The sequence below is a fragment of the Aulonocara stuartgranti genome (assembly GCF_965226115.1).
Source record: "Aulonocara stuartgranti genome assembly, chromosome: 4".
Taxonomy (NCBI): domain Eukaryota; kingdom Metazoa; phylum Chordata; class Actinopteri; order Cichliformes; family Cichlidae; genus Aulonocara; species Aulonocara stuartgranti.
The window spans coordinates 25,805,679-26,094,036 of NC_138942.1; the positions used below are offsets into that span (position 1 = coordinate 25,805,679).

The following is a 288,358-nucleotide window of genomic DNA, read 5'->3' on the forward strand; positions in this document are numbered from 1 at the left end:
CCTGTAGGTGTAAATAGACTGCAGAGTCCTGACCCTAGTTTCAGGAGACATGACACCTGCCGGCATCCAAATCTGCTTACGTGCATCTTTTGCCCGTTTCTCCTCTACTTTTCTCTTCTTTTCTAAACTGAGAACCTGATGGCTTTGACCTTTTCTTGTCCATCTTCCATCAGTAATTTTGCACTCCAGTATCAACACTCAACCCCACAACATAAACTAACAGACTAATAGACCTACACCTTGTATATTAATTTTTTTTTCTAGGATTTTACACAACCGAGGAGAAACAATGAATATATAATGGGCTTGGATTAACAACATTATGAATGAAATGTGCACTATTTAGAAACAGCATGCCCCCTCTCCTTTCGACAGGTTGTGTTGTAAGACTTCAGCACAGCAGCAAGCAGGCACACCAAGGGCCCTCGCGCTCACTTTTCTCGTATATGTGTGTGAAAGAATTTAGAAAACACATCGGTCCAAAATTATTATAAGTCTATATCATAATGTCTTCAGTTTTTGTGTTTGTTGTAGGCTGTCAACGTTAACGCGTTATTACCGTCATCATGATTAACCCGACTAAATATTTCTTAACACAATCAACCCATTTGGAGCACAGAATGGACAAACAACAAATGCGTTGACAGACTTTTCAGGGATTTTAAGTACTTCTGCACTCCAGATGGATTAATTGCATTAAAATTTTTAATTGCGTTAATCGTGATGACAGCGTTAACGTTGACGGCCCTTTTGGTTTGTTTTTATTTTGTTTTTGTAAAGGCACGTTTACTCCTCGCAAATGGGCAATTGAAAACAGATCGGTGCCCATGCAATCCCCAAAATGCACTGGCATGATGTCGGGGCACCATGGGTGCGAGCAACTTCTTTATTTGGACTCAGCCATGATGCTGCCCCCACCACGATGCTGCCCTGGGCAACCGCCCATGTCGCCAATATCAAAAGCCACTCCTGGAGACAAGGGTGATAATAATAAAAGAACATAATTCCAGAGTCTGAAGCATATATGCTGGGTTTCAGACACAGTACTGTGACAAATCAGTGTGACTGATCAATGTTGCCAGTGCCAACCCTGAGGTCACTAGATTCAAATTTCACATTGCACACCTTAATATCATTTTAACATTTGATTTCATTATTAACACCATGTGTTTTTTTCATATTGTAAAACATGCTGCAAAACAAACTGAGGTAGACTAACTGTGTTATTTAAAGAAACACTCTGGCATTTTTAAACAGGCTAGTTGTCTGTACTGTGATGGATTTAACTTAAAGAACACTGTGTGACTGGTGCACAGTGGCAGTGGTTTCATGGTCAGAGTCAGGTTACATCGAGTGTAGCAGAGAGTCCATATGAATTTCAGGTGATGATGCTGAGATCAACTGACTAAATTCCACCTTCATACCAACTTTATACTAAATAGAAAAGAGCATAAACAGTGTACTGTCATTGTAGAGGATGGAAATCAGCCAGGAACACTCATGAAACATCTGCTGACATCTGATTAAATTTAGTTGTGTACATCCATAAAGAGCAGACTGTACACTAAGAAAATCTACTAGAGCTCTCAATAGAAATTATTATGAGTTATGATTCTTTTCCCCACACTGAACCATTACAACCAGTTTTAGGGATCCTCAAACTTGTGAATCCACTTTAATCCCTGATTGTACAAATTTTCCTGTTTAGAGGAAATCGTTTTAATTTTCTTTCTTTTTCTTCTGATTCAAGCTGAGTATAATTAGAATTTTAAAAAGTTAGACTGAAGTTTGTATTCTTATCTATTGATATTACTTTATCATTATGTTAATATAACACAAGGTTCAGTTAGCTTTGCACAAAAATAGAAATGTCCTCTAAAGAGCTACTTTTTACTTTCTCAGTTTGAACACATTTCAAAGACTGTACTTTTTTACTTTTACTTGAGTAAAGAAGTTGAATCAGTAATTCAACTTTTACTGGAGTATTTGTTAAAAGTAGTGTATTTCTACTTAAGTACAGAGTGTCTGTGCTTTTGTCAACTCTTACTAAGCTTAGGACCTGAGGATGGAATAGCTGAGGAACAACAATTTGATAAATATGTATTAATAGACCTCTCTGCATTGAATCATATCTGTTATTAACCTCTGTCTCTCTTATCCTGTCTTCCTTCTCTCACCCCAACCGGTCGCAGCAGATGGCCGCCCCTCCCTGAGCCTGGTTCTGCCGGAGGTTTCTTCCTGTTAAAAGGGAGTTTTTCCTTCCCACTGTTGCCAAAGTGCTTGCTCATAGGGGGTCATATGATTGTTGGGTTTTTCTCTGTATCTATGAAGCGCCTTGAGGCGACTTTTGTTGTGATTTGGCGCTATATAAATAAAATTGAATTGAATTGAATCGAATAAATAGACTCATGTGTGCAACCAGAGTTTGAAGTCCAACAGTATGTCAGAACCCCAGCCTCAAAACGTTGGCAAAATGTGTTTTTTTCCAGACCAAAGGAATGACGAGCTTTCATAATTTATCTGAGCTTCTATGACCTTCTCTTTGTCTACAGAGAGTGCTATGGCTTTTTTGTCCTCATAGAAGCTCTATTGAGACAAGTGCACTTTTACAGTCTGGTGTTTTTTTTTCACTTAATGATGTCATTAAGATTCACCAAGTCTTCCTGTTCACAAGCCTGCACATGTCACAACACACACAAGCAATAGAAGGATAAAAACGTGAATTCTGTTTTTGTATCATGTGTCTGACTTTAAGTGAAGTGTCCTGTCGATTGGGCCAAATTTTGAATGAGCTGTTACTTTAAATCCACTGAGAGGAAAATTTGGTCTGACAGCAAGGCAGACTGTCAGTCCAGAGGAGCCAATCTGGTGATCATAAACAACAAAGAGGAACAGGTGGGTGTGTTTGTTTGATGCAACTGCCAGAAGTTCTGTGTTTTGACCATCTGCCCATCTACTGTCTATTGATCTATCTATTCTATAAAGGACAAGAGAAGTGAACTGAAATGTTTCAGAGAAGTGAACTGAAATGTTTCATCTCATTTAGTTTTTCTTTCAGACAAATTCACAACATGATATTACAACAACAGAAGTACTGAATTATGACTGGCCGAAATATTTATGTCTGTTTTCAATTAGGAATTTATTGAACTGAATATGAGAGGAGACTCCTGGATTGGTCTGACAGCCGGTTACAAAAGTAAAACTGGGGAACATGAATGGGAATGGGTGGATGGATCCCCGCTGACAGAGGCGTGAGACATTTTCCTTTAAATTAAAACCAAAACCAAAAAGTTATTATTTAATACCACCATGTGTTGGAAGACAGCATGGCAATACATTACATCAGCAAACAAATATATGACCCACATTTAAAACCGATGTCTGTAAACAGCTGTGAAAATATTTTCAAAGAGCAGAGAGTCAGCTCTGCCTTCGTTTTATTCTAAGATTTAAGAGTATGAAGATTTAATATTCATAAAAAACTTGAAAACTGTTAATGTACATGATGATACTCAGAGAAAAGTCTAAAGCAGGTCAATTGCGACAGAAATCTGGAAAATGCTTATAGAGAGTCATAGTTATATAAATGTGACAATTGACATGATTTTAGTCTAGTTTAATATAATATTTTTTTTTTATCCAACAGGTTTTTGGCGCCAGGCCAGCAGGATCCTGTTCATGGTTTTTCTGCAGTATGCTGTGAAATTAAGGGAAAATGGACACGATCACAATCTTCTGTATCCAAGACCTGGATCTGTGAGAAATGATTTTTGACTGATGACACAAGGAAAATTAAAATTTCTGAATAATCCAAGTAGTTCTCCAACTTCAATTAGACATCATTAGTGTTAAATTTCATAAAGGTTTGTCATCTGTTACTCATGTTTTTGTTCTACTGTGAACAACTTCCTGTCTTCACCACAATGGATCATTTTAATGTTCATATTTTTGACTTGGTATTTTAATATTTTATTGTTTGCTTAGGTTATTGATCATTGGTTTTGGACAGAAGTTTTTTTCTAAGGATGCAGGAAAGATTATCGCTGATGTATTTTAAGAATTCAAAACATTAAAAACAGTTACAACTGTTTTGAATTCTTAAAATCTGTTTTTCATTACATTTTAATGAGAAACAGATTATATGCACATAATAAAATATTTACAGAATATGCAACAGAGAAAAATAAAATAGAAAATATAAATATAAACTGTAAAATCAATTGTTTATTTTCTTAATGGAACAATGACAAACACACACCACACACACATATATATGACTGATTTCCTCGTAATAATAATATTATCTCTGCTCGTCTAAGTAGCTTGGAAAGAAAAGTCTCTGGACTTCTTTGAGTTGCTCGAAGACGTTTCACCTCTCATCCGAGAAGCTTCTTCAGTTCTAAGGTCAAATGGTGGAGAGTCCCTTTGTCCCTCTTTGGGGGGATACTCCCACTGGGTTTAAATCTGGGACCATTTGACCTTGTGAAACGTCTTCGAGCAACTTAAAGAAGTCCAGACGCTTTTCTTTCCAAGCTCCTTAGACTACAATGACATGGATGACTGAGAACCTTCACAGACATTATCTCTGCTCAACTAGGGATCATTGGGTACAAGTACTATATGTGAGGCTAGAATACTCTTGTCTACAAATTAGATGTCTATGAGAAAATTGTCCTTCCCTCCCTTTAGACATGTTGTCCATAAAAACCTTTCAGAAATGTATGGTGAGATGACAGTTTTAACTCTTACTGAACATTATGATCTTTTTTCTTTAACTATGGTCCCATTAGAATGAAAAAGGTCCATAAAGAAAGATATGTGTCGAAGCACATTTGCCCTGTTTCCGTCTGTCTGATTAATTTCAAAAGCCTAATAATGATGGTTATTAATCGCTGTCTCTTCCACATTGTGTCTTTTGTCCTGTCTTACTCCTCTCACCCCGAACTGGTCATAACAGTTTGTCCTTTGCCAAAGTGCTTGCTCAAAGAGGATCATATGATTATTTTTTTGTTTTCTCTGTATTATTGTAGGGTCTTTGCCTTAAAATATAAAATGCCTTGAGATGGCTGTTGTTTTTTATTGGCACTAAATAAATAAATTTCAACTGATTTGAAAAAAACAAATGTACTGAATTTGATTCGACTGGCCTAATATGCACCGCTTTGACCACGAAGAGGATTTCAACACACAAAATTAATTGTATGTGACTGTAGCTCCTGACACTAAAGAGTCACTCTAGGAGCTCACAGTAGCTGAAATACAGAGGGGCAGAATTCAGGAATGTCTGGCTGCCTTTCAAGCATGAATGAATTCACTGAGTCCTTTTAATCTCACAGGCTGGAGGAGAACACCATCAAAACATTTTAAAGATTTCATTTAATTGAGAAAGTTTTCTGCAAAAAAAGTAAGTTATATAAATGTACCGCTGTACTTTGTTGTTTTTATGATAACATCTGTTGTCAACATATCTGTGACATACTTGAAGAGAATATTCAACTGAGAAATGACATTGACTTAAGGACTTTGAGCTGCTCTCCAGCAAGTTGTATTCTGAACCCAATGGAGTGGATGCAGAACTCAATAACAGATGAGCCACAGAATTCAGAATGGAAATTAACAGGTCATCAGAGTCAGCATCAATTGTTTTATGAACATTTTCAGTCTTAATTTTCTTGTATTCCTTTCTGATTTCTTCAAAAGTTAAAATATTCAGTTTGATGGAACATTACCAGCAAGCCCTTAAGTTATCTAAAGACCTTAATTAAATATTGCTATTACTTTTTCCAAATATGTACTTAAGAATAATTGAAAATGATTATTTGATAAGTGACTGTAAATATGTGGCAAATATGTGCATTAATGTTAATATTTGTACAGAGAAATTAAAAAAAACATCCAGCTGTTAAATATTCTTTTTATCATCAAAAAAGTCAACCTGATGAAAAAACAAAAACAGCAGGTTTGATCAGTGTGCATATATCAGCAGATCCTTCAGCTCAAATAGCATTAAAGACACGATTTTGAAAATAAAATAAAAACATTTCAGTCTTTTTTCATAAAGGTGAACACAATTCAAAAAATGTGTATTTATGCCTTCTTTAGCTTAATTTTCTTAATACGAGCTAAAGTTTAGAATATGAAATATACAAATATTTTCTTCAATTTTCCTTATTTATAATGTAATTCACCCAGCTCTTACTTGCAAAGTGCTTCACAGAGCAAAAAATTACAACAAATCAATGACACAAAACCATAACAAATGAAAAAAAAAGTCTTATAAAAGATATATGAAACACTAATGATGGAGACACTCTGACCTCAGTAAGACTGTTCCAGAGTTTGGCAGCTTTAGTCATCTCTGTTTACAAGCTGAAAATTCTAAATAATGAGAAGACCTCTAATCCCAAAAGGACCTGACTGTGACTGTGTTATGTGACTGTGACTTTTATTTTGACACAATCAAACAAAGTTTGTAACTCGTGGCACTTTCCAATGCACACTGCTCTGGCTCCGGTGCTCTTCTCCAGCAGCAGATTCCTCTCTCTGGCCTGGCTGCTACTGAAATAGGGAAGGCATGATTAGAAGATGCTCGCTGGCTGTGACAAACAAGTGTCCCTGACACCACACCCTGAACCTGCCACTCCACTCCTCCACTCTGGCCGAGCCACCAACCACACCCCGCAACAAGCTCTTTTCACAGAATGCTTTAAAAATACATCTTAAAATCAATGTGTAGTGCTGTGTTTGTTTCTGTGGTCTATGGATTCAGTCTCGAGAATTCAAATATGTTTCCAGAAAGGTCCAGAACACAATGTTAGTCCCACTGCCTCTGTTCGGTAGTGTCGAGCCAAACGGACTTTAACGTGTGTTTGAACGAGTTTAAGTACTTGAGAAACATCAAAAATATCATTTATGTATACATTGAAAAGTTTTGGTCCCAACACTGACCCTTGGGGAACACCACATGTAATACCAAGTTTCTCTGAATGGTAATGCCCTATGCTAACATATTGTTCCCGACCTGTTAGGTAACTTTTTAACCATTTACCAGCTTTCCCTCGAATACCATATCTTTCCAATTTATCCAATAAAATTGAGTGATTGATTGTGTCGAAGGCCTTTTTGAGATCAACAAAAATACCAACTGCATATTTATTTTTATCCAGTGTATCAGTAATTTCTTCTACTGCCTCAATTATCGCCATTGAAGTGGTTCTTTGCGTTCTGAAACCATACTGACCAACATTTATTATTTGATGTTTTTCAAGGAATTTTTCTAATCTTGAATTAAAAAGTTTTTCTAGAATTTTTGAGAATTGAGGCAGTAGAGAAATAGGCCTATAATTGGTAAAATTGTTTGTCATTACTTTTATATAGTGGTATTACTTTTGCAATTTTCATTTTTTTTGGAAAACAACCGGACTGAAATGATAAATTACAGATATATGTTAAGGGACTAGCAATATTCAGAATAACCTGTTTAACTACAGACATGTAGTTATGTCATGATAATCCATTGAAGACTTACTTTTACATTTTAATGTGATATTTATTACTTCTTGCTCATTTGTAGCTGAGAGGAACAGTGAAAAGGGATTTAATTTTATATTACTGATATTTTCATTTTTATGACACGGGATGTCCGCTGCTAGTTCAGGGCCAACATTTATGAAGAATTTATTGAACCCATCGACAATATTACTCATGTTGTGATTTTCACCATTTGCATCAGTAAAATATTCAGGATATGATGTTCCAGAAGATCCTTGTTTAATTAAGTTGTTTAAGACATCCCAAGTTCCTTTTATATTGTTTTTATTTTCATATAATCTTCTTCTATAATAAAGTTGTTTGCTCGTTCTTATAATATCAGTCAATTTATTTCTATATGCTTTATATCTTTGTTCCACTTCTTTTGTTTTTACTTTGATAAACTGTTTATACAGATTGTTTTTCTTTTTGCAAGCATTAATAATTCCTTTTGTGAGCCAAGGACTTTTTATCTTTTTTTTCTTTGTCATGTGTTCGTTTACAGGACAATGTTTATTGTACCACATAGTAAAAATATCTAGAAAATTATCATAAGCCTTGTCCACATCTGACTCTTCATACACCGAACTCCAATCTTGTTGTGCTAAATCGAAATTGAAGGCATGAATTGCTTCTTCATTTATTGTTCGCTTTGCTATCATGATCTTGGTATCTATTTTTTTTTTAAATCACAGTCACACAAGTAAAAACTGGTAAGTGGTCAGTTATAGTGGTCGATGAATGAATGAACCACAAAAATATTAAATTTTTATTTCTGTTCTTGGTAATGTTTCGTCCCTTCCTGACACTGTTGTAAGAAATCCTTAAGGCCATGTTGGATGATTGAAATGAGAGTAAAACTTTTGACCAGTCTCGAGAAATGAACCTTTTTAAGAGAATTTTATTATAACCTATGAGGCATCCAGCAAAGATAATTCAAATGATGAAGATCCTTTGCTGCCACACTACTTTAATTTTTCAATCATATTTTAATCCTCTGTAGATGTTGAAGTTAACCCTGTAGCACACTACTCAAATCTTTTCATTAAATTGATTTTTAATATTATTTATATACATGAATCCTTGTAATCAAGGTGTAGTTCTGTTTTCTGAGGTATGAAGGTATATGTATATGGTTTAATGAAAAAGTATTTTTACTTTGGATACTGAAAGTAAAATTGTCTCTCTGTAAGTCTCAGCACACCACTGGGTTACAGTAACTCCTGAATCTAACATGTAGACCAAAAGAATTCAATAGAAATTAAAGTTCCAACTAAATAAAATTTTAACCAGAGAAAACAAGTGTTTCTCTGGTGGATATTCCTTATTAATAGATCACTAAAGGTTGTTTCAGTTCATTCAGGAGTTCACTGTGTCTCTTATTGTTTCTCTTACTGTTAAGAGAGCAATAAATGAACCTGTTCACCATTTTAACTAATTATTGTTATGCATCCAGTCATGACAAATACAAGAAGACAACAAGAGAGTGTATGGATCTTAATAGTTTCTGACGTTTTGTTGTTGTTGTTTTTGTGTGTGTGTGTGTGTGTGTGTGTGTGTGTGTGTGTGTGTGTGTGTGTGTGTGTGTGTCTGGCAGAAAGTGAAGCAGGAAGTCTGAATATAGCTTGTGAGCTTGTGAGAGACGTTTCAAAAGGAAAACAGAGGAATTAGAGAATGAAAGTGCTAAGAAATAGTAATGAAAATGATATTAAATAAATGTCTTAGTGTGTTAATACAGGTGCCCATGGACTTGGCTCAACCTCAGATGAGTACAGCGGCAAAATGATAGATTAACATAATTGGAACGACAAACAGGCCAGGCTTTGGCTGAAACTTTACAGCTTCACCTCTCATCCTGTCCTTATCCTGAGAAGAAGCTTAAAGGACAGTCAATCTCCTGATGAAGACAGAAGACAGACAGAACAACACCGTAGATTTGAAGAATTAACAGCAGGCAGAAGACAGTACAACTGACCTAAAACACTGAAGGGTCCAGCAGCATGTATGTTAATGGAACATGTGCTCTGAATTACAAGCTGGAAAGTGTACCAGTGACATGACTGTGTGAAAGCACTGCATTGGACTGTCTGAGTTCATATTTGCCATGCTGGGAGTTAACCGCCAAGAAAAGACTGAAAAGTTGAAGAGAGAATGAACAGAGAAGAAGAAACGGCTGATTTGGGCCTGTGTTTGATTTGGGAGGCCACACAGGAAGCTGTGAGAAGAGGGGACGAGGACCGGTGAGAGGTGAAGGCTGGACGTGTTCAAGTGAAAGTATAGGAAAATTGGGTTGAAAATTGAGGCTGAACTTGTGGGGTTTAGAAATGTCCAGAGCATCGCAACAGAAAGGTGAATTAAAAAAAAGAGAGAGAGCGGGATGAAGAAATAAATAAACTAATAATACATAAATGAATAGAAAAATCTTTTGTATATGGCGAGGTGCTGTGGGCACCTAAGTCTTTGATAGTGTAGAATTTTCAAGTCAATACCATGGTTGCATCTACTGAAAATCTCTGTGAAGCTTAAATCTCAATGACCTTGACTTCAAGGTCAGAGGTCAACTTTTCTGAAAATCAGAGGAGTTTCACATTCATAACACAGGTATGTCTACTAGGAGGCTGAAGGGTAGCTCTATATATTTATAAACAATCAAAAAGAACAATTATAACACAATTTATTTCCAATTTGTATGGAATTTATTTCTGTAAAGGTGGTGTTTTAGGTCTGATTGAAGGACTGATGTGGTGGTAAGGTGTCCACTGCTGCGCTTTGAAGATTGGTAGGCTTTTTTTTTTAAATTTTCACAAGAATTGCTACTTCCCCTAGAGTTTTGGCCACTCCAACAATCAGAAGATTTCCCTATGAGCAAGCATTTAGCGACAGTGGGAAGGAAAAACTCCCTTTAAAAAGGAAGAAACCTTCAACAGAGCCAGGCTCAGGAAGGGACAGCCCTCTGCCACGACTGGTTGGGGTGGGGGGAGTGAAAAAAAAAAAAAAAAGAAGCCAAAGTGATCATTTTTGGAGCAGCTTAATTAATTTTTGCATTGTAATTTGCTGTTAATGTCATTTTCCAACCCCAGTTTGTATTTTTATCACTTTTGTCCAGGGTGGAAGATGCCATGCTGGAGACTGATTCAGTATGGTCTTTCAATGTTGATACATGGGAACCTTTTAGAGAGGCCAGGGCTGAAAAAGGGATGCCGGAGAACCTGAGAGGGTGTTATCCGCTGGTGTGCATCCAAGGCCAACATCTGTTTAATTAGGCTGACAAATAAGCGTTGGCCAGCTTCTGGTCCTCGTCTAAACATCATTAGCTGTTCGAGGTCATCCAGACGTGTAAGTATTATGTATCTTGTCTCCAGGGATTCATGTCCTGTCCCTGGAACAGAGCCTTTATATTGTTCTTCCGTCTTAAATGTCCAGCGCTGTTGCTTGTATTTGTCTCCAATGAAATAGTTTTCAGTGTACACGCCAGAGTCTAGCACATGATCTGGTGGCTGACCCTGAGTCTCTATGATGAATTTCAGATAATCATAGTCATTCTCCGAAGGGTAGAGTGGCACCCCTGTAGCAAGCTCCACAGCCACCAGCCCCAGAGACCACATGTCACTTGCTTCGTTATAAGGAAGGCCAAGCATAACCTCAGGTGCACAGTAACCAACCGTCCCCACAAAGTCACCAGGTATCACTGCAGACGCAGGACATGCGAGGCCAAAGTCTATAAGTTTGACTTTGATGGGAGACTCATGGCGGTTTACAACCATGATGTTTCCAGGTTTGAGGTCAGCGTGCACTATTCCCACAGAACTCAGGTGGGACAGAGCATTTGTGATTTGACCTAAAATTGGCCTGACTTCGCTTATGGGGAGACCCTGTTTATTCCGGTCCCCTATGTAGTCCCACAGGCATTGATCAAGGAGTTCAAATTTCAGGCAAACCCGCTGTCCGTCGTGGAAAAAGCCGTTCCATTGAACAATGTTGGCGGCATCTGGATCCAACCTTCGCAGCTGCTCCAGGATGAAAATTTCCACATGTGCCTGTTGCAGAATATCAGGGTCGCTCTTGTTGACTTTAATGGCAACAGCTTGGTTGGTTGTTGTGTCGCGACATTTGGCTACAATACCAAAGCCCCCTTCTCCGAGGAAAGCCTCTACCTTGTAGTGCTTTCCCAAAATGCTCCCTTTAACTAATTCAAGCTCATCTGAGCTGAATGATGGACTGGCTGATGTGTGGACGAATACTTGCTGAGAAAATTCAACCGAGTTTTGAAAACTGCAGTTGATTTTCTGTGATCTCTTGCTTTCCAAGTTTGAAGGGTGCTGAAAGACCACAGGGTTTTGTGATCTTTCAGCACTCATGTCTATGCACAGGGAACTCTTAGGGCTGAAAAAGGGATGCCGGAGAACCTCCGAGGGTGTTATCCGCTGGTGTGCATCCAAGGCCAACATCTGTTTAATTAAGCTGACAAATAAGCGTTGGCCAGCTTCTGGTCCTCGTCTAAACATTATTATTTGTTCAAGGTCATCCAGACGCGTCAGTTTTATGCATCTTGTCTCCAGGGACTCATATCCTGTCTCATACTGAAATTGTTGGTCAGTCTTAAATGTCCAGCGCTGTTGCTTGTATTTGTCTTCAATGAAATAGTCTTCAGTGTAGACGCCAGAGTCTAGAACATGATCTGGTGGCTGACCCTGAGTCTCTATGATGAATTTCAAAACATCATAGTCTTCATTTCCAGGGTAGAGTGGCAGCCCTGTAGCAAGCTCCACAGCTACCAGCCCCAGAGACCACATGTCAATTGCTTCATTGTAAGGAAGGCCAAGCATAACCTCAGGTGCACAATAACCAACCGTCCCCACACGGTCACCAGGCATCACTGCAGACGCAGGACATGCGAGGCCAAAGTCTATAAGTTTGACTTTGATGGGAGACTCGTGGCGGTTTACAACCATGATGTTTCCAGGTTTGAGGTCAGCGTGCACCATTCCCACAGAACCCAGGTGGGACAGAGCATTTGTCAGTTGACCTAAAATTGGCCTGACTTCGCTTATGGGGAGACAGTGGTTTTTCCGGTCCCATATGTAGTCCCTCAGGCATTGATCAAGGAGTTCAAATTTCAGGCAAACCCGCTCTCCGTCGTGAAAAAAGCCGTTCCATTGAACAATGTTGGCGGCATCTGAATCCAACCTTCGCAGCTGCTCCAGGATGAAAATTTCCAATTTCGCCTGTTGCAGAATATCAGGGCGGCTCTTGTTCACTTTAATAGCCACAGCTCGGTTAGTCATGGTATCACGACATTTGGCTACAATACCAAAGCCCCCTTCTCCGAGGAAAGCCTCTACCTTGTAGTGCTTTCCCAAAATGCTCCCTTTAACTAATCCAAGCTCATTTGAGCTGAAGGATGGGTGAGCTGACATGGTGAAATGTGTCGGCTTGGTCGGTGAATTGCTAAGTAAAATTCTCTCAAAACTCTCCAAAAAGGGTTTGCTTGCTGTCAGGTCAAGGTCCGTTGAGCATTAAAGTTTAACAGAGCAAAGCTCCTACTTAAGGGTTTTTTCTCTCAGCAAGATGATGACATAACAAAGGATCTATGTCATCATCTTGTGATGTCACAAGATGTCACCTTTTTTCACAAGATGCATTCCATTTGGATCAAAGGCATTCTATTTTTTCAGTTGAAACACTAAAAAAAAACAATGTTTCAACAGGCCAGGCTGCATTTTCTGCTGCAACATCTCAACAGGAGATAATAAGATAAAGACAAGGAAGACTGGTGATCTATCCATATCAGCAACATCGGCAGCTTTCTAGTGCAGGAAGTAATAAATTCAGCCCTCGTGTTTGCACTACAGGTTGCTTTCATGAGTATTTCTGTTTTTGTGGTGGGGGAATTTTTCCTCGTTCCAACGATGTAAACAAAAACATTAATTGTGCTTTCCGCAATGACTAGTAATCATTTTGTCCTACTGTTCATTTACAGAACAGGAAAGGTTTTGTTTGGTTATGATTGTTTTGCAAGAAATACTTCAATCACAGTGGGGTAGTCTTGATTAAAATGTTATATGAGAACTGTGGCACCATGTGTGACCAGATATTGGCATGTAGTCGTCGCCAGACTGTCATCAAAAGTGTGAAGTTTGGGACAGACTGGACAAAATACATTTTTAGAGATGAAAATCTTATGTCCAGTGATAAATGATCAAAATTCCACCACAAACATGGCTTTGACGAAGATGTCCCTTTCTGAAGTAACCCCAAAAAGTTCCTGAAGTAACCAAATGGAATTTAACCAGTGACCTCTCACTTTGCAGGCGAATGTGTAAACCAGCGATGCCTGGAAAACACTAAAACTGTGCCAAAATGTCATTTTACATTCAAAATGGCGGACTTCCAGACTTCCTCTTTGGATTGGGTTCACTGAATCTGTGTGTAATAAATGTCATACACGTATTTCAAGCTGTAAATAAGTTGTTAGAAGTTCTTTAAAATTTCTTAAGTGGTGCTGTAGATCCATTTCCGCAGTGCCAGTCACTTTTTTAAAAAAAGTACATTTTGACCTGATGTGAAGAATGCAAAAAATGTCATTAGTTTGGAAGCATGTTTGGTATATGATATACTTGCCTGACTAATAATAATTTATTATTACTATTACTACTGTTGTTGTTGTTGTACAATGGAGCCTTTCCCCTGTGAATGACCAGCTCCCAGCTAAAATGTGTATTTTGTGCCATTTATAAGGTCAGTGCTTTATCATACCTTAAACTGTGCAGGGTAAAAGCCTCAGTTGCTGGGAAAAGCACAGGTGTATTAGAGTTTTTCTGAATTGCTAAAACACTAAACCCCATTGTAAAAACTAAACTGTCAACTATGAAAACTCTTTCATCAAATCAGTCCCACTGTTGCCAAAATCTTAAACACTATTCAAAGCTCAGTCTCCCATTTAGCAAAACTCTAAACACAAAACACACTTAGCAGTGTGGTGCACCTGTTGTCGTGTGAAGGCTGTGTGCAGTAGTGATGTCTCCTGTGTGTCGAAGCTTTGAAGCGTGTGTCGGGTAATCTCATGGTAGTTTTGTAAAGCGCGTATCGAGGCTTGCTTTGATTACGTATGCAGTGATGTTCGAGGCCTCGCGGGCAGTCCGTACCACGTGACTGATTCAGGAACTGGCTCGCCGGTTTGCACCAGATTCTAAATAAATTGGGCAGCAAAACACAGCTGATTCCCCGTCACATTGTGTTGTGGAATTGGATTACGTCCCAGTTACATACTTACTTGAACATTTCTCCTTCGATGGAACCAGCAAGGAAGAGAATATTTGTCTGACAACATTTAATCTCATCTCTCCTAATAAACTATGCACACAGTAATAAATATCACAAATGATAAGTACCATAATATAAATCAACAACACCACAGATCTTATAATCTGATTTCTGTCTTTTAGTTTATTAAAAAGTGAAGCACCACACACTAGTTTGTGTCATTGTCCAGATGTACATAAGCATGATTACACAGTTACACAATCATACCAAACTCTGTCCTGATAGTTTCCACTTTCTCTTTTGTATCAGACATACTGAGACAATATTCGGGATAAATAACCATGAAAACAATTTATTTATTAAGTTTAGAGGTTTACACATCACATCATTATAATCATTGAGCCTATCTGACTTTAATCGTCCACTTGATGGCGCAGTAGAGCCAATGAATCGTCACAATGCTTCGAACCATGAGTCGACCAGTTGGATGGAAAGCTTCAGTTCATCACAAGGCTTCATCTCACCATCACTAATGAAAGCTCTTATAATTTGGCTGCTATTAGAGACCATTGATTTAGGCTCTCTTTGGTTACTACGTGGATCTTTTTTCAGACAAATTAATGAAAAAAATATAATAAATGGAAAAACAGAGTACAAATGTGGACAGTTAACTGGATATTACAGCGCGATTTCAGTGCATAAATACATAAATGCAGGTCTGAGACATAAGTGGTGCAATATTGATAGAGCTCACATGACTCCGTCCTGTTCGTATCCCAATGGATGTTCAGATGGCAGTATTTCACTGCTCAGACAGTTTTCTGAAGTAGAACATAATTACAAAGCTATCCCAGTGTCAGTACGCCTTACCTTTGCTTGTCCCTGACTCAGTCACTATGGATATTGAATGTCCTCTGTGGACATTCAGGCAGATAACAAAAACATGGAAGAAAACTAAAATCAAGGGTGATTCAAATGCCATCACCATGAAGACAATGCCCATCTGCAAAGCCGAGACACCCATGGTGTTTTTCTTCCGCCTGGGTTCACTTCCAGTGTCAAAATCTCAGCTCATGAACACTGTGATCAATGACCGTCACAGCACCTTCTTCCATAGAAATTGTCCAGGTAGCACCAAATCTCGCCTGCTGATGGATGGTGTGGCAGAGATTGCCTGGTACTGCCCTGCTGGAAAACCCAATGACTCCTTCACAGACTGCACTGCCTTTTGTAATCTTCATGGTGATGCTCTGTCATTTGAAAAACAGCGTGAGATACTGATTGAAAAAGCTTCAGTCACTGTTGTTCTTGTGAGAACTCTGGAAAAAGGCCAGAAAGGTACTACAGTCATCTCAGACCTTTACAGGTCACCAAAGCCTCTCATTATTCTCATTGCTGATACTGATGGTAGTGCAGTTCAAGTCAAAGATGGAAAATACAAAGTGGGTCTGAAAGACAGAAGCCAGTCAGATGTTTCTGAAGAACTGAAATGTCATGATCCTGGGCCATGTTGGCCCAGTATTCTTAGTTTCATGTATTTTTGTATTTTGTTCCTTATTTAGGCCATGCTTCCTGGGCTGCCCTGTTACGTTGTTCCCTAAGTGTTTTCCCCTTGTGACTCTTACCCCTTGTGTGCCCCTCTGTGTATCTGTGAGCCCTCGTCTCTCCTTGTGTTTTATTCCATGTTTTCCCCAGCCCGTTATGCCTGTGTTCTCTCCGTGCTCTCTCTCCTCCTGTCTGAACCTCTGTACTTCCTGTTTTACTTTGCCCGTCTCCCGTCAGTGTTGCGTTCACTCCTGCCGTGTCTTGTTATGATTATTAGTGTCACCTGTGTTCCCCGTGTGCTCCCACTTCCCTCGTTAACCCTCTGTGTATTTATGTCTGCGTCTCCCTCAGTTCTGTGTCGCGTTCTCCCTCATGCTGTGTGTTTCTACCTGTAGCTCCCTGTGTGTTTTGTTAGAGTCTTCCCAGTTTAGATTTTGTAGAGTTTTTGTATTCAGCAATAAAAGCTGCCATTTTGAGTTCAGTCCTGTCTCCAGTGAGTTTGCGTTTGGTTCCAATTCCTGCCGGCACACAGCCAGATCATGACAGAAGAACGCGACCTCGACATGGACCCAGCAACTCACAACCCCTCTGCTGAGCTCCGTGAGGATTTAATCTACACAGTGGAGTATCACTGTCAGGAGTGGGCAGCGCTGCCAGGGGAAGAATATCGGGAAACCGTAGCCATCCGTTTACAGAGGATGGTGTCCGGACTCCCATGGCTATTCTGCGCGCTACACCCCCACATCCAGGACTTCCTTTTCTCCACCGTACGCATCCACCCGGAGCAGCCGCTCCAGTATGAAGAGTCGGAGGATGTTCAGCCCGGTCCGCTGGAGGATTCGCGGCCTGGCTTGTCTCCTCCCCCTTCTCGGCGAAAACGGCGTGCACGCCGCCAGCGTTCCCGAGCAGCAGAGCAGCTTTCTTCCTTTGGTGAGAGTGATCGTGTTTCTCACATTCCGCTCAAGCATTCGGCTCCCAGGCTTCCGGACATTGCACCCTCTTTGAGTAAGACTGTGCTTCCCTCCGTGGACTTTGTTAAGCCTGAATCTGTAGATTGTGACTCAGCAGAATTAAAGTGTCAGGGTTTTGAGGCAGTTAACTCAGTAGCATCTGTTTCCGTGCCTGTTGTTCCTCTGAGTGAATCCAGTGTCAATGAGCGAGCAAGTGATTCTTCTGTTCTGCCTAAACCTGGTAATATAGAGACAATTAGCCATGTAGCTACTCAGAGTGACTGTCTTACCTGCTCACCTGCTCTGTCACCAGAAATCCATGACAGTAACCAAATGGGCTCTGTTAAGTGTTGTGTTCCACGGTCTGACCATTTGAACTCTGTGCACCAGGCATTTAGCTCAGTCTCTGCAAAGAATGTTCAGGAAGCGCCTCACGAAACGACTTTTTTTGTTGTTTCCTATGGGACTGCCACTCAAACCTGGGACGGTGCTGCACCTCAGCTGGTAAATGTAGATGGCAACGGAGCGCCACCTTCTCTCGTGCCTGCTAAGCAGGAGACTGTTTCTGTTTTTCCTCGTGGACTCCTTGAAACTGTGTATTCAATGCCTGCTAAGGTTAAGAGCCGCAAGGTTTCATCTGCTATACATAGACTGGCAAAGGATTTTAGTTTGAGCACAGCAGAGCTGGTTGCACAGGTTTACTTTTCTGTTCCCCGGTCATGTCAGTTTAACTCTGTGCGCCATGCTTTTTGGCCAAGTTTCATGGACTCTGTGTGTACTACGTCTCGGGCTACATCCTGTACGACTGTGTGTAGTGTTGTTTCACATCCAGGTTATACAGACGCTGCTTGTGTGAGTTCTCCAGTACCTGTGACTGCTCCTAAACTCACTCCTTCTAAGACTGCTATCCTACACCAGACTCACCCACATACTGCTACCAGAATTGCAGCCCTGCAGAACTGTTGAAATCAGCTTGTACACTCTGAGGTTTTCCAGTCTGAGCTCAGCCACACACCACCACCATCATCAGCCCTAGATATAACAGTGCATGCTGAGGGCACAAACCATCTGGGTGAGTGTTCTGTAACTGATGCTCCTTCTAGTGACTGTTTCATGTGCCAACCCGTTCTGTCTTTTGACATGTCCAGTGGGGCCCAGTCAGCTCCACAACCAGTGATTAATCATTCAGTTTCTCGAGTGAGCGGTAACAAGATGGTCGCTTCCTTTGTTAAGCTAGCCAAAGCTGTTCGCTACTCCTCTGAACCTGTTGCTGTGAAAACTGTTGTGGGTGTTACTTCGTCCCTGGACTGTGTGGCTCCCCATCCAGTTAGATCTGAGTCAGCCTGCCGAGTCGGTTCACCTATGGACTGTATGAAAATTGACTTTGTTTCCCAACCTGTGATTGTCCTTCCAGCCTCGATTCTGAAAAGACCTGTTTCTGGCGTTCTTCCTTCTCTGACCTGTGTTAGACAGCACACCGTTCCTCAAGAGACAGTTGCTGATGTCTGTTTTGAAACTGCTTCGGTGACTGTCCCTGAGCTAACCTCCTCCAGGACCGCTAGCGCTAACCTGGAGAGTTTAATAGCAGTGGATTTCCTAGGACCTGCTTGCTTTAAGCCTAGGTCTCCTAAAACTGAGTTTGGCACCAATAACTTAGTTCACCCAGTGACTGTTACTGTTCCTGTGCTTCGCTCTCCACCTCCAATTCCTCTACTCAGGGCAGCACGGGCCCAGCTTTCCCTTGCACCCGTATCAGCTCCTCGGGTGAGGGTGGCTGAGGTCAAGCTGGTCCCTGCTTCTGTCCCTAGCCTGGCAGAGACTCTGTTCATCCCGGCACCCGTACCTGCTCCTCGGTACGGGTGCCGGTACCGAGAAGCACCCGTACCTGCTCCTCAGTAATGGCTGGTTGATGGACACCCAGCCATTGCCTGCACCTGTTCCGGTTCCCCGGGTGAGGTCAGCCGTGACCCTGCCGACTCCTGCACCCGTCTCAGTTCCTCGGGTGGGAGTGGCAGAGGTCCCGCTAGCTCCTGCACCTACACCGGCCCCCAGGGTAAAGGCAGCCAGAGCCCAGCTCGTCCCTACACCCATATCTGTTCCTCGGGTGGGGATGGCTGGTGTTCGGCCAGGCCTAGCACCTGTTCCTGTTCCCAGGAGGAGAGCAGCCAAGAGTCAGTCACCTGCTCAATCACAAGTTCAACTACCTGCTGACCCGCCATCACTGCAACCACCACTACAACTTGCATTTCTGTCCATAGCACAGTCATTAGCTCAGTTATCAGCCCAGTTCCCTGTTTGGTCACCAGCTCATTCTCTAGTTCAGTTAGCTCAGTCACCAGCCGAGTTAATAGCTCAGCAACCCGTTCAGACACTGCCAACCTCAGCTGGAAGCCTTTGTGAGCTTTCTCCGCCAGCTGAGGACTGCGTGGTGCTGACAAACTTTGGACAGACTGTTTGCCCTGCACAGCCCCAGCTGTTGCATCCCAAGCCGACTGCGTGTCCTGTGCAGCTACAGTTAGCGTCCCCTCAGCCAGAAGTCTCTGCACCTGCTGGCTCTGCATCTGTTCTCGCTGGGGGTTCAGGGGAACCTCTCCAGCCTCTCCTCGTCTCCGCTGGGGGTTCAGGGGAACCTCTCCAGCCTCTCCTCGTCTCCGCTGGGGGTTCAGGGGAACCTCTCCAACCTCTCCTCGTCTCCGCTGGCGGCTCTGGTCAGCCCGGCCAGCCTCTCCTCGTCTCCGCTGGCGGCTCTGGTCAGCCCGGCCAGCACCTCCTCGTCTCCGCTGGAGGGTCAGAGGGGCCCGTTCAGCCGTTGCCTGGTCCGGCCTCTGCATCAGCTGCACCCACGCCCGGTCCGGCCTCTGCATTGCCTTCAACGTTGCCTGGTTCAGCGTCGGCCTCGGCCTCAGCTTCGGCTTCAGCTTCGCCTGGTCCGGCCACCGCTTCGGCTTCAGCTTCGCCTGGTCCGGCCACCGCTTCGGCTTCAGCTTCGCCTGGTCTGGCCCCCGCTTCGGCTTCGCCTGGTCCGGCCCCCGCATCCGTTCCAGCTCCGTCGCCTGTGGCTGCCACGCCGCCGTCTGGTCCTGCCTCGTCTAGTCCTGCCTCGTCTGGTCCTGTGCCCACCAAGCCTCAACCAGTACGCCTGACGCTCTGCTGCCGCCGCCGTCTTCCACACGGCCGGCCTCCGGACCCGCTCTGCTGCCACTGCCACTTTTCGCGTGGCCGGCCCCCGGAACAGCTGGACTGAACTTTTGTGCTGTCGCCCCCAGGTTAACCTTCCGACCTCTTTGAACATTGCTTCCATGTTTTGACCTGTTTTTGTGTATTTGTGGACTCAGTTTTGGTCTCATGCTCCTTGTCTTTTGTTTGGTTTCGTTCTCTCCGTCCTGGTCCCCCGCCTCCCGCCCTGGGTGGGTTGTTTTCTGTTTTTCTTGTGTTTTAGTTCTTGGGTTTGGGCTGTCGGGAGCCAGCCCTTGAGGGGGGGGGTTATGTCATGATCCTGGGCCATGTTGGCCCAGTATTCTTAGTTTCATGTATTTTTGTATTTTGTTCCTTATTTAGGCCATGCTTCCTGGGCTGCCCTGTTACGTTGTTCCCCAAGTGTTTTCCCCTTGTGACTCTTACCCCTTGTGTGCCCCTCTGTGTATCTGTGAGCCCTCGTCTCTCCTTGTGTTTTATTCCATGTTTTCCCCAGCCCGTTATGCCTGTGTTCTCTCCGTGCTCTCTCTCCTCCTGTCTGAACCTCTGTACTTCCTGTTTTACTTTGCCCGTCTCCCTCAGTTCTGTGTCGCGTTCTCCCTCATGCTGTGTGTTTCTACCTGTAGCTCCCTGTGTGTTTTGTTAGAGTCTTCCCAGTTTAGATTTTGTAGAGTTTTTGTGTTCAGCAATAAAAGCTGCCATTTTGAGTTCAGTCCTGTCTCCAGTGAGTTTGCGTTTGGTTCCAATTCCTGCCGGCACACAGCCAGATCATGACATGAAAGGAATTATCAGAAAGATTTTATATGAACCTCATAGATCCTTCCAGCTTGAATTCATGGCCAAAGTCCCTGGAGTCACAGTGGATGAAGATGATGAAGTCTGTCAAAAAGGGAAGTCTGCTGCACTGAAAACAGTTAAAATGCTTCAAGGGATGGGAATTTCAAAGAACAAAGATACATTTCTACCTTGTCAAGGCGATCTGTGGCATGAGTGGTGTAAAATAAATAAAGAGCTGTATCACCTTAAAGGAAACATTGAGAAGGAAAAAAGTCATAAGCAACAGCAACTGAATAAAATAAGACAAAATCAATGCAAAGCTTCATGTAGTGAACTGATGAAGTCATTCACAGAAAGCCTCTTGTCTTTGCCATCAAAACAGAAGGAGTACTTCCTGAAATGGACTCAGATCTTAATAGATGCCCTATCCACAGACATAGCTGGACTGGCCATCGCGCATACCGGGCAAATGCCCGGTATGGTTTTATGGGCCGATGGATTTTTTTTTTTTTTAGGAAGGGTATATATAATGAAAGGTGTTGGATTGGCCAATTGGTCATGATCGACTTTGGGCTGGACCAATTACAGGCCGGATGCACCCTCCCCCTTGTTTAGCAATCTCGTGATTTTCGCGCATTGCATGCCGGGAACTCGTGGCAAAACAATCCAAGTACCGCATCAAATGCAAGCATTTGCAGCACCGCAAAACGTTCATTCTCCGGTTCCAATACCTTCTTGTTTTTTCTTTGCCGCACAAAAAAGGAATGTACAAAACAAAAGGAGAAAAATGCCGGCCCGTACAAAGACAGACTCGACGAAAAGACAAAGAAAGGATACGAGGAAAAATCAAAGGAGTGAAAGGGTCAGACCCTTACGAGCACACAGAGTGGACAAAAGACGTTAGCGTGCTGCCCAACTTTCACCACGCTCAGATTTATAATTATACGGTTCTTGGAGTGAGTGCATACACTCATGAAGTTTAGTAACTTCAGGTCACTGCAACAAGCCCAGGTACAGTTTACCGACGATGGGTACAGGACCTTGAAATGCACCGTGAAAGACCATCGTACGAACAAAGGTAAGTTTACCAGTCTCACAAATCGTCGTCATAAATATACTTTCGTTAACCGTTTATTAATAGGACCTTTGAGCTCAACGGTAATTAATTAGTAGTGGAGTGGAAATAATTTCTGGTAGCATTACAGAAATGTAGCAGTGACAAATTAATATTGTATGTTGTAATCACACTGGACAATTAGTGATACAAAACAACTGTTTTATCTTGTGAATAAAAGTACATGTTTTTGTAAATGTACCATGGTAATAACAGAAGCGAAACGCAATATTGTGTCAGGACAATTCACTATTTATGCACAATAAACAAAGGAGCATAGCGCAACAATTTCTGTTCAGCGCCAGACTTGCTTGTAACCTATATCACCAATTATGTTAAGAAAAATGACGTATTAACTACTACAAAACTCTGACCTTTGTGGGAATGCTTGGAGCAGACTAACATGTGAGCTGAGTGTTCTGAGACGTTATATTTGGTATATCCAGACCATCCGTCGGCTCTTACTTCGGAAACATGGCTTAAAAAATTTCTCTTCAACGACGTAATCCGATAAAAAAAAAACGATCTCTTTACCCGTCGGCTTCCCGTGGCTGTCATGCGACCGACTATTGCAGTTAATAATACAACAGCTTGTTGCCATTTTTTGGGTTTCTTTTTATCGCTGTGTAACTGAGTTCAATTGAAAGCCTGCGTGCGCTAGTACCTCTTGCCACAAGTTCCCAGAATCCTTTGCGGTTTTACCCCTGAATGACGTCACATTTTCAATCTTTATCCTGGTGGGCCGGTCTCTAGTCAAAATGCCTGGGCCGATTTTTTGTCCCAGTCCAGCCTTGTCCACAGATGATCTCTCTTCAATTCTCCAAAGCTATGATGAAAAGTGGACTGAGCTCTTGACTCTGAAAAAGAAACACGACAAATCTGATCTGTTAGCAAGCAAACAAACAGAGCTTGAACAAATCTCCAAAACACTGCAGTCTGCAACCTTTTGCCTGGAGCACATCTTCAGAGAAATGGGACAGATCTATGAAGCCCATAGAGCAGTACAAACACAGAATAAACTGACTTCCTGGTCTAAATATCCAAAGTTGGCTGCAGATCTGATGATTTCAGGACACCCAGTGGAGCTGATGGATGGTGATGCAGGTCATGTGCCTCTAACATGGATCTGTAGTTTTTTAGATGAAGTCATCAAGAAACTAGGTGACCAGAGAGTTTTTGTGTTGTCAGTTTTGGGCGTACAAAGCAGTGGAAAATCAACAATGCTGAATACCATGTTTGGATTGCAGTTTGCAGTGAGTGCAGGCAGGTGCACCAAAGGTGCCTTCATGCAGCTGGTCAAAGTGTCAGAGGAAATCAAGAAAGACTTCCAGTTTGACTATTTTCTAGTGGTGGACACTGAAGGACTGCGAGCTCTTGAGCTGGCAGAAAATGCTACTCTTCATCACGACAATGCACTAGCGACATTTGTTGTTGGCCTAGGAAGCTTGACACTAGAGCTGGGCGATATGAGATTTTTTCATATCACGATATGTTTTTTTCATTTCAGGCGATAACGATATCTATCACGATATAAGCCAAATAACTATATTTGTAAGATTTAAATGTGCCGTTGCTCACAAGTAAAATGTGAAATAATCAGCAGCTTGTTTTTATTTAAATATTTATTTCCCATAATAAGTTCAACAGGGTAGATGTACTTAAGGAACATGAGACTTTTTCAGATAAATAAAGGCAAATATTGCAAACTACACAAAAGGCAGCCGCTAAAGCGTTTAAGTTTCAAAATAGAACAAATGAAACAGACTAAATTGTCAATTCCACTTAGAAACAAAATATTAATTCTAAAAATAAATCTTAGTTTGTTTTACAGAAGAACAGACAAAACTGACTAACTTTTGTCAATATCAAATAAACTGAGAACTAAAAGGAAATTCTCAATCTCTCCTTGTTGTATAGCTTAGCTTTTCAAACAGTTTTAACAGTTACTTTAGTCTGACAAAAGCCGAATGACGAATTAGCGCTTCCAGTCAGAGACTGAGGCTACGTCCACACGTACACGGGTATTTTTGAAAACGGAGATTTTCCGTTTTCGTTTTAAAAAATAATCCCGTCCACACATAAAGGCAGAAATGAAGGAAAACGCTGCTATGAACATGCCAAAGCAGCAGGTGGCGCTAGATTCCTAACCGTGCAGAAATATTGGCCAATCAGAAGTCTAGAAGCCTCGGTGGGAAAAAGTAAACAAAGCTGCGGCATAGAAGCAGAACCGAGTCGTATGTGTGGAGGGACAGTAACTGTGTGTATATGTAAGCATTTAAACACTGCAGAGAGTAGAATTAACAGTATTGTAGAAATTCATTTCACCGAAACAATAACGTGGCGCACAGTGTGACGCATGCACCAGTTCATTGTATTTCCAGACTTGCTTTCGGCACAATTTACAGTGCACGCTACTCTGTTTTTTGTCAGACTTGAAATAGCCGAAATACCTTCACACTACGGAACTTCTATGGCTCTTCCGTTCGACAATCTCTCCGGCGTTGGAACCATCATCTGTTTTCTCTTTGGTCACGCTCGGTTGATTTTTCTAGTCGGCACACTCATTTCCTCCATTACCCGCTGGCTGCTTCCCAAACAAACACACGTGCGGCTTGGCACTTGTGCTGTACGTTACAAGTCACGCGACGTGACGCTGCGGCTGTGATTGGTTCGGCTCTGCGTTACTTAATTTGGATTGGCTGATCTTTTTTTTTTTTTTTTTTAAGAGGACAAGAGCGGCGAGGTCTATCGCGATAGCTTAATTTCTCTATCGAGTAAAAGTTATATCGCGATACATATCGTTATCGTTCTATCGCCCAGCTCTACTTGACACTGATCAACATCTTTGGTGAGAATCCAGCTGAGATGCAGGATGTCCTGCAGATTGTTGTTCAGGCTTTCATGAGGATGAAGAAAGTTAAACTTTCTCCGAGTTGTGTGTTTGTTCATCAGAATGTGACAGATATGGCAGCTACTGAGAAAAACATGGATGGGAAAAGACGCCTGCAAGAAAAACTGGACCAGATGGCTCAACTAGCTGCTAAAGAGGAGCTGTGTGATGCTGAGTGCTTTAGTGATATCATTGACTTTGATGTGCAAAAAGATGTGAAATACTTTGCTCAGCTATGGGAGGGAAGTCCACCGATGGCTCCTCCAAATCCAGGCTACAGCGAGAGCATCCAAGAGCTGAAGAACATCATCCTGTCTAAGGCTAAATGCTCTCCTGGGATCACTCTCTCACATTTTAACAGAAAGATACAAGACCTGTGTAAAGCTCTGATGAATGAACACTTTGTTTTCAGATTCAAAAAACACATTAGAAATTGCAGTTTACAGAAAACTTGAGGTTGAGTATGGAAACTGGACCTGGGCCCTGAGGAGCAACATGCTGGTGATTGAAAACCAGCTTCATACCAGAATTGAAAATGGAGAACTTGACAAGGTTGAGCGTAGTGATGAGTGAAAAATATAAAGAAGTAGAAAAAGATATGTCAAAGTACTTTGAGGATGACAGAGACAAAGATATGTTGGTTCAGTGGAGAGGCCGATTTGAAAACAAAATAAAGGAGTTCCAAGAGGAGCTGGTGACAGGAGTGGAACGAAAACTGGATGAAGTTATTCAGCAGAAGAAAGCTTGTAAAAAGCTGGATGATAAGAAGACCGAATTTGAGAACAAGCTGCTGCAAAAGAGTAAAAAGCTTGCTCATAAGTTAAAAGACAAAGCAAAAAATGAAGAGGAACTTAAAAAACATTTCAAGTCAGTTTAGGATTACTGGGTAAAAGAGTTAACTGCAGATGCACAACCCATTCAGGACATCAAGCTGGATGACGATCAGGCAACTATCTTTAATGACCTTGGTTTTGAATGGAATCTCATATTTGAATGCAAAAAGAATGGCAGATACAAAAAAATATCTGAGGTTGGCAATTATTCTGATTATATTGTCCTTGGCAAGCACCAAGATACAACAAGAAAAGGGCTTGCCAGCCAAGTGGCTACATTTTTTGAAGTTGGTGCTAAAACAATAATACATTACTTAAAGAGACCTTTTGAGCATGAAGACCAGGAAATGATAAGATCCCTCATAAGAGACCTGATCAAATCCTCATCGATCAGCTGTGTAACTGCTGCTGGGAAACCTGCCCGTTCTGTGCAGCTGTTTGTGCCAACACAATTAAAGATCACAGTCCTGGAGATCACAGTGTCCCCTTTCATCGATCTCAAGCAATCAATGGTTGGCACTACAGAAACACTGAGATATTGTGTGTCGACTTTTGTACAACCCAAGTTGCAAGTGAAGGAAGTTTTTACCCTTGCCATGACTCAAATCATACCATTCCTTTTAAAAAATACGGAACTGCTGGACCACCATATGAAAATTGGAGCATTACCCCTGATGAGTCTAAGCTCAAGTATTGGACATGGTTTGTGTGTCAGTTTCAGGAGAAACTCGAAAACCACCATGGTTTAAAATTCACACAGCGTGGTGAGATTCCCAGTGAATGCACGAAAAAAAAGAGGCTATTCAAAGTCTGGATGAAATGTACAGTACAAACTGAACAGTTTCAATGGAGTCATATTCTAACCTAAACACAAGCACAAATGCAAATGCATTCACCAAATGCACAGAGTGTCCAGCATGACTGTCACATCCAGCAGCCGTCAATGCTGCTCTTTTCAAACAAGATGAACTATTTGTGAGCACCTGTTTGTACACCTGTGTGAACACCTGTGTGTGAGAGCGCTTGTGTTCATAAGGCACCCATAAGGCACGAGCCTTCAGGCTCTGTTGGGTCCGGTGGGCCAGGCCCTGCCAAGCAGCCCCGGGGAGTGAGTCACTACACTCCTGAGCTCCCAGTCCCGGACACAGAGAACCCACCAATTCACTCACAGGTGGGGGCATCAGCCGCTGGCAGGGAGTGTGGTGGGGGACAATAGGCCCCCGCACCTATGGGAGCCTGAGATGTTCCTTGAGAGTTGGAGTCTAAGACCTGAGCTGACACATAAACATAGAAAAACAGGCACACACAGACACAAGCATGCATTTCCACCGTCATGTACACATATACAAATACACGCACACTTGCCCAACATGGAGTCAAAACGGGTGCACAGACCGTTCTGTGTGCCCACCCAGACGCCCTATATGTATGTGTCATAAGAGTGTAAATAATGTGAGCGTCTAAGTCAGGGGTCGGCAACCCTAGGCACGCGTGCCACAGCTGGCACGTGAAGGGTTAACTAATGGCACGACCATAGCTGGACTGGCCATCGGGCATACCGGGCATTTGCTCGGTGGGCTGATGGTGAATTTTCGTTTTTATGGGCCGATGATTTTTAAAAAAAAAATTTTTTTGTAACGGTATAAACAATGAAAGGTGGTGGATTGGCCACTTGCTGGCTGATGTGTAAAAATAACTCAGTTGTTTGGTGGTGGCTATGGCGGCGCTTCCACAGATTCAGTAACATTAGTAAGTGGTGGAGGCCAGCAGGTGGATGAGGGAAAGGGGAGGCAGGAGGAGGAGAGACCCGAGGCGGGGCCGGTCGGAGTGTCAGGTGAACTGAACTTCAGGTAAGAATTTATGACCTGCAGTCTATCTGGGTCAGATATAAACCAAGTTTAGGTGGAGTTTATTTTCGTTGTGCTGACTTTTTACAGTCAGTTAATGACTCGCACTGCGTACTAGCTAGCATGACGGAGTTTCTATACAGCTGGGTGGGTGCTATGATTTTACTGATAGTGATCTTTATTTTATTCATAAGGTTAATTATTAGAGCTGCCAACCGTCCCGTAAAAACGGAATCGTCCCCTATTCCTATTACGCGTTTCGTGGCTCATCATGGCCTTGCCATATTGGTCCATTTGATTGACCTTTATTATAATTATGAATTTATTTTATTTTCAGTTGCTACAAACGGGACAGACATGACTGGAGGACAGGACAGGGAGAAAGAATGAAAGAAAGAGAGGGAGAGAAAGAAAACCAAAGGGGAGAAGAGACGGTGAGAAGGGGGGGAAGAAAGAAAAAAAGAAAAAAAGAAAAACAAACAAAACACCTGGATCACCTGTATGGAGAAAAAAAACAGAAGAGAAAGCAAACAACAAAGAGCAACATAATAAAAAAAACAGCACCATCACAATAAACTAGCTAGCAGTAGATAACAGTAGATACTAAATAATAAACGATATTGTGCAGCACGCACGATAGACAGCGCACAATGTGCTTTGAGGCAGCAGCCAAGAAAGGTGTAGTCCGCGTCTGTGAACACCCGTGTGTACACCTGTGTGCATACCTGTGCGGATCAGCATGCTTTTATTCCAAAGGTTTCTCCATGTAACGGTCTGCTAGGGAGTGTGGGGAGCCATAGCCCCGTCCACCAGGGTAGGAAGCAGGTATGGAGGAGATCCAGGCCCCAGATTTCCAGAGGCTCCAGAGTACAAGGACCCGAGGAGGACCACCAAAGGGGGGGGAACCGTGCCACCCTCCTGGGAAGAGCTGAGTAGAGCCCCAAAGGAGAGGTCACCCCGCAGCTACGGAGCAGAGGCCAGAGGGGGTTGCAGTGGCGTGCCCGCGGGCTCTGCCGGCAGCCAGCTGTGCCAGAGAGGACCGAGCTTCAGGCCCAGAGGCCAGAGGTCTGAGGGCACCCCACCCCCCGGAAGGAGCCCAGCCGGGCCACAGGCGCCCGGCCCCGCCAATTGGCCACCAGGAGTGAGCCGGTACATACATGAGCGCCCAGCCCCAGACGACAAGGACCACCAACACACCAACGTCTGAGGGCATCAGCCACCGGCAGGGAGTGTGGTGAGGGGAGATAGGCCTCCGTACTTTAGAGGGCCTGAGATGTACCCAGAGAGGTTGAGTCTAAGACCCAACCTGACATATAGACACAGACAAACAGGCACACACGGACACAAACGTGCATTCCCACCCCATATGCACAACCAAATACTCGGCACTCACCCAACGTGTAGACAGACACAAATAGACACTGCACAGACAGTCGCACTCCCCAAACATACTCTATATCCCAGGTCCAGGTACCCCCGCCCTCAGAGGGGCAAGCCGCACCTAGACCCAGGATATGTAACCCTTCTCTCTGGGGTGGAGGCAAGCGGACCACCTCCTTATCTGCAATAGCAGGGAGGCCCCGCATCCCAGACCCCAGTCTGACGGCCAGCACCTCCTCCCAGCCCCCCAGCCCTGACGGCTAACAGAACCGGGGTGAGTGAAGACCTCAAACCTCCCTACGCCCGCTCATATGTAGTGTTGCTGTGTGCTGTTCTAAAGTGCATTTAAAACTCAGGAGAGCATGGTACTAGCTTCCTCTCAGAGAGCAGCAGAGGTGGGACCAAGTCATTGTTTTGCAAGTCTCAAGTAAGTCTCAAGTCTTTATCCTCAAGTCTCAAGTCAAGTCTCAAGTAATGTCAGGCAAGTCAGAGTCGAGTCTCAAGTCACTGGTGTAAAAGTCCAAGTAAAGTCACAAGTCTGAAATTTTGAATTTCAAGTCCTTTCGAGTCTTTAAAAAAAAAAACGAAAAAAAGCATGTTGCAGTTATATGCGAAATGTAAATATTAGACCATGTAATTTTTAAATCTGTGTTTTTCTCAACACATGACAAAATAGTGAACTTAGAAAATATACACAAATTGTGAAATTGCACCTCTTTAAAATGCAGTTCAATTAAACCTAGCTCCAAGAATAATTTTCACCGACAGTTCTGAGATAAGCTGCATGTTATTCTTGGATGCGGTTGTAGGACCGGCTTTAAAATCGCATGACAAAAATATCATACATAAATAAATGATATATTTTTTAAAATATCATTTAAAAAAAAAACTGCATCACCAACGTAGCCTGGAAAACATTTGCTAGTTAGATGAAGTCAGCTATCTCATCATAGCATATTTATATGCATATTTATTAGGGCTGCCACAAACGATTATTTTGATAGTCGACTAGTCACCGATTATTTTTGCGATTAGTCGACTAATCAGATCATCATCCATTGGACGTACAGCGTACAGCTTATTGCACCAGCAGCATCTGCTCTTATATAACTATCATTAGCTTACAGCTTTAAGTGTTTAAGGTATGTGCTAACTAAAAATAAAGACAAGATGATAGTTTATTAAACTTCACCGAAACAATCTGCAAATTTCATTAAAATTTAATAAACTCCTTGCTATCTAAAATATAACAGGACACCGGAGTATATTCTCCAGCATCTCACACTTCTGATAATCAGCTGTCTGCTTGACGTTTATTCAGCTGTGTAAAAACTATAACTTTGATCTCAGCCAAACCGATTTACTCAGGAACAAAAAACACTGAAAAAAGCCAAAAAATAACATTCTTAAGTTATGTAAGTGACTTATATGTTTAACCTGAGTAGCGAAAGACGGCGGTGGGTTTGAAAACGATTTGCCGGGAGTCCGGTGCTCTCACGGCGCTAGTGAGCCTAGCCCCCGCCTAGCTATCGAGCTAGAGGGTAACAGACGTCTCCGAAAACGTCGGAGCGCTTTTGAAAATATGTGGTGTCTTGATAAACTGAGCAGATATTTGAGGTTTACACAGCTACATTCTCGCCTGAAAATATGTTAAACGTTTATTTTGTGACCCAGAAACAATAATAAGAGTAATATTAAAACTAACTAGCTGCCGCCATTGTTGGAAACTGAGCTGGGCTGCGCTATGAATTCTGGGACACAGCTGCTTCTTCTTCGGGGTTTAACGGCAGCTGGCATCCTTGTACATGCAGTGCTGCCATCTTCTGTTTCAGTCCGTTATTACACTCTTAAATCCTACTACTTATTCCTGCGTCTTTTGGGATCTTACAAAGCTTCAAACGACGTGTCGACTATTAAATCAGTCATCGACGATTTTGATAGTCGACGTAATCGTGACTAGTCGACTAATCGTGGCAGCCCTAATATTTATAATTATACGCTTCTTGGAGTGAGCGCATACACTCGTGAAGTTTAGTAACTTCCGGTCACTGCAACAAGCCCAGGTACAGTTTACCGACGGATGGGTACAGGACCTTGAAATGCACCGTGTAGAAAGTAAAGACCATCGTACATATCATAAGTTTACCAGTCTCACAAATCGTCGTCATAAATACACATTCGTTAACCGTTTATTAATAGGACCTTTGAGCTCAATGGTAATTAATTAGCAGTGGAAATAATTTCTGGTAGCATCACAGAAATGTAGCAGTGACAATAATATTGTATGCTGTAATCGTACTGGACAATTAGTGATACAAAACAACTGTTTTATCCTGTGAATAAAAGTATATGTTTTTGTAAATGTACCATGGTAATAACAGAAGCGAAACACAATATTGTGTCAGGACAATTCACTATTTATGCACAATAAACAAAGGAGCATAGCGCGACAATTTCTGCTCAGCGCCAGACTTGCTTGTAACCTATATCACCAATTATGTTAAGAAAAATTACGCATTAACTACAACAGCAGACTGACCTTTTTGGAAATGCTTGGAGCAGACTAAACTGTGAGCTGGAGTGTTCTGGGACGTTATATTTGGGCTTTGAATGGCTGCAATCCAGGCCACCCGTCGCCTCTTTGTTACTTCGGAAACATGGCTCGAACAATTTCTCTTCAACGACGTAATCCGATAACAACCGATCTCTTTACCCGTCGGCTTGCCCTGGCTGTCATGCGACCGGCTATTGCAGTTAATAATACAACGGCTTCTTGACATTTTTGTGTTTCTTTTTATCGCTGTGTGACTGATTTTAATTGAAAGCCTGCGTGCGCTAGTACCGCTTGCCACGAGTTCCCAGAATCCTTTGCGGTTCTACCCGTGAATGACGTCACATTTTCAATCTCTATATAATATGCATGTTAAATTTTATATTTGGGGTAAAATATCAAGTCTTTTCAAGTAAACCGGTTCAAGTCCAATTCAAGTCCCAAGTCATTGGTGTAAAAGTCCAAGTCAAGTCACAAGTCTTAGAACATTTTTTCAAGTCAAGTCTAAAGTCATAAAATTAATGACTCGAGTCTGACTCGAGTCCAAGTCATGTGACTCGAGTCCACACCTCTGGAGAGCAGCACAGCTCTTCCTGAAAACCCTTAGTGTCTAAATGCATTTAAAATTGAGGGTAGGGCACCAGCGCCAAAGGTGGGTTGGAGTACACCGACCATCCTCTGGATGCTGTAAAACGTGCCCACCCCCAAGGCCCTATATGTATGTGTTATGTGAGAGTGTGAGTAATGTGGATGTCTAGGTTGCCGAATAAAATTGAGGCACAGGCGGCCAGAAGGGGATAGAGGGGGAGTGCCTCCCCTGCACCCTGGTGACATACCTGCACCCCAAGCCATGCGTGTGTGGGTGGGTGTGGTAGAGCGGGAATAGGGAGGCAGCTGAGGATGGGGAGGGAAGAAAGGGAGGGGCAAGCGATCCTTTTCTATGTAGCTGACGGCTGGTAACTGTGCAGGGGCGGGTCTAGCAAAGTTTTGCCAGGGGGCCAGGTAGGGCATTAACAGGGAGAGGGGGGCACAAAGAAATACTTTTCTTTCTTATTCTCATTTAAAATGTCTAGCTGTTATTAAATAATTTTCTGAAGCTTACAACCAAAGTTTTTATCTGACATAAAATGTATAGAAATCATATATATACCAACAAGACAGTGTACATTACTGTCACAACAGCGTTTGTTTTCATTCAAAGGCTTTATAGCTTTAATACCTGATGGGCCGGTCTTTAGTCAAAATGCCCGGGCCAATTTTTTTGTCCCAGTCCATTCCTGGGCATGACGTGCAGTGAATTAATCTGAGAAGGTGCATTAAAAAATAAATGGCCACACCAGCGGTGCACATCGCAAATTAGCTCGCATAGACACATTAGTTGTGCCGCTTCTTTTTTTTTTTTTTTTTTTTTTTTTTTTGCCTGTCCCATTTGGTTCTTTAGCCATCAGAATTGTTGTCTGAAGACCAACAAGGATACCCAATGGATTTACTTTGCCAAATGGATCATCGTGGCATTGCCGTATTGGTCCATTTGGTCGATCTTTGTTTTTATTATTTATTATATTTTATTTTCAGATGTTACAGACGGGACAGACATGAGTGAGGGATAGGAAAGGGAGAAAGAAAGAGGAAGGAAAGGAAAAACAGAAGGGGAGAGGGACAGTGAGAAAGGGGGGGAGAAAAAAAATAAAAATCTCCTGGATCACCTGTTGAGAGAAGAATAGAAAACAAGCAAAAAAAAAAAAAAAAAAGCAACATACTAAACACAACACCATCGCATTAATCTAGCTAAGTGTAAACAGCAGTAAATACTAAATATTCAATGTTGTTGTGCAGCACGCAGGACAGATGTGCTTCGAAGTAGCAGCCAAGAAAGGTGTAATTTGGGTCTACGAGCAGTGAACACCCGTGTGCATACCTGTGTGGATCAGCGCGCTTGTATTCCAAAGGTTTCTCCATGTAACGATCTGCTAGGGAGTGTGGGGGGGCCACAGCCCCGTCCTCCGGGGTGTGAAGCGGGTATGGAGGAGATCAAAACTCCAGACATCCAGAGGCCCCCAGACACAAGAGACCATGGAAGACCAACAGAGGGGCAGCCGCGCCACTGTTCCAGTAAGAGCTGAGGAGAGTCCCAGATGAGGGTTCACTCAGCAGCCGCGGAGCAGAAGCCAGGGGGAGTTGCAGTGACGCGCCCGTGAGCTCCGCCGGCCCCCAGCTGTGCCTGAGTGACCGAGCCCCAGGCCGAGAGGCCGGGGGCACCCCACCTCCGAAGGGGCCCAAGCGAGCCCCAGGCTCCAGGCCCCGATAAGCGGCCGCCAAGGAGTGAGCCGGTGTGTACCTGGACGCCCACCCCCAGACACAAAGAACCACCAACGCACCGACACCTGAGGGAGTCCGCCACTGGCAGGGGAAGTGGTGGTGGGCGGAGATAGGCCTCCAAACCTTGGAGGGCCTGAGGTGTCCCCAGAGAGGTGGCGTCTGATACCCAACCAGTTGTGCCGCTTCTTAATGACAGTATCTTAGCTAACAACCCCAACTACCAGATTCAACTTGTAATTGGCTAAAACTAACTTAGCCTACTGGTGAGGGGGACGTTGTTAGCTTTCCACATTCCGACACTTGAAAAGCTTCAGGAGCTGTCTGCTCAGCACAGCATCAGCACCGTGGAAATACACGGATACATCCGTAGACTCGAGACAGAATTCACAATGTGTTTTTGGGACTTTCAGGTGTATGGACCAATGTTTTCTTTTCTAATCAAACCAGAAATCTTTAATGAGCAGCTGGATTTGTCTCGCATTAACTGGCTGAGTTAATGCCAGTTAATGCAACATCGAAGCAGCTGGAATCCACAGTTGTGCGTGTTCATGGAGCTTGCATTTTCACCTGCTGTACATCACTACCTGACAAGTTTGACTGTCTTCAGAACATTGCAGAGGCCTTATTGACAGTATTTGGCTCTACATATCTGTGTGAGCAGATTTTCTCTCACATGAGTGTCCTCAGGTAGCCGTCTGAATGCTGGACCAGAGATCAGATTAACATGTGTATTAACAAACATGCCATATTGGCTCAGTTTATTTTTCTTGTCATTGTTGTGAGGAGACCATAAATAGAATTTGCATTTTCTGTTGTACAGTTCACTTGCTGTTATGGATAAAAAGTGTCTTTTTTTTGTTTCAAAATAGCTGATAACTATTCGCTGATAGCTGCCAACATCTGCAAACAAATATAATTCTATAAAGTGGTTCTATATAGTGTATAACTGTTCATATAGAGCATTATTAAATTTATTGCTAATGCAATCATATGGCACACTGACTTCTGAGGAAATTTTAGATGGCACTTGTCATCAGAAAGGTTGCCTACCCCTGGTCTAAGTTGTGCTCAGTTTTATTTTTATTAGGTTTGAAGAAACTTTGTGAGACACAAGTTTTAAACATTGAAAACAGAAATGGACCCAAACTAAAACCTTGAGGCACACCACTAATAAGGAAGGCAGTGAGAATAGCAGTTGGCAGTGGTATTGGAAAAAGAGATAATAGTCAGATAAGTCTTGAACCAGTTCAGGGCAGTTCCACAAATACAGTAGATCTATATACAAAATTTACGTGGTTACCCAAATGTAGAACAAAATTAGCCTCATTTAACCCAACTCACCACTATCCCGTATCGGTGTATTGGTTTATTTCTTTTACTATATAACACAGACCAAAATGAAGCTGTGTGAGATTTGTTGTCATCAATTATCAATACTGTAATGCTTTTGCAGTGCCTAAACTGAACTGAACTAACCTAGTTTTTCTTAATTGCATGTGATGAAATGTCCGGTTTCGCAACAAGTCCCAGGTTTAATAGTGGAACCATAAATTACTTGCCTGTTTTATCTTTCACAATAACCATAAATCCCCACTGCACATGAACCTGAATTTCAATATGAGCGATACAATTCTGTGGAAAGGGCTATGGAAAAAAACACTGTGCCACCAAATTGAAGTCGCTAGTTAGGCTCCAGATTTATTAGTATGTTGCCAGTCGATATGGTTAATATGGTGTATGAGAAGGGGGGCATTGGGCAATTATTGACTAATCATAAACAGACTAATAATTAGCTACTGAAATTTTAAGATACCTGTTTATCTTACTCTGACACAAATTTCTGTTATCTCCAGCCCGAGCTGACAGGCGTTTTATAGCCTTTACCTTTGTTTAAAGCACAAGGTTGGTACTTTTATAAACTAAGATTAATTGTTGCAGATACCATGAAAAGAGGAAACCCAAACCTAAATCCAAAGTTGTCTTGTTGCACTAAGCCCATACTGAAGATTTAAATCTTTCTCTGACTAACAATAATATACACTTTTAATGCTTTCTGACCGCCATTAAACAGCCAAGGTGAGATAATAAAACAAAGAGACGTGTTCCTTCTAACATGTTATAATTTCCTGTGGCTGATAAAACTCTGAGTAAAAACATATAGAAAGCCTCTTCAAATGGAACTGCAATGGGACTAATGACTGTGTGGCCCTGTGTCGACTGTGCAATTACGCCGTCATATGTGTGTGTTTGCTTAAGATGTTTACAACCCTGCAAGGTGGCAGCCGGACAGGAGGCTGCGTGATGTACAGGAAGAAATGATATGTTTGTTGGTTTTGTGTAAACAGGGTTAGGCATTATTACAGTTTTTTCTGAATGCTTAAACCCTAACTGTGATTCCTGTAGCACAATCTCTAAAACTATTCAGACTTATAGCAAAACCACTCACTGAGTTTGCAAAACTAAAAGCACAAAAACTGCTTTGCACCCAGTTTGCAATTTTGTAACACACACTTTGCAAAACTGTAGGCACAATTCACTGCACAACACTCAATTACCAAATTTCCAACACACTCCTAGCAAAAGTATACACATGTATGGCTATCATTAACACTAATTTGCCAACTGTCTGGCACACTTTCACATGTCAAAACTTTCTTAGATAATTAGTTCACTTTGCAATCAGCCTAAGCACTATAATACAGGTAAGCTGTGTGCGGAGTACAATGGAGGGAGCAGAAAGAGTGAGAAGTAGAGGAGGCCGAGGAAGAGGACGTGGAGGTGAAGAAGTAGGATGAAGAGGACGACAAGGACAAGGAGGAGCAAGAGGAAGACGAGGAGGGGGGAGAGGAAGGGTAGGAAGAGTAAGAAATAGAATTGCTGATGACATCAGAGCTACAATAGTGGACCATGTAATCAATCGTGGAATGACCCTGAGGGTAGCTGGCCAACGGGTCCAGCCTAACTCGAGCCGCTACACTGTAGCAAGTACCATAAGGACATCTTGAAATGAGAATCGGTTAGTACAGTCACTTCGCACAAAGATTTGTAGCACTGCCATATGCCAATGAGAAACACACCAATACCACTGATGTAAAAATACTGAAATTGTTACTTTACAGAATTGCTAGATGACCAGATGCTGGGGGCAGAGGAAGCATGTTCACTGCAGACCAAGTAACCCATATAGTCATTATGGCGATTGCAAATAATCCTATACTTGGAAATAAACACTTGTGTTTGTTTTGATGTGTTTCAAGTACACCAGTACTTGAAGTTTGGATCCCTCTATGCTTATGGATCTATGACAGAAGTATGAGCTCAAACTGACATAGCCTACCTTGTGCACAGAGAAAGCAAAAGCCAGATGTGTTTTGTATTCATACCATCAGTGTGCAGTTGGCGCATTGTGTGCTTAGTAGATGATGGCTTGTGTGTACTGTTTGATACGGAAACACCATTTTTACGAAGGTGTGAAGAGTTAATCTAGCTGTGTGTGCTTTTGCAAGAGAACTACAATGTTTTGATTATTGGGTGACAGGTTTTCTTATTTGTGTGAAGAGTTTTGCAAAATTAGCCAATGGTTACAAAAAATGTGCTTAAGCAATCAGAAAAAACTGTAATGCCTAATGTTAATGGTATGTAAACACAGCACACAGCTGTGTGAAAGACTTTATTTTTACAGGATGCCATTTATATTCACGTGCACAGAAACAAGTAAATCTGTCTTGAAGCAAAGAGAATGAGTCTGCCTCAAGGAAGATTTAGGAATAGATTTGGGACTGCAGCGTGGGCATCTTTGGGGATTGCTTATTTGGTAAATGCGTACAGAGGATGGAAAGATAATGAAGTGACACATGAAATACTTTGGAATACTATGAAACCAACTATGAAAAAACAAATGCATCCATCAGAAATGATGATGAAATGTTCAGATTCACATCTGGTTAATGTCAATAAATCAAAAGACTTCACAATATTAAATTTAAGGTATAATCCGCACACACCAGATGAGTTTTATACAGTAAAGAAAGGTCAGTGCTCACTTTTGGATACATAAAGATCCAAACCAGTCTTCCAGCTGAAAGTCATCAGGTAAACTCACTGCAACACTGCATCTGACTCTTTTAATGCAATATTTTAATGCATCTGTCTTTGTTTTGTTCTTTTTAAACAATGACCTATAACCTGTGAACAGACAGTCAAATACACACTAGTTGTACTGAAAACAGCTTTAAAAACAACAACAACAACAACAACAAAAAACCCTAAACAACACTTTTTCTCTTTATGTACATCTAAATTCTGTCTCATTTGTTGCACTTTGAATGGGTCTCAGAGTGCAACAAATGAGTTCAAGTCAACACTGCAAGTTTCTTTCTTGCTAGAAAGTCTAACAAGGACATCGAGGGGATGTTCAATAAGTAACAATAATAATAATAAGAACTTTATTTATATAGGACTTTTTAAAACACAGAGAAAAAAATTAAATGCTTTACAGTTCAAAAACCACACAACGAAGATGAGTGCACATGTTAAAATGTACCGACACATAAACAGAAACATAATCAGCCATACTGACAGACATTCATTCCAACATACACACATTCATGTACGCATGGTTGCAAAACATCAGAGTTGGGAAAAGTATGGATGTTCTGTGCTTATGAGAATACTCCAGTAAAAGTTGAGGTACTGATTCAACTTCTTTACTCAAGTAAAAGTTAAAAAGTTCAGACTCTGAAATGTACTCTAAGCAAGAAAGTGAAAAGTAGCTCTTTTGGGGGATGTTTCTATTTTTGTGCAAAGCTAATTGGACCTTGTAGTTGCTCGTTCTGAGGAAAAAATCATAACTCACAATAATTCCTATTGGGAGCTCTGGTAGATTTTTTTTAGTGTACAGGCTATGATCAGGGCCCTGTTTCAGGAAGCCGGTTTGGAAAACTCAGAGTGAAAAACGACACTCACGGTTGAGTAACCCCGAACTGTCCAACTCGGAATATTCCGTTTCAGAAAGGCTGATAACAATTAGTTCAGTCAACGCGGAGTTGCTTTAACCCCAAGTGAAGCGCGCGGACAAGGATACATAAAGCCCTGATAAGCGGAGCACAGATTAAGCGAGTCACCATGGAGACGGAGGGAAAGAAGGCGCGGTCAATGTATTTCACAGCGCTTGAGGCCGAAATTCTGATGGCAGCATATGCCGATAACATGCAAATTCCGCGGAAAAAAGTAACACAGCCACAGCTGCAAAAGCATGCATGGCAAAACATAGCCGACAGAGTCAATGCGTGAGTGTTAATTTAAACATTGATCGAGGGATTTCCACCCATTTAACACGTTATTTTATCATATGTTATTTTATTTGTTATTTTATACATTTTATTTTGTGATGTGATGTGAGCGCAGGTGCAACCCAACAGGCCCCAAACGTGCCTGGCAGCAAGTAAAAATGAAATATAAAAATATAGTCCAAACAGGTAAGGTGTAATTGTATTATGAGCCATAGTGCTTGGTCTGTTTGTCCCACGTAAATCAATTGCAGTTAGAGGCTACATTAATTTTCTTTCTGTAAGCACTTATTGAAATTATCTGAGCACATTACAAGTACATATTTGCTTACTCTGTATGCTCAAATGTGGCCCGTTATAGCCAACAGAAAAAAAGCGGAGGCCCGAAAAACAGGTGGGGGTCCTCCACCACCACCACTCACAGAGGCTGAGCAGTTGGCCCTCAGCCAAAACAGTGGGCGCCCTGTGGCCGAAGGCATCTCTGCAGGGACATCCTCTGAGTCAATAACCCCGCAAGACACAAGTGCCTACATAAGGGGTAAATTCAAAATAATACATGATGTGCATACATCCTTTCTTCACAGTCACCTTTGCAGTGCGACACATTCATTTGATAAACTCTTTACCATAATGAATTATTTTGTAGTGAAGTTATTTTCCGACTGATTTTGCCGTCCCTCAGTCTTGGTTGTCTTTGAGAGCATAATGACAATGAAGTGTAAGGTGATTGGTATGTTTGTTAATTGCCATTTGGTCCCTTGTAAGTCATAAGTGACCTGTATAAACCTCATATTCTATCAGTTGATGGTGATGGTGTACTGCATCTGGTGCAGCCTCCTGTTGAGCCAGACCAACATGCAGTTGTGAGTACTCTTAATACTCCACAGATTATATGAGTTTACAGTAGAACAGCAATGTTGTCTATTTCTTTACTACAGGAAAATAATGAAGAAACATTGACAGCTGTTACAGAGGAGGAAGCAACAGAGACACTTTATGAGGTTTACATCTTTTAATACTTTGTGTACAGGAAATACAGGCGACCAATAAAGCCAGTTGAACAAAAAATCTGTTTATTCTTCTTTCAACATGTTGAGGTGATGGGTCAAAAGAAATGATTGTGACATATGGTGTCTCTGACTGCTCTTCCATCTTGTATGTCCGTGGGAGGGTCAGGATGTTCATGGTTTGGATCACTGCTGATGTTTGGTTCAGAAGGACAGTGTTCTCCTCTAATTGTGGCAATGTTGTGAAGAATCACACATGCCACAATAATGTCACATGCCCTTTCTGGGGTGACCCTGAGTCTTTGCAGGCACTGGAACCGGGCCTTAAGCATTCCGATAGTCATTTCAATTCTGGCTCTTGTCCTGCAATTAGCCAGATTATATCGCTGCTGTGGGCCCGGTTCAGGGTCAGGGTAAGGGGTAAGCAAATAGGGTAAACATGGATACCCCCTATCACCAAGCAAGTAGCCAGTGAACTCTCCTAAGACAGAAGGGTACACTTCAGTTCAAATGTCCCTGAAGCAATTGGTCTTTATATATTTTAAAGTATTCTCAACTCACCATGTCCAAATTTTGTGCTCAGTGTACATTCACGGAATATTTGTGAGTCATGGACAGAGCCTGGCCACTTGGCTTCACAGTGCAGAGAACACAAATTAGCATCCATTACTATAATGAAATAATTTGTTAGTTTGACATGCTACAGGGAACTATGTACCTGCACATTAATGCTGTGGAAAGACTTCCTGTTCACATAGTCTCCTTCATTTACTGAAGGAGCAATGATTGGAATGTGAGTACCATCTGTACAGCCAATCACGCCTGGGAACCCTGAAAATAAATGTGCAATTTAAGTAGTAGTCCAAGTATCACCACATCATACATTAAGTTTTGGTCATCCTGATACCTGCAATTTTGTGGCATCCCTCTTTGATAAATCTTGTGGGTCTGTGACCGGGGAACACAAACGAGTACAGGAGACGTTTCAGTGCAACTGTAACATTCCTGACTGCCCGACAGACGGTAGCCTTGGAAACGTGCTCAGCGTCACCAATATTATACAGAAAGCTCCCGTTTGCAAGAAACCGAAGTGCAATACAAATAATATGTACAGAACTGAGAGAATGTCCGCGATGTGTCACATGCGTAATATATGGCCTGAGGATGTTATCCAAATAAATTATAGATTGTGCTGAGAAACGGTAACGTTCACACAGAAAATCATCAGGAAATGATAAAATGTCCAAACGCGCTCTGATCACTCTCTCCCGGCGGAGAGCTCTGCGGAGAATTTGGGCTTCACGATCTACTGGCTCTTCAAGGAAGTGGCACGCCATGTCCGACACTTCCTACTGTCAGGTTTCCGACAAAGAGGCGGGGACAGTCAGGGTTAGTTGAAGTAAACCTGCTAGGGGGCAGGTTAGCTTCACGGAGTGTGTCGTCATAGTGACTCACTCAGGCTGCAGCTGAACTCGCTTTGTGAAACCGAAAACCCAGAGTTTTCGTTAACTCAGGGTATACTTACTCAGTTTTTCCACTAAACCGGCTTCCTGAAACAGGGCCCAGCTCTTTGTGGATGTACACAACTTAATTCAACAAGATGTCAGCAGATGTTTCATGAATTATCCTGGCTGATTTCCATCCTCTACACTGACAGTACACTGTTTGTGCTGTCTTTTTTTCTAGATGTATGGTATGAAGGTGGAATTCAGTGAATGAATCTCTGCATCATCAGCTAAAATTCATATGAATCTCTGCTACACTTGATATAACCTAACTCTGACCATGACACCACAGCCACTGTGCACCAGTCACACACTGTTCCTTACTTTAAATCTATCACAGTACAGCAAACTAACCTGTTTATCCTGCACTAACCTGCAGAGTATTTTCATGTAACCTTTAAATAACACAGTTGGGCTGCCTCAGTTTGCAGCATTTTTCATAATATGAAATTCTAACATATAAAAATGAGTTTTCAGCCGTTGCAAAAACAAATAAAAGAGTCAGCTGACGCCAACTCTGGTTTTAAAATCAGAGCAAGCGTCAGTTAAAAGACCCTGAGTAGATGATCAGAGAGGTGGCTGCTTTGATAAGGTGTTAGAAGCTTTGCAAAATAAGCAGGGGCCTGTCCATAGAGAGCCTTATATGTCAATAACAGAATTTTAAAGTGAATCCTGAATTTCACTGCAAGTCAGTGAAGGTGTAATATGTAAACCCCTGCTAGTTCGTTCTGAATTGATTGAAGATGAGCTATAGAGGACTGAGAGACACATGTGTAAAGTGAACTGCAATAATTCAAGTGGGAAAAAAACTGAAGTGTTCAATATGAGTGACTGACAGTAAAGGTTTAACTTTTGCAATAATTCTGAGAAGAAGGAAACAAGAGTGGCTAACCTTTGAGATATGAGTTTCAAAGTTAGGTGCTAGTCAAAAATGATACCCAGGGTTTTAGCAGATGATTTGATGTTATTGGTGAGGTGACTGATGTAGTGACTGCCCTTCCTAGCGAAACTGTCTGGGCTGAGCACTAGAGCCTCAGTCTTACCTGAATGGAGAAGGAGGAAATTAGAATACATCCAAATAGTAATGGTAGAGAAACATTCATTAGGCAGGATAAGCTGTTGAGGTTGTTGGGCTTGACAGAAAAGTATAACTGTGTGCCATCTGCATAGCAGTGGTAGAAGATTCAGTTAAAAGCATTAATTAGATTTCCCAGGGGTAACATATATATATATATATATATATATATATATATATATATATATATATATATATAGATGGCCCCAACTGACCGAGTGCTCAGTGAATACCTCAGGCAGCAGAAACCCAAGAAAGAGGAGGGAGACGAGGAACCATCATGGAAGGACAGGCCCCTGCACGGTATGTACCACCGGCAGATAGAGGAGGTGGCTGATATCCAGAAATCCTACCAGTGGCTGGACAAAGCTGGACTGAAAGACAGCACAGAGGCACTAATCATGGCAGCACAAGAACAAGCTCTGAGTACAAGATCCATAGAGGCTGGGGTCTATCACACCAGGCAAGACCCCAGGTGCAGGCTGTGTAAAGATGCCCCAGAGACAATCCAGCACATAACAGCAGGGTGCAAGATGCTAGCAGGCAAGGCATACATGGAACGCCATAACCAAGTGGCCGGCATAGTGTACAGGAACATCTGTGCTGAGTATAACCTGGAAGTCCCGAGGTCAAAATGGGAGATGCCCCCAAGGGTGGTGGAGAATGACCGAGCTAAGATCCTGTGGGACTTCCAGATACAGATGGACAAAATGGTGGTGGCTAACCAACCGGACATAGTGGTGGTAGACAAACAGAAGAAGACGGCCGTAGTGATCGATGTAGCGGTTCCGAATGACAGCAATATCAGGAAGAAGGAACACGAGAAGCTGGAGAAATACCAAGGGCTCAGAGAAGAGCTCGAGAGGATGTGGAGGGTGAAGGTAATGGTGGTCCCCGTGGTAATCGGAGCACTGGGTGCGGTGACTCCCAAGCTAGGCGAGTGGCTCCAGCAGATCCCGGGAATAACATCGGAGATCTCTGTCCAGAAGAGCGCAGTCCTGGGAACAGCTAAGATACTGCGCAGGACCCTCAAGCTCCCAGGCCTCTGGTAGAGGACCCGAGCTTGAAGGATAAACCGCCCGCAGGGGCGTGCTGGGTGTTTTATATATATATATATATATATATATATATATATATATATATATATATATATATATATATATATATATATATATATAAAGAAAATAGAACATGTCCAAGGATTGAGCCCTGGGGGACTCCACATACGAGCAGTGCAGATGAGGGCATACATTGATTAATATGAGTTCTGAAGTGTCTGATAAGTATGAACCCCCCCCCCCCCCCCCCCCCCCCCCCCCACCTGAAAGCAGTACAGTGATGCCAACCCAGTATAAGTCGAGCAGGACTAAAATGTAATGTTCACCTTTATCTGAACGCATTAGAGTATCATTAGAAGTCTTCAATAAAACTCGGATTGGAATTTATCAAAGACGTAAAAATTCCTTCAATAATCTGACAGAGCTGATGAGCAACAACTTTCTCTCTTTGGAAATTGGCCTATAACTACTTAAAACAGTGACATCTAATCAGTTTTTTTCTGTAGAGGAAAGACGCTGGCTGTTTCACATTACTCTGGACTGCAACCACATGAAAGGGACGTTGAGCTGATGTCCCAACTTTCCTTTTGAAACAAATGTTTGCTGTAGTGATTTCTACTTAAGCTGAAATGTAACTTTTACATTTACTCTCCTTTTTCCGCCCAGCTTCTGGAGCCGCAGTAATTAGTGTATTATTCAATAAACCCAGTAATTGAAAATTAGTAATCAGTTAATCAGTTTAGTTTTTTTTATAGGAAATGGTAACTTTCTTGCTTAAACTTTGATTTAACTTGTTTTCTTTTAAAAATGGTTTCATTTCTGCTTTTAAGAAATGTTCATATCATCACAAAATGCTCTCACACTCGCATGATAGGTACTCTTTTGAAGTAGTTGAATCCACTTTTGCCTTCAGAACTGCCTTAATGTTTCATGGCACAAGTTCAATGATGTACTGGAAACAATCCTCACAGATTTTGGTCCATGTTAGTAACTCACTGCCCATGATCAATGAATAGTTCCTCTTTTTTTAGGCCATTCTTTATAAACCTCGGAAAGGTTGTATCCAAAAATCCCAGCAGATAAGCAGTTTCTCAAATATTCACTTAAGACAGATGATCCGAATCATGAATCTGTACTTAAGTAATTTTAATCAATCCAGTCAAATTGGACAAATCCATGTGAAATAGGCACCATTAAGAGTCTATAGTCATAACTTTAGCTTAACTTTATGTGTCAGTTTGCTCAAAATGGCAAAGCTGTGATGAAAAGATAATCATGACAACACATATTCTATTCAATAATACATTTCACTGAAAGTCAAAGATTTCGGTGTTTAATCAAAAAGTCAGATAACTGGCTGAAGTGAATTCATATTTAATGGTTTTTGAACTCTGTGGTGGAGAAAGTTTTAGTTAGTTGGAAGCAGAAAATACCAAATCCGTGCATTTATCAGGTTATTATGACTTTGCTCTTGACCTTTATCCTGATGTGATAAATAGGTTTTTATGTGATGCTTGTGATAATAATTAATACTGTCTTAATTGGGTCGTAATTACACGATTTATAAGCTATACACTAATAGTGTTTTAAATACAGATTATCTTAGTTAGAAGGTACTTAGCTGAGGATTTCAAAAATTACTTAAAACATTGAACAGCACCTCTGAGGATTTAAATGTTTTTTTCTTCGGAAAATGCAGTGGCACAGGTTTTATTTTACAGGCTTAATCGACCTGGCTTTTATGGTCGGCAATATTTATCAGCTCCACACAAGCCTTCGCTTTTATGGCCTCCTGTGAGCTTTGACCCCCTCAGCATTAAAGCTTCTCCCCCGCCTCTGCGTAAAGACGTCTACAGTGCAGGAAACAAAGCGGTTAGAAAAAAGGCAAAACAGGTGTTTAAGTGGTGCCACTGTGTACTGTTGTGTTCTGTTTCCAGGAGCCAGATTTAATGTGCTGTTGTTAAAAATCTGACATTTGTTCTCACACTTGATGGGATCATCGCTAAAAACAAGGAAATAAACTTTTTTTTTAGATGGTAATAGGGAGGCAGGTCTAAACTTGGTGTTTATAAACAGGGTAAATTATAATCCTGGTCACTTTTTAAAGTAAGGTGTCATTCCAGGTAGAGTGTGTGAGTTTTTCCTGCCCTGCCCTCCCTCTGCCTCACTGCAGTTGTTCATTAACAAAAGGAGACCAGCCTGTACTAAGGTGGACGATTAAAGAACTCGGTCTTTACCAAGAGGAACATAACAGCTGTTATTTCTTTTCTTTTTGGTCTTCAATCTCGATATTCTGAATTTACTGAAAGTTTTGGGGGCCGGATCTTACACAAAACTTCTCTTACCTGGATTCTTGGCATCGGATCAGGAGAGCGACTTCTTTTTGGTTACTGCAGAGATGTGCTGACTTCTGTTTTTGAACTTTTGTCATCAGTGGGGAAGATATGTCGTGCTTCCAGCATCCTGTTTACCTGAGCAGAGGTCTCTATTTTTGACATCTATACTAGAGCCAAAAATTCAGAGGCAAAAATGAAAGTCTCAGTGATCAGGATGTCCAGTTTACTTTACCTGGGCGTACTTACGCTCGCCATGGTCGCCAGTGACATGATTGATGACTGTTTGAATTCAAACCGTTCTTACTACATGAATATTGTACTGCTGGAGGACAACACTTATGAATGGAGCATGCCACTTGTGAAGGCGGCCGTGGAACAAGCTATTCTAGCTGACAAGCAGGAGAACGATAAGTATGGTATGGACAGATAGATACCCAACAGAAAAAACACACAAAACAAAACACATCAGGCTCGAAGAACAACAAGAAGGGTATCAATATATACAGCAGTATCTTAAAAGTCTCTCTGCGAATGCATTAACCTACACAAAACATACTTTACTGTCAACTTTCACACTTAGCTTAAAAATTAAAAATTAAAAAACTGGACTGCTTGGTTTTTGTTTGCCTAGTCTAAAAGTATGACATTTATGTATGACTATTATCTTATTTTCACATGAAATTGTATTTATCATAGGTTAAAAAGATATAACATATAAATACATTTTTCTCAAGCTGCCTGCAGATAGATATAAAAGATACCTCTTTCTAGGTCCTTTTACTGTGTGTACAAGGCGAGGCTAAAATAGTCGGGTCCCGCAAGGAAACCATTAAAGTAGCTTTTAAAAGTGTTCTGTGTATTTGAATCATTCTTCCAGGAATCTGTCTCACTGATGTTTGACCAGTGTTTTACTGCTTGTGCGTGTTTACCACGAAAAAGTTAAATACATCATTAACTTGTGGTTTATGTACCAAATCATATGTCACTTTCGCTGTTGTTAAATAGTTCAAGGTTGCTCGTTTTATTACTAAAAGGACTGATGCAAGATTTCTGCAGTCAATGCCAACAGAAGGACAAAAGATGACTCACGGTTCTCAGGAATGTTTAATAGCTACCCGTAACACCATTCGACTCTGATCCTGTACTCCGTCACACACAACCTTGGCTGTGCTGTTAACAGCGGAGCCAGAGCTGCTCTGGTGGACAAAAGCATTTGTTATGATGCTATTTTAAGTAATTTTTAGCATTTTATTCTGTAGGGGAAAAACATATTGACAGATATGATACAAATGAAACTAATTTAGAGATTTAAATATGTTATGTTTAGATATGTTATTTAAACATATCTGCTGTATCTGTTATTAAGGGACCCTTTAAAAAAAAAAATGTTACTGTTCTTCCTGCTTCTGATGCAAATTCAACCATTAGACCTATTTTTGCCAGTGTCAGACTAATCTAATCTCATTGTTTTCCGACATTCATAACTCTTATCAATTTGTTTTCCATGACTCAAGATTTAGACTTCACTTTGACTGCTAACTTCAATGGGTTCAACACCAACTTGTACAAGCGGCAGGGCTGCGGGAGCAGCACGTGCGAGGGGTTGACAATACTCAAGAAACTAAACGTAAGTGTGGTTACTTGCTTAAACATAGTGGGCACAATCAGACATAACACTTTCTGATGTGATTTTCTTGTTCCTAAAGCCCCCGAGTTTTTTTAAAGCCTTTGTTTTAGATCTTGTAAATAGGTCTGAGGGGTTTTTGCAGTTCTGCAACTACTGATGGTTTGAGGTTGTTATGCTTAAATTGGCTTGTAACTGGCATCATTACACACAGCAGGACAGTTCTAGTTGTAAACATGAACTTAACATCGTGAATGGACATTTTCATTTCTTGGGGATGCATGAAAATATTATTTCTAAAACATCATCTGTAGAAAACAAAGAAATCAGTGATGACCTCAGCTCTCTGTAGACTTTTTCCATAAATGTCACCACTGTTATTCGTCATAATTCAAATAATAATAATAGTAATATTTATATTTGATTTGTAAAATAACCTTTCCTCATATATGAACAAAAGTAATGGGACATCTACATGTTACATCTAGAGAAGGTGCCATGAAGCTCCCGGTAGACAGTTTTTATGCTGATGTTAATGCCAGAAGGGATTGGGAACTCTTTTGCTCCCTAAATGCTTCCACTTTGCAATAAAAACACTTACATCTGATCATAGAGGATCTAGGAGGGAAGAAATTTATGAACTGACTTCTTGCAATGATGGCATCCTGTCGTTGTTACATACCTCCACAGCACGTCTGAATTCAGCGAGCTCTTTAGAACAACCCACTCTTTCATCAGTGATTGTAAAGGCAGACAGAATGACCCAATACTTTTGCCCATTTTATGTACCAAAAAGTCATACAGTATAGACCTCAGGTAAACAACAGTCAGTATATAAGGTCTGCAGCTTGGAGATATTATCTGACAAGTGTCCAGTGTCAGACGAGCAGAGATTTGAGAGGAAGGGGGCAGAAGTGAAAGAGATCAGAGAAATACTGAAATATTTTTCTGAGTGGTGTTGGGGGCAGGATGACTTGATGACTTGTGCTTGATGCCACAGACTCATTGATTATGTGAAGATGATACTGCCATCACTTGCAAGAGATTAAACTATGAGCTTTGTTTGGTTTAGATTGGAAGGTAACTGTGTGCATCGGTCACAGAGGCAGCTGAGCTAAAGAGGAAGTTTACCAGAGGGTTTGGTGATATAGAAGTTATGATACTTATAAATTAGTGGAATGTCAAGATACAAGTATCACCACAAACACCAGGCTAAATAGAAGCACAGTGCAATGTAGACAAAGCATGCCACATAGTGAACTCAGTCAGTGCAGCTGACATTAGGCCAAACAGCTGATACTGCTTCCTCCAGCACAGTCAAGAGCAACAGATTTGTCCAATTTTACTGGGGACTAATGAAATGGATTTGGGGAAATATTGCAAAATTACAGAGCTAGGAGGAATTGAAGCAAAAAGACTAAATGCAAGTACTAGACTGTGAAGTAACTGCTCTGAAGTTCATTTTCCTTAATGCAGTTGTAACTTTCTTCAGGCTAATGGTGAAGTTGGATGTGTCATGCTGGGGCCTTCCTGCACATATGCCACCTATCAGTTAGTAGAGTAAGTATGGATCTTTTTCTTTTACTTTCAGGAGATTTTTTAATTCATGAGTTTTTAATTTTTGCCCGTTTGTTTTTCTCCAGTGAAAACATTGGTCTGCGTTTAACCATTCCCATCATCTCTGCTGGAAGTTTTGGCCTCTCTTGTGACTACAAGCCTAAACTAACCCGAATTCTGCCTCCAGCACGAAAGATCTGTGACTTTTTCCTTCACTTTCTGAATGAAACTCTGCCATTCAAGGAGCCGTGGAGCCGATTCTACGTCTATAAGAAAACCAACAATGCATCTGAGGACTGCTTCTGGTGAGCCAAACTCAAGTGATTATGGATAAGATCTGTTGTTTCATTTGTACTCCAGCATAAACCAGCTTTTTGATTTGTTTCATTGCTTTGCCACAGGTATATCAATGCACTGACGGCACAAAATAACAAGTTTATGCTGGGCACAAACACAGAGGCAATTCATGGAGAGGAGGGCCTGAAAAAATTGTTCCAGTCTCCGAAAAGACACAGCAACAGTGAATATATATATTTTTGTCTGTTTTTGAGAATTTATAGTTTTTTTAATAAAGCAGAAAATGCCTTGGTCCTCTGGGGATTTCATTGTAAGTTGATTATTTAAGCAGTAGTCAAGACTGAAAGAGCTGAACAACCAGTAGTCTGACTGAAGAAGTGCACAAAGACAGCTGAAGAATTTTCCTTCTTGCTTACTGTAAAACTGATTTATTTCTTTCAGTTTTAATCTTATGTGGGAACACTGATGAGATGATTTCAGTAAAGGAGCTGGTGGGCCAGATTCCCAAAGACTTCCTGTTTATTCTCATAGATGTGTACAAGTAAGCCTGGACATGAATTTATTGTTTCACATATGCACTGCTACCACAATGTTTTTATTAAGTGGGAATCAAGAAATCTTAATACTAAGAAACTATTTTCCTTCATTCAGCCCTGATTATTATTTAAACACCACATCTTCTGCGGGTATGGAAAGTGTCTTAGTGGTCACTCTGCCGCAGAGAAACTACACCTCTAGCTCTTCATTCAATGAAACGGTGAGTCGCACCTCAAGTTTAGAAAGAAGACCACATGAAGTAACTGCTCGGTCTTTTATCGTCCATTCTTTCGTGCAGATAAATGATTATGTGGCTGGATATCATGATGGGACTCTGCTGTTTGGTAAAGCACTCAGAGAGAGGATGCTCAGCATGCAAAAATACAACGGGACCGACAATGGCTCTCTGGGTGACAACCCATTTGGAAACATCTCATTTTATGGTGCGTATGACCAGAGATAACACAGCTGGAGGCAGAATGCCGGAGGACTGTGATAAGCAGTATCCGGGAGGACACCATGCCTATTCAAGTAGCTGAAATAAGAAGGATGAGTTAAACATTCTTTTATTTTATGCCCACAAGATTGATGTTGCTTAGATCAACGTTTGACTGCAGCTGAGGAACAAAGATGGCTTTCACATTAAAACACAACCGCCGTCTCTTTTTTAAATTCTGCTGCTCTGTGTTGAGGTTTTGGATGCTATCATACAACAAAACCAATCATACCTGAAGATGACTTCAGATGACTTTGAAAGGATAAAGAGATTTTCATTGCTTGTTTTTTCTTCAAGTTAATATTTACTGCAGTTCAGCTCACTGTAATGTGGAGATTGTCCTCCAAGATACAGAGTATGAGATCAAAGTGAGTATTTACAGCCCTTGATCTTTTGTTTTATGGTAACTTTTATTGTTTTCTGGCTAACTCTTATCCTGCCCTCTTACTTGTACCCAAGTAAAAGGGTCAGTCGGTCTTCTGGATTTTTCTTTATGGTTAAAAGGTACAGGTATGAAAACGATTCCATTGTGATTTATTTTTCTGTACCGACTACAGCAATAATGGGATGCCACAGACTGTATATAAAAGATGGATGAGTCACCATAAGGTCACCTGCTTCTGGGCTCAGTTTTATGAAGCCTGCATGTCAGGGGTTTTGGAAAATGGCTTCTTTTTTTGTAGCCAGAAGTGATTGTCACTCCGGCTTCCGCCCACAGTCCAAAGACATGTAGTCATGTGAGGGGTTAGGTTAATTGGTAACTCTAAACTGCCCATAGGTGTGAATGGTTGTCTGTCTCTATGCGTTATGAGTTATGTGTATCCTGCCTCTACCAATCAATTTTATTTACAGCAGTCACATGTTTTATTGTGAAAGGTAGGGCCAGGAAGAATCCCTCTTTGAACAGTCATAGAACAATTTAAGTTTCACGTGTATTATTTTATGCATGTATACAATAAATCAAGTTTCCACTTATGAAAGTGTTACCGTCGTCAGCAGTCAAAGCAGCCACATCCTGAACTTTACGTTTTAACAAAATACAAATGGATGAGTAGTTTTTGGGCTTTTAAACATGGGAGTCTATAAGGATTGAGTCACTTTAGGAGACAACCTCCAGTGGCCACTCCAGGAGCAGCAGTTCTTGCCACCCTAATCATTACTTTAATTTTTCGAGTAGTGCTTTTTGTAATTTGTGTGTGATTTATCTGTTAATCCGTTCAGCTGGCAATAATTTTGATTGGAGTATATAGAATCTCTATGTTTTGTAGTTATTGTGTAAAAAAGAAAAAACAAAGCTTCAAAAGATCAACTTTGACTTTCAGAAATGCAGATTTCTCATGTTGTATAGCTGCAATTACCTAACAGTTAATAAAGGATATAAACAGAATTTATTGATAATGAAATAATTATTTGCAGTTTTTCATGTCAAATTTTTAGGTAACATTGAGTCAAAGCATTTTTTTTAAATGAAACTTTTTGGAAAAGCATAATGCAAAAATGTTTTATTGTCTTGTTTATATGATTGTGTGTGCAAGCAGGTATGGGAGGACACTATGTGCTTGATGAATATGGGGACAGAGATGTTAACTTCTCAATCATTTACACATCAGCTAACACTGCCAAGGTGAAACCTTTGTTTATTAATCAGTTAACACTGCTGCATTAAAAGTGAATAGCTGTTTTTTTTCCTTACATTTTTCCTCTCTCTCTTCCTCTGTAGTATAAAACTCTGCTATTGTTTGATACATCACTAAATAAAACCATCAATTACACCCAAAACCCCACTCTGCCGTGGGCAGGAAACAAGCTGCCTCCTGACGAGCCAAAGATGCCGGATGGTAAAACACACATGAACTTTTTGCAGAATAATTTACAGAATGATTTAATGCTTTATTCAAGGCAAAGCTCTGAATCTTCTACTCTATTCATGCATGTCTGCTTTCAGAGTTTGACATGCAGGAAATCATTGTGATTGTTCTGAGTCTCAGCGTTGTGGTGGTGACGGGAGTCGCTCTTATCTTCTACAGGTAAACTGCAGATTCATTTCCCAGTTGTGGTAGAAGAGCTGCATGTCACATTTTAGCACAAGTGCATCACTAGAGCTGAGCTGAAAAAATGAGGCAGTATTTGCCTTATTTAGGTAAAGGAAGACAGGGTAACAGCTCTGTGGCAAATACTGCCTTGTGTTTTTCAACCTGGCGCAACAACATCTTATTATGCAGTAAACATATACGATCATTTACTGCATGCTTTTTAAAAATATTTTTTTACTGACAGGCAGAACAGGAAAGAACGCTGTCTACAGAAGAAATGGTCTCACATCGAACCTCACCTGATTGGCCCTCTGGATGAGAAGGAAGTGTCTCTGAAGGTAAATGCTCTCATCAGCAAACTTTAACTCCAGATTTTATTCCCTGACTGCTGAAAAAATGCAGCTCTATGACACAGTAAGGCTTTTTTTTTTGATACGCATTAAACAAGATAAATAAGATATGACTACATGAAAATGTCAGAGTATGTGCTAAATTGTTAAAGTTCAATAAAAAGTGAAACTGATGTCCAAGAGTCACACAATCCCAGGTGATAACAGATGATCTTAATGCCTCTGCAAGCTGCTTTGCAGCCCATGTTGAACATGATACACCTAGAAGGAAGGTGAATGTTAAGTCATGGATGCCTGCTCTGTTTTGGACCTGTTTGCTCAGTGATTCTTGTGTTAGAACAGGGCCATACATCTGCAGCTATCTTATTGAAAATAAAACCTGTCCTAAAATGTATGTAAAAAGCTTTCAGATCTATGGCAGTTCAAGATAAGAATGTATGTGTGTGTTTATGAAACAGATTGATGAAGATAAGAGGAAGGACAGTATATACTTCAGGCAGCGAGGCCGCTACGACAAGAAGGTATCAGCAATCCAAAAAATTGATATCTGATTTTAAAAAGATTCAAAGGGAAATGATCATGTCGGTCCTTTTCTCTGTGTTCTCCAGCCTGTAATCATGAAAGAGCTGAAAACCACAGAGGGAGACTTCACCGAGGACCAGAGGATTGAGCTCAACACTGTAAGATAACTCTGCGTTTTATCTTAGAGGTTAATAAAAGTACATAAAAAATAATTAACTCTCCCTGCCACTGTCTTCATGTTCCAGCTGCTGCGCATTGACTACTACAATCTGACCAAATTTTATGGCACAGTGAAGTTTGAATATGGTGTGTACGGTGTGTTTGAGCTGTGTCAGAGGGGCTCCCTCAGGGTAAGAGCAGAGCAACGTTCACACACTGTTTCTACCTTCATATCAGGTCCTGCTGCTGGGATTTCTGTTTGTAAATCAGTTTATCTTATCGTTTAGATTGTTTTCTAATCTGTATAACAATAAAAAAAACAAACACCCATGAGCACAGAAATGCACTCACCAGCCACTTCATTAGTTACACCTGCTGTTCCCAACGGTGCTCGACTGGATTGAGATTTGGTGATGTGGAGGCCGTTTGATTACAAAGTTCAAAGAACTAATTTGAGATGATTTGAGCTTTGTGTCTGCTTTTTGTCACACTGCATGCAGAAAAACACAATTTTTGACTCTATGCTGATTTGACTTTTCAGTGCTCACATAGTTCACAGTGACTTTGATGTTCACTTGTTGATAAGTTATGGACACTCAGTGTTTAAAGAACACTTACAGTGTGTATGAATGCATATGATTCAGACTCTCTCACACACAGACTTGTTTCAGTTTCCAAAAATGCTAAAACCTGAATTTGCTCATGTTTTTCCCCCCAGTACATTCTCAGTGACAGGATCTCTTACCCAGATGAAACATTCATGGATATGGAGTTTAAAATATCAGTCATGTATGACATAGCAAAGGTATTGTTTCTTTAAGTTGCCTTTCTGAGTATGTGATTTATTAAATGCTTTCTTTTATTTTTATTTTGCCTGTTTTCTTTTGGGTAACTGGTTTGTTTTTAAATACCACATTTAAAGCACCTCCAGCACATATTTTGTTTCAACAACATATAATTTCAGGATTTTCTTAAGAGAAAAAACAACCAGAACACATGATAAAAAATTGTTGAAATAGCAAATAATAACCACTGCTCTGCTGTATATATTCGATAGGGCATGTCATATCTCCACTCAAGCAATATTGCAGTCCACGGCCGCCTCAAGTCCTCCAACTGTGTTGTCGACAACCGTATGGTGGTCAAGATCACTGACTTTGGCTGCAACACCATGCTAAATACAGGAAAAGGTAAGCTTTAAAAAAATGTTATCAGTGTGGCTGAGTATTGATCTAAGCTCTGAGATCATCGTTTTCTCCTAAAAGCTCCTGCTGAGTTAGAATCCTGCTCTGTTCTGAGTGTTTGTGTGAGAGTTTTGAGTGTTTGAAGCTTTTGGAGTGTATTTCTTGATTTTAATTTAATCATATCATTTCTTGACTTAGAGAGTTTAACTGGGTTAATTGTGTTTTATATGCTTGGGTTGTATCATCCTTCTCTCATGAGGGTTGCCAGCATGGGTTAGACTGACGGCTCTCTAATGGTCATTGTTGCCTTGCTCTTGCTTTACCTGTTGGTTGAGCTTGGGATGACATGTCTGTGGTCAGGTGAGCACAGTGATGTGGTGGTTAGCACCGTCACATCACAGCATCAGCCAACCTCCCCGTTGGCTGTGGCCATTCTGTGCAGGGTTTGCCTCTTCTCCCTCTGATTGCATGGGTTTGCTCCTGGTATTCTGACTTCCTTGAATAATAATCCTCCCCTCATAAACTGTCCAGGATTTATGTTAATCAAATATAAACATTAGCTTAACTAAAGCAACGATATGACTGGTTTGGCCTCCGACATTACCTTACGGCGACTGCAATGCATGACTAAATCATGACAAGCTTTTCTTGTTAGTTTTTCTCTGACTTCTGAAGTCAGTGTGAGGAAAAAAGACTGGGAAGGAAAAACAAATTAGTTTTCTGGCAGCAAACTGGCACAAAACACACAACAATTATAAAAGGTATAAACTAGGGAAAAAAAACAGCTTTTAATTCAGAGAGTTATTTTAAAGTACTCTCAGGAGTTAAATAGGCTACTAATGAAATCAGAACACAGAATTTTTAACTGAAGAACAACGTGACACTATTGTATTGCTGTAGAACCTCTACAGTAGCTGTAGACACAAAAAAAAAAATGCAAAATTTCTTTGGGTAAGACTCCATCCTGTTTTGGAGGGGGCAGGGTCTGATCGACTTTCGGAGCCACATAGCAGAATTTTGCTATTTGGCTGCGACACATAGCAGCAGCATCTCTATCATAAACAGTAATCACCTTGGTTTTAAATGGCGTCCATGTTACTTCACAGAGTAGCATAGATGCTATTTTAAAGTTCTCCTTGACCAGCCAGACATAGACTTTTTTTCACCAGTGGATTCTCCACACTTGGACAATTGTTTAAAAAAAACAAAAGAGATTGCTTTCATTTGTAAGGGTTGTAACAGTAACACTGCCGAGGAGCTTCTACTCCATGACCCAGGACCTTGTAACAGCAGTGGCGGGTCTGAGGTCTGCAGGGAAGCAGAAAATGCAGCCAGGCTGGCTCAGGAAACTGGGGTGAGGTCTCAGTAACTTCTGTAGAGGCTGCTGGATAAAGTCAGGATTGTTTGGCCTGTTAGATGTAATCAGGACTCATTCTGCAGGTAAACAGTTAATCTCTTTGCCTGACTTTCCATCATTGCTGAAGGATCACTATTATTATCTTTTCAAACACATCAACTATGAATAGTCAGAGGTGTTGCTTTGTCTACTGTACCTGTAATAGGCTTCAGGGGCAGCTGGAGATCCCTGTACAAAGCTCCCATAGAGACACACAGTAAGGATCTCCAATAGAGAGTCACTATCTGTTTCTGTCAGGCTGAGGAAATATTGCACCGCCTGTGGCTTGGCTGTCAAAGACTAGCTAACCTTTTTCTTTGCTCCAGCAGCAGCTCACTGGGTTACGTGTAATTTCAGATAAGTCTTCTTATTTTTTGTTCAAAGTACTGCAAGACAGCGGAGGAAGATATGTCTGACGAACATTCTAATAAGCCAGGCTAAGATGAGCACTGGCTACAAGGGGAAGTCAGATGAAGGGGGCTGACTTTGTAAATGCTGAACTTATGTTCAGGGTTAGGGTAGCTGCAGATTTAAACATAGAATTAATATATTTGAAAAATGTGTCTGACATTGAAAGGTGTGATTCTGATTGGTGAAAGTAACTGATGATAAACTGATGTTGCTGGTTTTCTGTCCAATCAGATTTGTGGACCGCCCCGGAGCATCTTCGTAAATTTGGGGTGTCTCCAAAAGGCGATGTCTACAGCTATGCCATCATTGCCCATGAGATTGTTATGAGACAAGCCCCTTTCTACACAGAGTACTGCACTGATGTTAGAGGTAGGCCACCATTATACAGCCATAAACAGCAGAACTGAAAAAATGTATTTCTGTCTTTGTCAGTCGGTTTTCGTTGATTTAAAGACCATTTCACACATACAAGATGCAAAATTCGGCACACTGTGAAACACAGAGGTCACAGAGTAACGTGTGTCCCATACTTATCTTGTTTAACTGACCGCTGTGCAAACCCACAGAGAAGATCTACAGATTGCAGCATCCTATCGGGCACAATGTCTTCAGACCTGACCTGAACTTTGAGGGTGTGTCAGACAGAGAGATTGAGGTAAAAAAAAAAGCCTTTCAAACGCAAAGGAGCTGTTACAGCAACACACCCTGATTCTTATAGAGTTTATAAAGTTATATGGATCCATTCAACTAAATGAAGTATATAAAAAACACTTTCCTCTTCTTTTTTTTCTTTGTGTTTTTTATGCGTGTTTTGTGTGTATCTCTGTGTCTATACAGCTGTACACACTGATAAAGAATTGCTGGGAGGAAGACCCAGAACTGAGGCCAGATTTTAAAAGAATCGAGTTAACGCTTGGAAATATTTTCAGGTAGATTCCCATTGTGTGTTTCTTCGGTGTGGCTTCGATTCATTTTTATAACTTGACACATTCCGAACTAACTGCCAAACACCTCACCTCAAAGACCCAAGTGAGGAGGTTTTCCTCAAAATACGTCTTTCTGTCATATTCTCTTAAATGAAGAGCAGTAAGTAGCAGTAACAGCTGATATGGTGATATAAAACATTTTTGATCTGATGCAGTAACCTCCATAACCAAGCCACAGAGACGTACATGGACAACCTGATCCGTCGTCTGCAGATGTACTCCAGGACTTTGGAGAAGCTCGTGGAGGAGAGAACGGCTTTGTACAAAGCTGAGAGGGACAGAGCGGATCGCCTCAACTTTATGCTTCTTCCTGGGTGGGTTTTTACACTCAGCTGACTCAGAGGCATCTGACACCAGGAACTTTCAAGTCTGCATTCTCCTCCTCATTACAGTGTTTCTGTATATGTTGTGCTGATTATAGTGTTGCACACCACATATGTAAAAATTAGAGATGGACCGATCCGATATTACGTATCTACGGAGCCCCCCAGGGGACATGGGAGAAAAAAAAAATTAGGGAGGAAAAAAAAAAAAATTAGGGAGGAAAAAAAAAAATTAGGGAGGAAAAAAAAAATTAAGACGGACTTTTGCGAGCGCTTGCAAAAGTATTTTTCCTCCCTAATTTTTTATCTCCCATGTCCCCTGGGGGGCTCCGTACGTATCGGTATCGGTCCGATACTGACCTAAATTACTGGATCGGATATCTGAGAAAAATAAAAAATGTAATCCGATCCATTAAATATCAGGAAAGCACCTCACAAAACTTGCAACACGCCGTAACTCACCTCAGAACGTTAGCACGTCGGAGCAGTATGCATCACGTGATAGAGCGGCTGTGGCATGCGGGACCTGTCTGTGGTCTGGATAGCATGTGGAGCTTCGCTAGCAACCCGGCATTTCATCGCCGACAAAGTTATCCCCGAGAGAAGTACAGCAAGTGTGTAAGTCCATCTCTGAATGTTTGTAAAGCATTCCTGCGTTAAGCTTACCAAACGATATATGGAGCGACTGCCTCTTCTGGCTGCTACTTCAATCATGAAACTGCTTAATGATCAGCTGATCGGCTTTTCTGTCGCGAGTCCGTCTCTCTGGTTTGTTTTTGGCCCACTTTGCACCAGAAAGAGGAAACCAGCGGCTGAACAACAGCAGCACGTTTAAGCTTGATCAGCTGTTGTTAGAATGTATTTAATATTACTTTCTACTCGAGGATCTTTTTCTACGTAGCTGACGGCTGGTAACTGTGCAGGGGCGGATCTAGCAAGTTTAGCCAGGGGGGCCGATAGGGCATTAACAGGGAAAAGGGGGCACAAAGACATACTTTTCTTTCTTATTCTCATTTAAAATGTCTAGCTTTTAATAAATAATTATCCGAATCTTACACCCAAAGTTTTAATTTGATGTAAAATGAATAGAAGTCAATTACTGTATATAGTGACTATTAAGTCTAATATATATACCCTAGTAAGCTATAGTACTTTTTCCTTTGGGAAGGTACCATCTGTGCAGTCTGCAATTTTGTTGAAGAAAGATGTTGAATCTATTTAATATTTCTTGAAAAATAATTGATTTCTGTGCATTTTTTTTCACACTGCATCAAATTAAGGTTGATTACGTTGATTAAGCATCATGAGGTGGAGCGTGAGGGGTGGTTCCCTATTTTTTATTTATTTATTTTTGTTGTTGCTGGGAGTTGGAACCCTATTAGTTAGGTTGCTTAATATTTATGCTAAGTACTCTTTAAAATACCAGAATAGGGAGGATGGTGTAGGTTTAAGTTTATTAGATTGATCAGTATTGCTGAACTATGAAATTTTTTTTTTTGCATATAGGTATAACAGAATAGTTTTAGTGTAGTTGTTGTTTTAAACTTGAGTATGAACTTATACAAAATGCAGCAAGATATTTAAAAAAAACAGTTTTGTTGATTAAAAAACACTATATCGGATTCATATCGGTATCGGCAGATATCCAAATTTGTGATATCGGTATCAGTATCGGACATAAAAAAGTGGTATCGTGCCATCTCTAGTAAAAATAAGCAGGTTTAGCAGCAGCAGGCAGTGGTTTTGTTTAAAAAAACAAACCCCTCTAAATATCCACCTGTTTAGGGACATAGGTTATGCAGATTTACACTATTTATGAATACTGATATTAATAATGTTATCAAATATAACACATGTATCATAACATATAAACATAATATAATTATAACAAATTTTCAATCATAATGAGTGATTGGTAATTGGAGTATTTTGTAATACAATACCTGGCAAAATCTATAGAATCACCACACTTCATTCTTTTATTTGTTTTTGTAGAAGAAAAAATATTAAGAAGTATTAAAAACACTTAATACTTTGTTGCACAGCATCCAGCTTTTATAATGGTCAGAATTATATCAGGCCTGGGGTTTACTATTGAAAAATCATATTGTCCATCAAACTGCTTCCAACTTTTTGAGGTCAGAAATAAGTTGCTAGGTCAGCTTTGTAGGGAGGAGGCTTGTTGTTGTCCATTTTTTGTTGTTCATTAATTTTTATTTGGATAGAGATACAGACCTTTTCCTTTGATTGCCTTTCAGCAAGAAAAGATTTAGCATTCGTTGCGCTGTAACAAGATGGATTATCATCCTCAAAGTGACTTTGCCATCACAAATCTAATCATGAATTTGATTGTACACTTGTGTATTTACTGTTGAAGTAATGACCGCCGTCTCTTCCGGGCATTCTATCTGACTATGCAGCCTTATAACTGCATAGTCATGACCAGTGTTGGTCAAGTTACTTGAAAAAAGTAATCAGTAACTAATTACTGATTACTTCCCCAAAAAAGTAATCCCGTGACTTTACTGATTACTTATTTTCAAAAGTAATTAATTACTTAGTTACTTTTTAAAAACACGATTTACAACCTGAATAGGTGATAAAGCGATAGATCTTTCAGCCCAATTCTACTTTTTCTACATAATCCATCATACAAAATGTAATCAAATGGAAAAGTCTCTTTTTAAAACTTGTTTTATTAGTTTTAATCTTTTAACTTTATGCATCAAGCAAAAATGAAATTATATGCAACATTCTCTGACTTGAAGAAATTTGTTTAACATTTAAACCTATTTTCTGCACATTCCAGCACATAAAATAAAATATTTTTTGTGTTTACACTCAGTCTTTCAAATAGATGCAAGTAAAACACAGCTGAAAATAAATAAAATCAAAGACTAGCGGTCCTGTTGCTCTATTTTCACCTGTAAAGCAGGAGTGGGGTGGTTTGCCCTGGTGCAGGTGTGCCGCAGCGGTCAGTGGAAGAATCCGCGAGTTTCTCTGTCAATTTCCCATTACGTCATTGCGCACTCGGTGCTTGTTTAAGTAATCAGATTACCCATCTCTGGTCATGACTGAGCGCAGAATTTACACTCCAGCATTTACTGCGTGTAGAGGCTGAAAACCCCCATCATGCTGTATTTGGATGTTTACATGTTGTAGTCATGTAACATTAATATATCTGACAGTAATCACATTTTCCACTCTCTCTGCGTCTCCATAGCCCAGTGGTGCGTTCCCTGAAGGAAACGGGGAGTGTGGAGCCAGAGCTGTTTGAGGAGGTCACCATCTATTTCAGTGATATTGTGGGATTCACCACCCTCTGCTACTACAGCACCCCCATGGAGGTGGTCGATATGCTCAACGAAATCTACAAGAACTTTGACAGCATTCTTGATCACCATGATGTCTACAAGGTAGCTTAGCAGGATAACAGAAATCCAGGCCTCTACTATCAAGGAGGTCACAATTTCTTTAAGCATTAATCTATCATTTCTAAGAAAGTGCTTAGGGTTAGACATAAATATTTTCTTTTTGAATAAAGACAAAGATTTTATAGATAAGTTACATTTCCATTGTCTCGTAGGTTGAAACAATAGGAGATGCTTACATGGTTGCATCCGGTTTGCCCAAACGTAACGGCAACAGGCATGCATTGGACATTGCCCACATGGCCCTGGACATCCTATCATTTGTGGGGACGTTTGAGCTGGAGCACCTGCCTGGGATTCCTCTATGGATCCGTATTGGTGTACATTCAGGTACCAGAGATTCACAATGATTTTACTATGGTCTCATCCGAATTTTGCAAAAGTTGGGATGCTGTGTAAAATCTAAATAAAGACAGAGTTCAATGATCTACAAACTTCATAAAGCCACAAATGATGTTCACAACAGAGAATAAAAAATACATCAAATGTTTAAATTGAATAAATGTAACATTTTATGAAAACTCCTGGCAACTGCTTGTTAACAGCAGCAACAAAAAGCTGGAAAAAAGAGGAGAAAATATAGAATTTCTTACCAGTAAAGATTGGCAGAGGTTCACAGATCTGCAAAGATTTTATGTCTCAAAATTATGGAACAATTTTATAATAATGGTCCTCAAAGTGAAATTGTGAAGACTTCGACAAACTGATCATCTCTACACTAGATAATATGATCACAGATTGAGATATCTGCAGTAATCTCGCCGTGCAAGGGCCAAGACTGAAAATCAATACAAAGATACTTGTGATCTTCGGACTCTCAGGCAGCGCTGCACTAAACACAGACATGATTCTGTCACTGCATGGGCTCAGCAACACTTCCAAAAATATTGTCTGTGAGCACAGCCGACCGTGCCATCTACAAATACAAACTCTATCATGTAAAAAGGAAGCCAAACGTCAACATGATGCAGGAACACTTCTGTCTATGCTAAGCCAAAACTCATTTAAAATGGACTGAGACAAAGTGAAAAAGTATTTTGTAGTCAGATGAATCCAAACATTCTTTCTTTTTTTTTCTTTTTTTTTGCAAACATGGATGTGCCACATCCTCCAGATTAAAGAGGTATAGGTATCGTCCAGCTGTTCAGCAGCAAGCACTCAGTTCATAATTGTCTATCTCTGATGTATGGGGTTGCATTAGTGGAAATATCAGTTTGCACATCCCAGAAGTCCAGCATAATTTCATGTTTGTTTATGTTCTCCTAAAAATTCTATAAACCATTAAGTTTAGACCTCTCTGTGTGTAGCCCTCAAACTCTGTTTTCCTTTGTCTGTCATGGAGCTGCTGACATCTAGTGGCCAAATAATATACGTGTAGGTTAATGTTAATTATATGCTAATAAAAAACTAAATACATTTTTTTTAAAGGAAGCATAAATTGAATCTTGTTATGTAATTGTGTCCAGGACCATGTGCAGCAGGAGTGGTGGGGAAGAAGATGCCTCGCTACTGTCTCTTTGGAGATACGGTTAACACGGCTTCACGGATGGAGTCCACAGGCCTGCGTAAGACAACCACACACATTTTACACACTCACAACACTGGCAGCTTAGGCGCTTAGCTTGAATTGGCACAAAGGGAGGGCAGATGCAAGCACAGAGTCCGATGGCTGCTTTTCACATCATCTTTCCAGCTCTGAGAATTCATGTCAGCCAGTCTACCATCAACATCCTGCAGAGGACGGACTGCAAGTTTGAGTATGAAAAACGAGGAGAGACGTATCTGAAGGTGAGCTGGGTGGTGTTGGGCTTTTTAACTTACTTATTTACTTTAAATGCCATACCACACAAACTGAGGTCACGAGTGTGTGTGAGTGTTTGTGTTTGTCTGCACTTCACCCACAGGGTAAAGGAAAAATGATGACATACTGGTTAACAGGCGTGACCGGGGGAAGTTACAACCTGCCGACGCCACCGAGCGCGTGAGTAAAGTCCTATCAATAAAGAATTTTTACACAAACTGTTGAAGAACTCTGGTATACCCTGAACACAATACGTAAACAGTATTATGATTTAATAAATAATGTATGTTCTTTATATTATTAGATTACCACCTACTTTAAAGTGCTTCATTTGTTAATTGATAGACTAATTAACTGTAAATTTTTTAAAAAGTTACTACATGAGGATGAATTATGCGGATGTTGGCGTAATACATGCTGCCACTCAGATAACTGCTTTTCCAGCCTTGCTTGTTTTAGCGAGACAATACCAGACTACCCTGTGGACATGTTACAGTAAAAGAGTCAAACTGGTCAGCCTGAAGTTCAGACCTGGCACTCACTGAAAGTATTTTTCATATTATGAAAGAAAAAATATCACAAAGAAGGCTCCAAATTGTTGAAAACATTTTTCATCATTCGTCTGCTTGTAGGTAGTGAAATAGCTAGCTTGTCAGTCAGCTGTCCAATGACTTTTGAGCCTTTGTAATACAATAGTTTTTGTTAAACCCCTTGTTTTAAAGCTGCAAGTCTGCACTTCAGTCACATTTAAAATATTTGATCTGACAAAATTACATAATTGTGGCACAATCCAAAAAACCTATGGATATAAGGGATGGTTCAAAGCTTGTCCGATGTTATGCACACTGAGTTCATAAAGAGCAGTTTCCCCCTTGTAATGTAGTTTTCTTTTAGACAGATTGAATATTAGATAAAATATATTGTAGGCTAGCATTTGGTTTTCAATTTATATTTTACCGTTCCACATTTTTTTTCAGAATCTGCGTGATACCTAATTTTAGTTTTACATCATTACACAATAATCTAAAACAATGTTACTGTCTCAGGGAGAACTTCCAGTCGCTTCAGAAGGATCTGGCAGAGATGATCGTGTTAAGTCTGGAGAAGCGTGGAGGGGACAGCTTCAAAAAGAGGAAGACCCTGTCCACCAAAATCCGCCGGAGGGAGACCAACAGCAGCGCGCAGAGCGACAGCCTGCCAGAGTACTTCCACCTAGCTGTCACTGAGAACCCGAGCACCTACCTGTGATCATAGAAGAGCTTTCAGCACAAGACGTAGACTTTGTACAAGTTTGTCAAGTTAGATTCAGGACTGCTGGGTTTCTTTGGACAGCTTTGTTCATTCATCGGTTGGAGAGACAACGCCGCAGCAGCACGTCTCTTCATCCCCAACAGCCTAACGCCTTGAGATCAACTCGCCTTGCTGATCCTTTAAAGATGTTAAGTAGTTACTGTTGTGGCACAAAGAGCGGCATATTTATATACAAATGTTTCTCCATAAGCGATCCAGATAACGTGGACGAGGATACCCAGTGCACTCTTCTTTACTTTGAGCCATCCTTCTGTTTATGTCTCAATGTTGCCTGCAGGAAGCTCACTGATTGAGCAACACGTGATAAAGAAAATATATATTTATCGTGTAAATATTTTTCTGCTTCAAAGACAGTGGAACTCTATCCAAACAGTACTCATCAAGACTATTTTGCACTGTAATGATGCTACCTTTCCGTTTTCACAGCATCAGAAATATTTGTGTTGATTTTTAGTTTGTTTTATTAAAACATGTTTGAAATACGACACAAGATTTAAAGCAGTTCCTGTACTTTTCCTGTACAACGGCAAAAAAAAACAAACTATACAGTCACCTGGTACACTATTTTTTTCACACAAGCAGTGCAGAGGAATAAAAACAGCTGTAGAAAATCGTAATCTTATTTTTAAAAAACCCATAAAAACATGGTAGAAACACAGAAATCTCAGTATACTGAGTACAACGTGCAGTATAAATGCAGTGGATATACGTTTTTAAGAACACAGGTGTGTTTTCATCTCTTTAGAGAATATTACTTCGACCTCACATTTCATGGAGACCCCTCTCAGTACTCATGAAAGCTGTACCCCAACCTGAAGCCAAGTCTTCACTCTAAGGTTTAATGAACTTGCTTTTTGCCCACAAAAGGGAGAGGTGTGGCCACAATGTTAGTGAGCAAACAAATGTGTTTCCCCACAGCCTGCTTAAAGAGTACGACCACACACCCGCAGCCTTACATGGTTTTAGTTGTAACTAAAGCAGTGCCACCCAGCTCTGTGGCAGGAAGTGGGATTCTGTGCTCCGCCATTGTGCTGCATGCAGGCGAGTCTCTGCCCACCTCTGCTCCACCACGCATCATGAGGTCCCTGCAAGCTGTGAAGCCATTCTCCCACTCTGAGCCTGTTTGGCTCCCAGAGTGCACGTGAGAGCAGGGTGATGGGGCCTCTGCCGCTCTCTGAAATATCTCAGCTTGACCGTTTCTTTCTGAGGGCAGAGGGTGCAGTTTGGCAGGTGGCTGCGCTTTCTGAAGAAGTTCCTGTCTTGGCATGCCATCCTCTGTGACACAAACAACAGAAAAACTGTCACTGAACGTTCACGCTGAAAGACTCCTCAGCCATTCACAACATTATAACCCCCCCTCCCCCCCTTATTTCCTCAATTGATCAATAAGGTGCTTTTAAAGGTAATCGTGTTTTTCTTTAAATTAAAGGTTCATAACATGCTTTAAAATAATTAAACGAATGTCTATCAAAACAGTTAACGAGGTCATGAGATTGATGAGTATATAAATCCTCTGTATGAAAAAGAGGACTTCTGACTGGTTGCCCCTCAAAAACAGAAGGTTTGCACAGAAAGTGGGCGGGACTTCTCACAGGCAGAACTGCGGGCCTGGGATGAATATATTGCCCCTTTAAAGGCTGTACCATTAAAAAAATTGCCACAAAATTCTATTTTTTTTAGTTGATTGTTCAGTGAACCTCCTGACAATTTAAATTAAATATTAATTTGCATATATGATTTTTAATTTACATCCTATTTGCTAAATTCCAAATTTTTCATCTCTTAGAGAAAACTTTACTGTGACTTTAAAAAAAAAAAAGCTCAGCACGAGCTGTTATCAAAGTAAAGATTGGGGAAAAATGTAGGCGTGCAACTAAAATGTTTGAACTACTGCACTGCAACAAAACGCAGCTAAGCAGTAATGTTTTTACATTCCATATTTCCTGTGGTAAGAGGTGTGAGTCGACAGATTATTCACTGACGCAAAGGATGCCCAAGTGACTTGAGCTTCTCCTCAGCCCTTTCTTTGTTTTTCCTCTTTTTTTAAATTAAGTTAAGGCTGAATAAGAGCTGCATTCCAGGAGATTGAAAAAAATGGCCACAGTCATGTTGGTGTATTTACGAAACACAAAAACTCGTGTGTCTGATTCAGGCCATCATCAGACACAGAGGCCTTTAAAAGCAGCTGCTGTTGGCTGTCAGACTGTCAGTTTTAGTTTCACAGGTTTTGTGTTTTCACAAAGTAAATCTGTAGCATTCAAATGTTCAGCCTTGGGCTATGCAGTGCTGTGAGAAAGTAATTGCACCCCTTTCTGATTTCTTAGTTTTTTTGCATGTTTGTCACAGCTGCGTATTTGGGATTATCAAACGCATTTTAGTGTTTGACGAAGAAAACCTGAGTAAATACAAAATGCTGTTATTATAATGGATTCATTTATCAAGGGAAAAAATCTATCCAAACATGCATGGCCCTGTATGAAAAAGTCATTTCCCAGAAACCTAATAACAGGCTGTGCCACCTTTGGCAGCAACAACTGCAATGAAGCGTTTGTGATAACTGCCAATGAGTCTTCCCCATCACTGTGGAGGAATTTTGGCCCACTCTTCTTTGCAGACTTGTTTTCATTCAGACACACTGGAGGGTTTTCAGGCATGAATGCCAAAAGATCTCAATTGGATTTAAGCTCAGACTTTGACTAGGCCACTCTAAAACATTTATTTTAGATTTCTGGAGTCATTCAGAGGGGACTTGCTGGTGTGTTTCAGATCATTGTCCTGCTGCATAACCCAAGTGCACTTGAGCTTCAGGCCATGAGCTGATGGTCGGACATTGTCCTTCAGGATTTACTGCTAGACAGCAGATTCTATGGTTCCATTGATTACAGCAAGTTATCCATGTCCTGAAGCAGCAACAGCCCCAGACTGTCACACTACCAACACCATAATTAACTGTTGTTATGATGTTGTCTTTATGAACTCCTGTGTTCGTTAATGCCAGACATAACAGGACACAAATCTTAAAAAAATAATAATTTTTTGTCTCATCAGTCCACAGAATATTTTCCCAGAGGTTTTTTGGCAAATATGAGACGAGTCCTTTTGTTCTTTTTGGTCAGCAGTGGTTTTCATCTTGGAACTCTTCCATGGATGCCATTTTTTGCCCAGTATCTTTCTTATTGTTGAACCATGAACTTCCCCTAACTAAGGAAAGTGAGGCCTGCAGTTCTTTAGATGCTGTTCTGGGTTATTTTGTGACCTCCTGGATGAGTGATGGATGCGCTCTTGGAGTAATTTTGGTGGGCCAGCCAATCCTGGGAAAGTTCACCACTGCTCCACGTTTTCTCTATTTGTGGATAATGGCTCTCACCGTGGTTCAGTGGAGTTCCAAAGTTTTCAAAATTGCTTTGTTGTGTTGATAGACCTCTCTGCATTGAATCATACTTGTTATTAATCCGTGGCTCTCTTCCACAGCATGTCTTTTATTCTGTCTTCCTTCTCTCTCCCCAATTGGTCATGGCAGATTGTCGCCCCTCCCTGAGTCTGGTTCTGCTGGAGGTTTCTTCCTGTTAAATGGGAGTTTTTCCTTCCTACTGTCACCAAAGTGCTTGCTCATAGGGGGTCATATGATTGTTGGGGTTTTCTCTCCGTCTATTATTGTAGGGTCTACTTTACAATATAAAGCGCCTTGAGGCCACTTTTGTTGTGATTTGGCGCTGGATAAATAAAATTTAATAGAATGTGTAATCAAATAGATATCAATGACTTTGTCTCTCAGAGTTTTTTTAGATGGTGGCATGCTGTGCTGGTTTGAGATCTTTCAGCCTACTTCACTTTGTCATACCGGTTCTATTTAATTTTTTGAGCAAACAATTACTTTTTTCACATATGGTTTGGATAACTTTTTCCCCTTAAGAAGGGAAATAATCATTTCAAAACATCATTTTGTATTTAATAATGTTAAAATTTGTTAGTTGACCTGAAACATATAAATATAACCAAGCAAAAACACACAAAAAATAAGGAAGGGGCCAAATACTTTTTCACAGCCCTGTACAACCTCTGGCACGGAAGAGTCTGTTTATGTGTTTTCAATGTTGTGCGGGGGGTGCCTACGTTTTCTTGCCCAACCAGCGGATGTGTGCTGAAACCAGAATAGATGGTAAGGGAGCGGGACTGACCCTTGGGACAAGTGAGAAGAAGAGAACAGAAACTGTGGAGTTTCTACTGTGCTGAACGTCACAGTTCATCACCTGCCCTTCTGCAGCCCTGTTTCCTCCACCCGACTGTCAGCTCTGCGTGTCAGATCTCCTCTTTTTAAGTAAACCGACTTCTCTCCACAGCTTCAAAAACCATGTTGTCTTGTAAAATATGTATCTTAGGAAAAGACCTCTTATAACTTCTCTAGATCACTAGATGTATTAAAAGCATCTGATGTATATTTTGCTATTTAGTCTAATGAGCGGAATTTAAACAACTATAAAAGCCGCTTTCAGCTTCCTCCTTTTTCACAAGCGGTGGTCACAGCGGGGAGGTCTGCGTGTATGATTTTGGTAGATTTTTACAGCGAATGCCCTTCCTGACACTACCCCAAAGGGATTTGTGTCTCCTCCTGTGATCGAACCAGGGATCTTTCACTTGTTAGGCAAACTTATAAACCGTAACACTCTAAGTGACACAAACCATCAAAAGCTTGTTGTCCTTACCGGAGGTGCTGCTGCGTCTGGTCTGTCGCTTGTATATGATAAACCAAAGAGTCAAAGCCAAGATGGACCCCACCACGACCACGACCACAGAAATCCACAGAGTCGGACTCAGCACCACCATCGAGGTGGGCTTGACAGTGGTGTTTATGGCTTTGAGCTGGTTCACGACAGTCAGGGGCGGCTCTGTGAGGGGGGAGGACAGCCACACGCTGACTACCTCAACAGTTAAACAGTTTGCATTCTGACATGTAAGAAAAGTTTCAGAAAGAAAAAGGATGAACTCAAGTCTGACTCGCTCACTCATTTTATAAGCGGCTGTACAAGAAAAAAGAAGATGATAACGTTGATGTATTAGGTAGTCAGGTAAAATAAAAGTCTACATGATAAAGTTGTAAAGACATGCTGAATCCACAACTGAGACATACTCCAAGACAGAGGCAGAACACTGAGAGAACAAACTTGTGCCCAAGAGGCAGAAAAAAATGATTAGAATTCAGTGAAACTCACCTTTTGGTGGATCAGGGTGAGATCTCATTAGTGACTTGCTGGGCACACACGTGTGGACTAAGTTGTCAAACTTTTTTCCCTCAGGACAAGACTTCTTATCCATTCCTGGTGCTACGTGAGTAACGAAAAGTAAAGTGGACTGTTGCCTTTGTCTAATGCTGTGTTTGTTGCACACACACAAACACACAAAAACACAGAGCAGCGAGCCACAGAGGAGGGCTATGACGGGAGGATTTGTGAAATGAATGCAGAAGGCCCAACAGACGTTTCAGTTCCTCCGTTTAATAGGAAAGAGTGAATCACTACATGTGTCTCCTGGGGACAGCGTGACAGAGAGAGAGAGAGACCACATTTCTATTTCAAAAACAAAGAGTTCCTGACTTTCAAGCTTGCAGGTTTATATTAAACAGACTCTTCACTGCAGACATCTCAACATGACGGCTTTATCAGTCTTTTTTCCCCCCAACCACTGGAAATATTGTTTGCAATGAATGCACAGTGCATGGGGTCAGATTTCAGAACCCTTTGCACAGAGGGGCAAAGAATTATGCAGATATTTGACCTTATATGCTGCTGGTCCTCAAGCCTTGAGCAAAGACACATATCACTGAATAAGACCTCTGTTTTATACTGAGATGCAGTGACATGTAAGAAATAATGCACTATAAGAAAAAAAACAAGAAAAGAACAAAACAAACCGCTAAAATGCTCAAAGCGCATCACCGGGTAAATTTCAGCACCCAGTGATGCGGTTCAGCACACTGGACAGACAGTTAAAGCAAAGAAACCACAGTGAGCTCAGGTAAAGATGCTTTCTGTGACCCCACTGTGATCAGGAAAAAACAAAAACACACAAAAACAGGCACCATCTAAAGGTGGACCCACAACTTTCAAATTCAAATTGCGCTTGCTACGATAGCAATGATGAAAACAGCAGCTCACCCTCTCTGAGGGGAAAACTACGATGGGAGTTCAGTACAACCAGGCTTTCTTTGCGTTAGCTGGTTAACCCCCAAACCTCAGCTGGAGATAACGATTGTCGCGACGATGGTTATCAACTTTCTCTGATAAGTCGGGTTTTCTGCTTCCGGTACACCCCGGATCTGTGTTCGCATAAATAAACAAACAAACAAAAAAAGGAGCATTTCTCGGATCATGTGACTCTTCTTCCGCAGAAAAAAAGGCGGCTTCTATGAGTGCAACTTACTCACAAATGATGACGATTAAATGTATAAAGAATGTAAAACAAAAATAACAGTTAAATACAATATCTTTGCACACAAGACAAGAGATTAATGCTGCAGAAAATCTGGGATTTTCTAATTTGAAGAGTGCGCATCAGAGCTCTGAAACTGTAATCTGGATACATTTAAACATTAAACGTTTCTGTCCCACAGGACAGGTAAGGACGTGTAAATCTCTTTATTTTGTTGGCAGATCAAAGTGAAATGCATTTTGATTGCTAGTCGGTCTTGGTGACCAATGAATGTAACTGATCAGTTTTCCAATCTGTGTACTAGTAGCTGCAATTCCAACAATGTAAAATAAGACCATCCATCCATTCGCTTCCGCTTATCCTTTTCAGGGTCGCGGGGGCCGCTGGAGCCTATCCCAGCTGTCATATGTATGATGTAAAATAAGACTTTACAGCCAATTACAAGTATGTATAAAATTATAAACATTTTTCTGCTTCATTAAATTGACATAGGTTTACGGGCCAATACCAAAAATCACTTTTTTCGGAGACAGCTACAGAAGAAGACAAGTTTTCGAATTGTCTTGCTTTGTTACTTTTCCATTAAATATTTATGAAAGCCTCGAACTCACATGAACAATCCACTTGATCACTAGATTTGACTTTGGTGACAAAAGATCAAAGGCTTAAGAACTCTAATGCTAAATCTGGTGATAAGTGACTGATGGAGGCTTAGAGCCACATTCATTTAGAGAAGTTCACCGCAGAGCTCGATGAGATTCCAATCCTAATGTCCTGGTTTGATCTCTTTTTGTGGGGATCTGATTTAAAGCCTAAACTTGAGCTCACTTAATTTGATGTAGATTTAATAGAACTGAGTTTAGATTGTGAAGAAAACTAACTGAAATCTGAGTAAAGTTTAAACTTAATCACTCAAACATATGTTTTAAAATCTCACACATCAAATGACCCTGCACCAGAAAAAAAATCTAAACCCGAGTAGCTGAAAGTCCAGACTGTGAGAATTTAAGTGTAAAACAAAAATGGAATAAAAGGCATATCGTAGACATGCAAAGAAAGAAACACAAAAATACAAAAAGAGGTTTTTAATTTTGCACAGCACAATAAAAAAAGCAGCAAACAAAAATCAGATCATAAGAGATGATCAGCTCCTGAGTCCTGAGGCATTGCACTGATTGTTTCCTCTACTCCTGCAGCAATAGTGTTTGTATATATGAAGACATTCAAGCATCAAAAATAAAGATTTTACTTTAAGGTGGCACATCTGCTGATTTTGTGATTTGGTATTTTATTATATCATAAAGCTACTGTGAGCATCAAAGGCACCAATGGCTGCACACAGGACACCCTGGGAAAAAAAAAATCATCTGCTGGATGGACATTGAAAGGACAGATAAAACCCGCCTCCCAGAAACTCACTGGGTTGTACAGATGGGCGTGGACCTCCATTACCCTGAAAGAATCTCTGTCGCGCGCACACAGTCACACACTGATGCTCATGGATCGAAAAGAATGGGCTGCATCTTGATAAAGGTGAAGTTGTAATACTGTGGCAGACCCTGGTGGCTAATGCTGCTGAATTTGTCCCAAAAGAACGGCGGGAGTCCGTCCTGTGTTGTCGGCCCGTTCACCGCCTCCGCACGGAAATCCCCAGCCAAGTGGAAATCTGTCACCTGCACAGGGAAAAAGACGCCAACAAGAAGAAAGCTGGGTAGAGCTTAAAAGCATCTGAATTCATGAAACCTGCATGACTGCTACTGATGAAAAGGCTATTGTGGCGCTCTGGGAATACCTTAGTGTCATAGCAGCCTCCTGGTGAAGGCCTCTCGCTTTGCAGGTCGTTACGGCAACAGATGGACTTGCAGGGGTCACCCTTTGAGTACGGATCCTTCTTGTAGTCTGAAAACAAGCAAACCAAAAATATCATGCTTGTGAATGTAAATGGGTGGCTACTGGAAAAAGAAATGAAAAGATTTCAAAAATTAAACAGAGATCCAACTAAGCCTAATTCTGTGTCACAGTTCAGCTATCACACTGGCTACTGCAGAAGAAACCCTGGGACACTCGTGGACCTGGTTGGGAAGAAATGCTCTACCTGTGCATCTTTGGTTTAAACAGACGTGCAACAAGTCTGAACAGAAGAGGTACCTAAAAGAAATGTATAAAACTATATCAGCTCAAGCTATAGCTATCAGAATAGCTAGGAAAAGGCCACTTAATTAGGTACAGTTGTTCAACTACTTGTTAGTGCAAATATCTAATCAGACAGTAAAACAGCAGTAACACAGTGGATTTATGCACATAGACATGGTGAAGACAACCTGCTAAAGTTCAAACTGAGCATCATTTAAATCCCCAAATCCACTTCAGTATTGTTATGACTGTTATGAACATGTTCTACCAATCTTCTAATGGCTGCTTCCAGCAGGACAACGGACCACATCGCAAAGCTCAGATCATCTCAAACTGCTAGATGTGATTTGAATCCAGCAGCTTGTTGAATGTGTGCCTCTAACAAGATGTAACTAATGAAGTGTACTGCAGCCAAAAATCTAGCTTATGAAACAGCAACATACAAAGAGTCAGCAGAATGAGTTAAAACTAAGAAGCTGAGATGGAGCCACACACCATTGAATCTCATGATGCGCTTCAGGGACTCCAGGTCCTTAACGCCACACTGGTCACGGCGAAAGATCTTGGCTCTGGGACAGAGGTCATAGGAGAAGTCCTCTCCGTACTGCTCCCACATTTCTACGTAACCACTCATTGTGTAGATCTTCCGATGGAAAGGAATGTTGTAGGACGGCCAATAACCTGTAAGAAATGGATGTGGTGACGAAATCACAGAAAAGTCTAAAAATGAAATACGATACAAAATACAATTGAATGTAGAAAATGATTAGCTGCCTCTGCGCAGAGTCTGTGTCTGGTCCGAGTACTCCACCAAGCTGGGGATCTGCTCCACCACAGTCAGCGCACCGTCGTCGAGACTGTGACCCAGCTTCACTTTGCTTCTGTCCAACACCATGTACTGATTGTTGTAGGTTCCTGCAAGAGTTACAGGTGGATTTATGGAAGAGAAAAAAGTTTAATAAAGAGGCCTGAGCATGATTTAGCTTTTTCTATCAAAACACAGCACAGTTTCTGTGCTTCGTGTATAAAGATCCATGTACATAAGGCAGACATGCTCACCAGAGTTATACATGGAAAAGGTTTTGGCCCATTCTTCTCCGGTTTTTGCCAAACTGTGAGCCAGCCTGACCCTCTGCCAGGCCAGTAGGCTATTTGGGGTGATTGTGTCAAAAAGGGAGGAGTTGAAGACATTGTTGGTCGTCTGCGTCATCATCAGACCACTTCCCAAGAGGTAGAAGTCATCCAGCGACACCAGGAACCCTGAAGCCACAAACAAGCCACATTACAAACATGAGCTTTATGGATGATCTTCTTCCATAATGATGTTCTTTTTGCATGTGTGCCATGTGTGAAGAGGGCGAGATAACCAAAATTGTTATACAGAGACAGCAGAATGAATGGTTGGCCTTCTGGAGATGGCTGACACTGACTGAATTACGAAGTGGAATCATCAGCAAAACTCTAAAACTTAAGAAGCTGATCTCACCAAATCCATTTAAGGCGTCTTTAACTGACCTGGAGGCAGCTACTACAAATGTACTGCATGAATATTAACAGCACAGTACTATTCAATAAACTCAGTGACTTTTACTTTTATTTATGTTTGTTTCAGCATAAATGTTGGTTGTGTTTGTATTTTACTCCATCAGTTTTACATTCTTATAGTTTTAGTGTGTTTTTGCTGTGTATTTTCATCTGTGTTGTACTAGTCTGTGCAGTTACTGATTGTAATGCTGCCTGTCTTGGATAGGACACGTTTTAAAAGAGTTGTGTAACCTTAAAGTAATGTTATCCTGGTTAAATGAAGGTTCAATCAAAATAAATGAGGTAAATTTTCACTGATGCTCTTGCTTTCTTACATACCAGGGTAGCTGCTAAAGGATAGTTTTCCAGTGGCTGTATGGGGCTCGCTGATGTGAAAGTCCCAGTGTTTGTAAATCCGCATCGTAGCAGCGTACGTGTACCAGCTGGAATGAGCGAACAGGAGGTTCTCGTACCCCGGCAGCATCTAAAGATGATGACAGAAATCAGTAATGAGACAATCGTGCGTCATGTCCAACAGTTATGTAGCTTAACCAACATAATAACATTGGTTTAGTTAGATAATTAACTTAAATTCAAGAATATCCTTTCAACAAAAGCCACCAAACAGACAGAACAAGAAGTCAGAACAGGTGACGTTATAGGACTTTTAAATTTGGCCTGTTATTTAGCACAAACATACATTTGTTAAAGCTGCCGTGCAAAAAACACTTTGAAGTTACAGGTTTTAGAATATGCACCTCTGTGTACAAAACTGTCCCCTGATTTAATTATGTCACTGAAAATTAAACTTAGTTTCTTTAAATATGAAATAAAGATGAATAATGCGTTACTGCACTAATGCACCAGCACATTCGATTACACAGGAAATTTGCTCTTCACTGGTAGTTTCTTGTTCTTCTTATTTTGCACACCTATGAAAATCAGGTTACAGCTGATGTCAGTGAAGCATTACTAATTTGCTGTGAAGTAAATTTGAGGAACTACTCATATACATCAGCTGCTTTTTGTGTTATGTGTATTTTTTTAAATATCTAATAAGAATAAGAGCCTGATCAGGATCGTAGACTGTATATAAAAGATGGCCACTGTAAGCTGTGCGCAAACTTGTATTTTAGATCCTCGGGTTTGGCATTTTATCGGTTGCCATATTTTTTTCCCCCTCAAACTTGATGAGAAAGAGGAGACACCACATCTTCATAAAGTGAACTTATCAACTGCTCGTTTTATGTTGCAGAAACGGAACATTTTGATGTATTCACCAAGACTTGAAACCAGCGGCTGAGAGGAGGAACTGAAAAGTAAGATGTTTACGGAGTTCATAGATCAGATGCTTCTTCAAAGTCAGACTACCTTTTGCAACCAGAAGAAAGAGTGAGTTGATTTTAGGCATCGCTAGCTTCACTTTTGGTCTCTATATCCATCTTTTATATACAGTCTGTGATTAACTTGTGTTTTGACCTCTGACCTTGATGAGTGCAGAGCAGTGACCCATCCCTGGAAGTTTGAAGTCTCTGAGTGAAGGATAGGAGCTGGGGACCAGGGCTGGGATCAGATCCAGCAGGTCTCCCACAGAGTTCAGGAACTGGACGTCAAACAGCGTCAGCGGCTTTGGGAAGGACAACAGATAAACAGCTGGTCATCAAATGCAAACAAACAGTGCTGCTGCTCCTGATGTGAGACGGCCATTTATCAAAAACCCCAAAAAACATACAGAATAAAAGCTACAAAATAATTAATTATGAGAAAAGAAAACATAAAAAGTCCTCTCACATCTTACAGCAAACAAAAGTCGATCCATTAAATAAAATAATTATTTGCATTCATAACTGCTGGTATGTAGTATTACTGCTAGTGCCATTAATGTAACACTATTGGCTCTATAGCATATTTATAAAAATCTTCTTAAGTACTATTACTTCTACTTTTTATATTTAACATGGTTTAAGGCTGTGAAACCTGATATGAAACTGTTGGTTGATGCTTCTGCATCTCAGAGTGCAGATTTATTTGTTAGTAATTTTTCACTGTTCTTGTTTTTGGTCACATGGTTATCCTACCTTCTTCCCTTGCTTCTTGGCCCACGCTGCCACTCCTGCCTGCAATCCGTCCAGCTGAGCCATGATGAAGCCGGCGTGTTTCCACAGAGGATCGGAGCTCTTGTTCCCTTTCACCTGCTGTCTGACCCATGAGTCCTGCTTCCTGAATATACAAGAATCATATTAGACTGACATTTAAGTAAACAGATAACTGCTACTGTACAGAACTCCCACCGTAATACTGCATCAGCAGAAAAACATGATCAAAACTGTTCTTTATTCTGCAACATTATGAATGTCAGGGGTGAACTTCTGTAAGCTCTGTTGTGGTCAAGAGTGGCTGAATGCCAACGCTGAGAGTGCTTAAATGTTTGGTTGAACTTTTTTCAGAAGAGGATATGAAAGATGACAGATTGTGAAGTAGATGTGACATTTCTGCTGCTCGGGTTTTAACTCTGAAAGGAAAAGGGAACAGACTCACTCCATAAATTTCTGAACTGGGTCGAGCATCTTTGGTTCGGTGATCAGCTGCGGGTACATGTTGGTGTAGTGGTCCATCATCTGCCTCGGGAGGAGGAAGAATGAGTACAAGTATAAGAGTGAATACAAAATGCCATAGCCTATAGAGTAAAATAAATAAGGTTATAATGAGAACTGACAGCACTTACTGGGCGGTCAGGAAACCTTCGAGGTAGCCAGCCAGGAAGAAAGTGATCTCATCCGTTTCAGGAGTTTTTCCATACCCTGCTCGGATCTCCAGGACGCTCCAGCCTGTACTGGATAGGGTGTTATTCAGGAACCCGTAAGCATCCCCCTCGACCTCCATCACCCCCTCCTTTAACTTGACAAGCTTGTGATCAGGGTCCCAGTACACAGTGGCTGCTGTCAGCTCTGAGAACACATCAACATAATGAAAATATAAACAAAAAGGGAGGCACAGATCCCAGCTCCTCTACTTAGGGATTTTTTTCTATATTTGCTGTGATGAATTAATGGATGCAAACAAAAATGAAAGTTAAATGTCAGGTTAGGGATCACACTGCACGAAACACTTCACTCAGTCTCCAAAACAACTTAAAACTCAACGCGTACAAAAATCATCTGTACGGCACATTCATACAAGCAGCACGGACGCTGGAAATAAACCACCACTTCATTCCTGAAAGAATGAAACCAACAGATCCTTAAACAATCACCCGTGACTTCTCATGGACTCGTCCTACTTACTGTCAGCAGAGCCGAAGGTCGCAGCCACGCTGAACAGAAGACAGACATGTAACCAATTTAGCGAAGACATGTCTGCGAGAATGGAGCTAAAAACTAAAACTGCTGCGGGACATAGAAATGGTTCGAGCAGAAGTGGCAGAAGTAAAGAGGAAATCTGCGTTTTCTACGCAGGGAAAGTCCAAGTCACGCGAGCTCAGAGTTTCCTGATTGGCTGCGGCCAGGAGCGGAAAAAAGGGAACAGTACGCACACGTGAAAACACTTCGAGACAAGCTGCTGGAACAACTAAGATAGTTGGTAAACAAGAGATTTTTAGTTTGGGGACAAGAAAAGAAAGAAAATAACTTTCCACCCCAGATGGGACTCGAACCCACAATCCCTGGTGTTGTGGATAGGCGTAACTTTGGGTCACGTGGTGTCGGTAATAGTAGTAGTGATTACTATGTTACCTGTTCTCCACCCGAGGGAATCTTTCTGAATGAGCGGGTGACGGGGGAAGACAACTTTTGCTGACCGCTCAAGTCTGGAATGTCTGATCACTGTTTTTCCATGGATTTTAATGATTTTTGATAACAAATAAATGAGTTTTAAATTGGAATTTTGACGTTTTAACAGCGAGCGCGTCAACATCATTCCCCTATTCAGCTGCTCGGCGACTCTAACGCCGACGCGAGCCCATCCACCGCCGCCACTACACCCACAAAAACGACTTGTCTGACAGAGAAAGAGAAGGCGACAGTGGTATGTTGAATGCTTAAAATGAGTGGTACGCAAGCTGCATCTGTTGTTGGAAAACCTGAAAAGGATAAAAGATTAATTGTTCTCACTGAGAAAGCTTTTGCATATAAAATTGAAACCACCCAAGCAGATCGGAAAAGGCATGTAAACAAAATGAAAAGTGTGATTATGTCTCTTAAAGAGCTAATGAAAGATGATAAAAGTTATTCACAAGTTAAATCACAGTTTGATGAGTTAACACACTTGTTTAAGGATGCCAGTGCATTGCATGAGTCTCTGTTTTCTTTAATCTCAGTTAACGAGAAAGATAAACAAAATATATGGTTCTCAAGCATTGCTAAATACAATAAAGAGTTTATGGAGGATGTCAAGATATAGCTTGCTGAAACTGAAAAACATTCAGGCAGGCCATCATCTGACAAAGCATAGTCAGATGATGGCCTGGAAACTTCCCTGGGAGGAGAAGTGGAGGTGCAAGAGCACATTGGGAAAAGAACCTCAATTATGTCTTAATCCCCAGAATGATGTTCAGGATGACGTGTTGTGTCAAATCAAGGCAGTAGGTTGAGCTCAAGAGTATCATCTCCTTCATCTGCACATCTCAGGGCAGAAGCTGAAACGGCTGCTTTGCTCGCACAGCAACATATACTTAAAGAAAAACACTCTCTTTAAGAACAGGAGGAGCAGTTGTGGAGAAAGAAAGAACAACTTCAGCTTGAAGCAGATATAGCTGCAACTGTTGCAAAAGTGAATGTGCTGAGAACTGGTTCCACAATGCGGATCGTTGCTTTGTAGAAATCTAATGGAATAGAATCATATTTTAAAACGAAAGGAAACAGGCTTGAAATCCTTATTGTGGAAGCACAGACTTTTGTTCCACAGACGCTTACAAAAGGTAATGCAATCACTGGGAATGCAGAGCTTCAAGTAAAAACAGTGCAACATAATATGAAAAGGAAAAGGCCTGCACCCCCTCTTATGGGGCCTTCTGACACTTTTAGACCAATCCCATCTTTGTCTAATCAACAAGCTGCTCATCCAGTAGCCAATGAAAATCCGTTGTCCATTATGGAAAAACAAAATAAATTAAAATGTATGTTGGTCAATCAGCAAAGTCTCTTTTCACTGCCCAAAAGGGAGGTTCAAACCTTTGATGGCGATCCTTTACATTTTCAGGCTTTTATGTGCTCGTTTGAAAAGATCATAGAAGCAACGACTGGCGATACTTTATAAGCACTTTGGGAATGGACATGTGATTGCATCTTCTTATTTGATCAAAGTTCACTCATGGGCACTGATTAGATCAGAAGATGGAAAGGCTCTTCAGGCATACTGTTTGTTCCTACGTGGATGCTGCAATGCAATGGAAGAGATTAATGATCTCTCTGAATTAAATACACCTGCCAAAATGCTTGCTTTGATTAGAAGACTGCCATATAAGTTAAAAGACAAATGGTGAACGGTAGCATGTGACATCCAGGAGAGGCAACATCGCAGAGCTGAATTCGTTGACGTTGTCTCCTTCCTTGAGTGTCAAGTTAAAATTGCTACAGATCCCGTCTTTGGAAATCTATGTGATGTTCCAGCAACACATCTAACAGCCAAGGGCAGCAATGGAGGGAAACGTTCTCCACATCCAAGAGCTAAAAGGAGTAGCTTTGGTACAACTCTGATGCTAAGAGACAGAATCAAACAGGAGCTCAAGATCGCCACAGTACTGTGAAGGCTTGTTTGTTCTGCAAAGGCGGACACACACTGGGGTCATGTGCTCTGCTTAATAAGATACCTCATAATGAGAAGATTTCGTTTCTTAAAAGGAATGGCATCTGTTTTGGCTGTTTGTATACTGGGCACATCAGCAAAGAATGCAGAAAATGTCTTTTATGTAAAATTTGTGGTTTCAGACATGCCAGTATTCTCCATATCCACCACAAGGAGAAGAATGAAGCCAAACCTGATAACGAGGCAGATAACAATCCAGATTAGTGGTCATACGGGGCCGGTGAATGAGATTGTAAGCTTGCCATCATGCCAGTTAAAGTAAAATCAAAGAGAGGTCAAAGAATAGTTGAAACATCTGCCTTTTTGAACCAAGGGAGTTCAGCATCCTTTTGTACAGTGGGTCTTATGGACAAGCTGAATATTGCTGGGAGGAAGACAACGATTCTCCTGCGCACTATGGGACAGGAGAAAGTGGTGGACAGTTTCATTGTACCTGAACTTGAAGTTGCTGGATTGGACAGTGACATATACTGTGATATACCTGACCTCTTCACTCAGCACAAAATGCCTGTAGATATTGGTAACGTCCCACATCAACAGGTCCTGGATGATTTGCACATTTGAAGCATGTTCATTTGCCAGAAATGAAGTCCAGTGTGGAGCTTTTGATTGGCATGAATATGCCCAGAGCTCTGGAACCTTTGGAGGTCATCCGGAGTGTCGGTGATGGACCTTTCACCGTTAGACTGTGCTTGGTTGGACAGTGCATGGGCCACTTAATCGAGAATGCTGTGGAAGGCCAGGATGTTTGGCAACAGTTACTCCCAAAAGAGTTTCTGCTGTCACACTGGATAAGCTATGGAAACAGCAGTTCAAGATGGACTTCCCTGAGAGCAGCCATGATGAGCAGATGGGCTGTCAAAGGAAGACTCAAAACTCCTGGAGTTGGTGATTTGGTATATCCCTCACCATGGGGTTTACCATCCTACCAAGGAGAAGATGCGGGTCGCCTTCGGCTGTGCAGCATCATTCCAGGGTGTCTCTCTTAATGCGCAGCTCCTGAGTGGCCCTGACTTAACAAATGCTTTGGTTGGAGTACTGACGAGGTTCAGAATAGAGCCTATTGTTTTGATGTCTGACATCCAGGTTATGTTTCACCAGGTGCATGTGCCAGAGGAAGATTCTGACCTATTGATATTTCTCTGGTGGCCTGGTGATGACTTTAGAGCATGCAAGAGTACAGGATGGGTGTTCATTTGTTTGGGGCAACATCCTCTCCAAGCTGTGCCGACTATGCCCTGCGGAAATGCGCAGAGGACAACAAAGCATACTTCAGCCAGCAGGTGATAGACACCATTCTGTATAGTTTTTATGTGGACAACTGCCTTGCTTCAATAGGCTCTGAAGACGAAGCCATCAATCTTTACTCAGATCTCAGAGACATCTGTGCCAGGGGTGGCTTCAACTTAACAAAGTGAGTAATAGCTGCAGCATTCTGGCAGTTATACCTGAGGAGGAAAGAGCAAAGAAAGTTAAGGTCATAGACCTGGATCGTGACCTGTTGAGGGAGCATTGGGACTGTGGTGGTGCCTACAGTCAGATGCATTTAAGTTGCATTTAAGATGCATTGTAAATGTAAAACCTGATTTTGGAGAGACGGCCACTGCTCAGTTGCATCACTTTGCAGATGCGAGTGGAAAGGGGTGTGGCGCTGTTACTTACCTGCTGCTGCACACCAGTCACTCACAGATACACAGTTCCTTCATAATGGGAAAGTCCAGTGTGCCTTTAAAACCAGTCACAATCCTACGCATTGAAATGATGCCAGCAGTGGTAGCAGTTTGCGAGGATAAAATGTGGAGGAGGGAGTTGAGACTACCTCTCCTAAACTCAGTATTTTGCACAGACAGCACCGCAGTGTTGAAATATATCAATAATGAGACTTCCAGGTTCCGTGTTTTTGTGGTGAACCAAGTGTCAGAGATCCTCAAGGCTTCTAGTGCCTCCCAGTGGAGGAATGTAAACACAACGCATAACCCTGCAGACTTTGCCTCCAGAGGCATGAAGGCAGAGACCTTTCTACACTGAATGGATATCTGGTCCTGCATTTTGTTACACAGCCAGAGAACAATTGGCCTGTGAACCCAGAACTTGCAATAACTTTAACATGAAGATCCTGAAGTTAAGGTGTCTGCTGCCATGGACGTCTCACAAGCACATGATGATGATCATCCTCTGACCCTTTTAATCCATTGTGCTTCATTCTGGACTTGTCTCATCAGGGTGATGGGTTGGATTTTGAGGTTCAAGACCTTGCTATTGCACCGCAGGAAGAACAAGACAGACTTCCAGTCTCCATCTGATACAACTCAGTCTGAAGGTGCTCATCATAGGGTTGAGTTCTGCCACGGCTTTCTTTCATTGGGAGAGGTTGAGGATGCTGAGATGCAAATAATCAAGTTCTGTCAGAGGAAAAGATATCCCTAAAGGATATTCCTGCCTCCAAAGAGGAGAGACTTTGAAACGAAGCAGCCACATACATAAGGTGAATCCTGTTCTGGAGGATGATGTGCTGCGGGCTGTCGGACATCTGAGTAGAGCTGTCATGTCAGAAGATTCCAAGCATCCTGTCATAATCGCTAAAGATCTTCACATTTCTTTAAAAAAAATGTATTTATAAGATTTTAAGGTCAAAGATCTTCATATTTCTAATCTAATTCTGAAGCATATTCATAAAGAGGTGGTTCATGGTGAAAAGAACCACATACTCTCAAAGCTGCATCAAAAATACTGGGTTCCTGGTGCCTTATGTCGAGGTGTGTGGCCTGTGGAAGGTTTCATGGAACTGCAGGCCAGCTGCAGCTGGCTGAGTTGCATGAAAGCAGAGTAACCCTTGAGAAATCCCCGTTAAGCTTTGTTGGAGTGGACTATTTTGGTCCATTTGAAGTAAAACGTGGGAGAAGTGTTATGAAGCGGTATGGCGTTATTTTCGCTTGTTTGGCGATTAGAGCCAGGCGTTTTCAGGCAAATACCAAAAATCACTTTTTTCGGATGACAACTACAGATGAAGACATGTTTTCAAATTGTCTTGCTTTCTTACTTTTCCATTAAATATTTATGAAAGCTTCAAACTCACATGAATAATCCACTAAACCAGAGTAGCTGAAAGTCCAGACTGTGAGAGTTTAAGTATAAAACAAAAATGGAATAAAGGCATAACGTAGACATGCAAAGAAACACAAAAATACAAGAAGAGGTTTTTAATTTCACACAGCACAATCAAAAGGCAGCAAACAAAAATCAGATCATAAGAGATGATCAGCTCCTGAGTACGGCATTGCACTGATTGTTTCCTCTACTCCTGCAGCAATAGTGTTTGTATATATGAAGACATTCAAGCATCAAAAATAAAGATTTTACTTTAAGGTGGCACATCTGCTGATTTTGTGATTTGGTATTTTATTATATCATAAAGCTACTGTGAGCATCAAAGGCACCAATGGCTGCACACAGGACACCCTGGGAAAAAAAACGTGTTTAGAAATAGATCAGAAATCTGTGTTTACCAGCGTTGAATGAAATCCTATAAAAAAGTGACAGCGGAGAAAAAAGCAGATCTGCTCATGGATGCAATAGTAAACATGTAGAAAAAAAATCATCTGCAGGATGGTAATGGAAAGGACAGATAAAACCGATGGTTGTGGACCTTCATTACCCTGAAAGAATCCCTATCGTGCGCACACAGTCACACACTGATGCTCATGGTTTGAAAAGAATGGGCTGCATCTTGACAAAAGTGAAGTTGTAATACTGTGGCAGGCCCTGGTGACTGATGCTGCTGAATTTGTCCCAAGAGAACGGTGGGAGTCCGTCCTGTGTTGTCGGCCCGTTCACCGCCTCCGCACGGAAATCCCCAGCCAAGTGGAAATCTGTCACCTGCACAGGGAAAAAGACGCCAACAAGAAGAAAGCTGGGTAGAGCTTAAAAGCATCTGAATTCATGAAACCTGTATGACTGCTACTGATGAAAAGGCTATTGTGGCGCTCTGGGAATACCTTAGTGTCATAGCAGCCTCCTGGTAAAGGATCCTCTCCTCGCAGGTCTTTACGGCAACAGATGGACTTGCAGGGGTCACCCTTTGAGTACGGATCCTTCTTATAGTCTGAAAACAAGCAAACCAAAAATATCATGCTTGCTGAAGCTAAAGCTTGAGAATTGAGCTTCAGAATAGCTAAATAAAAAAAGGCCACGTAATTAGACTTGTTCAACTACTTGTTAATGCAAAAATCTAATCAGACAATAAAATACCAGTAACTTGACAACCTAATAAAGTTCAAACTGACCATGGTCTACCAATCTTGTAAGGGCTTCTTCCAGCAGGATAACGCACCATGTCGCAAAGCTCAGATTATCTCAAACTGCCTTTTTGAAAGTGACAATTTACACAAACAAAAAAAAAAGTACTGAAGGGGCCTCCAGTGTCATTTTATCCACTAGATGTGATTTGAATCCAGCAGCTTGTTGAATGTGTGCCTCTAACAAGATGTAACTAATGAAGTGTACTGCAGCCAAAAATCTAGCTTATGAAACAGCAACATACAAAGAGTCAGCAGAATGAGTTAAAACTAAGAAGCCGAGATGGAGCCACACACCATTGAATCTCATGATGTGCTTCAAGGACTCCAGGTCCTTAACGCCACACTGGTCACGGCGAAAGATCTTGGCTCTGGGACAGAGGTCATAGGAGAAGTCCTCTCCGTACTGCTCCCACATTTCTACGTAACCACTCATTGTGTAGATCTTCCGATGGAAAGGAATGTTGTAGGACGGCCAATAACCTGTAAGAAATGGATGTGGTGACGAAATCACAGAAAAGTCTAAAAATGAAATACGATACAAAATACAATTGAATGTAGAAAATGATTAGCTGCCTCTGCGCAGAGTCTGTGTCTGGTCCGAGTACTCCACCAAGCTGGGGATCTGCTCCACCACAGTCAGCGCACCGTCGTCGAGACTGTGACCCAGCTTCACTTTGCTTCTGTCCAACACCATGTACTGATTGTTGTAGGTTCCTGCAAGAGTTACAGGTGGATTTATGGAAGAGAAAAAAGTTTAATAAAGAGGCCTGAGCATGATTTAGCTTTTTCTATCAAAACACAGCACAGTTTCTGTGCTTCGTGTATAAAGATCCATGTACATAAGGCAGACATGCTCACCAGAGTTATACATGGAAAAGGTTTTGGCCCATTCTTCTCCGGTTTTTGCCAAACTGTGAGCCAGCCTGACCCTCTGCCAGGCCAGTAGGCTATTTGGGGTGATTGTGTCAAAAAGGGAGGAGTTGAAGACAACGTTGGTCGTCTGCGTCATCATCAGACCACTTCCCAAGAGGTAGAAGTCATCCAGCGACACCAGGAACCCTGAAGCCACAAACAAGCCACATTACAAACATGAGCTTTATGGATGATCTTCTTCCATAATGATGTTCTTTTTGCATGTGTGCCATGTGTGAAGAGGGCGAGATAACCAAAATTGTTATACAGAGACAGCAGAATGAATGGTTGGCCTTCTGGAGATGGCTGACACTGACTGAATTACGAAGTGGAATCATCAGCAAAACTCTAAAACTTAAGAAGCTGATCTCACCAAATCCATTTAAGACGTCTTTAACTGACCTGGAGGCAGCTACTACAAATGTACTGCATGAATATTAACAGCACAGTACTATTCAATAAACTCAGTGACTTTTACTTTTATTTATGTTTGTTTCAGCATAAATGTTGGTTGTGTTTGTATTTTAGTCCATCAGTTTTACATTCTTATAGTTTTAGTGTGTTTTTGCTGTGTATTTTCATCTGTGTTGTACTAGTCTGTGCAGTTACTGATTGTAATGCTGCCTGTCTTGGATAGGACACGTTTTAAAAGATTGTAAAAATTTTTCACTGATGCTCTTGCTTTCTTACATACCAGGGTAGCTGCTAAAGGATAGTTTTCCAGTGGCTGTATGGGGCTCGCTGATGTGAAAGTCCCAGTGTTTGTAAATCCGCATCGAAGCAGCGTACGTGTACCAGCTGGAATGAGCGAACAGGAGGTTCTCGTACCCCGGCAGCATCTAAAGATGATGACAGAAATCAGTAATGAGACAATCGTGCGTCATGTCCAACAGTTATGTAGCTTAACCAACATAATAACATTGGTTTAGTTAGATAATTAACTTAAATTCGATAGTTTCCTTTCAACAAAAGCAACAAAACAGACAAGAAGTCAGAACAGGTGACGTTATAGGACTTTTAAATTTGGCCTGTTATTTAGCACAAACATACATTTGTTAAAGCTGCCGTGCAAAAAACACTTTGAAGTTACAGGTTTTAGAATATGCACCTCTGTGTACAAAACTGTCCCCTGATTTAATTATGTCACTGAAAATTAAACTTAGTTTCTTTAAATATGAAATAAAGATGAATAATGCGTTACTGCACTAATGCACCAGCACATTCGATTACACAGGAAATTTGCTCTTCACTGGTAGTTTCTTGTTCTTCTTATTTTGCACACCTATGAAAATCAGGTTACAGCTGATGTCAGTGAAGCATTACTAATTTGCTGTGAAGTAAATTTGAGGAACTACTCATATACATCAGCTGCTTTTTGTGTTATGTGTATTTTTTTAAATATCTAATAAGAATAAGAGCCTGATCAGGATCGTAGACTGTATATAAAAGATGGCCACTGTAAGCTGTGCGCAGACTTGTGTTTTAGATCCTCGGGTTTGGCATTTTATCGGTTGCCATATTTTTTCCCCCTCAAACTTGACGAGCAAGAGGAGACACCACATCTTCATAAAGTGAACTTATCAACTGCTCGTTTTATGTTGCAGAAATGGAACATTTCGGTTTATTCACCAAGACTTGAAACCACTAAAGATTACAGAATACATGCCCCAAAATGTATTTCGTAACATATTCCATTACGTTACTCAATGAGAGTAACGTATTCTGAATACTTTGGATTACTTAATATATTATCAAGCTTTTGTACAATTACATGAATGTACGATTGCTGTGCGATTTATTACTATTACTGAAGACTATACTCGCCATACCATTACCAACTAGATTTTTAAATCTTAATATAAAATGAGTAACAGTAGGGTGGACATTAGGTAAGGCTGCAAATTTTTGCAGCGATCTCATATAGAAAACTATTCTGCGCATATATAAAACAGGTCCGCGGCTCCAAACCGTAGTAAAGGGACGTCTGGCTAATGCGCTGGGCTCCGTGTCGGGCTCGTAGCCAAAAACTAGCTTTACTTTGTTGTCTGGGTCAACTTTGCTAACGAGAGACAGAGAAAGGCATTCTTTAGGGCTATACCTGTAACACTCTACCTTTTGCCTTCATATTAAATAATTTGTTGAACAATAATTTTAAAAATATTTCATCACGTCATTATGCAAATAGAGGTGACATGGGCCGCGAGATGGAGACACAGGCATTAGAGCCTCTTAATGTGTGTTTTATTTATTTCCACCAGCGTGGAATTACCAAAAATAGAAAGGGCATAGCCTAACATATGAAATGGGAAAAGACCGCAGTGTAATCCCTTTATTTCAACAAAGTAACTGTATTCTGAATACCACCTTTTTAAACAGTAACTGTAACGGAATACAGTTACTCATATTTTGTATTTTAAATACGTAACGCCGGTACATGTATTCCTTTACTCCCCAACACTGTTCATAGAGCAGATGCTTCTTCAAAGTCAGACTTCCTTTTGCAACCAGAAGAAAGAGTGAGTTGATTTTAGGCATCGCTAGTTTCACTTTTGGTCTCTATATCCATCTTTTATATACAGTCTGTGATTAACTTGTGTTTTGACCTCTGACCTTGATGAGTGCAGAGCAGTGACCCATCCCTGGAAGTTTGAAGTCTCTGAGTGAAGGATAGGAGCTGGGGACCAGGGCTGGGATCAGATCCAGCAGGTCTCCCACCGCGTTCAGGAACTGGACGTCAAACAGCGTCAGCGGCTTTGGGAAGGACAACAGATAAACAGCTGGTCATCAAATGCAAACAAACAGTGCTGCTGCTCCTGAAGTGAGACGGCCATTTATCAAAAACAAAACAAAACACGGAATAAAAGCTACAAAATAATTAATTATGAGAAAAGAAAATATTAAAAATAATTCACATCTTACAGCAAATCAAAGTGGATTCTTTAAACAAATAAATTATTTGAATTCACAACTGCTGGTATGTAGTATTACTTTTACTGCCATTAATATCACTATTGGCTCTATAGCATATTCATGAAAATCTTCTTAAGTACTATTACTTCTACTTTTTATATTTAACATGACTTAAGCCTGTGAAACCTGATATAAAATTATTGGTTGATGCTTCTGCATTTCAGAGTGCAGATTTATTTGATAGCATTTTTTTTTAAACATTCTTGTGTTTTGTTGCGTTTTTGTGGGACAAAAATCCAGCCAAACGGCTATCCTACCTTCTTCCCTTGCTTCTCGGCCCACGCTGCCACTCCTGCCTGCAATCCGTCCAGCTGAGCCATGATGAAGCCGGTGTGTTTCCACAGAGGATCGGAGCTCTTGTTCACCTGCTGTCTGACCCATGAGTCCTGCTCCCTAAACGTACAAGAATCATATTTAGACTGACATTTAACTAAATGGATAAATGCTACTTTACAAAACCCCACCGTAATACTGCATCAGTAGAAAAACCTGATCAAAAATGTTCTTAACTCTGCAACATGGTCTTTTTTTCCCGCCCATCCCATTTGGTTCTTTAGCCGTCAGAATTACTGTCTGAAGGCCAAGAAAGATCCCCAACAGATTTACTTTGCCAAGTGGGTCATCACAGGCTTGCTGTATTAGTCCATTTTAATGACCTTCGTTATTATTATTCATTATTTTATTTTCAGTTTTACAGATGGGACAAACATGACTGGGGGATAGGAAAGGGAGAAAGAAAGAGAGGGAGTGAGCGAGGGAGGGAACGAAAAACAGAGGTGAAGAGGGACAGTGAGAAAGGGCACTTAAAAAAATCATCTGGATCACCTGTTGAGAGAAGGAAAAAAAAGAGAAAAAAAGAAAGTAAAAAAGAGAGCAATATAATAAGTACGACACCGTCGCAATAATCTGGCTAAGTGTAAGTAACCGTAAATACTCAATGTTGAATGTTATTGTGGAGCACGCAAGACTGTGCTTTTGCCAAGAAAGGTGTAGTTTGTGTTTGTGAACACCCGTGTGTACACCTGTCCGCGACCTGTGTGGATGGGCACACTTGTATTCAAAAGGTTTCTCCATTAAACGATCTGCTAGAGGGTGTGGGGAGCCATACCCCCGTCCCCCAGGGCATGAAGGACATCCAGGAGCAGAAGCCAGAGGGGGCTGCAGTGACATGTCCGTGGGCTCTGCCAGCAGCCAGCTGTACCAGAGTGGACCGAGCCCACGGAGGCATCCCCGCTCTCTGGAATCCACCAAGGCCAGGGGGCCCAGGCCCATCCGGACCAGGGCCCACAGAACCCGCAGCAGCCCACCCGACCCATCATCATCTCCCAAACTACGCAAGACAATAGACACGCAGGTTAAGTTCGTTCTCCACCACTCCTATATTTCTCCCCCGCCTCTTGACCACACCTCTGTTGTGGTCAAGAGTGGCTGAATGCCAACGCTGAGAGTGCTTAAATGTTTGGTTGAACTTTTTTCAGAAGAGGATATTGAAGATGACAGATTGTGAAGTAGATGTGACATTTCTGCTGCTCGGGTTGTAACTCTGAAAGGAAAAGGGAACAGACTCACTCCATAAATTTCTGAACTGGGTCGAGCATCTTTGGGTCGGTGATCAGCTGCGGGTACATGTTGGTGTAGTGGTCCATCATCTGCCTCGGGAAGAAAAGGAAGAATGAGTACAAGTATAAGAATGAATACAAAATGCCCAGACTCAGAATTTGAGTGAAAGAAATAAGATTATAATAAGAACTGACAGCACTTACTGGGCAGTCAGGAAGCCTTCGAGGTAGCCAGCCAGGAAGAAAGTGATCTCATCCGTTTCAGGAGTCTCTCCATACCCTGCTCGGATCTCAAGGACACTCCAGCCTGTACTGGATAGGGTGTCATTCAGGAACCCGTAAGCATCCCCCTCGACCTCCATCACCCCCTCCTTTAACTTGACAAGCTTGTGATCGGGGTCCCAGTACACAGTGGCTGCTGTCAGCTCTGAGAACACATCAACACAATGAAAATATAAACAAAAAGGGAGGCACAGATTCCAGCTCCTTTACTTATGGATTTTTTCCTTCTATATTGTTCTGATGAATTAATGGGTGCAAACAAAAATGAAAGTTTAATACCGACCAAAGGATCACTGTATCACCTCACACCCTGGACACTCCCTGTTTGTACTGTGTGCCCGAGGGCAACAGTTCAGAGCAATTAGTTTAAGGACAAATAGAGTCGAACACAGCTTTTACCCAACCGCAATAACATGTCTGAATGCTGCTACTAAAAAATGTCCATCACGCCATTCTTGAAATGATCTATGCACTGACTGAAGCATGTGTGTGGGAATGTTTGCTCATACTATTCTTATTAGCACTTTATTTATTTTATTTAGTGATTTAATTAAATGTTATTGTTTAATTTAGATTTTTATATTTCTATGGATGATGCACTGATCGGATACCACTTTTATTTTGGATGTACCTGCGACAATGACAATAAAGACATTCTGATTCTGATTCTTCAGATCCTTAAACAATCACCAGTGACTTCTCATGTACTTGTCCTACTTACTGTCAGCAGAGGCGAAGGTCGCAGCCACGATGAATAAAAGACAGGCATGTAACCAATTTAGTGGAGACATGTCTGCGAGAATGGAGCTGAAAACTAAAACTGCTGCGGGACATAGAAATGGTTCGAACAGAAGTGGCACGGGTAAAGAGGAAATCTGTCTTTTCTATGCAAGGAAAGTCCAAAGGTGACGCGAGCTCAGTTTCCTGATTGGCTGCGGCCAGGAGCGGAAAAGGGGAACAGTACGTGAAAACACTTCGAGACAAGCTGCTGGAACAACTAAGATAGTTGGTAAACAAGAGTACATGGTTTTCAGTTTTGAGACAAGAAAAGAAAGAAAATAACCTTCCACCCCAGATGGGACTCGAACCCACAATCCCTGGCTTAGGAGGCCAGTGCCTTATCCATTAGGCCACTGGGGCTGTATGGCTTTGTGACTCTCACAGGAAACTCTTTAGAGATTATAACAATCACCCTGCGACGATTTCATATCGTAGGTACCAGAGCCTGAGTCCGGAGCCGTGTGTGGGCTTTTCGAAGGTTTAGTTCAGAGTTACATGACGCGTCTACAGCGAAGAGAATTCTTTCTGCGCAGCTGGCATGTTTCCGTTCCGTTTTACAACTGAAAGCAAAAGCCCCATATTCATGGAGGCTTCGAGATTACATTCTTATAATTAACACACAACCCTCCTTTATATTTGGATTTACTTTATTTGATATATTACAATGTCACGGACAGTGCATCTGCGCAATTCATGTGGCACAGACCCTATCGAGGTAAAAGAAAGTTAAAATAGAAAATAAACTGACAGCATATTCATTAAAATGATCATATATTTAGTCAAGTTCCGAAAAGTCATTATGACGTAGTACGAAGCAACCAACCAAGAAAATTAAGAAACATAAACAATGGGTCCCTTTCTTTGCATTCAGAGAAACAAAAAGAAACATTTAAGAGCTGATGCGACACTGCCCCCTAGTGATAGGTTTTGGAACAGTTTAATAAACTATCAGATTAACTTTTCCTTAATAAATTTTCAGATATAATTTGATAAACACAATAAATAAAACAGTAAGTAAAAGAGCTTTTACACCTTTTTTTCTACACAGTTCTAGTGTTTTTTCTTAAATTCCTTTTTACAACACGGTGAAGCTGTGCATCCATTTAGTTTCTTCATCATACTGTGAGGGCACAGCTGGAATGCAAATGTAGTGAGGGGAATGTGAACACTCCACCTGAAGCATGCTGCCCGAGAAGATAAAACAGACACCTTAGACAAAGAAAAAAAAAGAACCTCGGTCAGACAACTTAAAATGTGCAAAGATGGAGGAAAAAGGCTGAATGTAACAAACACCCTGACATTTTGTAAAACTATCCAGTGGTTTGTTGCACTGAGAATTTCTCTCTGCAGTGACAAACATTTAGAGTGTGATATCATTTCAAGCAGGTAAACAAATAAACGTCAAAGATGCAGCAGGTTCTGCAGCAAAGAAAATAAATATTATCCACACTGAAACAGCTCAGACCCAGTACACTTCACTGTACAGAGAGCAAAGGCACACCTCATATGCTTACAGATCCCAGTCTGAAACATTAAAACCCAAACACATCACTCACAACAAAATAAAGCTTCATTCAGTTGATTGTGTCTCTCACACTCCTTCAGTGATGACCTTATGAGACACCATAAATGATTTTCTTTAAGTGAAAATTTGCAAATGTAAATAATATCATAAAGTAACCGTAAAGCTATAGAATTTTTAACAATCCACAGAAACAACTGTAAAAACGCCCACATACAGTATCATAGCAGCATTTCTAATCAGTATTCCTCTCTGTGTGAACAGTGTTAACCGCTCCTGCAGCTGCTTTCTGCTGCCAGGATCACTGCCTGCTGAGTGTGTAGACATTAAATGTAACTGATGGTAAACACAAACGCATGCGGGCTTTCTCATTCGTCATCGATCAGCTTCTCCGCTCCGTTTTCTGCTTGTCTGCCAGCACTGCTTCCTCCTCCCTCTCCGCCTCCCTCTTCCTCCTCGTCTTCGTCTGTGTAGGAGAACGGCTGGCTGCTGTAGTTGATCATTGTGCGGGAGAGGTCCACCTCGATGGGGAACACATCTGCCTCCTTCAGGACGGCGTAGCAGTCATTGTAGTAATGTGACATTCCCGACACGAAGCGCTGCAGCTGGAACACGATGTCCTGAACTGGAGACGGGGAAGAAAGAAAACAAAAGCAACATGTTGAAGCTACTAAATCCTCAGCATCTGTTTACAGGCCACGGAGGACAGAGGAGGGAATAGCTAAAGGTGAAAAACAGCAAGAACAGACCGTGTTTCTGATCCAGCAGCTCTATCTTCTCCAGGACGTCTTTCCTCATTTTGGCAAAGCGGGCGCGGGCTTCCTGCCGACACCGAAGCACCAAACGGTACTCATAGTTACCAGTGCTGACGCGGTACAGAGGCTCCCCCATGGCCTGTGAGAAGGAAAATAGGATTTACTGGTTCATATCAAACATGTTTTCAGCTGCGGAAATCCAAGGAAAGCTTATAGCCAGTTCTTCCCCAGAGTGCTTATGGGAAAATGAGAGAAAAAAAAAACTTGCACTTGCTAAGTCTGCATCAGTGTGGTGAACTAAAGTTTGACTGTGAGCATGAAGGATATAGAGGCGGTCATGCTGAGATGGTAAATATCTACACCTTTTAAAAAGAACACCTGTTATCACCGAGTCTGACTCTAATCTAACACCTGTGTACAAAACAGAACATGATTAAACGCAGTCATCTCAAGCAGCTTCATACTTCAAGGTACCATCCCTATAACTAGAGAGAGGAACATAATGATCTCATGATAATTAAAGATGGGCATCTATAGTTAGTCTGCAGATACAAATGTGATGTTCCATCTTCTTACAGTCAGTTTTTCTAATGTTTTCATCTTTCTGCTTTAGAACGTTCAAAAAGTAGCAGGTTTTGGTTACATTTTTCCTGGGGTCAAATTTTTCCTCATAGAAGAATAATCTGACACACTGAACAGGAAGAAAATGTTGCAATCAAAATGTCAGTTTTACATCAACTGTCAATATCATACTGATATAATTAAATCAGTAAAAATTGTGACTCACGATGCTGCTGTATTCTTCATCATCCATTTCCTTCACCTTCAAGCAGTACGACTGAAAGACACAAAAAACCCGTCCTGTTATTCAACCTACAGGCTGACAGTGAATTTCAGTAAACAGAGTGACAGCACCGCAGGTCTCACCAGATATTCAAACTTCACATCCAGGTACTTGCGGATGGTGAGCTTGGTGTCTGGTATGGCCTTATTAAGGTACGTGTTCAGATCATGGAGCATCTGCACAATGAGAGACACTTTAAAATCTAACATCCACTGGAAAACTGACATCTTACATAATAAATTTCACTCTGACAGATTTAAGGAACACAATATAAAGTATACACAGACAGAATTTTCCAAAGCTTTCTTTAAAATGAATGTTTTTAACTGATGTGTGCACTTTTAGTACAATGAATGACTCAAAGCATAAATTAAATCTGTGCTTACAGGTTTGATGGTCTTTAGAAGCTGAATGCCGTATTTCTCAATGTTGCGGTGAGCATCAGCAAACTTCACAAAAGCCTCGCTGGCAGCAGCCTGGGGCTCTCGTACCCCGATGACAGAAAACACATCTCCAAATGCTGCAAAGGGACAAAACCAGAAACCGCTCAGATATAGCTACGAGCAAAGATCTGCTAAAGTTAGAAAACAAAAAGTAATAAATACAACTCCACCAGCAAGCAGACATTGTATGAAAACATGACATTTTTCTTCATTTTATGGTCACGTTTCAACTAAAAGCTCCACCAGGTTTTAGCCTTCATTGGGGAAAAAAAACAAAACAAAAAAAAACAACAGCAAACTTTCGCTTGGGGGTGAGAGTGGATTATTCCACTGGTGTAATACTGTTTTTCTCGTTTGTGATTTTGGATATAGTGACTGACCTCTGTGGGTTTGAGAAAGCTCAAAAAACGCCCTCAGTAGTCTTTTCGTGTGCTCCATCAGCCCTGCAACGCAAACAGAGAACAACAGCGTCTCTGTGGATTAAAAGCTCTCTCATATCTGTGATTATGGAGTTTTCACATTACATGATTAACATGTTTAGGTAAAGAATCTTATCATTCTTTACCTTTGTACAGCTCTGCCGTTTTCTCCAGCTCTTCCAGTCTTTTGACAAGTCCATCTGTAAAGAAGAATAAGTTAAATCTAAGTAGATATGAACAAACCTGCAGTTACCATCTTAGCAGTCTTACCATTGCATAGAATAGCTCGACTGAGTCCAAGAGCATCCGCTGTTCCTGAGCTCAAATTCTCTACGAGTCGATGTTTGACTTTTTTCAGCACTGAAACATAGAAAATATCAATGTTTAACACAAACTAACGCAGCAGTGAAAACGATTTGTTGAGATTCTGCAAGAATGCAGTACACAGCACTGCAGTGCACGCTTCAAAAGAAAGTAACATAAATATAAATACCTATGTCCAGAGACTTCCCCTGTTTTGGGTCAGCCTGCAGCTTATTGTAGTGGATCACTGCCTCTCCCTGTGAAAATAGGATCAACAGTTAAATGAACCAAATAAATAAATAAATATAGGATGGTGAGAGGAAGAGCATCTATTGTAGCAGTGCTAAATATAAGAAATAGAACTGTTTTAGCTTTTGTTGAGATTATGCAAGAATGCAGTACAAAGCACTGCTATGCATGCTTCAAAGAAAGTTACATTTCACCTTAGTAGATAAGTTAAAATTAATAATGTGCAACATTCATGGTGCTAAGTGTGAAATGTATTTTCAGTGACGGGCAGCAGCAACACCACCTAATCCTTTTAATCCCACACTGAACCCCATCTTTATCCCACCACGCAGGAAGTCATGGAATTTTTTGGGTTGTGAACAAAAGATGCCAAAAACAACAGCGCCACTATTCACCGGTGATGGTACGCCACATGCTACGGGCTATTGTCCCGACCTCTTCAGCACAGCTTAGCAAACCAGTGAAGTCACTCCTACAGTGTCCTGTCTACAGTGGGAAGGTGGGCTCATATCTCACTAACTGTTGGACTGTGCTGGACATAAAAAAGTGAGTCATCTTTTAACTATTTTCAAAATTTCTTTTAAATGACACACAGTGTTTCTGTGGTTTGGTTCTTTTTTTCTTCATTATGGGGCACTGGTCATCAGAGGTGAGGGTGAGTATGAAGAGTCGCTGTCTTTAGGTTTAAAAGATTAAAAACAAGAGTTTAATAATAGGGCTCATGTTAACATCATTATTTCAACAAGGCTGTCATAAGATTTTCACAGCAATGACACTATTATTGTATTCAAAATAATCCATGGAAATAATCATCACATCACAACAACTACCAAAAATCTGAAAAGGCTAATAAAGCTATCAGTCAAATGCATCTTTTTCTTTAGTGTGTATGGAGATGGTGAGAGTTTTTGTAGCTACAGATGCAAAAATGACTGTACTATTATTCTAAACTGTGTGCATTTTTGTCACACTGTAATGATAAATAGCAGTTATGGTCAATAGTGTAATGCTGAGTTTTTAATAAACACTTTCAGAGTCGGTGTACCTGCACAGCTTGAATCATCTTGGCCACCTCCACCTTAGTTTTGCCCTTGACTGCTTTCCCGTTCACACCTGTGATTTCATCACCTGCTGCCAGCGTCCCATCCAAAGCTGCTGGTGTGTTATCAAACACCTGCAAAGCAACAGCAACCGCATTTAAAAAGTACCGTGACAAAGTACAGTTATTTTTCCTGAATAAGAGGCGATAAGCTGCATTTAATGACCCGTATGCTAAACAGCAGCAAACTGAGACAGATACAGTCTTATAACATTTAAAGCATGATGGAAACTTCTGGTGATCGATGACATGTTAATAAATAAAGTCATAATAAATTATTCTGTGTGCACCTGAACAATGTAGAGGCAAGGGCAGTACTGAGCCCCACCACCAATGCTGATGCCTATAAGATTATTAGCATCTTTCTTCAGAGTCACAGTCCCAGGCACTGTTGGTATCCCCCTGTTAAGACAGAGAAAAAAACCCACACTAATTGAGCTTTGAAGCATTTTGTTCAGCTTATTCTGGGACATTCTGTAATGAGGGAACTATATCACAGTTTATATCAAGGCATTCACCTTATCAGTTACTGTTTTAGATGTTTAATAATGATTTATGTTTATAATGTATGAAAAGCATATGTGATTCGGCGGGGTGGGTAGAGAAAGCTCATTAATGACTCACAGTTTGTCCTCCTCCAATTCATAGTCCATATCTGTGAACATTGCAGGACAGCGTCACTCCTGTCCCTGTGAAACCTGCGAGAGAGTACAATAAAACAGAAATCAAAGGTTTTAACTGGATCTAGTGATCAGAAACCAAAGAAACGCTCATTAAAAGAGTGAGAATCAGAACACGTTTAAGAGTTTGAGCTACCGGTGAATTTAAAAGTAGTTTATAGTCAGATGGACTATCGGAAAATCACCAAAATTGGCAGCTTTGCTTTCCTGATGCGGCAAATCTAATCGCTGTGGAGTCAGTGAGGAAACGCTGGAGCAGAGCAAACAGCTGGTAACCCGCAGTGCATGCTAACATCCTAACAACAACCATTTAAATACGTTTTAATTAATGTAGCTGTTGCACTTAATATATCTGCATGCACACACAAACCAGTCACTGTTAGATTTCATTACAGTGACCGAGGTCAGTAAGGAACTTGGATTATTAGCGGCTAGCCTGTAGGCTAATAGCAGCTGCATTTAGCTAATGTTGTCCCCTGAAACGTCAGCAGCCCATAAACAATTTACCTTTCTTAGGCGTCGCACAGAGTCGTCATAAAGATATTCTTTAGTGTGCATAAAATCAAAATATCTTTTGTTGAATCGCCCTTTCTATTCGCAATTATCTCAACTTTTCGACCTAAAGACAGCTTCTATTTACTTTATTTTGTCACTTCCGGCAGGATGACGGAAGTTGTTGTTAAAACGTATTACAAAAGGAAGGACTGGATAATCATTTTCTAGTTTTTTCTTACAGTCTATAATTCTATATTCCTCAGTGTAAATGATACAGATTATTTATTTTAAACTTCTCATCAGCTCATATGAAAACACTGTAATTGTATTTTAGCAGATTTAATCAAAGTCCTTCCATGATTCGCTTGTTTCTAATTTAGACTACGCGTTTTACTGCCATCCTGTGGTTAGAGTGTCAACCTGCACCTTTATGAAATTTGTCAGATATAATATTATTACAGATTTGTTTTGATGGAAAAAGTGATGTACATTTCACTAATTATCTTGTTAAAGATAATTAACACTAATTAAATGTCAAGCATACAAACAATTGTTGCAAAATAGACTTATTGCATGTGTATGGTACACTAGTATAGATTATTTTGTTCTAGAGTCATCTGCAGTATATTGAAGGCCCTCATTAATATGCAAAATTAATACCAATGAAAAATACAAAAATCACACTAATTTGTTCATATACTAATTTGCTGTTGCAGGTGTTAAAAACAGAGTGGTGCTTGTACTGAATATAGTATGATGTTGAATGAGTCAGTGTCAAAAGAGAATCTTACTAAAACTCATGTCTTGCATCATAAATAAACTAGAATTCACAGTTATCCCATTTACCTTTTTTTCTCCCGGCACGGTAGACTGTACTTCTGTTGACACTCCATCATCCAGGACTGTTCACCAGCAACGAGTATGAGTATGGTAAGCTTAGGTTTGTGTATGCCACTACATGTCAGCAAATTAACTACATCCATCCATCCATCCTCATCCGCTTTATCCGAGGCCGGGTCGCGGGGGCAGCAGCCTAAGCAAAGAGGCCCAGACCTCCCTCTCCCCAGCCACCTCCTCCAGCTTATCCGGGGGAACACCAAGGCGTTCCCAGGCCAGCCGAGAGATATAATCTCTCCAGCGTGTCCTGGGTCTACATTTTACCCTTTAATAAATTATTTGCAAAACTGAAAATGCAAAGAACATAAGAGTGTCCATAAGTGCACGTGGCACCAGGACGCTCTAGGCCGTAGGTCGATGATCGATTTTGTAATCGTATCGCCAGACCTGCGACCATATGTTCTGGACACTCGGGTAAAGAGAGGGGCTGAGCTGTCAACTGATCACCACCTGGTGGTGAGTTGGATCAGGTGGCGGGGGAGGACGCTGGACAGACCTGGTGCACCTAAACGCGTAGTGAGGGTGTGCTGGGAACGTCTAGCAGAGGCCCCAGTCCGCGAGATCTTCAACGCACATCTCCGGCAGAGCTTCAACAGCATTCCGAGGGAGACTGGGGACATTGAGTCAGAATGGACCATGTTCAGCGTCTCCATTGCCGAAACTGCTGCATTGAGCTGCGGCCGCAGGGTGGTTGGTGCCTGCCGTGGTGTAAATCCCCGAACCAAATCGTGGACACCAGAGGTGAAGGGAGCCACCAGGCTGAAGAAGGAGTCCTATCGGGCTTGGTTAGCCTGTGGGACTCCGGAGGCAGCCGACAGGTATCGACAGGCCAAGCGGAATGCGGCTCGGGCAGTGGCTGAAGCAAAAACTCGGGTGTGGGAGGAGTTCGGAGAGGCCATGGAAAAAGACTTTCGGACTGCCTCGAAGAGATTCTGGCAAACCGTCAGGCGTCTCAGGAGGGGAAAGCGGTGCTCTACCTGCACTGTGTATAGTGCTGGCGGAGCGCTGCTCACGTCGACTGAGAAAATTGTCAGGCGGTGGAAGGAATACTTCGAGGACCTCCTTAATCCCACTGACACGTCTTCCGAGGAGGAAGCAGAGTCTGGGGATGAGGGGAATGACCTGCCAATTTCCGGGGGCGAGGTCACTGAGGCAGTTAAACAACTCCTTGGTGGCAGAGCCCCTGGTTTTGATGAGGTCCACCCCGAGTTCCTGAAGGCTCTGGACGTTGTAGGGCTGTCCTGGTTGACACGCCTCTGCAATGTTGCGTGGAGATCAGGGGCAGTACCTGTGGACTGGCAGACCGGGGTGGTGGTCCCCATTTTTAAGAAGGGGGACCGGAGGGTGTGTTCCAACTACAGGGGGATCACACTCCTCAGCCTCCCTGGGAAAGTCTATGCCAGGGTGCTGGAAAGGAGAGTTCGTCCACTAGTCGAACCTCGGATACAGGAGGAACAATGCGGTTTTCGTCCTGGTCGCGGAACACTGGACCAGCTCTTTATCCTCTCCAGGATACTTGAGGGTGCATGAGAGTTTGCCCAACCAGTCTACATGTGTTTTGTGGACTTGGAGAAGGCATTCGACCGTGTCCCTCGGGGTGTCCTGTGGGAGGTGTTGCGGGAGTATGGGGTGTCTGGCCCATTGCTACGGGCCATTCGATCCCTATACAACCGTTGCAAGAGCTTGGTTCGCATTGCCGGCAATAAGTCGGACTCGTTCCCGGTGGGTGATGGGCTCCACCAGGGCTGCCCTTTGTCTCCGGTTCTGTCCATAATTTTTATGGACAGGATTTCTAGGCGCAGCCAAGTGGCGGAGGGTTTTCGCTTTGGTGGCCTCAGAATCTCATCTCTGATTTTTGCGGATGATGTGGTTCTGTTGGCTTCATCGGGTGAGGGCCTCCAGCTCGCACTGGAACGGTTCGCAGCCGAGTGTGAAGCAGCGGGAATGAGGATCAGCACCTCCAAATCTGAGGCCATGGTTCTCAGCCGGAAAAGGGTGGAGTGCCCACTCCGGGTCGGGGATGAGTTCCTGCCCCAAGTGGAGGAGTTCAAGTATCTCGGGGTCTTGTTCGCGAGTGATGGGAGAAGGGAGCCGGAGATCGACAGACGGATTGGGGCTGCAGCTGCAGTAATGCGGACGCTGCACCGGTCCGTCGTGGTGAAGAGGGAGCTGAGTGTAAAAGCGAAGCTCTCAATTTACCGGTCAATCTACGTCCCTACCCTCACCTATGGCCACGAGCTGTGGGTAGTGACCGAAAGAACGAGATCGCGGATACAAGCGGCAGAAATGAGCTTCCTCCGAAGAGTGGCTGGCTTCTCCCTTAGAGATAGGGTGAGAAGTTCGGCCATCCGGGAGGGGCTCAGAGTAGAGCAGCTGCTGCTCCACATCGAAAGGAGCCAGCTGAGGTGGTTCGGGCATCTGACAAGGATGCCCCCTGGGCGCCTCCTGGGTGAGGTGTTCCAGGCATGTCCCACCGGGAGGAGGCCCCGGGGCAGACCCAGGACACGCTGGAGAGATTATATCTCTCGGCTGGCCTGGGAACGCCTTGGTGTTCCCCCGGATAAGCTGGAGGAGGTGGCTGGGGAGAGGGAGGTCTGGGCCTCTTTGTTTAGGCTGCTGCCCCTGCGATCCGGCCTCGGATAAAGCGGATGAGGATGGATGGATGGAAAATGCAAAGTTATTTCATTCTCAAGACTTCTTCAGATTATATTCTAACCATGTGTTCAGGAACTCGAACTGAAGAATGTGGATTTGAGAGCCGGAGATGAGCTGAAAATAAAAGGGGTAATTCTGCGTGATGCAGAGAGGTAAGCTAACAAAATTCATAACATTTATTTTTTCAGTACAGTAACCATATAAATTGAATGAAAGCTACATATGCTGTCAATCCTGCAGTAGCAAAATCTAATCTAGCACAAAGTGGACTTTTACAAATTATATTATATCTTGTACTCCACTGTGTGATCATGTGTTCAAAGCTCTGCAAGCCATTGATATTAAAACCTAGTTTGTACAACCTCTGATCAACAGATTCCAGATTGATCTTGGCTGTGATGCAGATGACCTGGCACTGCACTTCAATCCTCGGTTCCATGATGACACTGATGGTGCTGTGCTGGTGTGCAACTCAAAGATTGCTGGTTGCTGGGGCGATGAAAAACGGGAAATTCACAACCCCCTACAGAGGGGTGCTGATGTGAAGGTGAGGGAATGTGATCAAAGTAATTGATGATGTACTGAGTGTCTGAGTATTAAAAATATCACAAGGTTTTTGTTTTGATTAGATCAAATGGATATTTGATTTACCCACATAAAACACAAAAAACACACCAATACTCTTGCAGATATTAAGCTGGGGGATGCAAGTTGGGTTGGAAGTGATTGTGTCTTGGAAAAAATGTTTACTTATGAATTAATTTTTCTTCTGTTTCAGATTGTGTTGAAGCTGGCTGAAGACACATTTGAGGTGGAACTTCCCGATGGACAGGAAGTCCAGTTTCCAAATCGTGTTGGTATGGGTACCATCAGCTACATCAGAGTCACAGGAGACTTTAAACTGAAATCCTTCAAGATCTGCTAAGAGATACAACTGTAAACAAATGCTGTGTTTAACACTTCAGTTACAGATGAGGTTTGACTGCCTGAATGTTATTCTTACAATAACAGTCAGTTATTGACTGAAGAATAATTAAGAGATAAAGAGAAATTAATACATTTAAGTGAATTAAAATGTCCTGTTGTGCAAAATGATATAAAATGTTTACAGTCAAATAATCATGTTTTGTCATCTTTAAGGTTTTGCAGCCTCTTACAAACACAGTATATGTCGAGGCATGAAAGAGTAAAAGTATGATGACACGGAACAATAGAAGAAAATGCAAATATATTAGTTCTTTGCTAAATCCGGTAACTGATTATTTATAGTCATGTAAACATGCAGAGAAAAATGGCTCCAAATGATACAAAATGCATGTGGGGCACGAGGGTTCCTAGTTAACACTTTTCTATGTGGAGTTTGTATGTTACTTGTGCCTCCATAGGTTTCCAACTTCTTTTGAAATGCATGTTAGGTTAACTGGTGGGCCTTTTAAGTTCCAAACAAAAAAGTAGTCCTGGAGTTGGCCACCCCTGAAATATATCATATATCAGTCAAATCAATAAAGCCATCTAGCATTGGAATCCTGCTGAATTATGTTGTGGAAATTTTAAATAAAACCCGCGAACACCTCAGTGAGCATGATTTGAAGTGAGTTTAATAACATATTGCAATATGGAGAGACTCTGGTCAATCATCTAAGCAGTCTCTGAAAATGGGCGCGGTTGCTCATGTCTTATGTGCTTTGACCAAACTCAGAGACAAAGAAAATTCCTCAACACATCAGGTGAGTCTATACCTTCAGCTCAGCTGATCCTTGAAACCCTTCTCTTTAGAGAGAGAGAATTACAACCTTGTTTTCTGCTGTCACCTAGAGATCTACATCCCTGATAAGCAGAAGGAGCCCCACTATCTGCTTAATGTCTCCCATGAACTTACAATGGCCCCATTGTGTATGTTTTTTTTTTCTTTTTTGCCTGTCCCGTTTGGCTCTTTTGCCATCAGAATTATTGTCTAAAGGCGAAGAAAGATGCCCAACGGATTTACTTTACCAAAGGGACCATCCCAGCCTTGCCGTATTGGTCTATTTGAGTCACCTTTTATTGTTTATTTTATTTTTGTCAATGGAAAATTGTACTTAGTAGTCAGTATAATCTTTTAATGATATAAGTTTGAATATGGTAGAATACTGCATAATCATTTGTGTTTAGAAGTATATAGTTGGTGGCATATTGAAAGAATGTCTCATCCTAGGAGGTCTGTAACATTCTAGGGTGTTCTGGCGTTCACCCCCACATCCTAGGAGTATGGGAGAGGTCGTACCTTGTCTTATTGTTTTACGGTAGGATTAACGTAGCTATATCTGTTTTAGTCTAAGTGCTTTTTGTTTAGATGAACTGCTGGACTGGAAGTCCAGCAGGTTTAGGGAAGTCATTTATGGGGTCACACTCTGACACACACACACACACACACACACGTACACCTCCACATTTCAATGTATGGAACAAACGCTCACTGAAGTGTATAAATAAATTACCAGGGCAGTCCTCAGTGCTTAGTCTCTGAGCCTCACTCTTGGTGTGTGAGTTCTGGTGACTGCCCTTGCTAGCAAGAAAATCTGTGTGTTTCTCCTCTCTGATTCTCTGCTGAAGAAGTGTTTTAGAATATATCTTTTAACATTATTTGGTCCATTATTTGGACTCTGTTCCAAGATCCAGCACTGATTCCTGACGCCGTGGGAAGCCAGCACCGAAGTCTGTCGACAGCCCTCTTAGACGAGGAGAGAGTCCTAGGACGTGAATTCGGGTCTGGGACGGTGTTTTTAGTCTGGTCCACGGCGGTGGGATTCAGTCTGATGATCCGAACCACCAGTGAGATGTCCGAGGGTGAGAAAACACTATTTTGGTATATAAAACGGCCGCAAAGGTTTAAAGTAACAAGATAAAATAGGTTGGGTTCGCCGAAAGGAGCTGAATTAGACTTAGGTTTTAGAGGTAGCTGAAATTACTTCGTGACAAATTAGCGTGCAAATGTCTATGTGTGTGTATGTGTCTGGAAGTAAGTTGATTTTACAGCACAATACGCTGCTGAACTACTTCCATTTTTGTTTTCTTTGCTGAGGCTCACGTACTGGTGACAAAGGAGAACGGTTGAGTTTCATCTCATAAAACTGATACCGCTTCACCGTTAGGGTGAAGTCGAAGGCCGTATCAGTAAACCACTCTGCCCAGCAAAATCTTTGAAAATGGAGAATAAACAAGCAAAATTAACACCTGATGAGAAATGTTTAGAAAAACAACAAGCAGGAGCAGGCAAAATCAGTGCAAATAGGTGGAGAAATCCACAAAAAGCAAAACCCCCCCCAAAAAACGCAGATTCTTTAGATTGCCCTGATCAACAACAGCCAGTGCTCCAGACCATTAATTTAACCAGTTGTTAATAGTAATCCGCATTAAGCTAAAATAGGTAAATATTTAAACTAATGACGTGCATAGAGGCACTTGACCTGTTTGTCTTGGTTCAGATATAGAGCACACGTATGAAAACGACTAATATTCTGAACCCTGTATGAAACGGCTGAAAACTACATGATGGAGAAGCTGAATTGAATATGAAACCACTGTGAGGTTGCGTTGCGGTCTCTTCTGAGCTGATGAGCAAGCTACACATTATCGGATCGAGATCTGGCTGAGAACTCATAAAAGAGAGGGAAACGAAACTATGATAACTATGATAACTGGAGTGTGCAGCGTTTCCGTGAGCAGTTTTTCTGCATCTTGACTCATGTGTGTAGAATGTTCATGGCATCAGCATCATGTTTTTGTTATTTGTTTTGTTGGGTTGAAAAATAATTAAATAAACTTGTGATCATACTTATGGATCACCATGGCACATATCATCAGCCATGTGGTTTATTTACGCAGATGAAAAAGTGAGTGTGAATGTGTCTGACGTCACGGTGTCTTTGTGCGCTGTGTAAAAGTAATTGCCTCTGATTGTGAGAGCGGTGATTCTGCAGGTCACCAGCTATTGTAAAGAGAAAAAAAAGAGTACAAAAGAGACAAAATTTACATTGTAGATGAAAAATAATCATAGGAAAAAGGTTTTGTGTTGATCAGCCAAGAACAACTACAATTTCATTTTCTGCTTTAAAGAAAGGACTGTTCACAAAAACAGAGAGAGAGAGAGATGTGTGTTGATTAAGCAGTGATAATAATAATGATGAAAATGTTTGTCACTTTCAGATGAAAAGCAGACCTGAATCAATTTTCCACATGCAGCGGTCGGAAGAAAGTTATAGTTTAACATCATTGGAAACATTCAGGCCAAGTTTCTGGCTGACTTATTTACAGCACCATGTGTCTCTCAACCTCACAAGCAAGCTCTCACTCCTCCCTGAAGACAAGGAATGCAGCTCCAAAGAGCAATAACATGGCAGATAAAGAGACAGCAGCAAAGTCCTGAGCAAAGAGTCCCAGCAAGCAGCAGTGTGGACAAACAGCATCAGAGAAGAAGAGCAAACCCATCATCCTGCCTGATTGGATGAATGGCACTGTGTTTCCAACAAGCTGCAAATTCACTGTGCATGTGACAAGAACATTTGAGGAGAACTGAGGAGACTGTTGGAGTTTGACATTTGCCACCTTTGGAGAAAGTGTCAAACTCCAACAGAGAAGAGACAGTGGAACACAGGACGAAGCTGAAGGAGAACTGCCGGCTGTTGGACTGTTGAAGTGGGAGAGGACAACAGAGTGAGAGGACAACAGAGTGAGACTAAGTGGAAACACAGAGGAATGCTGTTATTTAATGTGGGAAATCAAAATTTGGGTTAGCAAACCTGGGAAACACAAAACTGACTGCTTAAGTGGGAAAATTGTGAAGGAGTCTGAAACACTGCAAAAAGAAACATACAAAATCACACACACAAGCAGAACATGCATTAACCCTACTAACACTTCCAAACACAAGAGAGCTCATGAAGATTAGACAACATCTTAAGCATGTGAGTCTGTTTATCATCTTGTCCAAGTCACTTAGTGTGATGAGAAGTGATGCAAAGATCAGTGGACTCATAGCACATCAGTTACAAAATGATTAAATAATAGCAGAGAAATGTGTAGGAAAGGCAGCTTTAAGAACATGCTCTGCTGGATATTCAGCTCCACAGACATGCATTAAACCTGCCTAATAACACAAACACACATGCAATGAAAATTAGCTTGTTATCTCTCATCAGTGTTAAAATAGTGTAAATTTAGCAGACACTTGTTATCAAATGCTGAATTTATCCAATGCAAAAAAATTGACTCTCTAGGTTGCAGGACAACAGTTTAATTTTTGTGGGAAAAAGATTCTGGTTTGACCAACCAGTGATCAGACAATAAATTTAGTTGTTAATATAGTAAATTGGGAGATGCTTTCTTCTTGATTGATGCAGCACAAGTAATTTACTGTATGAGGGAAATTGTATTTTTGTGATAAGATTTTGAACATGCATTTCTGTTGTCCTGTCATCTTAGTGGGTTAATAGCTGATATGCAAATTAGTTGATCATTCTTAGATTAATGAAAGGTGACTGAATTCTAGCACGAGTGAATGAGATGTGTTGGAGTTTGTTAGAGTGGAGACTCTAAAACACCAAGTTTCCTGTTTTGATGTGCGAGTGAATCCTGCACCCAGATACACAACTCTGAATACATATGAACAAACGTCTTTTGTGAAATGGCTGATGACATGTCACATGTTTTATGATGACGGGAAAAAAGAAAAACTGGATAAAATAGATCTGTGGCCTAAATGAGTGAAAAGCACAGACCTGGGGATTAAACTCATATCTAATAACATATTAGGGTCATGTTGTGTGTTGTGTGGCTGATGGATGATTTGGAGTGAATCTAGCTGATGATTTTTCTTTTGTTGTGAAGTTGAGCCTGCCAATTAGTATGATGGTATGATAAACCATGCTAATGGTATGATTTACCCTCCTGAGATGAGGAGCTTGTGTCATAATTTAACAAGGCCTTTTTATTTTGATACTTTCACAGTGCACTGAAAGTTTTGTTTGATAATCTCTGTTTGAGCAGATCTGCACGATTAGAAGCGCTATACGATACGTCGTCAAGAAAATTGTTACAAGTGAGTTTCTCCACATTAAAATGGGCTCAGGAGAAAGCCACTTATTTGGGACAATTAGAAAATGAGAGTCCCTGCCCAAAAAGGATTCAGCGATGTAATCCGAACTAAAGTTCTTCTTTTTCTTTTGAAATGACGTCATTTTGCTGAGAGTGGAAACTAAATTCAACAATGGTTTCCACTATCAGCAAAGAAAGAATGGATGAATGAATGAATGAATGGAAATAAAAACAAACTGACTGACTGGTAAAAGCTGACAAGACTTGACCACTACTCAAGGTTAACTCCCACCTAGACAGGACAAAAGGGTGGGTGAATTTATGTGCTTCTTTTTGCAGGAGCAGAAAGATGACAGCAACATCCAAGGTTGCATGACGATTTAACCTTTTAAATGCCACTTTCTGTGTCTGTGCATCTACCAGGGGTGTTATTCACTATCTTGTGTTGCTTACAGAGGTAACTGTGACAAAGTATGCATACGCCTGCGCAGCGCTAACATTTGCATTTTTTTTCTACAGCATTACAGTTCTTCATGTGAATTGATCATGTGATTTATACCAGGACAGCTGGTTGATGTTTCTCTACTACAGGATTTCTGGGTTTATGTGGGAAGAAACTGTGTTTACAGGTTATGAGTTGGTGATGCTGTTACACTGTGTTTTTGGGAAAATGTGAAGGTTACTTTGACAATGTGAATAACATGTGAGAAATTTCCTGTGTTGAAACTAGTGATTAATGAGTTGAGTGACTTTTCTTAAGAGAAGTCACCGATTACATTAATGTTGACTGAGTATATGGGATGATCCATGTCTGAGGCAAGTTATAGAAATAATTGTAGTTTACTGATTTGAGAAAATCTGCACATGATACTTGTCTTGCTGGTGCTGAATACTTTATTACTTTAAGCGTGAAGTTTGATTTCACCTCCAGATCTTGTTTTCCAGGCCATGATGGTGTGTATGCAGGCTCCTGGTGGAGCCAGTTTTTAAGTAAACTTAATATGCAAAACACACTAACATCTTTTATTGCAGGATTATAGGTCCAGGGTGGTGCTGCTCCAAAGGAGGAGATGCCCTGATGTTGCCTGGGACATGATCTAGCTAACCTTTTTCTTTAAGACAGGAATCTGGTTTTGATGAGTTGACTCATGGGATTGTCCATGCGTCAAGAGGAGGGGTCCAGGATTAACATGAAACAATGAATTAACATTAAATTCTGTTTTATATGATTTTTGCAGCGATTTGTGTGACTAACAGTTCATTTACGGTATTAAACCTATGTAAGTGGTGCATCCATGTTCAGATGAGGCTTTGATCGTGACCGTGGCTCAGGGGGTTGGGAAGCGTATCTGTAACCGGAAGGTTGCCGGAAGGTCACCGGTTCGATCCCCGGGCTCTCTGTCCTGGTCGTTGTGTCCTTGGGCAAGACACTTTACCCTACCGCCTACTGGTGTTGGCCAGAGGGGCCGATGGCGCGATATGGCAGCCTCGCTTCTGTCAGTCTGCCCCAGGGCAGTTGTGGCTACAACCGTAGCTTGCCTCCACCAGTGTGTGAGAGTGAATGAATAGTGGCATTGTAAAGCGCTTTGGGTGCCTTGAAAAGCGCTATATAAATCCAATCCATTATTATTTGATGGCCTATAAGTGAAGTTCACTGAACTAAAGAATGTGGTTTGATGATTGTTGACATGCTCTCCAAATAGAAGTTTTTCCTCCTAGCAAGGAAATACAGGTGCAGCAGTAATCTCCTGAGAAATCTTCAGAGGCCCAGTGAGGAGCGAGAACCATTCCAGGCATAGCTGACAGCCCAGGCAGTGGTTGAGATCAAAGGTCGGGCTGGTTGGGGCCCATCATGAGATCAGACTTTGGAGCCACAGCAAGGACCACGAAACCGCGTTGGAATGAGAGCTGTGCCACGGGGGATTTCCAGAGGTCAACAGAGGAGATTGTGGACAATGGACGGGCACCTGAAGGATGAGGGGAGCGTGCCAAGCTCCATCGACAACGCAGAGGGAGTCTAAGGATGGCATCATGATTCTGTGAAAGCACAGGAACCAGAAGCTATGGTGGTGATGACAGCAGTTTCCTATGAACATCACCTAATGCTGTGTCACTATACTGTGCATACGATGGCACACTGAAAACTGCTGGGATCATAACAGCAGTAAGATAACTGGACCCAGCACCCTTTCCACAGAGGGGTTTTTCCGCAGAGGATGGACAGTAGAAGAGCCATAAGTATTCCCATCGCAGGACAAAGACAGAATCGGCAAAAACAGACTATTATGTCTGTTCCCATATGCCCAGCACGTCAACACACCCCACACTATATGTGTTCCTGGACCAACTCCCAGAGAAGAACCACTCCATGATATTAGCAGAGAGAGGGGGACTTTACGTCCTCTTCAATAACACATGCTGCACTTACATACCGAACGGTACACTCATTAAACATGACTGACGCCCTGAATGCTTTGAGACAGATCCAGCAGGCCCAAAATCAGGACTATGTAAGTGATACAAGTGACTGGTTTTCTTGGCTTTACACTGGCTCTTGTTACAGGTGCTAAAAGGACTACTCATCGGAGTTGGGATATTTTTACTTTTATTTTGTGTTCTTGTAACGTGTATACTGCCATGTCTAAAACTCATGATTAACCGCATAATATTTTCCACTGTTGCTGCATACATAGCCATGACAAGTGATGATAATGACTCCGACCTGTTGGAACATGAAGACTTTGTGTGATTAATGACAATGTGACAGAAAATGTACAACAAGGTGTTACAAACTGATATCTCACTTAAAAGTTATACGTGACAACAGGAGGGAATGTCAATGGAAAATTGTACTTAGTAGTCAGTATAATCTTTTAATGATATAAGTTTGAATATGGTAGAATACTGCATAATCATTTGTGTTTAGAAGTATATAGTTGGTGGCATATTGAAAGAATGTCTCATCCTAGGAGGTCTGTAACATTCTAGGGTGTTCTGGCGTTCACCCCCACATCCTAGGAGTATGGGAGAGGTCGTACCTTGTCTTATTGTTTTACGGTAGGATTAACGTAGTTATATCTTTTTGTTTAGATGAAGTCCAGCAGGTTTAGGGAAGTCATTTATGGGGTCACACTCTGACACACACACACACACACACACACACACACACACACACACACACACACACACACACATACACACGTACACCTCCACATTTCAATGTATGGAACAAACGCTCACTGGAGTGTATAAATAAAAGACCAGGGCAGTCCTCAGTGCTTAGTCTCTGAGCCTCACTCTTGGTGTGTGAGTTCTGGTGACTGCCCTTGCTAGCAAGAAAATCTGTGTGTTTCTCCTCTCTGATTCTCTGCTGAAGAAGTGCTTTAGAATATATATTTTAAAAATTTTATTTTCACTTGCTAAATACGGGACAGACTTGACTGGGGAAAAGAAAGGGGAGAAAGAAAGGAAAGAAAAACAGCGGGGAAGAGGGACGGGGTTAAGGGCAAAAAACAAAAACCAACAAAATAAGCAGACAAAAAATACAAATATCAATCACCTGGATCACCTGTTGAGAAAGAAAAAAGAGAGAACAAGCAGAAGAAAAAAAGAGAGCAATATAATAAACAACACCATCGCGATGTGAATATAACAGTAAATACTAAATATTAAACATTATTGTGCAGCACGTAAGATCGACAGTGCACAGTGTGGTTTGAGGTAGTGTCATGATCCGGAGTTTGTGACTCCGTGTTTATGTTTTAGTAGTTATTATTATTCTGGGTTTTGTTTTCATGTTTCTATGTGTTCCCCAGTCTGTGTGAAGTTTTTGTGTTGTGTCATTGCGTGTATGTGTTTCCTGTTTTATTTTGAAGGTCTGCGTCTTATGTGAGTGTTTTCAGTTTGCCTCCCTAGTCTCGTCACGTTAATGACTCCCAGCTGTGTCCCCCACCTGTGTGTGATCTCCCTGTGTTCTCTGAGTGTTTTTAAGTCTTGTCTTCTGTCCGAGTCGTTGCTGGTTCGTCTGTGTTGTTTCCCCTCGGTCTCCCTGCGTCTCTCCGTATGTATTTCCCCGGACCTCCCTGCATCTTCGTTTCTGGTTTGTTTTGTTAGTTTTACTAGTGATGGGCAGATGAAGCCCCATGAAGCACTGAAGCTTTTCATCCAATTGGTTCACCCCAACACGAAGCTTCATGAAGCTTCATTTGCTCTAGCAGGACACCTACTGGACGTAAAAATAATAGCTGGCATGAATTTGAAGAGTGTGGCATTTTGCACACAGCCTGTAAATGTCAACAACAAAAGGAGTGTGTAAAACATGTATATTGTATTGATGGCAGAATACTGTGTATATTTATAGTGGCAGTATGGGAAATGATTATTTGGAAATGCTTAAAATGGAAATGATCATTTACTGTGAGGTGAGGTGTGGTTGGGGTGTGGACAGTGGTTGTGCTTTTGTAACGTTGAGGTATGGACAGCTACACACTGAGGCTTTGAGCCTCAGTCCTGCCTGTTCACATTTTATTCTGTAAAAACTAAATTTTCACTGCTTTTATGACCTTTTTAGTGGGGAGAACATAGCTAGGATTTAATGATTTAACAAATCTTTTGAATCCTTTGTCCTCCACAATGCTAAATGGCTGGGAGTCCTCAATCACCATGCTGACCAGGTCTTCATCTATTTGAGATTGTTCTCCTGAGGAAAGACAATAAAGATAAAGCACAAATATAAATATCACACACGTAACTTATAACAGTTGTATAATATTGTTATATCATTTAGTAACATTACAGCATCCTATATTATCATTGCATTTGATGGCTCACCTGGTCTTGCTCCACGATCGGTGTCCCCCTTATTCTCATGCAAAGCTCTGTAGTGCCTAAGCATGGATGAGGTGTTGCTGTTATATCCCAGCTCCCTGGCACATAGCAAACACTTCACCTTGTACAAAAGTCAAGACAGCTCAACATAAATTGTATTGCACCATCAGTATCATGAAAATACATCTTCTGTAGAAATACCTTGTTGGGAGGAATAGGATCAAAATGTTCCCACACAGGGGAGGACATCCTCCTCTTCTTAGCTGGCTCCATTCTCTCCTGACTTTCTCTCCTCACTCTCATAAACCTCCAAACTGTCTCCAAACTCTCACTAACCGCAACTCTCCATCAAACACCCACATTTTGAATGAAGTCTGAGGGTTTATATCGCTGTCATATCTCGCGGCAAAGTTCGAACCACTTCATGAACCAGTCACGTGGTACAGCCGGGCAGCGAGGCTTCGGACGTCATCATTTTCAGCTCCTCCCATAAATGAAGCAAGCCTCGATACGCGCTTCGCGGAAACGCCCCCTCCATTACTCGACACACGCTCCGAAGCCTCGATACAGAACGTCCCATCACTAAGTTTTACCCAGTTTAGGTTTTCCTGTTTCACCTTCACCCACGCCATTGCTGTTTGTATTTTCTTTTGTTAAATAAATACTCATCTGCACCAGAGCTGCCGCATTTTGGGTCCTATCTCCAATTCCACACGTCTGCCACCGCGGACGTGACAGGTAGGAGCCAAAAAGGGTGTAGTTTGTGTGTGTGTGTGTGAGCACCCGTGTGTACACCTGTGAGCATGAGCGCGCTTGTTTTTAAAAGGTTCCTTCATGTAATGATCTGCTAGAGGTCTGTGAAGGTTCTCAGTCATCCAGGTCATCTTAGTCATCTTAGTCATCTTGGGGGGGGGGTTGCAGTGACGTGCCCGTGAGCTCCGCCGGCAGCCAGCTGTGCCAGAGTGACCGACCAAGCCCCAGGCTGAGAGGCTGAGGGCGAGCGAGCCCATTGTGTATGTTGGATAGAGCATAAGGCCCATTTGTAGTGATTCTACAATTACTAAAGTGAGATGGTTAAAATATGTGATCAAGACATCAGAAAATAAATCTTCCACCACAGTTATCATCTGTGACTAAGATCATGTATTTATAGTTATAGGTAAACTGTGATAGCTTTGTACATAATAGATAAAAGACACAGATGATCAGTGACTCGAGGAATAGAACATAATCTCTGTTTATTATCAGTCTGATAATTACATTGCAGTTATAACCAAAGAAATCTCCAAACGTTTTGCCAAAACATGTCATTAATGGTATGCTTTCCAACAAATATTCTGTATGTATGGTGCAACACACGACCTTGAATCAGACCAGCAGCTAAGAAAATGGATAGATGCTGCACAGATCACTGGCTGTGGGGTCTGGCAGATGCTGAGGCACTTCAGTTTTTCTCAGTGCACATTTATTACGGATGTACCACCAGGTAAATCTCAATTTCAGTGTAATATTCAGCTATGTTAAATTGAGAGAAAATATTTCCACTGTGTAGTGATCTACACATTTGTTTGACAAGCAAAAGTGTTGTTGGTTCAGTTACAGCTGAAGACCCTTTCAGGGTTGCACAAGGAAAGGCATCTGGCTTAAACCTCAACCAAAATCAAGCATGAGGAGCTATTTGGTGCGGTGAACCCTTGTGAGACAGGAGCAGCAGAAAAATAGCTTTAATGTATCAGAAGCATATAATATCTCTCTGTTCGTGTTAATTAAAAAAAAAAAAAATCATACCCATTTAAAATGCAAATAATAAAACTTTCAAGGATATAGACAATATAGGATTTTCAGTACTGAAACACTCAAGAAAATATTGGTGTGGTTTCAAATTACATAAGCCGGTTAGCAAACTAATATAACTTCCATACAATATCAAAAAATAGGGTATGAAGAACACTATTCATGTATTCTGCATGAGCTAAAGTTAAAAATTTTCAGATATGATTAAATACAATTTTAAACCATCCTTACATAAAATAATTTCATTGGTGCTCTTTGTGTTTTTCTTCAAAAATAATAATAAAAAAAAAATTCTTCTGCTTTTCCTACACGAGAAATTTCCTAATCAAACTTTGTTGATTACACAGTGATTTAATATTAACATTGACATATTTCTCACTGCATTCTTAAAATGATTATTGTTCCAATATTCTCGCCTGTGTGTTCATGTCTAAGAAGCAGTTTTCTTTTTACCAGTTTAATCACTTATTGATTCTTCACATTAAATGTTTCAATCAGTATTATATGTAATCATTATCTATTTTGTGAATAATCAACTGAGAACAGGTGTTGTGATTTTCAGCAGAGTTGAAAATGTTCTGACTCATTCAGGACGTATGGTACATTTCATCCAGACTTTGAATAGCCTCTGCTTTAGTGAATTTTGTCCATTTAGGGGGAATCTCACCACGTCCTGTGAAACTTAAACCATAGTGCTCTTCTAGCCTCTTCTTAAATTTGCAAACAAACCATATCCAGTACTTCGATGTATACTCATCAGGAGTAATGCTCCAGTTAGCAAACCTCGGCCCAGCTTTTCTGTACTCTTTATAAAGAAAAAGCTCCTCTGAAACTCCATCTGGGTGAAAGCTTCTATCACTTGCAACTTCTGTTGTGCAGAAATTAACACTGATTTCCTTAGTGTTGCTGTAATACACACCATTGACTGCTTTAGATCGATGAAAGGGGCAGCTGTGATCAATTTTGTCCTTAATCACATGCTCTTTCATAGTGTTGGTACAAACAGCTGAACAGAACGGGCAGGTTTCCCAGCAGCAGTCACACAGCTGATCGATGAGGACTTGATCAGGTCTCAGTCTGAATTTCTTGATCTTATCCAAGGAAAGCCGATTCGGCTCCTCTTTGATGGATATAAGACCTTTCTCAATCTCTTCTTTAAGAAATTCGAAATTGTTTATGTCCATGAAGTTTTGACAAGAGATAGATTCAAGAGTCAGTTTATCTTTAAGGAAACTGGAAAATTCCTTTGCCCACATGTCGATGTCTCCGTTCTGTGTTGTGACGTTATTTGTTGCGTCAAATAAAGCTTGACTGACAAGTTTGTTGATATCATCCACATTTTTCCTGAGTATACTTAGTGCTTTATCTTTGTGCTCTCCAAGCATGTGTGTGTTTACTTTCTCTTTGATAAAAGCTTCTACTTGCTTCCTCGGATTTCGGATGTAGGTGATGAAAGCATCAAAGTCCCCTTTCTCTGCAAGTGACTTCAACAAATGTTTCTCTAATTTCAGTCTGTTCCCATTGAATGCTGGGAAAGTGCACCTCATCTCTCCAGCGAACTCAATGGCAGTCTTGTTACAAACAGCCTCAACAATAGAAACCTTCAGTTTCCCACAGATCATTTCTCCAAACACAACAGCAGATGAGTTTCCTTTGCAGAAGCTTCTAAAAATGTTGTAGTATTGTGGTTTTTTACTCTCAAAGTAAGTGTGTGCATCATTTTTCACTGTGAATTTTTTGTGAGACTCTGAAAGCCAAATGGCTGCCCTGTCAAACACATACAATAAGAGATCAACTGTGAACTCCTTCTTGAAAGCATACTTCTTGTTTTGTTCAAACTGTGTCACTGTCTGCTGAACATTTTGGGCCACTTCTTGTAAGTAAGTTGGACTGTAGCCTCTTGTTGCTACAGGTTTCTTCATAATGGCATCAAGAGACTGGTTTTCAACATTGGTTATTAGTGATATGATCAGTTGCTGGTCCGCATGCTCAAGAAGTCCTTTAAACTGATATTTTAGTTTTTCAGTTTTATCTTCAATATATGCATACACTTGCCTGGCAAACTTCTGTTCTCTTGTTTCTTGGTGCTTGCGAAGGACTACGTAGTCAGTGTAATCACCGACCTGGGATATTGTTTTGTATTTGCTGCTGTTTTTAGAATAAATTATAAGATCCCATTCGAAACCAAGGATATGAAGGATATTTGCCTGGTCATCTTCAAGATTGATGTCCTTAATGGGTTGTGTATCTCTAGTTAATTCTCTCACCAAGTCGCTCCAAACACCATCGAACTGTTTTTGAAGTTCCCTGTCATCTTTTGGTTTGTCTTTTAACTGATGAGCAAGCTCTTTGCTCTTTTGTAGCAGCTTGTTCTCAGAGTCTTTCTTCTTATCATCCAGCTTTTTACAAGCTGTCTTCTGCTGAATAACTTCATCCAGTTTTCTTTCTGTTCCTCTCTCCAGTTCCTCTTGGAACTCCTTTATTTTATTTTCAAATCGGCCTCTCCACTGAACCAGTATTTCTTTGTCTTTGTCATCCTCAAAGTACTTTGACATATCGTTTTTGATTTTTTCAGATGTTTTGCTCATTTCTTTAAAAAAATCACTACGCTTAATTTTGTGAAGTTCTTCATTTTCAATTTTGTTGTGAAGCTGGTTTTCAATAGTCAGCATGTTGCTCCTCAGGGCCCAGGTCCAGTTTCCATATTCAACCTCAAGTTTTCTGTAAACTGCGATTTCCAATGTGTTTTTGAAGCTGAAAACAAAGTGCTCATTCATCAGGGCTTTCCACAAGTCATAAATTTTGATTTTGAAATGGGACAGTTTTACACCAGTGGACTGTTTAGCCTTAGACAGGATGATGTTTTTCAGCTCTTGGACACACTCACTGTAGCCTGGATTTGGAGGAGCCATCGGTGGACTTCCCTCCCATAACTGAGCAAAGTATTTCACATCTGTTTGCACATCAAAGGAAATGATGTCACTGAAGCACTCAGCATCACACACTTCCTCTTTAGCAGCTAGCTGAGCCATCTGGTCCAGTTTTTCTTGCAGGCGTCTTTTCCCATCCATGTTTTTCTCAGTAGCTGCCATATCTGTCACATTCTGGTGAACAAACACACAACTCGGAGAAAGTTTAACTTTCTTCATCCTCATGAAAGCCTGAACAACAATCTGCAGGACATCTTGCATGTCAGCTGGATTCTCACCAAAGATGTTGATCAGTGTCAAGCTTCCTAGGCCAACAACAAATGTTGCTAATTCATTGTCATGATGAAGAGTATTTCCTGCCACCTGAAGAGCCCGCAGTCCTTCAGTGTCCACCACTAGAAAATAGTCAAACTGGAAGTCTTTCTTGATTTCCTCTGACACTTTGACCAGCTGCATGAAGGCACCTTTGGTGCACCTGCCTGCACTCACTGCAAACTGCAATCCAAACATGGCATTCAGCATTGTTGATTTTCCACTGCTTTGTACGCCCAAAACTGACAACACAAAAACTCTCTGGTCGCCTAGTTTCTTGATGACTTCATCTAAAAGACCAGAGATCCATGTTAGAGGCACATGACCTGCATCACCATCCATCAGCTCCACTGGGTGTCCTGAAATCATCAGATCTGCAGCCAGTTCAGGATATTTAACCCACTCAGTGTGGCTACTCTCTGTTTGTACTGCTCTATGGGCTTCATAGATCTGTCCCATTTCTCTGAAGATGTGTTCCAGGCCAAAGGTTGCAGACTGCAGTGTTTTGGATATTTCTTCAAGCTCTGTTTGTTTGCTTGTTAACAGATCAGATTTGTCGTGTTTCTTCTTCAGAGTCAAGACCTCAGTCCACTTTTCATCATAGCATTGAAGAATCAAAGAAAGATCATCTGTGGATAGGGCATCTATTAAGATCTGAGTCCATTTCAGGAAGTACTCCTTCTCTTTTGATGGCAAAGACAAGAGGGTTTTTGTGAATGACTTCATCAGTTCACTACATGAAGCTTTGCACTGATTTTGTCTTATTTGCATCAGCTGCTGCTGTTTCTCACCGTTTTCCTTCTCAATGTTTCCTTCAAGGTGATACAGCTCTTTATTTATTTTACACCACTCATGCCACAGATCGCCTTGACAAGGTAGAAATGTAACTTTGATCTTTGAAATTTCCATCCCTTGAAGCATATTAACTGTTTTCAATGCAGCTGATTTCCCTTTTTGACAGACTTCATCATCTTCATCCACTGTGACTCCAGGGACTTTAGCCATGGATTCAGGCTGAAAGGATCTATGGGGTCCAGATAAAATCTTTCTGATAATTCCTTTCAATCCTTCAGAAACATCTGACTGGCTTCTGTCTTTCAGACCCACTTTGTATTTTCCATCTTTGACTTGAACTGCACCATGGTCCTTATCAGCAACGAGAATAATGAGAGGCTTTGGTGACCTGTAAAGGTCTTGGATTACTGTGGTACTTTTCTGGCCTTTTTCCAGAGTTGGCACAAGAACAACAGTGACTGATGATTTTTCTGTCAGTATCTCACGCTGTTTTTCAAATGACAGAGCATCACCATGTAGATTACAAAAGGCAATGCAGTCAGTGAAGGAGTCATTGGGTTTTCCAGCAGGGCAGTACCAGGCAATCTCTGCCACACCATCCATCAGCAGGCAACATTTGGTGCTACCTGGGCAGTTCCTGTGGAAGAAGGTGCTGTGACGGTCATTGATCACGGTGTTCATGAGCTGAGATTTTGACACTGGCAGTGAACCCAGGCGGAAGAATGACACCATGGGTGTCTCGGCTTTGCAGATTGGCATACTCTTCATGTTGACAACATTTGAATTATCTTCGATTTTAGCTATCTTCCATGTTTTTGTTATTTGCCTGAATGTCCACAGAGGACATTCAATATCCTTTGTGACTGGGTCAGGGACAAGCAAAGGTAAGGCGTACTGACACTGGGATAGCTTTGTAACCAGGTTCTGCTTCAGAAAGTTATCTGAACAGTGAAATACTGCCATCTGAACATCCATTGGATGCACATGAGATTGTATTGAGTTATCAGAGTCTACAATGTCACTAAATAGATCATCGTCTTCACTGCCAGTCACTGGGACAGACTGTGAACAAATCACATCAGGATTGTCTTGTCTTACAGGAATGTATCTGGCTCTGTAGTCTAACATCATCAACCTCTGAATAAATGTATGAGCTAGAGCGTTCTCAGATGTGTCATGGCCCTGTTTCACAGGAGGGCCTATTTTAAGAAAGTCTGCTGGTGACATTTTCTGCTGTTTGTGTTGAAGGTTAAGTCTTCTGAGCAGTGTTTCACTTTTTGCTTGAAATTGCTGACGGTTTCTCCTATCAGAAATATTCAAAGTCTGTATTTAAAAAAAAAAAAGAAAAAAAAAAAAGAAAAAATTTTACTAATTGGCAGAAATTATAATATTTTATTGCTAACATCATACAAAAGTAATGTGAACAAAATAATTTCACGTTTCTATGGTGAACATAATTAAATCATGTAGGATCTATAAGAAATTCAACAACTTAATTTGTTCTTGTTTAGGATACAATCTAGTCAGAGTGGTTAGTTGCTGGACTCATGAAATTCACAAGATCACATGAGATTTTAAACTGCAGGAAAATCACTTGTTGTAAGTGGCAGAGAACTACACACACCAAATGTATGCTATCGCTATTTATTGTGGTTTAACCTGTCAAGGACAAATGTACAGAAATCATAGCTTTCGTACTTCAATAAGCCTGGATGGGTGGCATGGTGGCTAGTGCTATTGCCTCACAGCATGAAGATCCTAGGTTCAAATCCACACTCTTGCTAGTTTGCAGTGGGTTCTCTCTGGGTACTCGGGTTTCCTCCCACAGTTAAAAGTCATGCAATTACAATTATGTTAATTGGTGATTCCAAATCGCCCATGAAAGTGAGTGCAAATGGTTGTTTGTCTCTACGTGATAGACTGGTAAACTGTCCAGGGTGTACCCTGCCTCTTAACCTTTCACTTCTGCAACCCGGATAAAGATAGGATGGTAGTCATTGTAAATCCAATTGCTTTTTATGTTAAACACACTCTAGACTTTGTTCAACATTATGTAATATAAAGACAACATGTAGTATTTAAGTGGCCAAGTAATGTAGTGGCAAATTTCTGTCCCAAGCTTTGAAAAAAATAATTATTCCACTTCTTAATGGGAGCTGTCCAGATTTATTTCTGATTCGTACATACAAACAAATGATGTCACAGTCAAAAAAACTATTTGCTGCTGCAGCTCACATTTCCATTGCTGTCCTGGCTCATTCTGACCTGCTACCACACATGCGCTGTAATGTTTTCCTACCTGACACAAATCAAACATGCAGCATATATTCTCTAACAACATATTATACAAAATCAAACATGTAACATAAGAACTGAAACAGTATCACAAATATTTCTCTATAGATTGGCTCTAACAAGTAGTATTGGGGTAAAGGTTATTGAATAGTGTTGGAATAAAATTACAAAATTGTGATGGATTTAAAATATTCCAAGACCTCAACTTGCTTCATCTAAATATGTTTCAATCCCGTTTCATCAACAAAAAATGCACAGGTTTATTTAATATGAATAATTTGAGTTGATTTGACTAAGTTGTTTGTTTCTGCTAAAGCAAAACAATTGGTTGTACACAATGACCACTACAGAATTAAGTAAATCTAACATGCGGGTTTTTTTTATTTTTATTTTTAAAAGTGTACGGAAAGACCGTCCATGTACATAAAAAGAATCCTACCTTTAGATTGTCAGTCGGATTCTCCCTTTCTTCTGATGAAGGATCATGTAAGAAGAAAAAGATTGGACCAGGTCATAGCATAGTTTTATAACACGAGTCACCTACTATTAGGGATGGGTACCGGTGCCATCTGACATAAACAGTAGTAACCAGACCGAAAAGCAGTGCACATTTCGGTGCCCTTTTTTTTTTTTTTTTTTTTTTTTTTTTTTTTTAAAAAAGCCGAGAAATGCACCATATTTGATAGCTTGCTGCGAGACCTCACAGAGCACATCTACTGCAGGTGTGGTGCCTGTTATCGGACCCGGAGTTAGCAACATCCCCTAAGAACCCGAAGAGTAGAGTCCTGGCCCCTAGCCCTGCCAGTGTAGCAGAAATGATGACAGATGATGCCAGCAGCAGGCGTTCTTCTCTGCGTGAGTAGCTTAATGTTGTTCGTGTGTAATTTACGTTGAGTAGGCTCACCACGTTACATTAATGCATGTAAGGTGAAATGGCAAACATCATCATAGCTACACGTGGCTGTCTTCTTGTTTGATGGCAGATACTCCCTTCACCCTGGCCAAAAAGGCTAAAATGACCAAAGAAAAAGTGGAATTTCCCCCCCCCCCATTGATCAAGCACTGCTTCCAGCCAAGAGTGATACCATATATGCCCCATAGCTGCAGAAAAGGCTAAAATTGTAATCTTTTTACAAAAAAACAGCTGAACATGAGAGGTTTTTGGACCAATTTTGTGTTCTCCATTCTTTAAGCACCGGCACCGTTTCAAAAGTACCGGTTTGGCACCGGTATCGGATAAAACCTAAACGATACCCATCCCTACCTACTATATATTCAATATATGTTGAAATTTTCTCATCTAACGGACCCTTTAATTTTTTTTCCTTTTGCAGTATTCATTGTGTAAGTTATATGATGTTATTGCAGATATAGAGCACTTTGTGAAAAGACAAATCAAGTCTTTACAAAATATTTAAAAAAAAAAAAATACAGGACCAAGAGTTTTAGGTTTGGGGATATTTTGAGTTATTATTTATTATTATTATTATTAATTATTTATTATTATTAATAATAATTATTAATTATAATTATTAATTATAATTATTATTTAGAATTATTATTTATAATTATTATTTAGCTTTGTGTTATTTCTTAGTTATTATGGTGTGATGTTTATAGTCCTTATGTATTTATTAATTTCCTGGTTTCTGCACCTTAAGTTCGTCACCTAATTGACAATAGGCTTGTTAATCACCTCTTGCATTCTCATTCTGTTCTTCTAGTGTGCTGTCTGTGATGGTTTAGCTTCTGTCTTAAGCCTGGTCTCAGTGATAGTTATTGCATGTCTTAAGTTGACAGTCTTTTGTCTTATGTGCTTTAGGCTTATTTCTAATTCCCCTAACTCCTTATTCTGTGATTAGTTTCTGTCTTGTCCTTATTTTGTATGTGGTTTGTGATCAGCAGTGAAGGCGCTTTTTAATTTTATTCCCCTTTGAAGGAATAAAATTAAACAACCAAAAAAAACCCAAAATGCAAAAACTATAGTTTTTTTTTTTTTTTTTTTAAAAACAAAACAAAAACAAACCCCTCTTTCATTTAGTAAGCATTGTGAGAATGTGTCAGACCACGAGGGGATTCCACTCACACCCAGCAAGAAGGAAAGTGGGAGGAATAATGTTTCTGGGTTCTAAGATGTGTTTTGCCACCTTGTGAAACTGAGATTAAAGTTGTAAAATGTGATAAGCTCTTATGTCATTATTACATAACTCCACAAGAGGACAAATTCAGGATCAAGTGTTCATAAAAGTTTAAAAAAAATACAGCATTCCCTCAAAAACCCAAATGCTACAAATATAATTACCAAACTTTTTTCAAAAATGTTAAAATCATCACTTTAATATAATAATCCAGTTATACACTAAAATCTCACCATGTCTGATCCCTTTTTCCTTGTCACATTTGCAGTCCGGGTGTTCTCTCTGCTCATCATGTTCACTGCAGCAGTTGTTCTCAGAGACCATGACATCTATTTTTTCTAACAGATCTATTATGTCGTTGGCATCTGTCATGCATCTTGTGCACGTGTGAAATCTTTTTTCATTAAAACCGCTGTGAGCTTTCAGGTCTGCCAGTGCACTTTCACATTTTTCCCCTGGCCCATGAGTCACAACTGTCATTACATTAAGAAGCGATCTTTTCCCAAAAGCTCTTTCTAGCTGCTGAACTCTCGAGCTGTAATGGCTGTTATGCAGACCATATGGTAACACTAATAGAAAGGCATCAATTCCCTGGTTTACCGGGATTTCTTCAATGTTTTCTAAACCAAGCATGTTAATGACAGAGATGTGTCGACCACCCAAATCATATAATTTGGATGAAAACTGTTCCACGTTTCTTCTCTCTTCATGGTCAAGTAAGATGTTTTTTGGTCCAATCTCAATAGAGTTTGAGTCACCAATTAACAAAAGTGTGAGTTTAGACAGCTCTGAAACAAACACAAGAACATCAGTAGATTACACTACAGATTATAAAAAACCGCATCGTTGAAGCTTTTTTTTTTTTTTTTTTTTTAAACAAACAAACAAATTACAAAACAACTGAAGTTTAAACTATCAAATCAGTAGTATCATCAACATTTTTAACAAATGTTCTTTAAAAAAAAAAAAAAAAAATTCTGATTACTTTTGTTCTTTGTCACAGAATTGGTTTCACTTCCTCCTCCCGCTCCAGTTGCTGTGTTATCATTGTTATGTTCCATCTTATTGTCTGTTCATCTTTACAGTCAAAGGAAAATGGAGCAAAATGTAACATTAGTATTTGAAATAATAAGTACTATTTTTAAGTATACATGTAGTATAAATCTGCATGGAAAAATTTCAATACTTTCATTGTCCTCAGACATAGATTGACAGAATAGATTAACATGTGATTCCGTTCTTCAACACCCGAGGGCGCCTAAATTTTGCAGAAACATTGATGTGCACACAACTTAGTTCCAAATGTCACTTTGCTCCTTTGTACAAGTTGGACAATGACAATGTTACTCTTAGTGTTGCACTTTGCAAACAGTGCTTGCACACTTGTCTCACAGCCAGCTACATTTAGAGACCTGAGACATTAATGCTCCAGGTTAGAGGAGAACAATTACTTTTAATGAATTATTTTTAATGCAAGCTGAAAACCAGCTTGCAGTTTGTTGTCCTCTTATCATATAATTGATGAGTTTTTCTTTCGGTGTTGCGCTTTGTTGATAGTCCCTTATCCTTTTTTTCTATTACTGACATATAAATTACAAGCGTTATCTCTGTAAAAACCAATAGCATTAAAGAAAATGGACAATTGTAAGAATTTGTAAATTACACAAATAAATAAACACACATAAATATATTATATTAAAAGTGTGTGTGTGTTGAACTCGTTTTATTTAACCTACAGAAGAAATGTCACAACATGAAGCACTGAGATTGTTTAGAGGTTATTGTTTCCGCTGTAAACTTTTATATCCAACATGAGTTGGATGCCAGGACAAGCTTCTGAACATTTGTGTCATTTACCTCCTCTCTTCTACTGATCCCTTTTATAAAAGCACCCTTTTTGGGTTCAGAGTCACCAGAGAACAAAATTTGCCAATATTTAAGACTGAATTCAAAACAATATATCATGATATGTAAACCTACCTTTTACTGTGTGCTTCCTCAGCTCAGCCTGCTCTGCATAGATGTCGCAGTCTTATCAGAAATGTTCGCAGTGCTCCCCAGTTATAGGGTGAGACCACTAGAAACCCCTCCCACAACATAGTAAAAGTGAAAGTAAGAAAGCTGTGATTTCCAGGAAAGCTGTAAGGCTTGCTGGCCACATTACCCCAAACCTTTTTAAAAGATTCCACAGAGTCAACCAAACGTAGTTGTAGAGGTAGACTTTTCCACAGCATTGGTGCCACAGACCCCTTTCGTCTTCAGACGTGTTCTGGGAGAAACAAACAAACTCTTAGTCTGTGACTGGAGACGGCGAGCAGTAGTGTATTTTGTGAGAAGCTTGGATAAATAATCTGGGGCTTGGCCATTTAGTGCGCTGTACGTTAAAACAATAATTTTAAAACGAATTCTAAAATCTATTGGGAGCCAATGTAAAGAACATAAAATAGGAGTGATGTGAGCTCGCTTGCTAGAGCAAGTTAGTAGTCTGGCTGCTGCGTTTTGTATAGCTTGGAGGCGAGAAAGTGATGATTTATCCAAGCTGGTAAACAGGGAATTATAATAATCTAAACGCGATGACACAAATGCATGGACAATTTTTTCCAGTTCAGCTAAGGAGACCATATGTTGCAGTTTAGAAATATTCCTTAAATGAAAGAAACAGGAACAAGACAGAGATTTTACGTGTATATGACTAGTTAGGAGTGAGAACGTGTTGATGTAGCATGTAGTGGAGGTGGAACTCCTTTCTAAAGCTTTTCTAACATCAGCTACAATCAACAAACAACAACAAAACAAACTGGATGAGCAGGATTCCAGTGAACTTACTGTGATCATGGGTAATGCTGCAAACCTTTATCACATTTTCACAGAAAAGAAACTAAATATATATCCTCCTTTAAAAAAAACACACAATGAAACACAGACATACTTATTTATGATAAGATCCACAGAGAGAGAGCCAAGCACGTACACAACATAGCATTGATGAGAAAAGAGTAAGAATATACAATCACAGGTTTACATAAGTACACAGTTGCGACTGAGGCCCTGATCAAATGTTCAAATAAACTGATCATAAAGTCTGTGTCTCTGTTTTATTTCAGGGAGTGCTGAGGAGGGTCTAACATGAAGTCACAGTCGTGCTCTCTGGACAAGATGTGGCTCATTTTCTCACATTTGTACAGCTTTTGGGATGTCAGAGTGCTGCACTCATCAATGCATTTGACTTCATCAACTTCAACTTCATCTTCAGGTGTGTGTGAGAAACCAACTCACCATAAACTGTTGAACTGCATGCCAGTGAAACAGAGACATTTTTGTTATTTGTGTGTGTCAGAGAAGATGAATGTTTCAGCGCTTCTCTTTACATTTCCCTTAAATACACAACTTTGTGTGTGTTTGTGACACTGACTCAACTGTCATCCCCTTTTCTCCTGTACAGCTAGTGCACATCTATAAAGGAGAATCAGAAAAATAAAACTTTTTTTTCTTAATGTGTCACTTACTCTCTATGGTACAGATCTGGGTCCACTCTGCAGTCATTCGACCCTCCAGTACTAACTAGAGATGGCACGATACCATGTCCGAGACGATACTGATATCATAAATTTGGATACCGATATGAATCCGATATAGTGTTTTTTCAATCAATAAAACAGTTTATTTAAAATCTTGCTGCTTTTTGTATAAAAAAATGGTAAATGGCCTGTATTTGTATAGCGCTTTACTATGGACCACAAAGCGTTTTACACTACATTTTGTCATCCACCCATTCACACACACATTCACACACTGGTGATGGCAGCTACATTGTAGCCACAGCCACCCTGGGGCGCACTGACAAAGGCGAGGCTGCCGGACACTGGTGCCACCGGGCCCTCTGACCACCACCAGTAGGCAACGGGTGAAGTGTCTTGCCCAACGACACAACGACCGAGACTGTTGGAGCCGGGACTCGAACCAGCAACCTGCTCAATCAACGTAATCAACTTTAATTTAATGCATGTATAAAAAATTGAACCGAAATCGATTATATTCCTACAATAATTAAATAGATTCAAAATCTTTCTACAACAGAACTGCAGACTGCACAGATGGCACCTTCCCAAAGGAAAAAGTACTACAGCTTACTAGGGTATATTAGACTTAATAGTTACTATATACAGTAATGGATTTCTATACATTTTACATCAGATTAAAACTTTGGTTGTAAGATTCAGATAACTATTTATTAACACTAGGAGTCCCAGGCTTCTACCTTTCTACCTTTAAAACCCGGAGAGCAGCCAAATGGCTTTTAGCTAAGCTTTAGCTTCAGCCAAGTGGAAGCTAAATTGGCTAGTCATTCATATGTATATTAGGTTGTTACCTGGGAATTCTGGAGGGAGGGGAGTGGGGGTGTGTTTCATCTTGATGCATTCTCAATCTTGCTGCACAGCAAGAAGGTCCTGAGTTCAATTCCAACATCAGGCCGGGGTCTTTCTGTGTCGTGTCTCTCTCTCTCTCTCTCTCTCTCTCTAAATCTTTGGGCTGACTCAACATAATAGAGGACACACTCTTGACCTACTGATCTCCAAAGGCCTGATCATTTCAAAGGTTACTGTGTCTGATGTGGGCATGTCTGATCATTTCAAAGGTTACTGTGTCTGATGTGGGCATGTCTGATCATTTCAAAGGTTACTGTGTCTGATGTGGGCATGTCTGATCATTTCAAAGGTTACTGTGTCTGATGTGGGCATGTCTGATCATTTCAAAGGTTACTGTGTCTGATGTGGGCATGTCTGATCATTACAAAGGTTACTGTGTCTGATGTGGGCATGTCTGATCATTACTAAGGTTACTGTGTCTGATGTGGGCATGTCTGATCATTACTGTGTTTTCTTTGAAAGTAAAATCTCAGCCCACACAAATATATCAACAACAGTGATCACAAAACGGTGTATAACTGAACACAGTAGTGCAATTTTTAACCAGGTCTTCCCATTAACACCTGACCTGTCCAGAGGGTCAGTCAATGAGCTCGTCAATAGCTTCAATGCTAACATGTTAAATGTAATGGACACTATTGCTCCCATTAAGGTGAAGGTTATCTCTGGAAGGAAAAAGTCTCCATGGAGAAACTCCACAAACAGCAAACCTCCACAAAAATGAAAAAAGAGAGTGTAGGAAAGCTGAGCGCAGATGGAGAAAAACAAACCTCCAGGTTCATTATGACATTTATAAAGAGAAACTTCACAATTATAATTTACAACTGAGGAGTGCAAGGAGGTCCTACTTCTCTGACATCATCACTAAAAACAGCCATAATGCTCGGGTCTTATTTTCTACAGTTGACAGGCTAACAAACCCTCCTGTGTCAGTGGCAGCTGAACTTCATTCGACCATGGCCTGCAATGACTTTGCCAAATTCTTCACAGAAAAAATCCAAAAAATTAGACAAGCTATTGGTACATCAACAGCAGATCCAGGATATGTACTGTGTCCACCAAAAAACTGTTTAAACACCATGAAACAGTTTCAACCTATTAACAGCAAAGACCTGGAGGACATCTTAGGTCAACTGAACTCCTACTCCTGCTGTTTAGATGTCCTGCCAACAAGTTTTTTCAAAAAGGTCTCAAAGACTTTAGAGTCAGACCTGTTACAGATCGTCAACTTTTCTTTATTATCAGGTGTGTTTCCAGAATCACTAAAAACTGCTGTAATTAAACCTATACTGAAAAAGGACAATCTTGACAAGACACAAATGAACAACTACAGGCCGATCTCAAATCTCCCATTTTTAAGTAAGATCATTGAAAAAGCAGTTTCTCAACAGCTCAATTACTTAAAACAGAATAATTGCTACGATGCCTTCCAGTCAGGTTTTAGACAGAACCACAGCACTGAAACCGCTCTGACCAAAGTGTTTAATGACATATGTCTGAATACAGACAGTGGAAAAATGTCAGTCTTAGTTTTACTGGATCTCAGTGCAGCATTTGATACAGTTGACCACAACATATTACTCAAACGACTGGAGAACTGGACAGGTCTTTCAGGAACTGTACTAAACTGGTTCAAAACATACTTAGAAAACAGGAAATACTTTGTATCAATAGGTAACTTCACATCTGAGCAGACAAGTATCACATGTGGAGTTCCCCAAGGTTCTATCTTGGGACCCCTTCTGTTTAACATTTACATGCTCCCACTGGCACAGATTATAAACAACAACAAAATAAACTATCACAGCTATGCAGATGACACACAAATATATATCACAATGTCACCAGGAGACCAAGGCCCTGTGCAGGCTCTTGGTAAATGCATTGAGGAAATCAATGACTGGTTGTGCCACAATTTTCTCCAGCTAAACAAAAACAAAACTGAGGTAATAGTCTTTGGCGCCAAAGAAAAACGATTACAGGTCACCAGAGAACTTCAATCTATACATCTAAAAACCACAAACCAGGCGAGAAATTTGGGTGTAGTGATGGATGCAGACCTAAACTTAGAAAAACACATTAAGACAATAACAAAGTCAGCTTACTATCACCTCAAGAATATTTCAAGGATAAAAGATCTGATGTCTAAACAGGACCTGGAAAAACTAGTCCATGCATTCATCTTTAGTAGGCTTGATTACTGTAACAGCATCTTTACAGGTCTACCTAAAAAATCAGTCAGACAACTACAGCTCATTCAGAACTCTGCTGCTCGAGTCCTCACTAAGACCAAAAAAGTGGACCACATCAGTCCAGCTCTGAGGTCTTTACACTGGCTGCCTGTCCGTCAGAGGATAGACTTTAAAGTTCTGATGCTGGTCTATAAAGCTCTGAATGGTTTAGGACCAAAATACATCAATGACCTCCTGACCCAGTATGAACCTTCCAGATCCCTCAGGTCATCTGGATCCGGTCTTTTATCAGTTCCCAGAGTCAGAACCAGACACGGAGAAGCTGCATTCAGCTTTTATGCTCCTTATATCTGGAACAAACTCCCAGAAAGCCTCAGATCAGCTGAAACACTCAGTTTATTTAAATCCAGGTTGAAGACTCACCTGTTCTCAGCTGCATTTGAATAAAGCACCAAATCCACACTTTTAAGCTTAAATTTCAAAACTTACATTTAACTACTGATTTTATCTACTGTTCTGATTTTATCTGTTTTGATTTTATATACTGTTTTGTTTGTTTGTTTGTTTGTTAATTAGTTAGTTAGTTTATTTGCTTGTTTTAATCAATTTTAAATCATGCTTTTTATTTGTTTTTGTTTCTAATGTCTCTGTAAAGCACTTTGAATCACCTTGTTGTTGAATTGTGCTATACAAATAAACTTGCCTTGCCTTTGTCGGGTCCCTCACCCAGGACCAATTTGCCATGGGAGACCCTACCAGGGGGCAAAAGCCCCCAGACAACATAGCCCCTGGGATCCCTGGGACACACAAACCCCTCCACCACGATAAGGTGGCGATTCAAGGAGGGGATAAAAAGTGTTTGTATCTGTAATAATCAGAAAAATGCATCATTTGTGGCCTACAGCATTTAAACACTGAACCAGCTAATGTGTGTCATATTGTGTAATGTGGTGGGACTGGTGGAAAACTTCAGTGAAGAGTAGCTGACCTCTGGCTCTGATGAAAACTCAGAACACACACACACACACAAGTAATTGTAAGAAGACAGGCCTAAAGTCACAGTCTGGCTTTGCTGCTGGGCATAAGAAATACATACGAATTTCAACTTTATTTATTTCTCTATAAAGATTATAAAGATAAGTAGTTTATGTCATTGTTGGTAAGATTTTTAATGATAAACCTGTGTGCAAAACAAATAAAGGAACATTAACAGTTTAAGTAGCTCCTGTCTTAAACATTTATTTATGTGTTTTGTTCTCTTCCACCCAGAGAGCTGACTGACAGGAGGAATGTCAGGATGGGTGTGTACTAATGGAAAATGTAAAGAGGAACGCGGAAACTTTCATCATCTCTGAAACACAAACACAGTAAACGTATCTGTTTGACTGGCATGCAGTTCAACAGCTTATTAGTGAGTTTGTTTCTCAGAAGCATCTCAGGGTGACGTCACATGATTTGGATTTCCTCAGCCAACGCTACCTATCAACCTATCCCAACTTTGATGTGTGAAAAGCAGGATACATCCTGGATAGGTCACAGGTCTGTTACAGGGTCAGCACATGTACACAGATATGCAGCCACTTTAGGAGTAACATGTGTGTCTTTGGACTGTAGGAGGAAGCTGGAGTGTCCAGAGAGAATTGTCAGGGAAAACATGACAACTCCACACTAAGTGTTAAATATAATGTCCAAGCCTAAATTCAGTGTTTAAATGTGAATGGGATTTGTTATTACATAAACATACAACAATTAGCAGTAACTCACATTTTATCTTTTTTATTTTATACAAGAAATGCATAATAACTGTAAGTTAAAAATCATATTTATAAAAACGAGAAAGGACCATTTTATCTCTTCAACAATTGCTTTTTAATTTTAGTGAACATGTTTTGTAACCAAGGCAGCACTGTGGTTAGCACTGTTGCTGCACAGCAAGAAGGTCCTGAGTTCAATTCCAACATCAGGCCGGGGTCTTTCTGTGTGGAGGTTGCATGTTTGCCGATGGGTCAGTGAGATGTCGTCTTTCTCACCCGATGACACGGTCATGGCTGAAAACTCACTGATTCTGATCCGTCGGCGGGTCCGCGCTTTGTGTTTACGCTCTTCTTGTGATTATGAAGCTGCAGGTTTGATCTCTCTCCAAACAATATTGACTGAACCAACAGCAAAAGAAGATCCAAACTACACTTCACATAAACATCGTCATGAATTCCCTTAGTTTCGCTGTTTTGCTTCCACCACGGTAAAAATCACTTCATGCACAGCTTTCTCTCTCTCTCTCTCTCTCTCTCTCTCTCTCTCTGTGTATACTCCAAGAACAGTTTCCCGTCTAAAAATCTGTTTTCTGCATTATTCACTTGCTTGTTACGCACAAGTTGTTTACAGCTCTGTCAGACACTGTTTTTTTTCCTTTTACTTACTTCCAAAAAAAGCCCCATTTCTGCTGTTCAATGGGCTTCTCAACAAATTTAAACTTTTTAAAATTATGCAAAATTGCAAACGCTCAGCTGTGTCTCTAATAAAACCTTTGTAACTTTGCTCTGCTTCACTTCAGCAGCATCAGGTAATGTTCATATGTTGATTAATGGTTTTCTTTCGTTTTTGATCTACTGCAGAATATTTTTACAAAATCCCAGGCCAGGAAAATCACCTTCATGTTTTTCTCTGTTTTATCCTCTTTGACACAAAGGCATCTGCTGTGATGCTTATACACCTTTGCTGAAGTCTTGCAAGTGTCAGATTTCTATTTATAGATATAAAAATATAGAAATGTACTGAATGTGTCTGAATTATAATATTTCTGACTGTCTGAGGCAAAATTTTCCTGATTCAAATCAAATCGAATTGAATTGAATCCTAGATTGAATCGATTCGGGAACTTGTGAATTGGAATTGAATCAATTCTAGAAATCAGTGACGAAACCCAGCCCTACTTAGGAACACCTTGCTGGTGCTGGCTTGCACCCAGTACAGAGGACAGGTCAGAGCTAAAGAGAAACGACATCCAGATTACCTCAAAGTTTGACATTTAACAAAACAATAGAGAAAAGCAGTAACTTCCAGGACACAGACTGATGGGGTTCAAGCAGAGAAAGGAGGAAACAGCTGTCTTGTTTACCTCCTACGCAAACCGGATGTTTGATATAGAGAAACAAGAGAGAGAGGACCATTACAGAGTTCCTATGAGCAGCCACAGCAGACATGATTTCTCCATCATGCTTCTTGTGTTCTTGATCCATTTCTTTTTTTGAACAGTTCAGTCACATCCAGTAAAAGCCCTCATCCTTCTTTCTCTGTGAGCGAGTGTTTTGATTGCCTCCACTGTTCTGCTTCTTATATTTCAATACATGAATAAATAATAAATAAAGCAATCAATTATACTGTAAATGATCATAATTATACTGTATATAAATTTTGTCTATAATTCGTAAAATCTGGATATTTTAGAAATCCCAGTAAGTGCCTTTAAACCTTTTATGGACTCCATCAAACTAACTGAACCTTCAGGGGAGAAAAGTCAATGCAGATAAAAACCTAAAACTGGATTTCAATAAAGATTTAACTTCTGGCAAAGCTGCTAAAGCAAATGAAAACCATCAACAAAACTTCATTGCTGATGAAAAGGAAACATTAAAGAATTGCTCGAAGGAAAACCATCAACTACAGCTGGTACAGTCCTGCACACTTACCAATGAGAGAGTCCGAACAGGTTGAATCTCCCGTGGTAATACTAGGTATGGACCGATCCGATATTACGTATCGGTATCGGTTCGATACTGACCTAAATTACTGGATCGGATATCGGAGAGAAATAAAAAATGTAATCCGATCCATTAAATATCCCATAGCGTAACTCAGCTCATAACCTTAGCAGTATGCCTCACGTGATAGAGCAGCTGTGGCGTGCGAGACCTGTCGGCAGTCGGGTTGAGCATTTGGAGCCTCGCTACCAAACCATTATTTCATCTCCCAGAAAGTTATCCCAAGAACTAAAGCAAGTTTGTCTAGCAAAGTTTTGCCAGGGGGGCAGGTGGGGCATCAACAGGGAAAGGGGGGCACAAAGAAATATCTTTCTTTCTTATTTTCATTTAAAATGTCTAGCTTTTAACACTAGGAGTCCCAGGCTTCTACCTTTCTACCTTTAAAACCCGGAGAGCAGCCAAATGGCTTTTAGCTAAGCTTTAGCTTCAGCCAAGTGGAAGCTAAATTGGCTAGTCATTCATATGTATATTAGGTTGTTACCTGGGAATTCTGGAGGGAGGGGAGTGGGGGTGTGTGGATGAGGGGGTGCTGGAGCTGCTAAAAGCTGTGAACTTTCTTTTGTGTTTCATCTTGATGCATTCTCAATCATCCAGGGAAATAAATCTCCAAAAGTCACCAACTTGGAGTGTTTCAGTTTGCCATCTTAGGGAGAAATCAACACACATGGGTGTAGGTCCTTTGTTGCTGAGATTTATTGATAAAAACAGTACAAAAAACCAACCATTTGTACACATATTTACAAATAATAATAAAAAGTGAGTGAGTACATTTCAACATTTTCAGCAATCACTCACAATCCTGGCACTGCCATGGTATCTGTAGTCTGCATTTACCACATGTGTATCTGTAGCAGTGAACACATCGCACAGTGGCATGATTGTTCTTGCATTTGTGTTTGACCTGACACATGGCTCTTTTTCCAGGGCTAGGTGTGGAGGGTTGTGTCCAAAGCAACTGTTCTTTTCTTGCCTTCTTCGCAGCTACATGAGAGTGAGCCAACTCTCTTGCAAGCTCCACCAGGAAGTCCACCCGTCTTTCCTTCGTCCCGGTGCATGCTTGATACAGCACATGTGCATTCAGTGCTGCCATGTCAATCATGTTATAAAACACGGCAACTGGCCAGCGCCGTGTTCCTCTGCGGACAGTGTACTCCCGAACCATCTGGTCCATCACATCCACGCCACACTTTGTTTTGTTGTAAAGGGTGACAGTGTTTGGCTTCCTTTTGGTAGTGTTATCAGTCTGAACCACGCTGTGCATGCTGCTCAGAATATAGACTGTCTTCTTCCGTTTGGCCGCATACGCCGTCAGCGTGGCAGCAGAGGTTGAAAACACCTAAGAAATAAGATAAATTGTTATTTCCATAGCCCTTTTACACACAATGAAACACATAAACATAGAACCACAAAAGACCTGCAACATACCTGAGTGGTGAATTCATTGCGATCTGTCTGTCTAGTGGATTGAGGAATTTCCCTGTGAATCTTGTTGACTGTGTCGAGGATGGATTCTTCACCATGTAGAATAATCCAATCCAATACCTATGTGCTGTCCACTGCCAAACTGAATGCATCAGGGTGTCGATGGGTAGCAGAACTGGCAGATTTCCACTTAACAATTAAATATCGGCCCGGTAAGGAAAATGTGGATGCAGACAGCCTCTCCAGGATGCCGATAGACATGAAAACATTTATCTACACATGTATATTTATTTTCCACAAAGCGCTTTAGAAAAAACTTTCGAATGTCATTAAAGTGGTGCTTATGGCTAGGGATAAGGTTTTAGTTTGGGATAAGGTTAGGGTTAGGTCTCAGCCAGAACCCAGGATAGGAACGCCGGATGTCACCTTTCGCGTACCTAAGGAACGCCTCGGGACTGAGAACTGGCTGATTCTCTGTCCTCTTTTCTCATCCAGGTTCCTTCCTCCTTCATTCTCGCCCCCAGTTTCCCTTCTCACTCACTTTTCCTCTTCCGACATCTCCATCTCCCTCCCCTGTTCTCTGTCCTTCTTCCCTCATCCCGGGTCCACCTTTCCCTATACCCATCCTCCCATCTCCAACTTTCTCATTTATTTTCCCACATTCCTGTCTCACTTCTCTGTCCACCTTTCCTGTCCCCCTGTCCCTATCCCCGATGTTCCCATTAGCTTTCCCCGTTCTCCTTTCCCTGTCCTTTGTCCTCCTTCTCTCGGCCCAGGTCCACATTCTTCCATCCTCTATCTCCCTTTCTTTTCTTCTCCTCTTTCCCTAACGCCGGGTCCAACTTCCTCATCCCACTTTTCCATTCACCTTTCCCCCATCTGTGTCTTCCTTCTATGTCCAGCTTTCCTGACAGTGGATATTAAGGTCAGTGCCATGTCATTAATACACTTATAAAGTAGTAACTGACCCTGCATATCCAGAGAGTGTGCTGCAACTTTCTGTCTAAAAACTCCACACTGTTAGAAAGAAAGCATCACTGACAACCAGTCAATATAAATACACACTGAGCTCTAATATTTCTATTTGTATAGATACTAGAAATGTCAGTGGTCTGATGTTGGCCTGTTGACATGATTTAAAATAATGCAATTGTATTGATATAGCCATCAAATCACAACACTGCTTGCCTCAAGGTGCTTTATACTGTAAGGTAACGATTCAAAAATAGTACAAAGAAAATGGAGAAAACCTATGACCCCTTTTGAGCTGGTGCTCTGGAGAGGTGAAAAACACTCGACCACTTTCATGCTCAAGCTGATTTTTAAATATGAACAAATCTGACATAAAAACATCCACAAATAACGTTTTACATCAGTTATCCTGTCTGTAGAACACGTGATGTTAATATTCATTAAAATCAAATTGACGGTACTGATCTTCTTGGACTAAAGTCTGTAACAAAGGGACTCAAATTAAGTTGAATTTAGAGTTTTGTGGTTCCTAGTGAGGCTGTGTGAGAGAAAACAGCTGATCAGATTTTCACTTTTACCTCCACAAATGTCCTGCTCAGAGCTGCTGTTCCTGTTTTTCCACAAAGAACAGAAACAGAAAGTATCTGCAGAATCTTTTTCTACTCAAAACAAACTCATGATTCAACCTTTAAGAATCTAAAGAACATTGTCTGAAGGCAGATTCTGAATGTTAAAAATAAGATAATATTGTTTTTATTCATGTATTTATTTATTCACTCATTTACTTTTTTAATGAATGATTGACTGATTGGCTTTTGTTAATTAACCCTTTCTCTTCTTTTTCTCTATTTTAAATTTCTGAGACAGATGAAAAAAAATCATCATTTGATCAAAATAAACCTGCTGAATAATTAATAAACATGTCTTAAAAAGACAATTTAAAATGTTTAAAATTTCAAGTGTGGAGGTGGTGGACCAGACTCAGTTCCATTTAAATATTCCTGTTTATTTTAGTGGATCACAAATCTGTCTGAGTAACATCAGAATAGTTTTTCTTTGTTTTTAATTCTTTAGTTCTTCACACTGCCTTGAATGAGCCACAGATCCACAGTTAGATGGGTGACATGTGTGGTGTTTTATTTAAACAGTTTATGTCATTGAGATCAACACTTTTCAAGTTAAACCTGTGTACAAACTACAGTTTTTAAACTCTTCTCACCTGTGAGCCATGCTCTGAATAATCCTCATCACTCAGGTCACAGATGAACTCTAAGGTCAGACTTCTGCACTGCTTTAGAGCGCTTTATTCTCCAGTGTGTGCCTTTATGTTTTTTGTGTGGCATGAATTATGTTCCCATTAATTTTTTTCCTCCGTTCTTTGGTTTTTATATGTGTGCACGGTGCATTTTCAGGCTATTATCAGTTCAGAGTGAGAGCAACATTCACAGCAGTCTGTCTGTCAGTTAGAAAGTTTCTAGCATTTATTCAGTGATTTTGAATCTTCTGGTTCCATAACGATGTCTACATGTCTCTCTTGGATTAACAGAAAAATGCTGCAGGTTTTCCTTGTTAAAACTGGAGAAAAACAAACAAACAGTTTTTTTACGATAAAAAAGCTCAACAAATTGAAAGTGTTCAAAACTGAAAGGTCTGATTTTAACCCTGTGAGGCTGCTCTGATCAACAACATGGACTTTACTTGCCTTTACTTACCAGTTGACTGACAGGAGGAATCTCTGAATGTGGAAACATTCATCACCTCTGACACACGTGCACGGACTAAAAACATGCTTTATTTGACTGAAATGCAGTTCAGCAGGTTTTGGATGAGCTAGTTTCTGAGAGGTTTCTGAGCTGCAATGACATGTTTTTGTTTTTCAACACCTGATTAGCATCGCTGTCATCATCCTGCCTACCTCTAAATATTTCCTCTTTGCATCATTTTTCTCTGGACAATGAATCACCTGTTTCACTTTTTCTGAGTAAACTTTAATGACATTAGACTTGCACAGCGCTCTATCATGAATGAAACATGCAACTAAAGTCTTTCAGGTCTGTGTTCACTTCGTTAACTTAACTGGGATGTTTGTTTGGAAAAGTGCGACAGAACTGAGCTCAGTACTTACAAACAAAGGCAAACTCACAGTGCTTTTGTGGAACGACTAATAAAATGTTAAATATGTCAATTCTGTAATTGTAAATTTTTCTCAGTTGATTTATTTATTTTTATTTTGCAGTTGGAAACTGTTTTCTCTGACTGAGCTCCATCATGTTTGTCTTCACTGACTCTTCATCCCAGATGTTTTGAACAAGGCCCCACATATTTCTGCCCGTTTCAGGCACTTAATAAAACCAGCATCAGACCTTAATATGAAGCATCAGAGAGAAGGAGACAGCTTCAGTTTATTTCAGTGGATCACAGCCTGTGAGATAAGAGCATGTGTGGATTGAGTGGCATCAGGAATGTTTTTGTCAATTTGTTTTCATACATTTGACTTTGACCGACATAATTAGCTCACTTGCTCATGAGCTCAGGTATAGCTACCGTGAGCAAAAAATGTGATTTATTTATTTTTTACATTACATGATTTATTTCATTAAACAGTTAATGCCATTGGGATTAGAATTTTTTAAGATAAACCTGTGTACAAAACAAGCAAACAAACATTAAGAGTTTTGTTATAAACAACACATCTGTGGTTGATAAACCCAGAGAGCTGACTGACAGGAGTTCAACAGCTTATTAGTAAGTTTGTTTCTCAGAAGCACCTGAAGGTGACATCATATAATTTGGATTTAATCAGCCAACGCTACTTATCGTTTCCCAGCTGTGATAGTGTGAAAAGCAGGAAACATCCTGGACAGGTCATAGGTCTGTTGCAGGGTCAGCACACATTCACAGATATACAGCTACTTTAGGATGAACGGTTAACACGTGTGCCTTTGGACTGTGGGAGGAAGCTGGAGTGTCCACACAGGGAGAACATGTAAACTCCACATTGAAAGGCTCGATAGATTCAAACCCCAAAACCTGTTGACTGTGAGGTGGGAGTGCTAAACACTAAGCAACAGCAATCTCTGCAGCACCATGTCCCTTATTCTGTGCACACATGTGTATAATATAACATCTTAAACACCCATTCAGAAAGTGGGGATTACAACAGCTACTTCACCTTAAATATCTTAAATCTTAAAGACTTAATTAAGAGAACTTTATCCATCCATCCATCTTCATCCGCTTGATCCGGGGCCGGGTCGCGGGGGCAGCAGCCTAAGCAAAGAGGCCCAGACCTCCCTCTCCCCAGCCACCTCCTCCAGCTTATCCGGGGGAACACCAAGGCGTTCCCAGGCCAGCCGAGAGATATAATCTCTCCAGCATGTCCTGGGTCTGCCCCGGGGCCTCCTCCCGGTGGGACATGCCTGGAACACCTCACCCAGGTGGCGCCCAGGGGGCATTCTTGTCAGATGCCCGAACCACCTCAGCTGGCTCCTTTCGATGTGGAGCAGCAGCTGCTCTACTCTGAGCCCCTCCCGGAACTTCTCACCCTATCTCTAAGGGAGAGGCAGCCACCCTTCGGAGGAAGCTCATTTCTGCCGCTTGTATCCGCGATCTCGTTCTTTCGGTCACTACCCACAGCTCGTGGCCATAGGTGAGGGTAGGGACGTAGATCGACCGGTAAATTAAGAGCTTCGCTTTTACACTCAGCTCCCTTTTCACCACGACGGACCGTTGCAGCGTCCCCCTACAGGGTGTGTTCCCCCTGTAGTTGAAACACACCCTCCGGTCTCCCCTCTTAAAGATGGGGACCACCACCCCGATCTGCCAGTCCAGGGGTACTGCCCCTGATCTCCACGCAACATTGTAGAGGCGTGTCAATCAGGACAGCCCTACAACGTCCAGAGCCTTCAGGAACTCGGGGCGGACCTCATCAACACCAGGGGCTCTGCCACCAAGGAGTTGTTTAACTGCCTCAGTGACCTCGCCCCCGGAAATTGGCGGGTCATTCCCCTCATCCCCAGACTCTGCTTCCTCCTCGGAAGATGTGTCAGTGGGATTAAGGAGGTCCTCGAAGTATTCCTTCCACCGCCTGACAATTTTCTCAGTCGACGTCAACAGCGCTCCGCCAGCACTATACACAGTGCAGGTAGAGCACCGCTTTCCCCTCCTGAGACACCTGACGGTTTGCCAGAATCTCTTCGAGGCAGTCCGAAAATCTTTTTCCATGGCCTCTCCGAACTCCTCCCACACCCGAGTTTTTGCTTCAGCCACTGCCCGAGCCGCATTCCGCTTGGCCTGTCGATACCTGTCGGCTGCCTCCGGAGTCCCACAGGCTAACCAAGCCCGACAGGACTCCTTCTTCAGCCTGGTGGCTCCCTTCACCTCTGGTGTCCACCATTTGGTTCGGGGATTACCACCACGGCAGGCACCAACCACCCTGCGGCCGCAGCTCAATGCAGCAGCTTCGGCAATGGAGACGCTGAACATGGTGCATTTGGACTCAATGTCCCCAGTCTCCCTTGGAATGCTGTTGAAGCTGTGCCAGAGGTGTGCGTTGAAGATCTCGCGGACTGGGGCCTCTGCTAGACGTTCCCAGCACACCCTCACTACCCGTTTAGGTGCACCAGGTCTGTCCAGCGTCCTCCCCCGCCACCTGATCCAACTCACCACCAGGTGGTGATCAGTTGACAGCTCAGCCCCTCTCTTTACCCGAGTGTCCAGAACATATGGTCGCAGGTCTGGTGATACGATTACAAAATCGATCATCGACCTACGGCCTAGAGCGTCCTGGTGTCACGTGCACTTATGGACACTCTTATGTTCGAACAAGGTGTTCATTATGGCCAAACTGTGGTTAGCACAGAAGTCCAATAACAAAGCACCGCTCGGGTTCAGATCAGGGAGGCCGTTCCTCCCAATCACACCCCTCCAGGTCTCGCTGTCGTTACCCACGTGCGCATTGAAGTCTCCCAGCAGGCCAACAGAGTCTCCAGGTGGAGCACCTGAGTAGAGGTGAGCCCGACTATATCTAGCCGATACCTCTCAACCTCACGCACTAACTCAGGCTCCTTCCCCACCAGAGAGGTGACATTCCATGTCCCTATTGCCAGTCTTGGCAGCCGGGGGTCAGTCCGCCAGGGCCTTCGCTCCTGGCCGCCACCCGGCACACAATGCACCCGACCCCTATGGCGCCTCCTGCGGGTGGTGGGCCTGCGGGAGGATGGGCTCATGTCTCCTCTTCGGGCTGTGCCCGGCCGGGCCCCATGGACTAAGGCCCAGCCACCAGACGCTCGCCCTCAGGCACCCTCCCCGGGCCTGGCTCCAGGGCGGGGCCCCGGTAACCCTATCCAGGGCAGGGTAAACTGTTCCCTCGATGTGCTTTTCATAAGGGTCTTCAGAATCGCTCTTTTCTTGCTCCTCCCCTTTTGTGAGTGTGGACGCTTCATCTCTTTGCTCTTTGCTTCTTTTATTGATTTTTATGCTGATTTTTTTCCCTTTTTTCCTTATGAGCTTACCTGCGATAGCTTCTGGACACTTATAGATCATTAGGACTAAAGTGTTCTTAACAGAAACAGCAACATTTTTATAGTTACCTTATCCTCAGCGCTCCGTGTGTCTGTGGCCTAGACACAGCTGAAGCCTGATTACAGCGTCTGGGCACCGAACAGCCTCAATAGCCTGGAAAGGGGCTAACCGCTAGGCTAACTAGCAACAAGATGCCTTCCCTCTCCACAGATAACTACCACAGCCTCCTGCAGAAGATTGCAGTACTGGAGACAAAAATTCATCGCTTAGAAGTAAACGTGGAGGTAAATGGACTGTGTGGAAATGAAACAACCTTGCCTTTGATTCAAAACAATGGCGATGAGCAAGCTAGTACACAGCTAAGGAGCACAGATAACATGACCAAGAAAGTAGACTCTGTGCATTATTATAAATCCTCAAGTGATAATCCCCCCTTGGACTGTCTTGGTGCAAAACCAAGACATAAATCATGTCTCCTGGAAGGGGGAGGACGTACCACAGGCAGGGCACAGCGAGCTGAAATCTCTGAAACCGACTGGCCTTCACTTCCTACGAGACAGAGAAGCTCTTCTACCCCTGTATACGGGAGGAAACGGGACTGGACAACCGTGAATAGGAAGAATAACAGCAAACCTCCAAAACAACTGAATGTGAAACTGCAGAACAGATTTGCTCCACTATCAAAGGACCCTGGATCTATATCGGACAACCATCCATCTAAAAGCAGCGAAGTAAGGTCTGAAAATCTGTTGAAAAGTGAAAGGCCACAGGGAAAGCTAAAGGCTAGGCCTGAAACTCTGATTGTGGGTGACTCTGCCGTAAAGGATGTACAAAGGATGTGCGGTAAAAACACTAAAGTCCTCTGCTTTCCTAAGGATATGGTCAACAACCTGAAGGAGAGAATTCTTCAAATTGCAGATGAATATCCAACTGTGACAAACATTGTTCTGCATACAGGGTCAAACGATGTGTCCAAACAACAGTCGGAGGTTCTGAAACGGGACTTTACTGGATTATTAAATACTGTAAACTCTCTGAATGCAGCTGTATTCATCAGTGGACCTGTACCGCCGGTCAGAGGAGGAGACGAGAGATTCAGCAGGTTGTTTACACTGAATAAATGGCTTATATCAGCATGTGCCGACCACTCAGTGCATTTTATCGACAACTTTAATATTTTTTGGGAACGCAGGCATCTGTTTAAAGCAAATGGATTTAATTTTAACAAGTCAGGGGTGAAACTGTTCACCTCCAACTTGTTTTATTCCATACGTCATCCATCTGTGCTTGGTGCCAAGGCTGAGATAAACGAGGAGTTATCTCATAAAGAGGAACAAACAGTACTCCAAGAACAGACAAAGCCCAGCAGAAACCTTGAGGAGGAGCTCCATTTGCCCCCACCCGGGAAGAGCCTCAGAAAGGAGAGACACCTAAGGCATCTGAGGAAGAGCCTCAGAAAGGAGAGACATCTAAGGCAAGAAGAGGGGTCCCTATTTGCCTCCAACTCTCTCAACAACACCAACGACCAGGACAAGGGACCACGACCTTCCCCAGTCCCCAAAACCCCTGACAGGCCATCACCCTCCTCCCCCTCCCTTTCTCCCTCCCACACCTGAAATTCACTGAGGAGATGATGGAGCGGGTCAATGCTGGGCTCAGATCTACCCCCCGTCCCAATCCCTTTTTGTCCCCCATAAACCCCCCACCAGAGCGGCCAAAGGTTCGCCATCGAGCCCCACCCTCAACAGAGCAATCGAAGTCACATTGCCCAGCCTCGCCCCCCTTAGTTCCTCCTTACCATCTTCATGCTCTGTCTCCGCAGTCTGATGTGTGATGTGTGAAGGGTCCGGGCTGTGAGGATTATGGCAGTGGTGACTTTTCCCAGGAGAAGCTGGGACCCTGTTTACTAGAAGGTTTTAAAATCTCTGTACTTTTAAGTGACAGAAGGAGACATGTGGCCTGGTCAAAACACAGAGAGATGCACTCTAAAAGATCTTTAAACATAGTAAACATACCTTGTGTGCCACAGACTGCTCCCAAACACGAGGGGACAAGTAATACCTCTAAAACACTTAAGTTGGCTTTATTAAACATTAGATCTCTAGCTGGGAAAACAATTTTAATTAATGATTTAATCACTGAGCACAGCCTTGATTTTATGTTTTTAACTGAAACTTGGTTGGACCAAAGTAACAGTGGAGCTGTTCTCATCGAGACGACCCCTCCTAACTACAGTTTTATCAGTGAGGCCAGGGTGAGCAGGAGAGGAGGGGGGGTTGCTGTCTTATTTAATGAATCATTTCAATGTAAGCAGCTATCTCCTGGAAGTTTTCAGTCTTTTGAATATGTGGCTTTACAGCTGAAGGCCCCATCCAAAGTTGTGTTTCTTAATGTTTACAGGTCTCCCAAATACTGCACAGACTTTTTTAATGACCTCAGTGAACTGCTGTCTGTGATCTGTGTTGATGTTGACTGTGTAATTATTGTTGGGGATTTTAACATCCATGTGGACAACCCTCAGGACAAAGGGACTAAAGACCTGAGTAACATTCTGGGCAACTTTGGGCTGACTCAACATGTAACAGAGGCCACACATAATAGAGGACACACTCTTGACCTACTGATCTCCAAAGGCCTGAGCATTTCAAAGGTTACTGTGTCTGATGTGGGCATGTCTGATCATTACTGTGTTTTCTTTGAAAGTAAAATCTCAGCCCACACAAATATATCAACAACAGTGATCACAAAACGGTGTATAACTGAACACAGTAGTGCAATTTTTAACCAGGTCTTCCCATTAACACCTGACCTGTCCAGAGGGTCAGTCAATGAGCTCGTCAATAGCTTCAATGCTAACATGTTAAATGTAATGGACACTATTGCTCCCATTAAGGTGAAGGTTATCTCTGGAAGGAAAAAGTCTCCATGGAGAAACTCCACAAACAGCAAACCTCCACAAAAATGAAAAAAGAGAGTGTAGGAAAGCTGAGCGCAGATGGAGAAAAACAAACCTCCAGGTTCATTATGACATTTATAAAGAGAAACTTCACAATTATAATTTACAACTGAGGAGTGCAAGGAGGTCCTACTTCTCTGACATCATCACTAAAAACAGCCATAATGCTCGGGTCTTATTTTCTACAGTTGACAGGCTAACAAACCCTCCTGTGTCAGTGGCAGCTGAACTTCATTCGACCATGGCCTGCAATGACTTTGCCAAATTCTTCACAGAAAAAATCCAAAAAATTAGACAAGCTATTGGTACATCAACAGCAGATCCAGGATATGTACTGTGTCCACCAAAAAACTGTTTAAACACCATGAAACAGTTTCAACCTATTAACAGCAAAGACCTGGAGGACATCTTAGGTCAACTGAACTCCTACTCCTGCTGTTTAGATGTCCTGCCAACAAGTTTTTTCAAAAAGGTCTCAAAGACTTTAGAGTCAGACATGTTACAGATCGTCAACTTTTCTTTATTATCAGGTGTGTTTCCAGAATCACTAAAAACTGCTGTAATTAAACCTATACTGAAAAAGGACAATCTTGACAAGACACAAATGAACAACTACAGGCCGATCTCAAATCTCCCATTTTTAAGTAAGATCATTGAAAAAGCAGTTTCTCAACAGCTCAATTACTTAAAACAGAATAATTGCTACGATGCCTTCCAGTCAGGTTTTAGACAGAACCACAGCACTGAAACCGCTCTGACCAAAGTGTTTAATGACATATGTCTGAATACAGACAGTGGAAAAATGTCAGTCTTAGTTTTACTGGATCTCAGTGCAGCATTTGATACAGTTGACCACAACATATTACTCAAACGACTGGAGAACTGGACAGGTCTTTCAGGAACTGTACTAAACTGGTTCAAAACATACTTAGAAAACAGGAAATACTTTGTATCAATAGGTAACTTCACATCTGAGCAGACAAGTATCACATGTGGAGTTCCCCAAGGTTCTATCTTGGGACCCCTTCTGTTTAACATTTACATGCTCCCACTGGCACAGATTATAAACAACAACAAAATAAACTATCACAGCTATGCAGATGACACACAAATATATATCACAATGTCACCAGGAGACCAAGGCCCTGTGCAGGCTCTTGGTAAATGCATTGAGGAAATCAATGACTGGTTGTGCCACAATTTTCTCCAGCTAAACAAAAACAAAACTGAGGTAATAGTCTTTGGCGCCAAAGAAAAACGATTACAGGTCACCAGAGAACTTCAATCTATACATCTAAAAACCACAAACCAGGCGAGAAATTTGGGTGTAGTGATGGATGCAGACCTAAACTTAGAAAAACACATTAAGACAATAACAAAGTCAGCTTACTATCACCTCAAGAATATTTCAAGGATAAAAGATCTGATGTCTAAACAGGACCTGGAAAAACTAGTCCATGCATTCATCTTTAGTAGGCTTGATTACTGTAACAGCATCTTTACAGGTCTACCTAAAAAATCAGTCAGACAACTACAGCTCATTCAGAACTCTGCTGCTCGAGTCCTCACTAAGACCAAAAAAGTGGACCACATCAGTCCAGCTCTGAGGTCTTTACACTGGCTGCCTGTCCGTCAGAGGATAGACTTTAAAGTTCTGATGCTGGTCTATAAAGCTCTGAATGGTTTAGGACCAAAATACATCAATGACCTCCTGACCCAGTATGAACCTTCCAGATCCCTCAGGTCATCTGGATCCGGTCTTTTATCAGTTCCCAGAGTCAGAACCAGACACGGAGAAGCTGCATTCAGCTTTTATGCTCCTTATATCTGGAACAAACTCCCAGAAAGCCTCAGATCAGCTGAAACACTCAGTTTATTTAAATCCAGGTTGAAGACTCACCTGTTCTCAGCTGCATTTGAATAAAGCACCAAATCCACACTTTTAAGCTTAAATTTCAAAACTTACATTTAACTACTGATTTTATCTACTGTTCTGATTTTATCTGTTTTGATTTTATATACTGTTTTGTTTGTTTGTTTGTTTGTTAATTAGTTAGTTAGTTTATTTGCTTGTTTTAATCAATTTTAAATCATGCTTTTTATTTGTTTTTGTTTCTAATGTCTCTGTAAAGCACTTTGAATCACCTTGTTGTTGAATTGTGCTATACAAATAAACTTGCCTTGCCTTTGTCGGGTCCCTCACCCAGGACCAATTTGCCATGGGAGACCCTACCAGGGGGCAAAAGCCCCCAGACAACATAGCCCCTGGGATCCCTGGGACACACAAACCCCTCCACCACGATAAGGTGGCGATTCAAGGAGGGGATAAAAAGTGTTTGTATCTGTAATAATCAGAAAAATGCATCATTTGTGGCCTACAGCATTTAAACACTGAACCAGCTAATGTGTGTCATATTGTGTAATGTGGTGGGACTGGTGGAAAACTTCAGTGAAGAGTAGCTGACCTCTGGCTCTGATGAAAACTCAGAACACACACACACACACAAGTAATTGTAAGAAGACAGGCCTAAAGTCACAGTCTGGCTTTGCTGCTGGGCATAAGAAATACATACGAATTTCAACTTTATTTATTTCTCTATAAAGATTATAAAGATAAGTAGTTTATGTCATTGTTGGTAAGATTTTTAATGATAAACCTGTGTGCAAAACAAATAAAGGAACATTAACAGTTTAAGTAGCTCCTGTCTTAAACATTTATTTATGTGTTTTGTTCTCTTCCACCCAGAGAGCTGACTGACAGGAGGAATGTCAGGATGGGTGTGTACTAATGGAAAATGTAAAGAGGAACGCGGAAACTTTCATCATCTCTGAAACACAAACACAGTAAACGTATCTGTTTGACTGGCATGCAGTTCAACAGCTTATTAGTGAGTTTGTTTCTCAGAAGCATCTCAGGGTGACGTCACATGATTTGGATTTCCTCAGCCAACGCTACCTATCAACCTATCCCAACTTTGATGTGTGAAAAGCAGGATACATCCTGGATAGGTCACAGGTCTGTTACAGGGTCAGCACATGTACACAGATATGCAGCCACTTTAGGAGTAACATGTGTGTCTTTGGACTGTAGGAGGAAGCTGGAGTGTCCAGAGAGAATTGTCAGGGAAAACATGACAACTCCACACTAAGTGTTAAATATAATGTCCAAGCCTAAATTCAGTGTTTAAATGTGAATGGGATTTGTTATTACATAAACATACAACAATTAGCAGTAACTCACATTTTATCTTTTTTATTTTATACAAGAAATGCATAATAACTGTAAGTTAAAAATCATATTTATAAAAACGAGAAAGGACCATTTTATCTCTTCAACAATTGCTTTTTAATTTTAGTGAACATGTTTTGTAACCAAGGCAGCACTGTGGTTAGCACTGTTGCTGCACAGCAAGAAGGTCCTGAGTTCAATTCCAACATCAGGCCGGGGTCTTTCTGTGTGGAGGTTGCATGTTTGCCGATGGGTCAGTGAGATGTCGTCTTTCTCACCCGATGACACGGTCATGGCTGAAAACTCACTGATTCTGATCCGTCGGCGGGTCCGCGCTTTGTGTTTACGCTCTTCTTGTGATTATGAAGCTGCAGGTTTGATCTCTCTCCAAACAATATTGACTGAACCAACAGCAAAAGAAGATCCAAACTACACTTCACATAAACATCGTCATGAATTCCCTTAGTTTCGCTGTTTTGCTTCCACCACGGTAAAAATCACTTCATGCACAGCTTTCTCTCTCTCTCTCTCTCTCTCTCTCTGTATACTCCAAGAACAGTTTCCCGTCTAAAAATCTGTTTTCTGCATTATTCACTTGCTTGTTACGCACAAGTTGTTTACAGCTCTGTCAGACACTGTTTTTTTTCCTTTTACTTACTTCCAAAAAAAGCCCCATTTCTGCTGTTCAATGGGCTTCTCAACAAATTTAAACTTTTTAAAATTATGCAAAATTGCAAACGCTCAGCTGTGTCTCTAATAAAACCTTTGTAACTTTGCTCTGCTTCACTTCAGCAGCATCAGGTAATGTTCATATGTTGATTAATGGTTTTCTTTCGTTTTTGATCTACTGCAGAATATTTTTACAAAATCCCAGGCCAGGAAAATCACCTTCATGTTTTTCTCTGTTTTATCCTCTTTGACACAAAGGCATCTGCTGTGATGCTTATACACCTTTGCTGAAGTCTTGCAAGTGTCAGATTTCTATTTATAGATATAAAAATATAGAAATGTACTGAATGTGTCTGAATTATAATATTTCTGACTGTCTGAGGCAAAATTTTCCTGATTCAAATCGAATCGAATTGAATTGAATCCTAGATTGAATCGATTCGGGAACTTGTGAATTGGAATTGAATCGATTCTAGAAATCCGTGACGAAACCCAGCCCTACTTAGGAACACCTTGCTGGTGCTGGCTTGCACCCAGTACAGAGGACAGGTCAGAGCTAAAGAGAAACGACATCCAGATTACCTCAAAGTTTGACATTTAACAAAACAATAGAGAAAAGCAGTAACTTCCAGGACACAGACTGATGGGGTTCAAGCAGAGAAAGGAGGAAACAGCTGTCTTGTTTACCTCCTACGCAAACCGGATGTTTGATATAGAGAAACAAGAGAGAGAGGACCATTACAGAGTTCCTATGAGCAGCCACAGCAGACATGATTTCTCCATCATGCTTCTTGTGTTCTTGATCCATTTCTTTTTTTGAACAGTTCAGTCACATCCAGTAAAAGCCCTCATCCTTCTTTCTCTGTGAGCGAGTGTTTTGATTGCCTCCACTGTTCTGCTTCTTATATTTCAATACATGAATAAATAATAAATAAAGCAATCAATTATACTGTAAATGATCATAATTATACTGTATATAAATTTTGTCTATAATTCGTAAAATCTGGATATTTTAGAAATCCCAGTAAGTGCCTTTAAACCTTTTATGGACTCCATCAAACTAACTGAACCTTCAGGGGAGAAAAGTCAATGCAGATAAAAACCTAAAACTGGATTTCAATAAAGATTTAACTTCTGGCAAAGCTGCTAAAGCAAATGAAAACCATCAACAAAACTTCATTGCTGATGAAAAGGAAACATTAAAGAATTGCTCGAAGGAAAACCATCAACTACAGCTGGTACAGTCCTGCACACTTACCAATGAGAGAGTCCGAACAGGTTGAATCTCCCGTGGTAATACTAGGTATGGACCGATCCGATATTACGTATCGGTATCGGTTCGATACTGACCTAAATTACTGGATCGGATATCGGAGAGAAATAAAAAATGTAATCCGATCCATTAAATATCCCATAGCGTAACTCAGCTCATAACCTTAGCAGTATGCCTCACGTGATAGAGCAGCTGTGGCGTGCGAGACCTGTCGGCAGTCGGGTTGAGCATTTGGAGCCTCGCTACCAAACCAATATTTCATCTCCCAGAAAGTTATCCCAAGAACTAAAGCAAGTTTGTCTAGCAAAGTTTTGCCAGGGGGGCAGGTGGGGCATCAACAGGGAAAGGGGGGCACAAAGAAATATCTTTCTTTCTTATTTTCATTTAAAATGTCTAGCTTTTAATAAATAGTTATCTGAATCTTACAACCAAAGTTTTAATCTGATGTAAAATGTATAGAAATCCATTACTGTATATAGTAACTATTAAGTCTAATATACCCTAGTAAGCTGTAGTACTTTTTCCTTTGGGAAGGTGCCATCTGTGCAGTCTGCAGTTCTGTTGTAGAAAGATTTTGAATCTATTTAATTATTGTAGGAATATAATCGATTTCGGTTAAATTTTTTATACATGCATTAAATTAAAGTTGATTACGTTGATTGAGCAGGTTGCTGGTTCGAGTCCCGGCTCCAACAGTCTCGGTCGTTGTGTCGTTGGGCAAGACACTTCACCCGTTGCCTACTGGTGGTGGTCAGAGGGCCCGGTGGCACCAGTGTCCGGCAGCCTCGCCTTTGTCAGTGCGCCCCAGGGTGGCTGTGGCTACAATGTAGCTGCCATCACCAGTGTGTGAATGTGTGTGTGAATGGGTGGATGACAAAATGTAGTGTAAAACGCTTTGTGGTCCATAGTAAAGCGCTATACAAATACAGGCCATTTACCATTTTTTTATACAAAAAGCAGCAAGATTTTAAATAAACTGTTTTATTGATTGAAAAAACACTATATCGGATTCATATCGGTATCCAAATTTATGATATCAGTATCGTCTCGGACATGGTATCGTGCCATCTCTAGTTAGTACTGGAGGGTCGAATGACTGCAGAGTGGACCCAGATCTGTACCATAGAGAGTAAGTGACACATTAAGAAAAAAAAGTTTTATTTTTCTGATTCTCCTTTATAGATGTGCACTAGCTGTACAGGAGAAAAGGGGATGACAGTTGAGTCAGTGTCACAAACACACACAAAGTTGTGTATTTAAGGGAAATGTAAAGAGAAGCGCTGAAACATTCATCTTCTCTGACACACACAAATAACAAAAATGTCTCTGTTTCACTGGCATGCAGTTCAACAGTTTATGGTGAGTTGGTTTCTCACACACACCTGAAGATGAAGTTGAAGTTGATGAAGTCAAATGCATTGATGAGTGCAGCACTCTGACATCCCAAAAGCTGTACAAATGTGAGAAAATGAGCCACATCTTGTCCAGAGAGCACGACTGTGACTTCATGTTAGACCCTCCTCAGCACTCCCTGAAATAAAACAGAGACACAGACTTTATGATCAGTTTATTTGAACATTTGATCAGGGCCTCAGTCGCAACTGTGTACTTATGTAAACCTGTGATTGTATATTCTTACTCTTTTCTCATCAATGCTATGTTGTGTACGTGCTTGGCTCTCTCTCTGTGGATCTTATCATAAATAAGTATGTCTGTGTTTCATTGTGTGTTTTTTTTAAAGGAGGATATTGTGGGGATGAATAGAAAAGTATTTGACCAGCATAATATAATCTGCAGTATGATCATTGCTTTAACAATGTAACAGATAGCTTTAAGATGGCCTTAAGATGTTTATGCATACAAGTTATTATATTAATTTTGTATTTCAGGTGCAGTTATAACTATTTTATACATATTGCATATCTGTGCTTATTTGAGTTGATGTTCAGGTTCTTTAAAGGTCTTAAGCTTCATCTAGTGAGAGTGTCTAGGTGATACATGCTGAGGGAAAACTAGAACATAGAAGGAATTGCAATACATGCTTACAAAACACTTATATCAGGTCATTTTATATTAAGGTTTTAGTAGAGGTTCTTGGTTAAAACATTTATTTAGTAGAAGACATACACATAGTCTCAGTGAGCTTCTGGTCTAGTGAAAGGTCAGAAGTGCAACAGGTGAATTGGGAAAGAGCATTTGAGGACGAGACACAGACAGTAGGAGGTGAAGAGGTGACACAAAGAGCATGTGAGGTCAACACATACACACACATTAGTTAGACTTATTTAGAGGAGAGATTAGTTATGTCTCGACAAGAAAGAGGAACAATTCACTTTGAGACAAGAACGGAAAGTACCAGCTATAAAAATAGAAGATGATTTTCTGGGTGAAAAGTCATGGTGATGTTGATCTGATCTATGTATAAAATGTACCGGTGACGCATGAAGGGGCGTCAGTAAATCAAACCCTGATGCTATAAAATATCTGTTCATGCTTTGATTAAGTTGAGGACTACTGGCTGTCTGCGTACAGAGTGTCTTCCCACACGTGTGTTCATTAAAATCATTGTTGGACCAAGAGCTTCTGGACCAAGAGTGGTTTGTACTCTCCCTCCTCAATTGTGAACCTTAACAATATATATTTAGTTTCTTTTCTGTGAAAATGTGATAAAGGTTTGCAGCATTACCCATGATCACAGTAAGTTCACTGGAATCCTGCTCATCCAGTTTGTTTTGTTGTTGTTTGTTGATTGTAGCTGATGTTAGAAAAGCTTTAGAAAGGAGTTCCACCTCCACTACATGCTACATCAACACGTTCTCACTCCTAACTAGTCATATACACGTAAAATCTCTGTCTTGTTCCTGTTTCTTTCATTTAAGGAATATTTCTAAACTGCAACATATGGTCTCCTTAGCTGAACTGGAAAAAATTGTCCATGCATTTGTGTCATCGCGTTTAGATTATTATAATTCCCTGTTTACCAGCTTGGATAAATCATCACTTTCTCGCCTCCAAGCTATACAAAACGCAGCAGCCAGACTACTAACTTGCTCTAGCAAGCGAGCTCACATCACTCCTATTTTATGTTCTTTACATTGGCTCCCAATAGATTTTAGAATTCGTTTTAAAATTATTGTTTTAACGTACAGCGCACTAAATGGCCAAGCCCCAGATTATTTATCCAAGCTTCTCACAAAATACACTACTGCTCGCCGTCTCCGCTCACAGACTAAGAGTTTGTTTGTTTCTCCCAGAACACGTCTGAAGACGAAAGGGGTCTGTGGCACCAATGCTGTGGAAAAGTCTACCTCTACAACTACGTTTGGTTGACTCTGTGGAATCTTTTAAAAAGCAGTTAAAAACTTTACTGTTCAAACAAGCTTTCTGTTGACCAATGCATTTTACATTTTTATATTTTTAATTTACATTTAAACTCTATATTGTGTATATTGTGCAGCTGATTGACTGAGCAATGTCATGACGTGTGTGTACTGATGGAAAATATAAAGAGGAACACGGAAACATTCATCATCTCTGACACAGTAGAAATATCTGTTTGACCGGCAGTTCAACAGCTTATTAGTAAGTTTGTTTCTCATTATTATTTGTAAATATGTATACAAATGGTTGGTTTTTTGTACTGTTTTTATCAATAAATCTCAGCAACAAAGGACAAACACCCATGTGTGTTGATTTCTCCCTAAGATGGCAAACTGAAACACTCCAAGTTGGTGACTTTTGGAGATTTATTTCCCTGGATGATTGAGAATGCATCAAGATGAAACACAAAAGGAAGTTCACAGCTTTTAGCAGCTCCCCCACCCCCTCATCCACACACCCCCACTCCCCTCCCTCCTGAATTCCTTTTTAACTACCTAATATACATATGAATGACTAGCCAATTTAGCTTCCACTTGGCTGAAGCTAAAGCTTAGCTAAAAGCCTACCAGCCATTTGGCTGGTGGCGGGTTTTATAGGTAGAAAGGTAGAAGCCTGGGACTCCTAGTTAATAACAGCATTCCTCTGTGTTTCCACTTACTCTCACTCTGTTGTCATCTCACTCTGTTGTCCTCTCCCACTTTCAACAGTCCCGGCAGTTCTCCTTCAGCTTTGTCCTGTGTTCCACTGTCTCTTCTTGCCATTTTACTCCACAGGTGGCAAATGTCAAACTCCAACAGTCTCCTCAGTTCTCCTCAAAAGTTTTCTTCACATGCATAGTGAAGTTGCAGCTTGTTGTAAACACAGTGCCATTCATCCGATCAGTCAGGATGATGGGTTTGCTCTTCTTCTCTGATGCTGTTTGTCCACATTGCTGCTGCTTTGCTGGGACTCTTTGCTCAGGACTTGCTGCTGTCTCTTTATCTGCCATTTTACTGCTTTGGAGCTGCATTCTTCAGGGAGGAGTGAGCACTTGGTTGTGAGGTTGAGAGACACATACACATTGCGCTGTAAATAAGTCAGCCAGAAACTTGGCCTGCATGTTTCCAATGATGTTTAACTATAAATTTCTTCCGACCGCTGCATGTGGAAAATTGATTCAGGTCTGCTTTTTCACCTGAAAGTGACAAACTAAGACATGTTCATTATTATTATCACTGCTTAATCAACACACATCTCTCCCTCTCTCTCTCTCTGTGTTTTTGTGAACAATCCTTTCTTAAAAGCAGAAAATGACATTGTAGTTGTTTTTTGGCTGATCAACACAAAACCTTTTTCCTATGATTATTTTTCTTCGTCTACAATGTAATTTGTCTCTTTTTCACTCTTTTTTTTTTTTTCCTTTACAATAGCTTGTGATCCGCAAAATCACCGCTCTCACTCACAATCAAAGGCAATTACTTTTGCACAGTGCACAAAAACACTGTGATGTCAGACACATTCACACTCAAATTCAACTCTTTTTCATCTGCATAAATAAACCATATGGCTGGAGATATGTGCCATGGTGATCCATAGGCATGATCACACGTTTATTTAATTATTTTCAACCCAACAAACCAAATAAACAAAAACATGATGCTGATGCTATGAACACTCCACACACATGAGTCAAGATGCAGGAAAACTGCTCATGGAAACGCTGCACACTCCAGTTATCATAGTTATCATAACTCTGTTTCTTTCATATTCAACACAGCTTCTCCATCATGGACTTTTAGATGTTTCATACAGGGTTCAGCATATTAGTTGTTTTCACAGGTGTGCTCTATATCTCAACAATGGCTCATAATAAGACGACAGTCTTTCACACAGGTCAAGTGCCTCTATGCACTTCATTAGTTTAAATATTTACCTATATCACTTCACCTCACATGTCATTATACTGAATTTAAGCAACCACAAGCTTAATGTAGATTACTTTTAACAACTATCCACCTCAATTACGTCTATGGTCTGGCACACAAGCTAAAGAGTTAACATTTTGTGTCAGCAAGGGGTGGGGGGAAAGCCACCCACCAGAGCATAGCTGCTGATGTGGGCTGGCCTTTTCCACACACTCCTGGCTGCTTAGGAAACCCATGATAACAACAACAGCTGCTGACGTCACACACCACGCGGTCTGCTCCGCACACACAACAACAACAACGAGACGACGACGAAAATGACAATAACACAAAATAGGCCTACTCCGGACTCACACCGGACCGCTCGGGACCCTGACCCAGTTGTGGGACGCTCACCCAGTCGCGCGACAAAACCCAATGAAGGGACGCTCGGGACACACACCCAGGGCGATTTCAAAACCGGACACACACCGGACGCTTGGGCCCTTGGGCGATTTAACCAAAACTTCTTTTTCGGGACACTAACCCAGTTATCGCTCCACAAAGCAGCGAACTTCTCAACGCCTCACAAAATGGCGGAGACTGCACAACGACACGGTTATAGAGTCGGCCTCTTTAAACTTACTTGGCGTTGCTTAGCGTGTAATATCACCCTCGAATCCCGCCGATCGCCATTCATCGAGGAGAAGGACAGACAGCGAATCCACAGGAACTTCCTGGCTGACGTCAGTCTTTCAGCGTGTCCTCCTCCCCTCGGTGAATGCGATTCCAGGGATCCAGCATTGAAGGACCAATTAATGATAGGTTTGCAGCATAAACCTATTCGCTGGAACGTTGAAGACAATATAATTACACCGCAAAGCAAGACACGAAGTAGGCAAGTTCTTCATGTTTCTCGTGCAGGGGAGAGAAAACCGGACAGAGCGCCGTTCCTTCGCTTGTCCCCAGTTGCTCTCGTCTGTTCTCCCGTACCACTGCCCTTTTATTGAGGTTACATGAATATGCATAGGTTCATTAACATATGACGTCTACATTCACACAAAGAGTACCTTGCCTGTGTGTGTGTGTGTGTGTGTGTGTGTGTGTGTGTGTGTGTGTGTGTGTGTGTGTGTGTGTGTGAGGTCAAGATGTGACCCTGTGAAGACTCCCTAAAGCTGGTGCCAGGACGTCTGAGTCCATCTAACAACAGGCTCTTATACTTAAACAGATATACGTGTGCTTGCTATACCATAAATCAACAAGAAAAGATAAACTCTCCTAGGGAGTATGTGATTTATGCCAAGGACACTCTAGAGGAATGAATTCACTTCCTTCTACACAGAGTTAATACAGACCTCCTTTAAGATAAAACATTCTTTCAATCTACAAATGATTATATACTTCTAAGCATATATGAGTAAATGTTTCTAAGCATAAATGACAATCAACAATACAAAACCTATCAACCGTCCTTATCTCAAAAGTTGACCCTAATGTGACCGCTAAGCAACTTGTGAACTCTGCAGTCTGCATTGAAGGTCATCCTCTGGTTCATCTCTCTACCATCAGGTCTCGGAGTGTCTCATTTTACTGCATTAGCTCAAGTTCAATCGTGACAGCAACAACTGCTGTGAGTGCCTTCTGAAGTCTGCGAACTGGTTCACTTGACAATGTTTGTGCGTTTTTTGCTCTTTACAGCATTTTAGTGCAATTATCTAACAAATGAAATGGATTTATGTTTAATCGACGATACCATCCAAGAAGGTTTTGTTTCAGCTGATGTGTAAAATTCTATTATATTACATGTGTATGCTACATACCACCGGTTATACACAAAGCCTGTCCTTTGTTTAGCTTTAGAATGGCTACACAAGACAAAAACATTAAATGCACTCATCTGCAATCTTTGCTATTTGCCACTCAGTGTCCGAGCAAGGTGTCAATTAGGGATGTGCTGATCATGTTTTTTTGCCCTCCAGTCCGAGTCATTTGATTTTGAGTATCTACCGATACCGAGTCCCGATCCGATACTTCAATAATACATAAAAAAAGAATGAAGCAGAACGAAGAAACAGATCCTGGATGTTCCTCATTTTTTTATTTAATTCACTTTATTTTAACGTTCAACAACTCTGTTAACAAACAAAGCACTTTTGTGAGGTAGCTTGAACAATCAAGTAATAAATAACAAATTCTTCACTTATGGACTTTAGTGCAACAGTAAATATAAAAAAAGACTAATATAACAACAAATAGCACCTCAACTAAAAATATCCGGCAGGCATGTAAACAAATAAAAAAATAAAAGTGCCACAGTGTTTGCAAAGCTAGTAATGTGGTTTTAGAAACTGCACTCCTAACTCTTACTGTCATCATAGCAGTAAGTTTCACAGAAGGAAATGTGTGTTTTCTCTTTATGAAAACTAACATCTCTACCTTGTCAGGTTTGAGCCTGTTTCTGTTCTCATCAAGGACGTTTGCAACGGCACTAAAGTCTCTCACTGTCCACAGAGCTACAGGGGGCACTGAGATATTGGGTTGCAGCCATAGAGGGAAACTGGTTAGCATGTTCTTTCCAGTACTGAAGTGGGTCGCTTTTCCAAGTTTACATATCTCACAGTTTGCTATGGCAATGTTGTTATCATCAACTTTATAATACCTCCAGACTGCAGACGAAAAATGTTGGAACACTGAGTTACTAGTTGTTTCGCCGTCATTGTGGATGTTGGATATCGAAGAATCCATAGGTCTCTCATCCTATTCATGTAACCCCTACCTTGTTGATCCGGGCGACGTCCAGCGACGGCCAGGATTAAAAAAAAAATGCAGTCAGTACCCATATGGAAAAGATATATATAAATCTTCTAAGGTTTGTATCTGTCTTGTGTGAAACTTGTATGAAAAGCATACAAGAGTGAAAACAGATGTAAGATCCCTTGAAAAGTTATATAAATGAAACTTGTATGTTTTGGATACTTCCTAAAACAATATATGAAAGTAATGAGAAAGTGGCCACTTTCATGAGTACCGTAATTGTCGGGCTATAAGCCGCTACTTTTTGCACCAGCTTTGAACCCTGCGGCTTTTAGTCAGGTGCGGCTTTTCTATGGATTGTCCATGATTTTTGTCATATCGTAAGACGATTTGTTTTGCTTGTTCCGGTGTTGTACGGCACTACGTTGCCTGGCGGAAGGGCATGGTATCAGACACACAGTATCGGGTTCAAGAGTGGTATGTTGGTCACATGTCCATCCGCCAGGCAACATAGTGCCGTACAAGTAGCGCGAAAAACAAACTTCAAAGTAGTGCTATGCGTTCAGCGGGAGGCGTGGATGATGTGCGGCGATAAGCGTGTGAAAAGCAAGTTATGCTCAACTCCACCGGTGGAATCTGACAGCGTGGAAAAGTGTAAAAACATCCATGATCACCAACGGATTTCGAAGGGCTGGACTGCTGCATGATGGAGAGGAGGACACCGCCACGGCCCTTCAGAGGGTGTTCGACTCTGACACTGACAACAAAGGAAAGAAGCTGAGAGTGGATGACGTAGCCATCCTGAGCCTGTTCGTATCCAACACTGGAGAAGAGGACTTTGGTGGTTTTAGTGCGCAGGAAGATGGTGGTGAATGACTGACTTTTCTTCTTGTTAAAGCCATGTCACTGCACCTGAGCCTAAAAGGTAGTCCAATCTATTTTTCTGGTGTGCCCTAGGTTATTGTTATGTACTACATTTGTTACTCATTTATGAAGCACAGTACATGTTTCCCACTTGTAATTACCGCTACTTGTACATATACCTAAAAAGTTATGCAAATATGTACCCATAACTTGTTTTTCAAAATATTAATAAAAGTGATGTGTCTCCAAACAGCCATCTCTTTCCTGACAATTCGCTTTGTGCATATTCTCTTACATATGATAAGTCAATATTGAAACACCTGCGGCTTTTAGTCAGGTGCGGCTAATGTATGTACAAAACAGGATTTTCCCCTGATTTTAGCTTGTGCGGCTAATATTCAGGTGCGCTTTGTAGTCCGGGAAATACGGTAAATCATATTAAGCCTTATATGAGTTTTCTCTATTTCTTTTCCATATGGGTAGTTTTAATAGTTTGGGAAAAGGTTTACCCTAATTATTGGTGATTGGCACATAAAGGATGATTGTTACTAGCATCGGGATGTTAGTTAATGTCATGAATCGCTGTGCGGCAGGCAGGAGATGTGGACCCAAAATGCAAGACTCACAGACTCAGGGGATGAACTCAAAAACCACGGCTTTATTTGCTGGTAGGACAAACATACAAACTAAACTAAACTGGGAAACAACAAACTAAGAACTCACAGAGCGACACAGGGAGATCCACACAGCATGAGGGACGACGCGGCACTGACTCAGAGAAACACAGGGTTTAAATACACTGGGAAGTAATGAGGGGAATGAGACACAGAAGGAGGGCACAGCTGGGAGAAATCAGGACTGACGAGACAAGCAAAGCAGGACGCATTCACATAAGACACGGACCATCAAAGTAAAAAAGGAAGTATTACACAGAGACGCGAACTTGACACAATGGAGACAGCAACTAAGAAACACAGAGACATAAACCATAAGGCAGAGGTCTAAGAACCAAAATACACAGGGAAATACTCAGCTTGGAACACAAGAGACTAGACTAGAGAGAGTAACAAAAGACCAACCATGAGAACATAACGCACAATGCAGAGTGACAGAAAACAAGAAACTCAAACATGCAAAGACACACAATTACACAGAACAGAGGGGACACAGAGAGACATGAAGGGCAAGGGATCAAAACTAGAAGCCATAGAATAAATCACACACACAAGTACAATAATACAAAAACCACAAAGAACTAAAAACGCTGGGTCAGGAGACCCAGGACCGTGACAGTTAATGCTAATTACTAGCTTAGGATAACAGTTAGTAGCTATGGGATATTAATCACCAAAAATATGCTTTCATGACATTATTGTGCGTTGGGTGTTGGTCAGGGCTATCCAGACCGACAAGTGGGACATTGAATGGCCAAATTTAAAAATGTGTGCATTGATTTGTGTTTAATCTTTGAGGACTCAAAAACGCGTGCTTCAGTCCACGCACAAATACGAAGCAATTTAACTTTGACTTCTAATCTTTCTTGCTCCCATATTGGGCATGTTTGTCAGGTCAGCAGCTGTCTATGGATCTTGCAATTTGTCTGTAATATTGCCATTGATCCAAGTGCATCCAACAGTTCTTTACAACTGTTTGCAGTGCACTGCACTTAGAAGGGACTCCCACGTCTTTCTTCTCAAGTCTCTTGTTACAATGTAGTCAACAGTTTTGAGATCTTTTTGCTGGTTTTGGAAGAACACTTTTCACCTGTGTCTAGATATCAGAAAAAACAGAGGACAAAATTCCACAATACCAAAACATTTTATCTTCACAGGATTTTCTGTGAATGTTTCAGAAACATTGCCAAAATTCCCAAGTACATTACTTTCTCCACCACTGGGGCCTGACCGTTCCACGATAAAAATGGTGAAATCTGTCTGTGGAAGCATGAAAGATGACCATCAGTATGCTGTTTTACTACATATGTGGGGTGGGGCTATGACATCGCTGTTTGAATAGTTAATGATACAGAAGTGACGCAAGGGATGGGGCCTTAAAATATTACCCAGAGTGAAGGATGATGCCAGTGGACATGGGTAGAGGATGTTGTTGGCCCTTCAGTGCTGCCCTCTGCACTGCCACCTGAGGAATGTTGTGCTTGCCAGTGTCACTTGCAGCGCATTTGATATAGATCTACAGCCTTGAAGCAAAAGTAAACAATTTTTCTCTGTCTGTGTTTCAGGCCACATAGGCTGATAAATGATGGTAGACTCAAATGCAGGAGTCAAGTGGATTCAATTATAATTTTTAATAGTCTTTATTTTACACAAGCAAGAAAAGTAGCAGTTAAAGATGATTCTAAGGAGATCTGGGTTACTCTAACTAAACTAACTAGCTAGAGTATAGTTAGTTAGTCCAAACAGAAAGATAACGCATGGAAAGTCCCGTTGGTGAGTGGTGATGCGATTACTTACTTAGGGGCACTAAGAGTACTTTCTGAGGGAGAAGCCACTGGCTTGCGTTTTCACAGGAGAAAAGGAAGGTGAGCAGGCAGGTGGGTAAATGAGTTGAGTGCTCCAGAGAGGACCTACAGGCAAGGTGGACCATCTTAAGTGAGACAGGTAGGTATTTCATACTTCAACTCCAAGGGTTGTGTAGCCAACTGAAATGAGTTTGACATATTCATATACACATAAATTAAACAAAAACACTCATAGTTAAAGGATAACTTATATAATGGTCATAACTCAAAATAATTTGGCACTGTTGTTAACACATAAGAAAAAACAAAACAACGTCTCAAAGTCATCACAAAAATGACAGAACAGTTGTTATCTAACTTACATTACTTTAGTGATATAAATGTAAGTTTTTCAGTACCTGTAGATAAATAGAGAGGACACCAAAGTTAGCATCTTTCCCAGGTCAGAGCTCATGTATTTCTGAGCTGTGCATGTCTCTAGTGGTTCCCCAGTAGTACAACACCACCATCCACTGACAAAATGGGTTACAACCTCGGTACATAAACATATAACTGTGTTAGTGTTCACCTCCTTGACATCTGGAGATGTTAATCTATCTCTGCTGCTCTCTCACCTCACCTGTGAGCAATCAGCTTTTCTGGCTCATTGGCTCCTGCCATTCATTTGTGATCAAACTGACTTTTTAATACTGGGACAAACATTCAGTCACTCCCCTCTATGACAGAGACACAGGAGTTGGTGCGTGGATGTTCACTGGTGGTTCACCAGCACTGATCTGGAGGCAGTTTCACTCCAGTCCAAACTCCTGGATCAACCCTCTGTACTGTGTCCAGATGCTGCAGGAAAGGGGAGCTAGAGTAGTTCTGTCAGATGCACAGCACTGAATTCTCACATAGATTGTTATTTTGCATAACATAGCAAAATTCTGTCTCTGGAATGCAGTGAAATGACAATTTTTCTTAATTTTTTAGAAAAACAAAACACTGATATATAAGAATTTTTTTTCTGTCCAAAAAATCTTATCTTGTGAAACTGAAGAGTCGCTCCCATCAGTTCTTTGAAGGAGTTTTGGTTCACATTCTCTTTCATCACTTTGTCTTTATCACACTTCAGTCTAGTGTAGCAGTCGGACTGTTTTCAGAGACAATGGTGTCTATCTTTTCTAACAAAGCTATTGTCTCTCTTCATACATCATACTAATTGTTTACGTGTGTTGTTGTTTTCAGCAAAACATTTCTTAACTTTCAAATCTGTCATTGCACTTTCACATTTTCACCTGGCTCATGAGTCACAACTGTCATTACATAAAGAAAAGATCCTTTCCCAAAAGTTTTATTTTACAGAGATTTATTTTTTATTTGTCCGTGGCATGAATCGTGAAACTCCAAGTCTCAAACTGTACAATGGCTCCATTCCCATGGATCACTCCATTCCCAAATCCTGGCAGGACAAGATGCATAGATTAGTCTGGCAAGCAACACACACACAAAGTCTAAACTCAACGATCCAGCGTTGACGGAAACTCAGAACAGCAGCAAACTGCCCGTGATGATGATCAGCTGCAGCTGGTGATGGTTGAAGAGCAGCAGGTGTGGCTGACTTCAGCGCGGGAACTCTTCCCAGCCTGATGGCACTTGGAAACCAGCCTTCTGGATACACACACATCCAAACACATAGACGAAACAGGCAAGCTGACCAGCGAGGGCTGTCAGACCATGACAGTCATTGACAGACAGATAGAAACACACTGTAAAGCTGAAAAAGTTTAAAAGCTTAATTTATATTATTAATTTATGCTATTATTATACTATTTATAATAAATAGATTTCTTGTAGCAGGCTCTGAATTGCTAAATTCTAGGTTTTATCTCACACATGTGAGAAGGTGTGCCATTAAATAAATGCAGCTTAACAATAATAACTTGGTGAAAATACTCATTTAAAACTGGAAGCCCTGTAACATGAACTCACTTTTTGTTGTTTTTTTTCATCTGTCTAACCCAAGAGCTGACGTCCTTTTTAACTCTCAGCACCAACAAATTCCTCCCATGTCTTTAATAGATCTGATGGGATGTGAAGAGTCCAATATGTGAAACTCTGCATGCATATTACATATTGCTACTTAATAAAATTCATTGTACTCAAAATGTTTATATTAATTGTAGTTTGGGAACGTGATCTGTAGCACTCATCAAACTTCATGATTTTGTTCCCGACCATCATACAGTGTGAATAAACAGGCCGAGGACTGCCAGCAACAGGATGACATGAAAATAAGAGCGTTTCTCTCACAAGAAATCATCTGCTAAGGTTTATAGGAGATAATTTAATAAAATTTAAAGTTTCATGTTCTGATTGCCTTGGGGTAGATTTAGGGTTGGGCACCCTGGGACAATTACCAGATTTCAAGTGTTAGCCATAATTTTTCAGCAACTGAGTGATGCTCTCAGTATGTACCCAAACTGGAAAAGCTATTTGCTGAATCCCTGCTATACATAACTAAGGCAGTTATGAAGGCTAAAAGCGGGTAGCTGTGAGGTAGCATAACATAAGCACCAAGGAAGGTTATAAGTAAACAGCACCAGCAGACTATTTAAGTTTCTTTTAAGTATACTTTATTTTTGGCATCGCCATTCTACCATAAAACAATCAACCTGGTAGCCAAAAACCCCACTTGCTTTATACAGGACTTTACCCACACCTGAACCTCGTTAGTCGCTACCATTGAAACAAATAGGTCAGACCAAACAATACAATTCTAAACAAAGCTAAATGGTTTGAAAAGTAAAACATTGCATACAATATAACTAAAAAGGCAACTTTAAAGAAAATAAACAATACTATACAAAATGAAAACCCTTCATTTGGTTACACCCAGTGATGCAATCAATGACCTCATGACTCTATATAAACAGGAAGTACTGGGGCGGCCCTTCCCATATACCTGTCTTAAATATAGGACCTGAATAAATGGACAAACATGGTAAGTATAACCAAAGTAACATAAAGAAACATAATTTACCAGACATTTGCCTGTGAACAGGAGAAAATTCAAATGACAGTTACACCAGCAATGTCTAAATTAAAGCATTATGGCTGAAGGTAAAATAACAAGGAAATAAATTATCAATATGGTTAAGGGACAAGTAGTAAATGAGTTCATGCCTAACCACTTTGTCACATTAGCTTACACCATCAGGTTAAAACGAATAAAGAAGTCACTGTTTCCTGTTGGCTCTCTGCCAAAACTCATGGAGGCTTAAAGCCACTCCTCTATAAGAGGAAATACGTGTCAAGACACCATTTACCATTTGTTCACTTTCAATACAATTTCACACCCATTACAAAGTCATATGTTTATTTATAAAATAAAGAACTGCAATGTTATGATGTAGTTTTTGCAGTTACTGTGGTTTTGGCAACTTGAAGTTAGTCTTTAATTTAGTTAGTTGCACCAGAGGAATACTCTAAAATAATGGAAATTTACTTTTTCCTTAATTCAAAAAAATCTGTTGGACAGTAAATTAAAATGCAATTGTTGTAGCTTTAAATTTACATGAAATCTTATTTTTGAAGATTTTTATGGTAAAAAAAAAAAGTATTTACACGTGTAACAAACAACAACAAACAGGGTGATGGCTGCACATTTGAGGTCTGAAAAAGTTCAACTGGTGACATTTAAACATTAAATCTTAGTGTTGAACAGACAAATAAATTAGATGTGGAAGTCTCTTTCATTTGCTGGCAGTTCAATGTCAAATTAATTTGAATGATTAAACATTCTTGGTGTGTGTTTGGTGTTCTAATAGCTGCAGTTCCAGCAGAATAAAAGAGATTTGGCAGCAGATTAGACTCAAGTATAGACACTTTTCTTTCTGAACCTTCACAGACATATAGAAAGTGAACTTTTCTGCATGAACTTTGTGGCTTTTGAGTTTAGTTGCATTACACTTGAACTGCTGCCTACTGCCTAACAAAAATATTTTCTTTTTTCTTTATCTCATCTGCCTTTGCGTTTTGCATTTGGGCCATGTTTCTTGCTGCAAACTATGACAGCACCTTTGTACTTGCCCTGCCCCCAGAGATAACTGGGTAACAGTTGAGATTCTTCTTGTGCAACAGATCCAGACTTGCTTGTTTTCTGCAGAGTCACCGCGCAAAGTAAGTAAACCTGATAAACTACCTAAAACTCCAAAGTAAACTGTATAAAAATTATTTTGTCATTGTCAAATAGTTCATTATTTGACAATGACAAATTTCTATGAGTGCTGTGTTAACATGTGTGCTTTGAATCAACAAACAGTGTCAAGCTGAAACTGGTTTTGGTGCGTTTGCTCTGCTGCTGTGCTACTACTCATCCTTTCATATTTGCCACTTCAGTTGGTCCTTGTGCATTTTAGTAAGTTTGTAGTCTTACTGATAGCACTGTCTTATATGCTTTATATTATGGTTATGAGTGCAGTCGGTCCTATTTGATGCTTAAATGGTGTATGAATAGTTTAGCATTAAATATTTTACTATTTTGGATTGAGTTATTTTCACAGTGGTACTTTGTGTTGGGTATACACCCTCTAAAAAACACAGAAACTACAAATAGATTTAAATTTGAAGTAAACTTGCTTTAATAGGAAGGTAAACAAACTTCCTTCTTTTCTTCATTCTTCAGCTGTAAATAAGCAGAGATGGCAGAGCTGATGGAAAATGAGGTAGTGAGGGCTTTCAGTACATATGCAGTTATTGTTGTTGTGAAGATGCTACTGATGGGGCCAATGACTGGATACTACCGCTTCACCAGAGGGGTGAGTTCAAATGCAAGCACGTTCTACATTTTGGGTATTTCTCTGTAAGATTAGCTTAGTTGCTTTTTTGTCCTGGTTTTATAAAACTGCAAGTTCAAAATTTACAAGACTCATGTTGGTTTAAGAAAAATAAAGAATTACATAACTAAAGAATAAAGAAATGCATAACTGCTCCCGAACCATCCTCACTTCTCAGTGTTGATCCTTTCAACCTGATATATTATTGTGATAAGTCCTGGTAGAAACAAACACTTGTATTCTCTATTTTTTAAAGTCTTTCTCTAATGAAGAGGATGTAGCCAGAAAGTCTGCAGAGGAAAAGAAGAAGCTGCTGAAAACTCACCCAGATGTAGAACGAGTTCGAAGGTGAGATAATCTGGCCCTAAAATTCAAATACTACAGAATCCTGATGTGTCTTTAGAACACAGGTGTCGAACTCCAGGACTCGAGGGCCAGTATCCTGCAGGTTTTAGATGTGTCCTTGATCCATCACAGCTGATTTACATGGCTAAATGACCTCCTCAACATGTCTTGAAGTTCTCCAGAGGTAATGAACTAATCAGGACACCAGCCCTCGAGGCCTGGAGTTCGACGCCCCTGCTTTAGAACAACGGTTGATCTAAAGAAGTTAAGAAAATATCATGTTTGTTTGTTTGGGGTTTTTTTTTTTGGGGGGGGGGGGGGGGGGTGTTTTAGGGTTTTAGGGCGTGTTTGATATTCTTTGGACAGACACTACCAAAAAACATAAATGTGTATAATAAATTGTGTAAATTAGTCGTGCCTACTGTTACTAATAATGTGGCCATCGCAGTTGCTAAACCTCTGTTTGTTTTGTCCTCTAGGTGTCACCAGAATGACCTGGAGAACATTATTCCCTTCGTGATTGTCGGCCTCCTTTATGCTCTGACTGGACCCGAGCTTTCTGTCGCTCTTCTTCACTTTCGCATTTTCGCTGGCGCTCGGATCTTCCACACCATTGCCTACATTGGCGCTCTGCCTCAGCCGAGCAGGGCTCTGTCCTGGGTCGTGGGCATGCTGGTCACCTTCTCAATGGCTTACAGAGTGCTCAACACAGTTCTTTTCCTGTAGAAAACATGCTTGCCCATAGAGCTGACTTTCTTAAAGACATATGCATGTGTTTACTTTTCTCTTGCTGCATCAATCTGTGAGCTTGACAAATAAACATTCTTTGCACAACCTTTTGTTTGTTGGAAATGAACAAAATGTGTGTGGGTTTTCTTAAGGTACTGAAGAATAGGGCTGGGTATCATCACTGATTCCTATAACTGATTTACAAGGTCCCGATTTGATTCGATTTCTGATTCAATTTAATTCACTTTTGACTCAGTCAGAAATATTATAATTATGATCATTTATCTGCACATATCCATATTTTTATATCTATGTATAAAAACAAAGCTTGACTGCGTTCGAGCTGTCTTGTGGGGGGGGTTACAGTACTTGTGTTTACATGTTTTTGTGGAATCTTTTTACATACTATCATTTACTGTTTTAGCTGTTTGGCGGTTGTTGATATAGTTTTGTGTGGCAGACATGTGGTCTCCGGCCTGCTGCAGAGGCGGGGTGAACAGGTGTGCCTGGCGAGGTGATTAACTTTTGCAGTGACATTCGACGAGGCAGTGGTGTGTGCGTGATGGCTGAACGGGAGTGTTTGTGTCCCATGCCAGTGTGCTGAAACCACAGTTGGATTATTGTAACAATAAAAGCGCTGTCACCACATGGACCGTGTTGTGCGTCCTTGGGAGGGTCCGAGATCACATTGGTTCCAAAATCCAACATTCCCGCCTCCCTCCATTGTGGATGTTGCTGCATTGCAACAGCGCTTTGCTGATGTGTTCTACCCCCTACCCGGCCGTACGTCTCTCATGGAGCACCATTTTGATATGCAGCCTGGTGTGATGGTGCATTCATGGCCCTACAGGCTGCCTGAACATAAAAGACAAGTAGTTCAGTGGGAATAGAGCGAAATGCTGAAGTTGTGAGTAATAGACGAGTTGCACAGTGCGTGGTGTAGGCCCATTGTTCTGGTCGTGAAGGAGGATGGTTCTATACTGTTCTGTGTCGATTATCACAAGGTGAACGAGGTGTCACGTTTTGATGCGTACCCAATGCCCAGGGTCGATGAGCCGCTGGACGAGTTGGGCACTGCTCACTTTTTCACGACACTAGATTTGATCAGTGGCTACTGGCAGATTCCCTTGTCTGCAGTCCAAGGAAAAAACGGCCTTCTCCACTCTTTACAGTTTGTACCAATTCGTTACACTTTCGTTCGGCTTGTTCGGGGCCCCTGCCACCTTCTAGCGTTTCATGGACCGGGTGCTGCGGCCATATGCTGCCGCCTACCTAGATGATGTAATCATCTACAGTGACATGTGGGCGGAGCATGTGTGGTGGGTGGCTGCGATCCTGGAGTCTCTGAGGCAGGCAGGGCTCACGGCCAACCTCAAGAAGTGTGCAGTTGGACGTATAGTATTTGGGGTACCACTTGGGGTGCCCAAGCTGGCCGGCTACTGTTGCCGGTTTGTGTTGAGGACCTCACCAACCCCTTAACTGATTTCACCCGGAAAGGTGCCCCGGACCTGGTCCAGTGGACGAAGCAGTGCCAATGCGGCGTTTGTGCAGGTAAAATGGACTCTCTGTGGGGAGCCGCTGCTGTTCACGCCTAACTTCTCCCTTCCTTTTCTCCTGCAGACAGTTGCCTCGAACAGAGGACCGGGGGCGGGGGGTCTCTGGCCTGCTGCTGAGGATGGGTGGCACAGTGAGCTCCCAGGGTGGCGTGGAGGCCGGGTGAACAGGTGTGCCTGGCGAGTGTTGTGCGTTCTTGGGAGGGGTCCGACGTCACATTTCGTGAGCTTTAACCTGAAATTTTGGCATTCCTGGCAATATACATTTATATTTTAAGAAACTGATTTGAATAGGGAAATCAATTTTTTAAACCCACCCCTACTGAAGAAGTGTTAAGACAGAAGTGCAACTTTTTAAGTGTGCCACACTGTCTTTGAATCATATCAAAGTGAATATGTTAAAAGTGTTGACAGGTAATTCATGTGTTTTAAAATAACACAGCTTTCTAATTCTCTGTGTGATGTATGAGCTGTACTGTGCTACAATAGCAGGGTGAAAGTAGATTACAAAACAATAGAATGCATTCCAAAGATTTGTATCAAATTGACCCTTGGACTGGCTTGTGCTGGTAAATTCAAAGAGAACTTGCTATTATGCTGCACTGAGCTATGAACTAAGTACTTTCTACTGTTTGTACTTTTAACTCTCAGTAAAGTAGAAGTAAATATACTGACCATGCTTTCGTTTTACTACAATTTTAATATAAAGAAAAATACTGTGGGAGTAAGTACAAATTACTAATGCTTCAGATACCTTTTGCATCATGAAAAACACAGAAACTAAACAAAATGACCTAGTAAGCGTCTAAAAGTTTCCTCCAGACTAAGTTGGTGGTGGTCTGAATTGATGGAGGTATCATGTGACGCAGAACGGGAATTTTTCCTTCTCCTGTCCTTAAGATGTGAGTACTCTCAGACTAAGTACTCTCTTCCTTTCAAAAAGAGTCAGTGCAAAGCTTACTATCCTCCTACTCCACTTTAGTGACTGTCAAGAGGCTGCCAGAGAACAGTGGTTAGAGTTAAACATGATGGATGAGTGGAAAGGACTGCTACACTGTCTGCTGTTCTGTGAGAAAATAGCTAAATTAAATTTAGATTAAATGAACATGTCATATGCTGGCCATGTGAAGCAGGCAAGAGAGGACCCAAACGCAGACTCAAGGAGGCAAAACATAAACTCAAAAGGCAGCTTTATTGCTGAACATCAGGAAATAGAAAACTAATTAAATTTGGAATGTACATGAAAAACAGGCAGGAAGGCAGAACACAGGGCAGGGAATGACGGGCCTGAGACATGAGCACCGAGAGGGGGAGACGCAGGATGAGAAATAGACAAACCAGCAATGAACAAGGAAGACGCAGGGCTTAAATACACAAGTAGAAAAAAAAGAGGATGGGGAACAGGTGAGAATACAGCCGGGACGAATCTGACATGACGAGACACGAGGACGCAAAACTCAATACACTGGCTGTCAAAGTAAAATAAAAAATGCGCGACAGAGACGCAGACTAAAAATAACATGGAACTGAGGAAAGGTACATTAACAATACATAAAGACTAGAAATCAGAAGGTGGTAAACAACGTAGGGAGCTGGAAATACAGACACCCCCCCCAAACTGAACAAATAAATAAAATAAAAAAAATTCATGTATTAAGCAGTTAGATTATTAAACCTCTTTACTATCATTAATAACACAAGAATAAAATTTCGTGTTGTCACTGATTGACAATTCAATAAATGTGAATGTAAAGAAAAACAATGCAATCATTTGCAGAACTACTAAACTGACAAAATGTTGCATTTTAAGAAAACGATTGGCTTTTTTTACCTTTTATGGCAGTAACATGTCTCACAAAATTTGGGAATGGGGCAACAAAGGGTTTAAAATTAATTGGTAGTCAAAATAAACATTTTGCAACGAATTAGGTTAACTGACAACAGGTCAGTAGCATGAATAAGACAAGATCATCTAAGAGAGATTCAGACTATAGGCAGACATTCACCAGTTCATCAAAATGTCAATTTTGACAAGATACATCACATAGCAGCTCTTTTCTATATTATCTATGCTTCATATCATAAAATATAAAATCATTCAAACACATAATTGTCACTTTTCTTTAAAAATAATAAATAAACTAAATTCTCCTTTATTAAAACTGTTTCCTCTTCCAGAAATCCTTTGGTAGTGATATCGTTTTAGTAACCTTGATATATTTACCTTTATTTCTCTTCTACTGTAAATTCTCAAAATGACCGTTTTGGTCTGTATAAGCATTCCTTTCAGTAAAGCAGGTTTCTGTGTATTGGTCTAATCACCTATTCACTGCCCACATTATAAATTTAAATCACTAAGATTATGTAACTGTCATTTTACACAGTTTAATTTGTAAAAATGCCGCATGAACATAGCTGCTGTGATTTTCAGCAGAGTTGGAACTGTGCTGATTTATTCATAGTGTGTACTGAACATTTCATCCAGACTTTGAATAGCATCTTCTTTAGTGTGTGTGTTCCACTCGCTGGGAATCTCACCATGTCCTGTAAATTTTAAAGCATAGTAGTCTTCAAGTTCCTCCTGAAATTGCCACACAAACCATTTCCAGTACTTCAGCTTAGACTCATCTGAGGTTATGCTCCAGTTTGCATATGGTGGTCCAGCACTCCGATACTGTTTAAAAGGAATTAGTTTTGTTGTATTTTTTCCAGCATAAAAATTTCCATCACTTGCAACCTTTGTCGTGCAGAACTCAATACACATTTCCTCACTGTTATGATACTGTGCGCCCTTAACTGCTAAAGATCGATGAAAGGGGACACTGTGGTCTTCAGGACTGTGATCTTTAACAGTGTTGGTACAAACAGCTGCACAGAACGGGCAGGTTTCCCAGCAGCAGTTACACAGCTGATCAATGAGGATTTCATCAGGTCTAAGTCTGAATTCCTTCATCTTATCCAAGGAAAGCTGATTCAGCTCCTCTTTGATGGATATAAGACCTTTCTCAATCTCTTCTTTAAGAAATTCGAAATTGTTTATGTCCATGAAGTTTTGACAAGAGATAGATTCAAGAGTCAGTTTATCTTTAAGGAAACTGGAAAATTCCTTTGCCCACATGTCGATGTCTCCTCTTTGTGTTTTGACGTTATTTGTTGCATCAAATAAAGCTTGATAGGCAAACTCATGCATGTTACCTGCATTTTTCCTGAGTATTTTGAGTGCTTTACTTTTGTGTTCTCCTGACATATGTTCATTTACTTTCTCTTCAATAAAAGCCTCGACTTGCTTCCTCGGATTTTGGATGTAGTTGATGAAAGCATCAAAGTCCTCTTTCTCTGCAAGTGACTTCAACAAATGTTTCTCTAAGTTCAGTCTGTTCCCATTGAATGCTGGGAAAGTGCACCTCATCTCTCCAGCGAGATCAATGGCAGTCTTGTTACAAACAGCCTCAACAATAGAAACCTTCAGTTTTTCACAGATCATTTCTCCAAACACAACAGCAGATGAGTTTCCTTTGCAGAAGCTGCTGAAAATGTTGTAGTATTGTGGTTTTTTACTCTCCAAGTAAGTGTGTGCATCATTGCTTGTTTTGAATTTTTTGTGAGACTGTGAAAGCCAAATGGCTGCCCTGTCAAACACATACAGTAAGAGATCAACGGTGAACTCCTTTTTGAAATCATATTTCTTGTTTGATTTGAACTCTGTCACTTTCTCCAGAACATTTTTGGCCGCTTCTTGTAAGTAAGTTGGACTGTAGCCTCTTGTTGTTACAGGTTTGCTCTTGATTATATCAAGTGATTGTTTTTCAACATTTCTTATGAGGGCTCTGATTAATTGTTTATCTTCAAATCTAAAAGATTCTTTTGTAGCACAATCTTCAAAAAATTGAAGTAGTTTTTTGACTTTCATTTTCTCTTTTGTGTCTTGCTGCTTGCTGAACAAAATATATTCAGAATAATCACCAACGTTGGATATGGTTTTGTATTTGCCGTTGCTTTTGCAGCTAATTATAAGATCCCATTCAAAACCAAGGTTATTAAGAATGTTTGCTTCATCGTCTTCCAGATTAATGTCCTCAATGGGTTGTGTATCTGCAGTTAATTTTTTAACCCAATCACTCCAAAAACTGTTAAACTGTTTTTGAAGTTCCTCTTCATCTTTTGCGTTGTGTGTTAACTGATGAGCGAGCTCTTTGCTCTTTAGCAGCAGTTTGCTCTCAAAGTCTTTTTTCTTATCATCCAGCTTTTTACACGCTTTCTTCTGCTGAATAATTTCATCCAGTTTTTTTATCGCTCCTCTCACCAGATCCTCTTGGAACTCCTTTATTTTGTTTTCAAATTGGCCTCTCCACTGAACCAGTATTTCTTTGTCTCCATCATCCTCAAAGTATGTCACCAAGTCATTTTTAATTGCTTCATATGATTTGCTCATCTCTTTAAAAAGATCACTGCGTTCAACTTTCTCAAGTTCTCCATTTTCAATTCTGGTGTGAAGCTGGTTTTCAATAGTCAGCATGTTGCTCCTCAGGGCCCAGGTCCAGTTCCCATATTCGACCTCAAGTTTTCTGTAAATTGCAATTTCTAGTGAGTTTTTGAAGTTGAAAACAAAGTGTTCGTTCATCAGGGCTTTCCACAAGTCATGAATTTTGATTTTGAAATGTGAGAGAGTGATCCCAGCAGACTGTTTGGCCTTAGACAGGATGATGTTCTTCAGCTCTTGGATGCTCTCACTGTAGCCTGGATTTGGAGGAGCCATCGGTGGACTTCCCTCCCATAACTGAGCAAAGTATTTCACATCTGTTTGCACATCAAAGGCAATGACGTCACTGAAGCACTCAGCATCACATGATTCCTCTTTAGCAGCTAGCTGAGCCATCTGGTCCAGTTTTTCTTGGAGGCGTCTTTTCCCATCCATGTTTTTCTCAGCAGCTGCGATATCTGTCACATTCTGGTGAACAAACACACAACTCGGAGAAAGTTTAACTTTCTTCATCCTCATGAAAGCCTGAACAACAATCTGCAGGACATCCTGCATGTCAGCTGGATTCTCACCAAAGATGTTGATCAGTGTCATGTTTCCCAGACCAACGGTAAATGTTGCTAATTCATTGTCGTGATGAAGAGTATCATTACTTTCCAGCTCAAGAGCTCGCAGTCCTTCAGTGTCCACCACTAGAAAATAGTCAAACTGGAAGTCTTTCTTGATTTCCTCTGACACTTTGACCAGCTGCATGAAGGCACCTTTGGTGCACCTGCCTGCACTCACTGCAAACTGCAATCCAAACATGGCATTCAGCATTGTTGACTTTCCACTGCTTTGTACGCCCAAAACTGACAACACAAAAACTCTCTGGTCGCCTAGTTTCTTGATAACTTCATCTAAAAGACTGGAGATCCATGTTAGAGGCACATGACCTGCATCACCATCCATCAGCTCCACTGGGTGTCCTGAAATCATCAGATCTGCAGCCAGTTCAGGGTATTTAGACCAGTCAGTGTGTTTACTCTCTGCTTGTACTGCTCTGTGGGCTTCATAGATCTGTCCCATTTCTCTGAAGATGTGCTCCAGGCCAAAGGTTGCAGACTGCAGTGTTTTGGAGATTTCTTCAAGCTCAGTTTGTTTGGTTGTTAACAGATCAGATTTGTCGTGTTTCTTTTTCAGAGTCAAGAGCTCAGTCCACTTTTCATCATAGCTTTGAAGAATCAAAGAAAGATCATCTGTGGATAGGGCATCTGTTAAGATCTGAGTCCATTTCAGGAAGTACTCCTTCTCTTTTGATGTCTCTTTTGATGACAAGAGGCTTTCTGTGAATGACTTCATCAGTTCACTACATGAAGCTTGGCACTGATTTTGTCTTATTTGCATCAGCTGCTGCTGTTTCTGACTTTTTTCCTGCTCGGTGTTTCCTTTAAGTTTATACAGCTCTTTGTTTATTCTGCACCACTCATGCCACAGATCGCCTTGACAAGGTAGAAATGTAACTTTGATCTTTGAAATTTCCATCCCTTGAAGTATATTAACTGTTTTCATTGCAGCTGATTTCCCTTTTTGACAGACTTCATCATCTTCATCCACTGTGACTCCAAAGACCTCAGCCAAGGATTCAAGCTGGAAGGATGTGTGAGGTTCATGTAAAATCTTTATGATAATTCCTTTCAGTTCTTCAGAAACATCTGACTGGCTTCTGTCTTTCAGACCCATTTTGTATCTTCTCTTTTTCACTTGAACTGCACCACAATCATTATCAGCAATGAGAATAATCAAAGGATTTGGTGACTTGAAAAGGTCTTGGATTACTGTGGTACTTTTCTGGCCTTTTTCCAGAGTTGGCACAAGAACAACAGTGACTGATGATTTTTCTGTCAGTATCTCACGCTGTTTTTGAAATGACAGAGCATCACCATGAAGATTACAAAAGGCAATGCAGTCAGTGAAGGAGTCATTGGGTTTTCCAGCAGGGCAGTACCAGGCAATCTCTGCCACACCATCCATCAGCAGGCGACATTTGGTGCTACCTGGACAATTTCTATGGAAGAAGGTGCTGTGACGGTCATTGATCAAAGTGTTCATGAGCTGAGATTTTGACACTGGAAGTGAACCCAAGCGGAAGAATGACACCATGGGTGTCTCGGCTTTGCAGATGGGCATTGTCTTCATGGTCATGGCATGTGAATTATCCTTGATTTGAGTTTTCTTCCATGTTTTTTGTATCTGCCTGAATGTCCACAAAGGACATTCAATATCCTTTGTGACTGGGTCAGGGACAAGCAAAGGTAAGGCGTACTGACACTGGGATAGCTTTGTAACCAGGTTCTGCTTCAGAAAACTGTCTGAGCAGTGAAATACTGCCATTTGAACATCCATTGGATGCAAATGAAACTGTTTTGATTCATCAGAGTCTACACTTTCACTAAATAGTGCATCAAAGTCATCATCATCTGTGTCTTCACTGTCAGACATTTGCACAGACTGTGAATGGCCCACAGCAGGATTGTCTTGTCTTACAGGAATGTATCTGGCTCTATAGTCTAACATCAACAACCTGTGAAGAAAAGCAAGAGCTAAATCTTTCTCAGATGTGTCATGGCCCTGTTTCACAGGAGGGCCTATTTTAAGAAAGTCTGCTGTTGACATCTTCTGCTGATGTTTGTCTTGAAGGTTGAGTCTTCTGAGTAGTATTTCATCTTCTCGTTGACTGTGTTTCATTGTGTAGTTTTCTTCAGAAACATCTAATAAATCCTGTAGATAAATCAGTGTTTGTATTTACTGTTTGTAAAGAACAATAAATAGCTTCTTGAAGACTTTGTACAATGAATGTGAGTTTCTGACCTTATTCTTGTTTCCACTCTTATTCATTCTGAGGGTACCTGCAGAATAGCAACGATTTAACAGATTAGCAGAGATACACCTTTCTATTCAATTCTGTTTTATTCATACAGCACCAACAAATGACTCAAGGTTGTTTATATTGTAAGGTAAGGTAATGGGTGAAAAAGGTGACTGAAGAAAAAAAAAAAGTCAGTACATCATGGGAATCCCCCAGCAGCCTAAGGGGCTAATGGAGCATTCAGGGTCACCTGATCCAGCCCTAACGGTATCTTTTATCAAAAAGGAAAGTTTTGAGTCTAATCTGAAAAGTAGAAGTAGTGTCTGTCTCACAAATCTAAACTGGAAGCTGTTCCACAGAAGGCTGTGTCTTCAGCCTGAGAGCTGAAGACACAGCCTTTTTTTTCTTTTCTTTTTTTAGTACTGCTTGGACGTTTGTATATACTGTACTGTGCAAAGATCTTGAGCCACATTAATTTCTTTCCATTTTGCTAGGAAAATGGAAAATAGTTGCAACAATTTAGTGAAACAAGGATGAAAATGCCAGAGAATTTATAAGGACACACAGCACACCATTGGAAGATAAGTTTAGACTCACTTTGTTGGTGGAAAAATATTATTATTTGCCTCTTAAACTGTGTTATCTTTGGCATTTTTTGAATGAAAATAAAACAAATATGAACAATTGATGAGTTTTTGCAAAAAGCTGCTAGTAACATTTACAAAAAATTATTTTCTATATTGTCTGTTATGTGCAGATACCGCTCTGGTTCATCCTGTGAGTTAGGTGGGTTTTTATGCTTTGAGTATTCATAGGTCAGTGTTAAATGCCTTAAAATAATCACAAAGAAAAAAAAGTTTCTTTGCAATGGTTAGGTACAAGGACAAGATTAAAAATGAGTGACGAAGCAGCCAGTGTGCACAGAAAACTTTGAAAGACCATCAGAAATCTCAGAAAAGTCTGACTCCTTGGAAGCAAAATAGAAGGAAGTGATAGTAGTTTCAATAGTGCTGTGCCTGCTCATTGAAGGTTTTGTTTTTAATATTTTACTTTAAACCATTAAATATATGGAACAAAGTATAGTACAACACAATAACTCCTAATAAGTAGGACTAAAAGTTTACTGTAATACAGAAGAGCAGTTCATTAGTTACCAGCCTTGCAAATAAACCAAAACCTCAAATGTCAGCCCAGATCAATGCTTCTCAGTTTTTTGGTACAAATGGTTTGGCCCAAACTGCCTAAAGTAGTTTGGGCCACCATTTGTTTACACATTTCAGCAGCACTCTATAATAGTCCTTAGAATAAGGCAAAAGTAGCCTGTAATTAGATGCAATTTGCAGGCAACAAGTCAGATATTTGTAGGAAACAATGAAACAATTACACTGTAAGACCTGCGACTAAGGTGTAAGTATCCTGTAATTACAGTTTGTGCGTAACAAGGCGCATGTACCCTGTATTTACATGCAGTTTGCCGATAACAAGGTGCAAGTACCTGTAATTATGTGCAATGTGCAGGCAACAAGTCAGGTTGTTGCAGGAAACAACTACACTGTAAGTACCCTGTCCTTTATGGGGTGCAGGCCATATTATGGGGTCACCTGTGACACCTGCGACAGGGTACCCTGTAATTACAATGGGGGCAACGATACACAAAATTCACAGGACGGTTCAGTTCGATACTTTGGTGTCACGGTTCAATATTTTTTGATACAAAAAATATTCATGCCTTTTTAATTTGTCATTTATTAAAATTACAAAAATATATTTTAACTCAAAATGACTCTGGTAAATTTTGTAGCATGCATGCTTGTTGTTTTTTGTCTGCTTCCACTTGTCTTTGCACTAGGATGGTGTCGGCATAAATGTGCAGTCATAATCATTGTGTTCCCACTAGTGCTGTCAGCGTTAATCTCGTTTAAATGACATTAACGCCATAACGCTGCAAATCTCCGTTAACGAGTTACCGCGAATCGCCCCGTGCTTGGTGCTGGACGGCGTCAACACGTTAACAAGCTAACTGCGCTAACGCACTAGTTCCCATCCAATGTAATTGAGCATTGCGTGGCACATCCGACATACTGTTTTGCTTTTGTCCATGATGCGCTTACCTTCAGGGTCATACTTCACATGAAAACCAAAATAGTTCCAAACGCCAGATCTGAATGAGGGGGGGGAGGTTCAATTTGCCATGTTGCAACGAGCTTAGCTTCTGTCTCGCTAGCTTGCGCTGCGCTCAGTGGATCTGCGCTCGACAGTGCAACCTAGGCAGAGTAGTCGAACGCAGATCCACTGAGCTCTCAACACAGACAGCATCGTCAGAAGAAAAGTTGATAAAATAAATTAAAAATGTTGTATTGTTCGATACATATGCATACCAAACCGAAAGCACTGTATCGAACGGTTCAATATCGATACGAGTATTGCTGCACCCCTAGTAATTACATATAATTTTGTGTAACAAATCCAGCCTACATTATAACTGCCTGCACTGTATTTAGGCAATTGACATTCAGTGTAGGCAATTGGCTAGAAGGAGAGCTGTAGCTGGAAAGGAATTACAGCAGTTTAGTATGATGAAAGATAGCAATGTTAAAGTGCTGACAAGTAAAGTGTGTGTTGAGAAGGTCAGAAGCAGTTGCACTATTTCTTTGTGAATGTAAACAATGGCTGCTGCAGTACATCTATGAGGACAGGGAGACAGTGGTAAAGTTTGCAGCAGGAGTGAAATTCACTGTTCACAGTGGGGATGGACAGCCTGACAGATGAGGTCAGAGCGAGGTCAGAGCTTTACTTGCAAAAGAAAAGTTACCTCGATAACCTATTAATAACTGTGTGTTAATGGCAAATACATAAGTTGTTGTACATGAATTACAATTCAAACTTAATTCTGTGAGAAGTCTGTGGCTGAGGTGTGGTCTTTGGCTCCACTGCAGGGAAGCAGCAGGCAGCAGGCTTGAGGGGAACGGTCAGGGAGGATGGCAGGGCAGGTGCAGCTCATCAGGCAACTACGCCCTTCCCTTTTCAGTCCAGCTGGTTCCAGGTAGAAGGGGTGTGGTGTGGTGACAACTGGAAAGCTGTCTGGTCATCACAGGAATAATTAAAGTTCTTTACAAGCGTACTGAGTGACTGCAAGTGACTGGGGTTTACAAGTGGTGCCAAAACCCAGCTTGCAATGTTGGATGTGCTGACCACGCAGAGATGGCCGCAGTGCACAGGGAGCATGCAGCAGCGAAAGAAGTGCAGATGCCAGGCTTTAGGACCAGGCCAAATGCCAAACCTGGGTGCTGGAGAGGCTGGTCAGGGCTACTGCTGTCAGGAGAGGCGCAGACAGCAGCTCTGAGCCTGCTGCCAGCCTTACAAGGGAGCTTGACTGACATCAGCTGAGCCATCCTAGACTGATTGGGCCTCTCCGGTTCTGGGGCAGCCGGCACAGTGATTTAGTGATCATTAAAATTGATTCAGAATTTGAAAACGTGTAATTATTCGTGTCATAAATCATGACACACTGCTCTCTTCTACATAAGCTGCCTTTATAGGTTGAAAGTAACAGTATCTGTATTGTTATCTGCAATACTGGCCCTGGCCCTCAAAGCAGCCATGCTCTGTTGGCTGCCTTGATTGACAGCTGTGGTAAAGTTTGCTGTAAAGTCAAACTTTTGAACTTTACAACATCCAAATGTTCAGATAATTAAAAACAAAAATACAACCCTTTGAACCTAAACTTTCATAAAGTGTCAAAATCAATCCGCCACATATTAAAATCTCACCTCTCTTGACCATTTCTTCTTTTTGGTCCAGCTCTTCATGTTCCTCGTGCTTGAGTCTACTGTAGCAGTGGTAATCATTTTCAGAGACCATGACATCTATTTTCTCTAAGAGATCTATTATCTCGTTGGCATCCATCATGCCTCTTGTGCACGTGTGGCATCTTTTTTCACTAAATCTACTGTTAGCTTTCAGGTCTGCCAGTGCACTTTCATATTTTTCACCCGGCCACCGAGTCACAACAGTCATTACATAAGGAAGAGATCCTTTCCCAAAAGCTTTTTCAAGCCACTGAACCCCTGAGGTGTAATGGCTGCTATGCCGACCATATGGTACCAGTAAGAGAAAGGCATGAATTCCCTGGTTTAAAGGAATTTTGTCAATATTTTGCAGACCAAGAATGTTGATGACCGAGATGTGCCGGCCACACAAATCATATAGTTTGGATGAAAATTGTTCAGTATTTCTTTCTTCATCATGGTCAAATAAAATGTTTCTCGGTCCAAAGTCAATGGCATTTCGCTCACCGGTTAGCACAAACGTGAGGTCAGGCAGCACTGAAACAAACAGAAACAAACAAAAGAATTAAAATGACACTATCAGAGAAAAACAATTGTTATATTATTACAAATATTACCTTTGTCACTAACTGCAGTTGATGCAGACATAGTTTCTCTCTGTCTTCTTGTAGTTTTATTGCTCACTGAGTAGCAAACTTCATTACTGGGATTCCAACTAAAAGAGTGGTCATACCTGAAACCACGTAAAGAGCAACCATGCACCAATACGCCATGTCAGAATACACTTGCACTACTGCAGTATTACATATAGAGCTAGATAAAACAAGCATATGGTACCAAAAGGAAGGAGGCAGAAAAAAAATATACAACAAGGCAGAAAAAAAATATACAACAAATTCTCACTTGGATGAAAAACATAAAATCTGTTTGGCAAACCTTTCATATTATGTTAAAATGCTAGACTACCTTTGTTATCTTTCACAGATGTAGTTCAATTGGTTTTGGATTATTTTCCACCTCCAGGTGCTGCATTATCTTTATTCTCTTCCATCCAGCGGCTTTATTACCATTACAGTCACAGGACAAAGTAATTTAAAAAGAAAGAAAGAAAAAAAGATGAAATCACATAGAAAGATTTTTTTGTAAAATGATTAAAATGCAAACATATTTTTGTTTATTTGTTTTACAAATTAAGAACTTTATTAAAAGTGAACTCTTGCAAGTATAGTAGTTTGCAAACATGCCAACTTTTCTCACTTCTTAGGATGACCCAATTGTGCAACAGACATTTACTGGTAAATTTTAAAGATTCACTGTCTCTTATCGTGGCTATAAAAGATGAATAAAGGTGATAAGAATAAAGTTTTTTAATCTTTATACCATAATAACAAACTGATGGGGGAAGTATCTGTGTGTCAGTAGAAAAAATTCTCTATTCTTCCTGTTGCTATGCAATAACAAATTAAATGGACTGAACAAAGTCCATTTTTAGTGCCTCTCTCTTATGACATGTCTGCAATGAAACGCAGAGACAGTTTCTCAGCAAGCCTAACTACCAGTCAAGAAGTTCTTGAAGCCTTGATGACTTAAAAATGCACAGAGCAAAATTATTTGTTTTGATTAGTTTGTTTGTTGCACATTCTCTGATTTTCCAGCTGACTAAGTTTTCAGTCTCTCATAAAGCTTTAATAAAAATGATCATGTTCTTGTCAGCATGACACTCTTCTACGGCTACCATTACAATGACAGAAATTTGTTGCTTGATCAACTCACCATTTCTGTTTAGATACGGCTGCCCTGTCAGAAATCCTCCTAGTACCCCTGAGATATTTAGAGTAAGATCAGAGGATGATTATATGTCGCACTATATTTCTGCCTCTGACCAATCCCTCCCACAAAGGTAAAAAGAGAAAAAAATGTGGCGCTTTGAAACCTTATCACTTACGGGAAAAGTTTGGGTTGGGCTTACTGGTAATGATACTGGTAATGAAACTGTTAGCACTGCCCTGTCATGGAGTGAAGTGTACCCAGATGTAGACTCAGATAAGAACTAACACAAAATAAAACACACCTTTATTTCAATTGTGTTAGCAAATATAAATTACAGTAAACGACAGAAGCTGAACAAGTCAAAATGTAGTATGGGAAACCACAAGGGCTGAGAACCAGTACAAACAGTACAACACAGAAAGAAAAACAAGGTTAGAATATGAAAATCTAAAGTACAAGAATAAAGAACAGATTATGCAAAAAATATAATAATGAGCAAAATTCAACTACTGAACTCAAAGCTTGGAGTCAAAGCAGATTAATACATGGCAACTTAAAAAAACAAAATAAATGCAGTGAGGTCATAAAATTTCTTCATTCATTTGATAAATTTTTTGGATTTTATGCCAAGTAAAAGCTTTTCTACACCCACGTACTAATAAATTTGTTTTACCCTGATCAAAGTATTATGTTGTAAAGATTACAAATAACTGTATTCTTATCAGCATGCTTTTATACAGCCAACATATTATACAGAATAAAATTACTAAATGAACTTTGACACACCATGTGTTGAGCAGTCAGATCATGTTACATGAATGATGATTTAAGATTATGATGTTATTATGATGTCCATGTAGTGCAGACAGACAGTACAAATGGTATGTTTTATTCAGATTCAGTTTATCTTGTCTAATAGGTAAATAGTGAAGGAAGGCATTTTTGTTTGTTTGTGCATTTTGGGGGGATGAGGGTGAGAATCATCTCTGCTTCCCTTCTGTAAAAGTGGCTACACTCCACTGATACAATATATATAATGAATGGGTCAAAACATAAATGAATGCTGTTACCTTGTCAGCTGTTCTCTCCCACAAGTGGACTGCAGAGTCATGTCATGTAAGAAAGGATCATATAGGATCATTTTTATTTTTGATTGAAAATTATTAGGAAGATTTTATTTTAGCAGTTGATTACCTTTGTTATTTGTCATCAGTGAAACAGACTTGGCTTTATACTTTACATCTTTTCAAGATGCTATGCTATTACTATCATTGTTCTCTTCCATTGTTCACTTTTCTGCATTTCATTCTTACAGTAATGATGAAAAATAATTCCCTAAATGAAATATGCCACAAAGAATGTAACTGTAAAATGTAACCTAAAGGCCTAGTGACATTCACCATCTCTCGTAAAACTCAAGAGGTAAAAAGATTATTTTAGACATTTTTTCTGTGTGAATTTCAGGTGCCAGAAACTTAGTGACATAATGACAAAAATAAAAAAGAAAGAAAGAAGACCTTTTTTTTTTTACTCAAACTCCTTTCTTTTAAAGCAAATGTAAGTATATCATGAGTATTCAGTGAATACCCTTTATGATTGTCTTCAGTCAGAGTAGGGTTTTTAGTTTGTTTTGTTTGTTTGTTTTTAATTCAGTTCATTTTGATCCTAAGAAATCCAGTGGCAAACTGAAAGGGTGTAGCATGAAACTTTTATGACACGTACCAGAGGTGGGACCAAGTCATTGTTTTGCAAGTCTCAAGTAAGTCTCAAGTCTTTATCCTCAAGTCTCAAGTCAAGTCTCAAGTAATGTCAGGCAAGTCAGAGTCGAGTCTCAAGTCACTGGTGTAAAAGTCCGAGTCAAGTCACAAGTCTGAAACTTTGAATTTCAAGTCCTTTCGAGTCTTTAAAAAAACAAACGAAAAAATAATGTTGCAGTTATATGCTAAATGTAAATATTAGACCATGTAATTTTAAAATCTGTGTTTTTCTCAACACATACAAAATAGTGAACTTAGAAAATATACACAAATTGTGAAATTGCACCTCTTTAAAATGCAGCTCAATTAAACTTAGCTCCAAGAATAATTTTCACCGACAGTTCTGAGATACGCTGCATGTTATTCTTGGATGCGGTTGTAGGACCAGCTTGACAAAAATATCATACACATTAAAAAAAACTGTATCACCAACGTAGCCTGGAAAACATTTGCTAGTTAGATGAAGTCAGCTATCTCATCCTAGCATATTTATATGCATATTTATAATTATACGGTTCTTGGAGTGAGTGCATACACTCATGAAGTTTAGTAACTTCAGGTCACTGCAACAAGCCCAGGTACAGTTTACCTACGGATGGGTGCAGGACCTTGAAATGCACCGTGTAGAACGAAAGACCATCGTACGTATCATAAGTTTACCAGTCTCACAAATCGTCTTCATAAATACACATTCGTTAACCGTTTATTAATAGGACCTTTGAGCTCAACGGTAATTAATTAGTAGTAGAAATAATTTCTGGTACCCATCACAGAAATGTAGCAGTGACAATAATATTGTATGCTGTAATCGTACTGGGCAATTAGTGATACAAAAAACCTGTTTTATCCTGTGAATAAAAGTATGTGTTTTTGTCAATGTACCATAATAACAGAAGCGAAACGCAATATTGTGTCAGGACAATTCACTATTTATGCACAATAAATAAAGGAGCATAGCGCGACAATTTCTGTTCAGCGCCAGACTTGCTTGTAACCTATATCACCAATTATGTTAAGAAAAATGACGCATTAACTACAACAGCAGACTGACCTTTGTGTAAATGCTTGGAGCAGACTAACCTGTGAGCTGGAGTGTTCTAGGACGTTATATTTGATCTTTGAATGGCTGCAATCCAGGCCACCCGTCGCCTCTTTGTTACTTCGGAAACATGGCTCGAACAATTTCTCTTCCACGACGTAATCCGATAACAACCGATCTCTTTACCCGTCGGCTTGCCGTGGCTGTCATGCGACCGGCTATTGCAGTTAATAATACAACAGCTTCTTGACATTTTTGTGTTTCTTTTTATCGCTGTGTGACTGATTTTAATTGAAAGCCTGCGTGCGCTAGTACCGCTTGCCACGAGTTCCCAGAATCCTTTGCGGTTCTACCCGTGAATGACGTCACATTTTCAATCTCCATATAATATGCGTGTTAAATTTTATATTTGGGGTAAAATATCAAGTCTTTTCAAGTAAACCGGTTCAAGTCCAATTCAAGTCCCAAGTCATTGGTGTAAAAGTCCAAGTCAAGTCACAAGTCTTAGAACATTTTTTCAAGTCAAGTCTAAAGTCATAAAATTAATGACTCGAGTCTGACTCGAGTCCAAGTCATGTGACTCGAGTCCACACCTCTGACACGTACAAATAATACAACAGTCAACACATAAGGAAAATTTAATCATCAATATTTTTAACCTCTGATTAAAATACAAAAAGAAAAGAAAAGAAGAAAAAAAGAAAGAAGTCATAAATAGTTACAGCACTATAATTTTAGATGATCTTGGATTTTGGTTTGCTTGTGTTTAGAAATGGACTGCAGAGATCTTTATAGCTATTTGGTGCCCTCTAGTGAATGAAAACACTTGCCGATTCCTAGGATGATGATGATTAATGTTTTTAAGTGCTTTCGTGTTTTTCCTTTAACATAAAAACAAACATAAGCACTTGAAAGCTGTTTTAAGTTCGGTGAGTTATATGGGGGGCGCAAAAAGGTGATATTTATCAGACGCTCATGTGTCCCACCCTGGGCAGGCCTAGGACACGCTGGAGAGATATCTCTCACCTGGCCTGGGATCGCCTTGGTGTTCCCTCAGACAAGCTTGGTGTTCCAAGCTGGAGGAGGTGGCTGGGGAGAGGGAAGTCTGGATTCCTCTGCTTAGGCTACCACCCCCATGATCCATCCCCGGACAACCGGAAGAAAATGGATGAATGCACAGGTAAATACACAGCCATTGTTCACAGCCATTGACATGTTGAAGAGGTTAACACGTGAGGAGCGGATCGAAATTGTGTTGATATCTGGTGAACGCAGTAACCGGGTCATTGCAGCAGATATCAATGCAAGACACCCTACGAGACCACCCATCTCCCATGCTACAGTTAGCAAACTGCTTGCTAAGTTTGATGAAACCAGTTCAGTGTTGGATTTGCCAAAATGTGGACGCAAGAAAACTGTCACTAATGAAGAAACATCAGTGGCTGTCCTAGCTTCATTCAGCAAGAGCCCACAGTGTAGCACTCGCCGCATGTCACTGGAGAGTGGCATTAGTCGAAGATCCCTTCGGCGGATATTAGCTACTCAGAAATGGCACCCTTACAAACTCCAGCTACTGCAGCATCTCAACCAGGATGACCCAGATCGGCGCGCAGAATTTGCAGAATGGGAAAAACAAAAATTGGAACAGGACCCTCAGTTCACGCAGAAGATTTTGTTGTTGGAACAACAAAAGTGATGGTTTGGTGTGGTATATGGGGTACAACGATAGTGGGTCTATTCTTCATCAATGGAAACCTCAAGGCCACTGGATATTTGAAATTGCTACATGATGATGTGTTTCCCTCTTTATGCACTGAAGCTGGCACGTTCCCTGAGTTTTTCCAGCAAGATGGTGGACCACCACATTATGGGTGCCAGGTCCGAGCATTCCTAGATGAACAGTTTCCTGGAAAGTGGATTGGTCGTCGTGGGCCAGTTGAATGGCGCCCAAGGTCTCCCGATCTGACCCCCTTAGACTTTTATCTTTGGGGTCATCTGAAGGCAATTGTCTATGGTGTGAAGATACGAGATGTGCAGCACCTGAAACTACGGATACTGGATGCCTGTGCTGGCATTTCTCCTGCGGTGTTTCTATCAGTGTGTGAAGAGTGGGAGAAGAGGGTTGCATTGACAATCCAACACAATGGGCAACACATTGAACACATTTTATAAGTGGTCAGAAACTTGTAAATAACTCATGAACGAATAAAGTTACGTTGAAACCAAGCACACCATTGTTTTTCTTGTGACATTACCAATAAGTTTGATGTGTCACATGGCCCTCTTCCTATTGAAAAAACAAAAGTTGTATCCAAGATGGCCGACTTCTAAATGGCCACCATGGTCACCACCCATCTTGAGGAGTTTGCCCCCTCACATACACTAATGTGCCACAAACAGGACTTTAATATCACCAACCATTCCCATGTTATTACGGTGTATCCATATAAATGGGCCACCCTGTATGGGGCAAGAGGGAAGGCAGTCACAACTGCACTACCAGAAGACAATCTTGCAGACACTGAGGACAGCTAAAATTACCTGGGAATCCCACAGGGTCAGCGTTCACCCCAAATCCAGCACTTTGAGATTGCACACTAAGCAAAAGGAAGGAGGCCTGAGGACTGGTGAGAGTTAGAACCACAGGCCAGGAGGAGACAACAAACATCCATGATGTTTGTTGAAGTATTAATGAATGGTCTAAAATGATAGTTTGGAGGAAGCTTTCTTCTCTTCCCTAAATCGAACGAACCATAACATTACCTCAGAAAGAAGAAAAAGTGTCCAAAAAAATCAGTGGTATTGATATTTATCTTAAGATTACCCTATAAAATAAGAAGTCATCTGTAAGTTTTTAATTAAATTGACTAAACAGATAGGCTACATAGAAACACCGTTGGGAGTTCACCTTGTAATCGGAAGGTTGCCGGTTCGAGCTTGGACAGTCTTGGTCGTTGTGTCCTTGGGCAAGACCCTTCACCCGTTGCCTACTGGTGGTGGTCAGAGGGCCCGTGGCGCCAGTGTCCAGCAGCCTCGCTCTGTCAGTGCGCCCCAGGGCAGCTGTGGCCACAATGTAGCTTGCCATCACCAGTGTGTGAATGTGTGTGTGAATGGGTGGATGACTGGATGTGTAAAGCGTTTTGGGGTCCTTAGGGACTAGTAAAGTGCTATACAAATACAGGCCATTTACCATTAATAACATGGGGTCAAATTCCACTTTTTTATTGTCATTGATTAACAATTCCACAAATAATCGAAACAACATTGTTTAAAAATATTCAATAGTTAAAATAAACTGAGATTTGAGTAAAAGGTAAAACATGCTGTGATGATTTAAATGAAGTTAAAGTTCGTATGTCAAATCAGAAACATAAAGAAACATAAACATCAGAAAGATAAAATATTCATTTGTTACACCTTACATCTAAATAAAATTAGAATAGAACACACACATAAACACATTATCGAAAGAAATGTTTCATGAAGCTACAAAAAAGAAAAATATTGTAATTTCTCATTAAAAATAAAACAATAAACTATTCGTTAATGTTCACAACAATATATTTGGTTTTAATTCTCATTATATTCTCAAAATGAATGTTTCTCTCATGTGTGAGCATTTATGTGACCAAAGCAGAAATATATATATACCATTCTGTCACCCACATGTAATGTTTAAATCACTAACATTATGTTTTAAAGTTTATTTGTGAGTAATCAAGGTAAAACAGCTCTTGTGATTTTCAGCAAACTAAAAATGTGTAAAACTGAAACTGTTCAATTTGTACTGTACATTTCATCCAGACTTTGAATAGCCTCTTTTTTATCGTGCATTTTCCATTCACTGGGAATCTCACCACGCTGTGTGAATTTTAAACCATGGTGGTTTTCGAGTTTCTCCTGAAACTGACACACAAACCATGTCCAATACTTGAGCTTAGACTCATCAGGGGTAATGCTCCAATTTTCATATGGTGGTCCAGCAGTTCTGTATTTTTTAAAAGGAATGGTATGATTTGAGTCATGGCAAGGGTAAAAACTTCCTTCACTTGCAACTTGGGTTGTACAAAAGTCGACACACAATATCTCAGTGTTTCTGTAGTGCCAACCATTGATTGCTTGAGATCGATGAAAGGGGACACTGTGATCTTCAGGACTGTGATCTTTAATTGTGTTGGTACAAACAGCTGAACAGAACGGGCAGGTTTCCCAGCAGCAGTTACACAGCTGATCGATGAGGATATGATCAGGTCTCAGTCTGAATTCCTTCATCTTATCCAGCGAAGTCTGGCTTATCGTCTTTGTGATGGACACAAAGCCTTTCTCAATCGTTTCTTGAAGGAAGTCAAAATTTTTTATGTCCTTGAAGTTTTGACAAGACATGGCATCAAGGGTCAGTTTATCACTGAGGAGACTAGAAAACTCCTTTGCCCACATGTCTGTGTCTCCTCTCTGGGTTTTGACTTTTTTTGTTGTGTCAAATAAAGCATGAATGACAAGTTTGTTGATGTCCTCCACATTTTTCCTGAGTATACTTAGTGCTTTATCTTTGTGCTCTCCAAGCATGTGTGTGTTTACTTTCTCTTTGATAAAAGCTTCTACTTGCTTCCTCGGATTTCGAATGTAGGTGATGAAAGCATCAAAGTCCTCTTTCTCTGCAAGTGACTTCAACAAATGTTTCTCTAAGTTCAGTCTGTTCCCATTGAATGCTGGGAAAGTGCACCTCATCTCTCCAGCGAGATCAATGGCAGTCTTGTTACAGACTGCTTCAACAATGGAAACCCTCAGTTTTTCACAGATCATTTCTCCAAACACAACAGCAGATGAGTTTCCTTTGCAGAAGCTGCTGAAAATGTTGTAGTATTGTGTTTTCTTGCTTTCCAAGTAAGTGAGTGCATCATTGCTCGTTTTGTATTGTTTGTAAGACTGTGAAAGCCAACTGCAAGCAGTGTCAAATACATACAGTAACAGGTCAACTCTGAACTCCTTCTTGAAAGCACATTTCTTATTTGATTCAAACTCTGTCACTGTGTCCTGAACTGTTTTAGCCACTTCTTGTAAGTAAGTTGAACTGTAGCCTCTTGTTGCTACAGGCTTGCTCATAATGGCATCAGGAGACTGTTTTTCAACACTGTTTATGAGGGATCTTATCATTTCCTGGTCTTCATGCTCAAAAGGTCTCTTTAAGTAATGTATTATTGTTTTAGCACCAACTTCAAAAAATGTAGCCACTTGGCTGGCAAGCCCTTTTCTTGTTGTATCTTGGTGCTTGCCAAGGACAATATAATCAGAATAATTGCCAACCTCAGATATTTTTTTGTATCTGCCATTCTTTTTGCATTCAAATGTGAGATTCCATTCAAAACCAAGGTCATTAAAGATAGTTGCCTGATCGTCATCCAGCTTGATGTCCTGAATGGGTTGTGCATCTGCAGTTAACTCTTTTACCCAGTAATCCTAAACTGACTTGAAATGTTTTTTAAGTTCCTCTTCATTTTTTGCTTTGTCTTTTAACTTATGAGCAAGCTTTTTACTCTTTTGCAGCAGCTTGTTCTCAAATTCGGTCTTCTTATCATCCAGCTTTTTACAAGCTTTCTTCTGCTGAATAACTTCATCCAGTTTTCGTTCCACTCCTGTCACCAGCTCCTCTTGGAACTCCTTTATTTTGTTTTCAAATCGGCCTCTCCACTGAACCAACATTTCTTTCAAGTTCTCCATTTTCAATTCTGGTATGAAGCTGGTTTTCAATCACCAGCATGTTGATCCTCAGGGCCCAGGTCCAGTTTCCATACTCAACCTCAAGTTTTGTGTAAACTGCAATTTCTAATGTGTTTTTTGAATCTGAAAACAAATTGTTCATTCATCAGAGCTTTCCACAGGTCTTGTATCTTTCTGTTAAAATGTGAGAGAGTGATCCCAGGAGAGCATTTAGCCTTAGACATTATGATGTTTGACATTTTGACTAGAGACTGGCCCACCAGGATAAAGATTGAAAATGTGACGTCATTCAGGGGTAAAACCGCAAAGGATTCTGGGAACTTGTGGCAAGAGGTACTAGCGCACGCAGGCTTTCAATTGAACTCAGTTACACAGCGATAAAAAGAAACCCAAAAAATGGCAAGAAGCTGTTGTATTATTAACTGCAATAGTCGGTCGCATGACAGCCACGGGAAGCCGACGGGTAAAGAGATCGTTTTTTTTTATCGGATTACGTCGTTGAAGAGAAATTTTTTAAGCCATGTTTCCGAAGTAAGAGCCGACGGATGGTCTGGATATATCAAATATAACGTCTCAGAACACTCAGCTCACATGTTAGTCTGCTCCAAGCATTCCCACAAAGGTCAGAGTTTTGTAGTAGTTAATACGTCATTTTTCTTAACATAATTGGTGATATAGGTTACAAGCAAGTCTGGCGCTGAACAGAAATTGTCGCGCTATGCTCCTTTATTTATTGTGCATAAATAGTGAATTGTCCTGACACAATATTGCGTTTCGCTTCTGTTATTACCATGGTACATTGACAAAAACATATACTTTTATTCACAGGATAAAACAGTTGTTTTGTATCACTAATTGTCCAGTGCGATTACAACATACAATATTATTGTCACTGCTACATTTCTGTAATGCTACCAGAAATTATTTCCACTACTAATTAATTACCGTTGAGCTCAAAGGTCCTATTAACTCATTCACTGCCAGCCATTGGCAGTGAATGAGTTAAACCCATTGACTCATTCACTGCAACTGACAGCTATAGACGTCAATGGCAGTGAATGAGTTAATAAACGGTTAACGAATGTGTATTTATGACGACAATTTGTGAGACTGGTAAACTTACCTTTGTTCGTAAGATGGTCTTTCACGGTGCATTTCAAGGTCCTGTACCCATCGTCGGTAAACTGTACCTGGGCTTGTTGCAGTGACCTGAAGTTACTAAACTTCATGAGTGTATGCACTCACTCCAAGAACCGTATAATTATAAATCTGAGCGTGGTGAAAGTTGGGCAGCACGCTAACGTCTTTTGTCCACTCTGTGCGCTCGTAAGGGTCTGACCCTTTCACTCCTTTGATTTTTTCCTCGTATCTTTTCTTTGTCTTTTCGTCGAGTCTGTCTTTGTACGGACCGGCATTGTTCTCCTTTTGTTTTGTACATTCCTCTTTTGTGCGGCAAAGAAAAAACAAGAAGGTATTGGAACCGGAGAATGAACGTTTTGCGGTGCTGCAAATGCTTGCATTTGATGCGCTACTTGGATTGTTTTGCCACGAGTTCCCGGCATGCAATGCGCGAAAATCACGAGATTGCTAAACAAGGGGGAGGGTGCATCCGGCCTGTAATTGGTCCAGCCCAGAGTCGATCATGACCAATTGGCCAATCCAACACCTTTCATTATATATACCCTTCCTAAAATAAAAAAAATAAAAAAAATCCATCGGCCCATAAAAACAAAAAATCGCCAGCGGCCCACCGGCTATGTCTGTGGATAGGGCATCTATTAAGATCTGAGTCCATTTCAGGAAGTACTCCTTCTGTTTTGATGGCAAAGACAAGAGGCTTTCTGTGAATGACTTCATCAGTTCACTACATGAAGCTTTGCATTGATTTTGTCTTATTTTATTCAGTTGCTGTTGCTTATGACTTTTTTCCTTCTCAATGTTTCCTTTAAGGTGATACAGCTCTTTATTTATTTTACACCGCTCATGCCACAGATCGCCTTGACAAGGTAGAAATGTATCTTTGTTCTTTGAAATTCCCATCCCTTGAAGCATTTTAACTGTTTTCAGTGCAGCAGACTTCCCTTTTTGACAGACTTCATCATCTTCATCCACTGTGACTCCAGGGACTTTGGCCATGAATTCAAGCTGGAAGGATCTATGAGGTTCATATAAAATCTTTCTGATAATTCCTTTCATGTCATGATCTGGCTGTGTGCCGGCAGGAATTGGAACCAAACGCAAACTCACTGGAGACAGGACTGAACTCAAAATGGCAGCTTTTATTGCTGAACACAAAAACTCTACAAAATCTAAACTGGGAAGACTCTAACAAAACACACAGGGAGCTACAGGTAGAAACACACAGCATGAGGGAGAACGCGACACAGAACTGAGGGAGACGCAGACATAAATACACAGAGGGTTAACGAGGGAAGTGGGAGCACACGGGGAACACAGGTGACACTAATAATCATAACAAGACACGGCAGGAGTGAACGCAACACTGACGGGAGACGGGCAAAGTAAAACAGGAAGTACAGAGGTTCAGACAGGAGGAGAGAGAGCACGGAGAGAACACAGACATAACGGGCTGGGGAAAACATGGAATAAAACACAAGGAGAGACGAGGGCTCACAGATACACAGAGGGGCACACAAGGGGTAAGAGTCACAAGGGGAAAACACTTAGGGAACAGCGTAACAGGGCAGCCCAGGAAGCATGGCCTAAATAAGGAACAAAATACAAAAATACATGAAACTAAGAATACTGGGCCAACATGGCCCAGGATCATGACATAAACCCCCCCCCCCCCCCCCCCCCCCCTCAAGGGCTGGCTCCCGACAGCCCAAACCCAAGAACCAAAACACAAGAAAAACAGAAAACAACCCACCCAGGGCGGGAGGCGGGGGACCAGGATGGAGAGAACGAAACCAAACAAAAGACAAGGAGCATGAGACCAAAACTGAGTCCACAAATACACAAAAACAGGTCAAAACATGGAAGCAATGTTCAAAGAGGTCGGAAGGTTAACCTTGGGGCGACAGCACAAAAGTTCAGTCCAGTTGTTCCGGGGGCCGGCCACGCGAAAAGCGGCAGTGGCAGCAGAGCGGGTCCGGAGGCCGGCCGCGAGGAAGACGGCGGCGGCAGCAGAGCGTCGGGCGTACTGGTTGAGGCTTGGTGGGCACAGGACCAGACGAGGCAGGACTAGACGAGGCAGGACCAGACGGCGGCGTGGCAGCCACAGGCGACGGAGCTGGAACGGATGCTGGGGCCGGACCAGGCGAAGCTGAAGCGGGGGCCAGACCAGGCGAAGCTGAAGCCGAAGCGGTGGCCGGACCAGGCGAAGCTGAAGGCGAAGCTGAGGCCGAGGCCGACGCTGAACCAGGCAACGTTGAAGGCGACGTTGAAGGCAATGCAGAGGCCGGACCGGGCGTGGGTGCAGCTGATGCAGAGGCCGGACCAGGCAAAGGCTGAACGGGCCCCTCGGACTCTCCAGCGGAGACGAGGAGGTGCTGGCCGGGCTGACCAGAGCCGCCAGCGGAGACGAGGAGAGGCTGGCCGGGCTGACCAGAGCCGCCAGCGGAGACGAGGAGAGGCTGGAGAGGTTCCCCTGAACCCCCAGCAGAGACGAGGAGAGGCTGGAGAGGTTCCCCTGAACCCCCAGCGGAGACGAGGAGAGGCTGGAGAGGTTCCCCTGAACCCCCAGCAGAGACGAGGAGAGGCTGGAGAGGTTCCCCTGAACCCCCAGCGGAGACGAGGAGAGGCTGGAGAGGTTCCCCTGAACCCCCAGCGAGAACAGATGCAGAGCCAGCAGGTGCAGAGACTTCTGGCTGAGGGGACGCTAACTGTAGCTGCACAGGGCACACAGTCGGCTTGGGATGCAACGGCTGGGGCTGTGCAGGGCAAACAGTCTGTCCAAAGTTTGTCAGCACCATGCAGTCCTCAGCTGGTGGAGAAAGCTCACAAAGGCTTCCAGCTGAGGTTGGCAGTGTCTGAACGGGTTGCTGAGCTATTAACTCGGCTGGTGACTGAGCTAACTGAACTAGAGACTGAGCTGGTGACCAAACAGGGAACTGGGCTGATAACTGAGCTAATGACTGTGCTATGGACAGAAATGCAAGTTGTAGTGGTGGTTGCAGTGATGGCGGGTCAGCAGGTAGTTGAACTTGTGATTGAGCAGGTGACTGACTCTTGGCTGCTCTCCTCCTGGGAACAGGAACAGGTGCTAGGCCTGGCCGAACACCAGCCATCCCCACCCGAGAAACAGATATGGGTGTAGGGACGAGCTGGGCTCTGGCTGCCTTTACCCTGGGGGCCGGTGTAGGTGCAGGAGCTAGCGGGACCTCTGCCGCTCCCACCCGAGGAACTGAGATGGGTGCAGGAGTCGGCAGGGTCACAGCTGACCTCACCCGGGGAACCGGAACAGGTGCAGGCAATGGCTGGGTGTCCATCAACCCCACCCGAGGAGCAGGTACGGGTGCCGGGATGAACGGAGCCTCTGCCAGGCTGGGGACAGACGCAGGGACCAGCTGGACCTCAGCCACCCTCACCCGAGGAGCTGATACGGGTGCAAGGGAAAGCTGGGCCCGTGCTGCCCTGAGTAGAGGAATTGGAGGTGGAGAGCGAAGCACAGGAACAGTAACAGTCACTGGGTGAACTAAGTTATTGGTGCCAAACTCAGTTTTAGGAGACCTAGGCTTAAAGCAAGCAGGTCCTAGGAAATCCACTGCTATTAAACTCTCCAGGTTAGCGCTAGCGGTCCTGGAGGAGGTTAGCTCAGGGACAGTCACCGAAGCAGTTTCAAAACAGACATCAGCAACTGTCTCTTGAGGAACGGTGTGCTGTCTAACACAGGTCAGAGAAGGAAGAACGCCAGAAACAGGTCTTTTCAGAATCGAGGCTGGAAGGACAATCACAGGTTGGGAAACAAAGTCAATTTTCATACAGTCCATAGGTGAACCGACTCGGCAGGCTGACTCAGATCTAACTGGATGGGGAGCCACACAGTCCAGGGACGAAGTAACACCCACAACAGTTTTCACAGCAACAGGTTCAGAGGAGTAGCGAACAGCTTTGGCTAGCTTAACAAAGGAAGCGACCATCTTGTTACCGCTCACTCGAGAAACTGAATGATTAATCACTGGTTGTGGAGCTGACTGGGCCCCACTGGACATGTCAAAAGACAGAACGGGTTGGCACATGAAACAGTCACTAGAAGGAGCATCAGTTACAGAACACTCACCCAGATGGTTTGTGCCCCTCAGCACGCACTGTTATATCTAGGGCTGATGATGGTGGTGGTGTGTGGCTGAGCTCAGACTGGAAAACCTCAGAGTGTACAAGCTGATTACAACAGTTCTGCAGGGCTGCAATTCTGGTAGCAGTATGTGGGTGAGTCTGGTGTAGGATAGCAGTCTTAGAAGGAGTGAGTTTAGGAGCAGTCACGGGTACTGGAGAACTCACACAAGCAGCGTCTGTATAACCTGGATGTGAAACAACACTACACACAGTCGTACAGGATGTAGCCCGAGACGTAGTACACACAGAGTCCATGAAACTTGGCCAAAAAGCATGGCGCACAGAGTTAAACTGACATGACCGGGGAACAGAAAAGTAAACCTGTGCAACCAGCTCTGCTGTGCTCAAACTAAAATCCTTTGCCAGTCTATGTATAGCAGATGAAACCTTGCGGTTCTTAACCTTAGCAGGCATTGAATACACAGTTTCAAAGAGTCCACGAGGAAAAACAGAAACAGTCTCCTGCTTAGCAGGCACGAGAGAAGGTGGCGCTCCGTTGCCATCTACATTTACCAGCTGAGGTGCAGCACCGTCCCAGGTTTGAGTGGCAGTCCCATAGGAAACAACAAAAAAAGTCGTTTCGTGAGGCGCTTCCTGAACATTCTTTGCAGAGACTGAGCTAAATGCCTGGTGCACAGAGTTCAAATGGTCAGACCGTGGAACACAACACTTAACCGAGCCCATTTGGTTACTGTCATGGATTTCTGGTGACAGAGCAGGTGAGCAGGTAAGACAGTCACTCTGAGTAGCTACATGGCTAATTGTCTCTATATTACCAGGTTTAGGCAGAACAGAAGAATCACTTGCTCGCTCATTGACACTGGATTCACTCAGAGGAACAACAGGCACGGAAACAGATGCTACTGAGTTAACTGCCTCAAAACCCTGACACTTTAATTCTGCTGAGTCACAATCTACAGATTCAGGCTTAACAAAGTCCACGGAGGGAAGCACAGTCTTACTCAAAGAGGGTGCAATGTCCGGAAGCCTGGGAGCCGAATGCTTGAGCGGAATGTGAGAAACACGATCACTCTCACCAAAGGAAGAAAGCTGCTCTGCTGCTCGGGAGCGCCGGCGGCGTGCACGCCGTTTTCGCCGAGAAGGGGGAGGAGACAAGCCAGGCCGCGAATCCTCCAGCGGACCGGGCTGAACATCCTCCGACTCTTCATACTGGAGCGGCTGCTCCGGGTGGATGCGTACGGTGGAGACAAGGAAGTCCTGGATGTGGGGGTGTAGCGCGCAGAATAGCCATGGGAGTCCGGACACCATCCTCTGTAAACGGATGGCTACGGTTTCCCGATATTCTTCCCCTGGCAGCGCTGCCCACTCCTGACAGTGATACTCCACTGTGTAGATTAAATCCTCACGGAGCTCAGCAGAGGGGTTGTGAGTTGCTGGGTCCATGTCGAGGTCGCGTTCTTCTGTCATGATCTGGCTGTGTGCCGGCAGGAATTGGACCCAAACGCAAACTCACTGGAGACAGGACTGAACTCAAAATGGCAGCTTTTATTGCTGAACATAAAAACTCTACAAAATCTAAACTGGGAAGACTCTAACAAAACACACAGGGAGCTACAGGTAGAAACACACAGCATGAGGGAGAACGCGACACAGAACTGAGGGAGACGCAGACATAAATACACAGAGGGTTAACGAGGGAAGTGGGAGCACACGGGGAACACAGGTGACACTAATAATCATAACAAGACACGGCAGGAGTGAACGCAACATTGACGGGAGACGGGCAAAGTAAAACAGGAAGTACAGAGGTTCAGACAGGAGGAGAGAGAGCACGGAGAGAACACAGGCATAACGGGCTGGGGAAAACATGGAATAAAACACAAGGAGAGACGAGGGCTCACAGATACACAGAGGGGCACACAAGGGGTAAGAGTCACAAGGGGAAAACACTTAGGGAACAACGTAACAGGGCAGCCCAGGAAGCATGGCCTAAATAAGGAACAAAATACAAAAATACATGAAACTAAGAATACTGGGCCAACATGGCCCAGGATCATGACATTTCAGTTCTTCAGAAACATCTGACTGGCTTCTGTCTTTCAGACCCACTTTGTATTTTCCATCTTTGACTTGAACTGCACTACCATCAGTATCAGCAATGAGAATAATGAGAGGCTTTGGTGACCTGTAAAGGTCTGAGATGACTGTAGTACCTTTCTGGCCTTTTTCCAGAGTTCTCACAAGAACAACAGTGACTGAAGCTTTTTCAATCAGTATCTCACGCTGTTTTTCAAATGACAGAGCATCACCATGAAGATTACAAAAGGCAGTGCAGTCTGTGAAGGAGTCATTGGGTTTTCCAGCAGGGCAGTACCAGGCAATCTCTGCCACACCATCCATCAGCAGGCGACATTTGGTGCTACCTGGACAATTTCTATGGAAGAAGGTGCTGTGACGGTCATTGATCACAGTGTTCATGAGCTGAGATTTTGACACTGGAAGTGAACCCAGGCGGAAGAAAAACACCATGGGTGTCTCGGCTTTGCAGATGGGCATTGTCTTCATGGTGATGGCATTTGAATCACCCTTGATTTTAGTTTTCTTCCATGTTTTTGTTATCTGCCTGAATGTCCACAGAGGACATTCAACATCCATAGTGACTGAGTCAGGGACAAGCAAAGGTAAGGCGTACTGACACTGGGATAGCTTTGTAATTATGTTCTACTTCAGAAAACTGTCTGAGCAGTGAAATACTGCCATCTGAACATCCATTGGGATACGAACAGGACGGAGTCATGTGAGCTCTATCAATATTGCACCACTTATGTCTCAGACCTGCATTTATGTATTTATGCACTGAAATCGTGCTGTAATATCCAGTTAACTGTCCACATTTGTACTCTGTTTTTCCATTTATTATATTTTTTTCATTAATTTGTCTGAAAAAAGATCCACGTAGTAACCAAAGAGAGCCTAAATCAATGGTCTCTAATAGCAGCCAAATTATAAGAGCTTTCATTAGTGATGGTGAGATGAAGCCTTGTGATGAACTGAAGCTTTCCATCCAACTGGTCGACTCATGGTTCGAAGCATTGTGACGATTCATTGGCTCTACTGCGCCATCAAGTGGACGATTAAAGTCAGATAGGCTCAATGATTATAATGATGTGATGTGTAAACCTCTAAACTTAATAAATAAATTGTTTTCATGGTTATTTATCCCGAATATTGTCTCAGTATGTCTGATACAAAAGAGAAAGTGGAAACTATCAGGACAGAGTTTTGGTATGATTGTGTAACTGTGTAATCATGCTTATGTACATCTGGACAATGACACAAACTAGTGTGTGGTGCTTCACTTTTTAATAAACTAAAAGACAGAAATCAGATTATAAGATCTGTGGTGTTGTTGATTTATATTATGGTACTTATCATTTGTGATATTTATTACTGTGTGCATACTTTATTAGGAGAGATGAGATTAAATGTTGTCAGACAAATATTCTCTTCCTTGCTGGTTCCATCGAAGGAGAAATGTTCAAGTAAGTATGTAACTGGGACGTAATCCAATTCCACAACACAATGTGACGGGGAATCAGCTGTGTTTTGCTGCCCAATTTATTTAGAATCTGGTGCAAACCGGCGAGCCAGTTTCTGAATCAGTCACGTGGTACGGACTGCCCGCGAGGCCTCGAACATCACTGCATACGTAATCAAAGCAAGCCTCGATACGCGCTTTACAAAACTACCATGAGATTACCCGACACACGCTTCAAAGCTTCGACACACAGGAGACATCACTACTGCACACAGCCTTCACACGACAACAGGTGCACCACACTGCTAAGTGTGTTTTGTGTTTAGAGTTTTGCTAAATGGGAGACTGAGCTTTGAATAGTGTTTAAGATTTTGGCAACAGTGGGACTGATTTGATGAAAGAGTTTTCATAGTTGACAGTTTAGTTTTTACAATGGGGTTTAGTGTTTTAGCAATTCAGAAAAACTCTAATACACCTGTGCTTTTCCCAGCAACTGAGGCTTTTACCCTGCACAGTTTAAGGTATGATAAAGCACTGACCTTATAAATGGCACAAAATACACATTTTAGCTGGGAGCTGGTCATTCACAGGGGAAAGGCTCCATTGTACAACAACAACAACAGTAGTAATAGTAATAATAAATTATTATTAGTCAGGCAAGTATATCATATACCAAACATGCTTCCAAACTAATGACATTTTTTGCATTCTTCACATCAGGTCAAAATGTACTTTTTTTTAAAAAGTGACTGGCACTGCGGAAATGGATCTACAGCACCACTTAAGAAATTTTAATGAACTTCTAACAACTTATTTACAGCTTGAAATACATGTATGACATTTATTACACACAGATTCAGTGAACCCAATCCAAAGAGGAAGTCTGGAAGTCCGCCATTTTGAATGTAAAATGACATTTTGGCACAGTTTTAGTGTTTTCCAGGCATCGCTGGTTTACACATTCGCCTGCAAAGTGAGAGGTCACTGGTTAAATTCCATTTGGTTACTTCAGGAACTTTTTGGGGTTACTTCAGAAAGGGACATCTTTGTCAAAGCCATGTTTATGGTGGAATTTTGATCATTTATCACTGGACATAAGATTTTCATCTCTAAAAATGTATTTTGTCCAGTCTGTCCCAAACTTCACACTTTTGATGACAGTCTGGCGACGACTACATGCCAATATCTGGTCACACATGGTGCCACAGTTCTCATATAACATTTTAATCAAGACTACCCCACTGTGATTGAAGTATTTCTTGCAAAACAATCATAACCAAACAAAACCTTTCCTGTTCTGTAAATGAACAGTAGGACAAAATGATTACTAGTCATTGCGGAAAGCACAATTAATGTTTTTGTTTACATCGTTGGAACGAGGAAAAATTCCCCCACCACAAAAACAGAAATACTCATGAAAGCAACCTGTAGTGCAAACACGAGGGCTGAATTTATTACTTCCTGCACTAGAAACCTGCCGATGTTGCTGATATGGATAGATCACCAGTCTTCCTTGTCTTTATCTTATTATCTCCTGTTGAGATGTTGCAGCAGAAAATGCAGCCTGGCCTGTTGAAACATTGTTTTTTTTTAGTGTTTCAACTGAAAAAATAGAATGCCTTTGATCCAAATGGAATGCATCTTGTGAAAAAAGGTGACATCTTGTGACATCACAAGATGATGACATAGATCCTTTGTTATGTCATCATCTTGCTGAGAGAAAAACCCTTAAGTAGGAGCTTTGCTCTGTTAAACTTTAATGCTCAACGGACCTTGACCTGACAGCAAGCAAACCCTTTTTGGAGAGTTTTGAGAGAATTTTACTTAGCAATTCACCGACCAAGCCGACACATTTCACCATGTCAGCTCACCCATCCTTCAGCTCAAATGAGCTTGGATTAGTTAAAGGGAGCATTTTGGGAAAGCACTACAAGGTAGAGGCTTTCCTTGGAGAAGGGGGCTTTGGTATTGTAGCCAAATGTCGTGATACCATGACCAACCGAGCTGTGGCTATTAAAGTGAACAAGAGCCGCCCTGATATTCTGCAACAGGCGAAATTGGAAATTTTCATCCTGGAGCAGCTGCGAAGGTTGGATTCAGATGCCGCCAACATTGTTCAATGGAACGGCTTTTTTCACGACGGAGAGCGGGTTTGCCTGAAATTTGAACTCCTTGATCAATGCCTGAGGGACTACATATGGGACCGGAAAAACCACTGTCTCCCCATAAGCGAAGTCAGGCCAATTTTAGGTCAACTGACAAATGCTCTGTCCCACCTGGGTTCTGTGGGAATGGTGCACGCTGACCTCAAACCTGGAAACATCATGGTTGTAAACCGCCACGAGTCTCCCATCAAAGTCAAACTTATAGACTTTGGCCTCGCATGTCCTGCGTCTGCAGTGATGCCTGGTGACCGTGTGGGGACGGTTGGTTATTGTGCACCTGAGGTTATGCTTGGCCTTCCTTACAATGAAGCAATTGACATGTGGTCTCTGGGGCTGGTAGCTGTGGAGCTTGCTACAGGGCTGCCACTCTACCCTGGAAATGAAGACTATGATGTTTTGAAATTCATCATAGAGACTCAGGGTCAGCCACCAGATCATGTTCTAGACTCTGGCGTCTACACTGAAGACTATTTCATTGAAGACAAAGACAAGCAACAGCGCTGGACATTTAAGACTGACCAACAATTTCAGTATGAGACAGGATATGAGTCCCTGGAGACAAGATGCATAAAACTGACGCGTCTGGATGACCTTGAACAAATAATAATGTTTAGACGAGGACCAGAAGCTGGCCAACGCTTATTTGTCAGCTTAATTAAACAGATGTTGGCCTTGGATGCACACCAGCGGATAACACCCTCGGAGGTTCTCCGGCATCCCTTTTTCAGCCCTAAGAGTTCCCTGTGCATTGACATGAGTGCTGAAATATCACAAAACCCTGTGGTCTTTCAGCACCCTTCAAACTTGGAAAGCAAGAGATCACAGAAAATCAACTGCAGTTTTCAAAACTCGGTTGAATTTTCTCAGCAAGTATTCGTCCACACATCAGCCAGTCCATCATTCAGCTCAGATGAGCTTGAATTAGTTAAAGGGAGCATTTTGGGAAAGCACTACAAGGTAGAGGCTTTCCTCGGAGAAGGGGGCTTTGGTATTGTAGCCAAATGTCGCGACACAACAACCAACCAAGCTGTTGCCATTAAAGTCAACAAGAGCGACCCTGATATTCTGCAACAGGCACATGTGGAAATTTTCATCTTGGAGCAGCTGCGAAGGTTGGATCCAGATGCCGCCAACATTGTTCAATGGAACGGCTTTTTCCACGACGGACAGCGGGTTTGCCTGAAATTTGAACTCCTTGATCAATGCCTGTGGGACTACATAGGGGACCGGAATAAACAGGGTCTCTCCATAAGCGAAGTCAGGCCAATTTTAGGTCAAATCACAAATGCTCTGTCCCACCTGAGTTCTGTGGGAATAGTGCACGCTGACCTCAAACCTGGAAACATCATGGTTGTAAACCGCCATGAGTCTCCCATCAAAGTCAAACTTATAGACTTTGGCCTCGCATGTCCTGTGTCTGCAGTGATACCTGGTGACTTTGTGGGGACGGTTGGTTACTGTGCACCTGAGGTTATGCTTGGCCTTCCTTACAATGAAGCAAGTGACATGTGGTCTCTGGGGCTGGTGGCTGTGGAGCTTGCTACAGGGGTGCCACTCTACCCTTCGGAGAATGACTATGATTATCTGAAATTCATCATAGAGACTCAGGGTCAGCCACCAGATCATGTGCTAGACTCTGGCGTGTACACTGAAAACTATTTCATTGGAGACAAATACAAGCAACAGCGCTGGACATTTAAGACGGAAGAACAATATAAAGGCTCTGTTCCAGGGACAGGACATGAATCCCTGGAGACAAGATACATAATACTTACACGTCTGGATGACCTCGAACAGCTAATGATGTTTAGACGAGGACCAGAAGCTGGCCAACGCTTATTTGTCAGCCTAATTAAAGAGATGTTGGCCTTGGATGCACACCAGCGGATAACACCCTCTCAGGTTCTCCGGCATCCGTTTTTCAGCCCTGGCCTCTCTAAAAGGTTCCCATGTATCAACATTGAAAGACCATACTGAATCAGTCTCCAGCATGGCATCTTCCACCCTGGACAAAAGTGATAAAAATACAAACTGGGGTTGGAAAATGACATTAACAGCAAATTACAATGCAAAAATTAATTAAGCTGCTCCAAAAATGATCACTTTGGCTTCTTTTTTTTAAATTTTCACTCCCCCCACCCCAACCAGTCGTGGCAGAGGGCTGTCCCTTCCTGAGCCTGGCTCTGTTGAAGGTTTCTTCCTTTTTAAAGGGAGTTTTTCCTTCCCACTGTCGCTAAATGCTTGCTCATAGGGAAATCTTCTGATTGTTGGAGTGGCCAAAACTCTAGGGGAAGTAGCAATTCTTGTGAAAATTTAAAAAAAAAAGCCTACCAATCTTCAAAGCGCAGCAGCGGACACCTTACCATCACATCAGTCCTTCAATCAGACCTAAAACACCACCTTTACAGAAATAAATTCCATACAAATTGGAAATAAATTGTGTAATAATTGTTGTTTTTGATTGTTTATAAATATATAGAGCTACCCTTCAGCCTCCTAGTAGACATACCTGTGTTATGAATGTGAAACTCCTCTGATTTTCAGAAAAGTTGACCTCTGACCTTGAAGTCAAGGTCATTGAGATTTAAGCTTCACAGAGATTTTCAGTAGATGCAACCATGGTATTGACTTGAAAATTCTACACTATCAAAGACTTAGGTGCCCACAGCACCTCGCCATATACAAAAGATTTTTCTATTCATTTATGTATTATTAGTTTATTTATTTCTTCATCCCGCTCTCTCTCTCTTTTTTTAATTCACCTTTCTGTTGCGATGCTCTGGACATTTCTAAACCCCACAAGTTCAGCCTCAATTTTCAACCCAATTTTCCTATACTTTCACTTGAACACGTCCAGCCTTCACCTCTCACCGGTCCTCGTCCCCTCTTCTCACAGCTTCCTGTGTGGCCTCCCAAATCAAACACAGGCCCAAATCAGCCGTTTCTTCTTCTCTGTTCATTCTCTCTTCAACTTTTCAGTCTTTTCTTGGCGGTTAACTCCCAGCATGGCAAATATGAACTCAGACAGTCCAATGCAGTGCTTTCACACAGTCATGTCACTGGTACACTTTCCAGCTTGTAATTCAGAGCACATGTTCCATTAACATACATGCTGCTGGACCCTTCAGTGTTTTAGGTCAGTTGTACTGTCTTCTGCCTTCTGTTAATTCTTCAAATCTACGGTGTTGTTCTGTCTGTCTTCTGTCTTCATCAGGAGATTGACTGTCCTTTAAGCTTCTTCTCAGGATAAGGACAGGATGAGAGGTGAAGCTGTAAAATTTCAGCCAAAGCCTGGCCTGTTTGTCGTTCCAATTATGTTAATCTATCATTTTGCCGCTGTACTCATCTGAGGTTGAGCCAAGTCCATGGGCACCTGTATTAACACACTAAGACATTTATTTAATATCATTTTCATTACTATTTCTTAGCACTTTCATTCTCTAATTCCTCTGTTTTCCTTTTGAAAAGTCTCTCACAAGCTCACAAGCTATATTCAGACTTCCTGCTTCACTTCCTGCCAGACACACACACACACACACACACACACACACACACACACACACTCCTACTCACATCACTTTTACAGATTCTCATACGAGAATGCGTTCACCAAATCATACTGAATGCATCACATTTCACACTCTATTTGTATGTTTTATTGACTTATATACTAACAATATAAACATTGTTCGCCCCACAGAGAGACACTCACTGAAGTATTTCATCACGGCATCTTCTGGAAACCCAAACATCTCAGAGTTTATGGGTATTGGGATGGTTGATGGCGTCGAGGCGGGTTACTGTGACCTCAGAAACAGGATATTGGAAATAAAACAGGACTGGGCGAAGAAAATAGTAGACAAAGACCCTCGGCAGTTACAGTATTACACTCATGTGTGCTTTGAGAATCTGCCACCTTTCTTCACAGATACAATGTCCACTGTGAAGCAGGATTTCAACCAAACTGGAGGTGTGATATTTTATGTTATTCCTTACACCAGTCAGTACAAATTATACAAATACCTACACAAAAATGATTTAAGTAAATTAATTTTGTTTTTTTTTAATTTTGTAATTAAAGATCTTAAATCTTGAAAATTTACTTCTCCATTGAATCCAGGAATCATCAAACCTTGTAGATGTGAACATACTTAAAACTGTGATAAAACAATCACTTATAATCACTGTTGTTTGTCCTGCCCTTAACAATTGTATCTTAACAGTTGTTCTGATTCTTATAATTTGTCATCTAGATGTCTACTCCTGGGTTAAATTAGTTTCTGTCTCTTGTCCTTCATCATTTATTTTTGAGGTATCACATCAAGTTAATTTGTACATGTTACAGCATTTCAGCTATCTTCCTTTAGTCATGCTAATAAAAAGTTGACAGATCAGCTCAGATCTGAGCATAGCTCAAACCTTGAAAAATAGCACTGATTCATGAAATGAATAATATTAACAGGTTCATTTTAGTGTGTGTTTTGTTTCTCTTTCTTCAGGTGTCCACTTTTTACAGAGGATAGATGGCTGTGAATGGGATGAAACCACTGGCAAGGTGACCGGATTGACACGTTTTGGGTATGATGGAGAGGACTTTACTGAGCTTGATCTAAAGACACTGACATGGATCGCACTGAAACCAGAGGCTGTCAATACCAAAATAAGATGGGATGCTGAGAGAGCTCAACTGAGAAACGATCAATACTTTCTCAATGTGGTTTGTCCAACTTGGCTGAAGACAGTTTGGAACACTGCAAGAAGTTCCCTGCAGAGAAAAGGTAAAATTACATGACCCAAAGCATTTTCATGGATGCAGTAGTCTGCAGTGTTTTTATATTATATGCAGTAGTTTATGTTAAAATATATGTATAAAAATAGTTATCTCTGAAAAAATGTATAGGTTGACTATTACATCCTCAGCCTAGACTTAACAGGATTGTAATTTTCCATTCTTTCAATCCCAAGATTCCTGAACAAAGTTTAAACAACAGTTCTCAAACCTATACTAACAACCAAAAAGCAGGAGAAAAAGGATTTCGTCCAAAGAGCTTGTCACTCCCTTTAGTTGCTAGATTCTGATCATGCTGCCTACACAAACATTTTATTCAACTTTTACAATATTTACTGGCTCACTTTGCCTCCCAAAGAGATATGGAGAGGTAAAGGGGGATGTCATACAGATGCTACAGACAGATGAAAAATAAAAGTAGCAGTAACAAGGAAAGCACAAAGGACATGGAGAGCGCCAGAAGGTCACACAGAAGGTAAAACAGTGTGACACCTGTGAGGCTCAGGGAGAAGACTATATCCACACAGTGTGGAGTGAACGCAGGTGAAACCAGTGAGGGTGTGGCAGACAATCACACAGGAGGGAAACTAGACACAGGTGCAGACAATCAGCGAATCAGAGGTGGGAAGTAAAGCCACAGGAGACAGGCAACCCTACTTTTCACGTTTCCAGACTGCAACTGATTGACTCGACCGACTCTTCCCGTTGTGTCTTACTCCCAGTAGAGATCTCAGGGGAGCAGAAGCAGCAGGCATTTATCAATATAAAAAATCCTTCACTCAAAGTGGAGTCAGTGTGGGAGGGTTGGGCAGACTAACATGATAGGGAAGGAGGTGGAGAGCTATAACAGCAGTTATGGAGTTGAGCGATGAGGAGGTATATGGGAGTAATACAGAGGTAAATGAGCAGCAGGAGGTGGTGAGAGGAGGTGGATACTGGATGGCCAATGACAGGAAGAGAAACAAGGAGCAGGAGGCTAGGCTGGAAGGTAGAGACAGTAAGAGTTGGGAGGATGTGGTGAAGAAGCCACAGCTGGAATCCCTTCTTGTGTTGAGCTTCCAGGGTAATGGAGAAAAACAGGTGGAAAAGGCGACAAAGCTTGCGAGTGTAGGAAAAGTCAAAGTGTAAAGAAGTGTGAAAGTTGGAGTGCAGAGAGTAAGTGGGAGTAAGGAGATGATAACAGGAGTCCCCTTTAGTGTTAACACAGCAGAAATAGTCTAAGCTTGCATAACTGTGGAGTACAAAAAGAATGATAAGAGGGTCAGAGAAACGTGTAGGTGGAACATAAAAACTGTATTTAGTGTTTATAAAGTATAAATGTGAGGGAATGTCTCAAGACCTATAAAGTGGTTGAGTTTCGGCACCTTGCCAAAGCACGTGGAGGCAAGAGAAGGTCTTCAGGATGTGGAGATCATGAATGGAAAATGTGGGGCTGGTGTCAAACCAAAATGCTTGAACTATGGAGGAGAAGGTAGTGCTGCCTACTGAGGATGTGAGACGATGAAGCAAGAGGCTGATTTCCAACATTGGACAACCTTAAACCCATTTCTTTTGTTTTGGTACCTCCCACCAGAGGTCCAAGTGGAGCTGTGGAGCAAGCAGGTGTTTAACAAAATAACACATTTCTGTTTCATAGCCTCAAGTTAAAGTAATGTCAGTTAAATATGACGTGTGGAAATAATGCAAATTGCGTTTTTTCCTTAATTGTTCGCATTTCCTTTCCTTATCTGTTTTTCTTTCTCAACTTTCAATACTACTTTCATCCACGTTCACTCACTCTACACAACTTCTATCTTCCTCCTGTCCAGTTCTTCCATCAGTGTCTCTCCTCCAGAAGACTCCCTCCTCTCCAATCAGCTGCCACGCTACAGGTTTCTATCCTGGCAGAGCTGTGATTTTCTGGAGGAAAGATGGGGAGGAGATTTATGAAGATGTTTATCTTGGAGAAATCCTCCCCAACAATGATGAGACCTTCCAGATGAGTGCTGACCTGAGCATATTATCAGTCACACCTGAAGACTGGGGAAGGTACGACTGTGTCTTTCAGCTCTCTGGTGGTGAGGACATCATCACAAATCTGAATGAAAGCATTATCAGGACCAACTGGAAAGGTGAGAAAAACATATTTGAGTAATTTAGTTTGTTGATACTGTGGATTGTCTAAAATGTGAGGCTTGAATCTTTCTTCCTGGCTTCTTTTTTCATTATTAATATTATTACTTTGGGAATAACTGATGGAGATCCAAGCTGGGCTGGAAAATATGTACATTCTTCGAGGCTGTTAATGCTGTTAATATTCTTAAGATTAAGAAAAAAAACTTATTTTTTTAGTCTGTGAATTAAAAAAAGTTCCACTAATGTTTCATACAAAAGCCATTCCACGATCAGTGGACTAACTGAAATTGTTTTATTTTTTTTAACCCTCCAGCTCCTGTCAGTGTCACTGAACTCTCTGTGTGACTGAATCAACATCACGTAGACAAACACAGCACCCTACAACCGATGATACACCCCTCCAGTTAGACAAGTTTAGGGAACCGAAGATTCATGGTTATTTTATTAGTGATTTTTCTAAATAACAGTTTTTAAATTTCTAGTAATTTTCAATACCATCATATGATCATTCAGTTGTTACTGAAAGAGACAAGTCAGAATCTGTAATATCCATTTCAGTCAAATTAATCTATTTCATCCATATTAACAACTTTTAGTAGTTTTCAGTTTGAGTTTCAGAGCTCAGAAACATCGAACTGTCCCGTGTGTCTCCAACACTGCCTGTTCTCCTGTGTGGGTATTAAAAGGTCGCTCTACATTTATTATGTTCTTAAGTGTCAAACCAGAGCCTGACCCACTGCTTTCAGCTGGATCAGCTGGCCAAAGGTTTTTGGCAGTGTCATGCAACACTTTGCTTAAAGTTGTTTTATTTTCCAATAAAATGAATTTATGATTTTTTTTCCCCAATGTTATGAGTGTATATCTGTGTCACGAGTGTGTATCTCAATAATGATATGCAGATAAGATGCAATTATGCCCCTTCTGGCTGCCTTGATAATTATTTTATTCAACTTAATGTCAAATATGACAGCCTCGCAATCATTTTCAAAATTTAGTGATAATCATCAGCCAGAAAACTCAAAGCATAAAAATGTGACAGAAATCAGGGATTTTTGGGGGGATACTGTCCTGTGTTTTGTTGCTCACATAAAAATGGTTTTCAGTCATGTTTCATTCAAATACAAATAAATAAAAATGATAAATCTCTTAACTACTGTATTTGTTTTCTTTATTGACTTTTTTTTAAAAGCTCTATTAAAATGTTTTTAGAAGCATTAAGGGCTAAACTGCAAATACACAACCTTATTAATTTTTGTTCAATTTTCTAAAAAAGACAGAAAGATGTTTATCATCGTAGAGAAATGAACGCCCCTGATATATTTTTAAGAAAAAAAATTGTCTCAAGTAAAAACAATTTTGTAGAACAGGTTAAATGTTGTTGTTAGGCCTTAAATCCACATATCAGACACTGATCAACAAACGTGTTTTGTGTTGTGTGAACTTTAGATTTTTTTTTTTTAAAGAGCTTTTTTCTCTTTTAGAACAAAACAAATATTTGGACATTGTGTAGGTTTTTTATGCAGTAAGTGCATATGTGATAATTCCTTTATAAATGCACACAAAATGTCACATGCATGGTTAAATGTCCTCGGCACTGCTGTAGGTGAACGAGGCAGCCGATCATATGCATGTAATTTAGCTCTTTCCCAGAAGGCATCACTGCTGAGCTTTCTAACAGCGGAGGCATTGATTAAAGCTCAACCGGAAAATTACACTTTGTACACACTGTATAAATGCTTACGGCAATTTTACAGCCTTTTCACTTTTCTGTTTACTGCGTGTAGTTTATAATGAGCCCATGAACGCTGTCTGGTCTGCTGATCCAAGACCTCTTTGAGGTACTTATCTCGAACATGCTTTTTGACCAGAGTCTTTCTGACTCAGACTGATGGCCAAACTTTTCACAGCTATCAGAGGAAACCAGCAGCTTTTTCAGTAAGGTAAGAGATGCTGTGTGTCTTATATTGCTTGGGCTCAGGTGGTTGTTAAGACCCAGAAACATCAGCTGTTTGGGAAAATATGACATGACAGTTCACTCTGCATGTTCTGAACTTCTCTGTTTCCCTGTCACAAAGTGACGTGGCGAGCATAAAAGTGGACTGACTGAGGCAGACTCTGAGGAAGTCTGCCTCAGTCCACGTAGTCTGTAGACTGCCCCCATCTGCCCCCATCTGGCAACACAGCTCATGGGGGTGATCGTGGCTCAAGAGTTGGGCGTTCGCCTTGTAATCGGAAGGTTGCCGGTTCGAGCCCCGGCTTGGACAGTCTCGGTCGTTGTGTCCTTGGGCAAGACACTTCACCCGTTACCTACTAGTGGTGGTCAGAGGGCCCGGTGGCGCCAGTGTCCGGCAGCCTCGCCTCTGTCAGTGCGCCCCAGGGTGGCTGTGGCTACAATGTAGCTTGCCATCACCAGTGTGTGAATGTGTGTGTGAATGGGTGGATGACTGGATATGTAAAGCGCTTTGGGGTCCTTAGGGACTAGTAAAGCGCTATACAAATGCAGGCCATTTACCATTTTTACCATATAGATGGACAGAGATTCACCAATCACTTAAAAACTGTTCTTATAAATTCTACAGAACAATTTCAAAATTCTGTTTCTCAAAATTGTGAAGGTTTTGAATATCTCATCAACTAAAGTTCAAGAAAAATAGATCACGTGGAAGCAGGCACGTGCAGAGGGGGGGGCTAGAGGGGCTTGAGCACCCGCCCCTTTCCTGATGGGTGCCCAAAGTGCCCTTTTGTTGAGGCAACTTTTTTAAAAAAAAAATTATTATTATTATTTTTTTAATGTGTGTGTGCGTGCGGAGTCCTTTCGGTGCTCCTCAACAATAATATTTAACTATTAATCACAGTTTTGCTAAATAAAAGGATCTGGCTTGCATCAGTCACATGATCACTATTAACCAATGATCGCCCTTGACGGCAGAACGCGCTGGTTACGAGCCGGGAACGAGCTCACAAAGAGCACGCGCATTTGTTGCGGTCCGGAGCTGTAGGAGAAACACAAGTTAACTCAGAGACACAGACTGATGCGACAAAACCAGTAAGTAGGTGTACAGCGTACACTGTAGTGTGTAGCACCCAGGAGTATTAGCTTATTACGTACACGTTGGTAAGTTGTCTTGTTGCAACTGACGAACTGAAACAAACGAGCGTGCTGTGTGTGCAACAGCGCGACAAACATTACCTGTCCTTTTATTAACTGCACAAGTAGTGCTGGTCATAGCTGCTGGCTACCTGGCTGTCATGGGTCTGTAGCTCTGTCACCGTTTTAGGGAACATATTTAGTTTTAAAGTAAGTTTCCGGGCTTTTCCTGCCTTTCTGGAGGGATTATATTTCACTAAAAACGATCTAATATGCATGTCCACATAATTATGCATTATTATAATATTTTAAAAAACACACGCTGTATTTTAAAGAACATACATTAAGAAGCAGATTATATTATATTTATATTTTAAATAAGACAAAATTTGGATTTTACAGCAGTAAAATGATTGTATCTCTACAGTTTAAAAATGTAATAAGCTTTGCCCCTGCACAGAGTGGATAGTGAAACAAATGGAATCATCATAAATACATTATTTCATATTTATTACTTCCCCCTCCTCATTGCTTTTTTATTGTAGCTCTAGTAATAAATAATAATGTAAGGATTCTGGATCAGCACCGTGATGCCCATAGTATATACAGTATTCTGAAGAAGGTCTAAAATGTCACTGTGTGTGCGTGCATGTGTGTGTTTTATTTAGATGGATTTTTAAAAAAAATATTACTCATGATATAACATTTTCCAGACATGCCTGGTAAGGACATGAGGAGGAAACAGTAGGAGCTGTGTGAGGCTACTAAAAGCAGGGCTATAACATTTTTCTGTCATCATTTAGATTAAGTGCTGGAGTTGTTAGGTGTGGATAATTAAATTATAGTTCATTGCAATAGCAAGTTGTGCCTTGTTCTCAGATGGACAGCAAGTGGAGAGTGATATATGAAATGATGGGATGGAAGGAAGAAGAGAAGCAAAGAGTGATTCACAGGCAGAGCCTAAATTATTTCTCACAGTTTTTTGTTGCCTTATGGTTCCAAGCGCTGTCACCAATCTTTGCATTTTGTTATTATCTCATGACACTTGTTTAATCAGCTACCATCTCTCCTATGGACTTTTTAATGTCTACAGTCTCAGATCAACACAGCCCTGCCCTCCAGCACTATCAGCAGCAGGAGCAGCAGAAACCCCTCAACAGCAACATTGTACTGTGGCTGTAGCTCAGGTGGCAGAGCAGGTCAGCCACTAATCAAAAGGTCGGTGGTTCGATCCCAGGCTGCCTCCTGGCTGCATGCCAAATATCCTTGGGCAAGATACTAACCCCATGTTTGCCTACTGGTGGTGGTCAGAGGGCCCGGTGGCGCCAGTGTCCGGCAGCCTCGCCTCTGTCAGTGCGCCCCAGGGTGGCTGTGGCTACAATGTAGCTTGCTATCGCCTGTGTGTGAATGACTGAATGTAGTGTGAAGCGCTTAGGGGCTTTGCCTTGTTGCCCATATTAGATTCTTGATGAATGTGTGTTGTTGTTATTCAGCCTGGTTCAATGTGCCCCTTTTTAACTTTGAGCACCCGCCCCTTTAAACCTCTCTGCACGTCCCTGCGTGGAAGAACTGAACATTTTATTGTGATAGAAAAATGAATGTATTTAGCAAATAGACTGAGATGAACCATGATGGCAGAACAGAATTGCAGGGGTGAGAGGATTTAGGACAAGATGCCCCCCTGCAATCTAGGAGCTGTTGGTGGTAAAGATGAAAACTGAGGCTTAGATGGAGTTCAATGATTTGTAATGATATAATTCTTAATCCAAATAGGATTTACCACGTAGTCTGTAGACTGCCCCCATCTGGTAACACAGCTCACTGCAGGCAGACGGGCAGTCCCTGGATTGGAGCAGACTGCAAATGCGTCACGCTCTCTGAACCATAAATTCCACTGTAGATGAAGCAGCACTAAGCGATGGAGCAGTGAACTCTTGCCAATGAGCCAACAAACACAAATTGTACTTGTAGAGCAGTTTATTGTGTGGAGAAGAGGGTGTTTGAGATCAATGAGCTGAAGCTGGTATGGTCTAATCCACAGACTGGACAGCGTGCTCTGTTTCCGCATTACAGAGAAACTTGGTCATTAAATCAGAAGTCTCAAAAACTCAGAAAAACTGTGTTTGTGTAATATGAGACACTAGTTGTTGAGGGGTTAAAGAATAACTGACACTCCCCTAACCTGAGGGAGCTGAAGAGATCCTGAAAGAAGAATGGGAGAAAATACCCCAAAATAGGTGCGCCAAGCTTGTAACATCATGCTCAAAACACCTTAAGGACTCAACAAGACTTGAGACTTCAACTAGGTTTGCAAGAATTTTAAGCAAATGTTTCTCATTTTTACACTATGGGGTATTGTGTGCAGAACTTTAAGGTAAAAAGTCGATTTAATGCGTTTTTTAACAATGCTTTAATGTGACAAAATGTGAAACTGGGATGCACTGGAGGCAGGTAGAGGCAAGATGGGAAGTGCAGACAGATCAGAATATATTTAAATTTAAAAAAGACAGATGGCTTAATAAAAACAGCTTTTAAAATGGAAAAAAACAAGGTCTGAAATTTCCATGAAAGCCTTTTTATTTTGAAGCCTTTTTAAAGGCCAGACTAAGCTGGCTAATCAGCAGGAAGAAGACTGGCTGAGCTCTGCTCCTCTGCAGACAAATCCCTGTGGACTGCTGATAACCAGTGGCTATTATCAGGCTATTATCAATGTTACAATTATTCATAAATCAAAACATTATTTACCTATTTATTGGAACAGCAGGTCATGTACACTCTTTAAACATAAACTGAATCTTGAATTTATGAAAATAACTCAAATAAAATACATACATGCTAAACAAACCATAGACACATGAACAGCTGAAAGAACATAATTAGAAGAAAATCAGAATATCACAAAGAGACACTGTTTTTTAAGTATTTTGGGACCCTGCTCTCAGTGTGTTACAACAAATGTCACGGGAGTGGAACGGACTCAGGCGCAGACTGAGGTAGCACAGTTCAACGACACTTTATTAATCACACTGGTGCGCTGTATACACATGAAGGGGGGGGGAACACCAGGGTCTCGGGGATCAATAGGCTGGGGAGACACACTTCTTCGCACTCGCTCTGCTCCTCGTCCAAACAGTCTCCACACAAGCAGCTCACTCTCCTACTCACGGGGTCCAGGGGTCACAAAAGGGCTGATCCTGGTAAACCTATTTACACAGACGAGGGTAAGTTGAAGGCAAACACGGGAACAGTAGAATCGCAAGGAAGCCAGGCAATACTAACGAGGGTTACTCAATATTCCAGCGACGAATAGCTCAGACCCCAGCCTTAAGAAGAGCCAGAGAACTGCAATTCGCTCGAGATCAGCTGCAGGTGCGTGGGCCAAGGGCAGGAGCCCAATCAGAGCTCTGCCCAGGCAGACAGGTAGGAGAGAGAGAGCGAGAGAAAAACCACAAACACTTGTGGCCACACTGGGCTGGCCGGGGAGGCACAGGGACCATGACAACAAAACTGATCCTTCCAGTTCTGTGTTCTAAAGAAGCAGTATATCCTCCTGACTACCAGCAATGCAAATTTGTCCTCTGTAGAGCACCTTTCTAAACCTGAATATCTCCCATGCACTGCATACTACAGAATTGCCTCCTTTTGGTATCTACAGAGGACATTTAGGGCTTTCCAATGATACCAAATGTGAAGGGGTGGAGCTTTGGGAACTTTAGTTTTTTCATGAAGGAACATGGCGGCCATCGCTGCAAGCACATTTTATGGGAAGAAGAAAAGTAAGTGCATAAAACTTCTTATTGAGCAATTTTTAGCAATGAATGTTGTTAGCATATTTTAAATAAGTCTCTTAATAACACATTAAAACATAGTATGCTTAATTCTAACTTCATTTTAGTATAGTATTGAAGTGTTTAAAAAATGTCCTCCATAGTGGACATTTGTAGTCATTTCCTCCATTTTGTTCTGTTTTTTTAAATGACCAGAAAAGGAGTCCTTTTTAGAAGCAGAAAGAAATTTATTGCAGTTTGATGAGGGAAACCCAGATCTTGAGTTGTCTGATGAAGAAGATCATAGGGAATAAGCCCTTGAAGAAGAAAGAAGGAGGAGCATCAGGGATGGTACTCAGACCTGAACTTGCTGTCATTAAGTGGTTGGACAGTTGTCATGGCATCCTCTGCCTATGGCAATCAACCTCAGGACAGACGCACAAGATGGTCTAAGAAAAACAAAAGGTTTGTCCATGTGCCAAGTCCACTGGCAATTGCTGAGTACACTACCAATATAGGTGACGTGGACCTTGTTGCCGAATGTTGAGTTTCTACAGGATGGTCCCTCACACTCAGAAATTGACAGTATGTGCAGTTTTCTACTTTTTGATCTGGCAATCACCAACTCGTGGCTTCAGTATAGCAGTGACTTGCAGTTTTGGGGGAAGAAACCACTACAGTTCCTTGAGTTCAAACTTCTCCTTGGTGAAGAGTTGAAGAAAATGTTTGCCATCAAAGTTCATTTTTACACGTTTGGCCTTCCAATGTCCTCTGCAGTGGACATGTGATATCTAAAAAATGTAAACTTTTTTTTCCCAAAAAATTATTTCAGTCTTCTAATTACCTTAATACGGAGCCCCCCAGGGGACATGGGAGAAAAAAAAATTAGGGAGAAAAAAAAAAAATTAAGACGGACTTTTGCGAGCTCTCGCAAAAGTATTGCGAGAGCTCGCAAAAGTATTGCGAGCGCTCGCAAAACTTTCTCGCGAAAGTTGAATTCCAACAATGGCGGCAGCTACTTAGTTGTAATATTACTCTTTCTGGGTCACAAAATACACTTTTAAGATATTTTGAGGCGTGAATGTAGTTGTGTAAACGTCAGATACCTGCTCGGTTTACAAGACATCACATATTTGCAAAAGTGCTCCGACGTTTTTGGAGATCTGACACCCACTAGCTCGAAGCTAACGGGAGGTCGAGACCTACTACAGCCGGGAGGAACACCGCTTTCCCGGCACATCGTGCCTCGACCTCCCGGTCGGCTTCGAGCTGGCGGCCACTAGCTCGAAGCTAACGGGAGGTCGAGACCTACTACAGCCGGGAGGAACACAGCTTTCCCGGCACATCGTGCCTCGACCTCCCGGTCGGCTTCGAGCTGGCGGCCTCCGAAGAATGCGGCTAAAACTTTTGCGAGCTCTCGCAATACTTTTGCGAGAGCTCGCAAAAGTCCGTCTTAATTTTTTTTTTCCTCCCTAATTTTTTTTTTTTTCCTCCCTAATTTTTTTTTTTTCCTCCTTAATTTTTTTTTTCTCCCATGTCCCCTGCGGGGCTCCGTACCTTACAAACATTGGGGGATTTACATTTTTTTTGATTGGACAACATTTTTTTTCCTGGTAGTCAGGATTATATCAGACTATTACAGGTATAGGCATGTGGGAAAGTGGGCGAGTGCAGGCAGATTATTAGGAGCAGAAATCAGGAGTAGACGCTGCAATAGCTGCTTAAGTTAAACTAACCTCAAAGGTCTTTACATGTTAGAGGGAACAAGAGCAATAACAATGATAACATTATGGATAAAGAAAACATGAAGCTGTTTTTCTTGATTCTTCTGTGCTATGGCTCATTCGCAGGTAAGAAAAAAACGTTAAACCTTTGAGCTCTGACAGCAGAGTCATCTGACCTAAAGCTGAGTTTTTGCTTTGTTTCACTTTAAAGCTCTTTTAGCCCGAATGTTGTAAACTCAGTTTTTATATTTATTTTCTAGAATTTAAAAGATCATGTTTTATCAGGTATACTTTGACAACTGAATTTCATTGTCACCGCTGCTGTGGGTAGGAGTTGCTTTAAATCTCATTTTACGTTCGTTTGGTAAAAGGTAACTAAACTATTCTATTCTGTTCTATTCATGTCAGATGTGACCTATTGTTGGGGGAAAACTCTGTAAAAGACCCAGGAGAAATAAAGACACAATGAGACAAAGTTACTTTCTTTATCAAACGTGTACACGGGTGAGCTGCTAAGAACAACTCACACCATGCACAGTGGCTTGGTAATTTTTATAGGAAAGACAGTGAGAACAGGATAAGAAAATACAAAACAAATAAAATAAACAACTCCATATGTGGCGCTAGTCTCGTCAGCAGAGAGCTGGGAGAAGGCTGTGAGAGATAAAACAATCTAAAACAATATGTCCCAGAAACAGTATGTCTTTGCTGGGAAAGTCTAAAAAGATCATTCCAAACTAATCTAACCATAGGCAAAGGGCAGACAAAAGGCATCTTTGTACATTTAAAAGAAGGTAAAGAAACATAGAATCATTTTTCCTGTAACATTCCCTCCTGTTTTAACTTATTTTAAATGTATACAACAATTGTCTATGAAGGTTATTTATTAAGTATCTTAGGCAATTTTTTTAATTTCCAAAATTTTCAAAATGTCAGCATAGCAGAAATGGCAGTCATTTGGTCTAAAGAATAAAACAAAAGAAAATAATAAAAAAAGAAAAACATAGTAAATGAAAATCATAGTAAATGAAATAACAAGTGGAATAAACAAGAAAAAATAATAAAACTAAAACTACAAAAAATAAAAGGATGAAAACTAAAATGAAAACTTTGTATTTAAAAAAAATGATGAAAACCTAATATGTAAAATGAAAACTTCAAAAAATACAAGGATGAAAACCTTATATTTAAAATGATGCAAACCTTAAATTGAAAACTTTATATGTAAAATAATGAAAACTTCATATTTAAAATGAAAACTTTATGTTTAAAACTGAGAACTTCAAAAAAAAAAAATAGATAAATAAAAGGATGAAAACCTGCATAACCTACTAATGTTTTAATCAGTGCGTGATCACTTGACAAGTCATTTTTAATCACCACGTCATTTATTAGCAGTTAGTACAAGTTCTCCTCTAACAGAATTGCAACGGGATGTTGTTCTTCTTGAGGCACGGCAACATAAGCAGTCATTGTAGTTGTTATCATCTTTGAAATCATTACTCTTAGGCATGGCAACACACACAACACTAATATGAGCAGTGCTATCATGATGAGACCTAGAAGAAAAAATGGCTTTGCTACAGCAGCCAGCCATGAACCGCTGAACAGCCAGTCAAGCCAGCCTTGTGCTGTAGCTGCTCCAGGTGTGTGGTCAGTGACATATTTTTGCAGAGCGGTCAAATTCTGCAAAGCTTCATAAATGTCTCCTCCAGTTTCGTATCCATCAGGGATAAAAGTGCAACATGTTTCCCCGATCAGCTTGCAAACTCCTCCTTGTGATGCTGTTAGCAGGTCTAGTGTCAGTCTGTTCTGCAGCACCATCGTTCTGATGGCCTGCTGTTCTCCTGCTAAGGCAGTTCCCAGGGTCTTAGTCAAGTTGATGTGTCGTAGCAGAGCATATCGGTTGATTTCCACATGATCCCGCACCTCGGCAACTCCAATGCCGGGGATCAAGCTCTGTAAGAATTTCACTCCTCCTCCCCAGATGCGAAACTCTCCCAGCACTCCAGTGTCCATGGTAATGCCGAAAGAATTGGGGGAGGCGATGTCCACTTCACGTCTCTGCCGGCTGCTTGGGTGATGTGCAACACTTTGCATGAAGAAAACATGATCTGATAATTCCACCAGGGCGCACAGACCTCCCCAACCTTCAGGGAGTGACAGATAAGCCTTGTTGCCACATAGGAAGTACCAGTCAGCCAAAACTCTGGTTCCTCTGCTGCTGGGTGCCGTCCGTGCACATCCTGTCTGGTACTGAGTCTTTGTTTGTAGTGGCATTCGGTAGCTGTAGTCGGAGCGACAGTTTAGGCCCATCAGCGTCGTGTTACTGGCACAGGTGGCGTTGATTGAACAGGCCATACACTTCCTCTCGTTCCTTGGTGGGCAGAAAGTGTATATGTGCTTACATAGGTGAGTAGGCAGCTCCCCCACTGCCCGCGAGCCATTGTTCATCACACATACTGGCAGTTGTGATGCGTTCAGTTTGTTCAGTAGAATTACATCAGGCAGCGGGTCTGAGACTTGGGGCCAGGTCAGTAGGTATGTCTGTCCGGAACAGTTCACATTTGTGAGTGATGATGACCTCCAGGTTGCTTTTGCTGGGATGCTGTAGTTGGCTTTGGACCAAAGAGTACCGTAGCCTGGATGTGTTGCCAGGCCCAACAGACACCAACTGCGATCTTCAGGTATGCTGTACGGCCACAGGCCAGACGTCTGTGAGGATAGGGGCATATGGGTACATGCATAGCAGTCAGTTTTGTTATTCAAATGAGCTGTAGTGTTCATAAACTGCCACCAGAAGTTAGTGGCGTAGCCATGGGGAAACTTGGTGTACTTTCCTTTGTCATACAGTGTCTGCCTTTTCTCCACATAGCGTGACTTGTTGTCCCTCATGGAAGCAAAGGTGAGGAGCCCGGCCATGGTCAGGGCCGCTGCAGTTGATAAGAGCCACCACCTCATGACGACGGAACACACCCTCCTGTCGCGAGTAGACCCCCCGGCCAGGAAAGCTGACCCCTCCACCGGGCGAGATCACAACAAGCGGGCAAGCCTGCCGTCAGCTGTGTTTAGATGGCTTCACTGACTCGCCTGCAGTGACTCTGATGGATCCAGGATGGTCGTTCCGCAATTTTGCAAGCGGTCGGTGTAGTGAGGAGGACTTGGTATGGCCCCTCCCACCTGGGTGTGCTCCAGTTTTTTCCTTTGGAGCACCTTGATCAGAACCCAGTCACCGGGCTGTGATCTGCAAGACACTTGATAGACATCATTACATTCTTCGTCATTTACAATCATCTCTTTATTTTCCTACAACTTAGACATACATTTTGCTACTGAAATTGTATCTGCCTTTTTCACTGGGTAGATTTCTGGCCACTTTGAGAACACGTCTATAACCACTAGGGCGTATTTTGACCCTTGACATTCGCTTAGTTCAATAAAATCCATATGAATTGTGTGAAAAGGATGAGGCGGAGTTGGAAAACGGCCTCTTTGTGGTCGCAGGTTACCCTGAGCATTATATTTTTGACACGTCATGCATGTTCTGACAAATTGTTTTGCTGAGGTTTCAAAATTTACAGTGTAGAATTTACAGTGTAGAAATGAGAGTTGACAATACTGGTCAGTCCCCCCGTTGACAAATGCGTACAGCCATGAGTCACTAATGCCGCCATTTTGTGGAGGAATTTTGGCAACACTGGCTTGCCATAACACATCATTAAGTCGTTTGTCAGAACTGCACCGTGTTTTAGCCATTTTGCCTGCTCTGCTGTGCTTGCTGCTTTTTGTTCATTTTTCAACACATCCAGTGGAATCTGATGTGTGTTTACTGCCATCAATCAATGGCGTGTCCAGCGGGGTGGCCTGGGGGGGCACAGGCCACCCCCCCAACCAGACTGGCCACCCCAGGTGCCACCCCAAAGGCAAAACAATAAAATTCAATCAAATATCAAATGTCCGATTATGTTTTCACGGTGAAGCTCAGATATCCGATTGTAAGTGAATGCAGCATCCTTCTGCGCTATGTGCATCACGTTAGCAAAGGTAGGAGAGCCAAGCACGAAAGAACTGCAGGAAACAATTTTTCGGTGAAAGAAAATGAGGACAGAATAAATGTCCCGGTAAGTAATATCAAGTTTGTTGAGTTTAGTAAACTTCGGCGAAATTAGAATCCCAAGGAAAAAATAACACTTAAAGAATTATTGCAGCTGTGGAATATTTCAGACAGTATGCTACTGAGGGCAGCTAACATAAGAGTTATGAGTTATAAGATATAATCTAAGTCGTAACATTGCTGTATGGAGCTGCAGATTTGGTTGCAGGTTAACATAGCTGGACTGGCCATCGGGCTTATTTGACTTTTTTTTTTTTTTTTTTGTAACGGCATGAACAATGAGAGGTGGTGGATTGGCCAGATGCAGGTCGATGTGTAGAAATAACTCCGTTGTTTGGTGGTGGCTATGACGGGGCTTCCACAGAGGCAGCAGGTGGATGAGGGAAGGGGAGGCAGGAGGAGAGCCCCGAAGCAGCCGCCAGTCCGAGTGTCAGGTGAACTGAACTTCAGGTAAGAAGTTATGACCTGCAGTCTATCTGGGTCAGATATAAACCAAGTTTAGGTGGAGTTTATTTTCATGTTGCTGACTTTTTACTGTCAGTTGCAATAACTCATACTGCGTTCTAGCCAGTTTGACGGAGTTTATATACAGCTGGGTGGGTGCTATGATGTTACTGATAGTGAACTTTATTTTATTCATAAGGTTAGTAGAGTTGCCAACGGCTCCTTAAAAAAATGGAATGGTCCCTCATTCAGAGAAAATATTACACGTTTCATATTGAGCTGAGAAGAGACGCAGTTTGTCCCGGACTTCAGCTAGAATGGAAAAAGACACAAAGCTGGATTTATTCTGTCGTTATGCGGCACAGCTGCCTCTTCTCTCATCCTCTCCCCTCCCTCTCCTGTTGCTACTTCAATCATGAAACTGATCAATGATCAGCTGATCAGCTTTTCTCTCTTGTTTGTTTATCGCCCACTTTGCGCCAGAAACAGGAAACCAGCAGATGTCGCGCTAAACAACAGCAGCACGTTTAAGCTCGATCAGCTGTTGTTAGAATTTATTTAATATTACTTTCTAGTATCAGCTGATGTTTGCTGGAGCCACAGCTGTAAAGCTGCTGGTCATGATGTTGGTTTGGTTATGTGGTGAGAGGGAAACATGAAACCAGGAGATGTCCTTACTGAATCATCAGAGCTGAACAGGTGATGGAGAAACAGGTTTACCTTTTAGGTGACATGAATGAGTTGAAGTTATGAACTGTTTCTGAGAGACAAATAACACCAGGATCCTTTTTTATGTAGCTGACAGCTGGTAACTGTGCAGGGGCGGGTCTAGCAAAGTGTTGCCAGGGGGGCAGGTAGGGCATTAACAGGGAGAGGGGGGCACAAAGACATACTTTTCTTTCTTATTCTCATTTAAAATATCTCGCTTTTAATAAATAATTATCTGAATCTTACAACCAAAGTTTTCATCTGATGTACAATGTATAGAAATCATACATATACCAAAAAGACTGTACATCACTGTCACAACAGCGTTTGTTTTCATTCAAAGGCTTTATGGCTTTAATACCTGGTGGGTCGGTCTGTAGTCAAAATGCCCGATTTTCTGTCCCAGTCCAGCCCTGCAGGTTAATACTGGCAGTGTCACCATGCCAGCTGAATGTATTTCATCATCAGCCAGTGCTGTTCTTTATCAATATTACCAAAGTTTACCATAAGGCAGCATAGAAAGTATTTACTTGCTTTCAGGTTTTATTCAAATGTTAGTCTTTTCAGTTGTTTCTCCACTTTTTTCCTGTTTCAAAATCAAACACCAGTTTGTGAGAAGATTATCTTCTTTTTTTAACAGGCAGAGAAAGTTTTACATTGGCTAATTTGTCAATTGTTTGTTACAAATGTTCGTATTTTAATATTCAAAAATGTTTTTGCCCAAAACATATGTGCACTACATGTCAGTAAAAATGCTATGCAAATATTGCTGTCCTTGAATGCTGAGTAAACACTGACAAAGCACTGATTGTATCTCTTGTACTTTATCAACGCAGTATCTAAAAACTTTGCACCGTAGTGGTTAAAATCTCATTCTAATAAGAGTTAAAAGTGCATTTGGTTATTAGGTTTATAGGATTATTGAATTATGGTTAATGGTTGGTAGAATTTTTTTTTAAAAACATTATCTGCCAATTAAATCTGCCACCCTTCTCCAAATCTGTGCCCCTACCTGGCCCCCCCAACAAAAATTTTCTAGACACGCCACTGCCATCAATGTCATGTTTGCCTGTTGTGCTGCCTATTTTGCTGCTCTGTCAGCAAAATTGTTGCCTGTAGTAATGAAAGAGTCAGTAGGCGTTGTAAGAGGTTGGCATGCTGGTTTGCCAATTGGTGTAATCATTCCTCTGGTTTTCCAGATTTTTTGCAAAATGATGCACAGCAGAGAAAACATACTGGCTGTCTATATAAATGGTTATTTGTTTATCTTTGTGTATTTCACATGCGCAACAATCTCGTGTGAAGTGACCTTCCTCTCCACGGTTCTAGCAGGCGTTGTCTCTATGTTATCTGCTGTTTCTGCGTGGCTGTCTGCAGCCTTGGTGTTTGTGACTTTGCTCGCCTCTCTGTTCCTGATAGCCACCTGCGAATTAGTGTTTTAGTCTGTTGTCAACAGTCAGCCTTATTTTTAAGTTACAGAATGCTTCTCCCTTTTTTTGTTTTTTGTTTTTTTTGTTTGGGAGAATAGATGCAACTCTACATTTTCACTTAAGGCAGTTTTAGATAATTTCTAGTTCTTCAAACAATGCATGGATCTCACACATTTCAAACTTTCAAGTTAGGGTTGTTTCCCATTTATACAAATATATATATTTAACTTTGCATTGCTCACAGCTCATAGCTCACAGCTCTAAACCTAGGCATTTTTCAATCATATGCCTAATCACTATGTGTCACTGTGATTCTCAAGTATGGTCACAAGTTCGTTTAAATTCGTTTCCAAAACCAACAAAATAATCAAACAAAAACAAAAAACATAAACGTGTCAGGACACAAAAGAAAAAGAAAAAAAAAATGCTGCCACCCGAACAAGGCAGAAGTCTGCATATGTTGGCTTTTAATAGCATGCAGCTTGTAACATACTAGACTAATGTGCCTGTGTTAATTCAGCTCCATATTATTGTGTGAAGTTTCACTGGGTTGGGAGTGGTTTTGTGTGTGTCACATTTTTGGTTGACTGGAATGAGGTTGGACTAATTAGAGGCAGGTGTACTTGATTGCACTGATACACTGGTCTACTTATAGCCCACACTACAACCACTGCTGTTTTGTTTTGTCTCTCTGTGCAGGTATGTAATGTGATGAAATCAGATATGATTGGGATGGATTGGTTTTGCGCTATGAATTTTATATTAAGTGTGTCGTTTTGTCTCTCTGTGCAGTCCAGGGCCTATTATATGCCACAGCCTAAAGGCAGCTGGGTTGCAGAGGCTTGAGTGACCACTGACTATATGCTTGCAGGGTGGTGGGTCTCCAAGTACAACTTCTAACCCTGTTAAAGGCAACAGGTGGAGTGCAACTTGGCCGTGTGTCATAGCTGTCTCTGGCCTTGGGACTGTGTGTTTTTATACAATTCTTAAGTGGGACACTGGACTGTTTTATCTTTTATCTCTTGATATATTTTTCGTCAATAAATTATCTTTTAGAATTTTATTGACTGACATCTTTTTGCCCATGACTGAGACGGTTGGTCAGACCTACAGTCTTTCTTTGGGTGTGTTACAGCAGCTTCTGCTCTAAAAGAAACAAACAAATAAATAAAAAGAAAAGAAAATGTGGAACATGCTCATCAGCTTAGCAGTGTCTACATATTTAATTCAGCTTCTCAATCCTGTAGTTTTAGCTGTTGTCTACAGGGTTTTGCTTATTGGTTGTTATTATAGGTGTGCTCTATATCTCAGCAATGTGTCATTCTAGAATGATAAGTTTCAAGCTGGTCAAGTGCCTCTATGCACTTCATTAGTTTAGTTATTCTCTGTATTGTCTTCATCTCACATGTCATTACACTGAGTTTCAGCAAACCTTAAGCTTGATGCAGACTACTGCTTAACAATTATCCACCTCACATCATAACCGATTAAGGTGCCTCTTCATATTAATATTATACCCTTTGTCTTATATAACAGCAATAGCATATTATAATATTTTATCAGTGTGTACCACTATACTACTCCTGAGCCAATTTGTTAGTTAGGATCATCTTATTCAGCAAACAGATAATTTAGAATTCATCCAATCTGCGGTCACATTTGTTCTCTCTGTTGCATGGCGGACCAGGCAGTTCTATTATAATATATTATTTATATTTTATTTTGTATCCATCAAGGGCTTCAGATGACCTGCAGAATCATCCTTTTCCCAGGGTGGAGACAGTTACCTTTTCACACACTGTCCTTGGCTGAACAATGACACAGCCTTAATATACCTTATTAAAATATTTTCGTGTGAATTATTTGCTTTATATTCATTTTATACATGCTGGGCATGGTCATCATGTCAACTGTGTTTCATTGTTAATATCACTTTACAGGTTGTTATCCTTGCTATTATTAATTTCAAGTACTCTAAAGATAATTTCTACTGTAACTTTCCCTTTGTTCATCTTTATTTCGTACTTTTTATATTTATATCTACTCAGTGGGGTCTGTTTTCAACCCTTTTAAACTACTTCAGACTACCTTGATCTCTAGTTTTCACTTAATAAGGGATTATTAAGTTCTTCCTGATATGGGTGGTGCTGCAGATGCGGCTGCAGGAATGAGTGATGGCTTTCTAAAAGGATTGTGGGAACTGCACAGTGTCTCGTCTTCTGGTTTTACTAAACTGGCAGTTGAGTTCTGTTCTTCTGACTGTTTATATTTTGTTTTCTTAAATCTCTCAGTTTACAGACACTGTTTTTGTCCGGCGTCTGGACTTTTCTTTTCTCACCACTGCTCGTCAGCAGGAGTGAGTTTTAATTTCACTTGCTTGATTACCCATCTTATTTATGTATTTACTTATTTTTGTTTAAGTAATATATACACAATACAGCTGCTATCACCTTCGCTGGTATTAGAGACGAGAGTGGTTGCTCACACGCCCTTCTACTTTCGGACTATTTCCAAAAGCGGTGTGAACTTTACGAGACGGAACTCGACCGTTCTCTCAACTCACCAGCACGTCAGTGAATAGCAGTAAAAGAAAAACACAGTAGGAGCAGCTCAGTCTCTTATTGGACCGTGAAAATTCAGCTTGCTCCATTAATTAAAACAATACACACATTCACATTCACAGCTTCGACGCGCGCGACCGGAACCCTTATAATAAGGGGAGCTCCCAGAGCTACTTACTCCCTAGACCCAGTCTAGACCCAGCTGGGGGAGCTACCCAGAGCTCCAAAGCTACCAGTCGACGAGCTCCCAGAGCTACCAGTCGACGAGCTACGCTACCAGTCGACGAGCTTCCAAAGCTACCAGTCGACGAGCTACTTCCGCTATTTTAAATTCCCTGAATTCAAAATGCGCTTTTACGCAAGATTGTGTCAGTGTGTCTGTATCTACCTGGTCAGTGTCGCCGGGTCTGGTCCACCTCGATCGGGTCCCACCACCGTGGGTCGCTTTCTAAGACGTTGGCCAAGACTCGAATTTAACGCTCTTGGTCTTTTATCACACACCTAGTATGTGAGCTGTCGACAGGCGAGCAACGTGGACTGGTCACGGAGATGGGACACGATGGAGGCGCTCCGGCTCCGAAGGACCAAGAAATGTTGGGGGAAAACTCTGTAAAAGACCCAGGAGAAATAAAGACACAATGAGACAAAGTTACTTTCTTTATCAAACGTGTACACGGGTGAGCTGCTAAGAACAACTCACACCATGCACAGTGGCTTGGTAATTTTTATAGGAAAAACAGTGAGAACAGGATAAGAAAATACAAAACAAATAAAATAAACAACTCCATATGTGGCGCTAGTCTCGTCAGCAGAGAGCTGGGAGAAGGCTGTGAGAGATAAAACAATCTAAAACAATATGTCCCAGAAACAGTATGTCTTTGCTGGGAAAGTCTAAAAAGATCATTCCAAACTAATCTAACCATAGGCAAAGGGCAGACAAAAGGCATCTTTGTACATTTAAAAGAAGGTAAAGAAACATAGAATCATTTTTCCTGTAACACCTATTAAATACGTTTTTTTTTTTTAAGATTTAGGTTGAATATTAATAGTTTTGGACATTCTTGATAATTTGCACATGCAAAGCGTATCAGCCACATTGGTCCTTTAGCCCCAAATCTTTGTCAAAATATAAATTAAAAGCTGCACAGTCCTGCTGTAGAGCCTTCTGTCTCTGTTAGTGCAGATTAAATGAGATTTTTTTGACTGAATAATCTAGTAGTCTATCTGATCTGTCACTGGGCAAGAGAAAGGGTGCAGCCTGGATAACTAAATGAATTATATTTCTGATACTTTTTGTGCATCTGAATTAATTGCTACCATTATAAACATTGTCCTACAGTGAAACACTCGCTGAACTATTTTATCATTGGATCCTCCGGAGTTCTGAACATCTCAGAATTCGCTGGTGTGCTGATGGTTGATGGCGTTCAGATGGGTTACTGTGACGTGAGCAAGAAGATATTGGAACCAAGACAGGAGTGGGCGAAGAACATTTTAAAAAAACACCCTGAGCAACTGGACTGGTACAAGCACAAGTGTTTTGAGGATCAGCCAAACTTCTTCAGAGAGCTGATTTCTAGTTTGAAACAGCAGTTCAATCAAAGTGAAGGTGCAGTATTTCTGTTATACCTTACCCTAAATGATAATGAAACATTGCATATACAAAAACTTCTTACTTTAACCTCATAAGACCCGAACTCTTCAACGGCATGCATTTTTAATTTCTCTTTGATATTTGGGCATATTGGGGCCCGATGAATGTAAAAACAAAGAATTACCAGATTTTTTTTTTTTACCTTATTTTTGTTTTTAAGAAAAATGAGAGCCACATATGAGGATATTCATTTAAAATTTTGATAGAACAGTAGCAGTATAATGTCCTCGTAAGTGGATATCAGGCTCCTGTAGAGCAAAATTGAGTATTTTGGTCTAAATAACCCAAAATGTGATGTCCACATATGTGGACACCACATTTTCATCACATCACATCGCCAGGTCCTAGGAGGTTAAGAACAGATACGTTTAGATTTTGTCTTTAAAATGTTTTATTTTGCAACGGTTTTACAGTTTCTTAGAATTTATAGCCTAGTTGTCAGACAGCTCCAAAGGGGTAATATTACAAAGCAAAATAACGAATGAAGTGCAGCTGTCCAGTTACAGTAGTGCAAACTTTATGTTGCATAGTCACAGGAATGCATATGTACTCATTTGGTGGTGCAAAAAATATATATAAATGTTGTAATACTTCTGATTAGTCATTTATACTTCTGGAATTAAATCTACTATAACACAGACCACACATCAAAAATAGCTGTTCAATCAATGAAATGAATCAATTTTACCTTTCTGCTGAGAAACTAAAGAGATTCCACATCTCCTTTAGACTGTGAGTGTAATCCTTTATTTTTAAATGGACCCAGTTTAAATGCACAGCCGTCACCTCACAGATTCATAGCAGAACCTAGAGCACACTCAGCCATAACATAATTAACTTGAATTAAAGATTTAGTTTAAATCATTAAATTTACATTTTTCATTCATATTCTCATTTTCAGTAGTGTTTTATTCCTTTCTTATTCTTTTATTTTTTATCATTTATCATCATCACGTGATAGCGTCTCTGATTTCATTAGGCACTCATGGAGATCATTTTGTGTGTAAAAAGTTATGTGACCTGTGAAATGCCTTTTTTAATATGAGCACACACAGAGCCTGAACCAGGAAGCCCAGCTTAACAGAGAAAGATGATAACCACATTTGTGATACCGTTGGGTCTCACAAAGAAAGCCTGGCTGTGTCGTACTTGCTGGCTGTGGAGTATACTCTGAATTAAATCAGTTTTATTCTTGTCGTCCATCTTTTTTCTCATAAACTTGATTAATCAGGTTCATTTATAAGTTCTGTAGCATTTCAATTAGCTTCCATTAGTTATACTAATAAAAAGTTCTCAGATAGTGTGACTTGAATCACAAAACAAACTAATGCTTGGAGAACAATAGAGCCTTACACAAAGTACAGTATTAAAATTGTTCATTGAAATGTATTCTTCCTTTCTCTCTTCAGGTGTCCACATTTTACAGAGGATAGATGGCTGTGAATGGGATGAAACCACTGGGGAGGTTATTGGTATGACACAGCAGAGGTGTGGACTCGAGTCACATGACTTGGACTCGAGTCAGACTCGAGTCATTAATTTTATGACTTTAGACTTGACTTGAAAAAATGTTCTAAGACTTGTGACTTGACTTGGACTTTTATACCAATGACTTGGGACTTGAATTGGACTTGAACCGGTTTACTTGAAAAGACTTGATATTTTACCCCAAATATAAAATTTAACATGCATATTATATAGAGATTGAAAATGTGACGTCATTCACGGGTAGAACCGCAAAGGATTCTGGGAACTCGTGGCAAGCGGTAGTAGCGCACGCAGGCTTTCAATTAAAATCAGTTATACAGCGATAAAAAGAAACACAAAAATGTCAAGAAGCTGTTGTATTATTAACTGCAATAGCCGGTCGCATGACAGCCACGGGAAGCCGACGGGTAAAGAGATCGGTTGTTATCGGATTACGTCGTTGAAGAGAAATTGTTCGAGCCATGTTTCCGAAGTAACAAAGACGCGACGGATGGCCTGGATTGCAGCCATTCAAAGATCAAATATAACGTCCCAGAACACTCCAGCTCACAGGTTAGTCTGCTCCAAGCATTTACACGAAGGTCAGTGTTTTTTAGTAGTTAATACGTCATTTTCATAACATAATTGGTGATATAGGTTACAAGCAAGTCTGGCGCTGAACAGAAATGGTCGCGCTATGCTCCTTTGTTTATTGTGCATAAATAGTGAATTGTCCTGACACAATATTGCGTTTCGCTTCTGTTATTATGGTACATTGACAAAAACATATACTTTTATTCACAGGATAAAACAGGTTTTTTGTATCACTAATTGCCCAGTGCGATTACAGCATACAGTATTATTGTCACTGCTACATTTCTGTGATGCTACCAGAAATTATTTCCACTACTAATTAATTACCGTTGAGGTCAAAGGTTATATTAATAAACGGTTAAGGAATGTGTATTTATGACGACAATTTGTGAGACTGGTAAACTTATGATACGTACGATGGTCTTTCGTTCTACACGGTGCATTTCAAGGTCCTGCACCCATCTGTCGGTAAACTGTACCTGGGCTTGTTGCAGTGACCTGAAGTTACTAAACTTCATGAGTGTATGCACTCACTCCAAGAACCGTATGATTATAAATATGCATATAAATATGCTAGGATGAGATAGCTGACTTCATCTAACTAGCAAATGTTGTCCAGGCTACGTTGGTGATACAGTTTTTTTAATGTGTATGATATTTTTGTCATGCGATTTTAAAGCCGGTCCTACAACCGCATCCAAGAATAACATGCAGCTTATCTCAGAACTGTCGGTGAAAATTATTCTTGGAGCTAGGTTTAATTGAGCTGCATTTTAAAGAGGTGCAATTTCACAATTTGTGTATATTTTCTAAGTTCACTATTTTGTCATGTGTTGAGAAAAACACAGATTTTAAAATTACATGGTCTAATATTTACATTTAGCATATAACTGCAACATGCTTTTTTTCGTTGCTTTATTTAAAGACTCGAAAGGACTTGAAATTCAAAGTTTCAGACTTGTGACTTGACTCGGACTTTTACACCAGTGACTTGAGACTCGACTCTGACTTGCCTGACATTACTTGAGACTTGACTTGAGACTTGAGGATAAAGACTTGAGACTTACTTGAGACTTGCAAAACAATGACTTGGTCCCACCTCTGTGACACAGTATCATTATAACGGAGAAGACTTCCTTAAATTTGATCTGGAGAAAGGGACATGGATCGCACTGAAACCAGAGGCTGATGTTACCAAACTGAAATGGGATACTGACCAACTTGGAATAAAACACAGAGAAAATGACCTCACCAAGATTTGTCCAGAGTATCTGAAGCTGTATGTGGAGTATGAGAAAAGCTTCCCACAGACAAAAGGTAGAATCACATGAGCTTATAAAGTTTAGTGGCTACGCAGTATTTATTCACACACACAAGGCATATGTGAACCCAGAGAGTGGGGCAGAGAACAAACAACTAATTATAAAAAAAAGTACAAGGTTACAAACAAATCACAAACTGAAGCTAAAATGATATACATGATTTATTTTGTAGACTTTTTTTACTTGCACCACAAGACATTTTTCTTTATTCTTCTAGCCTCCTAGTGCCACTGAGCCTCCTAGATGTGTTGTGTGAGTTTGATATCAATGTTTTTTTTGGTTCATATCTCCCTATTAAATTTCTTTCTTTGCCATTTTTCTGTTTCTCTTCCATCGATTGTCCTTTTGTTTCCATCTCTCTTTCCCACCTTCCATCTCTCCAGTTCTTCCGTCAGTGTCTCTCCTCCAGAAGACTCCCTCCTCTCCAGTCAGCTGCCATGCTACAGGTTTCTATCCTGACAGAGCCGTGATGTTCTGGAGGAAAGATGGAGATGAGCTTCATGAAGGTGTAAAGATAGGAGAGATCCTCCCCAACAATGATGAGACCTTCCAGATGAGTGCTGACCTGAGCATATTATCAGTCACACCTGAAGACTGGGGAAGGTATGACTGTGTCTTTCAGCTCTCTGGTGGTGAGGACATCATCACAAATCTGAATGAAAGCATTATCAGGACCAACTGGAAAGGTGAGAAAAACATATTTGAGTAATTTAGTTTGTTGATACTGTGGATTGTCTAAAATGTGAGGCTTGAATCTTTCTTCCTGGCTTCTTTTTTCATTATTATTATTATTACTTTGGGAATAACTGATGGAGATCCAAGCTGGGCTGGAAAATATGTACATTCTTCGAGGCTGTTAATGCTGTTAATATTCTTAAGATTAAGAAAAAAAACTTATTTTTTTAGTCTGTGAATTAAAAAAAGTTCCACTAATGTTTCATACAAAAGCCATTCCACGATCAGTGGACTAACTGAAATTGTTTTATTTTTTTAGCCCTCCAGCTCCTGTCAGTGTCACTGAACTCTCTGTGTGACTGAATCAACATCACGTAGACAAACACAGCACCCTACAACCGATGATACACCCCTCCAGTTAGACAAGTTTAGGGAACCGAAGATTCATGGTTATTTTATTAGTGATTTTTCTAAATAACAGTTTTTAAATTTCTTTCACTATTTAGACCATAAAACTCTGATAGCCATTTTGGAACTTTTATATTTACTAGTTCAACAAAATGTGTTTAATCCATTAAACCCTCGGTTATTTTTTTTAGCCTTGCAACCGGAGGGCTGTTACTGAATGCATTTACAGGTGTTTTTCAGACAGAAATACAGAGCTACTGTAACGTCTTTAAAGGGTAAATAATACAATTGTTCTGCATCTACTGTATGTGTAGGTAGTGAATAGTGTGTATGGTCACATCAATAGACACGCAGTACAGTGTATTTTCACTTCCCTTCAGCAGCATGCGATTCATAGACTAACTAGTTGAACCTTATAGGTGGATGGATGCACTTCTGTTCTAACCTGCTGTTTTGTTTGTTCTTCAGGAGAGTCGCACTTTGACACGCCCATCCCCATCATTGTTGCAGTGGGTGCTGTGGTCATGCTAATTGCTGCTGTTGGATTTGTTGTTTACAAAAAGAAAGGTGAGCGACTCACAGAAGCTGTTTCAACAACAGAGCGGTAGCAGCATTCAGAGGCTTGTTTATTGTTACATTTTTTCTGCAGTGTTGTACATATTAGACAATTATTTCTGAATTCATTTAAAACCTGAAAATATTTGTCTTTACTTGTCCTTTTTTTCATTTTGTCCCTTTGATCTGAAATGCACTCTGGAATAATAATGTGTACACACACACACACACACACACACACACACACACACACACACACACACACACACACACACATACAAAAACAACAACAACAAAACGTCGGAGGCATCTTCCTTGGGGGGCTCAACCCGGGGTAGCGGTCATGTCCGGTTAGGGGCTCTGTTGGCTCTCAGGTGACTGTTTCCTCGCGGCTGCGTGCAGCGGGGCTAGGGGAGGGTCTGTGCTGACGGACGTGGGTTACTGACCTGGCAACCTGGCTGCCCCTGGGTGGGTCCGGGATGGGCGTGAGGTTCTGGGGGCGCTCCGTCTCTGGGCTGGGGCCCGGGCCGGGCCTCGGGGGCTTGGGTCCTGGTTGGTGTGTTGCCGGGGTTGTGGGCGGGTGGGTGCATGGGGGCCCGGCCCTGGAGCAGGGTGCCGCCGGTGCATCGAGCCGCCTGGGGGGCTCTTCAACTGGTGGGGGGGATGGTCACATCTTGCAGGAGCTTTCTTCTCTTCAGGAACTCTCTGCAGGAGGGGGAGATACAGGAGAGGTGGAGGAAGATCTCAGCCTGGGCGTTTACCGTCTTATGTAGTCTGGAAGATGTGTGGATGGTGGGGTGGGTGCAGTTTTCTCTGTGGTGGGGTTGGGTGGACTGTCCAGGGCTCTGTGGAGCCGGAGGGCGCTACTGCACTGGGCCCCGGTCTGATGGGCCTGGGCCCCCCTTCCCTGGCGGGTCGCGAAGGGTGGGAGTGCCTACTGGGGTCAGCGGGGGAGCTGGCCCCAGGGAGGGGTTACCTGCCCCTCCCTTCCTTCCCTCCCCATCTCCAGCTGCCTCCCTCTTCCCACTCCTCCACAACCACCCACACATGCAGGGCCTTGGAGTGGGGGTATGTCACCAGGGTGCAGAGGAGGCTACCCCCCCCCCCCCCCCCCCCGTCCCCTTCTGGCTGCCTCTGCCTCAATTTTATCCCACAACTTAGACATTCACATTATTCACACTCACATTACACATACATATAGGATCTTGGGGGTGGGCACAATCACGGAGTCCAAATTACCATCAGGGTGTATACCTCACCCCTGACGTCGTTGCCCACCTCTCAATTTTAAATACACTTAGTCATTGAGGGCTAGCAGGAGGGACTATGCGCTTACCTGCTGCTCCTTGGCAGGTAGCTCCATGCCCTCCTGGGTTTTAATTGCACCTTAGAACACATATGCATCAACACTACAATGAGCGGGTGGAGGGAGGTTTGGAGTCTTCTCCCACCCCCATTCTCTGCGGCCTGCTGGAGCGGGAGGGCTAGTAGGAGGAGTTGGCCGTCCGACTGCGGTCTGGGGTGTGGGGCCTCCCTGCTGCTGCGGAGTCGGGGTGGTCTGCCTCTCCCCACCGCAGGGAAAAGGGTAACACCACCTGGGTCTGGGTGCAATTCCCCCCTCCAGGGGCAAGGGTAGCTAGACCCGGTTTGTAGAGTACGCTTGGGGAGTGTGATTGTGTGTACAGCGTCTCTTTATGTCTGTCTCCACGTTGGTTGAGTGTGGAGTGAGTGCATATGAGAGCATGAGGGTGGGAATGGATGTTTGTGTCTGTGTGTGCCTGTATGTCTGTGTCTATATGTCAGGTTGGGTATCAGACGCCACCTCTCTGGGGACACCTCAGGCCCTCCAAGGTTTGGAGGCCTATCTCCACCCACCACCACTTCCCCTGCCGGTGGCGGACTCCCTCAGGTGTCGGTGTGTTGGTGGTTCTTTGTGTCTGGGGGTGGGCGTCCGGGTACACACCGGCTCACTCCTTGGCGGCCGCTTGTCGGGGCCTGGGGCCTGGGGCTCGCTCGGGCCCCCTTTGGAGGTGGGGTGCCCCCGGCCTCTCGGCCTGGGGCTCGGTCACTCAGGCACAGCTGGGGGCCGGCGGAGCTCACGGGCGCGTCACTGCAACTCCCCCTGGCTTCTGCTCCGCGGCTGCTGGGCGAGCCCTCATCTGGGACTCTCCTCGGCTCTTACTGGAACAGTGGCGCGGCTGCCCCTCTGTTGGTCTTCCATGGTCTCTTGTGTTCTGGGGGCCTCTGGATGTCTGGAGTTTTGATCTCCTCCATACCCGCTTCACACCCTGGAGGACGGGGCTGTGGCCCCCCCACACTCCCTAGCAGATCATTACATGGAGAAACCTTTGGAATGCAAGCATGCTGATCCACACAGGTATGCACACATGGGTATTCACAGACGCGGACTAAAGCTTTCTTGGCTGCTGCCTCAAAGCACACTGTGCGCTGTCTATCTTGCGTGCTGCACAATATCGTTTATTATTTAGTAAATATTGATATCTATGACTAGCTAGTTTATTGTGATGGTGCTTTGTTTTCTCTATTATTATGTTACTCTTTGTTGTTTGCTGTCTCCTCTGTTTGTTTTTTTTTTTGTTGTTTGGTTTTTTTTTTTCTCCATACAGGTGACCCAGGAGTTCTTTTTTTTTTTCTCTCTCTCTTCCCCCCCTTCTCACCGTCTCTTCTCCCCTTTGGTTTTCTTTCTTTCTCTCCCCCTCTTTCTCTCATTCATTCCCCCTGTCCTATTTATTTAAAAAAAAAAAAAAAAAATGACAAAGGATGAACTGAAGCTCTGCCATCACGTAATGTCGCATACTGCTGTTTCTGATGTCATTTAGAAAAAAAAAAAAAAAAAAAAAAAAAACGTCAGAAACTATTAAGATCCATACACTCTCTTGTTGTCTTCTTGTATTTGTCATGACTGGATGCATAACAATAATTAGTTAAAATGGTGAACAGGTTCATTTATTGCTCTCTTAACAGTAAGAGAAACAATAAGAGACACAGTGAACTCCTGAATGAACTGAAACAACCTTTAGTGATCTATTAATAAGGAATATCCACCAGAGAAACACTTGTTTTCTCTGGTTAAAATTTTATTTAGTTGGAACTTTAATTTCTATTGAATTCTTTTGGTCTACATGTTAGATTCAGGAGTTACTGTAACCCAGTGGTGTGCTGAGACTTACAGAGAGACAATTTTACTTTCAGTATCCAAAGTAAAAATACTTTTTCATTAAACCATATACATATACCTTCATACCTCAGAAAACAGAACTACACCTTGATTACAAGGATTCATGTATATAAATAATATTAAAAATCAATTTAATGAAAAGATTTGAGTAGTGTGCTACAGGGTTAACTTCAACATCTACAGAGGATTAAAATATGATTGAAAAATTAAAGTAGTGTGGCAGCAAAGGATCTTCATCATTTGAATTATCTTTGCTGGATGCCTCATAGGTTATAATAAAATTCTCTTAAAAAGGTTCATTTCTCGAGACTGGTCAAAAGTTTTACTCTCATTTCAATCATCCAACATGGCCTTAAGGATTTCTTACAACAGTGTCAGGAAGGGACGAAACATTACCAAGAACAGAAATAAAAATTTAATATTTTTGTGGTTCATTCATTCATCGACCACTATAACTGACCACTTACCAGTTTTTACTTGTGTGACTGTGATTTAAAAAAAAATAGATACCAAGATCATGATAGCAAAGCGAACAATAAATGAAGAAGCAATTCATGCCTTCAATTTCGATTTAGCACAACAAGATTGGAGTTCGGTGTATGAAGAGTCAGATGTGGACAAGGCTTATGATAATTTTCTAGATATTTTTACTATGTGGTACAATAAACATTGTCCTGTAAACGAACACATGACAAAGAAAAAAAAGATAAAAAGTCCTTGGCTCACAAAAGGAATTATTAATGCTTGCAAAAAGAAAAACAATCTGTATAAACAGTTTATCAAAGTAAAAACAAAAGAAGTGGAACAAAGATATAAAGCATATAGAAATAAATTGACTGATATTATAAGAACGAGCAAACAACTTTATTATAGAAGAAGATTATATGAAAATAAAAACAATATAAAAGGAACTTGGGATGTCTTAAACAACTTAATTAAACAAGGATCTTCTGGAACATCATATCCTGAATATTTTACTGATGCAAATGGTGAAAATCACAACATGAGTAATATTGTCGATGGGTTCAATAAATTCTTCATAAATGTTGGCCCTGAACTAGCAGCGGACATCCCGTGTCATAAAAATGAAAATATCAGTAATATAAAATTAAATCCCTTTTCACTGTTCCTCTCAGCTACAAATGAGCAAGAAGTAATAAATATCACATTAAAATGTAAAAGTAAGTCTTCAATGGATTATCATGACATAACTACATGTCTGTAGTTAAACAGGTTATTCTGAATATTGCTAGTCCCTTAACATATATCTGTAATTTATCATTTCAGTCCGGTTGTTTTCCAAAAAAAATGAAAATTGCAAAAGTAATACCACTATATAAAAGTAATGACAAACAATTTTACCAATTATAGGCCTATTTCTCTACTGCCTCAATTCTCAAAAATTCTAGAAAAACTTTTTAATTCAAGATTAGAAAAATTCCTTGAAAAACATCAAATAATAAATGTTGGTCAGTATGGTTTCAGAACGCAAAGAACCACTTCAATGGCGATAATTGAGGCAGTAGAAGAAATTACTGATACACTGGATAAAAATAAATATGCAGTTGGTATTTTTGTTGATCTCAAAAAGGCCTTCGACACAATCAATCACTCAATTTTATTGGATAAATTGGAAAGATATGGTATTCGAGGGAAAGCTGGTAAATGGTTAAAAAGTTACCTAACAGGTCGGGAACAATATGTTAGCATAGGGCATTACCATTCAGAGAAACTTGGTATTACATGTGGTGTTCCCCAAGGGTCAGTGTTGGGACCAAAACTTTTCAATGTATACATAAATGATATTTTTGATGTTTCTCAAGTACTTAAACTCGTTCAAACACACGTTAAAGTCCGTTTGGCTCGACACTACCGAACAGAGGCAGTGGGACTAACATTGTGTTCTGGACCTTTCTGGAAACATATTTGAATTCTCGAGACTGAATCCATAGACCACAGAAACAAACACAGCACTACACATTGATTTTAAGATGTATTTTTAAAGCATTCTGTGAAAAGAGCTTGTTGCGGGGTGTGGTTGGTGGCTCGGCCAGAGTGGAGGAGTGGAGTGGCAGGTTCAGGGTGTGGTGTCAGGGACACTTGTTTGTCACAGCCAGTGAGCATCTTCTAATCATGCCTTCCCTATTTCAGTAGCAGCCAGGCCAGAGAGAGGAATCTGCTGCTGGAGAAGAGCACCGGAGCCAGAGCAGTGTGCATTGGAAAGTGCCACGAGTTACAAACTTTGTTTGATTGTGTCAAAATAAAAGTCACAGTCACATAACACAGTCACAGTCAGGTCCTTTTGGGATTAGAGGTCTTCTCATTATTTAGAATTTTCAGCTTGTAAACAGAGATGACTAAAGCTGCCAAACTCTGGAACAGTCTTACTGAGGTCAGAGTGTCTCCATCATTAGTGTTTCATATATCTTTTATAAGACTTTTTTTTTCATTTGTTATGGTTTTGTGTCATTGATTTGTTGTAATTTTTTGCTCTGTGAAGCACTTTGCAAGTAAGAGCTGGGTGAATTACATTATAAATAAGGAAAATTGAAGAAAATATTTGTATATTTCATATTCTAAACTTTAGCTCGTATTAAGAAAATTAAGCTAAAGAAGGCATAAATACACATTTTTTGAATTGTGTTCACCTTTATGAAAAAAGACTGAAATGTTTTTATTTTATTTTTAAAATCGTGTCTTTAATGCTATTTGAGCTAAAGGATCTGCTGATATATGCACACTGATCAAACCTGCTGTTTTTGTTTTTTCATCAGGTTGACTTTTTTGATGATAAAAAGAATATTTAACAGCTGAATGTTTTTTTTAATTTCTCTGTACAAATATTAACATTAATGCACATATTTGCCACATATTTACAGTCACTTATCAAATAATCATTTTCAATTATTCTTAAGTACATATTTGGAAAAAGTAATAGCAATATTTAATTAAGGTCTTTAGATAACTTAAGGGCTTGCTGGTAATGTTCCATCAAACTGAATATTTTAACTTTTGAAGAAATCAGAAAGGAATACAAGAAAATTAAGACTGAAAATGTTCATAAAACAATTGATGCTGACTCTGATGACCTGTTAATTTCCATTCTGAATTCTGTGGCTCATCTGTTATTGAGTTCTGCATCCACTCCATTGGGTTCAGAATACAACTTGCTGGAGAGCAGCTCAAAGTCCTTAAGTCAATGTCATTTCTCAGTTGAATATTCTCTTCAAGTATGTCACAGATATGTTGACAACAGATGTTATCATAAAAACAACAAAGTACAGCGGTACATTTATATAACTTACTTTTTTTGCAGAAAACTTTCTCAATTAAATGAAATCTTTAAAATGTTTTGATGGTGTTCTCCTCCAGCCTGTGAGATTAAAAGGACTCAGTGAATTCATTCATGCTTGAAAGGCAGCCAGACATTCCTGAATTCTGCCCCTCTGTATTTCAGCTACTGTGAGCTCCTAGAGTGACTCTTTAGTGTCAGGAGCTACAGTCACATACAATTAATTTTGTGTGTTGAAATCCTCTTCGTGGTCAAAGCGGTGCATATTAGGCCAGTCGAATCAAATTCAGTACATTTGTTTTTTTCAAATCAGTTGAAATTTATTTATTTAGTGCCAATAAAAAACAACAGCCATCTCAAGGCATTTTATATTTTAAGGCAAAGACCCTACAATAATACAGAGAAAACAAAAAAATAATCATATGATCCTCTTTGAGCAAGCACTTTGGCAAAGGACAAACTGTTATGACCAGTTCGGGGTGAGAGGAGTAAGACAGGACAAAAGACACAATGTGGAAGAGACAGCGATTAATAACCATCATTATTAGGCTTTTGAAATTAATCAGACAGACGGAAACAGGGCAAATGTGCTTCGACACATATCTTTCTTTATGGACCTTTTTCATTCTAATGGGACCATAGTTAAAGAAAAAAGATCATAATGTTCAGTAAGAGTCAAAACTGTCATCTCACCATACATTTCTGAAAGGTTTTTATGGACAACATGTCTAAAGGGAGGGAAGGACAATTTTCTCATAGACATCTAATTTGTAGACAAGAGTATTCTAGCCTCACATATAGTACTTGTACCCAATGATCCCTAGTTGAGCAGAGATAATGTCTGTGAAGGTTCTCAGTCATCCATGTCATTGTAGTCTAAGGAGCTTGGAAAGAAAAGCGTCTGGACTTCTTTAAGTTGCTCGAAGACGTTTCACAAGGTCAAATGGTCCCAGATTTAAACCCAGTGGGAGTATCCCCCCAAAGAGGGACAAAGGGACTCTCCACCATTTGACCTTAGAACTGAAGAAGCTTCTCGGATGAGAGGTGAAACGTCTTCGAGCAACTCAAAGAAGTCCAGAGGCTTTTCTTTCCAAGCTACTTAGACGAGCAGAGATAATATTATTATTACGAGGAAATCAGTCATATATATGTGTGTGTGGTGTGTGTTTGTCATTGTTCCATTAAGAAAATAAACAATTGATTTTACAGTTTATATTTATATTTTCTATTTTATTTTTCTCTGTTGCATATTCTGTAAATATTTTATTATGTGCATATAATCTGTTTCTCATTAAAATTTAATGAAAAACAGATTTTAAGAATTCAAAACAGTTGTAACTGTTTTTAATGTTTTGAATTCTTAAAATACATCAGCGATAATCTTTCCTGCATCCTTAGAAAAAAACTTCTGTCCAAAACCAATGATCAATAACCTAAGCAAACAATAAAATATTAAAATACCAAGTCAAAAATATGAACATTAAAATGATCCATTGTGGTGAAGACAGGAAGTTGTTCACAGTAGAACAAAAACATGAGTAACAGATGACAAACCTTTATGAAATTTAACACTAATGATGTCTAATTGAAGTTGGAGAACTACTTGGATTATTCAGAAATTTTAATTTTCCTTGTGTCATCAGTCAAAAATCATTTCTCACAGATCCAGGTCTTGGATACAGAAGATTGTGATCGTGTCCATTTTCCCTTAATTTCACAGCATACTGCAGAAAAACCATGAACAGGATCCTGCTGGCCTGGCGCCAAAAACCTGTTGGATAAAAAAAAATATTATATTAAACTAGACTAAAATCATGTCAATTGTCACATTTATATAACTATGACTCTCTATAAGCATTTTCCAGATTTCTGTCGCAATTGACCTGCTTTAGACTTTTCTCTGAGTATCATCATGTACATTAACAGTTTTCAAGTTTTTTATGAATATTAAATCTTCATACTCTTAAATCTTAGAATAAAACGAAGGCAGAGCTGACTCTCTGCTCTTTGAAAATATTTTCACAGCTGTTTACAGACATCGGTTTTAAATGTGGGTCATATATTTGTTTGCTGATGTAATGTATTGCCATGCTGTCTTCCAACACATGGTGGTATTAAATAATAACTTTTTGGTTTTGGTTTTAATTTAAAGGAAAATGTCTCACGCCTCTGTCAGCGGGGATCCATCCACCCATTCCCATTCATGTTCCCCAGTTTTACTTTTGTAACCGGCTGTCAGACCAATCCAGGAGTCTCCTCTCATATTCAGTTCAATAAATTCCTAATTGAAAACAGACATAAATATTTCGGCCAGTCATAATTCAGTACTTCTGTTGTTGTAATATCATGTTGTGAATTTGTCTGAAAGAAAAACTAAATGAGATGAAACATTTCAGTTCACTTCTCTGAAACATTTCAGTTCACTTCTCTTGTCCTTTATAGAATAGATAGATCAATAGACAGTAGATGGGCAGATGGTCAAAACACAGAACTTCTGGCAGTTGCATCAAACAAACACACCCACCTGTTCCTCTTTGTTGTTTATGATCACCAGATTGGCTCCTCTGGACTGACAGTCTGCCTTGCTGTCAGACCAAATTTTCCTCTCAGTGGATTTAAAGTAACAGCTCATTCAAAATTTGGCCCAATCGACAGGACACTTCACTTAAAGTCAGACACATGATACAAAAACAGAATTCACGTTTTTATCCTTCTATTGCTTGTGTGTGTTGTGACATGTGCAGGCTTGTGAACAGGAAGACTTGGTGAATCTTAATGACATCATTAAGTGAAAAAAAAAACACCAGACTGTAAAAGTGCACTTGTCTCAATAGAGCTTCTATGAGGACAAAAAAGCCATAGCACTCTCTGTAGACAAAGAGAAGGTCATAGAAGCTCAGATAAATTATGAAAGCTCGTCATTCCTTTGGTCTGGAAAAAAACACATTTTGCCAACGTTTTGAGGCTGGGGTTCTGACATACTGTTGGACTTCAAACTCTGGTTGCACACATGAGTCTATTTATTCGATTCAATTCAATTCAATTCAATTTTATTTATATAGCGCCAAATCACAACAAAAGTCGCCTCAAGGCGCTTCATAGATACAGAGAAAAACCCAACAATCATATGACCCCCTATGAGCAAGCACTTTGGCAACAGTGGGAAGGAAAAACTCCCTTTTAACAGGAAGAAACCTCCGGCAGAACCAGGCTCAGGGAGGGGCGGCCATCTGCTGCGACCGGTTGGGGTGAGAGAAGGAAGACAGGATAAGAGAGACAGAGGTTAATAACAGATATGATTCAATGCAGAGAGGTCTATTAATACATATTTATCAAATTGTTGTTCCTCAGCTATTCCATCCTCAGGTCCTAAGCTTAGTAAGAGTTGACAAAAGCACAGACACTCTGTACTTAAGTAGAAATACACTACTTTTAACAAATACTCCAGTAAAAGTTGAATTACTGATTCAACTTCTTTACTCAAGTAAAAGTAAAAAAGTACAGTCTTTGAAATGTGTTCAAACTGAGAAAGTAAAAAGTAGCTCTTTAGAGGACATTTCTATTTTTGTGCAAAGCTAACTGAACCTTGTGTTATATTAACATAATGATAAAGTAATATCAATAGATAAGAATACAAACTTCAGTCTAACTTTTTAAAATTCTAATTATACTCAGCTTGAATCAGAAGAAAAAGAAAGAAAATTAAAACGATTTCCTCTAAACAGGAAAATTTGTACAATCAGGGATTAAAGTGGATTCACAAGTTTGAGGATCCCTAAAACTGGTTGTAATGGTTCAGTGTGGGGAAAAGAATCATAACTCATAATAATTTCTATTGAGAGCTCTAGTAGATTTTCTTAGTGTACAGTCTGCTCTTTATGGATGTACACAACTAAATTTAATCAGATGTCAGCAGATGTTTCATGAGTGTTCCTGGCTGATTTCCATCCTCTACAATGACAGTACACTGTTTATGCTCTTTTCTATTTAGTATAAAGTTGGTATGAAGGTGGAATTTAGTCAGTTGATCTCAGCATCATCACCTGAAATTCATATGGACTCTCTGCTACACTCGATGTAACCTGACTCTGACCATGAAACCACTGCCACTGTGCACCAGTCACACAGTGTTCTTTAAGTTAAATCCATCACAGTACAGACAACTAGCCTGTTTAAAAATGCCAGAGTGTTTCTTTAAATAACACAGTTAGTCTACCTCAGTTTGTTTTGCAGCATGTTTTACAATATGAAAAAAACACATGGTGTTAATAATGAAATCAAATGTTAAAATGATATTAAGGTGTGCAATGTGAAATTTGAATCTAGTGACCTCAGGGTTGGCACTGGCAACATTGATCAGTCACACTGATTTGTCACAGTACTGTGTCTGAAACCCAGCATATATGCTTCAGACTCTGGAATTATGTTCTTTTATTATTATCACCCTTGTCTCCAGGAGTGGCTTTTGATATTGGCGACATGGGCGGTTGCCCAGGGCAGCATCGTGGTGGGGGCAGCATCATGGCTGAGTCCAAATAAAGAAGTGCCCCGACATCATGCCAGTGCATTTTGGGGATTGCATGGGCACCGATCTGTTTTCAATTGCCCATTTGCGAGGAGTAAACGTGCCTTTACAAAAACAAAATAAAAACAAACCAAAAGGGCCGTCAACGTTAACGCTGTCATCACGATTAACGCAATTAAAAATTTTAATGCAATTAATCCATCTGGAGTGCAGAAGTACTTAAAATCCCTGAAAAGTCTGTCAACGCATTTGTTGTTTGTCCATTCTGTGCTCCAAATGGGTTGATTGTGTTAAGAAATATTTAGTCGGGTTAATCATGATGACGGTAATAACGCGTTAACGTTGACAGCCTACAACAAACACAAAAACTGAAGACATTATGATATAGACTTATAATAATTTTGGACCGATGTGTTTTCTAAATTCTTTCACACACATATACGAGAAAAGTGAGCGCGAGGGCCCTTGGTGTGCCTGCTTGCTGCTGTGCTGAAGTCTTACAACACAACCTGTCGAAAGGAGAGGGGGCATGCTGTTTCTAAATAGTGCACATTTCATTCATAATGTTGTTAATCCAAGCCCATTATATATTCATTGTTTCTCCTCGGTTGTGTAAAATCCTAGAAAAAAAAATTAATATACAAGGTGTAGGTCTATTAGTCTGTTAGTTTATGTTGTGGGGTTGAGTGTTGATACTGGAGTGCAAAATTACTGATGGAAGATGGACAAGAAAAGGTCAAAGCCATCAGGTTCTCAGTTTAGAAAAGAAGAGAAAAGTAGAGGAGAAACGGGCAAAAGATGCACGTAAGCAGATTTGGATGCCGGCAGGTGTCATGTCTCCTGAAACTAGGGTCAGGACTCTGCAGTCTATTTACACCTACAGGCCAGTGGACACTCTTTCAATGATGAGGATGTACACATCATCGACAGGGAGGAACACTGGTTTGAGCGCGGAGTCAAGGAGGCCATTTAGATGCAAAGGGAAAGACCATCTCTGAATTGAGTATCTTGTTTTGTTTCTTGTTTTGTTTTTCTTTTTGGTTAAGTTTCTTATTTCGAATTCCTTGTTTTTGATTTTGTTTCCTGTATAGATGTATTATTATGTCCAGCAAAAACGCTACCATTTTCTGTTAACTTCCTGTGTTTTAGACCTGCAATTTGGTCCTACATGCTGCCTGCCACACAGCATAGCCATGGCATGATTAGTGTGCTGGCAGCTGAGTGGTTGATTTTACACAGAAAGAGTACACTATATTACAAAAATATGAAGTGATTGCACAAAAAACACAACATGCAAGTAACACAGCTCCTGTGAATAATTCAGTAATGTGAAAAGAAAATCACCGTGCAGTACTTTTGCGTTAAAAGCACCATATGTATGAATGTTTTGGTCAATACTTGAACAGGGCTGTTGTAAGCTTCAGAGACACATATAAGACTGCAGTCTGGCTTCCTTGTCCCAGCGCTGTACAGTCATATTTTTTGGGGGGCGGAGGGGTGTGTGTGTTAAAAGATTTCTAGAAATGAGAGCGTGTCCATCAAATGTTGGATGGATACCATTTCACCTAATCACAGGTTTTCAACAGAAAGTTGTGCAATTATTTACAAAGCCCACATAATTTTCTGGACACTCCTCAGACTGCTTGTTGTTTAAGGAAGACTAAGAAAAAACTGTGAAGAAGGGGGGAAAAAATAACCAAAGTACTAAAGTGCTCCATAGTATAGTGGTTTACATCTTCACCTAATAAGCAAAAGATCCCCTGTTCAGTTCTCAGAAGAGACACAAATCCTTTTGGGGTTGTGTCGGGAAGGGCATTTTGTATAAAACAAAACAAATTGACAGTTGCTCCCCATCTGTTTGGGTTTTCAACTGCAACACATCATACTACAACTTTTTTTAATACACTATACTGCCAAAAGTAGTCAATTGTCTTCCTTCATATGGATATGGACTTGAATGATATCCCATTCTTAATCTACAGGGTCTAGTATGATTTTGGCCCACCCTTTGCAGCTACAAGAGTTTGAGGTTTGTTTGTTGTTTTTTTGGCTCACAGTGTCCACTCTTAATAACCCCAACGGCGTTCTTTTAGGTTGAGGTCGGGACTCTGTGCAGGCCAGTCAAATTCTTCCACACAAAAATTGCTCATCCATGTTTTTAGAGAATTTGCTCTATGTACTTTGGGTGCTGCCATCTTTTAACAAGAATGGATATCCCTAAGCTGTTCCAACAAAGTTGGTAGCATAAAATTGTCTAAAATATCTTTGGCATTGTGCTTAGTAATGTAATGCTTGGATCCAGGTTCTCAGCAATAGAAAACCATTCCATAAAGCTCTGTTCTTGAGCTAATCCAAAGGAAGCATGAAGTTTGAAAGTCTGTATTGATTAACTCTCCAGAAAGTTGGTGACCACTATGTGCCTCTAGTGTCCCTGCTCTGTGATTTTATGTGGTCTACCTCTTCAAGGCTGAATTTGTCATTCCTAATCACTTACACTTTGTTATAATCCCACTAACAGCTGACTGGAATATTAGGTAGCAAGGAAATTTCAAATGGACTTGTTGAATATGGTACCACGATGGAATTCACTGAGCTTCTGAAAGTGACCCATTCTCTGAAAACTGTTTGTAGAAGCAGTCTGCATGCCTCGGGGTTTGATTTTATACACCTGTGGCTATAAAAGCGATTGAAACACCTGAATTCAGTGAACACTTTTAGTAATAGTATATTACAACTGATATGCAGTCACTTCCATGACCTAAGAGGAAAATAGTTAATAAAACAAGTATAAAATACAATTCTGAGTACTGCTATATTTGCACATGAGGCACAACTTTCTTACCTAAAAGTTGGGTTTGCAGTTGGCTGTAATTGTTGCTCAGTTTGTTGTATTTGTTCTGCAGCTGCTCTTTTTCCAAAGTGACTGAAATATCTGCTTAGAAATAAAACAAAGCAAAAACGAAAAAAACATCTAAATATTCAACTTTATAAATACAGCCATATTTTTATTGTAAAAATCAGCATCACACTTTTTTTCCAAACTAATTTTGTTATTCATTGTTAAGTGACTAAGAACATTGGTTAGCATATGACTAATAACAAACATGGACAGGTCTATTAACAGCAGATTAGAATATTTAACATAGAGGATTAAACTATAACTTTAGAAAATATGGACAGATTAAACAGCAGAAAAAAACAGCTGCCACAGACATACCATCTGTATCTCAAAAGGAAAAGTATAGTGTGTGTAGTATCAGAGGCGGAGCCAGACATTTGAAACACCCGGGGCTTAGCCCAAAGAGTAGTATGCATGTGGGATTTTTTTTTTTTTTTTTTTTGGGGGGGGGGGTGTAGAAATGACTGAAAGATTAATAGGCTCTGTTCAAAAAAGAATGACTTCATATAGGGAAAAATATATATCACATGTGCAGGACGCCTTAAACTAGTTTTTTAATTAAGCAGCAAGGCAGAACAAGGTCAGGGCTGTATCAAGACATGAGGACTAAACCCCAATTCAACCAGACCCAGAACTGATCCAGAATTAAAACAGGACTACAACAGTTCAAAATCAGGACTACTGAGGACTTAACCAAGACAGAACCAGAATCAGAACTAGATGATAGTAGCACTAAAAATCATCATAGACCTGCACTACATTTATTTTTTAATTCTACCAAAGTACAATATTTAGATTGAGAAAAGTTTATATAATTATTCAGCCTTGTTGTGCAAACAAGCCTGCAGAACTTAATAAATATAGAATTTGAAAAATAACAAACCTAAAAAGAAACACTAGGTACGAGATACATGAGGACCTATGATACGGTGATACTTTTGGTAAACAACCATTTGACTAACATGTGTGTCTCACCTGCTCTTGTTCATCTCTGTTCCTCTCTCTCCCTCTTTGTGCTGACAATCATCAAATATACAGTTGAAACCAGATATTTACTCTTCAGATCAAAACACAAACACTTTTTAATTGTAACATCAAATCAGACTAAATGTTTATTTTTTTAGATTGATAAATATAAAAACATATTTGTTAACTTTAAGAGTAAAGAGAGAAACTATCTGTATTTCTTAATTGCAAATGGCACCAAATTGTATTCAAACTTGAGCCACACTTATGGAGCTCTACAGTTCTGTTCCTGGTGTTTTGGTTGATATCTCTTGATTTTCCCATGTCAAAGAAACAGGCTCTGTGTTTTGCCTTATATGAATCCACAGGTGTGCCACCAATTTACTCACATGGACTCTACTAACCTATCAGAAGCTTCTTCAGCTCAGAATGGAATCGTCTGCAGTTTTCTTATTAATTAACAATAAACTTAGTGTACATGTACTCCTAAATTTGATCAAAGTGATAAAAAATAGAAATCTCTGTCTCTCTTTATTCTGAAATTTAACTAATTCAAAATATATTTCAATATTTATCTAAAACAAAAATTTACTCTAAATTGATGTTGTACAGTAAAAATGTTTTATGTTTTCTCCCTAAAGTGTAAATATCTGGTTACAAATGTGAATATCCTGCTGTGTACTGAAATTCTTCTTGTTTTGCATAGAAATATACTGAACAACATACAAAGCATAATATATAAAATAACATTTACCTGAGTTTTTTCTTTGAAAGAAGCCTCTAATGTCCATTCTTATGTTTCAGTACATAACTGAAACCGATTTAGTCGGGGAGGGTAAGAACTGAAAATATGAAATAAACACACGTAAGCTAAGAATCTCTTAAAAAAATAGCATTTGTTCGGCTTTTCATTTCGCCATTTGTTGATTCACTTGAAGAGCGAGTAACGTAATATTGGTCAAGTGATCAGTTTCATATCAATCTTTCGTGATGCACCGTCATATTTACATTATTTGTACGGTACGAATGATTTGCTTTGGTACCTGGTCAAACTTAAGCTCTCCTTAGTATGGCTGGCTCTGTTTCTCCAACAGCGCACTCACGGGCAGCAGCTGCCCCGCCCCCTCGCTCAGTCGCTTAGTGACTGAGCTCGGATCATACCAATATCAGGGGGGGATTCACGCACAGTCGTAAATTCCCACAGTGTGCACTATGTGCTTCGAATATTGTGTGTACTTTTTGTTTTATACAGTTGTCAGCCAGGCATCTAACTATGAAAAAATTACACCCCAAAATACCCCGGGCTTCTGACAAAACAACCCGGGCTTAAGCCCCGTAAGCCACCCCCCCGCTCCGCCCCTGTGTAGTATTAAGAAGAGATGTATGAATGATAATGGTGAGTTAGAAGATATATCAGTTTCACAGATTTGATTTTCATGAATCACAGGATGAACTGACTATAACTACAATTGCATTTCCATTTAAATAACAGTCTGATGTTGTTTGATGTTGCTAGTTCTAGCCTTATTCCTTCAGCTGCAGCTCCAATCTGAGGCTAAATGCTGTGAGAGCAAGCAAAGAGCAAACATTTAGACTATATCTAAGACCTACAGATCCTCCCATTAACAGCACACCAGTGCTTGTAGATGTTGATCAGGCATGGTCACGCTATTTCCCAGTGAACTGATTGCTCAGTAAGCAGTTGCATAGTATATAATGATCTCAAACCCCTGTAAGATCTCAAGCTTAGGACTAAACTTGAAAATAATGCTTTATGGTACAGGTCTCAGGAGTCAAATAAGGAAGATGGTTAGCTTAGCATTCTTTAGTGGGCTTACAACATTAAAATGACTGTAAAACGATGCATATGATGATATATAAGGAGAAGATATGCCTACTCTGGTTACATTGTCAATTAAAGAAAAAGAAAAAACCTCAGCAGTGGTCATATTGCAGAAGCAGTGTAACACACATGGGGAAACACTGTAGGGCGGTTGCTTTAAATGGAAATATGAAGTCAGAAGAGGAAGGAAAGAATAGCAGACTTGCAGCATCAAATAATGTTGCTTAAAAATATCTAATGTGGAAATAATACTGCCGTCGTTATTGGAATAAAATTCCTCACAGCGTGTCGTGATTCCAGCGAGAATCAGAAGATACAGCACTCCCAGGCACACTTTAAAAGCTCTGAAACAGCTTCTTTTCTTCTGTGTTTGTCCATCTATAAAGAAACCATTAAGCTTTGCTTGTTCCATATTCAGTTTTTCAGAAAAAACTGAATACTCAAACGTGTTTGAGTCCATAAGAAAAGATTCATTCTTATATCTGGAGGAATAAATATATTTCAATAAATATTAACGTTAGCCCGCGACTTTGTTCTTGTTTTGAATTTTGGCCCACTGTGTATTTGAGTTTGACACCCCTGTTATAGAATCATCAAACCATTTGTTTCCACAGCATGATGCGTATCAGCAACATTCCTGTCCTAGCAGCTCTGTCTGAACATGCTGAGACCTGCTTCACTCAAACAGAAAAAAAATCTCACAGAACTTCCGAAGTCCATATGAGCCTGAGGAAAAAGAGAAATAGTGATGGACATGAAACAGAAGCTTAAATGCCTTCTAAGTTTTCTTTCTATTGAACAGCTGTAGATATTAAACATCTCATGAAAATGAAATGAAGTTGTAGTAAATATGTAAAAAAAAAAAACATCTCTATTTAATAAATGCAAGTTTACTATTTTTCTATTTACTCCCATGCCACGAACTCTTCCAGAGTCACATCTGTGGCAGCATTATTAATTCTTGTAATTTATTTGAAGGCATGCATATACGCACACATACACAAACACACAGGATCCGTTTCTGCACCATTTGTAAGAACTGAAATACGAGACCTTTAGCTCCACCTGCTGGTGTGTTCAGCTGCCTGTAACGTTAAAGTTCTGATGTAAAGAACAATATTTTCACCAAATGGAATAAAATGAAAGAACCAACTGAGAAGTAAACAAATAAAAAACAAAAAAACAAACGGGAAAGATGCGAGAATGAGAATATTGTCTGTAATGTGATGTTTGAATGTTTTTTCTGTTTTTTATTGTTTTTTTTTTTTGTTTGTTTTTTTTATGTTGGCTGATATGTGAGAATAACTAGTGGAGATCCTAACAGAAAATTAGGAACTTGCCTTCTATCAGGCAAGTTGTTTCTGGGATCTCCTGCGAGCCACTCACCCAGTTTGGGGAGCACTACACCGAGTGCCCCAATTACCACTGGGAACACTGGTGCCTTTTCCCTCCAATTCAATTCAATTCAATTTTATTTATATAGCGCCAAATCACAACAAAAGTTGCCTCAAGGCGCTTCATAGATACAGAGAAAAACCCAACAATCATATGACCCCCTATGAGCAAGCACTTTGGCAACAGTCTTCTTGAGCTCTTCTCTAAGCCCTTGCTATTACTCCAGCTTCTCGTGTTCATTTTTTGTGATTTTGCTGTCACTCGGTATAGCAACATCTGTCACTATAGCCATCTTCCTCAGCTTGCCCTCCACTACTACTTCCACTTGGTTAGGCATCACCAGTTTTTCTGTCTGTATTTAAAAGTCCCTCATGATCTCACTTTGAATATTTGTCACACTTAAATGTTTCAGATCAAATAGATCACAAAAGTTAACACCAAATGTAGTTTCTGAATTAAGATGTTTATTAACAATTGAAAAAAAAAAGGAAGCCTACATATTCCTGTGCGAAAAAGGGATTGCTCCCCCAACAATTAACTGTGGTGTTTCTTTGTGAAGCTGAGTTCTCTTTCTTCATTACTGTCACAACTGTTCTCAAGAAATCACTCAAACAGGACCTGCTTGTCAAAGTGCAATACCAATCCTCAAAAGCCAGACGTGATGCCGTGATTAAAGGAAACTCAGAAACAAATGAGAAACAAATAAAAAAAACATAATAATGCTTTAAATTTACTTTTACTTGGTTACTTTTTGACACTTTACAGAAAACAGTTTGTACCACTTTCCACAAGTCTATGAGTTCAGCAAAGCATCTTCAGTAGAGAGTCATTATATGTAAACAACTTGGGAAGGATTTTTCTGCTTTCATCAGTGTAGTACAGAATCTTGTTAATTCTGTGTTATTACAAGGAAAAAATAGCATCAGATGATGGAGCATGATTTATTTACACAGTTTAAAAAGATGTATCATTCATTTGTTTTAAACAGCTCTTTCTCAGCAGTTGTTCTTTCAGTGTCTCTTCTCCTAAAGTCTCCCTCCTCTCCAGTCAGCTGCCAGCTACAAGTTTCTACCCTGAGAGAGCCACGATCTTCAGGAGGAAAGATGAAAGGACATCCATGAATGTGTTTAAAGGAGAGATTTTCTATAACCATAATGTGACCTTCCAGACAGATTACAGTACCCCATGCTCCGTGTGAAAACAGAAAGGGGCTACTGTATAAAAATGGTTCTTAAAGAACCATTTTTAAAAAGGTTCTTTGAAAAACCATTAAAGGTGCCCCAAAGAACCATTTCTTGATGGTTCTTTGGGGCACCTTTAAAGGTTCTTCAATGGCATCAGTCTAAAGAACCACTTTTGGTTCCAGTTGGAACCTTTATTTTTCTGAGTGTAGTAAGAGAAAAAGTAACATGGCTTTCTTTTTCCAAGGTTACAACTCAGAATCTAACATGTGTCTGTTTTTACTTTCTCTTTGCAATTCTTCCCTCATTTTCTGTCCTCCAGGAGACTCCCTCCTCTCCAGTCAGCTGCCACGCAACAGGTTGCTATCCTCAAAGAGCCGTGATATTCTGGAGAAAGAATGGAAGGAGCTTCAGTGCTCTGCTGGGGTTATACAGTACTGTGAGATCTTTAAGCTAAGATGGGGCATGAATATGTAGGAGAACAATTCTTACATGTTAGAGAGACTCCAAGATTTTAAGGCGTAGTGCGAGTTCACATAAGCCAGATCACATTAATAAACAGGTCATCATTGAGTAAGAGAGAAATGTGGTATAGCTGGTGCCTCAGTTGGATTTGATATGGAAATACGCACTGGAAGAGACCAGAATACTTAAATCAGCCCTCACATTTTTCATTACTTTTACTTATTTTTTCCAGCCAAATGTTAAACATGAGGTAATTTTCTAATCAGATGTTATAGATGAGGTTTCCAGTGAATGTAAAGAGTAGAAATGCAAACCAGAATTTCACTGCTGCAATTGTCTGTAACTAACTGCATGCACTTCAGTAATTATTTAATTTATTTCTTTTTATATTCATACTAGAAAAAAAGCAATATCTGACTAATATTTCATATTATCTGTTCCATTGATATCGTACAGATAAAAATATTGGTAACAGCATTGTTTGTTTCTGTGGGTATGTTCTTGGTTAGCAGTTCTTGTCATTACCGCTTGATTATAGTACACCTGAACTATCCAGTGCTGGCTCTGCACTTAGGATGTATCATGATTTAATAGTTCGTTAGTTTTTATTTTCATGAAACAAGTGTGTGTTTCACTTTACATGTTTGAACCTTAGGGGTGACACAGCACTTTGTATTGCTAGAAAAACTTTTTAATTGTGGACCCTTTGCTGTCAACTATTTTAATGTTTGATATTGGCAGACCTTAAAGAGATCATAGTTTTGTTTTATGTATGGTAATGTTCAAAGTCTTTGGCCCCTCCACATATCTTTATATTTTGCTGGGCAAATTTGGTTACCAGGAACAGTAATTTCTTGACAAATGTGCAATCATACAGGTGTGGTGAAAAGTCTAGATTCACTCCTTATGGGTATGAGTGTTATGGGAATTTGGGTTTTTAATGATTTAGCTGAACTGTTTTTTTTTTTTTTTTTACCTGAATGGTATGATTGTACAGTATTGTATCTTTAATGACTTTAAAAAGCAAGAATTGGGTGCACACGTTTTTAATTTATTGGAGGAGAACAAACAGCTATATGGCAGCTGTGTCACTGACAACTGACAATCTAAATGTTCTTGCTTAACAATGACTGTAAAAAAATCAACACTGATCAGAAACTTTTATTCCTCATTTATGCAAACAGATTGAAAATTGGAATTATTTCAAATATACAGTTATGTTGTTTAAAAATGTTCAGTATAAATGAGTTTTTAGCTTCAGCCTAAACTGAAAATGTATACACAATCTGAAGACAAATAAAACAAAGCTCAAAATCAAGATCTTTTTTTTAAATTTTTTGTTTTTTATTATTTGTTGGTAATAATTTCATGTGGTCTTTAGTGAACAGTTCCACAAGTTCTTGTTACTCTTCTGGGCTTTTAAATAAAGCGAGTAATCTTCTTTGTAACGCCAAGTAAACTTTAGCGTACACATGAAAACATCCTAGAGAAGATATTTGGTCTTCTCAATGGGGCCTTACTTTTGAAAATTCTGACAATCATTTTGTCAAGTCTTGGATTTCCATTATTCATAAACCCCAGGACATTGTCAGCACCTCTCCACTTTTCCCGGAGTTCATTGTATACTGTCACAGTGAGATCTTCCATGTTCTCCAAGGAGATTTCAAGATTTTGGGACACAATTTTAGCCCAGATCTTTTCGGTAAGCCTCTGTATAACTTCTTCAGCTGGACGCCATTTCTTCAACCCCTTTATGTTGCTCATTGCGTGCATAACCAGATCTCTGGCAAGGCGTTCCACAAGTTCTCTGTACTCGTCTCGGTTTTTAGATAAAGTGAGTATTCTTTTGGGTAATGCCAGCAGATGTCTGGTGAATGTTGGGACAGTAATATCATCCTCAAGCTCTTCCTTCAGACTTGAAATCAAATCTTTTTCCTTGCACTTATGCACTTTACAAAGATTGGTGAAAATGGCTTTCGCCATACTGGGCAGCCTCTTTGGACATAGATCCAAATGTTTTCCCTCAATTTCAGGCCAGATTTTCTCAAGCAGACGATAACAGTTGGGAATCCTTGTGGAGTCTTTGTGTTTAGAGGAGACTTTCTCTAAGGCCCGTGAAACTACCAACTGAGTAAGTGCATAAACAAACATTTTTTCTGCAGACACATCATCAGATGCCAGACTGATGACAGAAGAAGAATCAACTTCTGACTCATGTACAGCTGGAATCACAGGCTTTTCCACGGGACAAGCTTCTATTTTGTCCCAGTGTTTTGTATCAGCTGTGGGCTTTTTCTCCATACAGCTTTTCTTTGGTTCTGCTGTGGCTTGGGATTGTGTGTCCACATGCTGAAGACTTGCACTGGCCCCTGTCTCCAGTTCCGGAGTTTCGGTTTTCTTATCATCACCACAGTTGTCTACAGATATTTCTGTAACCATGTCTTCCTTTGCTGGTGTTACCCCTGTTTTCTCATGGGAATCAGCGTCCACTGACTCAAGACACTCCTCTGTCTGTGTGGACACCGGAGCTCCCTTCTCCATGGTTGTCTCTGTTGCATCCACTAACATGGAGCAAAGTGATGTTGTGGCAGGTATGTCTGCTCCGGTGTCCACATGCTGAAGACTTGCACTGGCCCCTGTCTCCAGTTCCGGAGTTTCGGTTTTCTTATCATCACCACAGTTGTCTACAGATATTTCTGTAACCATGTCTTCCTTTGCTGGTGTTACCCCTGTTTTCTCATGGGAATCAGCGTCCACTGACTCAAGACACTCCTCTGTCTGTGTGGACACCGGAGCTCCCTTCTCCATGGTTGTCTCTGTTGCATCCACTAACATGGAGCAAAGTGATGTTGTGGCAGGTATGTCTGCTCTTTGTGAACTAAATGTGTTTAAATGTTGCTCGCTGTTCTGATGCATGAATGCGCTCTGAACTAAATCGCAGGTGTTTATGGAGTTCTGGAGTTCTATTTATAGGGTCGTGTCCTGTAGGCCCCGCCCACTGCCCTTTGATAATTGCCAAGCCCCGCCCACATCGAATGACTGTTGCCTAGCAATCGCTAGATGATAGTAGCACGGATGGGCACAGCCACTGTGACGTCATCCAGTGTTCTTGATCAAAGAGAAGTAAGTGTTGGCTTTCTTGCTGCTCAGCAATTGATAACAAAGAACCTTGAAATGTGTTTTTAGCTAAACTTTGACACAGCTGCAGGACATATATATATATACAAAGCGGGTGATCGTGGCTCAAGAGTTGGGAGTTCGCCTTGTAATCGGAAGGTTGCCAGTTCGAGCCCCGGCTTGGACAGTCTCGGTCGTTGTGTCCTTGGGCAAGATACTTCACCCGTTGCCTACTGGTGGTGGTCAGAGGGCCCGGTGGCGCCAGTGTCCGGCAGCCTCGCCTCTGTCAGTGCGCCCCAGGGTGGCTGTGGCTACAATGTAGCTTGCCATCACCAGTGTGTGAATGGGTGGATGACTGGATATGTAAAGCGCTTTGGGGTCCTTAGGGACTAGTAAAGCGCTATATAAATACAGGCCATTTACCATTTACATATACATATAGTAGCTTCTCATTAATATTAAGTAGCTTCTCATTGTTATTAATGTCCTGCAATAAATAGATAAATACAAAAAGGGTTTTAAAAAGTGTGTAAGAGCCAAAGTGAATGTTTCTGTTTTGTTTATTTATTGTGGTGGCACAGGTGTTTAGATTTTCCTGCACCTCAGGTGATCGCGTGTTATTTACGTGACACAGGCGTTCTCATCAGGGAGGAGGTGGCTCGGGTGTTCACCCACTATTTTCACAACAGTGATGTGTATATATGTGTGTTGTGGGTGCACAAGTATGCATATATGTCTGTAAATTGTATATCTTTTGACGTATTACTGGGGTTAAATAAATAAAAATTACATGCATTATGTAATGTAATTGTAATGAATTTCTGAGTGAAGAAAAAGTGTTGACTATTAATTACTAAATAGTGGAAAGGGGGTGGGATTAAATAAGCTTATGCTTCTTCCTCGTCCTTTTGAACATGTAAGTTACTTATAAATATTGTTGCTTTGTTTTCCTTTTGTTTGTTTGTCTCTTTTTTCCCCTGTTGTTTTTATTTAAACATGTTTAAAATAAAGATTCAATACAAATACAAATGCTCACAAATGATGTAAGTTAATACATGCGCTATTTGTTTTGATTGAAAGCAAATGTTTATTGTTTAAGTTTTAAATAAATACGTGAAACACAAGTGGGACTTAGTATGGCTTATTGGAGACGCGTCACAGTACAGAAACAAACTCAGCCGGCAGCGGCTTTATTTGTGGATAGAAGTCGCAACAATGGGTTAAGATATTTTCAAGATTTAAATTTAATTGCAGGTCGGCGTCCATGCGTCTGTGATGTCTGAGCGGGCGATGCTTGGACCGACGCGGGACAGCAGCTCCTCAAACTGGGCGAGGGACAGACGGTGGTACCGCTGAAAGTGGCCGTCAGCCAGACGCATCTCCTGGAGCAAGTGGTGAAACTCACCAAACTGCTCACACTCGTGGAGGACCTGATGGACCCAGGTACGGTCAGGATGTCCTTTACGCCGCTGCTCTGCTCTCCACAGTAAATAGAGAAGGGAGACTCTCTCTTCAAACGCTAGATCGACAGCTGCCATCTTGCAAACATACCGTCTGGCACTACTTCCTCCCACATTTCTGGTTCACGCACGTGAAAATTGCATATTTTAACACTAGGAGTCCCAGGCTTCTACCTTTCTACCTTTAAAACCCGGAGAGCAGCCAAATGGCTGGTAGGCTTTTAGCTAAGCTTTAGCTTCAGCCAAGTGGAAGCTAAATTGGCTAGTCATTCATATGTAAATTAGGTTGTTACCTGGGAATTCTGGAGGGAGGGGAGTGGGGGTGTGTGATTGAGGGGGTGGGGGAGCTGCAAAAAGCTGTGAACTTCCTTTTGTGTTTCATCTTGATGCATTCTCAATCATCCAGGGAAATAAATCTCCAAAAGTCACCAACTGAGTGTTTCAGTTTGCCATCTTAGGGAGAAATCAACACACCTTATATATATATGTGTATATATATATATATGTGTATATATATATATATGTGTATATATATATATATATATATATATATATATATATGAGTAGCTTCTCATTATTATTAATGTCCTGCAGCTGTGTCAAAGTTTAGCTAAAAACACATTTCAAGGTTCTTTGTTATCAATTGCTGAGCAGCAAGAAAGCCAACACTTACTTCTCTTTGATCAAGAACACTGGATGACGTCACAGTGGCTGTGCCCATCCGTGCTACTATCATCTAGCGATTGCTAGGCAACAGTCATTCGATGTGGGCGGGGCTTGGCAATTATCAAAGGGCAGTGGGCGGGGCCTACAGGACACGACCCTATAAATAGAACTCCAGAACTCCATAAACACCTGCGATTTAGTTCAGAGCGCATTCATGCATCAGAACAGCGAGCAACATTTAAACACATTTAGTTCACAAAGAGCAGACATACCTGCCACAACATCACTTTGCTCCATGTTAGTGGATGCAACAGAGACAACCATGGAGAAGGGAGCTCCGGTGTCCACACAGACAGAGGAGTGTCTTGAGTCAGTGGACGCTGATTCCCATGAGAAAACAGGGGTAACACCAGCAAAGGAAGACATGGTTACAGAAATATCTGTAGACAACTGTGGTGATGATAAGAAAACCGAAACTCCGGAACTGGAGACAGGGGCCAGTGCAAGTCTTCAGCATGTGGACACCGGAGCAGACATACCTGCCACAACATCACTTTGCTCCATGTTAGTGGATGCAACAGAGACAACCATGGAGAAGGGAGCTCCGGTGTCCACACTGACAGAGGAGTGTCTTGAGTCAGTGGACGCTGATTCCCATGAGAAAACAGGGGTAACACCAGCAAAGGAAGACATGGTTACAGAAATATCTGTAGACAACTGTGGTGATGATAAGAAAACCGAAACTCCGGAACTGGAGACAGAGGCCAGTGCAAGTCTTCAGCATGTGGACACACAATCCCAAGCCACAGCAGAACCAAAGAAAAGCTGTATGGAGAAAAAGCCCACAGCTGATACAAAACACTGGGACAAAATAGAAGCTTGTCCCGTGGAAAAGCCTGTGATTCCAGCTGTACATGAGTCAGAAGTTGATTCTTCTTCTGTCATCAGTCTGGCATCTGATGATGTGTCTGCAGAAAAAATGTTTGTTTATGCACTTACTCAGTTGGTAGTTTCACGGGCCTTAGAGAAAGTCTCCTCTAAACACAAAGACTCCACAAGGATTCCCAACTGTTATCGTCTGCTTGAGAAAATCTGGCCTGAAATTGAGGGAAAACATTTGGATCTATGTCCAAAGAGGCTGCCCAGTATGGCGAAAGCCATTTTCACCAATCTTTGTAAAGTGCATAAGTGCAAGGAAAAAGATTTGATTTCAAGTCTGAAGGAAGAGCTTGAGGATGATATTACTGTCCCAACATTCACCAGACATCTGCTGGCATTACCCAAAAGAATACTCACTTTATCTAAAAACCGAGACGAGTACAGAGAACTTGTGGAACGCCTTGCCAGAGATCTGGTTATGCACGCAATGAGCAATACAAATGAAGCAGGGAAATTGCCTCTAGGGGCTGATGAAGCCATTAAACAGAGGCTTGCCCAAAAAGTCTGGGCTAAAATTGTGTCCAAAAAGCTCAAAATCTCCTTGGAGGACATTGAAGAGGTCAGCGTGGCAGTATACAATGAACTCCAGGATAAGTGGAAATATCCAAACACTGTCATGCAGTTAATGAAAATTGGCCACCGAAATGTTGACAAAGAGATTGTCAAAAGTTTCATAAGAAATGCACCATTTAAGAGACCAAATATCTTCTCTAGGATGTTTTCATGTGTACGCTAAAGTTTACCTGACACATGGTGGCGTTACAAAGAAGATTACTCACTTTATTTAAAAGCCCAGAAGAGTAACAAGAACTTGTGGAACTGTTCACTAAAGACCACATGAAATTATTACCAACAAATAATAAAAAACAAAAAATTAAAAAAAAGATCTTGATTTTGAGCTTTGTTTTATTTGTCTTCAGATTGTGTATACATTTTCAGTTTAGGCTGAAGCTAAAAACTCATTTATAGTGAACAGTTTTAAACAACATAACTGTATATTTGAAATAATTCCAATTTTCAATCTGTTTGCATAAATGAGGAATAAAAGTTTCTGATCAATGTTGATTTTTTTACAGTCATTGTTAAGCAAGAACATTTAGATTGTCAGTTGTCAGTGACACAGCTGCCATATAGCTGTTTGTTCTCCTCAGTAAATTAAAAACGTGTGCACCCAATTCTTACTTTTTAAAGTCATTAAAGATACAATACTGTACAATCATACCATTCAGGTAAAAAAAACAAAAAACAGTTCAGCTAAATCATTAAAAACCCAAATTCCCATAACACTCATACCCATAAGGAGTGAATCTAAACTTTTCACCACACCTGTATGATTGCACATTTGTCAAGAAATTACTGTTCCTGGTAACCAAATTTGCCCAGCAAAATATAAAGATATGTGTCAGGATGAGGGAAACGCCTGCAGCAGCCGCTGTTTTGGGCCCATCCTTTAAGGAACTGCTATCTTTTCCTGTCTACAGTTTTATTTTGTGAGACGGTTTATAATTGTTGTGCCCAAGTAGTCGGGCTTTCGTGATCCCCTGCCCGTGCGTTTTGATGGTTGTTTACAGCGATGTTTGACTTGTTTCAGTCGCCACAGAACTATTCTACATTCCTTTTTGGAGTGCGCTGGGATCAAATATCACAACAACTACATTTGGCTCAGGCAGCAGTTCACCTGTGGGGGTGCAAATTACTAGGATTGTATACTTTTTTCTGTTTAATACTTTTTTGTGTGTTTTGTTTGACTGTGTGTGGTGTTAAGTGCCCTTGTAGGTTTTTGTGACTTTTAATGTTTTTTTTTTATTTGTTTGTTTGTTTGTTTTGGTTTTTAATAGTAGCCCGGATAGATTTGAAAGGCGTTTTCGTGTGTGAAAACGCTCCGCGTCCACAGTAGCGTTTTCAGTCATTTTCACAGAGTTGTGCGTCCACATTGAAACAGCCGAAAACGCTGACGTTCCAGTACTGCTCATATGTGAAACCCAAGATGATTTGACCTGCCTCATTTCTGTCTGCCGCTTATTTACTTTCCGGCTTTTTGAAACGTCGCAGCAAAATGTTGAGGAAAAGCACCAAGTTTTTTAAATGGAATAACAATGAGGTACAGTTGTTGCTGCAAGTAACACAAAAGTACAAAGTTGCAAAAGCGAGTGAAAGTTAAAGAATTTGAAGAAAAGCTATTTGGAGCATGTACAGACTGATATTAATCTTTAATAGGCTGTCAAAATTGAGAGCAAACAAAACCACTGCTGTATAATGCCCTCCGCTATCTTAGGCTACGTTCACACCGCAGGTCTTAATGCTCAATTCCGATTTTTTGATCAAATCCAATTTTTTTTGTCTGCTTGTTCACACTACAAATAAAATGCGACAGCAAACGTGCTCTAGTGTGAACGCTCGATGCGGCCCGCATGCGCAAAATAAGATGTCATACACAACGCGCTCTGTTTAGACCCAAAGCAAACAGTATTGTTTGACTGATGGCCCTTAATAGAAAGACTTCAGACTTTACGTTTCCCAAATTTTGCTTTAAGTTATTTTGTTATTTACATAATAATGTAGATAACCTAATAATGATCCTTATTGCTGTTTTAGAGAGGAGCGGTGCTTCAAAGGATAGTTGCAGATTTCTGTCAGAATCTGCAGATTATACAGTGCAAATAAAATGTTCACGTTGTCTTTCCAACAGTTTCACTAACATCTACACGGGATGGCCAGGAAGCGTTCGCGATGTCTTCTCGGGCGCTTCCCCGGCGCTGATAATTGGCGTCTGTCTTGTGTCAGTGACGTAAAAGACGGATTTAATGCGACATGACCGTTCAAACAGCAGTCGCTTTCTAAAACATCAGATATGTATCGGATTCAGTACCACATACGAAAGTGACCCAAATCGGATTTGAAAATATCGGATTTGTGCCGTTCACACTGTCATACCATGATCGGATATGGGTGGCATAGGGTAAAAAAAAATCGGATTTGATGCGCTTTGCCTGCAGTGTGAACGTAGCCTTAGTTTAATTGATCACATGACTGCATCATGCGTCATCGTTTTAGAAAGTCTCCATTTTCGCTGTCCACACTGCCACGGAAAGCACCCTTTTGAAATGTATGTGTTTTCAAAACGCTGTGTTTTCCATGTGTGAAAACGCCATCTCAGTGTGGATGGGAGGCCAAAACGGAGAGAAAAGGATGCGTTTTCAAACGAAAAGCCTTAGGCTTTGTCCACACATCCACATGTACCCGGGTATTTTTGAAAACCCATATTTTTGCACCTTTAGTCCACACATAAATGGAGTTTTTGGTCACTGAAAACTGAGATTTTTGAAACCACCTGCCAGGGTGGAGATTTTCGAAAACTCCGTTCCTCCAGACAAGCGCAGCGTCAAATGTGTGTGCCTTTTTTGACGTCACACTGTGCGCTATGTTATTGTTTCGGTGAAATGGGATGCCAATGTTCACATTTTGGACAGAGAGGACAGATGGTTTGAAAGAGGAGTGAAAGAAGCCATTTACGTTCACTGTGAGCGAACGTCTTTGAACAGAGGGTGGTTTACGACACCAACTGTCTGCCATCTATAATCCAGTTTTGAGTTCCCTCCCCCAGACGCCTTAACGCCCACTCACTTCCTGGGCCATCTGACCTCAGGAAATTGCATGATAAGGTGGTGCCAGGTTTCACAATGAGCTCACCTGAAACCCTGGCTGATTGGGACCCACACCCATTTTCACACCATGATTAGAGGATCATCGGGGGGTCCTTTTGTCCCTCTTTGGGGGGATACTCCCACTGGGTTTAAATCTGGGACTTTCCGCCATTTGACCTTAGAACTGAAGAAGCTTCTAGGATGAGAGGTGAAATGTCTTCAAGCAGCTTAAAGAAGTCCAGACGCTTTTCTTTGCAAGCTCCTTTGACTACGATGACCTGGATGACTGAGAACCTTCACCGACAAATATGGCATATACATTTTTTTTATACAAGTCCCACAATCATATACATCATCTGCATCAATGTGGAAATCTTTTTAACCCTTTGGGTTATTTTTTGGTTCTGGGATCCTCATGTTAGGACTAGAGATGGCACAATACCACTTTTTTATGTCCGATACTGATATTATAAATTTGGATATCGGCAGATACCGATATGAATCCAATATAGTGTGTTTTATAATCAATAAAACTGTTTTTTTAATATCTTGCTGCATTTTGTATGGGTCCAAACTCAAGTTAAAAAAAAACACTAATGCTATTTTGTTATACCTGTATGCAAAAAATACACTGCACCGAAAATATTTCATAGTTCAGCAAAACTGATGAATCTAATAAACTTAAACCTACTCCATCCTCCCTATTCTGGTATTTAAAAGAGTAAGCAACCTAACTAATAGGGTTGCAAACTCCCAGCAAAAAATAAATAAAAAAAGGGAACCACCCCCCACCTCATGATGCTTAATCGACGTAATCAACTTTAATTTGATGCAGTGTGAAAAAAATGCACAGAAATCAATTATTTTTCTACAATATTTAAATATATTCAACATCTTTCTTCAACAGAATTGCAGAATGCACAGGTGGTACCTTCCCAAAGGAAAAAGTACTATAGCTTACAAGGGTATATTAGACTTAATAGTTACTATATACAGTAATGGTCTTCTATACTTTTTACATCAAATTAAAATTTTGGGTGTAAGATTCAGATAATTATTTATTAAAAGCCAGACATTTTAAAAGAGAATAAGAAAGAAAAGTATATATTTGTGCCCCCCTTTTCCCTGTTCATGCCCTATCGGCCCCCCTGGCTAAACTTTGCTAGATCCGCCCCTGCACAGTTACCAGCCGTCAGCTACATAGAAAAAGATCCTGGTTTAGAAAGTAATGTTAAATAAATTCTAACAACAGATTATCAAGCTTAAACATGCTGCTGTTGTTCAGCCGCTTGTTTCCTCTTTCTGGCACGAACAAACAAGAGAGACGGACTCGCGACAGAAAAGCCGATCAGCTGATCATTAATCAGTTTCATGATTTAAGTAGCAGCAGGAGAGGGAGGGGGAGAGAAGAGGCAGTCGCTCCATATATCGGTTGATAAGCTTAACGCTGGAATGCTTTACAAACATTCAGAGATGAACTTACACACTTGCTTTACTTCTCTCTGGGATCACTTTCTTGGAGATGAAATGCCGGTTTGGTGGCGAGGCTCCAAATGCTCAACCAGACCGTGACAGGTCCCGCACGCCACAGCCGCTCTATCACTTGATGCATAATGCTCCGACGTGCTACGGTTATGAGCCGAGTTACGCCAGGTCGCAAGTTTTGTGAGGTGCTTTTTTGATATTTAATGGATCGGATTACATTTTTCATTTCTCTCCGATATTCGATCCAGTAATTTAGGTCAGTATCGGACCGTCCATCTCTAGTTAGGACCTATGAAACACATCGTGCAGACTCTTGGATGTTAGAAGACAACTGATGCTGCTCATGAATAAGACTAAAGGTAGGAAGGTGTCCTTTATAACTAAACCTTAAGTTTTATATCATAGTTTATAATATAGCACGTGTATTTCAGTAATAGCTTCTTTATTTCAGTATAGTGGTGTGCGACTCTTACCAGTTTGTCCTTGAAAAATCCACACGAGTCCAGATTTCCGAGGACATGGCACGTGGAGTCTGATACTCCTATAAGTTATCCAAGTCATCCAATTCTTTTGTAATGGAAAAACAAACATTCATGTCTCCGGTAAGTTATCTCAGGGACAACTGTTTAATTCATAGCAGCTTCTGCAGTAACCATGGTAACCACGGACACTGAGCGGATGGTCCGATGCAGGTCAGACTTTGGGAAGTTATCCTTCAAGTTTCTGAAAAAAAGGCTCCTCAGCTGTGCGGCTGTTTGTCAGAATATGTTTTATATGAGCAGCGTGTGATGCTCACTTCACTGAATGAAGAGCAAACAGTTAGTTGCATTGTTACGAGAACATGCGCGTATTAATTTCATGATTTATTAAATGTATAAATGTTAATATAGCTACATGCAAAGAAATCAAACGGTGTCCATAAATTATGTTTAATTTTTACATTTTTTGAGTTAATCTGAAATCATACAGTTAATCTGTATGATTTCAGATTAACTCAAATAGATTTTTACAATTTTGTTAGATTTCAGTTATACACTCAGACAGATTGCAGTCAGTGGAATTTAAAAGAGTTAAAATGATATTTTGTATCTGCAAAACAATACATTTATTTGATTTATTTTTAGTCTAGCACTGAAATTTAGAATTCAGCAATACACAGAGCTCAGCTTTATTTGGAAGGTTATTACATTTGCAGTGGATTTAAGAATTTGGGATCCCAGGTGGTTGATATTGTACAACAACAAAAACACGTGTAAATCACGCAAAAGGAAAGCAACACTGCCCTCTCCTGGTTAAATTAAAGTTATACACAATGACTATTTTTGGGTCAGAGAGAGAGAGGGCACGCGATTGTGACGTGTACGCCACAACGTTTGATTTCTTTTTTTTTTATTATGTTTTTATTTTTGTTATATGCTATGTTTGTATTTCCAAGAAGTCTAGATCCCTAAATTCACTAAATTACATTTTCTGCCATCTGATTGGCTGATTACATATTTGTGTTAATAAGCAGTTGAACAGGTGTACCTATTAAACTGGCCAGAGAGTATAGGCCTTGAATTTGGTTATGAATCTTTCAGTCCATTTTTTTCTTTCTTTCTGCTATTCCTCTGCTGAGAGAAGCTGTAGAAGTGGAGGGTTTTATTATCATTCAAATGTCTCAGTGAATACAGAAGAAAAAAATGACCACGAAGCAAGAAAGCAAGAGACAAGGCTAATCAAAAAGGTATTGGGTGAAGCACGTGCTTATTATGCCAACCCTTTTAACAAAAGATAATTTAGCAAGCAGCTCATTTACATATACATATTTTTTTCTTAATAAATAAATAAATTTAGGTATGTATTGATATGTGCTGGCTGCACAATGATAACCTCCAATTATTAAATCAATAGTATTAATACCAACATTGGTATTGGTCAGTAATAGCGTGGTTAAATCAATTCTCAGTCAATTTTCTCTTTTACGTTCAGAAGACTGTTTCAGTTTCATCAAAGATGTGTCTGATATGTCTGTGAAAGCAGCTTAACCATAACTGCTTTGCTGTGTTTTGTTGTTGTGTCATCACGTGACTCAGCCATGCTGCACAAACACAGGGGAGGCTCAAAACACTGAATGTAATGGGAGAGAGAAAGCGGAGCATACTGTGGGTTTTTGCAGTGACCTGTGGGGGCTTTACAGAAAGGCAAGCAGAGCTGCTCCCCTCCCCCAGTGGCTATTATCAATATATATCATATATTCAGTACATTATGCATTCAGTACATAGATTTGCCTATGTAATTTATATATCTGTGTATCTGTGTCAGCACTTGATGAGACTGGCCCTGTATTTCTCAGATCAGTGTGTTGTTCATTCAAAGATGTTCTTCTGCTTGGTTGTAATGGGTGATTGTTTGAGTTATTGTTGCCTTCCTGTTAGCTCAAAGTAGTTTGGCTATCAAGAAGATTCTGTAAGTTACCGAGTGATGAATGCATCAATTAACGATAACATATATGTAAGTTGCAAGAAGTAGATTTTTTCAGAGCTTTAACATAATTACAAATGTTTAGCCTAAGTAATATTTTCCGCTTTTTTTTAAATCTAAATTAAGCCACACATTTATTTCAATAATGTGACAAAGATTAGTAACGTTTTATAAAACATTAATAAAAAACAATAATGGAGGTAACTGTGACAGCAATGGAAGGGGACCAGAACTCAAAACAGAGTGGATTAAAAACCTTATGAAGAACGATCCTCGGCACCTGGAGTGGATATCAGTTGTAAGATGTGCTGAGATCTCATCTGTCTCTCTTTTTCAGGTGTTCATATTTTGCAAAGAATGAATAGCTGTGAATGGGGTGTTGAGACTGGAGAGATAAATGGCTTCAATCTGTATGGGCATGATGTAGAAAGTCTTCTATCATTTGACCTGCAAACAGTGACGTGGATCGCCACATCACCACAGGCTGTCACCACCAAACTGCGATGGGAAGCTGAAAAAGCTCAGTTCGAATATGTCTGTGTGTTTCACTTTTCCGGTGCAAATGAGAACATCATCATCAAATTGGACAAAACACTAAACTGCAGTGGTTGTAACACTACAGTTTAGTGTTTTGAAGACAATAACTATGCACTCTAGCTTTTAGAGCAAATCCTGTCACTTTGCTTTTTAATCAATGTATTAATCAATGTACAGTAACTTTGTTATATTAGCATGGGTTAAAACTGGGATTAAGTGATTGCGTGAGCTATGAGCACTCCTCTTTCAACCCAAAATATTAGCACAAAAGAGTAAACCCTCTCTCAATACTGATTACTTAAGCACACCGGCTCACTCCTTGGCGGCCGCTTATCGGGGCCTGGATCCTGGGGCTCGCTCGGGCCACTTCGGAGGTGGGGTGCCCCCGGCCTCTCGGCCTGGGGCTCGGTCACTCAGGCACGGCTGGCTGCCGGCGGAGCTCACGGGCGCGTCACTGCAACCCCCCCTGGCTTCTGCTCCGCGGCTGCTGAGTGAGCCCTCATCTGGGACTCTCCTCAGGTCTTTCCGGGACAGTGGCGCGGCTGCCCCTCTGTTGGTCTTCCTTGGTCTCTTGTGTTCTGGGGGCCTCTGGATGTCTGGAGTTTTGATCTCCTCCATACCTGCTTCATGCCCTGGAGGACGGGGCTGTGGCCCCCCCACACCCTCTAGCAGATCATTACATGAAGGAACCTTTTAAAAAACAACAAGCGCGTCCATGCACACAGGTACACACGGGTGATCACACCCACAAACTACACCCTTTTTGGCTCCTACCTCAAAGCACACTGTGTTCTGTTGATCTTACGTGCTGCACAATAATGTTTAATATTTAGTATTTACTGTCATATTCCCATATATCATTGTGATGTTGTTTATTCTATTACTCTTGTTCTCTTCTGCTTGTTTTCTTTTTTCTTTCTCAACAGGTGATCCAGGTGATCGATATATGCATTTTTTTTCTTTTTCTGCCCGTTCTGTTGGTTTTTGTTTTTTGCCCTTCTCCCCTGTCCCTCTTCTCAGCTCTTTCTCTTTCTTTCTCCCGTTCTTTCCCCCAGTCAAGTCTGTCCCGTATTCAGCAAGTGAAAATAAAATAAACAATAAAAGGTGAATCAAATGGACCATTACGGCAAGGCTGGGATGGTCAATTTGGTAAAGTAAATCCGTTGGGCATCTTTCTTCGCCTTTAGACAATAATTCTGATGGCAAAAGAGCCAAACGGGACAGGCAAAAAAAAAAAAAAAAGTAAACCCTCTCTCAATACTGATTACTTACTGTAAGCATTATGTGTTCTTGCACCCTCAAGTATGGCACACCATACATACTTAAGAAGTAGTTTCTCATTGTTGTAATTACTGAAACTTACTTAGCAGTTGCTATTGTTTTATTCTGTGTTTGTTGCCAATGTGTATCTGCTCTTGTGGCATATGACGACCAAGCACTTTTTGATATCAAGTCGTCCCACAAAACTTGAATAAAGCATAATGTGGGTGATCAAACCTCAACCCCTCTACGATCACTGGTGTTTAAACCGGCACACTTGTTTACTTGCCTGCTGTCATCTAATCTTTCAGATGAAGAGGGAGATGTGTAGGTCTTCTGCTGAGAGCTAAATCTTACCTGAGATGTGGCTGTTGGTTTAATTCTTTCTGCTATTCAGGTGGATTTTTTTTCCCAACTCAACGATCACTGGGGCTTCAGTGGATCCATCTTGCCTTTCCTGCTCATCCGGGTTTACCTAACTTGCTGGTGGTTAAAACATGTTTAAAACCAGAGATTAGAAAAATGTATAAATCAAGAATTAGAAGAGCAATAATAATAATAAGACTAAAACTCTTGGTTGTTTTGCGTGGATTATCGTCATGAAATTTAATTTAAAGTACTTACTCATCTAAGATGGACTTTTTTTGTTTTGTTTTTATGTTTGTTTGTTTTGTTTTACTCTTTTGCTTCAAGGCCTGTAAATGAGCTGCTTCCTAAATTATCTTTTGTTAAAAGGGTTGGCATAACACACATTTGCTTCAGCCAATACCTTTTTGATTAGCTTTATCTCGCGCTTTCTTGCTTTGTGCTAGATCTATATTCTGTATTCATTAAGATATTGGAATGCTTATCAAATGTATAAATAAAAAAAAGTAAATAGAACAGACCAGGTGTTGCAATGTGAGTTATGGGAACATTTGCCCATGCTTCATTAATTCTTCAATAAGCCAGGGCCAAGCCAGCTCCGATCAGCAAGAACCCTGTTATCATGGTTCCGAATAGGTAGATATCTTCAGCAGTCAGGCTCACCCGAGCCCAGACGTCTCGTTGAGAAGGGCTGTCAATTGCATTCAGGTGATCAAATCCATAATTCCTCTTTTAGGTTTTAGAGAACAGACTGTGAGAGAGTGTTCCAGGGAAAAGTAAGTAAAAACACAAGACAAGGACATAAGAAGCTAAGCAGGGAAGATAAGGGCAGGAGAGGAGAAAAGTGCGACCGCCTTCGCTGAGAGCCAAAAGAGTTCTGCCCAACTGTTAAGCTCAACTGTGTGGACTTGATTGGTCGGGTTGCTGTTGCTGTTCAAAATGCAGCAACTTGCCTTTTGTTGGGCAAGAAAGAGTGTTAAACCTACACTGGCCTCCAGTCCATTTCAGGATCTGACCTGCAGTTTGTGCATTGTGCTAGCTCTTCCTTTTCCTTTGAAGTGTTCTCACCCAAGGATCGATGGATTATAGGGTTTCTTTAATGGTGTAAGAGTTTTACATGAAAAAAAAAATTCTGAGGTCATGTGTGATATGGTGACCATTGTCAAATTTACCGAGGCAAATCTAATCATATAATTGAAGTGATCATTCTCAGCACAGGGAATGACATTGGTTTTCTAGCTTATTTTTTTTTATCTAAACTGCCTAATGTGGTTGCAGACACTGAAAATCTGAAGCAACAGTATGAGACTATAAGACAATAGTCTGGCTCCTTTGGATGTGGATGAGTAGCAGCTCTACTCTGAGCCCCTTCCCGATGGCCGAACACATCACCCTATCTCTAAGGGTGAGGACAGCCAGCCTTCGCCAATTGTTTTCGGGGTCTCATTCTTTCATGAGGGTAGGTGAGGGTAGGGACATAGATCAACTGGTAAATTGAGAGCTTTGCTTTTATGCTCAGCTCTCTCTTCATCACAACTGACTGGTACACTGTCCACATCGCTACAGTCTGTTTGTTGATGTCCCGCTCCCCTGTCCCAAGATACCTAACCATTTAAGTAGATCAATGCTTATATTGTAGTTTTTAGACTTAAAAAATATGCCCCACTTAAAAATGAAGTGCTGACTGAAGTGAGGGGGGGGACATAAATCATGTCATTAAACATGATTTATTGCAGAAAACTACTGAAGTAAAAATGAACACAGGGAAGCGCTTATCTTCAGAGTCTTCCGGCCAAAACAACAAACAAAACACCCCCTTTAACTAAAAATCAAACCAAGAACTCTCTAGCCGAAAACAAAACACAGTGGCTGAGCTCCCTGTCGAGCCAAAAACAGGAGAACCCCTACCTGCTTCCACTGTGATGAGCTAATTACCACTGTAAAGGCACACCTTTGCTCACAATAAAAGAAAGAAAGCCAAAGTTACACAGAGTTTAAATTCACACACACTAAAGTTTGCTGCCCAAAGCACTGTAGCTCACAGCTCTGGCAAAATGGGGGAAGTGGCAGGGGCGTGGCAGTTTAGGATGGCAGACTATATGCCGTGGCTGACAAGCTGCAACACACCTCAGCTGTGGCTCATGAGGCAGACCTGTAACACAGGAAAGGAGAAAAAAAACTCTCTCACAGAGGGAGAGCCACTAAAGGTCAGCGACCGTAACAACATAACAGAAATGCCTTTTTAATTTAAAAAAATGTAATGATTAATAATTAATAATAATTGCTCTAATATGCTGAAGTTAAACACACCTCATATACCGAGAATGTAAACTAGACTTGCACCAGGAAACAAACCTTAACAATGGATTTAGCCCAACTTTGCTGTCACATTGCTTCTGCAGGTAAGATCATGATCCACAATCATTTTACTGGAGCAAATTATTTTTTAGTAAAGTATGCTAACTTTGACATGTATATAGGGATTTGATTCTGACTTTTAGAGCTCTTCATGGACACGCACCAGCTTACGCCACTGAACTTCTACAGCACTATGTCCCTAGCAGGTCCTCGAGGTCATGTGATCAGGGCCTACTTGTCATACAGCATACAAGGCTGGGAACTAAGGGACACAGATCTTTTGCCACTGTGGCTCCCAGACTGTGGAACTCTCTCCCACTGAGGTTAAGATCTGTGGGCTCAGTAGTCTCTTTCAAGAAACAACTAAAAACACATCTTTTTAGAATTACATTTCGTTAACTTTTTGTCTTTTTTTGTTTTATATCTTGTTATCTCTTTTTGAAGCACTTTGTGATCTTTTGTCTAGAAAGATGTATATAAAAAATATGCTACTTATGTTATCCCCATGAAACAATGGCAGTCTTAAATGGCATAAGCTGTAAGGAACTTGACAGATGTATTAATATTATTAGGAGAAAATCTTGGATCATTTTCTGATGGATGCATGCATCAGAAGATGCATCTTTATTTTCCAGGAAACAGGCAGGAACAGGTAACATATAGATAAATGCTTATATTGTTTTTTGGGACACAAAAGAAATGCCTTTTCAATAATAATAATAATAATAATAATAATAATAATAATAATAATAATAATAATAATAATAATAATAATAATAATATCAATTAAACCCTTGTTCAAGTATGCTGAGTGTCAGCTGAGGTTAAGCACACCTCATATACTGATAGTGTGAACTAAACTTGCACCGGGAAACAAACCTTAACAAACCTGTAAAACCACACAACTCTTCTCTCAGGTCTTCACTTCAACTCCATCTTTCTAAATATGACGATGAAGCTAATGCTGCTGCTCCTTAGCTGTCACATTGCTTCTGCAGGTAAGATCATGAACCAAAATCCTTTTACTGGAGCAAATTATTTTTTAGTAAAGTATGCTAACTTTGACATGTATATAGGGATTTAGCACAACTTTAAAAAAAAACAAACAAAAAAACTCACTTGCACTCCGACATCAGAGCTAGTCAAACAGTTGTATAAATGATATTTATTCTGCACTCCTTGAAGGTAAAAATCACAATATCTACTGATGTAGCAAACATCCCAGCTACAATACATACATGCTGGGACTCACTCTGAACTTGTTACATTCGAGTTTGCGTGTCAGGTTCTTTGTGTTACAGTCAAAGAATTTGGCACATTGTATTGGACATAGGCAGGTATTGGCAAGCAGGCAAGTGAAGCACTTCATGCTTCAGTGGGTGAAAGCGGGAACAGATGCAACAATAGATAAGCGTTTAAACTAAGTACTGCCAGCCCTGAAGATTTTTTCAAATGTTAGAACAACAATAGTTAACATTAAAGATAAAGAAAAGATACCTTATTTTTATTGCGTCTTTTCTGCCATGGCGTCTTTTCTTAGTGCAACTAAGAAATGCATTCAAACATTCAAGCTCTAACAGAAATATAATCTGACCTCGAGCAGTGGTTTTACTTTTGCTTTATTTTATTGGGAGAGCCAAAACATTTTAGCTCTGATTTTCTGAAATAATTAGGATTAAAAAATTGGATAACACAAATGCATGTTTTATCAGCCAGTGATTAACAATTGAATTTGATTTGCACTACAACTCTTCTGCACTGTCCATTAGTGATGTAGTAGAAAAGGGTTGGTATGTAGTATAAAAAACATATATTTTAAACATGGTTTATTTACACTGCTAGACTCCTACACTCCCACAAGATTTAGGCAGAATGCTTTTAATACACGTGAAATAGTTTCCTGATACATATTTCTGTTAAACAGATGATTCTTCATCATTTGCAGTTTAGCAAATCCAAAGACTCTGTCTCAAAAGTGTTTAGCAGAAGCTTTAGTGAAAATGTTAAAGAATATAGCAACATAGTTTTTTAAATGATGTAAAGTGCACTGTAAAAGCTAAGTAGTTCTCAGAACTAAAAAGAAATATGCAAACCTGTTGCTTCTAAAAAACTAAGTAAAGCTTACTTAAGTAGTAAAGGTTGTGTTCGTTAATAGTCTGAATAGCCCAGAGGAAGAAGCTGTTTGTGAGTCTGGGGGTGTGGGACAGGTGGTGGGCAGGGTGCAAGGGGGTCACCTGTGATGGTCCTGGTTTTAATGAGACAGGAGAATCGGGCGATGGTCACCAGGGGTGGCTCTTTAAGTTAGGAAAAAGGAAGCAAAGATGAACCTGGAATTTCCCCTAAACAGCCCTGGCATCTGGTTATCATGTCCATCAGCATTAAAGGGAAAAGCAAGAAAAAATACAAAGTAACTCTTGGCTATGATAATTCCTAATCTCTGCAGCTGCCACAGAACACCAAAGTACAAATATGCACACAAATATGTAATTCATGCTAACAGGAGGATGAAAAAATATTATCATGCTGTTACATTATTAATTTTTATAAAATTGATATTAAAAGAATAGAAATAAAGAAAAAGAAATAAAGAAAAAGAAATATGCAAACTCATTGCCTCTAAAAAAACTCATTATGAGTATATAAATTTGGAACTATTGGAACTAAGGAACTATTTTTAGTAGAACTTTATTTTTAATAGAATATTTATTCTACGTTTGTCATGTTCCTGGGTATGTTGACCCAGCGTTTTAGGTTTAGTTTACAGTATTTGGATGCTGTTTATGTTTAAGTTCATTAGATTAGCGAAGTTCATTTGGTTATTAGACTCCTTGTGTTTTCTTCCCCTGTATTTAAGTTTCCCCTCACCCTTTGTGTTTTATGCTGCGTGTCTTATGTTATCAAGTTTGTTTTGTCATGTCTGCGTCTCATGTTTCCTGTTTTATTTTGAAGGAGTCGTGTGTTCTTTGCTCATTGTATTTAGTTTCACTTCCCCTGTCCTGTCATTACCGTCATGTCAGTCAGCTGTTCCCCCATGTGTTCCCACATCCCCTAATCACCTCCTGTGTAGTCCTCTGTTTTCAGTGTGTCATTGTCAGATCGTCTGCTTGGTTTCTAGGCCAAGAGTTCATGTCAAGTTTTCTTATGTCAGGTCCATGTTCCTGTTGTCGCTTTTTATTTAATTTAGCTCACCCAGTTTAGTTTATTGTTAGCACTGCCTTTTGCCTTTTGTGTGCAGTTCATTTGCCAGCCTCAATAAACGGCTCGTGTTTAGTTATTCAAGTCACGTTTTGTTTCATCTGCATTTGGGTCCACCTTTGACTCTACACACAGTCAGCCCCACTGATTGTGACAAAGTTGAATTATTTATTTATTTATTTATTTATTTATGCGTGTGTTTCTGTCTGTCAGGATTTTTTTTTCTGAAATTATTAATTACACTGCCACCATGTGGATCAGATAAAACACCCACAGTTAGGGGGAAAAAATGTGAATAGGTCCAGGATTATGAACAGCTGGTGAAATTGCATTTCATCTTTTGATCTTAAATATTTATTAGGATCTCAAAAAATTCTATCTAACAATGTTTATAACCAACGTTCTGCAGCATATAACGCATGCAGCTTACATTTAAAAAAGTTCAAGCTGAATCACAATGAATGACTCATATTTCTAATAATGTCTATATTGTTTTTCTTATTTAATGTATCACGTTATCAATGTTTGTTTCCCACAGTGAAACACTCACTGGTGTATTTTATTACTGAATCCTCTGAAGTCCGAAACATCCCAGAGTTTATGGCAGTTGCAGAGGTTAAACGCACTGAGTTTGGTTACTGTGACAGCAGCAAAAAGATATTGGAAACAAGACAAGACTGGGTCCAAAAAACATTATATAATGACAAGGCTCAGTTGGATTCGTACAATGAACTTTGCTTTGCGATACTGCCATACGTCTTCAGAAAGTGGATTTCAAAGTGGCAGCAGCTGGCCAGCCAAAGTGAAGGTGTAGTATTTTCTCTTATACTTTATGTCACATCATGTTGTTAGTCTCTAGATTTTAAATTGTAATTTTGTGCATCTTGATTGTGACCAGAAATTTTACTAATGTGAACATGCTTCAAACTGCATGACAAAAGAATATCTTGTTGCATTCACAATCATCCAGGTAAGTAAATCTCCAAAAGTTGATTCTGTTCATCTGGACCATTTATAAGAAAAGGGAAACCTGCAGCTGAGACTAAAGAAGTCACTTGGATGAGTGACGAAACGTTTCTCCCACTGAAAATGCTACGTTCAGATGAACAGAATCAACTTTTGGAGACAAAAGAATACATGTACACATTGTTCTAAATAGTTGCCTTACATTAATTGCATTAATTATTAGTGCCTTCAAACTGCCTGTAATTATTTTTCTGGTTCTTACGGATACCCTAGATGGTTGAATTGTTTTTTTTCCTCTTGTCCTTCATCTTTTTCTTTTAATCATGAATTGCGCCTGTTTTCCAATATAATGTTGTCAGATCAGTTAAATCACAGGAAGAACACAACAAAGATAGAATAGCAGTGCCTCACAGTATTAATATTATTCATTTTAATTAATTTCTAATTCACTTTTCAGTTGTCAACACTTTACAGATGATGGAAGGCTGTGAATGGGATGAAAACACTGGAGAGGTGAATGGTGTGATACAGTATGGTTATAATGCAGAGAACCTTCTTGAATTTGATCTTAAAACAATGAAATGGATTGCACTGAAACCAGAAGCTGACATTATCGAACAGGACTGGAATGCTAATGGAAACTCAGCAGAAACAATCTTCCTCACTCAGACTTGTCCTGATTGGCTGAAGAAATATTTGAAAAATGGGAACAGCACCCTGCTGAGAAAAGGTAGAATCACATGAGTGTGTAAACTACATCCTTTATCTTTCTATTAATGATCTTTAAAAAAAAAAAACGGCAACGTGTGTTAACGTGTTGTTTTATGCAGATCAAAATGAAAATTAGTGGTGAAAACTGGGAAGTAAATGACACACAAGGAAAATAAATTATCAAAATAAATCCGCCGATTCATTTTCTGCCTCTTATTCTGGTCCAGATTATGGGGGCAGCAGTCTAAACCAGGGAGTAGCAGGTCTACTCTGACCCCATACTTACTAAACTCCTCCCCCCTTAGGTACAATTTTCCACCATTTGTAGCCACTATAACACTCTTTCAGTCACTACCTTGAGTTCATGTATACCCTTAATATACACACATACCTTCATTTACATGTATGCATGTACACACATATGTGTGCAAACAAATAAAACAAAATCTAAATAACATGAAATAGTCCCTCAGTCATCAGTGTCAAGGCTAATGGACCCAGACACAGACTTGGAAAATTTCACTTTAGTGTGTTTATTTACAGTGGTCCAAACTAAATACAAAAAGTATTATTGGAATTGAGGGGATCAAGGGAGGAAGGGTTTCCAGGCATCCAATATGTACAGATCTCACACTCACAGTTAGGCAGGTACCTGTGCACAGAAAACAGAGGGACAAAAAGTGAAACTTTTGCTCAAATTGCTTGTTCCATTTTAAATTATTACTTTTTTTATTACTATTACAGTCTTTCTTGATTAACATTTTTCATCAAACAAGTGTACTACATTTACTTCTTCTTTGATGTATACTGCTTTGCTTCTTTCACCGATTCTCACACCTTCTCTTTCCCACATTCCCTCTCTCCAGTTCTTCCTTCTATTTTTCTCCTCTGGAAGACTCCCTCCTCTCCAGTCAGCTGCCACGCTACAGGTTTCTACCCTCAAAGGGCCTTGATGTTCTGGAGGAAAGATGGAGTGGAGATCCATGAAGGTGTGGATCCTGGAGAGATCCTGCCCAACAATGATGGGACCTTCCAGATGAGTGTTGGCCTGAATGTTTCATCAGTCACACCTGAGGAGTGGAAAAGATATGAGTGTGTGTTTCAGTTTTCTAACGCTGAGGACAGCATCATTACCAACCTGAATAAAACCGTCAACTGGCGAAAAAACAAAATTAGACATGATCAAAGTAAGACAAACAGATTTGAGTTATTTTGTTTGCTGTTATTGTGGATCATGTTTAATGTTACGCTTAAATGTTTTATCGGATCCCAAGAAGAGTTGCTGTTACTATGGGAATTACTGATGGAGATCCTAAAAAAAAAAAAAATTTCCAGCACTTCAACAAAACTGAAATTAATATTCTCAAGAAAACCATCAAGCTGAAATTAGTTTAGTACTTCTATGTTTCAAATTCAGCATCTGCAGTCTATGAAAGCCTTGGTTGTTTATTTGTGGCCCATTTAGGAGCATTTTGTTTGGTGAAAAACAGCTCATGTAAATGGGTTAAAAATTCAGTGACATGAATTATGGTGTGTCTGTTAAGCACTGTATATTGCTGCATTTGTGGTTACATCAGTCGAGTTGACATAGATATCATATCATATTTAAATCCAATATGTAACATATGTTATCAAAAAAGTATTCACACTAAAGAATGCATGGGATCATCATCATCATCATGAGTGGGATTTTAAATATAGAGATTATGGGAGAAAGCTGGCTGATATAACAGAGAGAATGTAGGTACTTTGTGTAAAGTGAACAGGTGGGAGGGAAGCAGTGCCAGGTTTATTCAAACTGTTCTATCATGGTGCATTTGGGAAGAGAAACTGAGTAATCTAGAAAGAAGAGCATGTGAAGAGTGTTCTGGAGCTGAACAGTATCAGACAGGATCATGAGTTTGAAGCTGGAACTCAAAGAGGTAATGCTCAATGTTGTCAGTGTGTACGGCCCACAGATTTGGATATTAGTTAGAAGAAAAAAAAGGAATTCTAGAGAAAGTTGGTTCAAGACGGTGCAGACAGTGAAGCTGTGATGCAAGGAGCAGATGTAGTAAAACACTTGGGGTCAATGATTTCAAAGCAAAGGCCAGTGCAGCAGTGAGACCTGCTACAATGTTTGGTTTGGAGACGATAGCAGAGGAGGATGTTAGGTACAGGCTGAGAAGGAGGCAGATGATCCGCTGTGGTGACCTCGAAAGGGAACAATTTAAATTAGATTTCTTTCATCAGGTTGAGTGTGTGGCTTCATGATCAAACAAATTGTCAAAAAAAATATTTTCAATAATTGGATGCAGTTTTATTCCATCTTATTTATCAGTACATTTTATCTTGTTTGTTGTCACTGAGCAGAAATCCTCATCATTGCTGCAGCGGTTGTTCTTGTTGTCATCATTGTTGCTGTCACTGTAATTGCCATTCACAAAATGAAAGAAGGTAAGAGATTTAAAGTTTATTTACCAGTCAGTAGAGACATAAATGCTTAATTTCATTATCTCTGCAATATAATAGTCTACATGTTAAACATTGTTACTTCTGATTTTTGTAAGAGAAGGTTTGATTGTTAGGCATTTAAAACTGTCCAAAATGAATTTTATTGATTTATTTAATTTATTTTAGGCAGATGCCCTTCCTCTTGTAAGTACACTATCCCCCTCTAATCTGGTATTCTCACCCTGGATTTAAATTATTTGATTAATATTGTGCTAATTTTATTTATTGTTAACTTTATTGTTATTATTATTTGGACTTTTGGATGTAACAGCTCCTCACAACACGATAGAACTCTCCGAAAGACCACACAGACAGACAGAGGAGTCTACACAGTGTTGACACCTGCAGTTAACACTGAACAAACAAGAACTGAGAAGATTGTCTATTTCAGTTTTGTTTTATGTAAACATGACTTTTTACACAAAATCTTTTTTTCCTTTGTTATTGTTTTAAATTCAAGTTAACTTGTAATAACTCAGGTAAAATGCATTTTAATATTTTATCATATCATATTTCCTATAGCACTGCTATAGCTATTAATGATATAATGTATATATAATTTGTATGGTGTATTTATCCTGATGATCAGGTGGTGGGGGATAATGCTGGACAGACGTGTTCCTTGGTGGGGGTGTCGTTGATTGAGAAAAAACGAGTAGACACACGTTTGTTCACACCGTTTTTTAAGAATCTTTTTTTATTTTGTAGGTTATTTTGAATGTGTTAAAATAACATTCGGTAAAATAATGTAAAGAAGAATGAGATTCCTCAGCCGTGATGCAGTCAGAAATTAAGCAAAAGGCCTGAAATCCAGCCTTTGGGGGTATATGTAGAGTTATATGTAAGTGTTTTTGCTGATAGTTATTTCTGCTCTAATCACATCAGAAACGTAATCAAAATATAATCAAGAATTAATAAAGTCGAACAAGAAAATTATCACTACAATGAAATAATTCTAATAACCTTTCAACCCAGACTTTCTCTGTGTGTGTACTGCACAATGTCACATCTGCACTCTTTCTGTGCAGATGTCACCTTAAACGCTGTATGTGAGTGTAAAGAATAGAATGATGGAGGAAAACAATGTATTTTTGTTTAAAATAAGAAATCCTGTTGAAATAATGCTAAATCGAGTGAATTATGCTAAGTATGTGTCAATTGTAAGGAAATAGCTTTTACTAAAGGGGTGAGGGGGAAAGAGAACAACGAGGTCAGCTCAAATCGGATTTTTTCATGTGTTAAGTATTATAGCAAATAAGAGCTTAAGAATTTAGATGTCTACACAGTGTTTTGTTAGAAATGGTGACAGTGTAGAAGTTTCAAAGTAAAGGGACACTAAGTACTATGATAAGGTGGGTCATCGGTACCATGTGAGACATAAACATCGTCAGGTATCTCAGCCACGGTTGCTCTCATGGTCACTAAAACAACAAGTTATTGGGTGAAGGATGAAAGAATAGAGAAAAACATCTAGTACACGTGTAACAGAGTAGCAGCTGTACCTCTAAGCTTGAGTACTCACTTCTGGGAAGTTAGCTGTATCTGTGGTTTTCTGAACAGAAGAGATCCATGATACTTTTTAATTATTCAATGCTTTAATAAATAATAATCTTTAAAAAAGTGTCTCGACTGGTGATTCCTCAAAGTTGGTAAAGAAAAATTACCAGGTTGGTACGAGGGAAACTTCTTTTGCAGTTCATCTGAAAAGATGCACTTACGCTTTGGGATCTTTTAAACATCATTAGGCACGTTGCTGTCTGTCCCGTCTGTGAGCGCAGAACAACTCGCAAAGCAGCAGTTCAGGGATGATGTCACACACATGGGTCCTCTGTCGGAATATAGGAAATCACTGACATTTTTATCAATCTTGAAAATCCCCCTGGACGCCCTGGACAGAACGTGAAAAATGAAAAGAAGACAGTTGGTCACCCTAGGTAATGGCATATTAAAGATATTTTTAAACAGGCGGGAACAGAGCAATGTGACAAAGATGTGTTAAAGATGCTTGTGAAGACCTCTCTACTTCCATGGTGCAGTCTTGCTGTACTCATCCCAGTACACCATCAGGATGAGGTGCTTTCCATAAGCTGACCCTACAGAGTGTTTATTGTACTTTAGCAGTCTGCAGGACAAGTACCAGATTGTTGCTGGGTGCCCAGTCTCTAAATCCCCCACCTCATGGTGGCCAAAGAAATGGTTGTGATTTTCAGACAATTCATGATGGTGCTTTGGTTCGTGATGTGCCACATTCCTTATAGGTGCATGGCAAGGTCGCCCACTGGTTAGCCAACATAAACGAATGTAAATCAATTAGCCGCAACCAACCAACCACATGACGTCATGTTCCGTATTAACAGAAGATGCCACTAAACATGTTGGTAAAACTTGAAGCACTTAAATCCAGCTTACAGACAGAGTTACATCTATGCCAGTTTTTGAGACCAGGGCTCCACGATGTAAATCAGCCTTGTTATGTGCAGCAGTTCATGTCCTTGTAAGCTGCTTGGCTGTTAGACTCTGATGGTCTATCACAGCTGAATGAAATCGAAGCTATGCCAGAAATTAAGGCAGAATAGAGACTTAGACTTAGAGCTTTTTATTGTCATTGTGCAGTTTCTTGCACAGCGAAATTGGGTAGCTGAACCACAAAGGTGCTAAAGTAAGAAGAAGAGAAACCAATATACAACGAAGGCGGAAAATAAATAAATAATTAAATAAATAAATAGAATAAAATAAAAAACAGTGTATATGTATACATATGTGAGTGGAACTATATACATGGTGTATGTGTAGGAAACATTGAAACAGACTGGGACCAAAATAATTGCACATGAGCCAAAATTATTGCACAGAACATGGAAAGACTGAGATGTTGCACATAGATGATCAACAGCAGTGTCAGGGTGGATGTGTTGGGGAAGTCTTTACACACTCTTAGTTTGCATTAAGAGTTCTGACAGCCCTCGGGAAGAAGCTGTTCTTTAGTCTGTTGGTTTTGCACCTGATGGATCTGAGCCTTTTTCCAGAGGGCAGGATGTTGAAGAGGTGGTGGTTAGGATGGAGGTGGTCCTTTATAATTGCCCTGGCTCTGGAGAGACATCTTGAGCTGGCAATTAAGTCCAGGGAGGGGAGTGGACAGCCAGTCACCTTCTCTGCAGTTCTGATGACCCTCTGTAGTCTCTTCTTGTCAGCTGTTGTGCAACCAGCGTACCACACAGGGATGGCGTGCACCAGCACACTCTCGATAGTGGCGCGGTAGAAGGACACTAGGAGTTCAGTCTGCAGCCTGTTCCATCTCAGAACCCTCAAGAAATGGAGGCGCTGCTGGGCTTTCTTTACTAGGGCTGATGTGTCTGTGGACCAGGATAGGTCCTCGGATATGTGGGTGCCGAGGAACTTAAAGGAGGACACCCTCTCCACATAGTACCTTTTATGGATAGGAGAGGGGGATCAGTTCTTGTTTTGCGGAAGTCCATGATCACTTCCTTTGTTTTCTTGGTGTATGCAAGTGAATGCAAGGGAGGATCAAAGGTAAGTAGTGTGATTTAAACTATGCTGAGTGGAGACTGATTGGCTTGAAGAAGATGGGCATGAAAATTATTTTACTACAGTGCTGATGTTGGCATTGAGTTTTACAGTGTGGTAAAGTGGAAAAGATGTAAAGAATAGAGAAGGAGTTAAACACCTGGGAAAGCAGGCAGACGACTTAAGCGCTTTGACTGCTCCGGGAGAAAAGAAAAGCGCTATATAAGAATCAGTCCATTTACAATTTATCATAGTGATTGTATGCACTCACATACTTACTAAAATTTGGCATAAGCTTCATTTAATTCTCTTTTTTATTGTTAAAGGCTATCCCCGGTGTTAGCAGGACATGTATGCAGCCCTGAAATGTCATGGTCAACCTACCACACTGCTGAAATAAAACAAAAGAATCCAGAGAGTAAAAGTTCTTTAAAATATCAGCCTTTCACTCCACCCGCAAATTGGTAGTTTGGTTTTGTTCCTGTAACAGTGCAGTGGGTGTAGAGCCTCTATTTTTCTGTCTGCAGATATGATGTTAGCTATGGCCTCTGCTGACATCTTACTGGTTTATTGCAGCTTTTGTGGCTTTATTTTTTTTTTTCAGATGTTCATATTTTGCAAAGGATGAGTGGTTGTAAATGGAGTGATGAGACTAATTGATGGATACAATCAGTATGGTTATGATGAAGAAGACTTTATAGTGTTTGACCTGCAGATCACTGCATATCACTCCAAAAACCACAGGCTGTCATCACCAAACTAAGATGGAATATGGAACATGCCCGATTTGAACATAATAAAAGCTCTTCAAGCCATTTATGCCCTAGGTTTTTAAAGAAGCATTTCCACTATGGGAGGAGCTTTCTGGAGACAGCAGGTATAATCACATAATCTGATGTAGTAAGCGGCGAAATTCATATGGCTTCCTTTTTCTAAGATAGAGTACAATTCAGAATCTAACATTTGTCGCTTTTTTCCTTTCTCTCTGTTGTTCTTCCCTCAGTGTCTCTCCTCCAGAAGACTTCCTCCTCTCCAGTCAGCTGCCACGCTGCAGGTTTCTATCCTTAAAGAGCCAAGGTGTTCTGGAGGAAAGATGGAGAGGAGCTTCATGAAAGCGTGGATAATGGAGAGATCCTCCCCAACAATGATGGGACCTTCCAGATGAGGCTCTCTTTAAAAACCTAAAAAATAAAAAATAAAAAACTTAATTCATTCCTATTTTCTTTTAATTGTATCGTGGTCTTAGATTCCTGACAATAAAGCTAGAGATGAATGTCAGGGAGCTGCTCATGTTACCGTAATTAAACTCTTTGCCACAAGTCTTGGTGCATGGTTCATCATCCAGGCAAGGCTGAGGAAGTCACTTTAATGAGTTACGAAAAGTTTCTCCCACTAAAAAAGCTACTTTCAGATTGACTGAATGAACCTTCTGGGTCTTTGCCACAAGGCGTCGCTGTTGTCCAGTCTGCTTAACAAGACTATTCAGCGATCATATATTGGCCAATAAGCCACAAACAAAAATAATATTCAACCTTCCTACTTCCTGTGGCAGCTCAACAAGTTCATCTGCAGGACCTGCTGGTTATTTGTTTTACACTGCCGTTATCCAGTCTGTACTTTGCACGTCTGTACAGGTCCAGGGTAAGGAAACAGATAGAAAACATCTCTGCAGACCCCTGCAGACATAAACTGCGCCAATTTTCAATTTAGGCAACACTGATGAAAACTTTGAAACAACGCAATGTTAAATCATTCAGTAGTTTGCATAGTTTCACAAGACTTTCTATGGTTTCTTATTATTACTGCAATTTAAAAAAAAAAGGTTTTGTATGTAAGAACTGCAGATTTAAGTGTTTCCATGGTTACAAGCGTGCTAACTGGAGAAACTGGAGGAACAGGGGGAGGGACACGGGTTGGTCACTTACTGTCGGTGGACGACGACTTGTTGATTCACATTTCTGTAAAGAAAAGGAATAATAGTTATGACCTTAAAGATAGAGAAACGATGAAGTTGTGTTTGCTGCTTATCTTCTGTCGTAGTTTATTTGCAGGTAAGAAAAATATTTTATCTCTAACAGCAGTAACCTGACCTTGAGCAGCTTTTACTTTCATTGTACTTTAAAGCACTTTTGACATTTTTAATTGAAGTTTAGAAGACAGTTTCTGGAATAATAAGAACATGAAACAGGACAGAATTTTCTTATTAGTACTGAAAAAACAGCTCGGTGTATAAGACACACACACACACACACACACACACACACACACTCTTCACTTTACTGGATTTTCATCCGTTTCTACAGCCTAATCAAGCTCTTATTTTATGTTCACACTCTATATACCCTCTGTAACTCTACTAATTCTAATATAAAAAGAATGCACCCTCAGCACAGAAAAACAGAAAAGTCAGTGATGTACTAATGTAGCAAAAATAGGAAACATTAGAACTGTAAATGTTTTCTTCCTTGTCTGCAGATTAACAGTCCACAGGTTGGGTGCTCGCACTCTGATTCGTTCCCTGGAGATGAAGGAGAGAGAGCTCAGAGGACAGCAAGATGGAGGAGTGAAGGAGAAGGTGGTGCAGCTCAGTGTCCAATCAGGAGTGAGCGGTTCTTTCACCACCTTCATTGCTGTCAACAAAGACAACAGAGAGGCGATCCAAGGACCTCTGCACCGCAGACATATTCTACCACCCTGTGAGGTTTGTTTAAAGCAAACAAAGCAATACCATGAAAGTGTTAACAGCAGGATGTCAGAGTCAATAGAGAGGACTCAAAAGAGCAACTTCAAATCAAACTATTTATGTAGTAGGTGTTTCTTTGCCAATGTCTTTCCCCTGCATTAGAAAGTAATAAGCCAGATGGAAGTACAACACACATCTATGCATTTCTATAAAAACTGACCTGCCCTGAACTTATAATCTCTCTCTCTCTCTCTTTGTTTTTCCTTAAAGTGATGGCTGTCCATTCTTCCTGTAAAAGTTGTAAATATAAACCTGAATGAATGGGAGTAGAAACTGTGTGTGCGCATGAAGACATGCTTGTGTCGCTGAGATTTAACAGATTTATGTATGTTCACGTAGCCAAGTGATAATCATATATAATAATCACTGAATAGTAATAATGTTATTGAACAGGTTAAACATTTAGATATCACAAAAAGTTGCAAAAAAGCAAAAAAAAAAAACCCACACACAGCTGTGAAGTCAGCTGCACATGAATAACATTAGTACAATGACAACTTTAATCAGAGTGAGTTCAGAAGATCCAAAAGTGGGACACTAAAAACAAGCTAGTGAAAGCAAAAAGTGACTTTGAAAAATTTATTTCATAGAATTAAAACACTGATAGGAAAAAAAACTAAACATGAGAAGAATGGCAATCCTGCAGCGACCAATCAAAGAAGACTGTAATGGCTGCATTGTAAAGAAGTGAGTGAAGAAAGCTGATTTTTTTTTAGTTTTTCTGAGATATGCAGAGTTTTAACGAACAATTTGAACACTATTATTCATTTACATTATTTGTTCTCAACAGAGATGGGCAGTAATGCGTTACAAGTAACGTGTTACTGTAATCCGATTACAGGCACTTGCCCTGGTGGCCATTCTTTCAGTGGGCATTTCTCAACAACAACTACAAACACTAGTGAAGTGAATGGGCATTTAATTAAATAATGAAACATTTAATTCAATAATTAATGGCATATTTAATTCATTCATTTTGTCACTCCTGGCCCTCCACACCTCACTGCCATGATTGTTTGTGTAGTTATTGGATTCTAAAACTACTAGAATAGAATAGAAAACACATAAGATGCAGTCTCTGTTTTTTCTTCACCTTATTAATTTGAACTGAACTGAAATAAATCCGTTCTTTTCTGTATGGTAATGACTAGGACCTGTCCCAGCTGTCTCTGGTGGATTCAGTATTGTCTCCAATGTTTCTGATAACTTCCAGTTTGGGAAGTTTCCCATGCAGGTGAGGAATGCAGTGACTGACAGACTACCCCTCCTTCATTTAGGACCCATGCCAAACACTGAGTAAAGACTTCCTTGCATTAAACCTGCATAGCTGTTTTCACATTTATAACAAATCACCTAAGTGACCGGCAGTGATCGTATAGTTAGTGCTCTGAGTTGTTGCCTAAACAAGCCCTCTTCAAATCGGAGTTACAGCAGAGAGAATATGGCACTGAAGCAATGATGACAGCTTTAATAACCTATTTTATCTGCAATTATTCTTGTATGAAATTCTCTTAAAGTAGCAACTGAATTTCAACCAACTCAGCTAGCTCTGCATATTTTATTTCCTCTGTTAAAATAAAATGTGGCGGAGCCCAGCTGTAATTGTACCTTGCATTAATATGGTGTATTATTGATGGTGACACAGCACTGCTTAGCATGTCGTCCTGAATCTCAGGTGTGCCAATGACCTGTGCAGTATATGAGGCACTAAAATCCTGGTGGATTTCTGGGATACGAACAGGACGGAGTCATGTGAGCTCTATCAATATTGCACCACTTACGTCTCAGACCTGTATGTATGTATTTATTCACTGAAATCGCGCTGTAATATCCAGTTAACTGTCCACATTTGTACTCTGTTTTTCCATTTATTATATTTTTTTCATTAATTTGTCTGAAAAAAGATCCACGTAGTAACCAAAGAGAGCCTAAATCAATGGTCTCTAATAGCAGCCAAATTATAAGAGCTTTCATTAGTGATGGTGAGATGAAGCCTTGTGATGAACTGAAGCTTTCCATCCAACTGGTCGACTCATGGTTCGAAGCATTGTGACGATTCATTGGCTCTACTGCGCCATCAAGTGGACGATTAAAGTCAGACAGGCTCAATGATTATAATGATGTGATGTGTAAACCTCTAAACTTAATAAATAAATTGTTTTCATGGTTATTTATCCCGAATATTGTCTCAGTATGTCTGATACAAAAGAGAAAGTGGAAACTATCAGGACAGAGTTTTGGTATGATTGTGTAACTGTGTAATCATGCTTATGTACATCTGGACAATGACACAAACTAGTGTGTGGTGCTTCACTTTTTAATAAACTAAAATCAGATTATAAGATCTGTGGTGTTGTTGATTTATATTATGGTACTTATCATTTGTGATATTTATTACTGTGTGCATACTTTATTAGGAGAGATGAGATTAAATGTTGTCAGACAAATATTCTCTTCCTTGCTGGTTCCATCGAAGGAGAAATGTTCAAGTAAGTATGTAACTGGGACGTAATCCAATTCCACAACACAATGTGACGGGGAATCAGCTGCGTTTTGCTTACATGCTTCCAAACTAATGACATTTTTTGCATTCTTCACATCAGGTCAAAATGTACTTTTTTTTTAAAAGTGACTGGCACTGCGGAAATGGATCTACAGCACCACTTAAGAAATTTTAAAGAACTTCTAACAACTTATTTACAGCTTGAAATACGTGTATGACATTTATTACACACAGATTCAGTGAACCCAATCCAAAGAGGAAGTCTGGAAGTCCGCCATTTTGAATGTAAAATGACATTTTGGCACAGTTTTAGTGTTTTCCAGGCATCGCTGGTTTACACATTCGCCTGCAAAGTGAGAGGTCACTGGTTAAATTCCATTTGGTTACTTCAGGAACTTTTTGGGGTTACTTCAGAAAGGGACATCTTTGTCAAAGCCATGTTTGTGGTGGAATTTTGATCATTTATCACTGGACATAAGATTTTCATCGCTAAAAATGTATTTTGTCCAGTCTGTCCCAAACTTCACACTTTTGATGACAGTCTGGCGACGACTACATGCCAATATCTGGTCACACATGGTGCCACAGTTCTCATATAACATTTTAATCAAGACTACCCCACTGTGATTGAAGCATTTCTTGCAAAACAATCATAACCAAACAAAACCTTTCCTGTTCTGTAAATGAACAGTAGGACAAAATGATTACTAGTCATTGCGGAAAGCACAATTAATGTTTTTGTTTACATCGTTGGAACGAGGAAAAATTCCCCCACCACAAAAACAGAAATACTCATGAAAGCAACCTGTAGTGCAAACACGAGGGCTGAATTTATTACTTCCTGCACTAGAAACCTGCCGATGTTGCTGATATGGATAGATCACCAGTCTTCCTTGTCTTTATCTTATTATCTCCTGTTGAGATGTCGCAGCAGAAAATGCAGCCTGGCCTGTTGAAACATTGTTTTTTTTTAGTGTTTCAACTGAAAAAATAGAATGCCTTTGATCCAAATGGAATGCATCTTGTGAAAAAAGGTGACATCTTGTGACATCACAAGATGATGACATAGATCCTTTGTTATGTCATCATCTTGCTGAGAGAAAAAACCCTTAAGTAGGAGCTTTGCTCTGTTAAACTTTAATGCTGAACGGACCTTGACCTGACAGTAAGCAAACCCTTTTTGGAGAGTTTTGAGAGAATTTTACTTAGCAATTCACCGACCAAGCCGACACATTTCACCATGTCAGCTCACCCATCCTTCAGCTCAAATGAGCTTGGATTAGTTAAAGGGAGCATTTTGGGAAAGCACTACAAGGTAGAGGCTTTCCTCGGAGAAGGGGGCTTTGGTATTGTAGCCAAATGTCGTGATACCATGACTAACCGAGCTGTGGCTATTAAAGTGAACAAGAGCCGCCCTGATATTCTGCAACAGGCGAAATTGGAAATTTTCATCCTGGAGCAGCTGCGAAGGTTGGATTCAGATGCCGCCAACATTGTTCAATGGAACGGCTTTTTTCACGACGGAGAGCGGGTTTGCCTGAAATTTGAACTCCTTGATCAATGCCTGAGGGACTACATATGGGACCGGAAAAACCACTGTCTCCCCATAAGCGAAGTCAGGCCAATTTTAGGTCAACTGACAAATGCTCTGTCCCACCTGGGTTCTGTGGGAATGGTGCACGCTGACCTCAAACCTGGAAACATCATGGTTGTAAACCGCCACGAGTCTCCCATCAAAGTCAAACTTATAGACTTTGGCCTCGCATGTCCTGCGTCTGCAGTGATGCCTGGTGACCGTGTGGGGACGGTTGGTTATTGTGCACCTGAGGTTATGCTTGGCCTTCCTTACAATGAAGCAATTGACATGTGGTCTCTGGGGCTGGTAGCTGTGGAGCTTGCTACAGGGCTGCCACTCTACCCTGGAAATGAAGACTATGATGTTTTGAAATTCATCATAGAGACTCAGGGTCAGCCACCAGATCATGTTCTAGACTCTGGCGTCTACACTGAAGACTATTTCATTGAAGACAAAGACAAGCAACAGCGCTGGACATTTAAGACT

General features: G+C 40.7%; 12 protein-coding genes, 1 long non-coding RNA gene and 3 pseudogenes across 33 annotated transcripts; 7 read left to right on the forward strand and 9 right to left on the reverse strand.

The window, feature by feature from the left end:
• The first annotated feature begins 15,220 nt into the window (after positions 1-15,220).
• Positions 15,221-26,402, forward strand: LOC309704228 (interferon-induced very large GTPase 1-like; annotated as a pseudogene). Its single transcript has 7 exons — positions 15,221-16,310; positions 16,878-17,271; positions 19,100-19,344; positions 19,874-20,064; positions 20,180-20,368; positions 23,162-23,807; positions 25,198-26,402. The product of its transcript is annotated as an interferon-induced very large GTPase 1-like (transcript).
• A 19,845-nt stretch (positions 26,403-46,247) lies between these two features.
• gucy2ca (guanylate cyclase 2Ca) lies at positions 46,248-65,546 on the forward strand. Of its 2 annotated transcripts, none has more exons than XM_082531820.1 (27): positions 46,248-46,882; positions 47,981-48,093; positions 49,583-49,650; positions 49,734-49,952; positions 50,049-50,167; positions 50,386-50,485; positions 50,596-50,701; positions 50,780-50,924; positions 52,516-52,601; positions 52,698-52,815; positions 52,923-53,004; positions 53,255-53,348; positions 53,819-53,881; positions 53,969-54,040; positions 54,128-54,232; positions 54,760-54,846; positions 55,099-55,231; positions 57,264-57,401; positions 57,599-57,687; positions 57,870-57,961; positions 58,174-58,332; positions 61,565-61,757; positions 61,928-62,102; positions 63,239-63,337; positions 63,466-63,560; positions 63,677-63,753; positions 64,620-65,546. In XM_082531820.1, exons 1-27 carry the CDS (start codon positions 46,660-46,662, stop codon positions 64,819-64,821), a joined length of 3,252 nt encoding a protein of 1,083 aa, XP_082387946.1. In that variant the 5' UTR covers positions 46,248-46,659; the 3' UTR covers positions 64,822-65,546. The 2 variants fall into 2 exon arrangements, with proteins under 2 accessions (XP_082387946.1, XP_082387947.1); XM_082531821.1 differs by lacking the exon at positions 46,248-46,882 and adding an exon at positions 47,567-47,665.
• Positions 65,377-70,344, reverse strand: LOC309705846 (uncharacterized protein). The gene is made up of 3 exons (XM_082531869.1): positions 70,095-70,344; positions 69,588-69,770; positions 65,377-66,159 (listed from the first exon to the last, which is right to left on the reverse strand). Exons 1-3 carry the CDS (start codon positions 70,195-70,197, stop codon positions 65,837-65,839), a joined length of 609 nt encoding a protein of 202 aa, XP_082387995.1. The 5' UTR covers positions 70,198-70,344; the 3' UTR covers positions 65,377-65,836.
• A 2,036-nt stretch (positions 70,345-72,380) lies between these two features.
• Positions 72,381-78,648, reverse strand: LOC309705827 (phospholipase B-like 1). The gene is made up of 11 exons (XM_082531836.1): positions 78,252-78,648; positions 77,693-77,915; positions 77,506-77,589; positions 77,046-77,187; positions 76,454-76,594; positions 75,307-75,451; positions 74,503-74,703; positions 74,218-74,358; positions 73,939-74,124; positions 73,103-73,209; positions 72,381-72,983 (listed from the first exon to the last, which is right to left on the reverse strand). The coding sequence occupies exons 1-11, from the start codon at positions 78,319-78,321 to the stop codon at positions 72,807-72,809; spliced, it is 1,617 nt and encodes a 538-aa protein (XP_082387962.1). The 5' UTR covers positions 78,322-78,648; the 3' UTR covers positions 72,381-72,806.
• Positions 78,649-84,337: 5,689 nt separating this feature from the next.
• LOC309705828 (phospholipase B-like 1) lies at positions 84,338-91,652 on the reverse strand. The gene is made up of 11 exons (XM_082531837.1): positions 91,512-91,652; positions 90,713-90,935; positions 90,519-90,602; positions 89,207-89,342; positions 88,590-88,730; positions 86,674-86,818; positions 85,926-86,126; positions 85,641-85,781; positions 85,362-85,547; positions 84,765-84,871; positions 84,338-84,645 (listed from the first exon to the last, which is right to left on the reverse strand). Exons 1-11 carry the CDS (start codon positions 91,579-91,581, stop codon positions 84,469-84,471), a joined length of 1,611 nt encoding a protein of 536 aa, XP_082387963.1. The 5' UTR covers positions 91,582-91,652; the 3' UTR covers positions 84,338-84,468.
• A 28-nt stretch (positions 91,653-91,680) lies between these two features.
• Positions 91,681-103,408, forward strand: LOC309705848 (galectin-2-like). Of its 3 annotated transcripts, XM_082531876.1 has the most exons (6): positions 91,681-91,799; positions 96,438-96,651; positions 99,249-99,309; positions 102,004-102,083; positions 102,307-102,478; positions 102,710-103,408. In XM_082531876.1, the coding sequence occupies exons 3-6, from the start codon at positions 99,301-99,303 to the stop codon at positions 102,854-102,856; spliced, it is 408 nt and encodes a 135-aa protein (XP_082388002.1). In that variant the 5' UTR covers positions 91,681-91,799; positions 96,438-96,651; positions 99,249-99,300; the 3' UTR covers positions 102,857-103,408. The 3 variants fall into 3 exon arrangements, with proteins under 3 accessions (XP_082388002.1, XP_082388000.1, XP_082388001.1); XM_082531874.1 differs by lacking the exon at positions 91,681-91,799 and having other exon boundaries at positions 96,174-96,651; XM_082531875.1 differs by lacking the exons at positions 91,681-91,799; positions 96,438-96,651 and adding an exon at positions 97,909-98,155.
• pick1 (protein interacting with prkca 1) lies at positions 92,200-98,556 on the reverse strand. The gene is made up of 13 exons (XM_082531843.1): positions 98,392-98,556; positions 97,829-97,902; positions 97,495-97,606; positions 97,151-97,279; positions 96,047-96,113; positions 95,824-95,913; positions 95,700-95,753; positions 95,515-95,577; positions 95,078-95,211; positions 94,775-94,867; positions 94,635-94,685; positions 93,842-93,986; positions 92,200-93,717 (listed from the first exon to the last, which is right to left on the reverse strand). The coding sequence occupies exons 2-13, from the start codon at positions 97,867-97,869 to the stop codon at positions 93,461-93,463; spliced, it is 1,236 nt and encodes a 411-aa protein (XP_082387969.1). The 5' UTR covers positions 97,870-97,902; positions 98,392-98,556; the 3' UTR covers positions 92,200-93,460.
• An 8,811-nt stretch (positions 103,409-112,219) lies between the features above and the next one.
• On the reverse strand, positions 112,220-113,394 carry LOC309705180. Its single transcript, XR_014276519.1, has 3 exons — positions 113,032-113,394; positions 112,834-112,951; positions 112,220-112,702 (listed from the first exon to the last, which is right to left on the reverse strand). It is a non-coding gene; the product is annotated as an uncharacterized lncRNA (long non-coding RNA).
• Positions 113,395-114,602: 1,208 nt separating this feature from the next.
• Positions 114,603-181,316, reverse strand: LOC309705814 (interferon-induced very large GTPase 1-like). Of its 6 annotated transcripts, none has more exons than XM_082531810.1 (6): positions 181,213-181,316; positions 180,406-180,497; positions 180,057-180,172; positions 179,422-179,976; positions 175,654-175,691; positions 114,603-119,984 (listed from the first exon to the last, which is right to left on the reverse strand). In XM_082531810.1, the coding sequence occupies exons 3-6, from the start codon at positions 180,085-180,087 to the stop codon at positions 115,212-115,214; spliced, it is 5,397 nt and encodes a 1,798-aa protein (XP_082387936.1). In that variant the 5' UTR covers positions 180,088-180,172; positions 180,406-180,497; positions 181,213-181,316; the 3' UTR covers positions 114,603-115,211. The 6 variants fall into 6 exon arrangements, with proteins under 6 accessions (XP_082387936.1, XP_082387933.1, XP_082387934.1 ...); XM_082531808.1 differs by lacking the exon at positions 114,603-119,984 and adding an exon at positions 169,925-175,563; XM_082531811.1 differs by lacking the exon at positions 114,603-119,984 and adding an exon at positions 169,927-175,563 and having other exon boundaries at positions 179,947-179,976.
• mgst1.2 (microsomal glutathione S-transferase 1.2) lies at positions 162,451-167,418 on the forward strand. Of its 4 annotated transcripts, none has more exons than XM_082531872.1 (5): positions 162,451-162,469; positions 165,002-165,040; positions 165,546-165,678; positions 165,953-166,044; positions 166,521-167,418. In XM_082531872.1, exons 3-5 carry the CDS (start codon positions 165,562-165,564, stop codon positions 166,765-166,767), a joined length of 456 nt encoding a protein of 151 aa, XP_082387998.1. In that variant the 5' UTR covers positions 162,451-162,469; positions 165,002-165,040; positions 165,546-165,561; the 3' UTR covers positions 166,768-167,418. The 4 variants fall into 4 exon arrangements, with proteins under 4 accessions (XP_082387998.1, XP_082387997.1, XP_082387996.1 ...); XM_082531871.1 differs by lacking the exon at positions 162,451-162,469 and adding an exon at positions 163,823-163,862; XM_082531870.1 differs by lacking the exon at positions 162,451-162,469 and adding an exon at positions 163,844-163,862 and having other exon boundaries at positions 164,962-165,040.
• A 6,300-nt stretch (positions 181,317-187,616) lies between the features above and the next one.
• Positions 187,617-189,962, reverse strand: LOC309704229 (interferon-induced very large GTPase 1-like; annotated as a pseudogene). The gene has a single exon. The product of its transcript is annotated as an interferon-induced very large GTPase 1-like (transcript).
• A 917-nt stretch (positions 189,963-190,879) lies between these two features.
• On the reverse strand, positions 190,880-197,754 carry LOC309704230 (interferon-induced very large GTPase 1-like; annotated as a pseudogene). The gene is made up of 3 exons (XR_014280864.1): positions 197,043-197,754; positions 191,475-191,912; positions 190,880-190,887 (listed from the first exon to the last, which is right to left on the reverse strand). The product of XR_014280864.1 is annotated as an interferon-induced very large GTPase 1-like (transcript).
• A 6,478-nt stretch (positions 197,755-204,232) lies between these two features.
• On the forward strand, positions 204,233-208,739 carry LOC309705842 (major histocompatibility complex class I-related gene protein-like). The gene is made up of 4 exons (XM_082531864.1): positions 204,233-204,655; positions 205,185-205,463; positions 207,283-207,585; positions 207,903-208,739. Exons 1-4 carry the CDS (start codon positions 204,286-204,288, stop codon positions 207,932-207,934), a joined length of 984 nt encoding a protein of 327 aa, XP_082387990.1. The 5' UTR covers positions 204,233-204,285; the 3' UTR covers positions 207,935-208,739.
• A 603-nt stretch (positions 208,740-209,342) lies between these two features.
• Positions 209,343-238,114, forward strand: LOC309705837 (major histocompatibility complex class I-related gene protein-like). Of its 5 annotated transcripts, none has more exons than XM_082531851.1 (7): positions 209,343-209,529; positions 226,765-227,034; positions 228,489-228,554; positions 230,245-230,457; positions 230,846-231,148; positions 232,014-232,112; positions 237,451-238,114. In XM_082531851.1, exons 2-7 carry the CDS (start codon positions 226,839-226,841, stop codon positions 237,561-237,563), a joined length of 990 nt encoding a protein of 329 aa, XP_082387977.1. In that variant the 5' UTR covers positions 209,343-209,529; positions 226,765-226,838; the 3' UTR covers positions 237,564-238,114. The 5 variants fall into 5 exon arrangements, with proteins under 5 accessions (XP_082387977.1, XP_082387976.1, XP_082387974.1 ...); XM_082531850.1 differs by lacking the exon at positions 209,343-209,529 and adding an exon at positions 212,900-212,983; XM_082531848.1 differs by lacking the exon at positions 209,343-209,529 and adding an exon at positions 216,119-216,294.
• On the reverse strand, positions 216,645-226,162 carry LOC309705829 (uncharacterized protein). The gene is made up of 2 exons (XM_082531838.1): positions 225,814-226,162; positions 216,645-219,422 (listed from the first exon to the last, which is right to left on the reverse strand). Exon 2 carries the CDS (start codon positions 219,127-219,129, stop codon positions 217,567-217,569), a length of 1,563 nt encoding a protein of 520 aa, XP_082387964.1. The 5' UTR covers positions 219,130-219,422; positions 225,814-226,162; the 3' UTR covers positions 216,645-217,566.
• A 31,856-nt stretch (positions 238,115-269,970) lies between the features above and the next one.
• On the forward strand, positions 269,971-279,155 carry LOC309705834 (major histocompatibility complex class I-related gene protein-like). 3 transcript variants are annotated; one of them, XM_082531846.1, is made up of 9 exons: positions 269,984-270,204; positions 271,078-271,158; positions 273,894-274,163; positions 274,779-274,834; positions 274,991-275,051; positions 275,899-276,219; positions 277,385-277,468; positions 277,652-277,669; positions 277,797-279,155. In XM_082531846.1, exons 1-9 carry the CDS (start codon positions 270,165-270,167, stop codon positions 277,862-277,864), a joined length of 999 nt encoding a protein of 332 aa, XP_082387972.1. In that variant the 5' UTR covers positions 269,984-270,164; the 3' UTR covers positions 277,865-279,155. The 3 variants fall into 3 exon arrangements, with proteins under 3 accessions (XP_082387971.1, XP_082387972.1, XP_082387970.1); XM_082531845.1 differs by having other exon boundaries at positions 269,971-270,009; positions 274,779-275,051; positions 277,797-279,153; XM_082531844.1 differs by having other exon boundaries at positions 269,986-270,204; positions 274,779-275,051; positions 277,797-279,153.
• The last annotated feature ends 9,203 nt before the right edge of the window (positions 279,156-288,358 follow it).

Excerpts from the sequence above, each read along its gene's own strand:
- LOC309705846 (XM_082531869.1), bottom strand. The coding sequence starts at position 70,197 with ATGGATAAGAAGTCTTGTCCTGAGGGAAAAAAGTTTGACAACTTAGTC. Across the intron at positions 69,771-70,094 it reads TCACCCTGATCCACCAAAAG|AGCCGCCCCTGACTGTCGTG; the intron begins GTGAGTTTCACT and ends CCCCCCTCACAG. Across the intron at positions 66,160-69,587 it reads CAGACGCAGCAGCACCTCCG|AGGATGGCATGCCAAGACAG; the intron begins GTAAGGACAACA and ends TTTGTGTCACAG.
- mgst1.2 (XM_082531872.1), top strand. The coding sequence starts at position 165,562 with ATGGCAGAGCTGATGGAAAATGAGGTAGTGAGGGCTTTCAGTACATAT. Across the intron at positions 165,679-165,952 it reads ACTACCGCTTCACCAGAGGG|TCTTTCTCTAATGAAGAGGA; the intron begins GTGAGTTCAAAT and ends TATTTTTTAAAG. Across the intron at positions 166,045-166,520 it reads GATGTAGAACGAGTTCGAAG|GTGTCACCAGAATGACCTGG; the intron begins GTGAGATAATCT and ends TTTGTCCTCTAG.
- gucy2ca (XM_082531820.1), top strand. The coding sequence starts at position 46,660 with ATGAAAGTCTCAGTGATCAGGATGTCCAGTTTACTTTACCTGGGCGTA. Across the intron at positions 49,953-50,048 it reads GCATCTGAGGACTGCTTCTG|GTATATCAATGCACTGACGG; the intron begins GTGAGCCAAACT and ends GCTTTGCCACAG. Across the intron at positions 50,168-50,385 it reads TCCGAAAAGACACAGCAACA|TTTTAATCTTATGTGGGAAC; the intron begins GTGAATATATAT and ends TATTTCTTTCAG.
- pick1 (XM_082531843.1), bottom strand. The coding sequence starts at position 97,869 with ATGTTCACAGATATGGACTATGAATTGGAGGAGGACAAACT. Across the intron at positions 96,114-97,150 it reads AGATGATTCAAGCTGTGCAG|GGAGAGGCAGTGATCCACTA; the intron begins GTACACCGACTC and ends CTATTTTCACAG. Across the intron at positions 95,754-95,823 it reads TCGAGCTATTCTATGCAATG|ATGGACTTGTCAAAAGACTG; the intron begins GTAAGACTGCTA and ends TCTTCTTTACAG.
- LOC309705827 (XM_082531836.1), bottom strand. The coding sequence starts at position 78,321 with ATGTCTTCGCTAAATTGGTTACATGTCTGTCTTCTGTTCAGCGTGGCT. Across the intron at positions 77,590-77,692 it reads GAAGGTTTCCTGACCGCCCA|GCAGATGATGGACCACTACA; the intron begins GTAAGTGCTGTC and ends CCTCCTCCCGAG. Across the intron at positions 74,359-74,502 it reads CTTTTCCATGTATAACTCTG|GAACCTACAACAATCAGTAC; the intron begins GTGAGCATGTCT and ends TAACTCTTGCAG.
- LOC309705837 (XM_082531848.1), top strand. The coding sequence starts at position 216,234 with ATGGATAAAGAAAACATGAAGCTGTTTTTCTTGATTCTTCTGTGCTAT. Across the intron at positions 227,035-228,488 it reads GCAGTTCAATCAAAGTGAAG|GTGTCCACATTTTACAGAGG; the intron begins GTGCAGTATTTC and ends TTCTCTCTTCAG. Across the intron at positions 232,113-237,450 it reads TGTTGTTTACAAAAAGAAAG|TAGCAGCCAGGCCAGAGAGA; the intron begins GTGAGCGACTCA and ends TCCCTATTTCAG.
- LOC309705842 (XM_082531864.1), top strand. The coding sequence starts at position 204,286 with ATGCGTTCACCAAATCATACTGAATGCATCACATTTCACACTCTATTT. Across the intron at positions 205,464-207,282 it reads AAGTTCCCTGCAGAGAAAAG|TTCTTCCATCAGTGTCTCTC; the intron begins GTAAAATTACAT and ends CCTCCTGTCCAG. Across the intron at positions 207,586-207,902 it reads TATCAGGACCAACTGGAAAG|CTCCTGTCAGTGTCACTGAA; the intron begins GTGAGAAAAACA and ends TTAACCCTCCAG.
- LOC309705828 (XM_082531837.1), bottom strand. The coding sequence starts at position 91,581 with ATGTCTCCACTAAATTGGTTACATGCCTGTCTTTTATTCATCGTGGCT. Across the intron at positions 85,782-85,925 it reads CTTTTCCATGTATAACTCTG|GAACCTACAACAATCAGTAC; the intron begins GTGAGCATGTCT and ends TAACTCTTGCAG. Across the intron at positions 85,548-85,640 it reads GACACAGACTCTGCGCAGAG|GTTATTGGCCGTCCTACAAC; the intron begins GCAGCTAATCAT and ends CATTTCTTACAG.
- LOC309705814 (XM_082531807.1), bottom strand. The coding sequence starts at position 124,155 with ATGGAACATAACAATGATAACACAGCAACTGGAGCGGGAGGAGGAAGT. Across the intron at positions 123,883-124,079 it reads TTCTGTGACAAAGAACAAAA|AGCTGTCTAAACTCACACTT; the intron begins GTAATCAGAATT and ends TGTTTGTTTCAG. Across the intron at positions 121,428-123,327 it reads GGAAAAAGGGATCAGACATG|AAGAAAGGGAGAATCCGACT; the intron begins GTGAGATTTTAG and ends ATCCTTCATCAG.
- LOC309705834 (XM_082531844.1), top strand. The coding sequence starts at position 270,165 with ATGGATTTAGCCCAACTTTGCTGTCACATTGCTTCTGCAG. Across the intron at positions 270,205-271,077 it reads CTGTCACATTGCTTCTGCAG|GTCTTCACTTCAACTCCATC; the intron begins GTAAGATCATGA and ends CTCTTCTCTCAG. Across the intron at positions 271,159-273,893 it reads CTGTCACATTGCTTCTGCAG|TGAAACACTCACTGGTGTAT; the intron begins GTAAGATCATGA and ends TGTTTCCCACAG.
- LOC309705829 (XM_082531838.1), bottom strand. The coding sequence starts at position 219,129 with ATGAGGTGGTGGCTCTTATCAACTGCAGCGGCCCTGACCATGGCCGGG.
- LOC309705848 (XM_082531876.1), top strand. Across the intron at positions 102,084-102,306 it reads ATTCTGCGTGATGCAGAGAG|ATTCCAGATTGATCTTGGCT; the intron begins GTAAGCTAACAA and ends TCTGATCAACAG. Across the intron at positions 102,479-102,709 it reads AGAGGGGTGCTGATGTGAAG|ATTGTGTTGAAGCTGGCTGA; the intron begins GTGAGGGAATGT and ends CTTCTGTTTCAG.